The sequence below is a fragment of the Chenopodium album genome, chromosome 24, assembly GCF_948465745.1.
Source record: "Chenopodium album chromosome 24, dcCheAlbu1.1, whole genome shotgun sequence".
NCBI classification, from domain to species: domain Eukaryota; kingdom Viridiplantae; phylum Streptophyta; class Magnoliopsida; order Caryophyllales; family Amaranthaceae; genus Chenopodium; species Chenopodium album.
In genome coordinates, this window is record NC_137857.1 from 1,232,218 (window position 1) to 1,517,427 (window position 285,210).

Genomic DNA, 285,210 nt, shown 5'->3' on the forward strand with positions numbered 1-285,210 from the left:
TGTTCCATATAAATATAAATATCCTTTTCAAAATCTACATAAAAATAAGAAGTTTACTGTATCACTTCCTAAAAGACCCATTAGTAATCAAGAGACTAAAAATGAGCCATCATATTCAGGAGAAAACGCTTGAAGAACTACAAGTCTTATTCGATAAGGAAGAAGACCCTAATAAGCTTAACGAAATCATGAATTTAATTTCTAAAAAAGGGATTTCTTCTATAGAAGAAAATAATTATGTTACTTTAGAGAAGACCTATATCAACAAATGGGATTAATGAAATTAAATGATCTGGATTTTCTACCCATAGAAGTAGTCCAACAAAAGATTGAAAATAAACTAGGTAAAAGAGTAATGGATAATAATGATGTGGGAGAAGAAATTATTGATGAAAACATTAACGTAAATAATGTTATCCAAAGACCTAGATATCAAGGAGAAGGAAGTTGCACACGACCAAGATACATACCAGGGAAAACTACCCGGTTTAGTGTCAAGGTTATGCCAAACCAAATTCCTAAACAAGAAGAAGTAACTCTTGAACCCATAAGTCAAACTGGATATAAGCTTAAGTTAGATGGAGTAAGAGATAGACAAAATGTATTAGATCAGTGGAAAAAGAGCATGAGTAGTGTACTCAACCTAAACACTGACTGGACTTCTGAGAATTTCTTAAATTATATCGAACATAGTTTTTATGGTTGTGTAGAAGATTGGTATGATGGTATAGATGAAGAAGTCAAAGCTACATTAAGAACTAGTGAATCTCCTACTAGAATGTTTAGGCAGTTATGTCAATACATTGGGGTAGAGTTCATTGGTCCAAGAGCTGATCCTAATGAAAAACGAATAGAATATCAAAGAAAGTTAAGTAATTTGTCCATCTGTAATATGAAATATGTTGAGAGTTACATTATGGAGTTTGAGACATATTATTATAAAATTGGAGAAAACGAGACAAATCTTGGAATGTTCTATGATAAATTACCAAGTCCCCTTAATGAAGAAATTAGTGAAAAATATCAAGAATGGAAAGAAAAATTTTTAGCTAGGGATGCCCTAGGAAATAGAATTGCCTTTTTAAGAAAATGGATTGAAAAGAAATGTAGAGAAGTTGCAGGAACTCAACAAATGAAGAGACAATTTCTCACTTGTTGGGATTTCCCAAATAACTATGGATGTGAAAGAAAAAATTACAATAAGAGAAGGAACTATAAGAAAAATAAATTTGACAGATCAAGAGGAGAAACCTATAAAAAGAAGTATTATAAACATAAATATAGAAAACCAAGTAGGTTTTTCAGAAAAGCAACATATTGTCCTGAGAAAAAGAAAACATGCAAGTGTTGGTCTTGTAGAGAATTAGGACATTATGCTAATGAATGTAAGAAAGCTAATCATAAATTAATGGAAGCCTTAGGTAGTTGGGACTACATAGAAATATCAGAAGACGAGGCTTTAGAATTGGCTTTAAGTAATAATAAAGGAATAGTAGAAATAATAGAAGAAGAAAATGAGTATAATGAAGAACCTGAAGACAGTGAGTTTGAATATGAAAATTACGAAGAAATAAATAATATGATGGAAGGAGAAGAAGTAGAAAACTCATAATCAGATGACAATGATGAGGATAAAAGCAAAATGACTATAGGTCAATTAAAAAGAGCTGAATATTCATTTGAAGATAATGACCTAGACCAGAAAAACAAAGAAAGCTGGAATTTTCCTCAGATTACTAAGGATAAAATATTTAAAACTTCTTTCTTTAAAACAAGAACTAAATATGTATGTGAAAAAATGGAAGGAAGTATAGTAATCGAAGATTGTGAACAAAAAAGCAGCTGAAATTAACATCATAAACTGGAAAAGTATTAAAAAACATAAAGAAAAAGGAAATTATAGTTACATCTGTATTGGTGCAGTACAAGTATACATAACTCCTTTACAAGACTTTGGCAAAGATGTTAAGTGCTTAAGTTTTATTTGTGATATTAGACATCAAGAATTTTATGATCAAATAATCAGTGGTATCACATGTAATTTAAGTCAAGGAACGGTAAGCTACATATGTGAACCTAGATATTATGTGAGCTTAGGAGACTCCGTCTAAGTTTTTAGCTATCAAACTACTAACAGAAGGAGTAAAAATGCATAAAGGAACACGACCCATACAATTAAAATGGAAGGTGGTTTATAAGTTGGTAAACACAATAGACACATCTTTTAAAAAATAAATAGTCGATGCTCAGAAGTATGAGCAAGGAGGAGGCCCTAAGAAGAAAATTACACCTATAAAAGTAAATCCTAACGAAATCAAAATTGAAAAAACTTGGGAAGAATTCTTTATGAATCCGGCAGTTAGTAATAGATCAAGTAAAATGTTAATTGATGAATCAGGGTTACTTCATATTGGAGTAGCTATAAAACCTAAGATACAGAGAAATATGAGTCTTAGAACACCAAGTCTAAGTAGACAAAACTCAACGATTATAAAATTGAAAAAACAATGTGATGAGAAGCCAGAAGAAGATGAAGAAGAAATATTAGTTCTACTAAAGAAACTAAATGAAAAATATGAGAGTAAAAAGGCTTTAAAACAACCTGCAAGGCATAGCATTGATATGGGATCATGTTCTAGTTTTGAGTTAAATGAAGATTTAAATAATCCTATTGATAAAAGGAAAGTAATTGGATATAAGACTAAAACTGTGAGTGAACCAGTATATGAAGATGAAGTTAATATGCAAATGGAAGCTTGTAATGAAGTAACCAGTACTAATCCTAATAGCATTTATATTCCAATTGATATATGCATTGAAGACTATAATAAATATAAATTATGTGCGTATATTGATAGTGGTTGCTCTACATGTTTTGGAAAAAGATCATTATTTCCAGAATTCTTATGGAAAAAGGCTAAAAATCCTATGCAAGTTAGAATCGCTAATAATAGTGTCATGATGCATACGGAGATAATTGAAGATTTAAAAATAGAAATTGGAGGAGTTCGATGTGTTATTCCTATTTTATGGGCTACTGATCAGCCAAGTCATGATATGATAATAGGAAATAACTTTCAAAGATTATACTCCCCATGCACTCAAACAATTGATCAGATAATCTTTACTATTAATGGTCATTCTGTTCCTATACAAAAAATATTAAAGGCTTATACCCATCAGACTATGGAGTTTACGCGCAGCCAGCGTGGTGATAGGGTTACACCTACACAACGAGAGGTTGCACTTAGAATTTCTGAGTATGAATCATCATTAATAGATCAAATTAATAAGCAACAAGAAAAGTTATGTGAAAAATTATATTCAACAAATCCTTTAGAGCATTGGGAAAGGGATAAAGCATTTGCTAAGATAACTTTAACAAATCCTAATAAGATTATCAGAGTAAGACAAATGGTTTATACCTACCAAGATATATTAGAATTCGATGAGCAAATAAAAGAATTGTTGGATAAGAAGTTAATTAGGAATAGCAAGAGTCCTCATAACAGTCCAGCGTTCATGGTTAGAAACCATGCAGAAGAAAAACGAGGTAAAGCTAGAATGGTCATTAATTATAAACAACTAAATGACAATACTGTTTTTGATGGCTATTACATTCCTAACAAAACTGGGTTATTTAATAGAATACAAGGAGCCACATGGTTTTCTAAAATGGATTGTAAGAGTGGTTATTGGCAAATTAAAATGGAAGAAGAAAGCATTCCATTAACTGCATTTAGTGCTCCTCAAGGGCATTATGAATGGTTAGTCATGCCTTTTGGATTAAAAAATGCTCCACAAATATTTCAGAGAAGAATGGATAATATTTTTAGAGAACTTAATCATTGTTGTTTGGTTTACATAGATGATATTTTTAATCTTCTCAAAGGATTTAGAACAGCATAAGAATGATCTTAAAGCCGTAACTCAAAAATGTGCTGAACATGGAATAATCCTTGGAAAAGATAAATGTGTATATGCTAAACAAGAAATTGAGTTTCTAGGATTAGAAATTAAAGCAGGACATATAATATTGCAAAAGCATATCCTAGAAAAGATTAAAAAATTCCCTGATAAAATTGAAGATAGAAAACAACTAGAAAGATTTCTTGGATGTTTAACTTATGCTTCTGATTTCATAGAAAATCTTTCTCTATTAAGAAAACCATTACAACAAAAACTCAAGAAAGAATTAACTTGGAGCTGGAAGGATTGTGATTCTAAAATTGTGCAAAATTTAAAAGCTATGTGTAAAGATCTTCCTGTACTAACACTACCTACTAGTGAAGATGACTTAATCCTTGAAACAGATGCTAGTAATGAGCACTGGAGCGCTGTGTTAAAAATAAAAGAAGGAGAAAAACTTTGCAGATATAGCAGTGGAAGTTTTAATAAAGTTGAGTTAAATTATCCTACAATGCAAAAGGAAATCCTTGCAGTAATTAGAGGGATCGAGAAGTTCTTAATCTTCTTAGCCCCTAAACAGTTCTTAATAAGAACAGATTGCAAAGGCATACTCGGTTTTGTTAAAAAGAATTTGTCTAATATGCAAGCGCAAGGGAGACTCCTGCGTTGGCAATTATGGCTTAACCAATTCTCTTTTACTGTTGAACATATACAGGGAACAAAGAATTCTTTGGCAGACAGCTTAACCAGAGAATTAGCTAATGACGAAGAAGCACAAGACATCGGAAAAACCTCCTGCCCATCAAATAGAAAAGATGGAGGCAGGGAGAAAAACTCTTATTGAAGAGACTGATAAAATAATGGAGCGGGTTTCACCCTCCACTTGGGCCTTGATGGAGGCCATGATCGTTTCATCAAAAAAGAGATCCCGAGATGGTTTGATTAAAAGTTGTCATGTAGCTGTTCGAAGATTCCTAATGTATGAAGTAATGATCATAATTCTGAGGCTCATTCCTGATATTCAGGATATTATACTAAATAAAATACAAGATAATAATTTTAAGTTCTGGTATGATCTAGTCGTATCAAGGTCATACAAGATGTATGATGTCTATGATTTATGGGGAAGTAGAATAATGTTCAAAACCAATTCCAGAGTGGGTACTGTGTCAATTCATCCACATTCACCTGAATGGAGGGCACCTTATGTAGTGGAGCACTACAGAGCTTGGGATTACGGGATGGTCCATAGTATTGTGCCATTTCCAGATAGTAATACCACGTTCTTTGAAAAACTCACAAAATTCCAAAAGTATGTCTTTAGGAGAATTTATGAAGCTACAAGATACAAAGGAAGAGTTGAACAAGTCCAAGTACAAAGTGCAAACATCGAAATGATTGAAGGAAAAATTAGCTCTCCCCATTTCCTGATCATGTTTGAAGACGTTCATCGCAAACTCAAAGATCCAATCTGTATCCAGCATAAACGAGTAAAAGATCCTACAGAAGCAAGAGCTTATGGATTTTTCTATATTGCTCAGTATCTTAACTAGTTCATAGCATTAAAGGAAGAACCACCAGTCATAATACATGTGGGAAATACTACTATAGTGGCACCAGAATGGTTAAAGAATTATCTAGAGGAAGGAGTATTACATGGCGAATCAGTGTATGATTATCTAGAACAAGTTGAAGCTGGAAGATATTTATCCTTAGAAGGAAAAGAGCACTTATTGGAGATCTTTGTCACATGGGATGAATCCTATACAGCTAAATATGTGATGGAGCTAGGTATAGAAGAAGACAACCCAATGTATGTCCAATATGAAGAAAGTATGGACAACAAAGACAGCCTACAAAATATGATGGAAACCTGAGCCCACACCAGCAATAATGCAAGGAATCTTCACTGTAGCCACGTTTTACTAATGGTTTCTGTTTCAAAATATCTCTGTAAAAAGCAATGGTGTAGAATTGCTTGGTAGGAATCCTATGTAACTTTGTTTCCCTATATAAAAGGCATTAGGCAAAGAAGTGAGGGCAGAGTTGGAAGAGTTAGCTAGAGAATTACTCTAAAAATAATTGAGAGTCCTCTAGAGAAAAATACTCACCTTAAGAGACAGATTGGTTTTCCATCTCTCTTAAAGTAGAGAAAACTCTAGTTCAGCTTATGTCTGTTTAAGCTTTCAGTTTGTGTGTGTGTGTTGTAATATATGAGTGTTGTAATCTTTTCAAATTAAATAAAAGTTTAGTTCAAGAGGAGAACGTTATCCCCTTGAATCTTATATATCAAATGAGTTATCTTTCTGTTTAAATATTTCCATCATAAACACAGTAAGGATTGTTTAGTTAGAGATTACGGTCTAAGGTAGGAAACGAAATAGATCTGTGCTGAGCCTGATCTAAGGAAGACATGGTTGGGGTTAGCTACCTTGGTAAAGCCAGAAGCTCAGAACGCCGGAGGTTCCATTGTCGACTAAGTTCAGGTATTGATCAAAACTCTCTAGTTAAATAATAATTATTGTGAAGCATGGTGGGCTATTAAACTGTTAAAATAACTTATTTTGATGTATAAGTATTAGAGTTGTGATAACTAGTACCGATAAAAGTCATTAATCAAGAAACAAGTAAACATTAAGTTAATATTATATATAAGTTTGTAAGTACCAGTAAGGTGTTCGTTGGTATTGAAAAGGTATTAGATAGTATCAAAAAGAAATACCATCTAAGAATTCGAAGGTATCAAAAAGAAATACCATCTAAAAATTCGAAGGTATCAAAAAGAAATACCATCTAAGAATTCGAAGGTATCAAAGAACAATACCATCTAAGCTTAAGTTGGTTGTTATTGGTATACCATCGACATTAAAAACAATACCAAACAAAAAAGACAAAAAGGTTAGTTGAATAATTCCAAAAAGGTAGGTTAGTAGAGGCCAAGTGGACTCTACTTAGTAGAGGCCAAGTGGACTCTACTTAGTAGAGACCAAGAAAACCCCATTTTAATGTATTTTCTTTCACTATCAACATGGTTCAAAATTGTCCCTATATCAAGTATCTTGAATTATCAGTAAGTATGTATACATGAATTTCATAGCAGATGAATATAGTCCATATTTCTACAGCAGGAAACATTGCAGAAGTTGAAATTACCCTATGAAACTTTAAACAATTTTGTTCATTTATCGTGTCCCCTGTGTTTTACTGTGTCATTGTGGACAGGTTACTCCGAACAAAAGTGTTCTTCAGCACAAATTTGACTGCGACAACAAATTTAAGCTTAGACACCTTCTTAAGGCAAAAATTACAGGTATTACTGGCTCAAGTGCGGAGCTCAAATTGGTTGAATATATTGTTGGTATCTCAGTTAAGCTGAAAAAATTCATGTTTAAGTGTGCTAAACTTGACCCGAGCTCAGAGCTAAAGGTGTTGCGAGAGCTATTGCAGTTGCCAAGAGCATCGAAAAGGGCTAAATTTGTTTGCCTGGCGCAATGAAAGATCTAGGTTGTTATGATGTATAGTTATGTTCTTGCAATTTCCTCAAATGATCAAGAGCTTTGTTTTGCGGTAAAGGCTACACATACAATTGTTGTATGTGGTCCCTACATACAACCTTACTTTGTCATGTTTTTATTGGCTACTATAATGGGCCCATGTTCCATTATAATTCAATTCATATTTGTTTTGCTATAAAATGTTAAGTATATCAATGCATGTATAAAATGCTTGGGGAAGAGTATTTTGAGAATTGAAGATTGGAGAAATTTTGCTGAAAAAAATGTTGTACTGAATTCATATTTTACCCCAAACTTATGTTTTACATTAAAACACAAATACTCTCCCTCTCTCCCATGCTAAGGCAATATGCTTTAGATATTTAGTTAACTAGTTTATTTTGTTGTGTTTACCAACACACAATCATACAAATTTAACAATTACGGAGCATATTTTTAACTATGTCGGCGTAAAAATTTATATTAATAAATTTTTACATCCATGCCTTTAAATAAGATTTTACATGACCATATTTTACCATAGATTTATAACTATAAATTACGAGGACAAGGGTTAGTTATAGTAAATTTGTGAATCGAGGAAGTATTTATTTTAGACTTGTCTAATTAATTTTTCTTAATATAAATAAATACGAGTATCTCTTTTTTTCAATAATAATGGTCTTTGAACTTGAATAATACGAGTTATATTAGAGTTAAAAAAACACATAGATTCATTGACTCTTAAACTTCTGTGTTTTTATTTTTAACAATGACTTTACAGTTTTCAGTTTTCACCCCCCAAATCTAAGCAAACTGATCACTTGGGAAGCCACACTACTAATACTTGGAATCCATAGGGACTATATACACCTTTCTGCATTGTATAGTCTACTTATAAAACTTGGCCAAATTACGAGTTCGATCTCTAAGTAAACAATGGCTTCTTCAAAGTCTAATAAAAAAACCAAGATTCCTGAACCAAACCAAGATTTAATCAGTAGTCTGCCAACTGATCTAACAGACAATATCCTGCAACGTTTACCAGTGTCGATGGTAGCTAAGATGAGCGTCCTATCAAGAAAATGGAGGCGTAATTGGTTGTCCCTTAAGCACCTTGTCTTTGATAAAGCTTTCTGGGAAGAATATGAATCAAGCGGAAGCTTTGATTGGCAAAAGATCAGCGGCATTATCAGTAGTATATTGCTTCATCACAATGGTCCTGTACATGAGTTCTATCTTCATGTTCCAGAAGATCTTGATCAGGAATTCAACCTTAATCTCAGTCAGTGGCTATCTTTCCTATCGAGAGCACGGATTAAAAAGATCACTCTTTTGTCTGAAGAAGATGAAAGGGATCCTGTTATTGTGCCTTCTTATATTTTCGAATGCAATGAGCTGGTAGAATTGAGATTATATTGGTATGTACTGAATGCTCCACCAAGTGACTGTACGGCTTTTGCTCATCTTCGGATTCTTGAGCTATTCTCTTTGGAAATTAAACATGGTGTATTCAGAAGATTGATTAAAAATTGTCCGCGACTTACTTCATTAACGCTTCTGTTTGTAGATGGTAATACTAATCTAGTATTTGATCATGTGCCTATCCTGGAAGACTTGACTATAAAAGGCCCTTTTGCATCCCTGGCTTTCAGGAATGCTTTTCATCTCAAGCGCGTTTCACTAAAATTATCCTCAATGGGGAACGGTTCATACATAGAAAGATTAAAAACAGTTAACACTATTAAGATCCTTGCAGTTCAGCCAGTTAAGCTTCAAAACCTTGAATTTGATGGCAACCTCTGTAAGGTAGATTTAAAATCACAGCTACAATTTCTACAGTATTCATTATTTGAAAATACGGTTTTTTTTTTTAAAAAAAAAAAAATGGTCCCTTTATTTAATCTCTGTTCTCTTTGTTATGCAAGTTCTTGGCTGCAGGTTGTAAGAACAAACTTACTCTGACATTTAATCACCTGCAAAAGCTTTGCCTGACAGAACTCAACTTGAATGATTTTAATGTATTTTGTTTCACTATCAGCATGTTTCAAAATTGTCCCTATATTAAGAATCTTGAATTATCAGTAAGTACTCGTAATTTATGCATAAATTTTATAGCATATGTTTTAGAATTGACTCACAGATCTTGAAGATATACAATAGCCGTAGTTTTACAGCATGAAACATTTTGCAGAAGTCGAAATTACCCTACGAAACTTTTTAGAGTTTTGTTTAATTACCTTGTCTATACAAGGCACCCCTGTGGTTTCTAATTCTAAAGAAATTACTGTCATTGTGGACAGATTACTCCGAACAAAAGCATTCTTCAACACAAATTTGACTATGACAACAACTATAAGCTTGGACATCTCGTTAAGGCAAAAATTACAGGTATTACTGGGTCAAGTGTGGAGCTCAAATTGATTGAATATGTGCTTGGTATCTCAGTTGTGCTGGAAAAATTGCTGTTGAAGTGTAGTTATCTTGACTTGACTTCAGAGCTAAAGGTGTTGCGAGAGCTATTGCAGTTGCCAAGAGCATCGACAAAGGCAAAAATTGTTTCTTTGGCGCAATAGAGGATCTAGGAATGACCTTATGTGTTGATTATTGTGAAGTTATTTACTTCTTTCCATGCAATTTCCTCAAATGTTCTAGAGCTTGTGTTAGCTAACTACTAGTAAATTGTTTGGGAAAAATTTCATAGTTGAGGAGCTTTTGTTGATTATAACAGGTTAAAATGAACTCATGTTTTGCCCCAAACTAATGAAAATAGAAACAGAAGACAGAAATAGTTCCTCCAGCTTATTATTGCAACGGCTGGACTTTCATGATTGTCAATGCATAACCACAACCATTTGTGCTTGAAGAAATGCAACTCAAGTTTGATAAAATAACCTCACATTAGAGCTAAATGTGTCATAGGAGTTGCGATAAGCCAATAACCAAGAGCATCAACAAAGGCCTTTGGAGTATGCATTTTTGTTTTCCATACACTACCTCAAATGGTCAAAAACATTTTTTTTATATTTATTTTTTTAAAATTACAAAATTTTACTGCATCCAAAGACCATAGTAAATCAGAGAATCAGGGGAAAAAATATACGAAGTATAAGTGTATAACACAAGCCTTAAATTATACGGAGTAACAGTAACATAACTTCATTTTATCTCATATGAATGACAAAATTACAGCTATTCCACAGAAAGGAAAGTACCACTAACATTCTTGAAATAAAACATGCTTAGTAACAAACTTAATGATTGTTAACATACAACTGAGAAAAAGTTAACAGCACTGTCCTCATTTTGTTGATTTTGTGAATTCGAAAATTTGGCGAAAAGAAGAATGTCAACATATACAATATAGCCTAAATTGTACCTCATCCAAGCACATAATTAAGATGCTTTATCCATCAACTGTATAGGGGCCAAAATGTTAGATTTGTTCGTCTCTACGATACATCCATTCATCACCATTTCCTCCAACATAAAATGTGCTTTCTCTAGATGGAACATAATATCCAGCTCACACTGCATTATTGCAATCAAAATTAAGAATAAAGAACATATGATAATACAAGTTTTAAGAAGGGAAAAGTATGCAGGATGACACTCACCACATTGCCAAAGTGTCGATCCATGGTTTCTACCAATAAATGTATGAACTCCAGAATCGCAAGCTCATTCTGCAATTTAAAAGACAGCAATAAAATACTTTATTTAATGCTGAGGTGAGAGTTAACTTGTGCAACAAAGAAATCATCACACAGCATCTCCATCAGTACTTTACACATAAAAATCTCAAGCAATAGGCTACATTCAAACAAGATGAAAACTATGAGACTTGAGTAAATTAATTGTTCTATGATTTGCATCAGAAGAGCTCGGGAACTGAAGATACTACAGCATTAGGAGAGGAATAAGTAGGCCAAATAGTATTTCAGCTCGGGGATGAATAGTTAAACAAAAGTTACACCAGTCTCATATTTATCTCGAATTCCAAGAAAGGATTTAACAGGAATAAGTAGGCCAAATAGTGTTGACCTTGAGTTGTTGATAGATTCCAGATTCCAAACATAAACCAAAAGACAATACGATAAAATAAAATAAATAAATAAATAAATAAAAACTAATATTTGAAGTTTGCCCTGCTTTACGACCACTTATCCTAGATATACAACTTTTTTGTACTCTTATTATACAATGCCATCGGCATATGTATAGTGTATACACACACAAAATCAAACATATAAACTAATCAATGTTCAAGAAATTGGAGAATAGCTAATAACACAATAATTCCATCATCACTTCAAAGTTTAAACCTTTTTTTTAAATATTCGCTCTGTGGAGGACCTTAAGCCAAGAACAGAATGGTAAATTTGACAGGCAAGGAAAACAAAGGTAGAAGACTCATAATGTTTGAAAGTGAAAGGAAAAAGGAGATAAGATGAGGATAAAATAGTTTAGGGAAGATGATTGTTGAGATGTCCATAGATATGAGAAGAAACTCAACTGCCCATCTTCCCAATGGATGATGTTGCGGGGAATTCTTTCAGTATAGAGTGCATGATTGCCACTTAATACTGATACACACAATCCCAGCTATTTTCATGCCTCTAATTGAAGAATCACCAAAATGTACGTACAAAAAGACAATGATTACTATTTATTAGTTATTACATACTTCAATAGCCTGTCTATCGTAGCTGGCTGCAGAAACTCTAAGCAAGAGTACATTTACACTTATTACAGCAAAGTACAAAACACTTCTATCCTCAACCTTCCGATAGAAAAAACATCAGGGTTACTGAAAGTAAAATCATCTGCAGTACATTTTAACTTGTATTGTTTTTTGGAGGTATTATGTACAAATTATAATATGATGAAATTAACATCCCCCAATAGAGTATACAGACCCAAATTTAACGAGTAGCACACTAGCAGAAGGGATGTAAATTTGGAGGTATCATATAAGAATGTGATCATCCAACAGATATCACAAAACATAGTTGCTCCCTTTCCCCAACAAAGATAGAAGGAAAGTATTTTGACCTATAACACGTTTTAACAGCGCAATACTGAAACACAAAGACAGGATCATCACAGGCCACAGGGTACAGTTGTTGTTGCTCAAATAAGACTCCACAAAACATAGAATTCACCAACACAACACTTATGATGGAAGACACATGAAAATTATTAATAACATAGTCTGACCGGGTGTTTAGTTGGCAGTTTGGCACAAAAATCCAAGTGAAAAGTAGAAAACTGAGGAGTTAACACTGGAGAATTTTACTTCCCACAAATTGAGGCTAGGTAAGTGGAGCTTTTGATAAAAATCTCTACTCCTTACAACCAAACAGTTCTCTATACTTTCCAAGTTTTTCAGCAAGTTGGACTCCATGATACTTGCAAAACCCTCAAAGGTCTAACTTCCTACATATAAGTATCCAACTAAACGACAACTAAGAAATCCTCAAAATGAGGTCTCAGGACCTTTTTCTTCTTTGAAAGTAGAAAATGCTTGAACTATACCTATAACATGGATACAATACCCATGAGAGGTCTTAAGCTTATAAAGAAGCCTTACACCCAAAAGAGTGATGATAAAAGTGAGCTTGCACATAAACACATGCATTCATGCCTGTGCACTAAAAAAAACAGCAGCCTTAAGCTGTTTAAAACACGAAAAGCAATATCAAAGCTACAGCTAGAAGTAACATAATTGGACAAATAAAAACTTAAATGAGAGCAAATAATCACCTCATCGTTGTCAACTCCAACCAAGAAAAATAGAGATGCATAGCGCCTATATACAATCTTGTAATTGCGATGCTCCACAAACGAACACTGCCATGTCAAAAGGGAGGAATGTTTGTTTAGTAATGTGTCAAACCAGAAGCAAGCATGGTCATACAAACCCACTTGTGGAACAAGTTTAATTTTCCTTTAAATCAGTAGCTAAAGTAAGACCTAAAGACCGATTTTCATATTTTGTGATTAATCAAATTGCTAAACAAAATTGCATTAAACCAACAATAGTCCATATGTCACTAACCGTTCAAGATGCAACAAACACGAATAACTTTGATATAACATAAATTATGAACTTTACAACAAATAAAAATCACATAGATAGCTGGTTTTTTCACAATGCAGGAATTGAACAAGATTAGAGCACCTCCAAACACTCAAATCGCACACTTCAGCTAAGCAAATTTAAAGCTTTCTGTTTGTATTTATGAATTTTCAAGAATCATAATCACAAAGTCATAATCCACAATGAAAACCTTTCCTTACAATGCCAAAAAACATCAAACAGACATTAAATTCTGTAAAAAGGGATCCAAAACCACCCAAAATTAATTACCGCAAAAACAAGATCATAAATCCCAATTTTTATTTTTTTTAAAAACCTAAAATCATGAACTAAGTATACAACTACCCGCAATCCAATTTGATCATAAGGATGACAAATTCCAATCTACAAGTACCATCACAGAAAAGACCCAGAATTGATCCAAATTTTCCACATTTAGCCCAATTTCAATAACACCCAGATAATTGCTCATTAATAGAAGCATGAACCAGATCAAACACCCATCAAAAACACCTAAAATTCAAAATTAACAACTACCCACAATCAGATTTGACCCACAATGCTCAGATGAATGATAAATTACAAGACCCAATACACAAAAAAGAACAAAATTGATCAAAATTATACACAAAAAAAATGAGCTGAATTTAGGAATAGTAAAGAGAGATCACAAAAGGAAAGAGAGAGACCTGTTGATCGTTGCGAGCGAGGCATTTGCGGACGATCTCACCCTCAAGAGCTCGGCGCTGGTCGATAGTGAGGTACTCGTAGTACTGAGCTAGCCGAGTTTGGCCTTGTTTGTTCACCATTAACACGAAACGTATCGTCATCTTTTGATCCTTGATTTATTTTGCAGAGAGAAATATACAGAATTCTGAATAAGCTATGAACCCAACAAAGTTTTTGGTCTTTTATTGGAAACAAGGGTGTCACAATTGAACTAGGATAGACGGATAGTCGGATAGTATTAGGATGTGCTAGGCTGTTTCGTGCGCCATGGGTTAGCTAGGATGGCACCGCAGACCGTGGTGCGTGGTCAAGTGACTCAAGTTTATTAGTGTATATGTATCGTCTATTTGTCTAACATGCGGGTTGTTGTTAATTTGACCAGTTAAACTTGATTGTACAAGTATATAAAAGTACGGATTAATTTTTATTTTCTTAAAATATGAAAAAGGGTTCTGATTCAAACCTCAACTCTTATATTTTTCGTGTTGGTGGGAGGAAAGGTTAGTATATGCGGGTTAGATATTGTGAGACAGTGCGAGTGAGGGGAAAGACTAAAGAGTAAGGGATCTCTCGCCTTAAAGTGCCCCTAGTGTGGTCGTAGAGATTCAACCCTCATTCCTTCAATCTCAAGGTTACGGATGTAGTATTTCCAAGAAAAACCAAGCTTCTTGTTAAAAATATGTGGATTAATTGGTTAGATGTTAAGCTTTATTCCCTTTGTTTTTTTTAAGTGAAACATTTCTCCTGTGCACATATGTTAATGCAAAACTTTGATCAATAATATGAACTAATTCGGACAATGCCCTCATTGCATAAAATATGAGCTTAATATTTAATAAGAAAAAACTTTGTTACATGTTTTAAGTGCATCACCTAATAAAATACGTATCAAAAAATCAAAGTTGACCTAGTTGGTTATAGTCTTATAGATCATCCTTCCAGCATGTGAGTATGCGTGACTTTATAAGAAGGGTTTGATTCTTACCCTAAGCAAATGGGATCCACAATTTCCACCCTAATTGCGTTGTTCATGATGGGTATCATTTTCATTTGCACCCCTACGCAATCTAACGTTTCTTGTTCTTCAATGGAACAAAATTTGCAAGTAATATTAGCTTGTGTTTGATTTTTGGGGACCATAAAATTTCATTTACAATTGGTTACTTTCTTACTTGTCCAATTTGTCTTTGCTGGCCTATTGACCATTTCTTGTTTGGATTACTTGCATTTTGAAATATTTTCTGGAACTCTCAATGATAGATAACTACATGTTCAATTCAACTTTGTTTTTTCTTCACACTTAGCTTCAGATGGCCAAAAACGTAGAGCTGATCACAGGGCCAGCTCGGGCCAAAATATACGGGCTTTAAATTCCAGTTCACGGGTCAAACCGGCTAGCCCGGGCTTTCTTAAATAGTACTCCGTATTGAATTTATCAATTGCCACCTTATTCTTAAATACACATGAAAGTTTGTACTCTTGACCTCAGACGTCAAACAAGATGATAAGGAACTTCGAGCTTTCTACAATTACAAGCTACAACACAAAATGTATTTGGGATAGATTATATTCCAAATATAAATACAACCAATTCACTCTTCAATTTTTACAAAGGGCACAAATACTAGTTGTTAACAATATTGTGGCATCTGATCCCCTACTATTAGACGAACACTAATGTAGGACGAATCCAAGGTGACTGATTATTATGCATCTCCTCTGTTCCTTTAAAACAGTGGAAGTTTTCAGAATCTCAAAAATATTGAAAACTACTTTACTCTAGCATCGGATGGGTAGATCCATTGTTCAACGAATGCAGATCATTGACATGATTATCAAGGGTTGATGACGAGGTTGGTGATGGTGCACACTTTTCGTTCTCATTTGACTCTTCAGCAGAAGACTTGGATAGTAGTATCTCGTCTTTATTTCCTGCAACAACTGCGCCCTTGGGAGGATTCATAAAGCTAGGCTGATTGGTTGAAGACAAAAGCCTAGCCCACATTCTATCTGTTATCACAACCTTGTTTGGTTTCTCGATAATTCGCTGCAATTACCAGAGAAAGATAAGATAAGTACTACATACTACGAGTCTACGAGTAATATTGAGATGAAGTATCCCATCTCACTCTTATATCTTCCCAAAAAAGACCCCTAATTATTCAGGACATAGCAACATATGCCCCTTCAAACCTCCCAAACTACTTAATTCACTCAGTGATATGTGTATTAGCCCTCCTATAATGTAAAGGAAAACAATATCATTCTGGAAGATAACTTCAAATGAGAGAAACTTACGTAGAAGGGTATGTAACATTGTCTGCCATTGACTGGCCCAACTGTACAACCTGTGTAACCCGCCATAGCCCCATGAATCGCGCTTTGGGCAAGAATTGTACAGTACACGTTGTCTGATGCGTTAGCAGGAACAGCTCGGATCATATATGTAGGATCTGATTTCAAAATTAATGGAATCAGAGAAATCTTAATTAGTTGTTTATGTGTTTAAAGCCTAGCAGTCTAGCATTTGGTACATAAGAAACACAAAAGTGCTGAAGGAAACAGAAATACAAGACTAACCTATGTATTTAAGAGTTATGTTCAATTTTGTCTTAGCAAAGTGTTCCTGTTAAAGAAAAACAAAATCTAGTTAGCTTGTGTAGATAAATACATCATTGACTTCGATAGGGTATAAGTAGAAATTCATACCTTGATCATGTGAGACAACCAGAGACCAACATCTTTAAAAGCCTTATTTCCAGAAGGGTCTCTTTCTTCTACTTTCTCACCTGCTCCTTCAGCTATGACTATAACCATGTGGCCATTTTCTCTGAGTCGTCTCCCAATGAACTCATAGAGCCCACCTTGCCCTTCGAGGTAGAAGGGTGATTCCGGAATCAAGCAACAGTCAACATCTCGGCTAGCAAGGGTTGCAAACATAGCAATAAACCCTGCGGGATGAATGATATGTCATTAGATCAATTTCTTTGTGCTACTCTTAGGAAAAGGGAATTAGCTTCATGATTTCATATTATTTTCTCAAAATTTTGGTGCATGAAAATGTTTGGTCAAAATTTTATACTTACCACTGTCACGACCCATCAACTTAACAAGACCAATCCCATTTTCAACACTTTCAGCTTCAGTATGTGCTGCATTTATAGCACGTTGTGCCTCCTCCACAGCAGTGTCAAATCCAAAAGATTTGTCAATGATCTAGAGAAAGTATACAAAATCATTATCAGAACAAGCAGTTTCACAAGAACACTAGCTGAATTGTTTAGAAAAGATGCCAAGTAGAAAATGGATAATAAGGCATACCGGAATGTCATTGTCAATTGTTTTCGGAATTCCTACAACTGCAACCTTAAGGCCTCTTTTTCTTACTTCCTGATATGGAACATTGGAGATAATAAGTGATACAATCCTAACTTAGCATTCATGACTGCATATGTATAAAATCAGTATCCCAAGCTAAGTACCTGATATATTACTGATGCACCCTTTTGAGTTCCATCTCCTCCAATTATGTACACCTAATCACATAACATGGACAACGTTATATGCCTTGATGAAATGTCACACAATTTCCAGAGAGCTACACAGTATCCTGACAATACCTGATTAATTCCCCTGTCCTGAATGCTGTCCACAATTTTGGAAGTGACATAGCCACCTCTTGATGTGCCGAGGATAGTTCCACCTCGTTTGTGGATGCTGTCAACAGTCTTTGGTGTCAGTGGGAGTGTATTCCGAGCATAGAACCCTTTGTAACCACACTACATTTCCAAGCATAAACCAGATTTCCGTCAATCCATCAGAAAAATATAAGCTCATACCAAAATCAAGCAGAGAAATACAATTATTCTCGTCATAAAGCATGTGAACGTACCTCAATTCCCAGGATATTTTTAACACCATACATGTAATCCAAGCCACAAACTAATTCCCTGATCACAGTGTTAAGCCCAGGACATAGCCCTCCGCATGTAACAATACATGCTGTAACTTCATCCGGCTTAAAATACACCTAAACCATGATTCATGGCATAAGAGTTAGTATCCACCATCAACAATCTTATACCATAAAAAAAATATCCAATTAAACTTCACAAAACCAAGCAAAGTGATTGAGTAATTACCTTTTGACGAGGACCTTGTCGTCGAAAATGTATACCCCTTGGACCATCTTTATGTTGAACAGCCTGTGAAATCAGAAGACTTACTCAGCTCAATCTCAGTTTTTTAAAATCACAACTCTACATGCATATATACAAGTTTGAGTGATCAAAATCCTTAAGCTACTCCAACTCTTTCATTTGTCATTTGACGTAGTGGCAATCATTGACCCGACACGACAACCCAACCCAAGCCATACCCAAACTTGTTCATTTGTAATATTATACACACCCATCCTGTGTTTATACAACTACTCCCTCTATCCCAAACTGTTTTACCCCAAGAGTGGTGGGGCAAAATGTATTGCATAAGAGTAAAATTGTGACCTCCATGATCAAAAAAGAAATAGGACAATCTTTTAGGAACAACCTTAAATGTGATTTGGGACTAACAATAAGGAACTAAAAAATTTTGTCATCAACCCGAAATCGACACAAGTACCAACGACAAACATGGCCGCTCTTACACTAATTGCCAGCCCTACTATACAAAATGAATGCATATACTTCCAGAAAACTGGTAGTTATGAAGAGTCTGGAACATCAAAAATTCAAAACTAACAGCCTTTTACAGAAAGTCATAGGCTGAGAAAAGACTAACCTTTTGAACAACCGTATCATCAAAATCCACAAAATATTGCCTGAAATAGGAGAGTGGAAAAACCAAAGTTCAATTAGAATCATAAAGAAAAAGTGACAAGTCAAAATTATACACCCATGCTAATTCATTCCATTTCTATTTTCTAAAATCTAAACCATGATCATCAATTATTAGAGCAGAAAACAAATGGGTGTCATGGACTCATGGCTGTCAACGAGCTTTGTCAGAAATAATGTTCCGGGTGTCACTAAAAACTCGGGATCGAATCTCGTCTACATTATTACCTCGTCGGAATAATCTCAATACCAAAAACAAAAATAACAACAACTAAAAAAATAAAGAGAAAGTGTTGCCTTACTTGGTTACTGAATATGAAGGATTGTTTTGTAAGGGGTTGGGATACGTCTGAAAAAACAATCAAACCAATCATAATCAATTAAAATTCAAACCATACTCCAAATTTCTGGGAAAGATAATAAAAACCCAAAATCACAAACATCTTAAATCAAAGATTATCAAGCTTAAAATATTAAATTACATAGTAAAAATCAAACTAACATAACATCAAACATACAATAAAATCATAAAAATCAACAAATAAAATTAAAAAGGAGAGAATGAGAAATTTACAGGGAGATTAGAGAGATAATCAGAAAAATGAGGAACATCATCAAGAACATAACCACCTTCTCCCTTAATAATCTTTGGCTCCATTGAAAAACTTTTAGCTACCCTTTTTAGTAAAAATAATAATAATCAAGAGGGTATTAGTGATTTACAAATCAAGAAATTAGTGAACAATTATGATGGATCTTAACAAGTTTATATAAAAATGGCAGGTTTATTTGTTTTTGGTGGGTAAAAATTGATGGTATTAGAAAAAAGCTCAAAGTTTTTGATCTTAATATAAATTGTTTTAGTTTTTAGATTCTGGTTCGGACTTTTTAAAGGGCTTTTTGATGATTAAAATAAAAGGGTGGAAGGAGAGAGAATGTGCACATAGAAACGTTCACTGACTGGCTACGAAATTTCCTTGATTTTTTTTTTTTTAGAAACAATTTCCTTGATTTTTTTAATTGCTGCTCTTTTTTTTTTTATTATTATTGAAAATTTTTAATTATTCGCATATTTATAATTTACAAACATATAAAAATATAAATAAATAAAAGTTATATGGTTAGATTTTACTTTTTCAACCACTAGTTTTTAGGAGTGATAAACTGATAATCTATGTTATAGCAGACCATTTTGGATCCATGTTCGAGTAGACGAGTGTACATTTATCGTATATCTGTTATTACAATATTTAGTATTAATTATTCGTATATTATGATTTTACGGGTGTAATTTGAAGGAAAATGTTATACATAACTCTTGGGGCTACATATAAGCATTAAATACAAACAAAAAATTGTGTAAAGTTAAGAAATCATGAAAATATAAACACTAATTACACTGATTTACGTGTGTTTTTTGTCATAAATTTCTAATTTTATACAGTACCATTTTTAAGAGTGTATTAAATGCTTATATAGTAGCCCTAAACATTACTCTAATTTGAATAAGCAAATGCCTTGAAGAAAGTTTGAGGCACAAGAAGGGTGAAAATAAAAACAATCAAGGAAGAATATTATGGAAATTTCAAAATTTTCTAGAATGTTTCATTCTAGAAACTTTTCTTTTTCTGTTTTTGGGTTATGTAATGTGACTTTAAGGGGAAATTGGAGGTCAAGTCTAAAGTAACTAAAGAATATTAGGTTCTTAAATTTGTGGCATGAGTTTATTGGTGGATTTAGATCTTCTACTTGCAGGTTTGTAATTTGTATTTCCTGTTGCCCAAGAAATTATAATATTTTTGTATTTTCCTCAAACAAAGTAACTATATTTATATATACATATATCATAAATTCATAACTCAATAGTACGAAGTAATATCTTTGTCTAATGTTATTGTCGACCCTTAAATTCTTAAATCAAACTATTGATGAATTGAGAAAAAAGGATTTAAGATGTTTCATTGCTTCTAATCATATTTAGGGTCTGTTCTCATTGACTGAACTCAGCTGAACTGAACTGAACTAAACTGAGCTAAAGTGAACTGAACTGAGCTGAACTGAAATGAATATTTTATAAGAGAAGGAAATTAGGAGCTGAACTGAGCTAAACTGAACTGAACTGAATTTCAACGTAAGAGAACATGCCCTTAGTTAAACAAAGTTCAATTGAAAAAAAAGTTTAAAAGCAAGAAATTCTTAAAAAAAAAAAAAAAAAAAAAAAAAAAAATTGTTACAAATAGATACTCGAATGTTAAAGAAATGAAGCAAAAAGTTTATTAGTATAGTCAAATGTTTGGTCAAACTATTGGCCTAAGTTAGGTGTTAATGTTTTACGAGTAACAAACGAGTAAACCGAATAATCGAGATACATAAACATATTGAATCATCTTAAACGATTAACATAGATCTTCTAACAATATAACTACTACACTTTTCTATATACGCGATAACAGCTAGCGTAACTTAATTTTGTTAAGGGAAGGCACGCTATATACCCTCATGACAGACCCGATAATATTCTCGGCATGTACATATGAAAAATGTAAATTAAAATTCCAATTGCAAATAACACAATTTTTTTTTTCATTTTTTTTTTTTAGAGAGAACAGTTGATAAGTAAGTAGCTCTTGGAGTATTTTGTTTTCTACATCATCACGTATATGTTGACATATATATATTTTTTATTAGTAACGAACTCCGTCATGAAGATGTTTTTTATGACAAAATAAAATTTTCTTCACATAGAAAATGTCAAATAAGTCCAATAATCACTCTAAATTACTACTCGTAGCTCTATTTCAGTTATCAGATTCCAGTTATAACTCTCCATACAATACATATAAATAATTACACTATAATATAGAAGAAACATATAATAATCTTAATTTTAAAGTCCAACAATTACTCAGTCACATCAGTTGCAACTCCTGTAAGCATCATGCATGCAATTTCTAAATTTGACCTCTAGAGGTAGCATGTTAAACAGCATGTAGCAATATCAATTTGATTTGTTAGAATTTTAAAAAAAAATCCCTATGAATCAAAATTATTTTCTAAATAAATACAGTGATACACAAGTTTTTGGTATAAAGAAGGAAGTGAATTGAAATAAAAAAAAAAAAAAAAAAAAAAAAAAAAAAAAGAACACAAATCTAGATTTAGATGTGTGACTTAAGAAGTATTGTACTCTATATAATATAGATATTAAATAGTGCACAACAGCACACGGCACACGATATGACAATATGGAGTACACAATCAATTTGATTACTTGATAAAAACGATTGATCATCAATTTAGTTAACGATTAGTCGTTAATTAGAGCCTGTTCAGATTTACTTAATTTCAGTTCAGTTCAATTCAGTTCATCTTCAATCAGTTCAGTTCAGTTCAGCTCTAATCGGTTAAGTTCAGTTCAGTTCAGCTCCTAATTTCCCTCTCTCATAAAATATTCAGTTCAGTTCAGTTCAGCTCCAATCAATTCAGTTCCGTTTAGTTCAGCTCCAATCAGTTCAGTTCAGTAAATGTAAACAAGTCTTAAATTAGGTTTGTTGTTTGCACGGTCGATGTTTAACTGATTTGTTCCCTATTAATCTCAATCTTTAATTTGTTTTAGTTATAAAAGTTTTATTACGGAGTAATTTATTATGTCATCAATCATGATCACTAAAAAGAATTTAATTAAAACTAAGATGGGCTTAACGACCCCATTTCCCATGCTTTCCTAATTCCTATGACTGCTGACTTACGTGCCGAGGAGTTGATATATTTAGACCTTTCAATTTCAAAGTCAAAATAATACCATAGCTCATAAGTTGTTCTACCTGGGGGGGTCCATGCATATTGGATGTCAATTATGTTGTGTTAACCTCAATTTATTTTAATTAATCTAATTCCACGTTAAATATGTACCAAGTCTATATGGTTGATTTAGCTCATATTTACTCTGTTCCTAAATGTTATTGACAATTGCTATTCGCACAAAATTAAGCTAGCTAGAAAAGTTTGAATAAGTAGGATTGTAAGTGAAATGGTAAAAGTAAGCATGTGAATGAAAATTGGGTAATTTTGTTTAGGTAAGAGGATTAATGATAGGGTTAGTAAGGGGTAACAATCAAAAAATAAAATAAAGTACTACATAGTGTAACTGGCAAAGGGAACATACTTGCGAACATAGCTAGTAAAGGCTCCTTTGAGTAGTTTGGCGAACCTATTAACCCGTTGTTACACGCAATTCTTTATTTAATTTAATTTTTCTCTATTAAACATATGTCAATAAATTATAAAATCCATTAGGATAGGCTTTTAGAAGAAAGCAAGTTATTGTAAGGAAAATCCTAAATGACTAAACCTTAAGAACCGCAATAAGTGAGCATGATTAAGGACCTGTTCTGATTTACTGAATTGAGTTGAATTAACTTAAGTGAATTGAACTAAATATTTTATGAGAGGAGGACATTAGTAACTGAACTGAACTAAACTAAACTGAACTGAACTGAACTTAAGCTGAAAATAACAGGCCTTAAATCCATTCAGAATGGAGTAGATTGAATATATACTAGCTAGTCATACTACCAACAACGTACGCCAAGTTTGGAAAGTATGATAGTTTCAAAATGGAGTATTTGGTGATGGCTACAAATTTTTAATAAACGTTGTTCCAATAAACATGCGAAGCACATAGCTAGAATAGCCGCCATGTTATTGATTGGATGCTTTCCAGCCACCTTGCTAATATCAATTACTATAGAAAGTTCGAGTTAAGGGAAGTATGTATAAGAGGAATTATTTTTTTTATTATATCTTTGATGGAGGTATTTAAAATTAATTGGTTTTGTCTTTCAAAAAAAAAAAATTAATTGGTTTTATTAGGGTAAAACCAAAGACTAGGCACTAGGGGATGTTTAGTTAGGAGAGGTTTGGGGCACAAAAGAGAGGTTGGGTGCTATTTGTGAATACTCTCCCCTTTTAGATGGTTGTACTATTTGTGAATAATCTTCACTTTTAGATGAGTTGTCATCACTTTATTATACTAACGTATTTTTTTTACCCTTTGGGCTAATTCAGATTTGGGGATCAGTTTTGGGTGGTTAGGTTCCAGTCCCCTCCCAATTGTTAATGCGGAAGATCGAACACGAGTTTTTACTACCAAGTGTCACCACTACACCAATAGTCAATTGGTGTAAAACTAGCTCATATAAGTAGACCTTGAACTAGACTGTTATTTCTGGAAATTGAGAGGAAAAATACAGAGGAAAAGTAATCTGAAGAAGAAGGAAAAATGTTTTTGTATTTATGAATGAATAAGAAAATCAGCTTACAAAGGATATATATATCTTAATACATAAACTAATTCAGCTGTAAGAAATTCTAGAAGTATCTAAAACTAACTTAACAAATATGAATAACAGAATTCCGGAAAACTAGGAAATTCTGTTATGAGTAAGTTGAGCTGGCAGAGCTGAGGTGCTGAGCTGTTATGTAGGCTTGGTGCTGATAGCTCTAGTTGCTGCAATAGGCTGACTATCTTCAATACCCCCCCTCAAGGTGGGAGCTGATGAAATCACTCCCAGCTTGGACAACAAAAGCTGAAGCTGAGAAGAAGGAACAGTCTTGGTAAATAAGTTAGCTAACTGCTCTCTTGTAGGAAGATAGGCAAGCTTAATGAGACCTTAAAGCACTTTATCCCTAGTGAAATGACAATCAATTTCGATGTGCTTGGTTCTTTCATGAAAAACTGGGTTCTTAGCTATGTGAATAGCTGACTGATTGTCACAGAACAAGGTTACAGGTTTGAGATTGACAACCCCTAACTCTTCCAAGAGCCTGACTAACCATGTAACCTCAGATGCAGCAGAAGCCATAGCACGATATTCAGCTTCTGCTGATGACTTAGAAACCAAGCTTTGTTTCTTAGATTTCCAAGCAATAGGAGAATTCCCTAATAACAACACATAACCAGTGACAGATTTCCTGGTATCAGCACAACTGGCCCAATCTGAGTCAGTAAAAGCTTGCAGAACCAAATCAGATGCTGCCTTAAGAAGAATACCTTGCCCTGCAGTGTTAGCAATGTAACTAACAGTGTGAATAAGAGCCTGTAAATGGCTAGTTTTAGGCTTCTGCATAAATTGGCTCAAAGATTGAACTGCAAAAGAAAGATGAGGCCTTGTATGGGTCAAAAAGTTCAACCTTCCCACCAAAGACCTGTACACTTCAGGATCTGACAGCAAATCACCATCCAATGACTGAAGCTTGAGATGAAGTGGTAAAGGTGTCACAGCTCTTGAACTCAAAACAAAGTCACAATCATTCAGCAACTCCTTAGTGAATTTTTTCTAACTGAGAACAATACCAGCATCAGTGTAACCAACTTCAATACCCAAAAAATAACTCAATCTACCAAGGTCTTTGATACTGAACTGTTGATGCAAAGTAGATTTGAGTAAAGTTATAGCATCCTCATCAGTGCCTGTAAGGATGATATCATCCACATATACAGCAGCAAGACACACCAAATTCCCAGTCCTTTTGATGAAAAGACTATAATCATTCTTGGATTGCACAAAATCTAAGTCAAGAAGAGAATGAACTAACTTCTCAAACCATTGCCTGGAAGCCTGTTTTAGACCATAGATAGATCTCTTCAGCCTGCATACTTTATTCTCTGGATTAGGGATCCCTTCAGGAACTTTCATATACACAACCTCCTTCAAATCTCCATGCAAAAATGCATTGTTCACATCCAACTGAGATAATGGCCATTGTTTGCTGGCAGCTATGGCAATGATACTCCTGACAGTATTCATCTTAACTACTGGACTAAAAGTTTCTTCATAATCCACTCCATATTTTTGAGTGAAACCTTTAGCAACCAATCTTGCCTTGCATCTTTCTAGCTCACCATTGGCTTTGAGTTTAACCTTGTAAACCCACTTACACCCAATTGCCTTTTTACCCTTAGGTAAATCAACAAGATCCCAAGTATCATTGCTTATAAGAGCTGTAATTTCCTTATCCATAGCTTCCACCCATAAAGGATCAAGAGAAGCTTGAGCATAAGAGTATGGCTCATGTATATCACAAGTATTAGCAAGGAAACACTTGTGATCATCTGGAAAATCAGCAAAAGCAAGTAAACTGCACCAGGAATGATCAATGGAAGCTGTATGGCAGTGAAAATTATCATACTTAGAAGGGAATTTGTGAGGTCTAGTAGTTTTTCTCAGATTAGGAAGCAGAATGGGAGTAGAAATAGGAGAAGGAGGAGGTGGGACAGGAATAGGTTCAGAAATAGGATCAGAAATAGATTCAGACTCAGGTATACTAGAGGAATCAGAAGTGAGGTCAGAGGAGGTTAAATTTCGAAACAATGTGAAATGGGCCTGGGCAACCCGAACAAGGAGGAGGAGAGTTAGGTCCACAAACAAGGCTTTGGAGCTTCCATACTAAAACCAATTGGCAATAGTAGGAGGTACTCCTCTACCTTATAAAGTGAAACCATCACTCCTCTTTCTCCAATATGGGACACTCATAAGTGGGCTACAATGGGATTCAACACTCCCCCTCACTTATGAGTGTCCTTACAACTTCAAAGCTAACTGGATAAGGTCAGATCAATAATCCTCTTAGGGGCTGGACATCCTGTCGAGGTAAATCCTTATCCAGTAGCGATTAAATACCCAGTTTAGAAGAGACCCGCAACCCGGGCTCTGATACCATGTTATTTCTGGAAATTGAGAGGAAAAATACAGAGGAAAAGTAATCTGAAGAAGAAGGAAAAATGTTTTTGTATTTCTGAATGAATAAGAAAATCAGCTTAAAAAGGATATATATATCTTAATACATAAACTAATTCAGCTGTAAGAAAGTCTAGAAGAATCTAAAACTAACTTAACAAATATGAATAACAGAATTCCAGAAAACTAGGAAATTCTGTTATGAGTAAGCTGAGCTGGCAGAGTTGAGGTGCTGAGCTGTTATGTAGGCTTGGTGCTGATAGCTCTAGTTGCTGCAATAGGCTGACTGTCTTCAATATAGACTTCAATTCATATGTGGATGGAGCGAAGGTGATCTATATATACTTTAACCAGACTTAACAATTCTAATCTAGTCTTTACGGTTTAGACATTTCAAAAAATGGGTATGAGTTAAAGTGAACTCCACCTCTAAAACATCCCCGCTTGTTATGTTACATTTTAAACCTCAAAACCTTTTAAAAATTATAAATAAAAATGATGACCTAAATAGAAGCTTTACCAGGCCAAGTGAGCCAATTTTTAGTTATTTAATTTTAATAAATTAATACGAGTAACAATCATAGCATGATTGACCATTTAATATTAGCGTTGTTTTAATTTTAATTTTATGTAGAGCAAATAATAGATTACTCGTAATAATGTTGGAGTATAATACAACATTATTGTGTAGTTTATGTGATTTGATGTATACCAAGTGTCACCGCTGGCCCATCCTGGCCGTACACTCAGAAGCCGTCATGCTTCATACCGTCATCTCAACATCACGTGCAGGCCAACATCTTTTTTCCCTTTTTTTTTTTTTTTTTTTGGTGGGGGGGGGGGGGGGGGGGGGGGCTGGCTAGTATGAAATAATGAAGATGGGAAAACAAAAAATGTGGCAAAAACAATGGTCTTTGAGCCAAAAACAACCACAAAACTTCATTTAGCATCGCTGTGGTTTTTAAACTTATTAAAATCATAATAATATTGAAAACTGATAATAGAAAAGTGAAAACACTTTTTCTTGTTTCTTATTTTTGGTTTTTAGTTTTTAAAAAAAAAACGAAAAACTAAAAATAAAAATAATGTCAAATAAGCCCTAGATTTATTTATAGCATGAAATCAGCTCATGTGAAAAGTAGTAGACTCATTAATTGTAGGGTTAGAAGTAAACAAAATTATTAAAGTCATTAAACTATCAAGATCACTTTGTTGAAAAAAAGGAAATTTTTGGAAATTTCAAGAGTCCAAAGTCTCAGGTCATGCCCGTTGAAGCTTTAACCTCACGTGATCCTTCTTTCAAGGTGATAAGATGTACTCGTAACAAATAAGTGAAATTAGCAAAGTTGAAGTTATAAATTCAATGATTTAATGAAACTTACGGTTATGTATTTTGTCACTTATGTGCTCATGTCTAGAAGTCAATAGAAATTTCCTTATTCGGAATATGAGTATTTGAGCAATTCTACAAACGTGAATATTAAAATAAAATATTGTAATACTTCCTCCGTTTTTAAATACTTGCTTCATTTCTCCAGAGTTTTAGGAAAAATTGGTGAAAGTAATAAAATATGGATGGAGGTAGTGAGGTAGGTGGAAGAATAAAAAAATTGTACTTCAAATAAAGTAAAAATAGAAGAGAATTGGAGGAGAGAATATGAAATTAATAAAATACGATTTATGTTGGGTCCACTAGATGCAAGAAATTAATTAACTATTATAAAAACTTTTCAAATAAGGAAATAAAGCAAGTATTTAAAAACGACCAAAAATGAAAAAAGAAGCAAGTATTTAAAAATGGAGGGAGTATAATTTTAGTTTCTACTTTTGTTAAATTCCCTGATAAAAAAATATTAATAAATTATACTTCGTAAATCACATAGGTCTTCTTTTTTTTTGAAAACCATTGCTCTTCTCATTTAATAAAATTATATTCTAAACAGAATGTCAACCACAATACATCTTTACATTTTTTTAACATTTGTGAGATTGTACAAAATTACAAGTTACAAATTATTTAACTAAACTAGTAGCACAAGCATAAAATAAGTTGCAAAAATTAAGTTTACACATAATAACATAGAGAGGATAATTTCTCAACCTCTAGAACTGTAATTAAGTCATTAATAGCTTTAATAAAATTTTGTTAATACTATATGAAACTTAGTTGATACTTGATACTATACTGATCATTCTGTCCTCTTTTGTTTGCTCCATTAGAGTAATAAACTAATGACATTTTATGCTAACTAATATAAGTTGAAAATATTGATGGGACTAACAACATTATTTCATTGTTTTATAAAAAGGTAAAGTTTTGGGTGAGACGGACTCACGTGAGTCCATTATCTTGTTTTTGGTGTTGCGGGCCTCGCGATCGGGTTTAGTTAGCCCGCGCCTTTTTATTGGACTTTTGTTATTGAGCCCGGTCTCACGTGAGTCCGGTCTCACACAAAACCTTTTGTTATAAAAATGGTGATCCCCAATGTTTACTTAAGGGAGGATCAAGGAGTGGAACTGAGCAATTGTTAGTCCCTCCATTCCCCGAGTGGCAGGGTTCCATCCTCACCCCCTCCTCATTCATGAATTATGATACTTGGTATAAGTAGGCTTTTGGATTTTAATGATAAGCAACAGTCCGCCCCCTGATTGGTTTGATAAGCTCTTACTGTGGTATCAAACTAAATGATCTGTACTGTGGGTGTAATTGGGTCTTAGTTGGTATTTCTACAACTTTCAGATTTGGATCTTGTCTGGTATTTTAATTTGCCAAGTCAATTATGATTGTAATCTAGAGATGGCAACTAAAGAGTCTTATTCTTGTTTTATCATATTTTTGTTTTATCAATAACTCGAAATTATTCACCGCGTAAGTCACCTTGACTGAATTTTTGTATTCACTAGGTTAGTTCCCGTGCCATGCACGATAATTTTCAATAGTTATTAACTATCATTATGATTAGTTTTTTATGAAGAAAAAAATCTAAAAAATATAGGTGACAAATTTTGATCAATATAAAGGGTTACGAATGATATATTAGATATAAATAATGTAGAAAATGATCAAAATAATGTTAATAAAATTTGTTTATAATATAACTACATAAATATTTGAGTTAAAGATATGCTAAATCTTTTTATTTTAAGTAATTATATTGTATAAGATTATGGAGTTATTTTTGTATAAGATTTGTTTCTTTAATACAAATTTATACAAAAAAAAAAAAAAAAAAAACACTAAGGACACACCAGGAGATGACACGTGTCATTGCTGGTGTGTCTTTTAGTATATAGTTATTGATTGATTGATGATTGATTTTTAATAATAGTCTATCTAAGTGAATATCAACTATCTTAAATTCTTAACTAATTATAGTTTCGAGAGTGGTACTTTCAAGACATAAAATTGAGCCACACATACATCATTGTCCTTTGTGACTCTTTCTACATATAAAGATCTTAGATGAAAAATCTCACTAAATACACTTTAATCTAATAATTCATATAACACCTTTTGAGGCTAAGTATCTAGTTCTTCTCACTTAAAGTGAATTAAGTCACACCACAACCCTTAATCTCATGTACTAAGTAATACGAAGTGCATGTTAAAATAAAGGTCTAATTGGTTTTAACTTATTTTAAACAAAATAGTTTAAATAAATAACAACAATAACTTCTTCTTCTATGAAGTCTTAGATTAAATTAACTCAACTATGGGCGTATTTTGTTCATTTTTTTTGTTTAAAATATTTCATGTCTATTAAGTTCACATAACACAAGTTTAGCCCTTTTTTTTAGCTGCTGTGGTCTGCTCTATTTAGGGCCTGTTCTCATTGACTGAACTCAGCTAAACTGAACTGAAATGAATATTTTATAAGAGAAGGAAATTAGGAGCTGAACTGAACTGAGCTGAGCTGAACTGAACTGAATTTCAACGTAAAAGAACATACCCTTAGTATTAAAAGTCTGTTCTACTCTACTCTACTTTGCTAACATCTACTCTGCTATGCTGATAGTCACCTGCTCTGCTCAAAAGAACAGGTCTTCGTTAACAATTTAACTGGGCTAAAGTTACTTTCACCACGAATAGGTACCATAACCACGAATTTGCCAAACACTCACATTTTTATTAAGTAGTCAAGTCAAACCATTAAAAAGCTACTCAAACACTAAGGCCGAACAGTCGAACACGCCTTAAGTCCAAATAACGTCACAAACCAGGGCTAGCAAATCATCTGGGCCAAAAAGTGTTGAACACTAAACAAAGCCCAGAGTAAATAGTTTCCCCCAATTTTCTCTTTCCTCCCCTGAAACAAGTAACAGCAGTCTCAACTCTTCCACATTCCCATTGAAACACAAGAGAGAGAAATACAGGAGAGAGAATTCCTCCATTGAAGAACCTTCAATCACCTCATCATTTCATCATGTACAGAGCTGCAGCTTCTCGCCTTAATGCCCTAAATAAGGTTAAATCTTTTTCTCCATTTTTATTATATTTTTTTCAATTTTTGTTAAAACCCTAATTTTTGGATTCAATTTGTTCTTTACTTTCGTTGTTTTTCAAATTCGATTGAGTGTTTAGGTTGTTAGATTTTATTTGATGATAGAAATTGATTTCCATTTGACGAAATATCGATTATCGCAAATTATATCGATGTTGATGTTTAGATCTGTTGAAATTTTGTCAATTTGATTTGTATCATTCGTGTCAATTTGATATTTGTAGAATCATATGAATTTGATCTATGTTTTCCATATGTTGCCGCGGTTAGGGTTCGATTTATTGTTGATAGAATGTGTTACATGATGTAGGGCCTTTTCTGTTTGATATTCAATGCAATGCCATGTTTTTAAAGAGTTATTAATGCAATCTTTCTAAGCAAAGTTTGAACTTTAAATATGATTATCATCATTCAATTTTTGATCTTGTTATATTAGTTTGAATATGCTACTTTGCTAAACTGTAATAGAATTTTTCTTACGATTTTTGGTAGAAAGGTTTTGCCTTTTAGTTGTTTGGTTTAGGAGGATTACGATTACTTTGTTAGTCTATAAGAACAATAATGAATTCTCTTGATTATCAAACAATATAAGCAATATTGCGTTATCAATGTGCCGTTGTTTTGTTATACGATAATGCTATTAATAGTACATATACAAGAGAAATTTCCTTTCTCATCCTTGTTATGCTGTGCCCTTTTGTTAAAGTCGTGATCTTTACACAGTACACATGGTCTTGGATATCTTCCTGCAATACAGTAGCTTGATGAATCCATGTCTTGGATCTCTTCCTACAATACAGAAGGTTTAGTTGATGTGTAATAATAGATTGTGCATTGTATCATAAAAGCTGATTGTATGATGTCAAATTATTGATTTAGGGTCGCGAAGGCAGCAGGTATTTGACAAGATATGCCAGTTCCAGTGCTGTAACTGCCAAAACAAATGCTTCTGGGGGATTGTTAAACTGGATTTTGGGAAGTAGCAAATCCCTTCCTCCACTAGACTTCCCATTGGAGGGAGTAACAGTGCCTCCACCATTGCCTGATTATGTGGAACCAGCCAAAACCAAGATAACTACTCTTCCTAATGGACTCAAAATTGCCTCTGAGGCTTCTTCTGTAAGTCTGGGATTTCTTCACCAAAATTTACCTGAAATAGGTGTTTGGTATGCGTTTAGTTTTTCAATGATGAATATTTATTTTTGGAACTTCTTATGCAGAACCCTATTGCCTCAATTGGTTTGTACATTGACTCTGGTTCAATTTACGAGACACCATTTTCATTTGGCACAACACACCTTTTAGAGCGCATGGCATTCAAAACCACCACAAATCGTAGCCACCTGCGTATTGTGCGTGAAGTAGAGGCCATAGGAGGCAATGTGAACTCCTCCGCTTCTCGAGAGCAGATGGGTTACACATTTGATGCTTTGAAGACTTATGTTCCTGAAATGGTCGAACTTCTTGTAGATTGTGTTAGGAACCCTGCTTTCTTGGATTGGGAGGTCAATGAGACGGTAATTTCTTGATCGCACGACTCTAATCTCTACCAATTTAGCGGCACTGTTGATTAAGAGCATATATGTTGAATGCTACTTTTGCAGCTTAAGAAGCTGAAGGTTGAGGTAAATGAAGCTTCCAACAACCCCCAGGCATTGCTTGTTGAGGCAATCCATTCTGCTGGTTATTCTGGTGCACTTGCACATTCTCTTATGGCCCAAGAATCATCAATGGCCAGATTAGATAGCTCTGTTCTGGAGAGATTTGTTGCTGTAAGTATAATATGCTATTTTTATGCTTTGTACTTCCATGATTTTTACATGTCAAGCTTGCCATACAGACTTTTGTTTCTATGTTATCGTTGTCTTGATCAAGTCTGCCTCTGATCAAGGTTACCCTTTGACAATGCAGGAAAATTACACAGCTCCTCGTATGGTACTTGCTGCTTCTGGGGTTGAGCACGAAGATCTGTTGTCAATTGCAGAGCCTCTTTTGTCAGACCTACCTCGTGTACCACGCCCCGAAGAGCCAAAATCTGTTTACATTGGAGGGGATTACCGTTGCCAAGCAGGATCAGGGGTTTGTAATATTAGCCTGTTGAATTTTCTCATTTGTATCCGATACTCAATGACCGATTTTAATGTTTAACTTACTATATGGTCAGATAACACATTTTGCACTGGGATTTGAACTTCCTGGTGGCTGGCAGCAAGATAAAGATGCTATGATTCTGACTGTTCTTCAGGTATAACAATAGGTGCAGTGATTTTACTTCCTCATATGTTTGATTTCAATAATACACCAGAGTTCATAGAAGAATGGCTGCGTATACATGATCTGTGCAGTCATGAGCAAGTGCCTAATTCGAGACACCGGGGTGGCCTTTTTTTTTTTTTTTTGGTAGTGTGGGATTATCGAAGCTATATCAAGTTTTCTGCTCTTATTCTGTCTGCCTCTTATTCACTTTGTGCATAACTAAAGCAAAAGGTATTTGTGGTTATATGTAGATGCTTATGGGAGGTGGTGGATCCTTTTCAGCTGGTGGTCCTGGAAAAGGAATGTATTCTCGATTATGTGAGTGTTTCGTGCAAGATAATAGCTATTAATTCATTTTGTTCTGAATCCGTAGAATAATGGAAAAGTATGACCTTGGAGTGTATCATTGAAAAAATAATGTACAAGCTATTGCCATTTAACGAAGAAGTATGGCTTGCTGTGTAGGCTATGGCCCCTCATAGATTTTAAGTACTCTTCTTGTTTATCTATTTCCTGCAAATCGATTGTTGTATTTATTTAATTAGATTCTTTTCTATAAAATCACATATTTTTAGTCCATGCTTGCAATATCTTGAGTTTCTTGACTGTGTTTTGCTTGACTGTATATCTGAACTAATATTATTTATTTTCTAATATGCTTTCTTTGTTATGATCAGATCTGAATGTCCTAAATGAGTATCCACAAATTCAGTCTTTTTCTGCCTTTAACAGCATCTACAATAATACTGGCATATTTGGAATTCAATGTACCACTGTAAGCAGATCTTTGACTTCTAATCATCACACGTCATGTTCTGTTTTCTTTATTTGACTTTCGCTGTAAACATTTCACTCTGCACAATTCAGCATTTCAGCATTGATTTTTTGATGAAATCACTGCTTAGTTCAATCTTCATGTATCTAAACATTAGCTATTTGTTTTTCTCTCTAACTTAGCATAAATTAGGAGCACCGTTAGTTCTTAAGTCCAATGGTTTATATCTTATGACTCAATGGTTGAACATATAGTAAAAATAAAGATTGCATTTGTTGTAGTGAGTTACATGTTAATTGTGACTGGATTTGCTCTTCTCGTACAAGTTTGCAGTGCTGCAATTTAGTGAGTGTTTTTTTTTTCTTCTCCCTCCTAAACGCTTTCTAATAAGATCTCCAAGGCTATATGGTTTAGTAATATTATTTTCTTTAGGAAAGTACTGGGTCTAGCTGTTGCTTTTTCTAATTTTACTATTTGATGGAGGTCTTTCACTTGCACATCTTCCCAATGTCTCTGAGAGCATATGGCTTGTAAATATTTAATCAGGAATGGGAATGGATCCTCCTTTAGGTTAATTGTATTCGTATGTGGATGCTCGTGATATAAACACATCCCTCCAACCCAAACGCTCTGTGGTTCCCTTTCTTGAGGGATTCAAAATCTTTGGCACCCATCCCTTTCAATTTAATGCAACAATATAGCTCCAATGTCATTTCATGCTCTTGCATAGAATAGAAATATACCATTTTTCTTTCTGTCTTGTCTTTCACCTATCAACGCCATCTTGCATCCTAGCACAAGACCTCATCAGTGGTATAATTTGTATGGTCTTCACGACCAATTGCCAATCTTTTCTCTGGTATTGGATGTTAAGTTGACTTTGTTTACCTGACATCCATTCACCTTTTTTTGTTGTACCCCAATTGCCCTCAAATCTACCACCCTCTTAAATCTACTTTCCTGCCACCTTTGAACCTTGAGAAGTGGCCGTTGCTGTTTTCCAGATCTATCTTTTCCTCTTTGTTTATTTCCTTGATCAGATCTTGTGCAAAAGTGGTGAATCTTTGTGGTTGGTTGTGGTGGGTTGGCATTTGAACAAGGAAATATCACTGCCCACGCATCCCGTGTGCTGGGCGTAGATATTGCTGAGATGACTTAGGGCATCTAGTGGTGGTGGTGGTGTTGTATGGTTGCAGCTTGGGTGTTGTGTATAATCCACCCTCGGAGATTGAAATACTTTGAGTAGGGTGATAATTGGTGGGGGTTAACTGGTTGTTATTCCTGCCGGTGATTACATGTAGGAAGAGAGATGGAGCGTTTTTTATTAATCAGTAATGACTTATGAAGAAGGGCCTGATTCTTGTGACGGTGTGGAGTGTTATTGGTAGAAGGAATGCAGATGGGTTACAGATCAATCAATCAATCAAAGCCTTAATCCCATATGTGGGTTCGAACCAAAAGTAATTATTCGTGTAGTCATCGACAGAAATCTTCCTCCTCCATCCCTTATGATCCAATGCCTCATCCTCACGCAAATTCATATACTTCATATCCTTCCTATTCCCTCTCCCTCGTTTAACTCCTTTATAGTCCAACTCTTCCACTCTCCGTATCAGTGCACCCTTTGGTCTCCGCCTTACATGCCCAAACCAATGTTGACGATTTTCCCTTAGTTTGTCTGCAATGCTTGCCATGCTTACTTTCTTGCGAATAACCTCTTTTTTTTATTCTATCTCTTAGAGTGTTCCCGCACATCCACCTTAACATGTGCATCTCTGTAACCTCCATCTTTTTAGTGTGCCCCTTCTTAGAAGCCCGACATTCGGTACCATAAAGCAACACTGGTTTCATTGCAGTCCTCTCTGCAAATAAGAACGAATGTGATCTGATGAGAAATGTTCCTTTTTAAAACCTAACAGATCTCATGAAACTGATATTTTTTTCAAACCTTTTGTCCCTTTCCCATCTTTTTTTATTTTGTTTTACATCAGATGATCAGAACAAGCTACTTGATAAAATTGGCTTAGAAGCTGTCTTTGATGAACTATTCTTGGTATGCTGCCCATTCAGCAAAATGACATGATCTTTTTTTTTTCCTTGCATCTTTTCCCTCATCCCTTTTTGCCTTTGTTTCTCTTTTCAGAAGGTTCAAGCCCTGGGTGAATGGTGAAATATGCCTGGGTGGACCTAGAGTTGGGTACACCCAAGGGTATGTTTTTGCTCATTTGACACATTTTGCCCTGATTATAATTTCTAAATGAGCAAAAAAATTACCTTGGGTGCACCTACCTATATGTGCACTCATGTGTGTAAAAGAATCTCTGGGTGAATGAGAAGTTGAGCAGGCTATAGAGTTTACTGTTTAGTCATGCTTGAACATCTTGCTGCTAATGTGCATTTTAATGGATGCATAGTTTTATACTGGTGTTGACATTGGATGATTAATGATTATGCTCGTAAGCATCAATGGATGTTGCAATTTATTAAGTGTTCTATTTTTTAGATGTGCTAGAAAAGTTATACCACAGTAAATCATGATTTTCTGAATTTTAACTTTTTATGGATATACTATGGCACTTGCATCTCATGAAAATTTTGTTAGACAAGTTGAAGCGGGTAGCTGTAAAATGTTTGTTTTTTAATTTTACACGCTTTCTTGTTTATCCTGGTTTTTAATTTTGCAATCTTTTTTTAGGGCTCTGACTTTGTATCGAATGCAATCGAGATTGCTGCTAGAGAACTCCTTGCGGTTACATTATTCGGACAAGGTTTGCTAGTAGTTTGTTTTGATTCATGTTAATATTGCGGTTGTGTATTTTGAAGTTACGAACTGTAATATTTTTCAATACCCTTTCACTCTTTTCTTCAGTCTCAGAGCTGCAGCTCAGTCGTGCTAAAGCAGCAACTAAGTCTGCTATTCTAATGAATTTGGAATCTAGAGTATGCCTTCTTTGGTTTATTTCTTTATTATTTTGTTTTATTTAATTAAAAAATATTCTTCTTTTTTTAGTTTCTCTTTGTCTTAATTTCTGTATGTATGTACAGATGGTTGCATCTGAAGACATTGGTAGACAGATTTTGACCTATGGAGAGAGGTAACATTTTCTTTAAATGTCTGCATTATATATATTAATAATATTATTACTTTTGTTTATATCTGTCCTAATGACTTAGTGTTCCCCGATTTCATGTTATATTTTCCTTTTCCATAGTGCCTATTGATTTTTATCATGGCAATAGCTTTTACAATGCAGTATTTGTTTGGCTAGCAACAGCTGCAATGCTTGTAGTAACAGAGGGACTGGTTTGTACAAGTTCATCTGTGCAAGGGTTGATTTAATAGTTAGAGGCTTAGAGCCTGATGGAAGGGCTGTTCCACCTTTATAAATTGTGCTAAATTGATATGGAGACACTACACAGTTTTATTACCATATTTGCTGTTGTGATATGTTACTAAAAGCCCATTAAACAATAAATATGTTCATACTTCATATTATAGATATTTACTTATTTACGTGTAAGAACTCTATTATCTCAATATTAATACTATATGTATTTCACACCGCTTCTTTTGCCACAACAAACAAGTTTAAGGTGCTAAGATGGATTTTCAAGTATAAATTTTTAAATAATATTCCATACTCTTGAATGTGATGAAATTACAGATTTCTTATTTGTTTGTTCATGCTGTGAAACTTGAGGCAATACTTGCTAGATGATGCTTCTGTGACATTGTTACTGTTACTATGTATGCTACTGCAACCATGGGTTTTTCTGTAGCATTGCTAACCTGTAAAGTGGGAGAAAGTGTATTGGTAATTAGGTATCGTATCATTGTATTGGCAGTGAGATTCTAGCAGACAAAGGATCAATGTAGCTGCTGCTGTCATGATGTTACTTTCTCTCAAGAATTTTCTTTCCCCGCCTCCCTTCATTTCATACAAACAATTATCTTCCCAGCTTCGAGTCTGGGTGGTTGACCTACCCAGGACTAGATTAGTCGTTTCCTGAAAGTAGTGGCCTGTTAGGTAGCCAAATTTGGTTTTGACGTTTTGTGTTGGTAGAAGGCATGTGGCTCAACTCGCCATTTCTACATGCTTTACGAAGTTCATGAAAATGGAACAACGAACTTCATGATTGTGATTATGGAATATTTGACGGACAGAAGGATTATTTAAACATTATGTGAGAGTAGATTCTGGATGTTAGCTGAGAAGCTACTATCATTTATCATATTTGTGTGTGGAAGATTGTGTTTAGCTAGGCTTTCCAGCTGATAAGAACTTTGTTATAATGTTTCCAGGAAACCAGTAGAGCACTTTTTGAAAGCTATTGATGGAATCACTGAAGAAGACATTACCTCCGTCGCGCAAAAGCTCTTATCTTCTCCCCTTACAATGGCTTCACATGGAGATGGTAAATTACTTTAATTTATTTTTGTGCGTCTTTTTTTTTTTTTTTTTTTCTATCCTTGCTCTTTTAAACTTAATTTGATGATTTTTTTTTTTCCTCTTTCTCTTTTGCAGTTCTTTATGTTCCAAGCTATGAATCAGTAAACGGTCTTTTCCATGCAAAGTAAAAGTCCAACTAAGGACCTTGGCCATCCTTCCCTTCTCTTCCATTTCCTGGATTTACTCATAGAAGCTTTTACAGGCAAGTGGTATTTTTTTGAAAATAAAAGGAAATTGGAGACGATAAATTTTCGTGTCCTGCATATGCAGTTTTGAGAAGCAGAATTTCCTTGTATTTATCCTGTGCTGGCGGTGTAATGCAGCCCTAAGATTTTTAACAATTGATGGTTGATGTTGTAAAATTTAGATGACCTTAATATACAAAAAAGCTTTACATTTTTTATTCAGTTTGTGCCAGCTTATAGCAAATATTTGTACCATGTACAATAGCTAATTAGCTATGGTTCAATAATCTGCTAAATCAATGCTAATAATGTGGCTCAATAACCTCCTCTCTTCCGATTTTCACTTACGCTAGATGTCCCTTTGCATTTTACAATTACGCAGCTAACAAAGATAGATCATAGATGAATGTATTTGAGTGAGTTCAGTTTATCTACTAAGTACAAGATTGCCTGTTCAATCTATTGATGACGAGAGTTCATGATTTTGTCAAGGGATAGCAAGTATAAGCGGTCGACTTTGTTCCTCATACTTCGAACCTGGAAGAAGCTATTGCGCAGAATTGTTGAATGAAGACCCCATAGTTATAGATAAAGGCGGTTAAGAGTTCATAGAAGCTGAATTTGCTCTATTTGATAATGTCCTTAAGGTCCTTAAGGGTATAGAAAATCATGACTAGAGTCTAGAAGTTGGGGTAATTATCTAAGAAAATTTTTGAGTAAAAGAATTACTTCTTTTTCTCATTTTTGTTTACTCCTTACAATGTGAGACTCTTTGGGTCAAGTGAGTACGTAATATGCGTTTGAACTTCTTGATTTATTGGTAGTTATTTGATTTGTAAATTGAATTGCAGCCCATAATAGCTATCATATATAGTTATTTTTTTGAACCTACCTATTTTTAACTAATCATCCCTTATTTGAACTTAAATATTTTGAATTGGAATAATTTGGAAAGTAAAGGATCTTGCTAACGAGCATCTCCTACGTTAAATAACAATTTTAAATATTTTTAAAAAAGATGCTCGTATTTATTTGGAAATGCATATCATAATCACGAGTCGGGTGGGGTAATGAATGTTTTTTTCAAGTTAGTATTTTTAGTTTTTTAATAATAGAGTTAATATATTTAGTTTTAGTCATTGTATGTTTTATCAAATGTTCTAGTATAGGAGTATTTGTTAGCTTTTGCCTTAAGATGTATATTAAGTATTAACATAATATATAAAGCAAAGCATTATAGTGTAAATTATTTGTTGACAATTTGCCATCTTCAAATGTGAGCGTACAACGGAAATTAAGCATGAATAAATTTCAATGTAACATAAATTTTTAAAACAAAGTACGAGTATGAAATTTCCTAAAGGCGTACAATAAAAGCAAAAGCCAAAATTAGATGAACCTACCAACATATTTTCCGTATTGTATCATAGTTATGGGGGTTTTAACCAACATACAATGACAAAAAAACTTAATGAATCTTGACAAACTTCTTTTATGCCTTGAACAACTAATGATTTGGTCTAATTGGCAGATTTTGATAAGTGGACTTTCCTTATTTTGCTTAATTATTGCTTTCCAAAAGTGGAAATTATTTTGGTACATGCTCGTGGGAAAAGCCAACTATTGGTTTAATTTTCTTTTGCTTTGGTAAGATCTCCTTGTCAACGAGGAATGTTCTTGGTGATTTGATATTAATCAATAATATTAATGATGGGAGCAAACATATTTACAATCCTTACGCTCCCATGGTCATGAATTTGATTACTACCTCCGTTTCGTATTAGTTGTAACTTTGGAATATTTTATATCTCACAAATAATACCCCAAAGTTGCAACTAATAAGAAACAGAGGTAGTACATAGGTAAAGTTACATTTTAAATCGTAGTGATGACGATAAGATATTTATGAAAAAAATTTGAGTAACACGATATATAACCTATCTATTTAGAATCAAACAAGTTAAAAGTAAAAGATTGTTTAGTATTATACATATACTAGTTGTTAATCATGCGCGTTTTGATTTTAATAACTAGAACGAGCATGCGTTGGATAATCCTAAAATCTAACTTCTATCCAAGAGTCACACTCTAACATACTACCTCCAAACTTTTATATTCTACCCGCTTTCTACTTAAATTAGTTACAATTTTTTAATCTATTTACTTTTAATATGTATTAATCCTCTCACATCACGATACTTAAGCCTTTTTACTCACTCTATGTTATTTTAATTACCTTTTACTTACACTTATTGTAGTCATCGACTCACCCACTATTTCTATCCCCTAGTTAATGTATGAACTTCTTTGCATGCGGATTGTAATTGGCTTAGTTCCTATTTCAACTCCCAAAATAAAAAACAATGAATAAAATAAAATGTTGCTAGATGCTAAACTTTAAGATTTGGTGGAATGTATATTTCCTTTATTTGTAACCTCAACTTGAGAAGCTTTGTGGGAATCTAACCTTTTGTCGGATTTTTGAATAACTTGTAAATTTATGGATTTTGGCTTAATCACAAATCACAAAAATTCACAATTATAGTAGGGTCACACGTTCCTCACGTTTACTGTTTTTATGTGTTTATGATTGTCATGTCACAACTCCAAGATTCGATCATTTCTTGACAGTAAAGGAAATTACATATCATGGTACTATACTCTCGATCTATATGTTAGAAATTGGTATAGAATATATATTTATATTTTTGTTGGTAAACTATATGAAGTATTTGTTTTACAGTGAAAAGTAGCTAACACTTCAACTGGAAGAGTAAAAATAACTGGTGTATCACTGTTGAGGAGGTAGATAATATGACGAAAAGAAATATAGTCACGACGTAACAAACAACGAAACGGTAATTGTTATCGGTAGAGTATCAAACATCTAGCATATCTTATCCACAATTATTTGATCCCTCATCCTTTTGTTTATTGTTGCCACATTTTAACCAGACATGTTTACCTATGCACTATTTTGACATTATTAGTATATTTGATTATGTTTTAATAATAACTGAATTAATTAAAGTATGAAAAATATATCGAGATTTATTTATTAAAAATTAAAATAATAAAACGTTCCTTCAAAAAACGTGAAATAGTAAAATGTATCTAGTAAATAAAATGTCAATATCATGCAACAATTAAAAATTGAAGTATGAGATTATAAAAATTAGGAATGGCTTGTCAGCGTTGTTTGACTATCTTTTACCAATATATTTTTTTTTTCCAACGCTTAATTTTCCACTTTGAAAGGAGGGGTGGATGAGATTCGAACTCGTGACCTTTGTGTCATGTTGACTCTGATACCATGTTAGAGGTCCGACTCAACCAAAAGTTCAAGCTGATGGTTGAAATCCAGGAATATATTTTACACTCTATCAGTCACGTTTATTGAAAATATCACGATAATATATAATTTTACTTATATAGAGTATGTGATTAAATTAGAGATTATTGTTCAATTTGCCGTATGTCTCTCCATAACTATCTACGAAGTTAACGAAATCTTTCAGCATAAGTGATTTTAAAAAAAAAATTGATACTTCAACATTAGTGAAGAAAACAAAATCTTTAATCTTTATGTTAGTAGTACACTAAGGAAAAAATTTAAATTTGTACGCTAATTATCAACGTGTGTTACTTTAATTGTAGAGAAAACAGATTTACACAATTGAATGAATTTTTTTATTTTTTGGAATAGAACACAATCGAATGAATTGATCAACAAATTAATGTAAAATATGGCAGAACACTATAAAAAAGTATTGTCTGTATCGTACAAAGAAACACAATGTAATTATTTTTTCTTCAAACTTTCCTTTTTCCACGGAAAAAATGGACCAATATTAGCATTAACATCGTGATTATGACATATTCTTCTTTTTCCGAAAAGGTGGCCAATTTATATGACGTTAAAACTTTAACCCCCTGACTGCAATATCTTTCTTGGGACTAGCAACCATTAGAGAGTTCACAATTCATTTTTTAAATTTTCTATATTAAATTAAAGAAAACAAGAGATTGTACTTCTATAGTTTTTGGGCTTTGGGATGTCAAAAAATCTATTCAATTTAGGGCTTGTTCACATTTACTTAATTTCAGTTCAGTTCAGTTCAGCTCCAATCAGTTCAGTTCAGTTCCAATCAGTTCAGTTCAGTTCAGCTCTTAATTTCCCTCTCACATAAAATATTCATTTCAGTTCAATTCAGTCCAGTTCAGTTCAGTTCAGTTCCAATCAGTTCAGTTCAGTTCATCTTCAATCAGTTCAGTTCAGCTCAGTTCAGTAAATATGAACAGGCCCTTAGTTTGCTATATTGTTCTAATTTAGATACTACCTCCGTCTCTGAAAGAACGACCTATTTGGTCTAATTTTAGTCCCAAAAAGAATGACCCATCCTATAAGTATTTTTTTTTATGTTGAATCATCTTCATCTTTAGAAAAATCATACATGAAAAATACTTCATCATCTTAAAATATAACATATTAACAACATATTTTATCATATAAGTATTGATATAAAGTTTCATATTATATTTTTTATAGTCCGTATAATTATCATTAATATTTATTTGAGTACTTATGTAAAATTAAGGTCAAACTAGTGCATCGATATGTGTGTAAAGTTTGACTGTATAAGTTATTATGGAATATAAATGATTTTACAAAACCTATCATCATACTTAGGGCCTGTTCTCTTACGTTGAAATTTAGTTCAGTTCAGTTCAGTTCAGTTCAGCTGAGTTCAGTTCAGTTCAGCTCAATTCAGTTCAGTTCAGTTCAGTTCAGCTCCTAATTTCCTTCTCTTATAAAATATTCAGTTCAGTTCAGTTCAGTTCAGTTCAGCTATTTTCAGTTCAGTTCAGTTCAGTTCAGTTCAGCTGAGTTCAGTCAATGAGAACAGACCCTTATAAGTTATAACCTCGTGTGTTTTCCTTTTAGATTTACAATAAATTGTTCTTTTTTTTTATAGAGCGTATAACCGATCATGGGTTTCAACCAAAAGAGAATGTGAAATAAATAAAATGAAAAACGTAAAGAAATTACTAAGTGAAATTTATAAATTACAGCATAAATTGGCCTGGCCTACGGTGCAATGGGTAAAAATTTTGAAAAAAGGATTGAAGTAGGGGAATGAGAATATTATATCGGGATTGGAAATGAGAAAGTTAATGATTGGTATTGAGGATGTGAATAGGAATGAGAATTAGAATTAGAATGAGAATGGAGTAATAGGAAATGAAAGTAAAAGTAATAAAGTGATAAATGAAAGTGATAAAACATTAAAATTGTTAGTATTATTCTGAGAAAAATTTATGTATTTGACATGTTTCATAGTAGCATTTTAAGTAAAAGTTACGCCTTAACTCAGTTGAACAAAAATAGAGTTTATATTTTATAAATTGTACCGATTTAATTAGTCTAAAAGTTTCCCCCAAAAAAAAAAAAGAGTTAGTCTAAATGTCTAATAATTGAAAGAGCAAGGGCAGAGAAAATGAAAGGATTGTGAATTGTTGGGCCATGAAACTATAGGACCCCACTGTCCACCAATTTCACATTTGCTAATTTGCAAATAGGATATTTAAGAAAACTAATTTAAATCACAATTAGATTTTTTATTTTAATTTTTCTTTCAAGAGAGTTCTCGTGGGCCTGAATTCATATAAAAGGGGCCCATGGGCCTATCAAAGTACTTCTTAAAAGTCTGGAAATCTAAATCGGAAATAATGTTCAGGTACAAGTATTTTCCAATTTAGCTAAATTAAAGCTATGCATGTTAGCTTATTATGAAAAATCATACTCTTAACTATTGAAATGAATGAAGTATCCGTACCTCTTTGATTAATGACTTAATGAGGGTAAATCAAACCCAACTTCAGCATTTTCCATGTCTGTATTATTTTTTTACTTTTTTTTTTGCAAAAATTGACTCTACAAACTAGAGAGCGGTCTCACAATAACATCACGACATGATCAATTTTGATTCTTAATAAAGTGAATTGATTATTAGGGTTGATGTATATTCCTTGATGGTGACTTTATTTTTACATGTACCTCACTACTCGTCTACTCTAATGTATATTATTAAGAGGTGGCTTGTTATATTATTAAAAGACTAGCACGTTAACTGTATTGTATAGTTTATATACTACTAGTCGGCGCTAATATACCAAGGCTTTACATTTGTAGGGAGTAATTTGTAAATAGTGCGTGAGAGAGAGAAGCTTTTAGAGCATGAGAGTTGAAAAAAGGAAAAATCCAGAATGACAATGATGATGATGTTGGCATGCCTATCTAAAGGCAGGTAACATTGTAACACGCTATTAAGGATGGTGCACAATCTCTTGTCCATTGGTGAAACATTTAGCCACGTTTTTGGGGTCCTTCCCTAAAACTTCTTTTTCCCCTTAAATCCTTCATTTTTCTATCTATATTTCTATGGATTTATTTAATTATATACTGACAAGTACTTTCTCCGTTCTATTTAATGTTCAATTGCATTAAGGGAGAAGAGTGGTGTAACAAAATAGGAAAGACATAGATAGAGAAAGAACGAGACCCATGTGATAAGAAGTTACATTAGTGAAAATTATTGTGTTAAATAAAGCATGATGAGTAGCAACTAAATTGTTAATTTTTCTTTTTTAAAAAATGTTAGATCATAAAAAGAAAAAAGAAAAAAGAAAAAAGAATGAAGTATAAGATAGACAATACTACGTAATTACGTATATAAGATAATGGAGCCATATATGTGTTGACCTAAACTAGTTTGATCCACAAACGTTGTTATTTCGAGTTGTTGCTTCTATTTTGGTTTTCACCTCTTTATCCCTTTACTTGCTCTAATTTTCTTCTTTTTATTTCTTTTTTTCTTCAGATTTTTTTTATGATGTGACATTTGGTGCTTAAAAAGCTGATAATTAGTTAGTTATTAATGGTTCAGTGCAAGAGTTAAAATGTTACGTTGCTTCTCCAAATTAAAGTTTGGTCAAATGTTGATCCGTAATACCATCGTCACGCATTGTCCTAATACCTTAATCTTTTACTACAAGTATATATCGCCGCAACATTTCTACGTGTGATTGTTGCAAATCTAACGCATTCCCTACTATTATACAAGCATACTTGGCATAATGGCATGAGATTAATGAAACGCTAAATAACTTTTAAGTGTGTGTAATGATCATGTAACTTGAAATATAGATTTGTATATTTATAATTTCTTTGAAATAAACTTGCTAAAATTGGAGTTTTGATAAAGATTATTAAACGAGTTTTTCAGGGGAAAAGGATTGAACGAATATAACATTTGTCTCACGAGATTGTTGCAATCCTATCACGCAAAAATCCCTACTATTGTAACGCTAATAAGTAATAATCTCATGTGTATATTCAATTATTAATCAATTTATAATTTCATTAAAGCTAACAAATACTAAGAAATTATTTATCGATGAAATAAACACAAACACAATAAGGGCTCCACCATCCACTTCTAGGAACTACTTATGCAAAGATAATACGACGTATGATATACTTTTGCACCTCACATACATAAAACATAATGGTGTGACACGCATAAAAAGAATAGTATATATTTTTTGCTCTAAAAATATACTATATCCGTTTCTTTTTAGTTAACACGTATTTCTTTTTAGGAAGTTTTTTTTTAGTTAACAAGTTTCCTTTTAGGATAACTTTTTTACTTTGCATTTACAAGCTACCCCATTTGCTTTTTCATTCTCTCTCACTCTCTCTCCTCTCCTTAATATATGCGCCTAAATCAAACGCGTCAACTAAATAGAAACGGAGAAAGTATTGTTTTACAGTATAGTTCGTCCAATAAAAACATCACATGTCTGAAAAAGGTAATAAGATCAAGTTAAACTATCAAAAAGATTAATTATGTTGCATGGGACATGCAAATAATAAGTACCTTGGGATCAGAGGACCATAAGACAAGTTTAACGTGAAAGTGGGTCCATTTTAATTCATCATCGTTAATAGTCAACTCATTGTATTAATATTTTTATTTACTACTTATATTAGACAAAATATAAAAAGGAAGATTAATGTTATATGATTTGCTATCATATTGCATGTACATCATATATTTTCTGAGTATATATTACGTATATATTTCTATGTATAGTCATTTTTGTTTATTTTATTAGATGTAGTAATGAATAGAGAGGAGAAGATAACAATGAAAAATAGATCAATCATTAAGGCCACCTGTTGTAGTAAAAATTGGTTTTGAGAGTCTTCATCATTCTTTCTTGACCACTCAATTCAATGCTATGGACGTGAATGTCCAACAATCATATGATTGATATAGAGTTTTTCTTTATTTGTTTTTCATTGGAAATTAAATTACAAATAGAATGTTTGAGAAACTTTCACTCCACCTATTGTTACGTACGATTGTTTATAACCCTAAATACTGAGCCTGGATGACCTACAATCTTTATGGTTAAGACGAAAATAATTGAGAAAAATAGAAAACCTAGATCGAATTGAAATCCCCCTCGTGTTTATAAAAAAAGACATTACCATGCCACACTCCACACGATTGTGTGCTTATACAACTATACAATCGTATGTGTACCTGTGAAAAACAATTATTGTGGACTTGGCGCACATATTCATATTGTCAACTTTTCATGATCGAGATTCATGACCCAAAGGTATGTAAAACTTAATAAGCTAAGTCTTGTTGTCACTAAGCTACAATTTGATGCCCTCACACCACTTTTTCCTAAGCTAACTGCTTCATCAACCAACATCTAATTTGTGACTTTGTGTCATTAAGTAATTTAGTTAACTTCATTGCTGGGATGAATTTGTTTTGACTTCATTTGTAAAGACACGAGGTTGTGTAATTGTGTAATATATGAGTTGTTGATTAAAAATAGAATTAGTTAATAAGGGTATTACCGTATTAATGTAATTGTGTTATATAGATGAGAAAAAGAAAGTTGGAAAAATAAAATAAAATAATCCTTGTTGTATGGTATTAGAGCCATGTAAAAATTAATCAAGATATGATGTTGCATACAATATGTGCATGCATATGGTATTGGAGCCATGTGAAAAATTAATTTTATCTTCTCTTATTCTTTCTTAACTTTGCACGAATTAAACAAAATTTAATATATAATTAATTGAATAAAATTGATAACATCTTACTACTTTATTTTTCTCTACTTGCTTGTGGTAAATCAAGATAATCTCTTACATTGTGCTTTAAAATTATTTGAAGAATGAACTCTACACGTTGAGCTACAATGCAATAAACTCTGCAACTCAACTATATAAGCTATACTCTCACGCTATCGATACATGCATAAATATAAGCAACAATATAACTCGATCAGTACTACTCTTAAGATCTAGGTAAAGTTTTGGGTGAGACGGGCTTTTGTTATTGAGTCCACTATCATGTTTTTGGTGTTGCGGGCCTCGCGATCGGGTTTAGTTAGCCCGCGCCTTTTTATTGGACTTTTGTTATTGAGCCCGGTCTCACGTGAGTCCGGTCTCACACAAAACCTTTTGTAAAATCTATATTATCAAATTGTAGAGCTCTTGTTGAGCCATTTAAAAAATTTAATATATAGAAAATCATTCAAAAAATCAAACACATTAAAATTTAAATGTCATATATATTATATAGTACGGAGTACTATATTCCTAGAAGATTTTATTGAAAGATTGTATTTATCAACAAAAATCCCAAGTGATTTATTATTAATTTCTTATGCCCTTAGTTTTGCTAAATCATTTTACAAATTAAAGTAACATATATTCATTTTAATTAAACATAACAATTACTCACTTTTACTTTATTTCATTTCGGACAAATAACATTTTCGCTTTACCCCATAGCCAATAACCATGTCGTAGAAGCCAGGCCAATTGACTCTAACTACTTTAAACACCTTCCTTAATCTCTAACATATTACTAATTAAATAGAATAGTTATTTGTTTCTATCACTAATTCACGATATATATTGATCTCTATTTTTAAGCTCTTTGGTATATTTTATGGCACATGTAGGATCCAATTGACCATTCCATAAATATTTTATTCTGTTTCATAGTATTCTGCTCTCTTATATTATGTGGATCAACTGGTTAGGAGTTTATATGATACGATTTAATTTGTGTATAATAGTATTTGAAAATACAAGGACACTTGGTATTTAATTTAAGCGATATGCTTATACGTGTTAATAACAAAGTACATACACTGTCACACACTCTCCCTACTCCCTTGCTCATTATTACATATTTGTGGCATCTTAAATACGAAAGTACTAGTATATTAACAATATCCTAATTACAAGTAAATTATATAGATTTTGTTTGGTAAAAGTATCTCAAGATTTCTAATGGGACAAACATTTAAAAACACGAGGAGTATGTATAAACTACGAGTTCATACTTTCCTTAGAAAACAAAAACATTAGTTGTTATAAAATAGAAACGTATCAAATATATTGCAAAGCATAGATGCTAGCTTATTAGACAACTCCAAATCTCCATTGGATCAAAATGATAAGTGTTCATCATAATTAAATTTATAAAATTGAATATCTCTTTGAAACACATATTAATAAAAATATTATGATTTGTTTAATGTTCTAATTATTTTTTATTTAGGAAGTATTATATACCATGTTTGTACCGTACCTACGTGCATGCACATAGCGCACTTTATTGCCAATTTGAGTAATTTAATAAAGGTTGGAAACCCACTTATTTTGGTAGTTCCATAAAAAGTATCTAATAAACATTATCATTTGTTAGCTTCTTTGTCGTCAGATAATAAGTCGACCAAATTACAAAATTAATGGAAAAATAATCTAGAAACTCTATTTTAATCTTTAATTTAGCTAGGTTGATACTCTTGAATTCTTGATAGCTAGTTACTAGTATACATTTCTATAGTAATAGAGTGAAAAGTTCTTGGTGGATAAAAAACAAACACTATCAATATCGAGATGATTTTACAGCGGTCGTTTGAAATATGACTAATATATTAATTTAATGATAAATAATATAATAATTGATTTATTTTTTCACATCATATAATGGACACAATTAATGAAACATAAAAAAACATTTTATGTTTATTCTTCTAATATCTACAATGCAAATATGATTTTTGAAGATATTGACCCAACATAAAATTTCGAGAAACCATAAAATAAGATTAAAAATTACATTAATGAAACTAAAAATTTGATAAAACTTTTAGTATTTTATTAGCGTGTTTATTTGGTTGTCTTATTTCAAAACTTGGTTAATTTATAATCATTTCATTTCATAATAATTGACGTAGTCAAATTTGACATACATGCCAATGTGTGATTTTGAATTTTGACCATTAGCATATATAAGCATATAACTAAACATTAATTATTTAAAATTTAAATTGTTACTAAATTCGAAATAAAAGTGTCGTTCTATAACTCTATATCATAAAAATATTTGTTAATTTGAATTACTTTATAACAGTTTTAATACAACCCTGTAAAGTGAATGGGTGAGGGGTGGGGCCGAGGGAGGGAATTGAAGCTGTTAACAGTTTTAGTCAAGCGTTGAAAAGTGAATGGGTGCGGGGTGGGGCCAAGGGAGAGAAATGAAAATGTTAACACGCTATCGGCCTGTTTAGTAAATGATCAAGTTTAAGTGTGATGGATTTAAGAGCAATTTTGAAAATAAATGTCTCATTTCAATGTCTTTACAAGGTATGCAATTAGCTATACTCCATATCATATGTATCATGTTATTCATGTGTATTTTTATACAAAATTACCACATCTATAAGTGCTAATGAGTTTCAATGAAATTAACATTAATGAAGGTATTCGGAAGGGGACGAGTATTATGGTGACGCGTTAACATGACTCCTTTTCTTATAGAATCACACTTCCTCATCCTTTAAAAGTTGTTCTTTTTCGTCAAAATGAGGACAATATTTTAAAACAGAGGGAGTATTACGTATTATAATAATACCAATTTAATAAATATTCATTTTTATTACCATTATCACAACTTATTATAGACTAACATCTATCAAACCGGCCGTTAGTGATAAATAAAAGATTTAAAGGAAATCTAAAAGGATTTTATATAATAAGGGGTGATTTTGTGTAGGTGGTCCATCAAGTACATACAGTGCTCATTTGCCTTGCATATCAAGCAACTCTTTCATCCTCTCTGCAATTCTTTCTCTCTTTCTTCTTAAAAAATAAAATAGCAAAAAAAAAAAAAAAAAAAAAAAACATTTTCATGGCAAAAGAATCATGATCACCACTCCAGCTCAAAACCCATGTGAGTTCATCTTTTTTCCTTTATTTCTTCATTCTTCTCTCTCTATTTTCTTAATTCCTTTAATTTAATTTCCCTCCTTTTTCTTCCTTCTTTCTCTGTAAAAAGCTTGATTCTAGGAAAAACAAAATTCTTATCTTAATCACCCTCAAAAACCATTATTAATTTTTATTTTTTTTGCCCAAAAAATAAATTCCATTTCACACCTTTAATTTTCTCTATTTTGTGTTTTTTCCAACTTGACAATTGGGTATCTTTTTTTTTAAAACTTTACTAAAATTTCCCTCACCCCACCAAATATTCCATTAATTTCACCAATACCCCCTTTAAAAAATCATGTTTATATCATAAAATGTTGTCATTTTAATTCAATCAACAACTCCAAATTTCACCCCTTTTTTTCCTCTTTATTTTTTATTATTATTTTTTTTAAAATATATTTTTATTTATTTATTTTGGCTTTAGGAAGCAGTTAGTGAAGAAATATAAGAACCGCCATACTTAATTTGGGAAAGTCCTTTAAAGGTGGGTTATTGTATACCTATTTGTCTGAACCCACCTTTTCCTTTTTCATCTTCTTCAATTCTTCTTCTTCCGTTAAAGTTTTCACCAATTTCTGGATTTAATTTTTTCCCATTTTTTCTTTTATTTTTTTAAATTCAAAATTTATATAAATATCCAATAAAAATATATTTTTTCTTTTTTTTTTAAATAAAAGTTAGTATATGTGTCTTTCTCTAGAGTTAGAGAGTGTGTTTTTTAGCTGAGTTCCACCGTGACTGTCAGTTTCTTCCCTTTCTTCTTCTTCTTCTTCTCTTCTTATCCCCTCATTTTCTCTCTCCTCCATCTCTATCCCCTATTTTTTTCTTGGAGAAAAAAAACATTTTTCCAACTGGGTTTTCAATTTTATCATCTGGGTTGTCATTAATTTCATCTGGGTGTTTCAATTTTCTTGTAATTTCAATCAAAATCGGGTGTTCTTCTCGTGTTAAAACCCTTTTGTTTGTTGTCGATTTTTGGTGCAGTTTTTATGGATGATATTCAAGGAATGATCATTGATGGTGTGTTAGTACAACAACAACAACAATTGTTATTGATGATGAAGAGTGTTATTTGAAGTGTAGAAGAAGCAAAGGTCACTATTGTTATAATAATAAAGGAAAAAAAAAAGTAATATTATTATTATTAGTAGTAGTATAGTAGTAGTTAGTATAATTATATCATTTCAAAAAAGGTTGAGTGAGTATTAGGGAAGAATTCTTAATTAGTTTTTATAATTGATTAGAGTTTAGTTAGCTATGAATAATAATACTAGTAGTAACAAATCCCAATTAAGCTCCATTAGTAGCGCGAGCGATCTCATAGATGCTAAGCTTGAGGAACATCAGCTTTGTGGATCCAAACAGTGCCCTGGTTGCGGTCATAGACTCGAAGGATCAAAACCGGTATGTAATTAACATATACTGTAATACCCCGTATTTTTATTAGCTAGCGTTTAACAAAACTGATACAATTAATGATTTTGGAAAAATGATTTTAATGTTATAAATTCATTTTTGGGTTGTAATTTTTTTTTGAAGGTGCTAATTTGTTTATGAAGTTTCTTGAAAATTATTGGGGACAGGATTGGGTAGGTCTACCAGCTGGTGTTAAATTTGACCCAACAGACCAAGAGTTGATAGAACATCTTGAAGCAAAAGTGGAAGGAAAATCATCCAAATCTCATCCTTTAATTGATGAGTTTATCCCTACTATTGAAGGTGAAGATGGTATTTGTTACACTCATCCTGAAAAACTCCCAGGTATTTTATTTAATCATCTTCTTTTTCGCCGAAATTTGTATTAAAATAAAATCATAAGAATAAAAACCATTGTTTCATTGCCTTCCCAAAAACCCAAAAAAAAAAAAAAAAAAAAAGTTAATTAAATTTTTTAGTTAATCACAAAGTCTTAACTAAAAAACACTAATTAATTAACCACCACCACCACCCCCAATAGTTATATTTGGGTGTTTTCCTCCCAAATTTTCTACCACTCCATTGTTTGTTATGACTTTCATTACATCACATATCCCTAATTAGTACTTTTATTTACATTTGTCTTATAGTTGGTTGCACCTAAGTCAACCTAACTTTGAAATATCAATATTTTCAGTTTTCTTGTTTCTCATTCTTTGGATTTTATGTTTGTTTAATTTTTCAACAGGAGTGACTAGAGATGGATTGAGTAGACACTTCTTCCATAGGCCGTCGAAGGCCTACACCACCGGAACACGAAAACGAAGAAAAATCCAAACCGAATGCGACCTCCAAGGGGGCGAAACCCGGTGGCATAAAACAGGCAAGACAAGGCCAGTTATGGTGAATGGGAAGCAAAAGGGGTGTAAGAAGATTCTAGTCCTATACACAAACTTTGGCAAAAATCGAAAACCCGAGAAAACGAATTGGGTGATGCATCAATATCACTTAGGACAACATGAAGAGGAAAAAGAAGGGGAGCTAGTAGTGTCCAAGATATTCTACCAAACACAACCTAGGCAATGTAATTGGACAATGGAACGTAGCGCGACGACCGGAGATGGAAGTGAGCCTAGTGGAAGAAGAGAGAGTGGAAGTGGGAGTGGAAGTACTTCTTCATCCAAAGAAGTGATAACTCATCATAGTAGGGATGATCAAATATCTATTTCTGCTGGTGTTAATGTTGTTGGTGGTGCTGCCGCTGCGCTTTCGAGTTTTACTGCGTTGGATATGCAGCAATTGAGAGCTGCTGAACAATTCAGCTTTAATCCATTTGCTAATAGTAGTAGAAAAGGCTTTGATGAGGTAAAATAAACTTTCATTCTTCCCCTTTCCCAATGTAGATTGTGTTACACATTGAACTATTCATTTGCTTGTCCTACCAAATGGGTGAAATTTCACAATTTATGAATTATTTTCTCATAAAATAATAATTGTCTACCTAAAAAACAAATTTAAGTAAATTACAAGTCAATTTATTTTAATTTTTTAAAATATCTATTTGAACTTGTACTAATCGAGTAATAATTAGAGTGTGTCACACTTATTAAATATTACAAAGTACTAAATAAGATTTGAATTAGAAATATAATACCCATACTATATTTTTTTGCACTTTTTCTAAGAAAGTAATAGTAGGGAGTTTGTCACACTAATTTAAATAATACAAAGTACTACGTACAAATTAAGATTTGAATTAAATATATAATGCCCATAAAAGATAAAAACTAATCACACAACATTTGCATTTGGTTCCTTAAAATGGATTCCTAGTTGAAGAAAAAACTTAATTAAAATAGCCAAAACTAAAAAAGGAGAAAATTAAAAGTAAAAGAGTAAAGTTTTTTTTTTTTTTAGTTTTAATTTTTATTTTTGTATTAATGGCTTTGCATGCAAAGAATAAAGAAGTTAATTAAATCTTGACTGCCAAACAATCACTATCATGTACCAAAGCTTAGACTTTAATTTGTTTACCAACTTATTAAGAATAGCTCAGTAAGATGAAGAATTAAAAATACAAAATCTTGGCAACCTCGTAAAAGTGTAAATTAGACTTCATTTAATTTTACAATACAAATTAAAGTACTAAAAACACAATCAAGTTGTAGTACAATTATATTTAGCTAAAGTATAGCTAATTAATCAAGCTTTAATTTATGCCCTTGTTTACTTTGTCTCTTAGGCGGGAATGGGAGATGCTTCAACCACAGTAAGGGAAAGTGCCGCCATGTCGGCTGCATGCGACGACCACGAGCCAAGGCCACAACATCATCAGCTTCATCACCATCCTCATGCTATGAATGCTCCCCAAGATCAGCACCATCATCATACACACCAATCCATAGCAACCTCGGCCGCCTTTCACATGAGTAGACCATCACATCCTATTTCCCAAATCATCTCCCCTCCTCCCCTCCATCATGCTTCCATTATTCTTGATGATGACTCCTTTCACCATGTATCGCGAATCATGCTTCAAAATGAGAATTTTCATCATCAGGTAATTGGTTCTAACTATATTTCATGTATGATGGATTAATATATGTCATGTTATAACTCTACAATTGACTAGATACATTATATGGCATGCATAGAATTGTATATGAATTATGATTAGTTGTTAAAAAAATCTCATGCTCATCACTTGGGTCCAAATTAATATGTCTCTTTTTAGATCAGAAATAGTTCTCATTTCTTACATAATGAAAAATACAAATTAGGTGACCTTCCTCACTAGAATTTGCCTTTTATAATAGTTGACTTTTTACCCCAAAAATGCTGTTTATTTTACATTCTTAATACATGTTTCAAAAAAAAAAAAAAATAATTACATTCTTAACACAAGATTTTTAATTGGTCCACTTTCTCTAGTTTACACTTGTATAGAATTCCATCAAAAAAAAAAAGTCTTATAAAAAAGGTAAAGATAGGGAAAAAAAATAAATTTTATAATGTATGTAGGTAACATTTAATAATATAATTGAGTAAAATTGAATTAAATTAAGCAGTAATAAAAGTTTGAATATACACCATCTCAAACCTTATAGTGTTTAGTTCTTTGAAAAAAAAAATAGATAAAGTGTAGTAAAAACACTTTTATTACACCTAATTCAAGTTCTTATTCATCAAATAGAAATTTATATACACTTCAACTTTATAATTTCAAATTAAATATTTGACTCTTAAGTAGATAGTTAAACTCTTAAAAGTATTAAATTAATTGCCTTCTTAGAGTTCTGTGTGATTGTAAATGTTCCATTTTTCTAAATTTATAACCTCGACCTAAACATTTTAGATGATTTTCTTTGTACATTAGTCAAAAAAGTTCTTATAATTTCTTTATTGACTAAATGGCATAATTATTACTAGAGATTTTTATTTATGGAATGCTCAACATATTTACCTATATAAGGAGGACTAGATAAAGCCCTTCCCTCCTAGCTTCCTAATACGGAGTACTATCTAAATGTTACTTCTACTGATCTTTCGAAATTAAATAAAATCCTCATGCATATATGCTCAAAATTTATATGTGAGAGTTGTTAATTAGGGGATGAGGGATCGATTGAGATAATTCCATCACACAAGAAGAAGTAGTGGATCAAGTAATCACTTAGGGCTGATAAGATAAACTCAACATTAATTTGTTGGCATGATGTTCTAAGAGCTTCTTAACATGAAAATGGAAAAACACCAAATATATATTGCATAAATTTAGTTTTTATATATATGGTACGTAGATAATGATTCATGTATATTGAATGGTCCTTTTTTTTTTTTTTGAACAATATACTGAAGGGTCCTTATTCTTGCTAAATAAAGTAAACAAAACAAGAAAATAAAGTAAATTATCAAACAATAAATTGCGATTATGCGGGGTCTACGAATAATAATCATATACATATATGCTTTAATTAATTAAGAATAGAATATGTATAAAAGGGGGATTAATTTTTGATCTAATATCATAATCACCCAATGTAGAGTAGTAAATATATATATAATTACTTTAATATTAGTTCAAAGCTAGTTCAATCTATCCTAATTAATTTATATATATGAGCTAAATAATAACTTTTCAGATATGGTAATAATGTAGGGACAAAATGATAAATTTTGATGATAATGTCATGCTTTATAACTTTTGGTGTTTTCTTTATGTTTTGAGTAGCAACAACAGCAGCAACAACAACATCAGCAGCAGCAGCAACAACAACAGCAGACAACACAACAACAACAACATCATAAACTTGGAGGAAGGTCTGCTGCTGGTTTAGAAGAAATCATCATGGGCTGCACTTCTTCTGCTTCTGATGGTGGTGATATCAAGGAAGTAAGTCTTACCTTTTTGACTCTGAATTCCATGTATGTCCACTTTTTTAAATTTTATAAAATTTCGTGCTAGACGTCTAACATTATTATTACAGGATTTTATATGTACTCAGTCTGATCTATACCTGTTATTCCTACTTTGACGATGATAGTATAGAATTACAAAAAAATATTAGAGTATAAACAATATAATACGTATTAATTAAGGGACGGATAGAGTATATATAATATATGAAGATGTGTATAGATGTAGAAAAAGAAAAAGGGAAAGAAAGTAAACAGGATTAAAAGTTGGAAAAGATGAAAAAATCCCCCCCTCCCCCCTACGTCTTTACTATAATAGTAGTTTAAGAATAAAGAGATAACTAGAAGCCTTTTTTTTACTTTTTCTCTTTATCTCTTTTTTCTTTTGATTTGTTTTTCTTCTCTACTACGTACATTATTGTGTATATGTACACAATGAAACTCATTTAATAAGATATATAAACAATGTAATAATAATTGAATAAATAAAGTAACAATATGATAACAAAAAAAAAAAAAAATCGCTTCATCAATCTCAACATACACAAGTAATAAATGACACACATATATTTTCTTATTATTTCCTCTGTTTCAAAATTAGTTTTTTTTTTTATTGATTATTAATGACAGCGGTAGGAATTTTCATAAAAATCACACGTATTTTTGCATGATGGGACACTAAAAATAGATAAATTCCTCTAATGGATGATTAAATTTCATAAAAATAGCTAGGTGGTAAATTCACGTTAGCATGTACAAAAGGAGGGGGATATGATAAGGACTTGGTCCTCTTCTTACTGCCTCTTTCGGTGCAAATGAAAACTTTGGAATAATAGAGTGTCATCAATTAATGTTTGTACATTCAAAAGAATGTTTTCATCATTTCTTTTCAATTTTTATGGAAATTTCATGGAGCTGTTTTCTACTGTTGTTTGCCCAATTTTATGTAAGGACCATATAACTAGTGCTATACTTTTTTTTACCAATAATTAGGGGTGTTTGATTTGTTAATTTTTACCATCAATTTTAGAGCAATAATGTTGCAACTTTGTCACCTTTTATTTTATTTTTATTTATTTTTTTGACATGAGCCACTTTTGTTAGAGAAATTAGTAATAATGATAGAAGTAAAAAGAATCATAAAAATTAATAACATAATACTACCTCTGTTACATATTTTTTTTTGCAACTTTGTAATATTTTGTATCTCACAAATAATACCCCAAAGTTGCAAAAAACATGAAACAGAGGTAGTATAAGTTGTTTTCGGTTCTTTGAGAAATTTGTGAAGTAATGAAAATTTATTATATTGGTGCTAAAGTAATACAAGTTGGTTAGTAATTACTATGAAATTGTAGACCTTAACTTGATTCCTATAGTTCAATAACTATATAAATATGCATATAAGAATTAAAGATTAAGTCATGTTGGTGGTTATCTAATTTTGAAAGCTCCCTTAGCTTATTCATAGCATGGAGATTTTTTTTTTTTTTTTCTCTAGGGTTTTATGTGTATTACTTGTTAGAGGTATATATACGTACAATTAATTACTTAATATAATATGCATATGTATAAAACTCGGTTAAAAAAAAAGTAGATATGTTTACACGCATTACATTGCTTGATTATAGGTTTTTCCTCTATTGGTAGAGGATCTCAAATCCTATTAAATAAAGCTACCCAAAGTATAACCTTAAATTACTAGCTAGGTTTCTAATTAATTTATGATTGTATAGTTTGTCAAAATTAAATATGATAGGAAAGTACATAGTGCAAATATTTTGGGATCATGAAAACATTGTACAGACTAGCATTCAATATGAAGAAAGTACCACACTACATACAAGTATAATGCAAAACACATTTTTCATGGAGAATAATTTTGGTACATACAGTTCTTTGAAAGAATAAGGTAACATTAAATAATAAAATAAAAATAAGGTCAAAAATCAATTATGAACATAACCAAAAAATGTCTTCTTCAATTGAGCTAAGAAAATTGGCATAACATATAGTAGCAGTAAATATAGACAATGACCCAAGAACTTTTGGCTTCATTATTCCATTACCAAGACAACATCAGAATTTTATTTAATTGTCAATGTCTGTCTTTTCCACTTAAATTAGAAGACAAAAAAGGTAGCTTCTTCTTAATTTCCATAGCATACATTAATTATTGTACATATAGAACCCTAACCCTAGTTTTTATTTTTATTTTCTTTCCTCAATTTTATGGCAGGAGTCTTCCATGACAAATCCACCACCAGAAACAGATTGGATGAAGTACTCCTCTTTCTGGCATGATCCTGACCATTCAGATCCTCATCATCATCATGGGTAAAACCCGGAAAAAAAATTCAAAAAAAAAAAAAAATCAAAAAAAGCAAACAATTTTATTTTTTTTTTACAGGGGAAAAAAAAAAAAAAAAAACCATTTTATGATCATCATAGTATATCCGAAGGCTTCTTCTATTTTTCTTTTAAACGGAAGCCAGAAACATTTGGTCAGACGGTTTGACAGAAGACCTGCTCGATCTATATACAAAGCATATAGTTGTATGTGTATACATATGGCCTTGGTAATACTTGTATACTTTCTTTTTCATGGGTGGAAATCTGTGATAGATCAACAACAACTGAACTAACTGATCCAACAACTGTCCCATGTTGTATAGAAAGAAAAAGAAGAAAGAAAAAAGGCTTCTTCTCTCATACAAAGAAAAAGAAAGAAAGAAAGGCTGCTGGACTACTGAGAATTTAGATGACCAAAAAGCACATCAAAATCATCAACAATATGATTACAAAATCATCTTTCTAAGAACTATAATTTTTTATTTTTATTTTGTGGTTTGTTGTAGCTAGGAAAGTATAATGTATAAGTTTTTTTTTTTTATCTTATTCTATTTTATATAGAATTTTTTTTCTCTTTTTCTAAAAGAAAAAAAAAAAACATGAAAAATTTGCCATTAAGAATTTGTGCAAATTGTCATAGGAGCAATTCTATTTTTATTTGTGCTAATGTATAGGTTTTTCTCATTTTAAAATTTTAGAAGGATGTAAATCAAATTTCAAATACAGAAAAGAAATGTGTTTACAACAATTATTATAATTTTTTTGTTCTATCTTTTTAATTCTTTTGTATTCGGTTTTCTTGACCATTGGACATTTGGACATGAGCAAACTAACGTTGAGATGATTCTAGAAAATTGCATTTGTGAATGTATAGGTTTCATTTGAATGTTATTGTGTGCTTTTACTGATATATTCATCTTTTATGGTAGTCAAATATATATATGTACAAGATAAATTCTTACAAGTCATATGGACTGATGATCAGTGGATCAGCTGTTAGAATATTATGATTTCATAAAGTCGTGGGTTGTTGATCTTCTATGTAGATTATAAAGTATATTGTATGAGAATGTAAAGTTTCCTTACTCTATAAGTTATTCTTGTTTATTAATCTTATTTTAATCGATCGTATACTTCATAGTTAATTATACATGGGTCGTACAGGTATATCCGATGGCCATTAAAAAAAATAGAATGCAAGAAATATAGTATGGATTTATGGATTTGTTCTTAAGAGATTGTGTTTGATATATTATAATTTCTAAACTAATGTAGCTTATGATTGATACTAATTTGACTCCAAGAAGTAAAAATCACTTGAAAGAGCTTATAATAATACCTGGGAGTGTAAGTCTAATTTTGTTTTAGATAGGAGTGTGTTGTTATGCGATGCTTAATACATATTGTAACGTGTTACCTCTCGAACTCACGTGACATTTTAGACGTATGTGCTCATGATGAACATGCATCCTAAGACATTGTTCTTATTAATGGGTACCCCGGCCACACACAACGTAACGTATATATATGTTTTAATAATAGATCGACCCATGACATAAGAATATATGATACATTATGTAAGGTAGATCTATTTATGAATTATGATGATGAATTTATATTTCTAAGATGCAATTGCCATGTTACTAACACTCATACAATAAGGACATGTGTACATACTCAATGACCTATCTCATTGATTTTAAATGGCAATAAAGTGAATTTTATTCATATATTCAAAACATTAATTTGAATAATGACTTTGTTTCTTGGTACATTACATCTTAGAAAATTAAAGGAATTTCGAGAATATATTCTCTCTTTTTGTTGGTACATTTACCACAAAAATGTATGGTGGCTTTTATGTATAATTATTGGACCTTGAGTTAGAGGAAGCTAGAAGAAAAGCTAGAAGAGGGTAAACTTCTTTTCAACTTTGATTTTTGGAAAATATATGGATTGGAATCTTCTTGCCGCGCATAATGCATGGAAGAATAAATCAAATACATTTGAAATCATGTAGTAAGATTTATTTCTTTGCTTTATTATATGCCATATTCCAATCTTTTTGCACATAATTATTGTTTCTAAATATGGTGTTCTTACCTTGTACCTATACAAATATTACTCCCTTTGTTCGGAAATATTACTTGTCACATAACTAACAAATTGTCCTAATTAATCCCTCATAATTTAGGAGCATGATGATTATATTTTATTAAAGAATGTTCATTTATAAAGCCAAGATTAAGGACTATTTTAAATAATCATAAGTCATAACTATAGATTAAAACAAAAACGACAATTTTTTCGGAACATCTTCAAGTATACACTCTCCACTTGCACCAACGACTAGTACTCCATCCTATCTATTTCATTTAATTTGGCTTTTTGATAAACTTTGTATTTGATAATCAAACAACTTATTTTTAATTATTTACTACTTCATTTTCATAATTAGTGCATCATATGGACTTTTGCATCATTCATGTATACTAACTTGACTATTAGCAAATGTCAGTCAAAACAATATAATGCTCTAATTTAGAAACAGAAGGAATAAAAAATAATGTATAATGAGTGTCAATAGTATATATACGTACACCATTATCAATTCAGAATGGATATAGTGGTATATTATCGAATTTCGGGCAAAAAAGATCAAGAGAGAGAAGTTGCATGGTGTTTTCCTTGTTTGTACGAGGATGGACGTGCATGAAGGATGAGTATGATTGAGGCAACTTCATCGTAGCTTCATAATCGAAAAAAGACAACAAACAAGTACTACGGCATATATAAGGTGTAGAAATTGCATAACTTTTTTCAAGTGTTGGAAATTACCAACTTCTGCACATTTCAATTTAGTTTCTTTGGAATTTAGTTTGTTTCATACCAACTAACCCTTTTTCCAACTGATTTCTTCTTACAATGTAATCATTTCTATAGTTGTTGGCCAATATCACGAATCACATTATTTAATTAATAAATTCATTCATTCACTTACGCTTTTTTACATTCAATCGATGGTCTTTGTCGCATTTAGGTACTTATAATATTATCATATCACTCAAATTTATTGATTTTGGAAAGGTAAGAAGTGTTTTTGTCTTTAATTTTGCTAGATTTTACAAAGAAAAATTGTAAGAACTTTTAGATCTCGATCTACATTAAAATAAGATCATAAAATTGATAATGAAATTTGCACCAAAGATGATAAGATATCACACCTTCATTAACTAAGATTATAGAATTAGTTTGGTTCTCAAATACTTGGTATATTTTTAATTAAACTATTAAACATTTTATCAAATAATAAATAAAAAAAAAATGTCAAAAATTGATCCAAAATCGTGTATTATAGCCTTTAATTTTGGACAATTTTACACTTATTTTGACCCGTAAATAAAAATTTCCGAGATGCTTACCATAGATCGTAATACACCCCAGGAGTCTATTTGGGTGGGAACAACCATCCAATATGTCTTTAAACAGTACGTCATTTTACCTGTTCGAAACTTGCATCGATCTCATAAACTCAAGCCTACCACGGACATTTATGAAAACATATAATGGTCATATATGGTTTCAAACGTCATTATATGACCCTAAGATGTATCCCCTAACGTCTCAAGACTTTTCGCCAACAGCCCCCGTAACATCAAAAATTCATCAAAAAGCGTGGATAATAACCTTCAATTTTGGAATTTTTGACCTTTTTTCACCCGCAAATAAAAATTGTCGAGATGTTTACCATGATCCCTTATACCCTTTGGGAGTCCAATTGGGTGGGTGGAACCATCCAATTTTCCTTAAAACGGTCAATTTACTTGTTCAAAACTTGCACCGGTTTCGTGAACTCAAGCCTACCACGGACATTTATGAAAACATATAATGGTCAAATATGGTTCCAAACTTCATTATATGACCCTATGATGTATGTCCTAGGGTCTCAAGACTTTTCGCCACCGGGCCCTCAACATTAAAAATTCCGCAAAAAGCGTGGATAATAGCCTTTAATTTTGGAATTTTTTGATCTTTTTTCGCCCACAAATAAAAATTGCCGAGATGTTTACAGTGGTCCCTACTACCCTCCGGGTGTTCAAATGGGTGGGTGGAACCATCCTATTTGCCTTAAAACAGTCAATTTATTCGTTCAAAACTTGCACCGATTTCGTGAACTCAAGCCTACCACAAACATTTATGACAATACATAATGGTCAAATATGCTTCCAAACATCAATATATGACCCTAAGATGTATCCCCTAGGGTCTCAAGACTTTTCGCCTCCGGTCCCCATAACATCAAAATTCCTCAAAAAGCGTGGATAATAGCTTTCAATTTTGGATTTTTTTAAATCTTTTTTTGCACGAAAATAAAAATTTCCGAGATGTTTACCATGGTCCTTAATACCCTCCGAGAGTCTAATTGGGTGGGTAAAACCATCTAACTTTCCTTAAAATGGTCAATTTACTCATTTGAAGCTTGCACAGATTTCAAGAAACCAAGCCTACCACGGACGTTTATCACAACATATAATGGTCAAATATGGTTCCAAACGTCATTATATCAACCTAAGATGTATCCCCTAGGGTCTCAAGACTTTTCGCCACCGGCCCCGTTACATCAAAAATTCCTCAAAAAACGTGGATAATAGCCTTCAATATTGGAATTTTTTGACCTTTTTTTGCCGGCAAATAAAAATTGCCGAGATGTTTACTGTAGTCTCTAATACCCTCCGGGAGTCCAATTGGGTGGGTGTAACCATCCAGATTGCCTTAAAACGGTCAATTTATTCGTTCGAAACTTGCATCGATCTGGTGAATCAAGCCTACCACGTACATTTATGACAACATATAATGGTCAAATATGGTCCAAATGTCATTATATGACCCTAAGATATATCCCCTAGAGTCTCAAGACTTTTCGCCACTGGGCCCCTTAACATTAAAAATTCCTCAAAAATCGTGGATAATAGCTTTCAATTTTGGAATTTTTTGACCTTTTTTCTCCTGGAAATAAAAATTGTCGAGTTGTTTACCATGGTCCCTAATATCCTCCGGGAGTCCAATTGGGTGGGTGGAACCATCAAATTCGCCTTAAAACGGTCAATTTATTCGTTCGAAACTTGCACCGATCTCGTGACACTACAAAAAAATGTCCATATAGAAACGGAATTCTAGCGACAGAATTTTATCCGTTTCTAAATTCGAGGCAGAATCAAAAAATCCGTCTCTATATTAATTTAGAGACGGAATTTAAAAATCCTTTTCTAAATTAAAGACGGAATTAAAAATCCGTCGCTGAATTAGCAACGGATTTTTTTTCCGTTGCTAAATTAGCAACGGATTTTTTTTCCGTTGCTGAATCTAGCAACGGATTTTTTTTCCGTTGCTGAATCTAGCAACGGATTTTTTAATCCGTTGCTAAAGCTTGCGACAGATTTATTTTTCCGTTGCTAAATCCAGCGACGGATTTATTTTTTCCGTTGCTAAATCCAGCGACGGATTTTTTTTCCCGTTGCTAAGTCCAGCGACGGATTTATTTTTCCGTCTCTAAATTCATTTAGCGACAAGGTTTTTTCCAACGGAGTGATTTCGTCGATATATCCGTAGCTAGCTATGTCCAGCGACGGATTTTTAGCAATTAGCAACGAATTTCACCTGTTGCTAAAAGGCCAAATTTTTGTAGTGTGAACTCAAGCCTACCACGGACATTTATGAAAACACATAATGGTCTAATATGGTTCCAAATGTCGTTGTATGACCCTAAGATGTATCCCTAGGGTCTCAAGAGTTTAGCCTCTGGCCCCCGTAACATCAAAAATTCCTCAAAAAACGTGGATAATAGCCTTCAATTTTGGAATTTTTTGACCTTTTTTCGCCCGAAAATTAAAATTTCCAAGATGTTTAACATGGTCTCTAATACCCTCCACGAGTCCAGTTGGGTGGGTGGAACCATCCAATTTTCCTTAAAACGGTCAATTTATTCGTTCGAAACTGGCACCGATTACGTGAACTCTAGCCTACCACGGACATTTATAACAATACATAATGGTCAAATATGGTTACAAACGTCAATATATGACCCTAAGATGTATCCCCTAGGGTCTTAAGACTTTTTCGCCTTCAGCCTCCGTAACATCAAAAATTCCTTAAAAAGCGTGGATAATAGCCTTCAATTTTGGATATTTTTTATCTTTTTTCGCACGGAATAAAACTTTCCGAGATGTTTACCATGGTCCCTAATACCCTCCGGGAGTCCAATTGGGTGGGTGGAACCATCCAATTTTCCTTAAAACGGTCAATTTACTCGTTCAAAACTTGCACCGATTTCAAGAAACCAAGCCTACCATGGACGTTTATCACAACATATAATGGTCAAATATGGTTCCAAACGTCATTATATGAACCTAAGATGTATCCCTAGGGTCTCAAGACTTTTCGCCACCAGTCCCGGAACATCAAAAATTCCTCAAAAAACGTGCATAATAACCTTCAATTTTGGAATTTTTTTACCTTTTTTCGCCTGCAAATAAAAATTGCCGAGATTTTTACCGTGGTCGCTAATACCCTCCATGAGTCCAATTGGGTGGGTGGAACCATCCAGATTGCCTTAAAACGGTGAATTTATTCGTTCGAAACTTGCATCGATCACGTGAATCAAGCCTACCGCGTAAATTTATGACAACATATAATGGTCAAATATGGTTCCAAACGTCATTATATGAACCTAAGGTGTATCACCTAGGGTCTCAAGACTTTTCGCCACCGGGCCCTTGACATTAAAAAAAACCCTCAAAATCGTGGATAATAGCTTTCAATTTTGGAATTTTTTTGACCTTTTTTCGCCTTGAAATAAAAATTGCCGAGATGTTTACCATGGTCCCTAATATCCTCCGGGAGTCCAATTGGGTGGGTGGAACCATCCAATTTTCCTTAAAACGGTCAATTTATTCGTTCGAAACTTGTACCGATCTCGTGAACTCAAGCCTACCATGGACATTTATGAAAACATATAATGGTCTAATATGGTTCCCAAACGTCATTATATGACCCTAAGATGTTTCCCCTAGGGTCTCAAGACTTTTCGCCTCCGGCCTCCGTAACATCAAAAATTCCTCAAAAAGCGTGGATTAGCCTTCAATTTTGAAATTTTTTGTCTTTTTTTTGCCCGGAAATAAAAATTGCCGAGATGTTTACCATGGATCCTAATACCCTTCGGGAGTCCAATTGGGTGGGTGGAATCATCCAATTTGCCTTAAAACGGCCAATTTACTCGTTCGAAACTTGCACCGATTTCGTGAACTCAAGCTTACCACGGACATTTATGAAAACATATAATGGTCAAATATGGTTCCAAACTTCATTATATGACTCTATGATGTATCCCCTAGGGTCTCTAGACTTTTCGCCACCGGCAAACATAAAAAATTCCTCAAAAAGCGTGGATAATAGCCTTCAATTTTGGAATTTTTTGACCTTTTTTCTCCTGCAAATAAAAATTGTCGAGATGTTTACCGTGGTCCCTAATATCCTTCGGGAATCTAATTGGGTGGGTGGAACCATTCAATTTGTCTTAAAACGGTCAATTTATTCGTTCGAAACTTGCACCAATCTCATGAACTCAAACCTACCACGTATATTTATGACATATAAAGGTCAAATATGGTTCCAAATGTCATCATATGACCCTAAGATGTATCCCCTAGGGTCTCAAGACTTTCGCCACCGGCCTCTGTAACATCAAAAATTCCTCACAAAATAGCCTTCAATTTTAGATTTTTTTGATCTCTTTACGCACGGAAATAAAAATTTCCAAGATGTTTACCGTGGTCCCTAATATCCTCCAGGAGTCCAATTGGGTGGGTGGAACCATCCAATTTTCCTTAAAACGGTCAATTTACTCGTTTGAAACTTGCATCGATTTCAAGAAACCAAGCCTACCACGGACGTTTATCACAACATATAATGGTCAAATATGGTTCCAAACGTCATTATATGAACCTAAGATGTATCCCCTTGGGTCTCGAGACTTTTCGCCACCGGCTCCCGTATCATCAAAAATTCCTCAAAAAGCGTGGATAATAGCCTTCAATTTTGGAATTTTTTGACCTTTTTTCGCCTGGAAATAAAAATTGCTGAGATGTTTATTATGGTCCCTAATACCCTCTGGGAGTCCAATTGGGTGGGTGGAACCATCCAATTTGCCTTAAAACGGTCAGTTTATTTGTTCGAAACTTGCAACGATTTCGTGAACTCAAGCCTACCACGGGCATTTATGAAAACATATAATGGTCAAATAAGTTTATAAACGTTATTATATGACCCTAAGATGTATCCCCTAGGGTCTCAAGACTTTTCGCCACCGTCCCCCGTAACATAAAAAATTCCTCAAAAAGCGTGGATAATAACCTTCTATTTTGGATTTTTTTGACCTTTTTTCGCCCAGAAATAAAAATTACCGAGATGTTTACCATGGTCACTAATGTCCTCCGTGAGTCCAATTGGGTGGGTGGAACTATCCAATTTTCCTTAAAACGGTCAATTTACCTGTTTTCTTGCACGCCTTTTGTATTGGCTATAAGCTTTTATGGGACATGCACGTAGCTGGATAATGGTCATATATGGGTTGAAACAATATTATATGACCCCGGGATGCATCCCATAATGTTCCATGAAATTCCGACACCGGGTCCCGACACATCTTAAATTGCTCCGATTTCGTGTATTATAGTCTTCATATTTTGCTTCCGTATATCATTTTTTCACCCGGCAAAATTATGCATCCAAGTACTTCCATGGGTTCGCATAAGGTTTTGGGAGTCATACATAGTGCCTGAAACCATTTCATTCATCCTTAATCATCATGTCTTATGGCACCTTGGGAGTTGTAACTAGTGCCCGGAACCAAGTATGCCTTGTCCTTGGGTGCACATGTCTTGTGCACATCCCACACGAACCCTTGTACCATCCAACATCCCAACACTTAGGCTTTGTGACTTGTCTTAATCTTGTACTTATTATTTTTTAGCATACGAGATGCATCGCTAACCTCGTTTTCCAAAATATAGGTGTTTTAGGGAATATGGTGGGGGGGTTGGGGGGGGGAGACAAATCGAAGCGACATACGGCTGAATCTCAGTGGATCGTGTCAGCAAGGCCACTCTGCCACTTACATTTCCCCGTCGCGTATTTGAATCGTCTGCAAAGGATTCAACCCGCCGCTCGGTAGAAATTGTCCTTTAAGGCGACTCTCACGGCGCATCCACCACGCGAGCTTAGCCTACGACAAGTGTCCTTAGGGGCTGAAACCCCTACTGTAGGACGACAATCGGGCGGCGGGCGCATGCGTTGCTTCTGGCTCGGATTCTGACTTAGAGGCGTTCAATCATAATCTAGCACACGGTAGCTTCGCTCCACTGGCTTTTCAACCAAGCGCGATGACCATTTGTGTGAATTGAATCAACAGTTCCTCTCGTTCTAGGTTGAATTACCATTGTGACACTGTCATCAGTAGGATAAAACTAACCTGTCTCACGATGGTCTAAACCCAACTCACGTTCTTTATTGGTGGATGAACAATCCAACACTTGGTGAATTCTGCTTCACAATGATAGGAAGAGCCTACATCAAAGGATCAAAAAGCAACGTCGCTATGAACGCTTGGCTGCCATAAACCAGTTATCTCTATGGTAACTTTTCTGACACCTCTTAAGTATCGTTAGGCCATGCTTTCACAGTTCGTATTCTTATGTACCCTTCTGTTCCACACGAGATTTTTGTTCTCGTTGAGCTAATCTTAGCACACCTGCGTTATCTTTTAACAGATGTGTCGCCCCAGCCAAACTCCACACCTGACAATGTCCTACGCCTAGATCGGCCCGCAAAGCAGACTTAGGTTTAAAAGGAGGGGCATTGCCCCGCTTCCGACTCACGGAGTAAGTAAAATAACGTTAAAAGTAGTGGTATTTCACTTACGCCGAAGCTCCCACTTATCCTACACCTGTCATGTCATTTTACAAAGTCGGACTAGAGTCAAGCTCAACATGGTCATCTTTCCCCGCTGATTCTGCCAAGCCCGTTCCCTTGGCTGTGGTTTCGCTGGATAGTAGATAGACTAGACACGGACAGTGAGAATCTCGTTAATCCATTCATGCGGGTCACTAATTAGATGACGAGGCATTTGGCTACCTTAAGAGAGTCATAGTTACTCCCGCTAACCCGCTGTTTACCCGCGCTTGGTTGAATTTCTTCACTTTGATATTCAGAGCAGTAGGTAGAAAATCACATTGCGTTAACATCCGCAGAGACCATCGCAATGCTTTGTTTTAATTAAACAGTTGGATTCCCCTTGTCCATACCAGTTCTGAGTTGACTGATCGACGCCCGGGGAAGGCCACCCAAGGGACTGTTCCCAGTCGTCCCCCGACCGGCACTCGGCAACCCACTCTCGCCACGGAAGCAGCTCGAGCAGTCCGCCGACAACCGATGGGTTCGAGACTGGGACCCCGTGCCCAGCCCTTAGAACCAATCCTTATGGATCCATTTTGCTGACTTCCCTTGCCTACATTGTTCCATTGACCAAAGGCTGTTCACCTTGGAAACCTGAAGCGGTTATGAGTACGACCAGGCACTATGCAATGTACAATAGGTCAAGCTTGGCGCATTCCACTCCGATCCTCAATCAATAAAAGCCAAAGGCGAAAGTTATGCCTGGGAGATCAATTAGGTTCATCTTAAAATATTGGTGATGAAACCTTGGAGGAAAGGCTCTTAGTATGTGTTTCTCATAGACAAATTGAATCTTTACTGTACATATGTTATTGTACAACAATTTCATACTTTAATTTGGAAGGAAATTAAATTCAAATGAGATATTTGGAAATTTAAGTTTCCCTCCCTAAGTATATGACAATTTTGAACTTTGTTTTAGAATAGTTTAGAACTAAAGCAAGGCTTTAAGTCTTTATTTTATTCCATCAACTTCCACTACTAGTAAAATGTAGCATTTATTTATTTGCATCCAAAATATTCTTTCTTTCCATGAGTCTCCGGTATAAGATTCCTCCCACTTTTTGTTGATGCTGATAGTAATATTCCGATAAGGATCATTTTCTTACCGAGGTTATGTATTGGTATCTTGTATTATAATACGTAGTACTATCTCTTGATTAGTTAGTTGTATATATAATATGTTGATTTTTTTTTTTTTTTATTTTTTTTTTATTTATATATATATAAAAGTAATTATCCAAATAACTTATAAATTAAACTTGGCCTTGAGTGCTTGACTCATAGTTAGGTATTATTCTTAATGAAACATTGTGCTCACTTTTTAATTATTTTATTTATTTATTTATTTATTTTTAATGTAAGTACGCTTTCCAGTATGTAGTCTTGATCATCTGTTTTTACTTAATTAAATATTACTGTATTATATTAGAAGATCGTACTCTTTGTAATAATTATGTTTTTCTATTAACTTGAATCTCGTATCATCACTAATTTAAGCAAGAACATGTTAGGAATTCCAATCATATATGTATAAATCATTACTGACGATCTAAAGCCATAACACACTATTCTGAAATATACCTACTATACGTATTAGAATCATATACACGGTTAGTTCCCGACGAAAGAATCTGTATGGTTGTGAATGGATCGGTTTTTTGTAAAAAGATGTGAATAATATACATCTAATGAACGATTATAGGTGAATTAGTTGAGCATCAAATAATATATAAGTCGAGAGACAGCCTAACCATTAACAAACTTTGAGGGTAAAACCAATAAAATAGTGGTCCTGTTATTTTACACATTCAATTCATAGGATACTCTCCAACCCAAAAAAGGGGTTTGTAAAAAATTTAAATTAGTGGATAAAATTGATATGTAAAAAGGAAGAAAAGGAAATATATATTACTTCAATTCACCTGATGTTACAATAAATAAACTAGCATCGGAATTATGTAGATACGCATATATATAAAGGTGGTGTATTTATGCAAGTACATACTGCAGTGTTTGAAAAGGTGGCAGCCTAGGTTACCTAGTGAAGGGGATAAATTTTGCTCTAGATATCAGAGTTTTATGTCACTTTCCACATGCAAATACGAACTATACTTTATCTGTTCTTTTTTAATTGTTACGTAGAAGAAATACGTACAGATAGAAATCAAAATATCATTGTACAAATAAATTATGTTGTAGTTAATTTAGTTTTAAAAAGAATAAATATAATATATTTGTTTTTTAAGGGTAAAAAGGATGAAATGTCTTGTTCAAACTAAAAAGGTGATATTCAATTTCTTTCTCAACTTTGTAAGAAGATTTAAGGTGCTTTTAAAAGCAATAATGATAAGTTGAGGGATTAATTAAGAGTTAAATTAAGGGGTTTTGTATAATTAAAAAAATTAATGTGGGTTTTAACAGATTTGGTCTGGTAAAGCAGTTGCAAGAAGAATTATATTAGTGCAAGTTAGAATATTACAACATGGATAGTTGCATTGCCTTCTTTGGCTTTTATTTGGATTCTTTAGCAAAGCAACTTCTTATGGCCTTGTCTAACCTTCTTTACTACATCCCAATCTCTGGGGGATTACCTTTCCTCCTATAATTTTTCTTATGATCTCGATCGACTATAGAGTCATTGAATCAGGCGATTCATAATTTCGAATTAACATTTCAAAATCGGGGAAGATTAATTAAAAGAATTGTTGATCGTGTGATTTCTAATTTCGAATTAAGGTTTAGATAAGACTATGCATATATTTCTTAAAACGAGATGTAGTTTTATGTCAAAACAATAGCTTTACTGAATTGTTGGGCCTAGAAGTTTAAGAATAAGAGGCTAATGTGCTCGAATTAACAATTTGAGCCCTTCTTTACACCTCTCCTCGATTCGAGCCTCCACAACCCTCTTATGCTACATCTTTAGGCAAATGATGATTTGATAGTCCGAGGCATGTCTTTAATTTGGGAATAGACTTTTGAATGAAAATCACTCTCTCGTCATACTTCATCTAGTCTACCACCAATAGTCATAGAGGTGGCCAATATGCGCATGCCGGTTTCAGCCTTAAATGACTAAGCGAAAATTCCCGTGAGGGTTTATCTATTAGTTTAGTCCTGAAACTAGTGCAAACATGGCCAACCTATAAAATCCCTGGTACAGTGGGCTGCTAAATTGCCCTATGGCTAGAACAATCCAACACAAGGCTGATCAGTTCAAGGCCTAGCTTGATCAAATCTTTTTCGGTGTTTAGAATGGCCTGAAATAGGATAGTTCACTAGTTTATGGGATACACAGATAAACATTCTAGAGATAACCCCTCTCAGGATACTTTCCAACCATTATTTTCCCCTCCCTCTAGCTAAAAAGAGGATTCTATCCTGGAGTATATGGGTCTCCCCTAGCTGGTTCTCCCTCGAAGCTCTGCTATGGTCACCTTCAGTTTGAATGTACGCTGATGGTTGATGTTACACCAAACCACCTTTTAATAGGATAGGGGTGGGAATATTACCCAACCTTAAACATCAAACAATGTCTGATACTTCTGTAGCTCACTTAGACAAAGAGCATTCACATAATTATAGCATAAATGTTTCACTACACAGAACAACAGATACTCAATGCGAGAGTAATCAGATATGAAGTGAAATCCTTTATGTGTATTAGGTAACAACAAAGGCAGGCAGCAAAAGTTGTATAAACTCTACTGTAATTTACAAGTATATTAAGCATGTCAGAAAGGTGAACAATACAGAATTACAGTATGAGTTATTTACAGGCAGAATAATTACAATTCAGAGGGCAAAGATGCAGGTTTTGTACGACAGACAATCAAAAGTTAAATATATTGAAAGAATGTGAATTGCTTCATCTGTACACTACTCCCTAATCTCATGGATTCATGGAGCACCAGCTCATATCATCCCTTCTTATGAGAGCCAATTGCAAAATATAATGCATAACTTCCTCATCTCAAGAGGAAATGACTCTAAGATAGGACTAAACAGAAGCAGCAGATTGATGGAAATGTCGTTGGAACACTTGTGTCTCTGGTTCCTAATTTTCTACTAGCAGGCAGTTCGCTTTGGCTGCTGGGTTCGAATTGACACACAACTACAAGCAATATTCAAAGACGGGAGGAGGGAAGAAAGGCTTGTTGTAACTGCTTTAGGGATGAATACCTCTTTGTTTCTGGAAGTATCATCAGAAGTCTCCTTGTATCCCTCAAGATCAGCTTGCGTTACCAAGACTTCATCGCTTGAAGGAGAATGTCCAGTATCAGGGAAACAAGTGCTATAATATTGTTGAACAGCCTGCAGGTTGGGTCAATTTATTAACAAACTGATGGTTCACATACACTACTAATGTAATAATGTACTTGGTATTCATTTTCCATCAATATTTACTTCACTAGTGAATGTAGAAGAATAGAAGATAGAGCGATTGAAATGGTATACCCAAAATTTTGAGGCAAAAAGCTAAGATAAGTAGATAACACCTCAGATTCAAGCTTCCTATAGTTTGGGTCAAAAAAAAAAAAAAAAAAAGAGTTTCCTATAGTATATACTTTGTGTAATCATCCAAGTGGGTAAATTTAATAAGATTGGTTCACTTTAGGAACAAGGGCATATTCCCTTCACCTGATTTTTACCAATTCTCTTTTTGTGGGGGAACCAAGGAGAAGTTGCAAAAAATTGAGAAAATCCTTTACACAAAACTTACATAACATTTCTTGCAACTACACTCTATTGGATAAACACAAAAGTCAAGAATTACATAATAGATAATAGCAAAAATTTCAATGATCTTCTAGAACTACTAGAAGATTTTCTCGTAGAAATAAAAGATAAACATGTAATGAAAAGTGAGCTTCTTTTAGCATACCTTGGCCTGCATAGAAGTCAATAACACTCGAGGTCGTTTTGCACGTATTACATCCATAGCAGTAGATGGTGTCATTTGCTTGTACTTGACCTGTCAAAGACATTGACCATTGAAATTCTCTCCAAACAATAAAGACAAAGAGAAGTTACATTACAGAACTTTGGCATCTAAGAATTGCTGTCAGCCTGTCAGTGATAAAACATTACCATGTAGCAAAGTGCAACAGTCGTGCTCCTTCCTCTCCCAGCTTTACAATGTACATAAGTTGCTCTACCACAAGATGCATTATCTGTACCCAACAAAAAAAAAAAAATGAAGTTAGCTAACTATTGCAAAACAACAATGATCAAGCACATACCAGAAACTCAAAACAAGCCAATATTTACTCACGATGTATAAAATCTACTGCTCTATTGATATCATCAAAAGAAGGAGCATACAGGTAGTCTCTGGTTGGGATGATGAGATGCTCCATTCCATGAGTCTAAGAAGACCAAGAAGTTAGGAGTTAGAGTCAATGACAACCTCACGAGAAAGAAGGTTAGAGCTTGAACGGCACTTGTACACAATTTGATAATATCTTAATTAAATCATATATGAAGTAACAAAGAATGCAATCCACCTCACCATGCTGACGGTGAATGACTCTGAAGGAAGGACAGTACACAAGACAAATCATCAAAACCAAGACATACTGGCAAAGAAAAGGGCTTGCTGGCAAACTTGATACAAGAGAATTAAAATGTAACAGAAATTTTGTGTCTTTCTGATGCATGGAAATTGATTAGAGGAATTCACTGGGAATCACTAATTATCATCCACAACATTTCATACTATAAATGCTGATCAAGCAAGAACACTGGAGCCTTTACACAAACAAAGCTATGTAAAATTATAGTCAGCAACAGACAAAGAAGACTGAACAATATATTGAGGAATAGGAACGAGATAAGACAGTTTATTTTCATAAATCATGTATCCTTACAGAAAAACACTCAAAAACATACAACCAGATCATGATGAGTGCTGAATCCTCTGAGAATATACTTGTATAAAACATAAGAGTGTGGCCTATGAGGTAGGCAGCAGAGTTTTGAAGGTGAAAAGGAGGCAGCAGTAAGGAGCCATGCAAACACCACAGTGAGCAGGCACCATGCAGGAGCTCACATAGGAGGTCATTCAAGACAATGAATCAATCTAGTCGAGAGACAGGTTAATTTTACAGCAGTTTTTAAGCTTTGGATGAACAACTGCTAAATAAGCAATAAGAATATTATATTTAGTATTTACCATGAAAGTCTCTAAGCCAAAAAAAAATTTAAAACCCATTCAGAATTTATACACATAAAGGCAATCCCTCCCAAACTATCATAGAAGTTCTATGAGGCACATAATAACAAAGCCCTCCAAGCTGTTCTATATTATAACATAGTGCTTTTTACAAGGGTCCCACTGATATGCAGGATAAGCATAATGCCTTAACCCTACAGCTGCACTGCCACAGAAAAGTAGCTTCTGCTTGACTCTTTGATCAGAAAGACAAACCAGTCAGGAACAGGTGCATTCATGTGAAGGTCAGCAAATTCTTCTTCCGTTAGACACAAGTCACACAATAGTAGTCATCTCAACTCTCAAGATTATTACAAAACTTAGAAAGCTTAAGATGTAGGTACTTCATAATTTATATTTAACAGTATCTCCAAGAAGAAACCTCATGATCTAAACCCCAGAGGCACAATCTGACACCAACATAGCCTTATTTAAATATATCCTGAAATGCATCCCAGAGAAATCCTCCAATTTTGGACAATTTTGCTATTACTATGTCAAATGTAACATCAGCTGAACAATGTTCGATGTACCCTAGCTAATTTGATAGGACTCACCAGATAAATACTTAGCAGTTAGTATAGAAAGGAAAACCTAATTTCCGAGCATAGCTTGCTCAAAACTTGATGGATTATGTAGAGAATAACCATGAGGTATGAGAGAAGTGATTTACACTAATCAGGATATAAGGAATTCAATGTGTTTACGATGGGCTTTCACAATCTCTATGTGGGAGAGCTTGCAATAGATCCCTGATAAAGAAGTACCTAATGCTAGCCTGCTAGGGGCCTAGGACACCATCAGGCTCAAGGGTCTGGCTGATTACAACAAATTCCGTTCAATAAAATCTTGGGAATGTCTGACATGTTTTCATTAACCACAAGAATTGATCTTGCTGATATGAATTCTGCAATTGAATAGCTTGTCAGTCCACAAAACTATCTATTTAACAACAAAATGACAAAAATCCAACATACAGCAAAGGCTCATCAGCAGATGATTTTCATGATAAAATTCCTGGTATTTGACGACTCTTGGACAAATATTTAATAGGACATAAACACAGACCTACAAAAGAAAGGAGCAGATGAAAGGAAGGTCATCATTGTAATCCACTAATCCATCATTCAGGTCATTTAGGAAACTTTCAACTAGTAACCTCTGTTCTTTCACTTTACAGGATATATAAACAAGTATAGCTTTACCATTTCAATTTTTTTGCTAGGTTTCAAGTTAAGATTTTTAAGGATAATTCACAGGCAGAAGGAAACTTGAAGCAGTTGAAGGCATCACCAGCTTAATTGCTGTTGGCTGGAAATGAAGTTCATTCTCAACAAATACTTTCAAATAAAAAAAATAAAAATACAGTCCCCAACTTCCACAGTCAAGTCACTTAAGCCGCCCAAAGTGTCCAAAAGACAGTGGACATAGTTACTATTAGATAAAAAGTTTATGACGCCAACATTAGTGAATGATATCTCATAATTCCTGGACTTGATGATTAGTGTTATGAGTCTTATGACTGATGAACATCAGGTATTCAGGTGCTGTTTTGTTTCTGTCAATTATGAAATTGAAAACCAGGACCTAACCCAAGTTTGGTGAAAAAGAAGCAACAGAAAACAAGAAAGGTTTCCTACATGAATGCAAAACAGAATTTTTAAAAGATAAGAATTCCAAGAATAACACACTGTTTATGCTATTCAAGCCATTTCAAGCATGAAATAGAACCACTGATCAAAAGAAGTCTTGTTCTTGCAGCTAGCCAGCTCATCAGGCAAAACAAATTCGGGATGTAAAGGTATATTTCAAGTTAAGATTCATAAGGATAATTCACAGGCACAAGAATGTAAATTACCAATTAAAACATTCACAAAGAGCTAAAATTCTCCTTTATGTATCATTATTGCTTATAATCTAGAATACTAATCACACCAGAAATGTCATGGAAAGACTAAAGGTATATACTGACCTTGTACATTGATGAAGGAACCAAAGTCTCAAACGGCTCATTAAGGGTAATCACCCCACCAACACCAAGTTGCTTCAAACGTTCAACATCTTTGGGGAATGGCACAGCACCTAAGAACAAGAACTTATTCCCAAAACAAAATCAAAATCAAATTTCTTAACAAATTATAAATGTCCCCACCATTTTATTTTACTTCATAATATATTCAAGATTTCTGCTTTCCATATTACAAGAATTCCCCACCATTTTAAATATTGACAAAGATATCAACTATACACGTTTAGGGTTTAATTCATCGATCAAACTCCCATAATATTCATCAATACCACCAAATGCAATTCAATAGTTTCACCCAATCACGACAAATTAAAAACATCAATATTGCAAGAAGACCCCAATAAATTAAACTTCAACAAATTTCTATACAACTATCATAAGCTAATAATAATATCAGACATCCATGTTCAAGATTCTAATTCAATAATCAAACCCCATAAAACTCTTCAATACCACCAAATGCAATTCAATAGTTTCACCCAGCTATGACAAATCAAAAGCACTAATATTACAAGAAAAACCCAATAAGCTAATAATAAGATTAAATGAAATTAATATGAAAATGGGACATAAAAAAATTGAAGTAAAACCTGATCAACTTGGTCCCACCATCTGAAATCAGATTCAATTCTATTGCGAAGAACATTGTAGAGAAGAGTTGGGTAGAAGAAGATCCTAGCTCCAGCTCCAATCAACACCTTTTTAGCATCAATCTTTATGATTTTTTTCTTCTGGGTTTTCTTCAAATTCCACTTTTCTATGTCATTAACAAGATTATCTTCTTGTTGGGTGGTCATCTTCTAAAAATGCAATCCCAAATAATAAAAAGTAATTGAAATTTTACTTAAAATTAAATTCTTTTTGTTATGTTAATTAGAACTATATATTGTCTATATCTACCAAATCGAAGTGTTGCTTACAAGAAAAATTGAGAGAGAATGAGTGATTCTAGTTTTGTTAAGAACAGATATTAGAAGTTTAGAACTATAGAGTATTATTACGCCTTCCGTTACTTTAACTTCTCCCTATGTCTTTCTTTAAATGACTCACGTGACACGTCTGCTTTATTTTAATAAGTGATATATGGAGTATATTTTCTTTTTACAAAGTATTTATCTTGTGCATTAAACAGATTTATTATTGAGAAAATACAAATTTATCTCCGTGATAAAACTTGCAAATACATCACATGATTTTCTGGTCATTTTTCACTTTAGTGTAGGGGTATGTTTGTCATTTTCGAGAAGAAAGCTCTAAAGCAGCTTCAATGGAGAATTCATGAAAACGAACCTCACAAGCACCATAATGGTGAGACCAACAAAGGAAGAAAATCACACAAGCAACCGACAAACACTTATCTTATAAGGTTAACAATTCATCTATTAATTTATATAAGGTGGGTGCAGATCGAAGGAAAGAAGAGGAAGCTAAAGCCATGAATATGAAAACATTTACAATTTTTCAAAATGAAGCCGTGAAGATGGCTCACGATCAGTGTCTCCCTCTTACGAGTAACTTTTACGAAGTGTGAGTCAGTGAGTGTATTTTGTAGATTATGTGTATACAGTGAGAGAAAAATACTAAGTGTAAAATAAAGAGGAATTATAAATTAAATAATTCATGCACTTATTTAGAAAATGAGATAGTATTACTAAGCGTGGATAGGTGCTCTTAAACTTAATTATATGACAAATTTACATAATGATGATGGAGTATAGAAGGAATTCACAAGTATGTACATGCTATAATTGTTCTTAAAACAAGTCTTGTTTGTTTTTATTATTACGCATTTATTACGGAGTATAATCTAATAAAGTGAAAGGTTTAATTGATTAAAGTTGAATATATAAATTAAGATAGTCCGACGATGATTTGAAGTGAATAAAAAATGAAGATATTACAATAATTAAAAGCAAGAAAAAAAGGTTGATAAATAAGAATTTTTATTTTCATTTTTATTATAGAACAACATTTTTATTTTATATAGAAGAACCCCATAACAATTTTACTAAATAAAGTATAATTATCATAATTGGATGATTTCCCTCTTATAATTTAATGTCATTTTCAATTTTTCATGAATCACTTTACACTTTGTCCAAGTAATCTCATGACAAAACCCACACGATTGATTATACACAAAGATTGAGCTAAACAACTAAGATATCTACGAGTACTATTTAATACATACACTTAATTTTACACCAAATTAGCATAGTAAGACCCACCATTTGCTGTCTCCACCTTCACTCCTAGCAGTAAACATACACTTCCACACCCAAATTAACACAAAACAATCATGAACATCAACACCACCTAAAAACCAACTCACAAGAACTTCTCAAAAAATGCCTACATTTCTTCTCATCATGTTCTCCCTCCCCCTCCTCCTCTTCCTCATCCTCTCCACCGAAGCCGCCTTCGGTATCGGCCTCGGCATGGGTGTCGGCATTGGCGGGGGAACTGCAGGTGGAGGCGGTGGTGGTGGTGGAAGTGGGGTTTGGATTGGCGGTGGTGACAACAATCCAAATTCACCCCCACAACAACAACAACAACCATCACCACCGCCACCACCATCACCACCTAGTCCTAGTCTAACTAAGGCTTACACAGCTCTACAAGCATGGAAAGCTGCAATTACTGAAGACCCAAATGGGGTTTTAGCCAATTGGGTGGGTCCAAATGTATGCAATTACAAAGGTGTATTTTGCTCATCTCTTCAAGACAATTATGATGGTGATAATATTTCCCCTGTTTTTTCCTCTGTTTTTGCTATAGATCTTAATCATGCAAATCTCAAGGGTATTCTTGTCAAAGAACTCACACTTCTCACTGAATTATCACTCCTTCACCTTAATTCCAACAGATTTTCAGGCACAATTCCTCAAAATTTCAAAGATTTTCAATTTCTCACCGAATTAGACCTTAGTAACAACCAATTTTCAGGCACATTTCCCAATCCCATCCTTTCCATGCCAAATCTCATCTATCTTGACCTTAGATTCAACAATTTTTATGGGTCAATTCCTGATGATCTTTTCACCAAACAACTTGATGCAATTTTCATCAACAATAACCAATTTCATGGTACACTCCCACAAAATTTGGGCAACTCCCCTGCTTCTGTCATTAACTTGTCAAACAATAATTTTTCTGGGGGTATTCCTGCAAGTTTAGGGTTTGTCAACTCTGCATTGAAAGAAATCTTGTTTTTAAACAACCAATTAAGTGGGTGTATCCCAGAAAATTTGGGGTTGTTCTCAGATATTACTGTTCTTGATTTGAGCTTTAATTCTTTAATGGGTCATTTGCCAGATTCATTGTCCTGCCTTGAAGATATACAAGTTTTGAATTTGGCACATAATAAATTATCTGGGGAGTTACCAGATTTAGTATGTTCATTGAAAAATTTGTTGAATTTGAGTATTGAGTATAATTTCTTTTCTGGGTATAGTTCAAAATGTTCAAATTTGTTCATGGGAAGTATTGGGTTTGATTTTTCATTGAATTGTATACCAGGAAAAATGATGCAGAGACCTCCACCAGAGTGTTATGGAATTCCTGGAACTGATTCAGATAGTTGTTTCAGGATTCCTGCTAAGCCTTTTGTTTGTGGTGGGTCTTTGCTTGATCTTATTCTAAATCTTGGAAATGTCCCACTTTCTCCTTGAATTCTGTGGGAGTTTTGATTTTTTTAGGGTATTATTACTCGGTAATCAGGGTCCGACTAATTCAGATTCGAGCCAACAAATGTTGCTGCGTTCTCGGGGTTCTGTATCAGCTGATTCAAGCACTTGTTAGTACGATGTACGATAGTAATTTAGGGTACATTATTCGGTGATCAGGGTCCGACTAATTCAGATTCAAGCCAACAAATGTTGTTCCGTACGTTCTGGGAGGTTTAATATCAGCTGATTCAAGCACTTGTTGGTACGATAATATACGATGGAGGGAGGGTTATTAACAAAGTTAGTTGGTGTAAGTTTTTGTTTGTAAAAGAGGTTGGTGAAAGGGTATGCTATCTCATTTAGTAGTATTGATGATAGTTGATGATTCTGACATGTAACTATATGCTATTTAATTTGATGCTCCTCAATATTGTATGTAATCCATTTATTAGTATCTTTCCTTCCATGTCCAAGTCAATCTTTGTTTATAATTTACTATGATTTGGATAAATGAACTATTTTGTGTATACTTTGTAGTAGCCAATTAATTTGAAGCTTTTAAGGATAGGTGCCTAAAATTTGGTCGAAAAATGTATATGAAATGAATCAAATGATACAAAGTCTCACTTGTGAAGTGATTTCGTGGGCTTGCAATCTTGCATTACTCTTTGGGGGTACAAGTGATGAGTACAACACCATAGAAACACTATGCAAATAGAAAATCAAGTACATGGCTGTGGCATGGTGCGTTACCGCCTTACCGGGATCAGTATGTTGATTGGCATGATTGCTCTTGGGTTTACCTTATAATGTCGATGTTAAAATACAGAATGAATAATATTTCTGGATTTACCATATAGTATTAGTTATTAGTCTTGATCAATAATAACAATCCATTCTATATTAAACCGACGTATGAAGTAGGTATAAAGATTGAGAGTTCATGATTCTCGAGTGTCAAAAGTAGCTTCTAGTTAGAATTTTGAAAATATATTGTCGAATTAGGATTGTTAGAAATTTAAACTAATAAGAACACAACTTAAATATCATTACAATAATAATAAAAGATTAAATGGCACAAAAAGGTCACAACACTCACAAGGCATGCATCACATTCCAAACATTTTATACTCAAATAGTTCAATCCTTTCATTTAGTACGGAATACAGTAGTTTATACTAACATACAACAATAAAGTACGAGTACTATGCTACTCGATCAAATTTTATTATCAACATAAAATAATGGTAATGACACAAATATGGTTGATATCGAAAGGGCCAAAGTTATCCAAAACAACAAACATCAAACTTTGTTCTTTTGCTAAGCCAATCAAATGACGAGTATTCATGAAGCATGTATGCAAAACAAATAATTATATTAATAATGGTTCATCAATCATCATGATATTTTTCAATTTTTGTAGGTGGATCCATTTTTACTTAACAGTTAACACTTTGAGTATGAGAATGTAACTAAGTAATACATACAAGTATATAATAATGGGGTTACAATCATATTGAGTACAATATATATAGTTCAAAAAACGTGTCAACTAAAAAAATTAATAAGGAGTATTGAAATAGAACGAAGTACTCCGTATTTAGTATGTGTAGTAACCGGAATAAGATGGATGTGAACGTGTGATATATGAACTTCATTTTAAATTTGGGTAGTGTATCCTAGTTCTTATCAGTGTGCTGTAGGCTTCACAAGGACTGCTTAATATAACAACATAAAAGTCAATGACAAAAACAGGGCTCGAGAGTGCAGTGGTCCATTATTATTTACCTTTGTATGAATGACTACTCCTACTCCTATTATTTGCATAGCTAATGCCAAGTTTTTGCTTTATGACTACATTTTCTCACCTACCTGTCTCTTTAATATTAATCATATTTCAGGTTTTTTTTTTTAATATTTCTTTTATTTCACGTGACACTCAAATGCTTGCTACCATAATTAAAAATCATATCATATCCAACTAAGATTTGAGAAAATAAAGCTTGATTTTGCATTAGGGATCCTTTTACAAGTCGCAAGACATTATTGATTTGTGAATTTACAAATACAGCTCATATATCGGTGTTGTTTGACTCGGGTTTATTTAAATTGATTCATACTCTTTCATACCTCAAATATGTTACTCTAAGGGTATGTTCTCTTCAGTTCCTGATTTCCTCCTCTCGTAAAATATTCAGCTCAGTGCAGTTTCAGTTCAGCTCAGTAAATCTAAACAGGCTCTTAGTCTTAAGCATGCTTGGGTTAATGGTAAAGTAGATGGAATAATTTTAATGGTATAGAATTAAACAATAAAAATTAAAATATAAACTAATTAACAAATATTTTACTCCTATAATGTACGTGGTGATTAGAGGTGGTTATTGGACAGGGTAGCCCAATGATAATAGGGTCAGGGCCAAGCTTACAGGGCTTTTAATGGACAGGGCTATTAATGGACAGGGTCCTTATTGGGTAGGGTCAATATAGGGCCAACATGTTTTTCCAATTTAGTTGATAAAGAAAATACATAATGTAAAAATAATTATATAGATTAATTTGTATTCATACGTATTTAATAATGGCTTTGTCCAATATTTATTTTAATTGTATTTTGTAGGCCCGCCCATTATCGACCCGCGACCCGCATTGGCCCGACCCTATATTGACCCTATAAAATGTGACCTTCTTTGACCCTGACCCGCAACCGCCCCGCACCGACCCTGACCTGACCCGCCCAGTAACCAGGTTTAGTGGTGATATTTGACTCTGGACTCTGGATTTCACACATGGAAATTGGAGAACTAGCCAAATAGTCTAGCCTCCTATTTTACATCTCTACGAGTAGCCAACTTGAGGTACATCTCTAGATTATATAAGATGGCATAAACGAGTAGCCAATTAATGTTAAGTGAGTCGTTAAAACTAGATTTATTAGTTAAATTAATTTATATGTGAGGTTATTTTTTTATTTTTTATTTTTTTTGAAGGAACATATGAGGTAGATTTAGATTCAAGTCAAAGTTGAATTAGGTAGTGTCGAAAAATATCAAGGTAATCGGGGTCTACAAAGGTATGAGCGCACTAAGAAAACAGGATAGGCCAATAGTGGACCAGCCACAATTGTAATTGATTGGATTGGGCTAGGTCGATTTGTCTCATTTACACTCCGATAACATTGAAGCCATCATGTACGGTCCGCACAATATATGTATTTGGCGAATTTTCGTTAATTTTATTGAAAGGCAATTAACTTAAGGGTAACTTAAAATAAATTTAATTAATTCATTTGAAAGTGATTTTTATTTTGTGAGTTTGATTATATGTTAATGTGTACTTTTTAATGGATATATGTTAAAAGTTAATGTGAAAACTGAAAAGTATAATATACATTATGACTTATGAGTGTTATCCCTACCTTATAAAAAGTGTAATAATAATGCTCTTATAAATAGTGCATGAACAATATTATCTCAAAAAAATGTTCTTTTATATATTTGCCTCCATTGTATTCAAAAGTTTTAAAATTATCTCTTGAATACCAAAGATGTTAATTGTTTGTATTTAAAATATTCTTATTTTATTTTTTACTCAACAAATGGTTTAATTAAGTTTAATGATTTTATTTTTGTTTATAGTAGCAACTTGCATTCATGTGGTGCGTTGAAAATTCGGTGGCCGGTGAGACTTAAGTTTACTCGGTGTCTCAGTGGATTTTAAAGGTTGTTATTATATTTTTTTTAAAATTTGATTTTTAAGAAAAAGTATACTTAAAGAGTTAAAGTCAGTGCTATTTGGCGTAACCGTGTAATTAGGTAGAATATATAACTAATAATTAGTTACTTTGCATTTGATTAGTTTTTTTAGCAACAACTCAGGTAATTAGGCGAATCTCCTTGTAAGTAGCAAAGGTGTTTTGAACAATTTTTTCGTTAGTGTTTAACTTACTTTTACTTAATTTACAGAAATATTCTCAAATGAAAGCAACTTCACGTGAAATAATCAACATATCTCTAATATACAACGCCTACTCCCTTTGATTTTGTTTATGTGTCCCATTTTGACTGAGCATGTATGCAATGTTAAATGCTAACCGATGATGTCTAAAAATATTAGTAATCTTAAATAACTATTAAAAAGTTGATAGGTAGAATCTATACTTTGTGATGATTCTAACAAAATGCCTTATATAACATCAATCATGTATTAAGCATAAATCACACATTACAGTATATAAATAATATAAATCATTTAAAAGTCAAACTAAAACATTTAAAAACGGAGAAAATATGTGCTATTTGCAGCTGTGGGGCGGGGTAAGTCCATGTCCGTTTTAACGATGAGTCATGCAAGCGAGTTTATAGTAAGTATTATTCCCATCATATGAATAAAATTAATATTTGTATCATCTCAGAAGTTTCTCCCAATTAAAGAAATCTATAAGGAATCTGCCTGCAGAATTCCATAATCTATAGTCTTAGATTTATACATTAAAATTGACCATATAATAAAGTCTTTACTGTAATATTTAATTTGTAATATTCATACATCATTGTAACGAAGTTATATATACCGATCAAGATACCAAATGTTAGCACCACACCACTACTAAACTTGTTCTATACATTCACACTATCTCTTCAATCTATATCTGAAATTGATATAGCACGTATAAATCTTACATTTCATCCATGGCGCCGGCAGCAATATCATCTTCAATTTCTTCTGGATTAAGGTAATAACATGTTTAAATATCCATCATTTCATTAAATCTCTTTAGTAAAGGACAAATATTTGCTTTCTCTCTCTTTTTTTTTTTTTTTTTTTTTTTTTTTTTTTTTTTTTGTTTTGGTAACAATATGGTGCATATATGTATTGTATTCTTTTTACTTTTTAGCCAATATTTGGTTTTTAAATAATCATTTTATTTTTGTTTGTTTACCTTCTTTAATCCAAATCCAATAGAAAATATTTCTAGTAATAATACTCAGACACCAGTCACACCACTGTATGAGTGATATGAAACAATCTTTGAAGTCAATTGTTTGAATGAAATTACAAACAAAAAAAAAAAAAAATTTATAATTTATACTCTATCACGCTCCCGAGCCCATGCATTGGGCTTGAATTGTGGATACATTAGCCCTCCTCATACATTGACCTTTGTATCACATTGGCTCCGATACCATGCAAATTGCCTCTATCATGTTTTATACTCTATCATGCAGATTGCCTCTCCTTGCAACTTTTAAACGACATTTTTTTTTTTTTTTTTTTTTTGCTTAGAAATGATGAGAATGGGTACGCGGACATTGATTGGGACACATTAGGATTTGGGCTAACAAGTACAGATTACATGTACAAGATGAAATGTTTCAAAGACGAGGAATTTACGGAGGGTCAACTAATACCATATGGAAACATCGAGTTGAGCCCTGCTGCTTGTGTTTTGAATTATGGCCAGGTAATTAATCAATTAATTAAAATTTTATTTAGTAAATTTCTTTTATTTCGTTAACAATATTTTTAAGTATAGTTGGTTAATTAATGCATGCACTAATGATTACAGAGTTTTTTTTAAGCCACCTTGTATATAAAATTAACATTGAAAATCATTAATAATATAATATTAAACTGACAAAATGTGCTATCAAATATTCCGTACTATATATGTTGTCAAGTGGCTACTTTTAAATTACACTATTTACGTGACAATTAATCTCAAGTTGACGGTAGTAAGTTTGTGCTTGTAAAGGGTTTGTTTGAAGGATTGAAGGCAATGAGGAGAGAAGATGGGAAAATTGTTTTATTCCGACCAGATGAAAATGCGTTACGTATGAGAATAGGTGCCGAAAGGTTGTGTATGCCTTCACCTTCGGTTGATCAATTTATTGATGCAGTTAAACAAACTGCTCTTGCTAATAAACGTTGGGTATGTAACATATAAGTATAGTTTCCAACCTTCAATTCGTATGATTATTGATGTAATTACGAATTAATAATTATCCTCCTTTGTATTATAAAAAATTCTAATCTCATACAATATGTTGTAACAGATTCCTCCACCAGGGAAAGGTTCATTATACATTAGACCTTTGCTCCTAGGAACTGGAGCTATCCTGGGTGTGGCTCCTGCACCCGAGTACACATTCCTTATCTATGCTTCTCCAGTTCGTAACTATTTTAAGGTTCACTCTCTGTTCTTTAATGTTACCTATGCAGTACTTCGTATTATCTAGAGATAGATGGAGTATATATATGTGATTTTACTATTGATTTAGTAGTAATCGTAATTTAACTTGTATTAGGAAGAGAGTGCTGCCTTGAATTTGTACGTTGAGGATCAATTTGATCGTGCTTCTCGCGGTGGTGCTGGTGGGGTGAAATCAATTACCAACTATGCGCCAGTAAGCAATTGTTTTATACTCTATCACTCACTTTAATTTCAAAACTATATATTGATGGTACGTACGTGTGAAATCTATATAAATCTATTACCAACTTATATCATATACATTCGATCTTTAATGTATATTAGGCTATGAAACCATTAGCAAAAGCGAAAAACAATGGATATTCGGATGTCTTGTATCTTGATTCCGCGACTGGGAAATATATAGAGGAGGTCTCTGCTTGTAATATATTTATGGTTAAGGTACTACTTCTCGGATCTTACATATAAGCATATATAATTATTATATATTTATATATATATACACAACTATACAAGGATGAAAAAATGTACTCTCATTATTTTGTTTTGCATGGAGTCAGATCAATAGAAATCACTATGATTGTGATGCATCACATGGTTCATTTAATTTGAAATGTACGTGCACATTTTATGTTACAGGACAAAATAATCTCAACTCCGCCAACAAAAGGCACAATTCTCCCAGGAGTGACGAGAAAAAGCATGATCGAAATTGCTCGAGAACAAGGTTTTAAGGTTAGTCAGATCATTCAATTCAATCAAGGTTATACATCGCCACGTTGAACAACCAATACGTAGTTAGCAATATGACATGATTGACTAAGCTACTCGACGACTATGTATAGCACCTTATCTCAAATGAGTACAACTTGTTTAGGTTGATGAGCGGCAGATTGCGGTGGAGGAATTGCTCGAAGCAGATGAAGCTTTCTGCACCGGAACTGCTGTTGTGGTTGTACCTGTGGGTAGCATAACATACCAAGGCAAAAGGTATGTACACAACTACATTGATTTTTTATGAAAATTTTATAGTGATCGTTTGAAATATAACTACCATAATGTTTTATATTAATGGTCAAAATAATATAAGTATGAGCACGATTTAAAGAAAGATTTTTTGTGTTTAACAATGCAGGGTAGAATATGGAACAACAGACACCAATTCAATGTATAAGAAACTCTCCTCAATATATGCTGGTGTTCAAAATGGCCAGATTGAAGACAAGAAGGGTTGGATAGTTGAAATTAACTAACTAAGGTTTTTATAGTTTCATATTATTGCTTGTTCCATTAGTATGAAATTGAAAATTAAATGTAATTTGTAGTTTATTTTATCAAAGTATTTATTGTGTTTTGCAAGTATTATTCATAATTTTCAAATAATATTGCAAACATTAGTTAAGCATTCAATATAATGCACTAGACGATTTTTTTATTTTAACCGATTAACCCCAAGAGTTGGTGCATGCATGCCCTAATAACAGCTATTTACTCCATTGGGTGTTATGGAGTTTTTCTAAGAAAGTGCATCTTTATTTTTTAACCTTTTCCGGTCAACAACCACCGCATGTCTTGTTCACAACCTACCCTTCTAGTGACTAAAATTGTTAGATAAGTACCGTTTCAAAAACGTGAAATATATACTAATGCATTGACAAATGTGAAATGAAAGTGTTGCAAATAGAATAAACAGAAAAATAAAGTATGTTATTATTTTTTACTGAGTGTATGTACCACCATGAACACTATGCACCCGAATGCACCAACTAATTAATTTGCAACAGTCCTTATATTTCTCCAAATAACAAACGTAAAAAACAAATGCATCAAACATGGCCTCGACCTTACTACATTTACACAAGCAATGACCTTTGAATTCAAGTTGTACTCTTTTGACTCAACTTTATAATAATCTATTTGATTAAGTAAAAGATTATCTATATATATGGCTTATTATATTGGTTGCCTGAATAAGTTGTCCACTATTTTACCTGCTCTATTCATGCATCTAGCTACAATTAAGATAATCATGATTAAAAAAAATGCGACTAATGTTTAGCAACACCTACGCCGAAAAGGACATTCATGTAGTATAAATTTCATAATCCTCTTGTCTTTCTTCGGTCATATAGCTTAATTTAACCTTTAGATTCATCCATGGCCTCTGTATCATCTTTGATTTCTTTGGGGTTAAGGTAAATTTTATGTTAAGTTGGTGATTTTTTAACATAATTTTGCTTCAATAATTTTAATAAACATGCATGCTTCTTTAGTCATAGACTAATATCTATTTTGCTTCTTCGTAATAATATGGTGCATTTATATTTGTATTCTTTTATTAGTTACTAAATAGTTTTTAACTAATAAATTTCTTTTATGTTTGTCTTCATTAAATCAAATCCAAGTTCATACAACATGAAGTAATTCTACTAAAATTGTAACATCACATAAGTGGATTGAAATTAAATTACCTTCTAAGTCAATTGACGTACTCAAAAGAAATAATGAACATCTTTATAGATTATTAAATAGACTAACTTGATTGTTTATGTAAATTCATTTGGTAAATGATTCATACATTAAGGTTTGTGTACATGTGGATAAACCTACCTTAACTTGTATGCGGATTGTCTCTTCCTGTTACGCTAAAAACATTAGTATGATTTATTTGTACTTGATCATACGACCTAACGAAGTAACGACATTTAATTTATTTGATCGATCAGTGGTGATGAAAATGGCTACGCAGACATTGATTGGGACAATTTAGGATTTGGGCTAATAAGTACAGATTACATGTTTAAGATGAAATGTTTCAAAGATGAAGAATTTACGGAGGGTAAACTAATTCCATATGGTAACATCGAGTTGAGTCCTGCAGCTTGTGTCTTGAATTATGGCCAGGTAATTAATTAAGCTTATGTTTACTAAAATAGTTTTCATGCTATCAAGTATTGCACTTCGTCTAGATTTAGTTGTCACGTTAGTAACTAATTTTAAATTACACGATCAGCTAGGCTGACAGTAATAGTTTTTTTGTGCTTGTAAAGGGTGTATTTGAAGGAATGAAGGCAATAAGGAGAGAAGATGGGAAGATTGTTTTATTCCGACCAGATGAAAATGCGTTACGCTTGAAAAAAGGGGCCGAAAGAATGTGTATGCCTTCTCCTTCGGTTGATCAGTTTATTGATGCAGTTAAACAAACTGCTCTTGCTAATAAACGTTGGGTATGTTGCTATTAAACTATTAATCTTTCGAACTTAGTCTAGTGATATTATTTGATAGAATTTTTACTATTGTGTAACAGATTCCTCCACCAGGAAAAGGTTCACTATACATTAGACCTTTGCTCCTAGGAACTGGAGCAACACTTAGTGTGGCTCCAGCTCCCGAGTACACATTCCTTATATATGCATCTCCAGTTCGCAATAACTATTTTAAGGTTTATTTCTACCATCATTTTATTATTATTAAAATTGTTACATAGTCTTATTTGGTTATTTATTAGAAATTGATGGAGTAGTATTTGATTTAAGATTAATTAATTACATAACGGTGACGTACTAAATTCTAATTAATTGTACCTTATTTTCTATTAGGAAGAAAATGCAGCCTTGAATTTATATGTTGAGGATCAATTTGATCGTGCTTCTCGTGGTGGTGTTGGTGGTTTGAAATCGATTACCAACTATGCGCCAGTAAGCTTACGTTTTTCTAATTTTGCAACAACTATATATATTATAGATGATATGTTGTGAAATCTTATCTATTTACCAACACTTGCTCTAAATTTTAAGGGCATGAAACCATTGGCAAAAGCGAAAAACAATGGATATTCGGATGTCTTGTATCTTGATTCTGTGAGCGGGAAATATGTAGAGGAAGTCTCTGCTTGTAATATATTTATTGTAAAGGTAATATCTCTTAGCTTAGATGAAAAAATAATGTACTCCAAAATTATTTTGCACCACTCATAGAAATCACTAGGACTAAGGGCCTGTTCACTTCAGCTTAATTTCAGTTCAGTTCAGTTCAGCTCCTAATTTTCTTCTCTCATAAAACATTCATTTCAACTCAGTTTAGTTTAGTTCAGTTCAGCTCCAATCAATTCAGTCCAGTTTAGTAAATGTGAACAAGCCCTAACTAATATGGTTCCTTTTTTTTTTTTTTTTTTTGAAACAACTAATTAAGATGGTTCATTTGAATGTATATGCTATGTATATTTATAGGATAACCTAATCTCAACTCCACCAATACAAGGCACAATTCTCCCAGGAGTAACGAGAAAAAGCATGATCGAAATTGCTCGAGAACAAGGTTTTAAGGTTAGCTAGTTGAACACCTTAGCAATATACTTCACTTGTATAAGAAATTATTACTTGACTACTCCCTCCGTTTTTAAATACTTGCTCCATTTCTTTTGGGCACATATGCCGATACTAATTTTTGATCAATTATATCTTTAATTATCAATAAGTATAAATTCTAACAATTAAAAATTAATAATCTATTCATTGAGACGATTCCAACAAGTATGCACAAGACTATATTTTTTCTTATGTATAAATCACAAACATTAGTCAAAGTAGGACAAATAAATAGTGTAAAAAATAGAAATGAAGCAAGTATTTAAAAACGGAGGAAGTATAAAACTCTATCTCAATACTGAATTTCTGTTTAGGTCGAGGAGCGACAGATTGCGGTGGAGGAATTGCTCAAAGCAGATGAAGCTTTCTGCACCGGAACTGCTGTCGTGGTTGTTCCCGTAGGTAGCATTACTTACCAAGGCAAAAGGTATCATATAAACCGAGTTTTTATTATCCCCAGTTTCTCATTTCTCACAAGACATTTTCGTAAATAAATCAATAACTTTATCAAACTTATTCAATTGTGGAGCCCACAATTGTGAAGCCCACAATAATGTAAAATTAGTTGATTTATTCAATAAAATGGCGCCATGAGAAATAAATTTCGTTTCTCAAAATAAGAAACACGAAATTTCCCTTTTATTATGTTATACTCTGCACATGAATGGATAAAATATGATAATATTACGCGAAACAAACTAAATTTAAGAAAGTTTTTATACATTTAATGAGGTACCACATATATGCAATAACTTTTTTTTGGTATTGCAGGGTAGAATATCGGGCATCAGACAACAATTCGACGTTTAAGAAACTCTTGTCAATATATGTTGGCATTCAAAATGGCCAGATTGAAGACAAAAAGGGTTGGATAGTTGAACTTAATTAAGATGTACTTTTATTCTGTTTCATTAACATGATATTGAAAATGTAATTGGTAGTTTGCTCAAAACATTCATTATTGTGTTTATTGGCAAGTTATATTCATAAATTACATAATCTTAATTATACTGTAGTAATTAAGAGGTTTTGTATCCATTAGTGGTAGTAGAGTCATTTTCATATACTTGGCACTTGTGAAGGAATTTCTTTGTCATATCATAGTGTTTGATTTTGATAAATTGCTTCATTAGTGTTACTTTTAGACTTCTTTGTGAGAATAAACTTTTTAAATAAAATAACTTGTTTGTAAAAAAGGACCTTATATATAAATAAATAAATAAATAAATAAATAAATAATACTACCTCTGGTTCGCATTACTCGCAACAAATGAGTATTATTTGTGAGACATAAAATATTCCTTTGTTGCGAGTAATGCGAAGCAGAGGTAGTAAAAAAGGTGGTATATTAGACCCTTACCTAAAAAAAAAGTTGTGAGATGGGACCTTATTCCAAAAAAAAAAAAAAAAAAAGTGAAATGGGACCCTTTAATGGATTTCGGCGTGGTGGAGGTGATTTTCGAGGTCGGTGTGAGATTTCAGCGAGATGGAGGTGGTCTTCGGGGTTAGTGTGGGATTTCGACGAGGTGGAGGTGGTTTTCGAGGGTCAAGGTGGGATTTCGGCAAGGTGGAGGTTGATTTCGAGGGTCAATGGACGGATTTTGTCCAAAGGTCCCATCACACAACTTTTTTATGAAGTAAGGTCTCAATCTGCCATTATTATTCATATAAAGTCCTTTCTCACAAACAAGTCAATTTAAAAGGTCCTAGCTCCCAAATTTTCCTATTTTGTAATATAACTATATTTTTCCTAAAGTGTAAATCAATAAAAATAATAAAAATATAATGTAAAAGTATATAAAAATTTGCAAATTAATAGAATTGATGAATCGTAAGAGACTAAGAGTAGTATATGAGACTAACCAATAATGTAACCAGCCTGGCCTACATGGAGCGAGTATGAGCTTATTTTAAAAAGGGAAAAAAACTCAATAAGTGGCTTGGCGACGTGGCATGCACCTTATTTTTCAATGAATGTAGATATAGTCATAGAGTCCAAAACTCCAAATTAAATGTGTTTAACTGTATAGTATTGAATATTGATAAACATCAATATCCAAACCATAAAGCATTGATTTGCGAATGTGTGCTCCAATTAATGTATACTTCTTAGTGTAATTAGCTTGTCTTATTCAGATATATGCCAAAAAAAAAAAGTAGAGCACTTACCTAGTTGCCTGCTCTGAGGTATTTGTGCCTCTTAACCTTTTCAATTAGTTAGTAATAGCTACAACGTTATTCTAAAAGTGGCTATTTTTAAGGACTTTGTGATTTTTTTGATTTTCTTTTTTTATTTGTGACTTTTAATTTAGTTGAATGTTAGGTTTCTAAAGGTATAGAGGTTAAATTTAATTGAATGAGTGGGTTTAAATAAGTTTAGGCAAAATGTTCTATTCATTTAATTAAGTAATTATCTTATCTTATTTTAATTGTAAATTGAACTTGAGTAACCCTTATTAACCCGGCCTTATCAAAACTTTACTAAATATATAAGTTAGACGGTGATGATTAGAGTAGCTACCAGACATACATAATAATACACCTCCCTTAATCTAATTCCCATCTTATCAAGGTAAAAATATGAAGATGCAATCAACTCCATTGATTGGCAAGAAAACACTTGCATTACAAGTGCAAACACTATCAACCAAAATGATGAAGCCATCAACTCCAACACCCCTTCATCTAAAATCTTACAAGTTTTGTCTTCTTGACCAATTGTTCGATTTGTCATATGTTCCTCACTTTCTACTCTACAAAACCTCTTCAAACATTAACAAAAACATGACCACTTGTCTCGAAGAGTCCCTCTCCAAGACAATCTCCTTGTATTACCCTCTTGCCGGCAGGCTCTCCAATGACAAATTCACGGCCGATTGCAACGACAGTGGGATCATCTTTATCGAAGCTCGAGCCAACATCACACTAGAGGACTTCCTTCAAGCCCCAAATCGTGTCGAATTAGTCTCCCAATTCCTACCCTCGATTAACGCCTTAGAGCTAGTCCCACTAGCAATACAGTTTAGCACATTTGACTGCGGAGGGATAGCTTTGGGATGCCAATATCTTCACAAAATCTTTGATGGAGTTTCTTGGGGTAATTTCCTCACTAGTTGGGCTGCCCTCGCAGCTGAGCAATACGAGAAGGTAATTACCCCGGATTTTTTTACTGCAGCCTCTCTGTTTCCTCCCTGTAGCTGGGCTACTCCGAGGTGTTCGAAGCCTTTAACAGCCCGGCCTCTTAGTGGAGGTGATCACGAGGAAGATGATGACAAAGGTTGTTCAGCGAAAGCATTTGTTTTGACCCCACAAGCAATAACTGAATTGCAGGATAAGGCTAGGAGTGAGCTTGTTCCTGTTCCAACTCGGATTGAGGCTCTTTCTGCCTTCATATGGAAGCATGCAGTGATCGCGGCTGCTGCTGTTGCTGCTTCCAAGTCGGTTGAGATCTCAGGTTCTGCGGTGCTGATCCATACAGTGAACATGCGTCCCCGTACCAATCCACCAATACCCCAATCAGCCATAGGAAATCTGATCATTCATGCAACTGCTTTCTTCAAATCAGCTGAATTTCCAACCGCGAGTCTCCAGGGGCTGGTTGCTGAAACTCGAAAAGGTTTATCTGAAGCAAAGGATGCCAATTTTTTAAGCAAGTTCCAAGGAGATAAAGGGGCAGAAGCCATAGGTCTATACAGGAAGAAGATGGCAGATATTAGCAAAGATAAAAATATAACTAGATACATGTTCAGCAGTTGGAGTAAGCTTGATGTGCAACCAAACTTCGGATTTGGTATCCCAGTTTGGACAGGTTTTACTGGTGGTAAGCTGAGTCTTGAATATAGGAATCTCTTCATTCTGATTGAGAATCCTGACTCTGGAGGAATAGAAGCTTGGTTGTTATTAGAAGAGCAAGAGATGGATGCCTTGCAATCCGATGCAGACTTCCTCGCTTTTGCTTCTCCAAGTACTTGATCATACCAAGTATAGTGAGTAAGAATTCTTACTAATGACCAATCAATCTTCTCTTGCTGTAAATATAATAAAGCTACGTATTTACTCCGAGCAAACCTTTCAATGATCAGTAATTTGGGGTAGTACATACTATTGCTAGTGCTAAGATGTACTTGTGAGAGCTTACGCTCTTATGTTGAAATGGAAGCCAAACTAGCCTCCAAAGATATCTTCAAACCCTGTAACATTTTCATTTATGGCTCATATCCATGTTCAAAATAAAGAATTTCCTCCAAACTTTCCCTTGTACATTAAATTATCCATTTTACAGAAAATTAAGCTATTGATGATTGGAAATAATGTAGAATTTGAGTTTCAGATGAACAAAGCATGAATTTACATATAATGACAGAATGCAGTTATAAAGATACAACGATGCAGAATCAAGCAATATAATACATTGGATTTGGGAGTTTAAACGATCTTTCGGCAATTGCATATCCTAGCAAGTCACTCCATTGATCTCCTGAGTTGCCGCGAATCCTATAACCCTCATCCACTAACTCCTTTCTCTTCTCAGACTTGTACTCAACGGCCAGTTTAGCTTTATCAGAAGGTCCCCTGTTATTTGATTACAACAACCAAACAACAAAATGATAATGAGCCGTAATAGTGATAGTCATAACCTGGAAGCATTGACTTTAAAATGTTAAACATACCTTAAGATCAATCTTTCCCAGTTACTGTAACCTGCATCCCGTAGATTAGACTCTGTAGCATTTCTAAAAGGCTCACTCCTGCCTGTCAAGACAAATATTGTAAACCCGAGTTGCTGAAGCTCCTTGTACAGGCTCAAACTTGCTGACAAAGCAGGTGACTTTGCAAGATACATATACTCATCAAAAGACTCTTCATCGAAGATCTCTGATCTAAGCACAAGAAACGAAAGCATAGCTTAAGGCCAAGTAAGCAAAGTAAGAAATAGCTTTAAGTTAAGGAAGCAAAGTAACAATGAATTATCTGCAAACTACTGGGTTTGGCAGACCATTTAATTTATTTCTCCACTTTATGTATATTCACATAAAGCTAATAAATGAAATTATTTTACTAAGAGCTGGTATGATGTGGAAGTGTGGAACTATTGATGCTCAGAATGATATATCAACTCGTAATATGATCAAAAACATTAATCAAGTAATGTATATAAAAGAAATTCCTGTCTTCTGAGCAGTTGAAAATGAATTAAACCAAAATAATGAATTTAATCGCAGAAAATCTCACCCATATCCATGAAGCTCATAATAAGGCAAATTAAAGAGAAGAGTTTCATCAACATCGAAAATCCAAGCATCCTTTCCATCGCCGGAAACATTAACAGATTTCGCGAATTCCAACTCATCTCCGGCGACAACCTCGGAGTCCGACAAGTAACGGTCACTGGTAACATAGTTTTTCACGAAATCAAAGCAGCGAGTAGGAATAGTGTCCCAGATTCCGGCATCATTAGTTTCGACGGAAAACCGCCAACTTTCGCAGAAGAGTTGGTCATCTTGGCCGAATTTCCGGTTACTGGGGAGAAGAAGGTGGTTTTCCGATGAGAGAGAATGGGAAAATGTGAGGGAGAGGAAAGAGAAAATGAGGAGGAGAGAGAGAGAAAGGTGGTTTTCCGGTGAGGACATTGCCGGGAAAACTTGGGTTTGACGGGATGAATTAGGGGTTGATAAAAGTGGTGGGACTGGGAAGAAATGGACCAATAGGTTATTGACACTTGTTTCTTATGATATGGTGTATTTTTCCTACTTTCTCAAGGTTCTATAAAATGTTTTTCAAGTGGTATACAATAATATAGTTCTTATGTTTTTTTTTTTTTTTTTTTTTTTTTTTTTTTTTTTTTTTTTTTTTTTTTTGATGCAATGTATGGAGTATTTTAATTATTGTATCATTAAATTATGTTTGTTAAATGTTAATGCATCATATCAATTATCAACCATTAATAATCTTTTAAGTTTGGTGTATAAAGAGTTAGGGCCTGTTCTCATACATTGAAAGTCAGTTTAGTTCAGTTCAATTCAGGTCAGTTCAGTTAAGCTCCTAATTTTCTTTTCTTATAAAATAATCATTTTAGTTCAGTTCAGTTCAGTTCAATTCAGCTCAGTTCTGTTCAGTTCATCTGAATTCAGTCAATGAGAACAGACCCTTAATGCAATATTTTAAATTGGATGTGTATATCCTTAACAATTCGACAGTATGATTCAACATTATTCAATCTTTCTTTCTGTAAAAATTATACTTCGTAATAGATCATTAATGGGTATATTACTCAAATGAATAAGGTAAAATCTAAAATTATGGGGATCGGTGGTATATCTAAAAGTTTATAATTTGTTTTTAGTAAATTGAATGAAGTCTTTAGACTTGAGTCAAACACTCTTTAGACTCTTTAAAAGAGAAATATAAAGTATTTAAAAACGGAGGGAGTATATTGTATACATACTAAAAATTTAATAACTTTGATCATAGCATAAAAACTTAAGATAACTTTTATTAATATATAGGTGATGACAATGTATGGTAGGTAGTGAAGTTAATTAGTAGTGTATGTGTGCCATAACACGAATAAATGGCTACATAAAACAAAGTAATGGAGCACGGACATGATTTAATTAATTTCATAATCATGCAACATAGTACATTGGATTAGGGAATTTAAATGATCTTTGTGCCATTGCATATCCAAGCAAGTCACTCCATTGATCTCCAGAATTGCCATGGATTCTATAACCTTGATCTACTAGTTTCTTTCTGTTTTCGGATTTGTAATCGATTGCCGTTTTGTTTTCATCAGAAGGCTGCCTACACCATTAAATTACATGATCAAATAAATACAAACCCATCATTTACAAACTTAATTGGTCTAGAAAAGCGACTAAAAATATACCTCAATATCAATCTTTTCCAATGACTGTATCCAACATCCATTAGATTTGTTACACTGGAATTTCTTATCCATTCTGGTCTTCCTGTCAAGAGGAAGATCGTGAACCCGAGTTTACGAACCTCCTTGTATAGACTCAAACTTGCCTTCAACACAGGTAGTTTTGTCCCTTTTCCTAATCCCCATTTTATGAACTCTGTCCTGTTTTTCTTACTTCAAAGTTGAACCCAATGTTTAGTATTAGTACTACTTCAAATTATGATGCTTGTTTAAATAAAATGTGTATTATTAGTGGATGTTTTTAACTTGATTTATTCATCACTCTTTAACCAATCACAAACTAACAAAAATGTACAATGTATTAATAATGATTAAATTAGTTAAACAAAGCTAATATCATTATGATTTATAATTAATTAGTTACTAACAACAAGATTAGTCAAGAGATTAGGGAGAGCTTACCCAAATCCATGAACTTTATAGTAAGGAAAAGTGGAGAGAAGGGTCTCATCTACGTCAAAAATCCAAGCATCCATCCCATCCCCTGCTATATCCACTGATTTAGCATAATCCAATGCGTTTTTTGCTGCAAGGCCGAAATCTGACACGTAACGATCTCCGGTCATGTAGTCCATCACATATTTATAACAACGGACGGGTACAGTTGACCAATTTCCGGCATTGTTGGTCTCCACGGAAAAACGCCAGGTTTCACAGAAGAGGGAGGACTCGTGATCGTGGTTGTGATTGTGGAGCTTCGTAGTTGTAGGAAGGGGTACGTGATTTGGTTGCGAGAGAGGTTGTGATGGTGTGACAAAGAGATGAGTGAAAAGGAGGAGTTCAACAAGTATGATGAGGTTCTTTGGAAGATACATTATTATTTCCTAGGATAAATTTGGTGTTAGAAAAAGAAAGGTTGTTATAATAAGGTTCCAATTAATTCAATTTGTTATAATAGGATGCTAATATTGACCAATTTCACTGATCTTTTCTTATACTTTGATTTTTCTACGTGGATAAATATTTGCATAATGCATTGAATGATTGGATCCATTTGGATGCACTAACTTGAAGTTAGCATGTGTAAAATCATTCTTCATAAACTTTTAAAAGCAGTTAGGGTAAGGGAATCCCCACCCTAAAATGTCAATCCCACAACCTCACGATTGAGGGATTAATTTTACCACTAGACCAACCTTTGCTTGGTATATATAAGGTTGACTTAGATTGTGTAAAAGTCAAAAATTGAAGTATGTATTAAGTCCGTATACTTGGAAAAAGAGGCAATAACTTTATTTTGACCCACTTTACGAATCTAGCTTAGTGTAAGACATTATTGATAGTCTAATATATAGAAGACATGTAAATATAATAGTAAATTTATATGGTGCATGAACTAACATAATAATCATGCGACATAATACATTAGATTAGGGTATTTAAATGATCGTTGTGCAATCGGATATCCCATCAAGTCACTCCATTGATCTCCAACATTGCCAATGATTCTATAACCTTCATCTAATAGTTGCTTCCTTCTTTCGGTTTTGTAATCAGTTGCTGTTTTGTTGTCATCAGAAGGCTGCCTACATCATTACATAATCAAATACAAAACAACAATTAGAAAGTCAAGTCTAGACCAATTAGAGGAAATAATTTAGAAGAAATTAGTAGCTAAGTGCTAAGATTATACCTTAGAATCAATCTTTCCCAATCACTGTATCCGGCCTCGACTAAATTTGTTGTAGTGTAGTTTCTAAGCCATTCTGGCCTGCCTGTCAAGAGGAAGATTTTGAACCCGAGTTGATGGATTTCCTTGTATAGACTCACACTTGCTTGCAAGGCGGGTAGTTTGTTTCGCAACCCCCATTTTACAAACTCTTTTTGGTTGGTTTTCCTTCAAAGTATGTATATAGCAATTAGCAGGGTAAGTTTTTGTTCATTTGAAAATAAATTACTAACTATAAAATGTACTTTGAATGCACATAACTATAAACACGCCCTAATAGATTTAAGTAATTTTTTAAGAAATTTTAAATAGATTTGCCTTTTATCATCCAAAAACCTTAATTTCCACGAAAAATGAGAAAGTGAACTCTAATAAAGAGACGGAGGGAGTAGCAAAATGATAATAAGACCGAGAATAGATAAATTACCCAAATCCATGAGATTCATAGTAAGGCAAGAGAGAAATAAGTGTCTCATCAACATCAAAGATCCAAGCATCCTTCCCATCTTCGGCTATATCCACTGACCTAGCAAACTCCAACGCATTCTTCGCAGTAAGGCCGAAATCGGACTTGTAACGATCACCGGTCATGTAGTCTTTCACAAATTCTAAACAACGGTCGGGTACAGCCGACCAATTCCCGGCATTGTTTGCCTCTACGGAAAACCGCCAGCTTTCGCAGTAGAGCGACGACGATGACTCGTGGTCATCATCACCGTTGGAGAGGGATTGAGATGTTGTCATTGGGATGACAAGAAGAAGAGTGAATAGGAGGAGTTTAAATATGATGAGGGTTGGAGTTGGATACATTATTGGCATTGAGGTTTAATTAGTTTTGTTGTAACGAGGTAAACATTTTCCATGCTTTAGTAGATGATTAAAGGTCGGTATTAATTTTTTTCAATTTTTAATAGGCTACTAAGTTTGACCATTTGGACAATTCTTTATCCTTCGATTTTTTTTTATTTTTTTCTATGGAATATGCATGTAAAATTATTTAATTGATGTGTATTTATTGAATGATTAAAATTATGTGTAAATTAATTTATTAAATAATTTTTAATTATCTTGTCTTTATGATAAGTGGCTTACGTGTGCATAATCAATCTTAATAAAATAAGTAGTCAAAATCAAACATCAGAACATTGAAACTTCAAAGAAGCAGTCATGCACGTTTCTACTCACATGGTTTAATTCTATGCATTGATTTTATGTATTGATTCTATATTTTTGCATACATTTTGCATATATCTGATGAGATGTACTGATGTAGCTACCAAGCTAGCATTTGTGTGTGACAATAATATGGTATTGGTTTTTGGGCTAATTTTTTTTTTTTGTTTAATTAGTAAGATACGGATCCCCCACTCTATCACATGAATTGGAAATTGAAGAAGTAATTTTTTTTAATCGGTAAGATAAGGGTGGAAATGAGTGACATTCAAATTAAAGAGATAGTGTCCAAAACATATTTTGACTCTTGATTTCTAACAATTCAACATACTAGGACGGAATAGAAAATTCCAAAAAAAAAAAAAAAAAAAAAAAAAAAAAGCTTCATATTCAGCCATTAGTTCCAAATAACCATTTGGCTGACCTTTTCAAACTTTTGCATTGAACAAGTCTTTCAGTTTACTTCCAAAATCAACTGATAGTGGTATAAGCATAAAATCAGACATTGACATACAAAGAAGACTTTGAAATACTCTATTAGCCACTAAATAATCGACAACTTCTTACTCCGTCTATTCCATTTAAGATAGAATATCATATAAAATTAAGTTAAAAGTTATACAAGTATAAACACTTTCAAGACACCCTAAACTATGGTGTGTTAGATAGGTGGTAATAACTAATAAGTGATGATGATCGATAGACTTTCTAGTACGAAGTACTACACAATGTCAATATATATTATGAAAAATTAGAAAGGTTTTATTGCTCTATATATATATGTATATACACACACATACACCAGTATACAACATGAAAACAAACGCATAAAATTGTCTTTCAATGAAATCTGGAAAATAAATGTTGTTCTTCTATTGTATTATCTAAACTCATGTCAATCGAAGAATATATTACTTGAGCTTCATCTTCCTCATTGCTTGAGATTGATTGGTTCTTTGACAATCCATGTTGCAAGGATGATCTTATAGTCTCAAGTTCAGCCGCGACTTCTTTCATACCCGGTCTTCTCTTTCCATCCAAATTCACACATCTTTTTGCAAGTTGAGCAACAAGCATTATCTCCTCTTCTCTTCCTTCCCTCTTGACTCGAGCATCTAATATGTCATACAGTGAAGAATCTCCCATGTGTTCAAGAAACCACACTACTAGACCCCTTTCTTCATCATCAATCAAACGATTTGCCTTTTGTCCACTCAATAACTCGACAAGCACCACTCCAAAACTATACACATCACTCTTATCGGTGAATTGGTTGGACTGAAAGTACCCTGGATCCAAATAACCAAACGTACCTACAACACGAGTTGTTACATGAGTTTGATCAACACCAACTGACTTCGATATCCCAAAATCTGATAATTTTGCTCTGTATTTGTTATCCAAGAGTATGTTGGAAGACTTGATGTCGCGATGAAATATAGGTATTAAGTACGACGAATGCAAATATGCAAGAGCATTTGCTATGTCTGTGGCTATATGTAACCGCATTTCCCATGTGATAGGAAACTCTTCTTTCAAAGCATGTATGTTTTGCGAAAGAGTCCCATTCGACACGTATTCATAAACTAACATAGGAACCTCTGTTTCCAAGCAACATCCTATAAGCTTAACCACATTTCTGTGATTAATTTGTGATAAAATTACCAACTCGTTGATAAACACGTTCAATTGGCTTTCATCTACTTTCTTGGACTTCTTTATAGCGACGAGTTTTCCGTCATTTAACATGCCCTTGTAGACGGTACCTTGCCCTCCTTCGCCTACTATTCGATTTAATATGGTAATTCATGACAATATGATTGCATTTATAATTATGCTAGAGATCGAAAATGAAACAGATGCAACAATTTTCTTTTTCTAAGGAGTTAGAAATTCTCGCCAACCAAACAACTCCACCTTTTGATTATTAGAAATTTCTACTTTCTATTACACTTTGTATTTTAAATGTCAACTAAACAACCACCTAATGCGTGTGTTATATTCCATATATATATATATATATAAATATATATATATATATAAATATATATATAGAGGAAGGCTCATGTAAGAACCCTTCTCTATATAAGAACCCAATCTTATATAAGAACCAATCTCAGCCCTTTATTAGTTTTGATCTAACCATCTAAAATAATCCTTTAGTAATGGCATTTCTGTAATTTTGAGAATTTCGTATTTAGAACATAGAAAAAAAAAAATTTAGAACATAGAAAAAAAATTTAGAACATAAGTAGAAAAAATTTAGAACATAAGCAGAAAATTTTAGAACATAAGAAAAATAATTTAAAAAATAGCAAAAATTTAGAACATAAACAACCAAAAAAGTTAGAACATAAGAAAAATAATTTAGAACATAAGTTGAAAAAAATAATCGTAGCATAGGTAAAAATTAATAACATAATCTGAAAAAAAAAAAAAATTTAGAACATAGAAAATATTTAGAACATAAGCTGAAAAAATAATTTAGAACATAGGAACAAATTTAGAATATTATCTAAAAACAATTTAGAACATTAAAAATAATTTGGAACATAAGTATAAAAAATTTAGAATATAGGAAAAACTTTAGAACATAAGCTGAAAAAATAATTTAGAACATAGAAAAAAAAATTTAGAACATAAGCTGAAAAAAATAATTTAGAACATAGGAACAAATTTAGAACATAATCTAAAAAACAATTTAGAACATTGGAAAAATTTTGGAACATAAGTAAGAAAATTTTTTGAATATAGGAAAAACTTTAGAACATAAGTTGAAAAAAATTTAGAACATAGGAAAATGTTTAGAACATAATTAGGGTTCTTACATAAGAAAGGGTTCTTATATAAGGTGGGGTTCTTACCGGATCCCTCCCCTATATATATATATATATATATATATATATATATATATATATATCACAATTTAATTCGTTATATTTTCATATTCAGAGTTGCATAACTATAGATTGAAATATACTTACCAAGCCCAACTGCTATTGTTGTTGTGTTCACCTTATCTGGCTTTTGAGGACATCCAAAGGTATGATTTCCAAGAGAGATGCAATCTTGCACACAACCTTCACATCCTCTAACAACTACACGGTTATAAGAATCCATAATAAATTCACTTGACAAATATAAAAATTCAGCAAATTGTAGGAAGACTACAAATAGATTACTACTTAATTGAGCATTAGAATTAATCTTTGTACTAACAATAATAAACAAACAAACTGAGAAAATACTAAAGATATATCAACATATTGTTGTCATCATACCTTGGCAACCATTGGGAAGATAAGGATTTCCTTCATAAAACTCGCCTTTGCAACGACAAACATACCCTCCAGCATCATCAACACTAGGACCCTTATTAACACAGCTAGAATTTGCATAACTCGGCGAATCCACACTTAAATCATTGCACTCCACTCCAACACAACACGAGCAGGATCACATATATTTTGAAAATGCTCAAGATTCTTACTCTTATTAGCTATCCAATCATTATCCACCAAAACCGCTCTAGTACAAGCATCATCCACAATACGGTTATTCCCCATGCTCGAAACTTGTAACGAATAATAATCCACAGACGACGAAATTGAAGTCTGGCAACACCCTACTCCGTAACAATTAACCTCTTGCTTAGTAGGATTGTTGATACACACCGCGGCACATCCAGCAATCGTGTTGTTATTTTTATCTAGTAACACGATACCACCACCGCAACCATTCACTAGTAACACGTTACGTTTCCTAGAGAAGAGAAACGGACTTCCTGTTAAATTATCAGAATTTCCGAACACGAGTGTTCGAGGATTTCCGTCACCTTCGCAGATTCGATAGCAAGGTACTACTGAGACTAAATTTCTTTCCGATTTTAGGGGATCCAAGTTTATTTGTATACCCTGAATGTTGTTGTCAAATCTTTTAGGTAGAAACTATCACTATTGTTAACACACTCGATATCGAACAAAGGGTTGTGGTAGCAATTTGGACCTATGCCGAAGGGGTAAGGAATGGTCACGTTTCCGCAACGATCGTTACACCCTAGCTTTGCTATGCGCGGCCGGGGTGGCCCGGCCGCAGCGGAGATATCTAATAGCCATGCTCCCATGGTTAAGACTAGTAATAGTTGATACATGTACAATTGATGATGATGATGATGCCATAGCTTTTTCAATGTTTTTGCATACATGTTATTGTATATTTTTGTGTATAATGTATGATGAATTGATTATAAGGTAGCAAAATTCAACCTTAAAATCAAAATCTATGAATAGTTAACGAGTCAATTTTTATTATTAATTTTCGCAAGTTGCACAATATAAGTGATTGGGTGGGGTAATGAAGGAAAAAATTCAATTGTAATTTCGGAGAACGCTACTGCTTTTTCCGCGTTCATAACACGGCTACACCAAACACTATCTGTACTAAAATATATGGAACAAAGTATATAAATAAGCATTATAATAGATTAACGGTTTATTTATCGTGTGACAATAATCTTATATATTCTTGTAAAGAGTCTTATTGTATGTTATCCATAAGACCACCAAAATTCCTTCAATTATACACATAAAGTTTCAATTATGTTATCCATGTAATAGCTCGAATCATGAATTGTCGCTCAAGTTCAAAAACTAATTACTCGTATTCTTTTATTTTAAAATCGTTAGTGTTTTATTTTATATTTTAATTCAAACTTGTATTATATTTATAAATATAACTTAATAAAATCATTAAATTGACCAAGTTTACACTTTGCAATTAAGCTTGCAACCACTATAGTAGACTAGTAGTACTCTAGTAATTACGGTGATTGTGAGAGATTGAATCCTTTGACCAACTCTCTTATTCATGTTATATGAATTGGTCAACAACACACATTTTACTTATCCACTACATTTGTCCATGGTTAGAATAGTGTTGTGGATCATGTTTGCCAACAATTATAATTAGCTTCAATTTTGCATATTTAGCACTAGTATAATCTAGTACGAAGTATTTTATTAAGTTGGTCCAAGTTTAAATGGTAAAAGAAAACATTATTTGGCATTAAAAAACAGTGAGAAATAGGAATTTATATGAAAAGGGATTACATCACTCATTAAATAGAAGTAGAACAAAAGGTGATTTAGATAAATTAAAAATTGCCGAAAATGATGTATGAGCATCGAGTATGACTTACAAATTTGCTCAAAAATGTCATCATAAAAAAAGAAGTTAGGCCCCATTACAGCATAACTCTTACAAACTGGGCCGCAATGCCCATACAATAAAGGTCACCATTTTATTTATTTTTTTTTTTTTATTTGGTGCTTAAGCCCACTTAGCATGTCAACAATGTCATAGTGTCTAATAAGGGCAAACGTTTGACTTCACACTATTCAAAAATTAACTTTGAGTTGATTTTTTAATATTGTATAACGTTTTGCTTTATACTCCCTCCGTCCCAAAAAGAACGACCCATTTGGGTTGATTACGCGGGTATTAAGGAAATTAAGTAAAAAGAAGTAAAAGTATATTGGAAAGATAAATTTACATGGGGTTTGTAAAAAGATAGAGAGAAAAAGTAATAAAATAACATGAAAAATCAAATTTTTATATGGGGGAAGCTAATTTTGCACAAATTTTGTAGCAAATTGGTAGGTGCTTTAATGCAAATGGGTCATTCTTTTTGGGACAAAGTTTTGGCCAAATGGGTCGTTCTTTTTGGGACGGAGGGAGTAAATAACTTCTATAATGCATTTTTCATAGTACTAAATTTTTTATTAGATAATTAAAAATATTAATGGTTAAAGTTATACATTGACACATGTGCCCAGCAAACTGATGCATTTTCCTATTAAAAAAAAAAAAAAGTCTGATGCAATTAATTGGATACAAATGGAGTATTTTTTATTGCTGTTTATTTTATATTTTTCTAAACAAGGGGGGGGGGGGGGGGGTAGGGGGTTCTTCCATCAGCAGATTGGACTATATATGTTTGATTGCATAGACAAAACATAATAAATTTAAATGAAATTAATAATTTTATTTTACTTCTAAATTTTTTTTCCCCTATTAAAACAATTATCTTATTGCTAATTCCCTTTTCTTGAACTTAGGGTCTGATCACATTTACTGACTTGAGCTATACTGAATTGAGCTGAGCTTAAATGAATATTTTATGAGAGAAGGAAATTATGAGCTTAACTGAACTGAAGGACTTGTTTTGTTCAGCTTAATTTCAGTTCAGTTTAGCTTCAATCAGTTTAGTTCAGTTCCTAATTTCCTTCTCTCATAAACAATTCATTTAAGTTAAATTTAGTTCAGCCTCAATCGGTTCGGTTCGGTTCAGTTCAGTTGTTTTTAGTAAATCGGATCGGAACAAGCCCCAAGTAGAATATATAATTGAACTGAGATGACACTCTACAACTCTAATGATGATACCTTGCATAAACACATATGTAGCAAGCTAAGGTTCCTATTCCCTTATGCAATGATGATAGAGTATGAAAACCAAATTAAATGTAGACTTCAATTATCAGTTTAAACATAGTTAGATTGGTCTTTAATTGTTACCGTGTCCTACAATCATAACAAATGTGATGAAGTCAGTTGTCACTAGTTTAAATTTTATCTATCCCTCCTTTTGCTCTATAATAAGTAAACTAATCAAGCAATATAATTGGTTTACCCTAATTTAAGACATAGCATATCTAGGGGCGGTTGCTATTTGTACATTACCATAGGACATTGAAGATTATAGTTGGCCTCATTATTTAGAAGTAATCATATAACCCATTATTGTAGTCCACCTACATAATTTTCTAATTGATTTTTTTTCTTCGTAGCTAAGAAAGATACACAAAGCATAAACGACACTAATGTAGTAATGCCATATAAGCACGTATTATGTACACAATTGAAGGAATAATTCATTTGTTGGAATAAAATGTATAATAGAAATATTACTTTATGATATTGCTTGAATATGGCAATAACAGCCACGTCTAAAGATTTGTTGGTGGAGTACCTTATATGTTACAAAGTCTTTCTTTCATGTATAAATGATCAACCAAATAATAATGCATGGGAAAGTCAAACTACATAACTAATTTCGTTTATCATGCTAGTTTCTACTTGAATAATTGCATAATTTCTGCATGAATTATTGCAATACTCTGGTTTGGGAGACAAATTAAGCCAAATTCTTGATTTATGATCTTCGACGAGGCCTATGGTGTAAAGAAAAGCACAAACGATACTACATCGAACGTGTATTGCCTATGTCGTGTCACTAATCAGCACATAGGTCATCAATGGTGTACATACTATGGTAGTGTTGGTTTAAAGGTTGGAGCAACAAAATCGATCGAGCTAATATATCATTCCTACCTGAAGCTTTTTCAATTCGAAATCAATAATGTAGTGCTGGCTAAAAGTTGGAAAGAAATTATCAATCTAACATATTTCCACCAAACAATATCTTATTCGAGATCAATAATAATGTAGTGTTGGTTAAAGGTTGGAGAAATAACATTATTGCATGAACTAACATATTCAATTTTGGCGATTTTCTAATAGGAGATCAATTATTTACGCATTTGTATAATTGTATAATAAAGATTTATATAGAATGCGCGAGTAGAGCGGAGACATTTATAGGGAGAAAAAAAAAATATGAGAAAACCACATTAAAAAAAAAAATGAGCCTTTGAGACATGTAGTATGAACCGTCTTACACTGTAATCTGTAAAACTAGTTTGATTTATATAAGAATGAATGAATACAAAAGGAATTTTGAACCAACCATATGAATGAATAAAATAACAATCAAGCTACAAAGAATATGTATCTAAGCTACAAAGAATTATGCTTGGTCAGTCACTTGAAATAAAAAGAATACAAAACTTCTTATATGAACAAAAAACTTCATTTGATCCTTGTTCTCTGTACAAGTTTTGTTAATTAGATTACATATATAATTAACCACCACCTGTGATCAATTAGAGATAATATTTCCTCCATCAGCAACCCTCAATTCTTCCAAATCCGCCGATTTTGTAGAACAAAAACACAACCAAAGAATCAAAAAGAACAAATATTAATTTAAGCCTCACAACGAAAAATCATATGCTCAAACCAATAATTTAAGACGTGGATCCGGAGTTTTTAATTATATTGGTTGTCACTGCGGAGGTGATGGAGAAGGAATAGTCGATCTTGTATGAGTTATGATAATCCTACAAGATTATGTCATGCTGATTATCGTCGTGACAAAGTTCCTTCCTTAGTTTTTGAGAGAATAGTCGACAAGCATCCATGCTAAGATCAATGGCAGCTGAAAGTGCTACAAATAGAGCAGCATCTGCCATGCACGTTACATGCTGCATGCCAACTTGGACCAAGGGCTTGCTTACTTTACCTTCCCCTTCGACCGTGGACCCCATCACGAATCCTTTAACCGGTGACCTCATGACTCCCTCTCCTAAGTTGGAATCACGCTTATCAATGCAAAATTGTCCCCCCTTCTTGATGCTCATTGTGGCCTCAGCAATGGGAATGCCAGTTCGAGTTGGTCCATTCTCAGTGACCAACTCGAACTTGTACCCTAGACCATCGACTGGTCCTCTCTCACGCCATACCTCAAGCCGGCCCCATGGCTTCCAGCTACTAACATGGGAGCCATGGGGTCGAAGGATGAGCCAAGCACCAGGGTTTGACCGAGAGACTCGGTCAGACCCTGGAGATGGGACGAAAGGAGTGATGACTGATGCTGCTGCAACCGGGGATCCAGAAAGGTCGTAGATCATTATCATCCACCCCTTTCGCTCCCTCACTGGCTTATCCTTCTCTCCGGACAAAGATCTCACCATCCATTTCTTATTGCTATTGTTATTGCTTATGGCAAAGTTTGCTGGAAGTGAGCTGCAAAATCATACACAAAAAAGTCCCTTGGTCAGTTACATGGTTCGTTACAATGACAAATATCTTATATTTTTAACACTAACATACAAATCCAATTAAGTTAGTTAATTATTTAGCTAATAGTCCAAATTTTTATTGCGACTAAAGATCTTAAATTCTTAATTAACTAGTGATAAATCAGTTCACTGAATATTGGTTTGCATCTTAATTAGAGACAATTTACATGCTTATAATAAGAACAAATTGTGCATATTATACAGTAGAACAAAATCAGAACATTAGAGAATTATTGAATCAAGCACAATATCTAAGCACATGGGAAAGTAGTTGTGTTAATTGCAGCATATCACACAGAAGGCTTTAATGATCCTTTATTTTGACCAGCCTGGTTCCTAATTAATCGTAGTCTCGGCTTAATTATTTTACTAATTAAGTACTAAACACGACGTTTAGGGAATCTAATCCTCGTCAGCAATGTGGTTAGTTGCCTGAAAACTTGATGCAAATCACCATTAAAGGGGGTATCTGAGTAAACTTTTGATTAGTGCAACATACTGTATATATCACAACTTGCTAGTAAATTAATTCATACTCCTAGTTGCTAATTTAATCATGTACGTAGTTAATACGAGCATTGCTGCATTAACTACGTCCAGATCATCGACACGTACGTTCTTAGCATGTAATTATGTTACATTTAGCATCTAATTAATTAAGATGTAGTTCATCATCTGACAAACTTACAGGCTGAGCTAGCTGCTGCAAGCTGCTTTTAGTGATGTACAAGAAACAAAGTGAAACATCAACTTTAAGCATGGATTTGCAGATTTAGCACCCACTTCACATGTGATATTTACAAAGATTCTGATTGTTGAACTTGGCTTAGAAGGTTAAACTTTTAGTGCTAAATAAGAAACATAATCAAGCACTAATCTGTAATTAGTTTAATAATCATATTAGCGGCTGCTTGACATGTGATGCTACAAAGATTCTAAACAAGAACTATTTGAAAGATTTAGGTCGGTGATCAGACTCTACTCTTAAATTCAAAATCAAATGAAGATGAGTTTCGAACCTAAACTTTAGTAAAATATAAAAAGAAAAGGTAATACAGTCAAGTTTTTAGATATATGATGAAGACGAGTTTTGAGCCTAAAATTAGGCAAGACCTAACTAAGAAGTATATACACATATTAGCTGGCCATTGATATATATAATTTGACTTGAGATCTAATAAAATTGACAGCAAAAAAGCACTAAGCTAAGAAAAGGGACAAATAAAATGACATTGGACCAAGAATATGTAATCCACATATTTATTTTTGATCAAAAGGACTAATATGAATGTACTCAAAAAATTTTGCCGGGAAGATAAGGTGGTACACAGCTGGATTTAGCAAATGGTACCACAATTATATGATGAGACTACCCCCATCCACATGCCTATTGTTTTTCAAATCAAACATTTAACCCCACTTTAATCCAAACAACCAACCAAACTAATGTACACAAAAACAAATTATTATGGCCCACCCACCTTCCCTTTTCGACCCCACATTCTGTAACAACTCAATAATCTAATCTAATCTAAAATGTACACGTCAGTGTGACGCCTTATCTTATGTTAAACTACACAGGTGTTACTTGAAATTACCTCATTTAACTCATAAAACTCTCATAAAATTTATACGGAGTAAAACGAAGCGATTCTATTGGTTGGAGGGAATACAAAGTTATAACCTGGTCCGACTCATCAAGCTAATTATTTTTCAAATAATACAATGTAATGCATGTTAGCAAATGTCATAATAAGATACTAAAGTGCACCGTATATATGAAAGAGATAGGAAATAAAGCTTACCGAGAGCGGGAGTTTCGGTCTGCACTAAATTTGCAGCTAAAAACCGGTTGGCTGATGTTTCCTTGGATTTGAAATACAACCGGGCTACACTCCGGTTCACCACCAAACTGGAAAACGAACCGAGGGTCCGGTTCAGACCGGACCATCAAATGTAGCTTAGCATGATCAACTCCTTTGTTTTTCTCAGCTCTCTTCTCATTTCCAAGCCTCATCCAACCGGATTGGAAGACAATGGGTTTCGCCTCGGCCCCCTTAAGGTCAACACATAGGTTAACCCGACCTAAGAGCTTACCAGTGCTCATTCCACAGGTTTGGCCCATTCGCCCCGAGTAGACAGATACTCGGAGCGAAACAGGCCTACCTGACATACGCCTAAGCGCCGCAGGGTCTAGATGAAACCCTGGGGCGCTTGTGGCGGACTCCAACGGAGAACTGGGATGTCCCAGTTCTCCGTTGGAGGAAAGGGGTAGAAGGGCAGTTTGCGAAGCAAAGCCCTTCAATGTGATCTTACAAAAACATGGAGTCGTACTAGGATGGACTCCAGCTCCCGATGAGGATCTCGCCCCCATCGGGAGCTGGAGTGCTAAAGACTCGATTATCAACCTTGCAAATGGACATGGATCCATTGTGGTATGAACAAATTGTTTAGAAGTAGTATTATGTTTGAATGAAAGAAGTATTATTTATTTATTTTGTATGATATGATGAAGAAGTTGGGTATATGTGGTTAAGTAGTTGATAGAGTGTAGAATGAAAAGAAATGAAACTAACGAGTGAAATAAAGAGTTGAGGGAGTACTAATAGTAACACTTGAAATATTATTTTAATAATTAAATTAAACAAATCCGAGCTGGAATCGCCGTTGCTTAGGATGCGCTTACTGTGATTTATTTGTCTGCGTATGATACCCTTTTTACGTTTTTTATTCAAAAAGTCTTATCTACATGGCATTTAGCTTAAGGTTTTTTTTTTTTTTTTTTGGCAATAAAATAAAATTTTCAGGGTGCTAATTGAATAAGGTGTGGATTTCACATGCCTACTCCATAGTCCATATCCGGGAATATCGGAGTCGAGAAATTTAATTAACGATACGATATTTTAATTCTTTGTCTATCTTTCTCAAAATGTTTTGCATATTTAATATACTTCATTCGTTTTTCTTTTCCATCTTTCTCTTAATTTTAAGCGTATTTGTTATACTTCATTTGTTAGCTATTTCATAATTTTTTTATTTAAAAAAACTATTTAACAATTGTATGTGTATTTGATATACTTTATCTGTTCCTTAAATCTTTTATTTAAAGCTAGTAGTTAAAATTAAAAAGGTACGTAGAATGAAATGCATGCATCTTTATTGATTTTTATGTGGGAAATATAATGTTGCCAAATGCCAATTAGGGAATGAGTAGATTTGAGATAGATGATCACTAGAAAAGTAGAAATGTTTCCAAATTGTTACTTTGAAGAATGTAAACGGCATTTGCCTATGCTCTCCCTTTAAATAATTCTGTAAAAATAATGACTATAAGTAAAATGTTATACACTTATACTTCATACGAAGTAAAAGTTCAATATAATAGGTAATGTTGAAAAATCAATAGTTTAAAAGAGCACATATATTTGTGAATCCATAAGATAAGTATTAATTCATATATAATTCAAAAAAAAAATTAAATAAATAAATAATTTATATACACAAATTTTTATATGTGTCTAGAGGTTTTTTTTTTTTTTTTTTTTTTTTTTTGACAATAGCAAATAAAGGTTGCTTCGTTAATGTTAAAGAGATTACTTAGTCCGTGTTATAGATATGATTACTTCGTTAGTGTTAAAGGGGTTATTCGATCAGTGTTATAGAGATTACTAGCTTTGTTCAATTACAAGCGATCACACGGTGTGGCAGTTGCTATCAAGACATGCAAATTCATATTATAATTTAAATTAAATAAAAATTAAATTAAATTTAGCAATTATAAGCTGAAAAACGATAGGCTTAAGGGCCTGTTCTCATTGACTGAACTCGGCTGAACTGAACTGAACTGAACTAAACTGAACTGAACTCAGTTGAACTGAACTGAACTGAACTCAGCTGATCTGAATTGAACTGAAATGAAATGAAATGAATATTTTATAAGAGAAGGAAATTATGAGCTGAACTGAACTAAACTTAACTGAATTGAATTTCAACGTAAGAGAACAGACCCTAACACTCGAGATAAATGAGAAGTTATAGGTTAGCTCAAATAGATTATCTCCTGAAAATGGAAAGGTTGGCTAAGACGAGAAATTAGGAGCCGATTCCAATTTCCATCGTATGTGGGCGCAGCACAACGGGACCCACTCGCCACCACCAAACAGCTGGGTTTTGTATTATAGCCGATTAACTCATAATAACATACCGGAGTACTACTTCGTATCTCACTTTGTATCTCCTAAAGATATCACCTATTTAATTATGTTTTTCGAAGCATATAATAATTGACAAAATGTTATATAAGTGCTTGTTTGATGGGTATTAAATATTAAATACAAGTATATAAGAAAGTTGTATTTTTTAAGAAAAAATTTCCTAGTTGCAATGTTTTATTGTGTTACAAATATGGAGTAATAGGTAGAGTTAATCATTTGCGAACCCAGGCAAAATTGTGAGGAGGGGAAAACCGGAAAGGAAGTAAACTCCCTACAACCAGCTATCCTAGTTTAAGACTCTAGTTGAGACCTTCAAGTGTAGCTTCATATCTCCCCCAACACTTGATCAAGCATTTCTTAGCTTGAATGATGAAATAACATTTTATGTGGTTGTAAAAATAATGTCCTGAGAATAGAAAAAATCACAAATGGTGGTGATATAGATGGAATTTGATCTAATTTTATGTCTTGCATATTGCTCTTAGACTAAGGGCCTGTTCACATTTACTAAATGAGCTGAACTGAACTGAACTGAACTGATTGGACCTGAACTGAACTGATAGGAATTGAACTGAACTGAACTGAACTGAATTGAGCTGAAATGAATATTTTATGTGAGAGGGAAATTAAGAGCTGAACTGAACTGATTGGAGCTGAACTGAACTGAACTGATTGGAGCTGAACTGAACTGAACTGAACTGAAATTAAGTAAATATGAACATGCCCTAACTAATAAAACTAGTTGAAATATACTTGTGAAGGTGTGACAATGAGACCCTTTAATTAATAATACTTCCATTTCTACGATCAGTTTAATTCGTAAATGAGTAAGATTTTCAATATAAGTACATAATGTGCATAACATAAGTAGAACGAATAAGATTGAAAATAATAATAATAATAATAATTAGAGAATGAGGCTGTTGCGTTATTGAAGTGGATTCAGAGGTTCTCGACGACGCAAGACATTGGGGCTCGTGCTGCAGCTCAAATCTTCACTAGGGTAGGATTTGCTATACCTAGAGGAGTGGGGGTCCAGATTGTATCTCGACTTCCCACTACTTTATTGTAGGTTGTATGACTTTTGTTTTTGAGATATAATAATAAAAATAATTAAAATAATAATAATAATAATAACAATTAAAATTTACAAAGTTGGATTACTTATAGAGTAGGCAACAATTGTAGAGTAACATAATGATTTTTGAGATTATCAATTTATTTTTCCATTTTCAAAAAAAAAAAAAAAAAAAAAATGATCTAGTCTACTCAGCTTGCATGGCTGTAATTTGCCCGAAAATGTGGAGTACAAGTGTGCACTTTGTTGTTGAGTAGTACGATGTCTAATTGGAAGGACTAATCACACAAATAAAGAAATACAAGTAATAATGGAGTTCTACAAAAACAAAACACATAATCTTCTAAATCAAGTTAGAGACGCTTTACAAAAGTGACACCCATAATTGATTTATCGTATTTATAAAACACTCTTTTTTAATTTCCTTTTGTAATTAATTAGTACGTAGTACCTTGGATTATTTTAATTTTAGTTTGGTAGGTTTGGTGGCTTATTATAATTATCATAATAATTTAAAGATTTAACTTTTGTGCCAAATTCTGCTCTCATTGCAATTTCTACCTATTATGCAATATAATTGGATTATCTGCATGGATTATTTATTGATAGTCAAGGCTGTCTTGGATCATACAACATGTTTGTTTTAATAGCGTCAATGTTGTAAAATAATCAAATTTATATGAGAAATCAACTAACAAAGAGTTTGTTTGGTTGATTAATTTTGGTAGGTTGGAGACTTAAGAACAATTATTATTTTTGTCTAAATTCAATTTGTAAAGTTGGATGAGAATTTTTTTGGTTGTAGTATTGCATATAAGTAATGATATGCAGTTGATTTTGTAAATTTGCTATTGGAATAAACTGTGTATAATCCTACAATAATACTCCAAAAAAGTCATACAAATTTAAGTCCATCCCAATACGCATCTTTGATCGTCTTTTGTCACTGTGTTTAATTACTGTCATATTAAATGGGAGTCTAATAATCACATATAAGTCCAATAGTATTTAATTTTAAAACCAAAATATAGGTAACATACATGTAGTGCAATAGGCCAATAGCCTATCCATCTTAGCGAGACATGCATCCTCCATTCTTGTAATGGATTAATTTTCTGACAAACACAAATTAATCACGTCAGCACTCAACACATACAAATCACGTCATCACTCAACCATATATCATTATTGGTATATAAGATGTGCACCAAGTCATGGGAATTCATGACAAGCAATATGATAAGGTTATTCTATATAAAGCACCACATTTTTGTGACAACTAACATCTGTATTAATATGTATATGCCATAGTGATTCTCTCAATAAAACCATAATACTATGAACCATACTATTTGGAGCCACCAAAGAAGAGTAGATGACAAAGCTATGATGTTAACAAGTGCAACCACTCCATAAAAGTGTGGACCGGAGTATGGGGACCTTAATTTGCTAATGGTTAATGAGTATGACTGTATGAGAACCAAGCGTGCACCCTATGAATGCATGTTATATGCTCTCTCTTTGTTTTAAGCCCTAAAATGAAAATTGATACGATGTAGGAAACATACATCAATACTTTTGGTTGCATTTTTACGCTACTTACCTTTCATTGAAATTTTAATTTAAAGGTATTTGGCCTGTAATGGCAGAATGTATGTAGGTGTATGGATGATCTATCACTCAATACGTACATTAAGGGGGAGAAAATCGTTAAAATTCATTTATCATTCTTTTTAATTTTTTTTTTGAAAAAAAAAACAACTAATCAATAGTTTAAATTTTAATCCCGATTGTAAATAAAAATTAATGTTGACACTCTAACATCAAATTTTTTGGGGTGACCTATCTTATCTCGGGATTTAACAAAGCTAAAGATCATTACTTACATAGTTACATCCTTTGAACAACCCCGGCCCTTCTCGAGGGTTGCTCAATATTGAGTTACCCCAACACTTATTAAGTGCAAGATAATACGTTGCATGTATATATACGGAGTATTATACATTTTCAACCGAGTGAAGTACACAAGGATTGAATTTCAAGCTTCTAATAACAATTTGTTTACTGATTATTTTTTAATAAATTGTATGTACTGATTTGAAATAGTAAAAGAAGTAGTTGATTGGATTTGGATAGCAAGCAGATGCATTGTTTCAATTTTAGTAGAGACTAGAGATGAAGAATATGTTGGAAGCAATTTTTTTTAAAAACATATCATACAAAATTACAAATAATGTGGGGCCAAGACATGTCAGCGAGCAAAGCTAATCTCTAATTTAAGTGATACTGATAAGTTTTTTCTTGGTTAATCATGTGCGACATCCGCCATTTAACTTGTTGAATTGATATAAGGTTTGATCATTGATCATACATTAATGTCCCTTCGATTTGTCTATACATGCATGCAAATATGCAACGTAGGGCCTATATTTGGATTGTCTTCAGAGATTAGTGTCACATTCACAATTTAATAATAGTGATAAATTGCACTTAGCCTCTTACCATTTCCTGGAAGGAGGAATAACAGATGAGATTTGAACATGTGACCTTGTCACGCTGACTTATGATATCATGATAAAGGATCAACTCAATCAAGATCTTAAGTTGATGATTGAGCCCAAAATTGTTTTATGTAATCTAATCACCTTAAAATTAAGTTTGGACCGGCTAAAGTTAGATAGCATATAGGTCATCCAAATTCCCAGACAGGTATAATTTGAGTTTTCTTTAGGGATCACATACATTGGCTATTCACTTCAATGTCAATTTGAATTGGGTCATTGAAAATACATTGATAACAAGCTATTTTATAAATAAAAAATTACTCATATTAATATTATGAATATATTTGGTTCACGTCGATCGATTTCATTTCTAGGTCAAACTTGGGTAAGTTTAGATGCAATTTGGAACTGGTTTTAATTAGGTATGAGATAGATTTGTCATTGCCAACACTTACTACTTATCAATATGAGTAAAGTTATCCACTTTTTACCTATCTTGTAAAGTAGATTTCAACAATGTATTCAATAAAACTACATATAATCTGTGTGAGTACTTATAATATACATATTCGTATATGGACAAAATTTAAATCCTAATGTATATAGCTAGTTAATTAGTTACTCCATATCAATTATGAATACAACTATTTTGTTAATTTTTACAATTAAATTAGCTTAATTATGTGATTGAAAACGTTAAGATAAAAGATTTAGTTAAGTCCTACAATCTTTGTAGCTGTCTAATTGCCTCCATCACTATATACATAACCAATGCCACTTGAGACTCGACCACCTCAGCAAGGTTGTCGCATCATATAGCTGGATCATGGAATGTCAGCCTGGAGACTGAGACATTGGGCCTATTGGGCCCCGTTTGTTTCACCAAATTTTGTCCTGGGCCCGGTCCGTGGGCTCCATTTAGTTGGGCCCACTTTGGACCACCCAAAAATAAAATAAAATAAAATAAAAATAATAATTACATAAAATTAAATCAAGCCTGGCACCGCTTTTTATGATAAAGCCAAACCAACAACTCAACAAGAGTGAATGAATAAAACTAATGTAATTAAGCTAATCAAACCAACTTATTAACCTAAAATTATACTTCCTCCGTTTCTATTTAGTTGACGCGTTTGATTTAAACACATATATTAAGGAGAGGAAATAGAGTGATAGAGAATGAAAAAACAAGTGGGGTAGCTTGTAAATGTAAGGAAAAAAATTTACCCAAAAAGGAAACGTGTCAACTAAAAAGAAACTTCCTAAAAAGGAATACGTGTCAACTAAAAAGAAACGGAGATAGTATATCACAATTCACAATTGTAACTAATGATTAATCAATTTACCACGCCTTTGTTATGATTGTCCTGATTTTTTCCTTTCTAAGTTTGTCAAATCAAACTAATTTGTTTTCAGTATAACGAGATATAACATAGTCTCATAGAATACTTTTTACAAAAGAAACATAATGTCATGTCGTACATTATTCTATTCTTCGTATATTATTATCTATGATATAATATTTTGTTGATTATTATACCTTCGTGTGTACTTTACTAATCGGTGATACTCAATTAGCAAATTTAAACCTACTTGTACATAATATATTATACAAAGGTATGGAACTACCCAATTATACATTACTTTAATCTTAAGGATATTTTCGTTTTTAACAAATAAGATCTACATAATTGTAAAATTTACAAAAGTTAGCATTTCAATTATACTCTTGTATGCATTTCATAGTTCAATTTGACAATAATGATCTATAAGTATCTTTTGAAGGAAATTACGGAGTAACATACACAACATTTAGACATGTTTACTCCGTATTCGAAGTTAAAAGTAAATTACTAAGTAAACTCTCATTCAGACTATTGATTACATTAATTAATGCATAATTTTACCATACATTCTAAAATTATTCCAAATAAACTATGGATCCGTTCTGATTCACTTAATTGAACTGAACTAAACTAAAATGTCTGGAGTCGAACTGAATTGAATAGAGCTGAAATGAATTATTTTTAAGAGAAAGAAATTAGGAAATGAACTAAACTGATTAGAGCTGAACTGAACAGAAATTAAGCCGAAGAGAACTGGCCCTGTGTGAGGAAATCGACATAATTGATTTTGAATATTTATCATTGGATAAATTTTAAGTTTTCAAAGTAATAATGCTAAAGTCTTGATGTTCCCCAAATCGAGGAGAGCATTACCACATACTTGTATATTGCTTTCTCCTTAGTCATCCAAGACTATGGGCTAATTATATTTTGTGTTTGTGGGGGCATTTTGACTTTAGGGTGAACTATCATATGATGTGTGGATGATATCATAGATGATGTAAAAATGTAAATCCAGTTGAAACCATGGAAATTTTTTATGGAGAAAAAATTGAAGTCAATGGCTGAGTATGTAGTCATTAGACTACTCCACGAACTGGCGAAAGTAAATTGTACGTCTTGACGTTCTGTATATTATTCATCATGCATGCATTGGTCAACTCTGATTGATATATGCCTTACTACCTAAAATAAAATTATTACAGTAATTGAAAAATAAAAGAGAAGAGTTGTATTTGTGAATTGTGACAACATGAGATACTTGAATTTATTTTATCTTAGTGTACTTGAATTTATTAGACATGATCTTACCTAAACCTTTTAGTAATTGTGAATTCTTATCTTCCAAGCCGTACCCGTTTGGTATGAGTTAGCGGTGATAAGCTATTGCTTGACTCGCTACTCCGGGTTGAAAAAAGGGGTGAGCTTAAGCAAGCCAAAACCACAATTTTTTTTAGAGCACAGAAAAAACAATTTAAAACAACATTTGTTGCACTTTTTGTTCATATGAAATTTAATTAATCAACAAATCACAAATTCAAATTTTCTCAAATCTCCCGCGAGTTCTCTAAAATTCAATAGAAGCTAAACTTCAATGTTAGACCTAGTAATTTTAAACTTAAGTAGGTATGTGTATATGTTGTGGAGTATTCAAAAGTATTTTATAAAAGTGGGTATGCATGAGGCGAAGCAGTGTAGGTGGGGCAAAACAAATTTAGAGTGGGTTCAACATAAAATTCATTCGCCCTAAAGAGCCTATTCTATACACCCGAGTTTACTATACACCCCGAGTTATTTGCTCATTAATATTTGCTCATTTAATGAGCAAAAACCCCCAAATGTACGATACACCCGAGTGTATATAAGAAATTATACCGCCCCATCATGACAAGTAACTTTTCATCGCCATTCAATCCCTATGTTACCTCACCACCTGTCAAATCAGGAGCCATTTTCACCCCATCGAGAAGATGAGTAGTGGCTTCTTTTTTTCTTATGAAACCATGGTTAGGGCTGTTCATCGACTCAAGACCAGACCGGACCGAAGATCGGTAGAATTTTTAGAATCGAAGATCGGACCGATTAAGTTAGGACCGAACTCGGACCGGACCGCTTTGGACTGATTTAAGAATTTTTTTTTAAGAGAATACTAAATTTTTAAAAAAGTTAAGGAAAACACAAAAAAAGTATTGGAAAACTATATTGTAACGTAATTTTTACGTCTTTTTTGTATGTTTTATGCAAAAAAAACTTATAAAATTAAAGTTTTTTAAGCTTATTAAGGATAATTTTAACCATTATTTAAGGTTTCATACATATTTTTAATAAAAAAAATCAGTCCAATCCAAAATCGGTTTTTATAGGATTTTGGATCGGATCGGACCCAAAGACTGGATAAATAAATTCGGTCCTATCCGGACCATTTTTTCGGTCCGGACCGATTTATGAACACCCTTAACCATGGTTAATTTGTTAGCTCCCATATGAAGCCCACAATAAAAGGCTTTTAAACCTGAAAAGGCCCAATTTATTGACCCACAAAACGCAAATCCTGGCCCAATTCAACGTGGTCAATACTCAATGCGTTAACAAACAAAATGCGTCAACAAAGTCTTTCATTGCGAAGTTTCTGGGTTATGATTAACGCAAACCCAAATTAAACCAAAATTCTGTAGTTCTTGCATTCAATTTCTTCTTCTTTGCTAAGACAAGACAGTTTCCTTTCTCAACTATCTTCAGATACAAATTAGAAGTTTTCCAAATCTGGGGTTTTGCTCAATTTCATAAGTTTTCGTGGGTCATCATCAATGTCTTCTCCTCAAGAGTACACCCTTTTTCTCTTTCTTCACTTTAATTCGTCATTTTATTTTATATTGAATTGTGTTTTTGATTTATGGGGGTGTTTTTTGATTGATTTTGATTTCTGGGTTATCTTGATTTGGGCTAGAATGTTTAATTTGAGTAGAATTTGTGTTGAAATGTTGAATTTGGGCATTGATGTTATATTAAATGTGGCTGAATCACTTTCTACTGAGAATTCTTAGGTGTTCCCTTTGTTCGGATTTAGTTGTCGCATTACTAGTTCATGTATCGTGATTAACGATTAATGTGACTATTAATTCCGGACTAGATATGTTATTATGAATTATGATTCCAAGATACTGAAAGAAATAAGTTAAATCGGAAATTAGGTGGTATTGAAGTGAATTCTATGGTTGTGAATTTGTGATCAGTTGTACCTTCTTTTCTTGATTAAATTCTTTGCGGAAGATTTCTGGAAATGTTTAAGTTACTGAGCTTACTGGTGCTGCCAATATCGTAGTATGAGCATCAAGATTGCCTCAGCTCGTGTTGTTCGTCTATGATACTTTATTTGGATGATCTTTAATCAAACAAGATGAAATAGTAAATTTCACTTGTGCATTAGTTTGGTTCATCGGAGAATTTTAGTTCTTCCTCCTTAGAAAAAGATGCCATTCTAGTTACTCTAGACCGTTATAAATAGAATCAACCTTTTAATTAAAATGTTTGTTTATGATCGTGCTCTCCATGATACGCTTACCTTCCAACTTAGTGTAAAGCTTTGATGTGACTTAATCAAATGCAAGTTGAAGATATTTATAAAGATTTATACACTTTTTAAGGTTCGACCTACTGTATAAGTTTTCTTGAAGGTGTACAAAAAAGTCTTTTAATGTAAATCTTGTTGCATTGCTGAGCCTAGTAGATGGAGCATTAGTCTGGCATTAGTCTGGTTTTGTCTACAATAAAAAACTAAAGGTTGTTTAAGAACTTATACTTACTATGCTGAGCCTAGTAAAGGCTGTTTAAGAACTTTTTTTTTTTTTTTTTTTTCCAAGAGACCCTTATCAATTCAATTTTATGTCCTCGAAATACATAATTTTTTATTTATTATATACTACGTAGTGGTTTGAGACAAAGTCAGAAAGTGGTATGTGGTTATTGAACACTCTGTACAGTTGTACCACTTCTATGACATTTGATCCTTTATCTAAAGGTTTTCTGGCTAAAGTTTGAAGGGTCAAGTAGAAATTTTAGGAGTATTCTATCTTTTATCTTCTTGAATTTTCTCTTGATGTGATTTTCGTAAGCTATATCATATTGTCATGAGTACATGACATGATTTGAGTAATTCACATCTGATAATTGTCAATTACTCAATTTGTCATACTTAAAGGTTAATCTATTGGGATTGGTCAAATAAGACTCCTAATGGCTTGTTGGTTCATACAGTAAGTATTTTCATTATAAAGAATTTTACTGTTAATACTCAAGGCTTTCAACAATTAGGAACATGAACAAAATCTACCAGGAACATTGTAGGAAAAATTTATTCGAATACTTGAGTTTTGCAGAGTCTTGGCAGTAACTGACTAACAGTGGAGTGTGTTCAACATTGGCAGTCACACTCAAAAGTAATGGTGGTTGCTGTGATAGTCTTTATGTAAAACTGAAAGTAGTAGTCCCTGTCTTTTTTTTTTTTTCTTCCTATGTATGGTTCGTCCCCCTCCCCTACCCTACCCCCAAAGTTAGCTTTGCACAACTTTTTCTTAAAGATTACAAGTATTTTGTTTAACACTTCTGAGTACAATGATTTCTTTAAGCTTAATTTCTCCATGTAAAGTTGAATTAACCAGATTTACTAACTTTTGCTTCAGAAGGCTTACTGAGCTGTTTGTTTGAACATAAGATTGCTTTGTGGTTATGTACAAATCTTTGCATGTATATATATTTGCAGAGCCTATCTTTTTTTCTTATAGTTGTAGACTTACTCCTAGGCTCCTAGCTAGCATTTAGTTTTGCCATCATTCTGCCGTTTGACAAGTTTATAGCCTGTTATAATTATATTTGTCCTCTAAACGTAATTCTATAATGCTCATTTCAGGTGGTATAATTCACTCCCTCCAATAACCAAGGGTTACGGGACCCTCTGTCTTTTGTTTACCACAGCATATCAACTGGGTGCTCTCAATCCTGGCTATATTGCATTGCTGTATGGAAGGGTTTTCAAGAATTTTGAGGTATATTTCACATCTTGTCAGTTGCACCCTGCGTTTATTAATAGCATGTGAATCTTTATTGATCACTAACATAGGACTCCCTTCGTTTCATATTGTTTTTCTCACTTAGAATCTTTTTGTGAGACAAGATTGGTCAAAGACGTAAGAATAATATGAAGCGGAGGGTTTACCAGCTATTCAATTCTGCATCGTGTTTCATAAGTACTGAAAATTGCCTTGTCACCCCACAAATTGTTGCTCCTGACTTATCTTATCTCTTTTGAATTTTAACCCCAACTTTAAAATTTTACAAACGTTTACAAGAAGTTGTGGCACCTGTGGAAGGGGTTGAAGGTTTTGAGACTACATTTGGGATTTTGTATCTAAATGGGGATGGGAGGGACTTGGTAGGGTGGTCCTAGTTTCAGATGGCTGAAAGGGGGTTGTAGGTGTGGACATTTTTAGATAATTGATAAGTGGGTCTCCAGCTACCATCAAGGTAGAGGAGCGCATATGGAAGAATGATATTGGAGATTGATGGAGCAGGTTGGGGGGGAGGGGGTGGAAATGGAGAATTTTATTAGATCTAAATTGTTGTTTGGGGAGTTTAAATACTATTTACTTCTGGTTAGCTTGTTACCAAGGCAAGTTTGATCTCTAGCATGTTGACATTATGTCAAGGTCAAATTTAAAGACAGCTTTCCTCGAGTTCCTTTATTTTGTCATACATCCAGTATTTTACTTCTCTTAACCTTGCCTTTTGTCTCTATTTTCTCTAATGTAATATACTTACTCTTAAGCATACTGGCTGTGATCAGCAGAAGATTTAATTTCTATACAGTCATTGGCACCTTATTGCTTCATTTTTTTGTTGGTCATACCTGATTGTTAGCTATTGGCTATTGCTTCTTTAACGATCATACACTGTAACCAGGTGTGGCGGCTCTTTACAAACTTCTTTTTCCTTGGTGGGTTTTCTATCAACTTTGGAATTCGCTTGCTAATGATGTAAGTAGAAAGGCTAGTTATAAATTGAAGCAAAGTTACTGTATATTCAACTCACCCCCCCCCCCCCCCCCCATTTGGACCTTGTTTTGGGCTGGGGTTTTTTGTTAGTGATTAAATGTTACCACAAAGCATGGAAAAGGGAAACTCTGTTCAGTGCTAGTTTTGATTTTATAAGCAACTTGTCTGATCTGTTTGTTTGTTTCTTTTTTCTTTTTTTTTTTTCAATCATTGAGAAATTAATAGCAACTTAGCAAGACAATAACAGAGGAAACAATGTCCTGTAACTTATTTTCCTCTGCTATTAATTAAGATTTCATATTCACTTGCCTTTAACAGTTAAAAAAGGCTTGGTTTTTGATTTTTTAATATTGTGTAACAGAGCAAGATATGGAGTTCAATTGGAGCAGGGACCATTTCAGAGGCGTACAGCAGACTTCTTGTGGATGATGATATTTGGAGCTTTAAGTTTGTTGGTAAAAGAATACTTGCATGTTTCATTTTTCTGCTATATTGGAATTTTCTTGTTTTCATTAATAAGTTGGTTTGTACTAATGATTTAATGTGATAAATTACTCCATATTTCATTAAAAAGTTGGTTTGTACTAATGATTTAATGTGATAAATTACTCCATATTTCATAGTGTTTCAGGGATTTCCTTTCATGTGATAAATAGAAAGCTGAGTTGCTGAAGTTGTTGCATAACACCCCAAAAATAAAAATTAAATAAATAAATAAATAAATTGAGGTTTTTAGGCAGTGCAATGGTTAACCAACTAGTAGATAGTATTCTGGAACCATGTGTTTGGGTTCTGGACTTCTGGTACATGAAATTAACAACCTGAAGCCTCAAAATTATTAGCATCACTAATAATCTAGTTTGATTTTTATTTTTATTTTTTAATTTTTATAATGCAATACTTTGCATACAAGGGGGAAAGCTTGAATGTGTTATTATATGGCTAATGGATTTGTCATATTATTGATCATTAATTGAGCTAGCTGATTTCTCTCTTTACCTCATAAGAAGCATTCCTTGCAACAATTTTCTTGAACTGTTGTTATTTTGATAATGGCAGATGTAACTGTTGTATGATTGATAAAGAATTCGGTGTAGCCATACCCACATTAGATAGCATTCTTGCAATAAATTTGACGATATGAATCATTGTTGACTCTGACCTTCCAGCTATTCTTTTCAGTACCCTTTCTTAATGCTATTACATGTATAGTTATAAGCCGAGAACTAATTTGGCGATAAATGTTTGGCCTTTTTTGTTGTCTGTTTGTTTTGAGCAATTAGTTATTTTACCTTCACTTTTAGTGTATTTTCATTCTGTTACCTTAAGTTTGAAGATCTCATTCTACCATTTGACTTTTCCCACATCTGTTGTTTATCCTCTTATGCTTAACAGCTATTAAGTCTAGTTAATTATCAGTCCATTTAAAATTTTTCAATGCTAATATAAGTATTGAGATGATGCTTTGTATTCTTTGGGGAGCCATTGATGCTGTTTTTGTCTTTGTGCTAATAGCAAGTCTTAATTTGAACTATTAGTTACTAGTTAGCACTTTGCAGAACTTAATATTTTTGTTGGGAGTAGACAATAATGTTCAAAAATCAATGTATTGGGATGATAAGTACTCTCTTTTATAATAACTAGGGGAGCCTGCGACATAATCGATGTTTATGGTCGAGTTGTAATAGCTTTGTCATGACACCCAAAACCTATTGGTTATGCTTTTAAACACATATACTAAGAAATAAATTGTTGACAATTATATCTTTGGGTAGGTACGGAAATGTAACATTTGAAAATATATAGATAAATGTGATGAATGTTGTATAGTTTTGCAACATTCTAAACTTTAGTTAATCTACTTTAAAATAACGCCCATATAAAGCAACAACTTTTTATTTTCCATTAACTAATGTTGTCATGGAATTAAACTATAACCTCAAACTTTATTATTCCATCCTCCATTTAATTTGTAATTGATTAATGGGTCTTAGGTAAAATTACAAAATTACACATGGTGGTATAAAGGTAAACAAACATTTTAAGGGGTATAATGGTCCATGCACTATTCATAAGAGTAATCTTCTACTTTTTATAAGGTAGGGATATATTTACCAACAAATCTGGCAACCTTGTTTCTCAGTATTATTTTTTTTACACCTGCTTGCTGGTTAATTCGTCTTTTTTGCTTATGTGTTGTGGTTGCTAATTGTGTTCCTTTTGAGGTCTTATAGTTTCATGTCAGCCTTCATTTTCACTGATTATCCCTATTTTTCATCTCTACGATTTCCAGGCACTATATGCAATCCCCTTCTTTGAATTACCCTTTGGTGGAATATCACTTGTCTTCATGCTTCTTTATGTATGGAGTAGAGAATTTCCGACTGCCAATATCAACTTATACGGCCTTGTCACGCTAAAGGCAAGTTGAAAATTTACTGGTCTTGCATCTTTATTATTTTTTTCTTCACTGCTTCTCAGGTGTGCAAGTAAAATATTTGCATGTATTGATATTTGTTTTGCCCCGCAGGCATTTTACTTGCCTTGGGCGATGCTGGCATTAGATGTTATTTTTGGTTCCCCTATCTTGCCAGACCTTCTTGGAATTGTTGCTGGACATCTGTATTACTTCTTGACTGTACTTCATCGTCTTGCTGGTGGAAAGATGATTCTGAAGACTCCTGCATGGGTGTATCCTTTCTGTAAAAATTTTCATTTTGCATTCAGCTGAAATTTAGTTTGGCTAGTAAGCTATGAAGGAGCAACTAGTCACTCTTGTTTTTTCTTGCTTTGCATCCTGTTTGTGTAAATAATTAGGTGGTTGATAACTTAGTGGTCTTAAGAGCGAATCTTTTGAGAATATCCTTCTGCATAGATCTGTCTCCTTTGCTGATTTTTGCATGAATTGCATCTAATTTCTCCAAGAAGACTTTCTAGCCTCTTAAGATTTCTTATATACTACTCCGTAGTATACTACAGAATAATTGATACCATACTGAGGCTTTTTAATGTTGCAGCCGTATAAGCATGCTCTGTAACTATTACTCATGCTTTTACACCAGTGTTTGCTTTGCTGGTTGTACCAGTTACATGATTATTGTTTTATTCTTTTATGCTAGCACTTTTGTGAGACAGGCTCATCGTGTCTCATAGCGGTACCTGTAGATTTAGAGATTGATAGTACCACCCATTGCTGAAATAGGTGACTTGTGTTTTGTGTAACATTTAGGTTTTCTTGGCTACTAGTATAAATAGTTCAGGATTAACTTTTTTACATTATTTGGTTTATTTTTATGCAGTTTTTAGTGATGGATATTACATCTCTTGCGTTATCATTGGTTTTATGGTGAGATGGTCTCAATATGATGGAAGACCTACTTTATTCACTTAATTCTTAAAGGAAATTTCCTTAACTGCCTTTTGTTACAGACGTAAGATAGTTGCAAGATGGAGAATTGGAGCTCCAGCACCCACCCGTCCAGTTCCAGGTGCTGGCAGCCGTGCTGCCCCAGCTCAGCCAGAGAGAGATACAGGTGTTTTCAGAGGGAGAGCTTATCGTCTCAGTGACTGAAACACGGGCCTGCAGGTATAATACAATACAAAATGATACCATTCGAACTTTTCCTTAGACGAGCAACAACGATTTCATTCGAAGTTTTTGGCGAATCTAAAGCAAAATTGTTAATGTATCACTTTAACATTCCTCAGAGGGAAATGAACATCATACATCAACTGCCTTAATTTTTAGGAAAATGAACATAATCTAGTTCAGTTGATCCAGCTAGATGGTTGATGGATGGTTTGAAACTTCTTTTGAAATTGTAGTGGAAAATGAAAAGTCAGATGTTCCTGCTCCTTTTGTGGTTATTATTTGTCATGCAATTATGATTAGCTTATCAACTAGTATTCCTATACTTTAATGCTCTTAATCATATAATTATACTAGGTCGTGCTTATTCATTCGAGCGAACCGATTATGTTTCAGGTAATTCGGGCGCTAGTTATTCTCTGAAAAAGTGTTGAAACTTGGTTGATTTCAGGCTGAGATGATGATTGAAGCAGCAGTGACTTTAAACATAGTAAGGTTTTGACGAGAGGTAGCAGAAAAATAAATAATGTAGTAAATAGATAATAAAAAATAACAAAGACCCAATTACCTTAGGCTTGGGCAAAATCATTTTCTTGACTTTAATATCAAAATAAACTCTACTAAACGGCAAAAAAATGAACCATTAAACTACCCATATAAAGTTAAAATGAAGCTGGATCATAGATGCCTAATTTGGGTTCATTCCCTTCGTTTAGGAAAAAACATGACCTTTACTCTTCTTAGCTTCCCTCAAAGTTTTCTAATCCGCATGTTAACGAGTGCAAAGGTAAACCTAAATAGTTTTATCAAAATAATCATTTTTCACCAATAAAACAAAATTGTTGAAATAAGTTTGGCAAAAGTTGACTTTTCAAAAATTAGGTACTTTATCTGTATTCTAGTAAGTGAAACATTTTGACCAAGGGAAACGTTTCACTTAAACAAAACGGAGGGAGACACGTAGTTTACTAGATAACTACTCCTTAAATGAAATTATTAAGGACAATAGGATATCATCGTTTATGTCACCTTTAAAAATCCATTTAAATAAACTTATCATAATAAATAATACTCGTACATATGATATGCAATATGAGTATTAAAATAATAATTAAAGCTAAGCTTGATTTAGCTGCAAGCTAGGATTGTACTTTTGAATTTTGAAGTTGATAAGATAGTTTATTTATCTTTGCTAGGGACACTTAGAAGATACAAATCCTTTTAACATTAAAAGCTTTCCCTTAATCCTTAAAAGTGTGTAATCGTTGACATGAGTCATGTTTACCCTTTTTAAAATCTGATTTGATAGAGTATTTCTCCTTAGGCAAAGGTCATCTAAATAACTTAAATTGTCATTTCTCAACAAAAACCGAAAATGTTGAAATAAATTTGGCAACTATACTTTTCAATTCATGGACAGCGTAGTTTTTGATATAGCTTGAAAAAATCTTGAATACTTATGTAAGAATTGTCAAAGCCGCCTAATCATGTGGTTGAAAATTCACACCCAAGTATAGTTTGAGCACCAAAACTTGCTGTTACAAAATTATAAATGCTTCGTACTATTGATAGATTATTACTCCCAATTAAAGCATTTGTTTGATCTCAAAACATTATCAAACAATAATGGCTTCTCTTAAGATTTTGATCGTCTCCTACATTACTTTACTTTCTCTTTATCAATTCGAGTTTTCGAATGCTGTTAAGGGTGGCTATTGGTCTCCTGATGATGGTCTCGAAGCCTCAGCCATCGATACCACTCTTTTCACCCATCTCTTTTGCGCCTTTGCCAACCTTAACTTACAAACATACCAACTCACAATTACTTCAGGATGCCAAACCTTCCCTCAAATCGTCCGACAAAAGAACTCGGGGATCAAAACCATCTTGTCCATCGGTGGAGGGAGCGCAAAATCCTCTGATTACAACAACATGGCTAGCCAACCTAGTTCTCGAAAAGCCTTTATCGACTCCTCGATAAGCCTTGCTACGAGTAATGGTTACAACGGTCTAGACTTAGATTGGGAGCAACAGTCTAAGAAAGAAGAGATGGACAACATGGCAACCCTCTTAACCGAATGGAGAGCCGCAATTAAGGCTCAAGCTCCGAACTTGATCCTGACTGCGGCCCTTCGTTTCACACCTATTGCTAATTCAGTAGCTACATTCCCTGCCAAAGCTATTGCCGATAACCTAGACTGGGTGAATGTCATGGCTTACGACTTTTATGCACCCGGTTATGGTCCGCCGCCATATTTTACTCATCCTCATGCGGCCCTCTATGATCCAAGCGGCGCCAAAGTGAGCGGAAGTGATGGGATTAATGCTTGGATCAAGGCGGGTGTGCCGGCTAAGAAACTCGTGTTGGGTGTCCCCTTTTACGGTCACGCATGGACTCTGGCTAACTCGAATAACAATGGTATATTGGCACCAGCAACTACTAATGAAAACACTTTGGTTCCGGAGGGTACACCTAAGTTTACGGAAATCAAGCAGTTTATTAGTCAAAATGGTGCAAAGGTTGTGTATAATTCTTCTTATGTTTTTAATTATTGTTACTCCGGGACGACTTGGATTGCTTACGATGATACAGTGGCCATTGCTACTAAGGTTGCTTATGCCAAGAATACCGCCTCGTTGCTTGGATATTTCGCTTGGAAAATTAACCAAGACTCTAATTGGGTTCTTTCTACAAAAGGTATGTTCAAAGTTTCTAATTTTTGTTTGTTTTTTTTTTTTTTTTTTTACTTTGTTCATTTAAGTGTCAACTTAGCATAGCATGATTAATTGTTTAATAATTCGATTTATCTAAAGCAAATTAAGTCGAAGAGAACATGACTTTGATTTACTTATGCATAAATAAACATTGTATACATTTCAGAACCCACAACAAACATACACCTCAAATAATGTTGTTAGTTGATGCTTATTATTGACTAGAACTAAGGTTTTTTGTCAAAAAAAAAAAAAAAAAAAAAAAAAAAAAAAAAAAAAAAAAAAAAAAGAAAAGAGACTAGAACTAAGGAGGGCTAACTTCAAGTAAATTTGTTTGAATATTGCAGCTTCACAGACATGGGGATCATAGACGACGAGCGCCATTGTAAAAGAGAACAAGCATGCATTGCAGCACTGGAAAGAAGTTTAAATAAAATGTGCTCAATATTATGTGTTACTTTTATTTTTATTATTGTAATAAGTATTTAATAATATAAACAACATAAAGTTTTACAACATAAAAAGTTTTACGTTTACTTGAGTTGTATCCACTATACTCTACTCTTTACTTCTGACAAAAATTACGGAAGACTTATTACTTCATTCATGATTCATGGTTTCTTTAACGAAATTCCTCAACTGCCTTTTGTGACAACCGTAAGATGGTGGCATAACAAAAGAATTGGAGCTCCAGCACCCTTCCGTCCGGTTTGAGGTTAATTAGGGCGTTAATTATTCGCTTAAAATGTATTGAAGATTGATTGCCAACCAGATGCTTAAGATAGATGATGATTGAAGAAACACTCTGCATATTAGTTGAGGATAGAAAGTATGGTTAAAACTTAAAAGTAACTGTGTAGTAAGTCTAGAAGAAAAATTATTTTGACTCCTATTATTTTTGTTTTTTACTCACGTATAATTATTCGTATTTATGGTAAAACAAATACGGAGTATATAAGTATTAGTACCATAACAATCAAAATGTAGCAAATATAAAAAAAATACTCCGGCAAAAGCTAACGAACATCCCGGGACGTTGGATAAGCTAGCTAAAAGTAGAAAGATTAAATTATAATTAACATTAATTACACACGCGTAATTTTGTCATGCTTTCCCAAATTAATACCACTTTAGGTAATGTTTTAAATGCTTATCAGCAAGATCCTATATAAATTTAGATAAAGTATGCGATATTATGGAAGATTGTATAATGGGGTAACTAGGATTCTTTTGACTTGGTCATATAACCCAAGTTACCTTTGACTTGGACCATTATTTTCATGACTTTAATATCAAAGAAAACTCAATAATATCCACCAAAATGTAAAGTAGTCAGCCTAAGAAGTTATGAAGTTGGATCTGGATTAGTGAAGAAACAACCGACTTTGAATTAGATCAACGGTGAAGCATGGATGACTAATAATTTGGATTCTACTTCAATCCAACTTTTTGTTTATCAATTATTTTATATTAATTAAATTTAACACTATGATCTATCATCATTCTAGCTTAGTCACCTCTAAAAGTATATAAATCTATACAAGCTCAATCACATACAGAGGTTCTTTGGGAAAGAAAAATCATTAATGCATACATGTTTGGTTTATTTTAGTATTTTTTTTTTTTCAATGGTCGAATTTAATTTAGAAGGTTAAAAAGGAAAGTAAGAAAAAAAGGATATATGTAATTTTTGAGGAATTTTTTTTAATGAAAAACACGTATACAAAGATAACAAAGCCTTTTTTTTTTTAGTGTATAAATTTTCTTGTGTTTTTTAGCATATATAGCATATATAGAAAAGAAAGGCAATCTAAGTAGTTTTTTATCACACAATCGTTTCTCAACAGAAAACAAAAATGTTGAAATAATAAAGTTTGTCAAAATTGACTTTTCAAATCAAATCATTCATTCTTAGTCGTTTCTTAGATATAGTTAGATAGATCTTGAATACTTATGTAAGAATTGTCAAAGCCTTATCATATGGTCAAGATTTCACACCATATCACAAAGTTATAAATACTTTCTTACTATTGACCTCAAACCATCATCAAATAACAATGGCCTCTCTTAAGAGTTTGATCATTTCCTACATAACCTTACTATCTCTTTTCCATTTCGAGTTCTCGAATGCTAATGTTAAGGGTGGCTATTGGTCACCAGACAATGGTCTCGATGCCTCAGACATCGACTCAACTCTTTTCACCCACCTCTTTTGCGCATTTGCAAACCTTAGCTTAGATACATACCAACTCACAATTCCTTCAGAATGTGAATCCTTCCCTCAAACCATCCGACAAAAGAACTCGGCGGTAAGGGCAATCCTATCCATTGGTGGAGGAGACGCAAAATCATCCGATTTCAACAACATGGCTAGCCAACCAAGCTCTCGAAAAGCCTTCATCGACTCCTCGATAAGCCTTGCTATGGATAATAACTTCGACGGACTTGACTTAGATTGGGAGCAACAGACTAGTATCGATGAGATGAACAACATGGCAAAACTTCTAAATGAATGGAGGGCCGCAATAAAGGATCAAGCTCCGAACTTGATCCTGACCGCGGCCCTTCGTTTCACACCTATTATAAGTGAAGGAGTTTCTTTCCCTGTGTAGGCACAAAAATTTTATCAAGTGTCGTTACACATTGTTCGGGTCAAAGTCAAATTGTTGACTTGAATATATTGACTATATAATTAATATGGGTTATTTTAGCCCGTATTATTTATTTTAGTTAAACTCATTTAATTAATAATAAAGTCCAACAAAATGGATTTGATTTAATTTAAATGGGTCATTTATGAAAGGAGGTGGAAATAGATATGAGGCCCATTTAGTGGTCATCTTGAAACCCTAGCTTGGGAGAACTCTATAAATAGAACTCTCCTCCCTCATTTGACACACATGAAAAATCCAGAGAAACACCTCAAAACCTCTCTACTAAAAAATCCTCTCAAAACTTCTCTAAAAAACCAATCACAAGAACTAGAAGAAGAACAACAAGCACCGGACGTGCCGTTCCATTCTAGAAGACCAACCTTGATCGAGATCAAGCCTTTTCGGCCCTCTATCAAGGAATTCCAGTTTCGACTACAACAAATCGAGTCATCTAACGACGTAGCGTGGAAATCGAATAGTGGATCAAATTAGAGATTGTACTCAAATTTATTATATTAATAAAAAATTATATTTGTTGCATTTATTTTGACTATTTTGCAGACTCAAAATTTGTGTTTACAAATTTTTGGCACGCTCGGTGGGACTATTTCTACCGCTCATCTCCTTTTCCACGTCAAGTCTTCAACAATGGCTTCAAACAAAAGCACCGCTCAACCTTCCGCCAAGGATCTCTCGTTCGCTCAGCAAAGGGCTGCGGAGTTGGTTGCACTGTTCAAGGACGACGGCTTGCGCACTAGAGGAATGAAGAGGAGGGCCGAATTTCAGGAAGCTGCCGCGAGACTTCGAACTGCTATCGTCCCTACTAAGCCAAGCACGAGACCCCGTGGACGTTCCTCCTCAAATCTGTCACTTCCACCTAGCCTTTTCTGCACTTCTCATGAGATTCCGGTGTTCAGCTCATTCCCTCCTGCTGAAGGTGAACCTTCCGCCTCTACACACGACATAGAGAGGACTCCACTTGCCAGATCTGAGAAGTTGGTTATCCATACCAGCCCGCTTTTCGATGCCTTCGACGAAGGAGATCAAGGAAGCAGTTGTGCCTCATCTCCTTTTACCACTATATCGTCTTTATTTCCTTATAGGGTTGTTGACACGTACAAGGTTTTTTTTGATGTGGCTGCACTTGATATTTTTCTTTCAAGCTGCCTACGTACTTGCTAAATAAACAGGTTATCTTGCAAGATCAAGCCAACGTAGTTCAAAAATGGGCATTTTTTTTTTATGTGGCTGGACTCGAAGTTTTAATGTGTCTTCAAGCTGCCTACGTACCTGTAAAGCGGGAAGTCCACCTTACAAGATCAAGCCAACGTAGTTCATCAAGTCTCTTTTCCTTCTTCATTTTCCTGGGCGAGTAATGCTCCCAGCGATCTTTCTTGAGCCGAAATATACAAGATGAGTGGCTTCCCTTGAATTGGTGCCCCCAAAACTGGTGGAGTTGACAAGTATTTTTTGATACTGTCAAAAGCTTTCTGACACAAGTCGTCCCATTCGAACGGTGCTCCCTTCTTCATAAGATGGCTAAATGGATGACATCTTCCAGCCAGATTAGAAATGAAGCGCCGAATATATGCAAGTCAAGAAGCATAGGCGAAATAATGAGGCTCGCAAAAGAAGGAAAGATCGTGCTAGATTTAGATGAAACAGTAGGATCCAATCATACCACAGTTACCATGGATGCTTCACCATGTGAGCGGGATGCACAAATCATCCAGTTTGGAAGTTTGGATCCGTTCACGATTGACCTTCTGTTTGCGGATGTATCCACAAACGAAAAGAGGTCTATTGTGGGGTTTCGAACCAAGCATAAGATCTTCATCAGTGAACGCCAAAGATGCACTGCATGCTGCACATCGGTCAGGATGGTTCTCATAGATACCTTGTTCGATATTTTCCTTTGATGTGTAATGAGTGGGATTTTCTATAGCTCGTGCCATAGCGAATCGCATTTCTTCTGGTAGAGACAAAGCTTGGCGCCATCCCATACGAGGTGGGACTGTGTCTAACAACGCAAGAATCTTCGAGTCTCTTTCAGGATCTCCTGAATGTTCGAGATTTGTAGATGGTTGAATTTCCTCAACTCCATCTTTTACTTCCGCCATGTAACAAGACACTACATCAACAGAAGCTTCAATGAAGTAATTTCGAGGGAAGAATTTATCTAATGTGATTGGCATCCAGGGCTTTACTTCTTCACGAGGGACAGCGCGTCGCTTCCTCGTTCTTTTCATTTCCTCCGCTTTTCCAAGAGCTTTCCTTGTTTGCTGGTGCTTCTTAGAAGGTTGTGAAATGGATGTAGCTGGCTTCCTTACCTTCCTCCTGGTTACCAACGTCCACCCTTCCTCTTCCTCTTCATACGACAATGGAGTAGGATCTGAATGCAATGTTGGGCTGAACTTCATTACTTGTATGACAACGGGCTCCAAACTTCCAAACTGGATGATTTGTGCATGCCGCTCACATGGTGAAGCATCCATGGTAACTGTGGTATGATTGGATCCTACTGTTTCATCTAAATCTAGCACGATCTTTCCTTCTTTTGCGAGCCTCATTATTTTCTCCTTGAGAGTGATGCATTTTTCGAGGGGATGACTCACCAATCTATGGTATCGACAATAGTTTGGATCTGATGTTCTACCCATTTGTTCGGGGCGCTTAGACTCAGGTAGTTCGATGATCTTTTTCTCGAGCAAGTCGTCTAGCATTCCTGACAAATCTGAATCTGGAAACGGGTACTTTTTTGCCTGCAATTCCTTTAAGGTGGGCCCTTCTCTCTTTGTATTTGCATCCTTCAAAGATGACTCTCTCTTTTGTTCACTCTTTGGCTTGCCAGAAATTTTTATTGGAGCAGATGTGGTGGAGACTGCCAATGACTCTTTGGTAGATTTCTTGCTGGTCTTTTCCGTCTTCTTAAAATTATTTTTCTCTTTCCTGATGAAATTTGAAGAGCTTGTACCACGGCTTGAGATGCTTATCTCCATATCATGGGCTCGAGTTGCTAATTCTTGAAAGGACCTTGGTTTTATCCCCTGTAGGATGTACAACATATCCCAATTCATCCCTTGGATACACATTTCGACAGCAGAGGTTTCCGATAGACGATCTTTGCATTCTAGACTTAAAGCTCTCCATCGACTGATGTAGTCCAGCACTGGTTCATCTTCCCATTGTTCAGTCTTGGTTAATTCGGTCATGCTAACTATGCGTCGTGTACAGTAGAATCTCTTCTTGAACTCCTCCTCCATGTCATCCTAACTGTCGATGGACTCTTGAGGGAGATCAGTGTACCAATCGAACGCAATTCCCTTAAGGGAACGAACGAATTGTTTGACAAGCAAGTCTCCTGCCGTTCCAGCGTTGTTGCATGTCTCAATAAAATGAGCAATGTGCTGCTTAGGGTTGCCTTTCCCATCGAATTGCTGAAATTTTGGGGGTTGATACCCTTTAGGCATCTTCAATTTGCTGATCCTCTTGCTATATGGCTTCTCGTATAGCTTCTTGTCGCGAGAACTTCCTCCCAATTGGTTCTTGATAGCGTTTGCTATCATATCCTGGATCTTCTGGATGGTGAATGTGGACTCACTTTTAGCACTCAATTCGGAACTATCTCCCTCGGAGTGTACTTCTTCCTCTTCCGAATCGCTCGCTTCCTTTGGACGTTTTTCAAGCTTTTTGTTTAAAGCAGAGATCCTCTCATTTTGTTGCTTGATCTGCTCGTCTTTTTCTTCTCCATCCTTCATTAACTTTTGAAGGAGGCCCTTCAATTCGGCAAGTTGTCCTTGGAGACCACGCAACTCTTTGAGATTCTTTGGTTCAGGCATGTTTTGAATCGCAGCGATCTTTGACTGATCAATTTCAATCCCTTTATGCCTCACCACGAATCCTAGAAACTTGCCCGAGCTGACACCGAACGCACACTTCAAAGGATTCATTTTCAGTTGATACCTTCGCAATTTCTCAAACACATCTCGTAAATGAAGTAAATGGTCCTCCCGCTTCTTTGACTTAACAACGAGGTCATCAACATAACATTCAACTGTTTTGTGCATCATGTCTTCAAAAATTTTCTGCATCGCCCTTTGGTAGGTAGCCCCTGCATTTTTCAGTCCAAAAGGCATCACCTTATAGCAAAAGATTCCCTTTGGTGTATGAAAAGCAGTTGCTTCTTGGTCTTCAGGCGCCATGAGAATTTGATTGTAACCCGTAGTGCAGTCCATGAAGGATAAAGCCTCGTGTCCTGTTGTAGCGTCGATCATTATCTCAGTGACAGGCAAAGGGAAATCATCCTTTGGGCACGCATCGTTAAGATCTCTAAAGTCTACACAAACACGTAGTTGTCCGTTCTTTTTCCTTACAGGGACGATATTTGCAATCCAAGTTGGATATTTGACCTCACGAACGAAGCCTGCATCGATGAGTTTATTGATTTCAGCTTCAATTTCAGGGATCAATTCGGGCCGAAAGCGTCGTTGAGGTTGTTTCTTTGACGAAATTCCCTTTTTGATCGCCAGACGATGAACTGCAATTTTAGGATCAAGCCCCGGCATCTCTTTATAGCTCCATGCGAACACATCTTTGTACTCCGTGAGCAGGTCGAAGTAAGCTTTTTCCTCATTAGGAGAGATGTCTTCGACCGGCTAGAGAACACTAGAGCCATCTCTAAATCACAATGTCAGCTGAAAAGGAACGTAAAGAAATTTGAGTTGGAGAATGATGTCAAAAGCATTATCCCATCTCGCATGAAGCGCCTCGATCTACTGGACGTAAAAACAGGCAAAACCCTTAGTGTGAAAGGACGTACAGTGATTCTTACCGGCCAAAAAGTACTGACTAATCGTGAAGATGATGACCGTGAGAATATCCTTGCTACTTCCAACCACGTCACTGTCTCGGAAGAAAATATCTTGGATGGAGAGGTGGAGCCAACAGAAGCCCCTAAGACCCTTAAGGACGGGGGGCAATCCACTGTTGATGATCTAAAGGAATTGAACCTTGGTACCATGGATGAGCCACGCTCTATCTATGTAAGTGCTCAACTCTCTCCCCCAACTTGCCAAACAAGGGTTTGCAACCATGTTTTTTGGGACATTGAAATGTGGAAGGACGAGCACCAGAGTAATTCAGAGGAGATATTTCGTTGTAAATCATACACCCTACAAATGTCCTTTTCCAAGATTCAGTGATTTGAACGCCGCTAAAGTTTTGGGACCTGGTCATGTGGTCAATTGTGACATGAGTGCCACCACAACTGGAAAGGAAGGGGTAGTGGGAATGTATTGGGTGGAGAGGGATTGTTACGGTGTTTGGGTGAAGGACGAGATTCACTATGAAAAATGGTTTGACAAGTTTATTTCCAAACTATGTGAGTTGAAAGTGATTGAGAGATTTGCCAGTGAGCGAAGATTTAAAGTGGATCTTCTACTTTCTGATTGTTTGTGGGGTATTTCTGAACTTGGAAGAATTTATGATGCCATGAAAGCAGGCACACTAGACCAACAGTTTCCTAAGCATAGAAGGGGTCCTGTATATCAATTGGCTTATCAAATTGTTCTAAAGTTGAACAGGAATTTCCCCCCTGCTTTCCAGCTTCAATACATTCCTAAACAAGAGAATCAACTAGCTCACTATGGTGCTAATTTAGCTCGTAGATTAGGAGTTGATGAGTTTCGGATCCAGAAGCTTATAGGAGTCATGACTAGAGACTCTGGAGTCATACCTAGAGCTCCTCAAATTACTTTGTGTTCCCGAAAACAAAATGACCTCTTCATTTCATATGATGAGGTCTTCTGTACATTTGATGAGATGGGTTTGAATGAGAACCTTCTCAGAGGAATCTGTGCTTGTGGTTTTGAGAAACCTTCAGCAATTCAACAAAAGGGAATCGTTCCCTTTTGTAATGGTCTTGATGTCATTCAGCAAGCCCAATCTGGTACTGGAAAGACTTCCACTTTGTGCTGTGGGATATTAAACCAACTGGATTTTGATTTGATGGAGTGTCAAGCTCTTGTTCTTGCTCCTAGTAGGGAGTTCGCTCAGCAAATTGAGATCGTTCTGAGGGCTCTTGGTAACTACTTGGGGGTGAAGGTATTTGTTTGTGTTGATGGTACAAGCGTTCTTGAGGATCAAAGAATCCTTGTTGAAGGAGTACATGTGGTTGTTGGTACCCCTGATCGTGTCTTTGACAGATTGTGTAGACGGTACCTTTGTGCAAACAACCTTAAGGTGTTTGTTCTTGATGAGTTTCATGAAATTCTTTCTCGAGGTTTCAAGAGCCAGATCCATGCCATTTTCTTGCAATTACCCCCTAAGATCCAGGTGGGAGTTTTCTCTGCTACTATGCCTCTTGAGGCCCTTGAGATCATCAGAAAGTTCATGAACAAGCCTGTGCGGATTCTTGTGCAGCCAGATGAGCTCACCCTTGAGGGTATCAAGCAGGTCTATATAAATGTTGATAATGAAATATTGAAACTCGACACTCTTTGTAAGCTCAAACTCAAACTCAATTTCTCAAACACATCTCGTAAATGAAGTAAATGGTCCTCCCGCTTCTTTGACTTAACAACGAGGTCATCAACATAACATTCAACTGTTTTGTGCATCATGTCTTCAAAAATTTTCTGCATCGCCCTTTGGTAGGTAGCCCCTGCATTTTTAAGGCCAAAAGGCATCACCTTATAGCAAAAGATTCCCTTTGGTGTACGAAAAGCAGTTGCTTCTTGGTCTTCAGGCGCCATGAGAATTTGATTGTAACCCGCAGTGCAGTCCATGAAGGATAAAGCCTCGTGTCCTGTTGTAGCGTCGATCATTATCTCAGTGACAGGCAAAGGGAAATCATCCTTTGGGCACGCATCGTTAAGATCTCTAAAGTCTACACAAACACGTAGTTGTCCGTTCTTTTTCCTTACAGGGACGATATTTGCAATCCAAGTTGGATATTTGACCTCACGAACGAAGCCTGCATCGATGAGTTTATTGATTTCAGCTTCAATTTCAGGGATCAATTCGGCCCGAAAGCGTCGTTGAGGTTGTTTCTTTGACGAAATTCCCTTTTTGATCGCCAGACGATGAACTGCAATTTTAGGATCAAGCCCCGGCATCTCTTTATAGCTCCATGCGAACACATCTTTGTACTCCGTGAGCAGGTCGAAGTAAGCTTTTTCCTCATTAGGAGAGATGTCTTCGACCGGCTAGAGAACACTAGAGCCATCTCTAAATCACAATGTCAGCTGAAAAGGAACGTAAAGAAATTTGAGTTGGAGAATGATGTCAAAAGCATTATCCCATCTCGCATGAAGCGCCTCGATCTACTGGACGTAAAAACAGGCAAAACCCTTAGTGTGAAAGGACGTACAGTGATTCTTACCGGCCAAAAAGTACTGACTAATCGTGAAGATGATGACCGTGAGAATATCCTTGCTACTTCCAACCACGTCACTGTCTCGGAAGAAAATATCTTGGATGGAGAGGTGGAGCCAACAGAAGCCCCTAAGACCCTTAAGGACGGGGGGCAATCCACTGTTGATGATCTAAAGGAATTGAACCTTGGTACCATGGATGAGCCACGCTCTATCTATGTAAGTGCTCAACTCTCTCCCCCAACTTGCCAAACAAGGGTTTGCAACCATGTTTTTTGGGACATTGAAATGTGGAAGGACGAGCACCAGAGTAATTCAGAGGAGATATTTCGTTGTAAATCATACACCCTACAAATGTCCTTTTCCAAGATTCAGTGATTTGAACGCCGCTAAAGTTTTGGGACCTGGTCATGTGGTCAATTGTGACATGAGTGCCACCACAACTGGAAAGGAAGGGGTAGTGGGAATGTATTGGGTGGAGAGGGATTGTTACGGTGTTTGGGTGAAGGACGAGATTCACTATGAAAAATGGTTTGACAAGTTTATTTCCAAACTATGTGAGTTGAAAGTGATTGAGAGATTTGCCAGTGAGCGAAGATTTAAAGTGGATCTTCTACTTTCTGATTGTTTGTGGGGTATTTCTGAACTTGGAAGAATTTATGATGCCATGAAAGCAGGCACACTAGACCAACAGTTTCCTAAGCATAGAAGGGGTCCTGTATATCAATTGGCTTATCAAATTGTTCTAAAGTTGAACAGGAATTTCCCCCCTGCTTTCCAGCTTCAATACATTCCTAAACAAGAGAATCAACTAGCTCACTATGGTGCTAATTTAGCTCGTAGATTAGGAGTTGATGAGTTTCGGATCCAGAAGCTTATAGGAGTCATGACTAGAGACTCTGGAGTCATACCTAGAGCTCCTCAAATTACTTTGTGTTCCCGAAAACAAAATGACCTCTTCATTTCATATGATGAGGTCTTCTGTACATTTGATGAGATGGGTTTGAATGAGAACCTTCTCAGAGGAATCTGTGCTTGTGGTTTTGAGAAACCTTCAGCAATTCAACAAAAGGGAATCGTTCCCTTTTGTAATGGTCTTGATGTCATTCAGCAAGCCCAATCTGGTACTGGAAAGACTTCCACTTTGTGCTGTGGGATATTAAACCAACTGGATTTTGATTTGATGGAGTGTCAAGCTCTTGTTCTTGCTCCTAGTAGGGAGTTCGCTCAGCAAATTGAGATCGTTCTGAGGGCTCTTGGTAACTACTTGGGGGTGAAGGTATTTGTTTGTGTTGATGGTACAAGCGTTCTTGAGGATCAAAGAATCCTTGTTGAAGGAGTACATGTGGTTGTTGGTACCCCTGATCGTGTCTTTGACAGATTGTGTAGACGGTACCTTTGTGCAAACAACCTTAAGGTGTTTGTTCTTGATGAGTTTCATGAAATTCTTTCTCGAGGTTTCAAGAGCCAGATCCATGCCATTTTCTTGCAATTACCCCCTAAGATCCAGGTGGGAGTTTTCTCTGCTACTATGCCTCTTGAGGCCCTTGAGATCATCAGAAAGTTCATGAACAAGCCTGTGCGGATTCTTGTGCAGCCAGATGAGCTCACCCTTGAGGGTATCAAGCAGGTCTATATAAATGTTGATAATGAAATATTGAAACTCGACACTCTTTGTAAGCTCAAACTCAAACTCAATTTCTCAAACACATCTCGTAAATGAAGTAAATGGTCCTCCCGCTTCTTTGACTTAACAACGAGGTCATCAACATAACATTCAACTGTTTTGTGCATCATGTCTTCAAAAATTTTCTGCATCGCCCTTTGGTAGGTAGCCCCTGCATTTTTAAGGCCAAAAGGCATCACCTTATAGCAAAAGATTCCCTTTGGTGTACGAAAAGCAGTTGCTTCTTGGTCTTCAGGCGCCATGAGAATTTGATTGTAACCCGCAGTGCAGTCCATGAAGGATAAAGCCTCGTGTCCTGTTGTAGCGTCGATCATTATCTCAGTGACAGGCAAAGGGAAATCATCCTTTGGGCACGCATCGTTAAGATCTCTAAAGTCTACACAAACACGTAGTTGTCCGTTCTTTTTCCTTACAGGGACGATATTTGCAATCCAAGTTGGATATTTGACCTCACGAACGAAGCCTGCATCGATGAGTTTATTGATTTCAGCTTCAATTTCAGGGATCAATTCGGCCCGAAAGCGTCGTTGAGGTTGTTTCTTTGACGAAATTCCCTTTTTGATCGCCAGACGATGAACTGCAATTTTAGGATCAAGCCCCGGCATCTCTTTATAGCTCCATGCGAACACATCTTTGTACTCCGTGAGCAGGTCGAAGTAAGCTTTTTCCTCATTAGGAGAGATGTCTTCGACCGGCTAGAGAACACTAGAGCCATCTCTAAATCACAATGTCAGCTGAAAAGGAACGTAAAGAAATTTGAGTTGGAGAATGATGTCAAAAGCATTATCCCATCTCGCATGAAGCGCCTCGATCTACTGGACGTAAAAACAGGCAAAACCCTTAGTGTGAAAGGACGTACAGTGATTCTTACCGGCCAAAAAGTACTGACTAATCGTGAAGATGATGACCGTGAGAATATCCTTGCTACTTCCAACCACGTCACTGTCTCGGAAGAAAATATCTTGGATGGAGAGGTGGAGCCAACAGAAGCCCCTAAGACCCTTAAGGACGGGGGGCAATCCACTGTTGATGATCTAAAGGAATTGAACCTTGGTACCATGGATGAGCCACGCTCTATCTATGTAAGTGCTCAACTCTCTCCCCCAACTTGCCAAACAAGGGTTTGCAACCATGTTTTTTGGGACATTGAAATGTGGAAGGACGAGCACCAGAGTAATTCAGAGGAGATATTTCGTTGTAAATCATACACCCTACAAATGTCCTTTTCCAAGATTCAGTGATTTGAACGCCGCTAAAGTTTTGGGACCTGGTCATGTGGTCAATTGTGACATGAGTGCCACCACAACTGGAAAGGAAGGGGTAGTGGGAATGTATTGGGTGGAGAGGGATTGTTACGGTGTTTGGGTGAAGGACGAGATTCACTATGAAAAATGGTTTGACAAGTTTATTTCCAAACTATGTGAGTTGAAAGTGATTGAGAGATTTGCCAGTGAGCGAAGATTTAAAGTGGATCTTCTACTTTCTGATTGTTTGTGGGGTATTTCTGAACTTGGAAGAATTTATGATGCCATGAAAGCAGGCACACTAGACCAACAGTTTCCTAAGCATAGAAGGGGTCCTGTATATCAATTGGCTTATCAAATTGTTCTAAAGTTGAACAGGAATTTCCCCCCTGCTTTCCAGCTTCAATACATTCCTAAACAAGAGAATCAACTAGCTCACTATGGTGCTAATTTAGCTCGTAGATTAGGAGTTGATGAGTTTCGGATCCAGAAGCTTATAGGAGTCATGACTAGAGACTCTGGAGTCATACCTAGAGCTCCTCAAATTACTTTGTGTTCCCGAAAACAAAATGACCTCTTCATTTCATATGATGAGGTCTTCTGTACATTTGATGAGATGGGTTTGAATGAGAACCTTCTCAGAGGAATCTGTGCTTGTGGTTTTGAGAAACCTTCAGCAATTCAACAAAAGGGAATCGTTCCCTTTTGTAATGGTCTTGATGTCATTCAGCAAGCCCAATCTGGTACTGGAAAGACTTCCACTTTGTGCTGTGGGATATTAAACCAACTGGATTTTGATTTGATGGAGTGTCAAGCTCTTGTTCTTGCTCCTAGTAGGGAGTTCGCTCAGCAAATTGAGATCGTTCTGAGGGCTCTTGGTAACTACTTGGGGGTGAAGGTATTTGTTTGTGTTGATGGTACAAGCGTTCTTGAGGATCAAAGAATCCTTGTTGAAGGAGTACATGTGGTTGTTGGTACCCCTGATCGTGTCTTTGACAGATTGTGTAGACGGTACCTTTGTGCAAACAACCTTAAGGTGTTTGTTCTTGATGAGTTTCATGAAATTCTTTCTCGAGGTTTCAAGAGCCAGATCCATGCCATTTTCTTGCAATTACCCCCTAAGATCCAGGTGGGAGTTTTCTCTGCTACTATGCCTCTTGAGGCCCTTGAGATCATCAGAAAGTTCATGAACAAGCCTGTGCGGATTCTTGTGCAGCCAGATGAGCTCACCCTTGAGGGTATCAAGCAGGTCTATATAAATGTTGATAATGAAATATTGAAACTCGACACTCTTTGTAAGCTCAAACTCAAACTCAATTTCTCAAACACATCTCGTAAATGAAGTAAATGGTCCTCCCGCTTCTTTGACTTAACAACGAGGTCATCAACATAACATTCAACTGTTTTGTGCATCATGTCTTCAAAAATTTTCTGCATCGCCCTTTGGTAGGTAGCCCCTGCATTTTTAAGGCCAAAAGGCATCACCTTATAGCAAAAGATTCCCTTTGGTGTACGAAAAGCAGTTGCTTCTTGGTCTTCAGGCGCCATGAGAATTTGATTGTAACCCGCAGTGCAGTCCATGAAGGATAAAGCCTCGTGTCCTGTTGTAGCGTCGATCATTATCTCAGTGACAGGCAAAGGGAAATCATCCTTTGGGCACGCATCGTTAAGATCTCTAAAGTCTACACAAACACGTAGTTGTCCGTTCTTTTTCCTTACAGGGACGATATTTGCAATCCAAGTTGGATATTTGACCTCACGAACGAAGCCTGCATCGATGAGTTTATTGATTTCAGCTTCAATTTCAGGGATCAATTCGGCCCGAAAGCGTCGTTGAGGTTGTTTCTTTGACGAAATTCCCTTTTTGATCGCCAGACGATGAACTGCAATTTTAGGATCAAGCCCCGGCATCTCTTTATAGCTCCATGCGAACACATCTTTGTACTCCGTGAGCAGGTCGAAGTAAGCTTTTTCCTCATTAGGAGAGATGTCTTCGACCGGCTAGAGAACACTAGAGCCATCTCTAAATCACAATGTCAGCTGAAAAGGAACGTAAAGAAATTTGAGTTGGAGAATGATGTCAAAAGCATTATCCCATCTCGCATGAAGCGCCTCGATCTACTGGACGTAAAAACAGGCAAAACCCTTAGTGTGAAAGGACGTACAGTGATTCTTACCGGCCAAAAAGTACTGACTAATCGTGAAGATGATGACCGTGAGAATATCCTTGCTACTTCCAACCACGTCACTGTCTCGGAAGAAAATATCTTGGATGGAGAGGTGGAGCCAACAGAAGCCCCTAAGACCCTTAAGGACGGGGGGCAATCCACTGTTGATGATCTAAAGGAATTGAACCTTGGTACCATGGATGAGCCACGCTCTATCTATGTAAGTGCTCAACTCTCTCCCCCAACTTGCCAAACAAGGGTTTGCAACCATGTTTTTTGGGACATTGAAATGTGGAAGGACGAGCACCAGAGTAATTCAGAGGAGATATTTCGTTGTAAATCATACACCCTACAAATGTCCTTTTCCAAGATTCAGTGATTTGAACGCCGCTAAAGTTTTGGGACCTGGTCATGTGGTCAATTGTGACATGAGTGCCACCACAACTGGAAAGGAAGGGGTAGTGGGAATGTATTGGGTGGAGAGGGATTGTTACGGTGTTTGGGTGAAGGACGAGATTCACTATGAAAAATGGTTTGACAAGTTTATTTCCAAACTATGTGAGTTGAAAGTGATTGAGAGATTTGCCAGTGAGCGAAGATTTAAAGTGGATCTTCTACTTTCTGATTGTTTGTGGGGTATTTCTGAACTTGGAAGAATTTATGATGCCATGAAAGCAGGCACACTAGACCAACAGTTTCCTAAGCATAGAAGGGGTCCTGTATATCAATTGGCTTATCAAATTGTTCTAAAGTTGAACAGGAATTTCCCCCCTGCTTTCCAGCTTCAATACATTCCTAAACAAGAGAATCAACTAGCTCACTATGGTGCTAATTTAGCTCGTAGATTAGGAGTTGATGAGTTTCGGATCCAGAAGCTTATAGGAGTCATGACTAGAGACTCTGGAGTCATACCTAGAGCTCCTCAAATTACTTTGTGTTCCCGAAAACAAAATGACCTCTTCATTTCATATGATGAGGTCTTCTGTACATTTGATGAGATGGGTTTGAATGAGAACCTTCTCAGAGGAATCTGTGCTTGTGGTTTTGAGAAACCTTCAGCAATTCAACAAAAGGGAATCGTTCCCTTTTGTAATGGTCTTGATGTCATTCAGCAAGCCCAATCTGGTACTGGAAAGACTTCCACTTTGTGCTGTGGGATATTAAACCAACTGGATTTTGATTTGATGGAGTGTCAAGCTCTTGTTCTTGCTCCTAGTAGGGAGTTCGCTCAGCAAATTGAGATCGTTCTGAGGGCTCTTGGTAACTACTTGGGGGTGAAGGTATTTGTTTGTGTTGATGGTACAAGCGTTCTTGAGGATCAAAGAATCCTTGTTGAAGGAGTACATGTGGTTGTTGGTACCCCTGATCGTGTCTTTGACAGATTGTGTAGACGGTACCTTTGTGCAAACAACCTTAAGGTGTTTGTTCTTGATGAGTTTCATGAAATTCTTTCTCGAGGTTTCAAGAGCCAGATCCATGCCATTTTCTTGCAATTACCCCCTAAGATCCAGGTGGGAGTTTTCTCTGCTACTATGCCTCTTGAGGCCCTTGAGATCATCAGAAAGTTCATGAACAAGCCTGTGCGGATTCTTGTGCAGCCAGATGAGCTCACCCTTGAGGGTATCAAGCAGGTCTATATAAATGTTGATAATGAAATATTGAAACTCGACACTCTTTGTAAGCTCAAACTCAAACTCAATTTCTCAAACACATCTCGTAAATGAAGTAAATGGTCCTCCCGCTTCTTTGACTTAACAACGAGGTCATCAACATAACATTCAACTGTTTTGTGCATCATGTCTTCAAAAATTTTCTGCATCGCCCTTTGGTAGGTAGCCCCTGCATTTTTAAGGCCAAAAGGCATCACCTTATAGCAAAAGATTCCCTTTGGTGTACGAAAAGCAGTTGCTTCTTGGTCTTCAGGCGCCATGAGAATTTGATTGTAACCCGCAGTGCAGTCCATGAAGGATAAAGCCTCGTGTCCTGTTGTAGCGTCGATCATTATCTCAGTGACAGGCAAAGGGAAATCATCCTTTGGGCACGCATCGTTAAGATCTCTAAAGTCTACACAAACACGTAGTTGTCCGTTCTTTTTCCTTACAGGGACGATATTTGCAATCCAAGTTGGATATTTGACCTCACGAACGAAGCCTGCATCGATGAGTTTATTGATTTCAGCTTCAATTTCAGGGATCAATTCGGCCCGAAAGCGTCGTAGTAGACTTGACGTGGAAAAGGAGATGAGGCACAACTGCTTCCTTGATCTCCTTCGTCGAAGGCATTGAAAAGCGGGCTGGTATGGATAACCAACTTCTCAGATCTGGCAAGTGGAGTCCTCTCTATGTCGTGTGTAGAGGCGGAAGTTCACCTTCAGCAGGAGGGAATGAGCCGAACACCGGAATCTCATGAGAAGTGCAGAAAAGGCTTGGTGGAAGTGACAGATTGAGGAGGAACGTCCACGGGGTCTCGTGCTTGGCTTAGTAGGGACGATAGCAGTTCGAAGTCTCGCGGCAGCTTCCTGAAATTCGGCCCTCCTCTTCATTCCTCTAGTGCGCAAGCCGTCGTCCTTGAACAGTGCAGCCAACTCCGCAGCCCTTTGCTGAGCGAACGAGAGATCCTTGGCGGAAGGTTGAGCGGTGCTTTTGTTTGAAGCCATTGTTGAAGACTTGACGTGGAAAAGGAGATGAGCGGTAGAAATAGTCCCACCGAGCGTGCCAAAAATTTGTAAACACAAATTTTGAGTCTGCAAAATAGTCAAAATAAAAAAAAAAATAATAAAAAAAGAAAAAAAAGAGAAGTCACGTGGTTTTGAATGCTGGTGATGTTAGCTCATCATATGATCATGTATTATTTTATTAAAAAAAAAAAAAAAAAAAAAAAAAAAAAAAAAAAAAGAAAAAGAAAGAAAGTGGCGTCTGACATTAATACTAGTAGCTTTGTTCCCCACTCAAACTCTTTTTCTCAAAAACACCATTGAAGCACAAAGTACAAAAAAAAGCCATTAAAGCAATTCAAGTAAGCATACCCAGTATCAAGTTTCCCGAATTTTACTCCGATCAAGATGACGCGAGGCTGGATGTAGCTCCGATGTGTGGTGGCCGAGATTCCGGTGGCGGTTGGACCCGAATGCAGCTCCGACGTGAGGGGGTCAAGACTCCGATGATGAACTCCGGCGTGGCGTGTCAAGACTCAGGTGTCGATACTCCGTAGTGCGGCCTGACGAGATGAAACCAGAGGTGGTAGTGTTGTACTTCTGATCTTGATGTCGAACCGATTGCGGGGTCGAATGGGTTTCAAAGCTCCTGCAATGTTGTTGTACGAGGCGTATGTGGCCGGTATCTTGAGGCTTCCGAGACGGACGATGCTAATTAAACAATACCAATGATTGTTTGATGTGTACAACAAGTTTGCAGGAGGTTGTATTTATAGAGCTAAAAATTGGTTTAAGCTTCAAGAAGATAATTACAAGTTTAACCGATTAATTTTATCTTTAATCAAATTGGAATTGGAGATGAGGTTTTATCTTTTATTGGGTAGGATTCCAAAATCTTGGTCATTCAAAATGATAAAATTTGGGAGTCCATAAGATATAGCTCGATTATAAGATAAGTGTCGTATTTCGTCATCCGTATTCGTATCTTGATGTTAATTGGGATTGATAATCAAGCAAATCAAGATAATTATAAGTTATCTCAATAAGAAGAAGCAAGTAGCAAGTTGACTTACAATGAGAAAGCTACTGCCTAAAGGTTGAAAGTTTAAATGGTGTCGCATCTTTGGTAAAAGGAAAATGGAGGTGATGAAGGCCATGCTAATGATGTTGGTGTAAAATAAAAAAAAAATAAAAAATAAAAAATAAAAATAAAAAAACGGTTTACTCAATAGTTATTATCGGGTCAACCAAATTTCGAGCCCGATCACGATCAAACACTTTAAAATCGTGTCCGTGACCGATCTCGAGGGGGCAATTTGTAGGCACAGAAATTTTATCAAGTGTCGTTACACATTGTTCGGGTCAAAGTCAAATTGTTGACTTGAATATATTGACTATATAATTAATATGGGTTATTTTAGCCCGTATTATTTATTTTAGTTAAACTCATTTAATTAATAATAAAGTCCAACAAAATGGATTTGATTTAATTTAAATGGGTCATTTATGAAAGGAGGTGGAAATAGATATGAGGCCCATTTAGTGGTCATCTTGAAACCCTAGCTTGGGAGAACTCTATAAATAGAACTCTCCTCCCTCATTTGACACACATGAAAAATCCAGAGAAACACCTCAAAACCTCTCTACTAAAAAATCCTCTCAAAACTTCTCTAAAAAACCAATCACAAGAACTAGAAGAAGAACAACAAGCACCGGACGTGCCGTTCCATTCTAGAAGACCAACCTTGATCGAGATCAAGCCTTTTCGGCCCTCTATCAAGGAATTCCAGTTTCGACTACAACAAATCGAGTCATCTAACGACGTAGCGTGGAAATCGAATCAGTGGATCAAATTAGAGATTGTACTCAAATTTATTATATTAATAAAAAATTATATTTGTTGCATTTATTTTGACTATTTTGCAGACTCAAAATTTGTGTTTACACCCTGCGGATGCTATATCCGCTAATTTAGACTGGGTGAACGTCATGGCTTACGACTTTTATGCACCCGGTTGGGTTCAGCCCCCTTATGTTACTGAACCCCATGCCGCGCTCTTTGATCCAACTGGCAACGACGTGAGCGGAAGCAGTGGGATCGCGGCTTGGATCAAGGCCGGTGTACCGGCTAATAAACTCGTGTTGGGTGTACCATTTTATGGTCACGCTTGGCAACTGGTTGACCCTAATAACCATGGTATATTGGCACCAACGACTAATTTTAATGATACTTTGGTTAAAGATGGGACGCCTAGTTATACAGAAATCAAGGATTTTATTAGTAAAAATGGTGCAATGGTTGTGTATGATCCTAATTATGTTACTAATTATTGTTACTCCGGGACGACTTGGGTTGCTTATGATGATACACAGGCCATTGCTACTAAGGTTGCTTATGCTAAGAGTAACGCCTTGAACGGGTATTTCGCTTGGCAAATTAACCAAGATCTTAATTGGGCTCTTTCTAAACAAGGTATGTTCAAATCTTTCTAGTTTTGTGTTCAATTGTCTAGTTAGGCTATGTTAGATCAATACTAACAACCAGAAGTTTATTTAATCGGTAAAATTCAACATGACATGACTAATTAGTAAAATTTAATTTCAATCATCGATAAATAATAAAGGTGAATATATTGTGACTTTGACTAAGCTAGTTGACTAATAACTAAATGAAACATGAGTAATATTTGTGTAAGAGTTACTGTATACATTTTGAAATGCTTGACAAATTAACATTTTTTCTTCGACAGGACAAATTAACACTTTAAACTTATGTTTAATTATGTTTTTGATGCTTATATATATTGATCAGATTTCAGAAGAGCTAACTAAAGTTAATTGATTTGAATATTGCAGCTTCACAAACATGGGGATCATAGTGCCATAGCTAAAGGGGTGCTAGCATGCATGGGAATGAAGTTCAAATAAAATGTGTCAAATATTATATTTTCATTCTAAAGTGTTAGTGTGATAATTGAATAAAATAAATTTTACGTTCACTTGTGTCGTCCACTGCATTTTTCTCCTTCTGTCATACTTGTACTTCGTATAACTATAACTTATATTTTCTTCTTCCTAACCACAAGTGGGTGAAGATGAAATTCAATATTAGAATCCCGAACTTACTGGGAGAGAAGTTCTAACCAATTGAACTATCTCTCACACTTATAAAACATGGCCTTATAAATCAAAAAGTATCACCAACTCCCTAAATTAATCCATTTAGCTTCATCAACAATTAATACTTCAACAACAATTAATACTTCAACGCTTTGCATTACAACTTCAACACCAAGAAATGCAATCCAAAAGAATTTTAATTTGATCGGGTTCATGATATAGAATACAAGACGGGCCGGATCATCCACTTAACATACGGGTTGGATTAAGTTTGAAACAAATCGTTAACGTGTCATAAAAACTTAGCCTCAATCAGCCCACTCCTTAGTCAATGAATTAAAGGGTTGAACATCATAAATTGTTATGCGTGTTACCTAGCGTGCTGCATTTTTGGACAATGAACATGAATTCCTTATCATACTCAACTACCAATTCAAAATTTTAAGTTGATGGGTTATCTCTTTAGTTCATTTTTTACATGTAAGAAGACTATGCTCCCTTACTCCTCTAATCTACTTTTGATTATTTTTAACGCTCGTCTTTCGTCTTAGTCATTGTTAACCTTCCTCGACTTTAATTGAAATTCTCATAGTATCGACATTTCATTTTCCTTATTACCAATACGTACCGTCTACTAGTTCTTTTTATTTTAACAATAATCAATTAACCTATACTAAAAGCGAACCTAAAGTGACACTTGTCACGATGTCATTAAAAATTTTCCCGCCTTTTTTTTTTGCCAAATTTGAATGACTTCCATTTTGTAATCTACTCATAATACTTATTTCCATTTTGGTAACACATTAATCCAATCATACTCAATTAATTTTTTATTATTATTTTTTTAACATATATTATATATAATAAATCTTTTAGTTACAAATATACTAACATAAATTAAGATTAAGTATTGAAATATATCAATATCCAAGATTATTATAATACTATCAATTTTTTTTTCCTCCAACTTAAAACCTATTTTAATTAAAAGTAGAAAAAAATTGTTTTGATAGCCTACTTTGAAAATTATACATAACGTTTGTATGAACAACCGAACAAAATCATTTTTAGTACTTTATACTCCTCCGTTTTTTTATAAGTTATAGTTGGATTTGTACAGTTGTCGAGACACAACTTTAATCATCGATATCTTTAATTAGAGACTATTATTTTGTTGCAAATATTGTTTTTGGTTAAATTATTGTTGAATTAACACTATTCTTTACAATTTTTGTTGTAAAGTTTAATTAATACCGTGCATGGCACGGGATTTAACCTAGTAATATTTATAAATCGAAATTTCTTCAAAGTATCTTTGTTTCGAAATATATACTCATAAGAGTTTATCCGAACGGCATACATCATATAAGAGTTCTAACAATATTCACAAGATCTACAGTTCTAATACATTATCCTCTATTTCGATCCCCAAAGGAAAGAATGTTAATTGTTAAGTTGAGCAATGAATTTTGCATAAAACAAATGGCATACATCATATTTCAAGTCATACATAGTAAGTTGCTTATATGAATTCATATACGCAAGTGGAAATGTCAAAGTCTTATCTCATGGTGTTGAATTTAACATAACAAAATTAAAAGAATGAGGACTAACTATTGTGAATTTGTGATTGTGACCTTGACGTTGTGCACATGCTTGCTATTAATAGGTAGGACTAATAATTAATGGTAATACTAATTTTGTTTCGAATACTCGAAACTATTTGGTTTTTGATCTCTTCATATATATTAATTTTAACTAAACTTCTTATTTTACAAACATATAAATAAATGTACTTGGTATAATATGTAAAATTAGTCTCAATATATGATTTCAAAATTAAATTTTTATTAATACAAAATTGAATGTTTTTGTGATCAACTTGTACATTTATACATACGTCAAACAAATTGCTATAAGTATTCGAAAATAAATGGAATATATGCTTAACAACTACTCTGATAGCTAGTGTTAAGTTGCATATATAAATACAACTATAACTCTATCATCCCAATTCAATCCAACCAACCTTTTTCTTACATTACAATGGCTTTCATAAACTACCAACCCTCTATTAAGAGTATCATTTCCTTCATTGCTCTCCTTTCACTTCTCCATTTCCCATTTTCGAGTGCGGTTAAGGGTGGCTATTGGTTCCCTGGTAGCGGCCTAGTCGCCTCGGATATCGACTCCACTCTATTCACCCATCTCTTTTGCGCATTTGCCAACCTTAACACTCAAACCAACCAACTCTCGGTCCCATCAGAATGCTCCTCATCCTTCCCTCGAACCGTTCGACAAAGAAACCCGAACGTTAAAGCCCTTCTATCCATCGGTGGAGGGAGTGTAGCATCATCAGATTTCAACAACATGGCTAGACAAGCAAGCTCCCGAAAAACCTTCATCGACTCCTCGATCAACCTAGCCTTAAACAATGGTTACGACGGCCTCGACTTGGACTGGGAGCACCAGTCCACAGTCGAGGAAATGAACAACTTAGGTACCCTCCTTAATGAATGGAGGGCCGCGGTAAGAGCCAGGGCACCGAATTTAATCCTAACCGCGGCCCTCCATTACTCGCCTAGACCTAACCCAGCAGCCACTTTCCCTACACAAGCCATCAACAACAACCTAGACTTTCTCAATGTTATGGCTTACGAGTTACGACTTCTACGCTCCCGAGTGGTCCCCTCGGCCTTACCTCACTCGGCCTCACGCCTCGCTCCGTGACCCTACGAGCAGTGTGAGCGGAAGCAGTGGGATTTCTGCTTGGATGCAAGCGGGCGTGCCCGCTAATAAACTAGTCCTTGGCGTACCCTTCTACGGGTACGCCTGGCAACTATCGAACCCTAACCAAAACGGTATTTTAGCACCATCTAATGGTGGAGACACCAGTGTTGGTCAGGGTACGCCTAGCTATAGGCAAATTAGGGACTTCATTTCGCAACGAGGCGCAACGGTTGTGTATAACTCTACGTACGTTACTAACTATTGTTACTCCGGGACGACTTGGATCGGTTATGATGATACACAAGCTATATCTACTAAGGTTACTTATGCTAGGAATACCGGCTTGCTCGGGTATTTCGCTTGGAGTCTTGGCCAAGACCGAAATTGGGCTCTTTCTAGACAAGGTATGTATGTCCAACAAATATGTTTTAATTCGGGTTTTGACATAAGCATTAAATATATTTCAAAATTTTTGACTTATCCATCGATCAGTGTAATTAATGTTTATTTAACGTTGTTGCAGCTTCACAAACGTGGGGGTCGGGAGCACGAGTAACGGACCCAGAACAAGAATGGAATGTACTGCATCCCGTCAGTTTTTAATTTCCGCATAAGTGTTATTGTATAAGAAAATAATACTCATCTTTTTAAGTATGAGAGTATGCCTATTACGTACGGGTATGTATGTCTAATAAGTGTTGTTATAATTAATAAGGTGTGTGAGGTTTACTCACATGAGACACACAAATAAATGTAGCTGTACGTGTTTGAGTACTATTATGAGGTGTTTTTAATGTACGAATTTATTTGCTGAAATATTGTGAGTAATCAATTTACTAAAGGTGTGGTGCAATTGTGTGTACTACTCCGTATTCATTAAAGTATGTTGGGTCCACTAAAAACTACGATTATTTTATTCACGGCATGTAATGCAAATCTTGATTTTACGGCGTAAAATATTAACCCCCAATATGTTACGGAGTAATATTTTATATGGTCGGTGACAATATCTGGTAAAAAAAAGTCTAAATTAGACCTCAAAATATAAGTTTAATTATTTTTGTGTACACCGAACTCAAAATGAAATTAAGAGACTAAGCCGGGACAAGCAAGAATTGTGATACTTGTTTATCAGGCGAAATTTTGGATATGCTACACAGTTATTCCTGTAGTCAAAAGCAGACCCAATTTAAAAATAAACACCTTTATTTATCTAAACTTTATAGGTTTGGAGTTGAGTATATATGTTCAACCCACTAATTTATTTGCTAAGCCCATAACTGCCACACCCCACAGGAATATGGCTACATGAGGATTATATAAATTTATGATAAGGGTCATATACAGAGCAGCAAAAGGGTGGGCGGAATGGCCCATGACAGATTAACAATTTGTAGCGACCAATATACTTGTGTCGAAAAATTCACCTTATTTTCACGTATTTTATTCAAACAGGTTCTATTAAAATTTAATAAGTTCACAAGTAGGATAAATAAGTTATAAGTTTAGGTCTATATGAAAATTTAGGTGAGTAAAAAACGCACCTTGAACCCGTTGATAAAATATGGTAATCACATTTTTCATCATTTATTCTTGAAAAAACAAAATATAAAATACATCCAATATATGTACTCCTTCCGTTCCAGAAAACTCGATACACATTACATTATGAAGTCGAAAAATAAAAAAAAATAAAAAAAAATGTAAATAGATCAAGAGAAGAGGTGGAAGGTAAGAGGGAAAGAAGGCCTAAAATAGAGGAGGACGTGAATGGCACTAATTCAATAATAAGGGTGGTTTAATGGGGCAAATGATGATGCATGAATGAATGTTATTGATTGATGACTTTTCAAATAATAATAATAATAATTTAGCATTATTTTATCTCTCCTCCTATTTATGACCTGTGATCACCTTGCCATTTCTTCCCTCTCTTCTTAACACCATCATCTATTATCCCATTTCAACAAAATCAATTAAACTCTCAACCTTCTTTTTTTCTTTCAAAGAGAAATAAATCTATCAATCTCACAACAACATAACAATGTCGTGGCAAACTTACGTCGATGATCACTTGATGTGTCCCATCGAAGAAACTGGAAACCACCTCGCCGCCGCCGCTATCTTTGGCTTGGACGGTAGCGTTTGGGCTCAAAGCTCCGCCTTTCCTCAGGGTATATATATATATATATATATATATATATATATATATATATATATATATGTAATGTTATGTAATCCTTATACTGTGTTATTTTTGTGATCTACATAATCTTGTTCAATACTTATTTTTTTAACGTGATCATACGTGTGCTTTTTCATGGTCAAACTTCGTAGATGTTGACCGTGTTTTTTGTTAGATTGTTTCGATTGAATTGTTTCGAAATTCGTTTCTATTTTCATATAATTGTATGGTTATAGTATCATTTTGCTGTTATATACTATGAAATTTTCATGACTGGTTTATATCTTATGAATTATGATCAAGGACTTTACGGCTCTGTTAATATTTGACTTTCATCATATCACAAGTTTGAACCCCACTAACTACGATTCCTTGGGAATAGAGATCCCAAACGATGACTTGCATATAGAAAAGTTAAATGAGACATTGTATATTGGTCTGAGGTACAAAAAAATTGTTTGATTAATTGTTTTTCATTGGCAATTGATTGCAGTTGAAGCAAGAAGAAGTGAAGTCAATCATCAATGAATTCGACGTACCAAATACGTTGGCACCCACAGGTCTTTTCCTTGGAGGAGAAAAGTACATGGTTATTCAGGGAGAGCCTGGAGCTGTTGTTCGTGGAAAGAAGGTAAATTGTATAATCAATTGTTCCCTTTAATTTCTAAACACATTGTTATATAAGGATAACATATATACATTACGGATTTTTACCATTTGTCCAATTTCAAAATTAAACATTAATTGTATCACATTATATTGTAAAGCATACTTCGTATATAATAAGTAAAGAATTATTGATCAAAGAAACAAAAAAAATTGAAGCACAAGAATTTTCTCACAATTGTGGTACAAAGGTCATTGATAGAGTATAAAACATATTCCTGGGCCTCAACCATCAACTTAAGCTTTTGGTTGAGTTGGTCCACTAACATGGTATCAGAGCCAACGTGACACAAAGGTCACCCATCAGCTTAAGCTTTTGGTTGAGTTGGTCCACTAACAGTCATGTTGCATTTTTTTTAGGTACAATATACAGAGGACTTCGTCTGCATCTCTTACATATTACTCCGTAACTCTTATACCATATTTGTTTGTGTTATTAGGGACCTGGTGGTGTGTGTATTAAGAAGACTAACCAAGCTCTAGTCTTCGGAATCTACAACGAGCCGGTGACTCCAGGACAATGTAACATGGTTGTCGAGAAGTTGGGTGACTACCTTATCGAACAGGACATCTAGGCTCAACACAATATACAATATTTATACAAGTACATCTATCATAAGGAATTAAAGTACTATGGAGTTAGTATTGTATTGTTCTTTTGGGATACATTTTGTCTTGTTTTTTTTGGGTTTGTTATGGGATTTAAGTGTGCATACATACCTTCCTCTGATGTACTAAGAGTGGAGCATTGGTGCAGAAAATAACGGTGTGAATTACATAGAGTGTGAAGTTATAGGGCTTTGCATATCATTTTTATTTGTTATCCTTTACTATTCCATTGTGTATACCATTGCCTATGTGCATGGTTTTTTTTTTTTAATTTATTTGTTTGTGACATTGGATTCTTTTTGTTGAATGTCATGAAAGTTATTTTTGGTGAGTGAAAATCAAGTACGCCTTTTTTTTTTAATTTGTATGATTCCTACTAAGTAAATTTTTCTCCTCGGTTCTAAAGTTTTCATTGAATTTATTGAAAACTAAACTTGTGAAAGAAGTGAAGACGAAGTTTCATGTATAATATCTGCAAATGAGAAAGATTTTATGTACGCCTAAGTCATAAAATAAAGTATAAAACTAACAACAATAGAATTGTTTACCACCTCGGATTTTGAGGAAACATATCTAATCACATACAAAGTGTAAAGTACGGAGTAATATTGTATAACCAATGTGCCCATTGTGCTTAACATGCAAGCTAGACTACAATGATCTTTTCCTTCCATTGTTGGCTTTGTTGCTTCAACAACAAAAGAACACAGGGTGGATTAACTTTATTAATTAGGGTGAACTCGGAATACCAATTGTGCCAAAACCAAAAGAAGAAAAAGTTTTATGATTGAACGTGTAAATTAAATGATTTTGTGGAACATAGAGAGTATATTCTATAGGTGGTGCAACCAAGCACCTTTCAAGTTTCAAGCAAGCAAAAAAAGAATACAGTATTTTATGTCTGGTTATTTGATTGCTCACCATTTGTGCAGTTATTGTATAGAAAAACATTTGCGTTTTGCATAAAAATACACAATTAGCTAAGGGATCTACACCCTCTAATGTCGATTTTTTTTTTCTTTAATGTAGATCTGAAAGGACCTATCAGACTGGAACCCTTCACAGGTCAACCCGGCTCGAATTTTAATCTCCTTAAGTGCAACTTTTTTTCAATCTAGTCAAAGATCTACCAAGGCCTATAAGGATGGAATCAATAGCCAATGAGGTAAGGAATTGCTTATGAGTTTCTCAATATTACTAGTAGACCTTTTTCTCTTTTGTCCGTAGCTAATTACCCAACTTTTTTTTAGGTAAACAATCTGATGTCTACAAGATGACGTATAATTAATATGCCTCTAGTTCAAGTGAATTCGGAACGGAAAAAACTTTTCCCACACAAATGTTGAGATATACTTAAGCTACTCCGTATGATTTAAAATTATGGATTAATAATGGACCTAATTCTTTTATCAATCAGTTGATCCAAACACCTGTTGATCGACCTGTTATTTATTTATGATTTACTAACAAAAAATCAATGGTTAGGGTCGGTTGGTCCACAAGACAGGCAAATCTGCTAAGAAAAAATGCTTACGCTTTAAAGTGATGTTTCCATTAACAGGTGGACCTTAAAGGCATCATCAATCATCATTCTTATTAAACTTTATTGTATTAGGCATATAATCATATACTTTATTGTGAGATTAGTATCCAAAATTCCAGATAATATCCAGTCAATTTTTGTCGGCAGTTGAAAAAGGATCTTCAAACCGCCCATCGATCTTACAGTACATGCATGTCACAACTTTGTCATTACAAAATTAGCTTGTTTGATGCACATACATAGGTATTAAATTTACGTTTGTAGTACTCTTTTTCTAAATTTAATCAATAAAATATTCTAATTAGACATTGACATGAAAATTACGACAATATCTTGATAAATTCTATGAGAATTTCGTCTTTCAAAAAAATTTCATTTTTCTCAATTCACTTTATTTCATGCCCACCAAACAACATGATGAAAAGGTAGTTAATTATTGAAAAAAAAAAAAGTACTTTTTTCTTTGTTTACTAACAAGTTGCAACCAAACAAGGAAGTGAACAATTGAATGCTAACCTCTTCATAAAACAGGGGAAGCTGAAAATGTCTTAGCGTACTTGCATTCATTGGCTAATCGATAAGAACCGAGCTTAGCCTTTAAAGGATTGAACTCGATTGCATTGATGCTTATGAAGGTCATATACAGAATAACTCCTTCTATTCGGAAATAATAGTCACATATCCATGCAAAGTACGTCATGTGTTATGTGTAGTATAAGGTTCAAGTTTTCTGAAATATAAATATAAATAGATATCAGATTACGAGTATGTTCATAAAAGAGCTGAAGTCAAGCACAAGTAGTCAAAATCGATAGAATTTTATTACAAAAGTTATACAGGGAAAACCATTATTAACGGGAGGTTATACATTGATTAAGATAATTAGCATCACAATTATATTACAGGAGATAGTTTAGAAGCAAACACATCTCATAAGTGATCCTACAGACTACAGTCATCTACAACAGAGCTATCACATAAAACTCAAAGATGACAGTCAGAGGTCACACAATCACAAGTAGTGATTAAACTTAAGTTACAAGACTTACAGCTATGTAAGGCGATTTGTTACCGATCCATTTCTAAGGTGAATTAACCTTAAGTAACCGAAAGTATGGGTTGCTTAGTACAGTGCTTAACTACTGAGTTCTTAACTGATAAGTGGGATCCGCCAAAGCACAAAATTGGGTTCACAAATCTCTTGTTCATGGACCCTTGTTTCCTCATCACATTTGGGGCAACATCAGCACTGGTTTGCTTTAAGTGAGAGGGTCTAGCATTCTCATCTTCCACATGAATTTCTTTCCCCTTTTCGAGAGAACTATTAGAAGAAAGTGATGACTTGGAAAATGAAGGTTGAGATGAAAGGTTCACAACAAGCTGGTCCTGCAAGGCATCATGTACGACCCCTGAAGCCAATCTCTTTCGGTTGGTAGGACTGGATATGTTACTCCTCGCTTCAAGTGTTCTTTTATTACTGGGAAGAGAAGAAGCATTCGAATATCTCTCTCGTAGTGAGATTGGTGTTTCCTCTGAAATGCTCCTCCTTTTATCAGAAACACACTCGTCTTTCTCCCTTGTTCTCTTGGATCTCTCGGTTTCTTTCCTTTTCACCAATGGCCAGTGGAACATAGTTTTAAGGCGCTTAGCTGCATTTTGTAGAGGGCCTGATTTCTTAATGTCCGGAGTTCTATGGTCCTCCTCACTAAGTGACCCACAATGACTTGCCTCACTTGACGAGTTAAAATGAAAACGTTCTCTACTTAGATGGCCTAGGCTAGGATGCACCACATGATCAATTCCTGTCCCTATGAATATTTCATTATCAGAAACTCTGAAGGATGTTCCAGGACTGCTGCAAATGCCTTGCATCTTCAAATGAGAAGCAAATGCTTTTCTCACGGCATAATCTTTGCAACTGGATATACCACCAGCAGATATCAGCTGTCTGATCAAGATTTCTGATGATGCAGATTTTGGTTGTCGCTTAAGATAATCAAGTGGGGTCATCCCGTGATCATCACGGATGTTCACATTGATGTAGCGGGCACTCATTAACAATTGTACTAAATCAGAGTGAATGTTCCCGATAATGGCTAAATGAAGGGCAGTCCTCCCTTCATTATTCTTGAAATTGATAACATCTTCTATGATGAAACGTTTGCTACTTACTAACTGCTTCATAAGTTCAATCTGTTGATCCAATCTGCGAAAACCAGGAGTTTGGAAACCAGCAACAGCCACATGAAGAAACGTTTCCCCGGCCTTGTTGACTACAAAGGCAGATTTAGGTGATGCTTGAATCAGAGCTTCAAGAACAGGCAACTGACCTCTGTATGCAGCAACATGCAATGGAGTATTGCCTTTGTCATCAGTGGCAGAGATCATGTCATAGGATTCTATCAAGTGCTTAACTACCTGCAAAACAGAAAACATCTCTAAGTGATTGCAAATAAATCCTCTGTAGATTAATGAGTGTAACCATTTGAAATGAATTACTGCAAATTACAATGGTTTGAACTGAGGCAACAAATATCCTTAACTTCGAAAGGTTCTTTTCCATTTGGGGTTTCACTTATTGTATTTTTGAAAGAAGGGTGCAGTGAGGAGTCTAAGGTTGAGTCCCTTTTTTCCTTTTTTTAACTTGTATCATAGATTATACAAACAAAGCTTGAATAACAAAGGAGCATACTGAATATCACAATAAATCTGAGGTCACTGTCTATCCTCCCTCTATCAATATAATATGATGGTTACCTACTTACTAGTGTGCTCCAACACCGCGAGAAGGCAACGAGGGACACAGATGGCTGCAAGTACATGATAGTTAAGTGTATAGATATTAATTTAAACATGGTGCTAACTGCTAACAATCACAGTCCTCAAGTTAAAAGCCCACCATGGACCACTCCACAAGCGCGATTTCCAATACAACTTATTATCTTTCAATACTTGAATTGTCACTGCCTCTATTACTCCCATGAGTTACATCTTATTACTCAACTATTACTACTTTACAGGCTTGGTTTGCTGCCTGACACTGACTTAATAGAATTACCTGTCGTTTAGCAACACTTCTCAGTGTCCCTACTTTGAGTTGGATCCAAGCCGCCTAGTGTAAAAGATATACCATATACCCCTCTCTTTCCTCCACAATGAAGAAAAGTATTGATCTACCTCGGTTTCTCAGATATTTTTCACTATGCAACCAATTTTGTTCAACAAAAGCATCTTATACTATATCAATAGGTCTTGTATAAAAGCGGTGTACTGTACACAGTTATACATAATTACATATACACACCGGGTCAATGCGCCTTAAATCACGTAAAAGTCACCGCTTAAAATTCACTTTAATGTGATTCAGGATAGCTAACCATGTTACAAACAATACACTCGTTGCATACAAGTCTTCCACATATCAATAGTCTTAGCACACAGCACATTTACTAGACAACTAGTTGCTACATCAAGTCACAAATCCAGCCAAAATACTTACATTCATGAATAGAAGAATGAACTCAAACTAGAAATCTAACACGAAAACTTGACAATTAGGATCTTTAAAAATAATCCATCCAAAAACAGAACACCATAAAAACATAAGTCAACCAATTTTATTTTATTTTTTCCAAGTAAGAAAAAAGACCCTAACCAGACCTTAACACTCGCGGTTCTTTTACCATTATTTGCGAGCTAGACACTTGGAAATGAGGGATAAGGGTAAGGGATCCTCACCCGCATAGGCCGCATTTAAACACAAGTCAACAAGCTAGCATATTTAAAAATTAAAACAAATACTGTAATAAACAACATTGCTAAAAACACAAAAGCAAGAACCTCACCTCAACTTGGCCTTTACCAGCAGCAGAATGCAAAATAGTTGAACAGTTAACATCTCTAAACCCCAAAACATCAGTACAATCAGCAAGAAGCTCCATCAAAACAACCAAATTCCCACCTCTAGCAGCAGCATGAACAGCTCTATTCTTCACCTCAATCTTAAATTCCATAGGAACATCTTCAATCCTTTGCTCCTCCACCACCCCTCCACCATCCAAAAACCGCGGCGAAACCGCGAAACCATAAACAGCCCTAAAAACCTCAGGATTCTTACTCTTAGCAGCAGCATACAGTATATCAGTCAATCCATATTCACCTTCTCCAAAAACAAGCAAAGGGTATTTTCCCAACAAGTATTGTACAAAACCCAAGTTCCCAGCTGATGCAGCAGTGTATAAAAGCCAACCACCATACCCTGCAACAATCAAAGAATTCTTTTCTTTCCCTTCTTTTTGAGTCTGACATTCATCAAACAGTTGGTGTGCAACTTCATACCTGCACTTTGCAACATCATCGAACAATTCTTCATCATCCCACACCGCTTCAAGGCGGCGGATGCGGCGGAGGGAGGTCAGGTTGATCAGGTGGTTGCCGTCGAGGCGGAGGAGTTCCCTGACTAAGTCGTAATGACCATTTGCAGCAGCCCAATCAATAGGTGATGCATACCACCATTTATCCCCTGTACTTTCCCATCTTAGAGGAAAATTTGAAGGAGACATCTTTTTTGCTTAAAAAGGAAAGTTTTTGAAGATTACCCAGAAAGTTTTGGATGAAGGAATCAAATACCCAGATGATAAATTACAGAAAGATTCAACTTTTTTACAAGAAAGATGAAATTTAGCTAAAAACTTCAAAGGGATTTAGTGGGTTTTTTTGGGTTTTCTCTCTTTTGACAGATAGAGATGGAATCTATTGCTGTTGGGTTTTTTGATAAAAAATGAAATTGTACCAAATTAAAGGAATTAAGAGAGAGAAAAAGGAAGAAAAAGGTGATGTTAAGAAAAGGGTGCTCTCAGATAAAGAGAGAAACAGGACAATGGAATAATTGTGACTCTTGGAATGTTATTGTAAGAGTTTATATAAGTATATAACTAACACCATAAAATATTAGTTTGGCATGAGGAGAAAAGAATGGAAATCTAATAAATTAATGTGACTTGATTTGGTCATCTAACACCAACAAGTGATTATCAATAGTTAATGAACGAGTTAGTTCAAACTTAATCAAATGTCTGAATTGAAGCGGCGGTTCTTTAAATGCAACAACATTTATTGGAAGAGTTTCTTAATATGGGTTTACACGTTAATCTTTGTCTAATCGGCTCGGGTGGAGTATCTTTTAATCTTTAAAAAAGAATTGGTCATACTAAACAGAAAAAGAGACATGAGGAATAGGACGGCAATAATAATGAATAATTGCTCAAACTTTGATAAAATGAAGCATGGCTTTTGAGGAAAAAAGTTAGAGAAGGATGGAGGAGACAACTTTCTTTATAAGCCACATGCAAAAGGCTTTCATTCCCACTCAAAAATATATATTGTCATTGATTTCATTCAGAAAATGTCTGGCAAATTATAAATTTGATTGGGGAAATTTTAATGAGGATAAGATTAGGAAGATAATGAACAATTGGTAGGAAGATTAGTTTCAATTTGCACCATAAAATTTTTGTAAGTGATTGTTTCTTGCTATTTTGTCTGCTACAAGTTTTTGGATTTTGGGGTGATTGTTTTATTTGTTGTTGAGTATGACAAAATGATCATATCATCATAAATCATAATCCATATGTGTAATGTCTTGACATAGTTAATGGTTTGTCTTCCTATGGGAAAAAACAAGGGAAGATTGGCATGTAATTGCCTATTGCCGGGTATGGCTACGATATTTCTTAGAACACACTAATGATTTCTTAGTGTTAGTACGGTGTGATTGCCTAACCAAAAAAAATGGTGTGGCTACTTCCTAGTAACTCATAGTGGGTCACTGGGTCATGGGTTAAAGTTGAACCAAACTTTTGATTAATATGGCGAGCTAGATAATCAAGACGAATCTAGAAAGACTATGTTTTCTTTAAGAAAAAAAAATACACAAACTTTCTCCATGTTTTAAACATCACTCATTCACTTATTAAAGTTAGTATCAACCTACCTGATTTGATAAAATCGACCTTTTGTAGATGGAATTTCTTCGTTATTTATTTAGATGAAACACTTTAACATTTATATTATTCAATTCACATGTAATTGCCTATTGCCGCGTATGGCTACGATAACTTTAGAAACACACGAATGAATTCCTAGTGTTTATTATGGTGTGACTGCCTAACCAAAAAAAAATGGTATGGCTACTTGAGTTAGGCTCTAACATTTGATTGCCTAACCAAATAAAATCTTGTCCTAAAACATTTGAAAATCGGCCATTTGAATTAGGCTCTAACATTATTATAAGATCCCATGCATGGCCCAAGCATTCGAGTTATATTTATTGCAATGTTTAATTTAAAATCATTGCCCTGAAATCAAGGTGGTAAGTGGTTCATAATGGCTCAAGTTCTAACGTATCATAACTCATAAGCTCATGTGTTAGCCAATTGTATACACTTGTCTACGGCCATCTTACTCTTTAGCTTCAGAAAATTATGTACATCAGTTTTCAACTACTCCAACAATGAAGAGATGTTTCTAGGTGTCGTGAAGCTAAGATCGCCATATAGGAGATCAAAGTTGAAAATTAATGTATTAGAAGAGGTTGCTTGAGTTCCATGCTATTTTTCAATTATTTAGTGTTATCGTAAATGGTACTTTCTCCGTTTTTTATTAGTTGACACCGTTTGATTTTTACACTATTGATCAGGCAGGATTGACCCAATAGTTTGTGTCTCGGTATTAGACTAACATATTCACATGAAACCTTTTAGAGAAGAACAAAAAATGAAAAATAATTAAAAAAAAAAAAAAAAATACATGAATTATTGCGGTAAAATCACCATTCAACCTACAGCAATTACCAATTCGCCCTCAATCAAACCCTTTACATATTTAACTACTTTCTCCCATAATAAAAAAAAATCAACAACCACCCTCCGCTATCTCCACATTATATCGATTTTGTCAACATACAAATTTTATGTTTAATAACATTATTTTCATACTCCGTATATAACAAGACAAATACTTGTATTAACAAATTATCAATATAATATTATGGAGTATAACAATTTAAAAAAAGTGGAGAGTTGAATTAGAGCAATAAATACTCCAAATTCCTTTTCGAACTAACAAGAAATGAAACTTCTCGACTATCCAAAAAAAAACCTATAACGCCATACTACTTGGTAGTTGGTAGTGCACTAGTACAAGTATCTCATTAACTCTCATCTTAAAAGTCAAAGTTTAATAGAGTAGTAATTGAATCAAAAAGAGGCATCCATTCATCCAATCATGTCGTGGCAAACTTACGTAGATGATCATCTCATGTGTGACATCGAAGGCAACCACCTCTCCTCCGCCGCCATCGTCGGCCACGATGGCACCGTTTGGGCTCAGAGCCCCTCTTTTCCTCAGGTCTCCTCCACCCCTATATCTTGTCTTATTTCATATTCGTATTTTTCGATATATAAACAATGATGTAGTAAAGATTTAATTTTGGACACCAACTAAGCTAGTTGGTATCCCATGCGATACTATCATAGATTCATAATAACATAACATGCTACTATAGTACTATTATAGTTTTGCATTTTGCGTCTCGGTAACTCTTTGTTGGTAGAAATTTTACTGCCTCTGAATTTGTTGAAGTATATCCCACCAAGTAACACATGTAAGAGTCCCACATTGGTTGAAGAAGAAAGAGTTAAACACTTTATAAGGCTTAGGGGCTACTCCTCCTATTGCTATATGGTTTTGGGATGGAACCTCCTTGGACTTATGAAGTGGACTCTCTCTCTTGGTTTATTTGCGGGTGCGGCCTAAGCCCGCGTTTATCATGGTATCAGAGCCAGGCCCACGGTTTGGGACCTCTAATGGCTTGTGTATATTGTCAGGCCCACGTCAAATTGAATTGGATCAAGTGATCCTTGAGTTTAAAGGGACCTTACATGTGAGGGGGAGTGTTGAAGTATATCCCACCAAGTAACACATGTAAGAGTCCCACATTGGTTGAAGAAGAAAGAGTTAAACACTTTATAAGGCTTAGGGGCTACTCCTCCTATTGCCATATGGTTTTGGGATGGAACCTCCTTGGACTTATGAAGTGGACTCTCTCTCTTGGTTTGCGGGTGCGGCCCAAGCCCGCGTTTATCAGAATTTTATTTTGTTTTAAAATAATCTCTACAATATGTTGCACATGTTTGGAATATTCTTAATTAATTAATTACGAAGTATATGCTTTCTAGGGTGATCCGGTTCAATTCTGTCAATTTTCCTCAGCTTAGATTTCAATGTTATCAAATTAAGAATTTTTGTATCATGTATGATTTAATTAAGCAAAGTCATCAATTGGGAATAATTGCCCTTTCAGTGATTAAGTCATGAAATGGTCAAATTGAAAACGTTTTGAGTTTGTCTGATAGTATGTAGAGCTGATCAATGATGGGCTGGCTAACTTTAGTTGGGCTTGGTGCAGCCGCTATGGCCCGATCTAGCCCGACAAAGCCTGGTCCATCCGACCTGGTGTATATGCCATATGGCATAAATGGCCTGCCTTCTCGGTCACGACCTGACCCATGATCACCTTTACATAGCATCTTGTTATTAGGCCTATATATTTTTTTTTTTGGTGTTCCACCCGGTTCACCCTTTGGGCTAATTCGAATTCGGGATCAATTTTGGATGGTTAGGTTCCAGTCATCTCCCAATTGTTGTTGTCCTACACCATTGTCCAATTTGGCTATAGCCCATATGACTATGTGAGATGAAACGATCAGACATACAAGTGCTACCAAATTTGGCTGCAAGAGTTCTGTTATATATATTGATTTGTATAATCAATTGTAAAACTACTGAAGTACTGATCTAGTTTGTGTGATTAAGCCAACTTTCGCCGCTGTCAAACTTGTTTATGTGATCTGCTGTTTTTATGAAGCAGGCATTTTGGTTTTTTACTCATGTATTGATCAGTATATTGCAAGAGTTGTAGCTAATCATTCATAACTAATTTGTTGGCCAAACTCTTTTCTGCATAACAAGAATGGTTTTATTGCAATAACTACTGATCTTAGGGATGATGGTACTTATCTGCATGAATAATTTTTCATCTGATGTTCTGACTGCTGACATAGTGTTTTTCCTCTTAACTAATGCTGCTGTAGCTCAAGCCGGAAGAGGTAAGTGCCATCATGAAAGACTTTGAGGAACCTGGAACTCTCGCTCCTACTGGCTTACACCTTGGTGGCACAAAATATATGGTGATCCAAGGCGAGCCTGGAGACGTGATCAGAGGAAAGAAGGTATTTTCTTGATAAATCATACCTGTTGGTTGTCGAATTGTGTCAAATTAAGTGTTTGTCTGTTGCATATCAATCAACTTACAGGTTAAGCAGGTAGAGCAGAACATTAGTATGGTTCAGTTTTCGAATCATGAACGGGTTTATCTTATTTAATGATGTCCTAACAGGGCCCTGGAGGTGTAACCATCAAAAAGACCAACCAGGCTTTGATAATCGGAATTTATGATGAGCCCATGACTCCTGGTCAGTGCAATATGGTTGTAGAAAGGATTGGTGATTACCTTGTTGAGCAGGGCATGTAAATATGAAGGTACTTTTTTGTGTTAACTGACAACATACTTTTAGATCATGTCGTGTCTTTATGCCTCTGGAACGGGATCCTCTTAAGTACCTAGACGGTCTGGTTACAGAGGAATTGGGGTTTTGGGGCATACAACATCCCATTTATGTTAAATTTTCATCACATTCATTATTGACGATGTGCAGTAAATTTTGTACACCAATTGTGTAGGTTGTGGAGTTCTATGTGGACAAGTCCGGGGTTTGAGTTTCTTCAACATAGCTTCCTTTGTCTTCCGTATTTGTGGTCACAAAGAGAAGTACAGTAGATACTTTCAGGTGTAAATGTGTAATTATCTAGATGCTGAAAGACTTACAATTGCTAATGTGTACTAAATTAGCTGGTTGAAGATATTGGCAGCATTTTTACGCTACTATGTGCCTGTATGATTTTCCACCCTAAAGAATGATGGTTGCTATTTGCTAATCTTGCTATGTATATCTTTGTTACTCTTTTGGAGATGTATGTCAAAAAATAAAATGTTGCAAAAAAAAATTCACATAGTTATTTCCTGCGTATATGACTTAACTACCCGAAAGCCATCAATTGGTATTTATCAACTATCCAATTGGCATCTACAGCAAGCATGCCAAGCAGTATATGACTAACTACCCGAAAGCCATCAATTGGTATTTATATTGAGTGCTCCGTATATAAGATCAACAAACTAACACAAGCATACGACAATACAGGGCTCGTAAATAATCTGATTGCCTGACAAGTGTAACAAAATTGGTCTCAGCAGCCAAAATTTTAGAAAGGAGATGCAAAAAAAGTATGAAAAAGACATGAAGTAGATTGTGTAACTACTTAACAGCAGAGGATCCCTGACAGATCCTACAGATTCGGCATAGCTAAGGGGATAACGGATTCTGGATGATCTGTTCTTTGTCCAGCAAGCGAGTAATAAGCAACAAAGTTTCCATTAATATTGTATTTGTCCCCATGAACCAGCTCAATGTTCCAATAGGGACGAGCCATTTCTAGCAAGTCAATAGCACCCGTTTCAGAACTGTGGTATCCTTGAACCCAAATGTACCTCAGAGAGCGAAGTTGTTTAGCAGCAATTGCTAATGCACGTTCTGTAAAGCAGCAAGCCCTCATTTCAAGTGCCCGAACCCTAGGGCAGCCTTTAGAGAGCTCAAGAAGCCCTGCATCTGTTTCTCCAACACTCCCTAAAAGCATTCTCTTCACATTTTGACTGTACTGACCAATGTAACTGAGGCCGATATCACTCAAGCCTCCCTGTCTAAGGTATAAAGATAATCGATGGATGTTCTGACAACCCTTCAGAAGAGCTCGAACTCCATTATCAAGGGGGAGGTCAGTGATTGTTTCTTCCTTATCAAGCAATACAAGCCGGAAAACATTCAGATTTTTCAAGTTTGCACCTACACATTCCAAAGCTTCATTTCCTATATCAGCCACATTTATAGATAAGTATTCCAGGTCATGACAACCCTGTGCTACAGAAGTTAGACCTCTATGTGTAACTGCACCTGCTCGAATACCAAGTGTTAGCACATCTTCCCCTCGTTCTACCCGAAGTTTCTTTAGTCTCTTACATGTTAAAGATACCACTTCCAAACCTTGATCCCCAATCACATCAGTTGCCTGTTTACAAACAACGAGCAAGAATAGTAAGAGCCAGAAATTCTGGTGGCGAAAACATAGGGATGTCAGCATGAAGTCTTAACGTTTTCAATTCATCATAGACAGCAATCCTTAAAAATAAGTTGTTCAGACAGATAAACAGCAAAGACTAATACGAAGATTTATACCTCCAAAACTCGTAAATTATGACATCTTTTTAGCAAGTCACACTGAGCGCCACAGGAAAGTGTTGCATAAACAATATCCAACTTCCAGAGCGAGTTTGCAACAGGAAAACATATAGGCAAATGCTCGTCCAACATGTACATAGGACCGAAAGAACTTAGTTGAGTAGGAAATACAATATCAGCATGCAGGTCTAATTCTGCATCAAAACAACTCCCACAAAACTCTTGCAATCTTGCAGCTATACGAAGAAAGTTTTTTAGACAGAAAATATCAGTTTCACTAATTTTGACAGAAATTAAGGGACAGTTTCGGGCTAGAAGTTCAAGATCTTCGACTTTGATCTTCTCCAGAAAAGTCATGTAATAATTCAAATATTCAAGAACCGTATTGTTTAATGCTAGCTGCTTTAACCATTCACCATTCATCTCATCTATACTGCTTTCTTCTAGAAACAACGTCCTCAAATTCCTGCATCAATCAATGGCAAGTTCATACAGCTGATCAGCCACCAAAAAATTACCATATTTAGGCCAAAAATACATGCTTAGGTACATACACAGATAGCTCTCTACATATGACTGATAAAGATCACGAAAGTGGTAATCATCGCGCTATTTAGCTCCTCTGACTTGTGGAGATATGCTAATAAATAAAAATTGTCACAAAATGGCATCTCAGAAAGATAGTAGACTATAAATTATAGATTACGCGACAACTATGTACATACATGACTATTAATTCCGAAATGAAACAGAACATGACATGAAAATGGACTTAAAAGGGTGAGTAAATATACGAGCAATAGCGAGTAATATGCAAAAGACCATCAGTAGAGAAGCCAGAGCACTTATCCAACTTCAACAATTGCAAGGAACAGCCTTTAACCGAACCAATCGTGTAAAGATCAGCATCTGTAACAATCATACGCCTAAGATGAAGCGAGTTGAGATATCGAAAACTCCCCAACATATCGATCCAAGGCTTAGCAAAACCTCCCCAATCATCCGGTATCAAATTATACATAGCCGGCCTCGGCTTCCCCTTAAGCCTCAATGACTCTATGTTAGGAAAACGATCATAGAGTCGTTGAGGCGTCGTGGTGTAACAAAGATAAATAGTAATGGTACGTCTTGTTAGCCTATCTAACTCGTACCATCGCTTTGATACCATTGAAATTGATGACCTATCATTAGGATCTTGAATATATGGTATGCAACATTCCAAAATTTCATCTGACATGGTGAATTTTCAAGCTATAATGGTTTAAAATTAAACATATATAGATGAATAATATTGAAGGAAAAAAATGAAGATGATTTTATCTTGAGCAAATGTATGTGTATTAGACTTATCAGCTTTAGTTGCCAAGAAAAGGCCTATTAAGTGAAATGAAAGGTACATGCAACTGAAAGACTCAAGTACATGCTCCTGCTTATGTGGGAGGTTGTTATGATATGTAAACCACAAGTGTGCTGTTTGTGCCATCCTTCTCAATGTTATCATCATGTTGTGTGTGTGGCTTTGCTTTTTATATGGACGTGTCAATTCATATCGGGTCATTTTCAAGTAAGGCTCTTCCGGGTTGTTGTGGGTTCGGGTTAGTTTGTGTTGGGTCAAGTCTGATCATTTTCAATTTTATTATAAAATTATTATTATTTAGAAACATTGAATATCAGGTTGGTTTGGTTTGGATCGGGTTAATATAACTCTGGTCTAGTGATTTCGGGTAGTGTTTGAAATTTGGGTTAGCTTTATCAGATCTAGAATTATAGAGACTGTATAGTGAAAATAAATTTGATTCAGTAATATTTGGTAAAGATAACAAGGTCTATCTCAGATTAAGTTAAAAAGGCTTCACAACACCCTACCAATCAATGCACTACTCCGTACTACAATATGTGCAGTTAGAAATCCTAGCCTTAAACCACATTCACAGTGGCAATATGTATGCCGTTTTACTGTTTTAGACCATCCCATTTACATGGTCATTTTACAAAACTTAGGCAGGGCAGTATGTTTGACATCACATCTACTCCCAACCTTAGGAAATAACACGGCCGATCCAATCTGATCCTCAATTCCTCATCCTCGTCCATTGAATGCCACTGAAACTTTAAAGCCGTTATTTCACACAAGTGATAGCAGAAGTGAAAGCAGGCCAGCAGTAATCCATGGAACAAATGCAGTGTGCCTCTGAATTGATATGGCTTTTGCAGGTGTAGCGCTCATATTATTTGAAGCTGAAGTTTTCTTGTTCCTGTATGAAAATAAACATTGGAATACAACATTAGGATGTTTACATACATGACTAACGAATTAATCAAGTCAGCCATTTATAAAGAATCAAAGATTGCAGTAAAACATACCCTGCAGTCATATACAGGCACTTGTCGTAACCTGCAATGGTAAACATGACAATATGTTAGTGCACTATACTGATACTAATATATATAAGCACAGTAACAAGTTCTCACAATCTCCTCGTAAATTAATCTAGGATAATAAAAGAATGCTACATTATGTTGCAGCGTGTATAAGCTAGTGCTATCCTCCCTCCTCTCATTTTCTGACACCTTATTACCAACATATACCATGAACAACCTGTTCTCATTTGATTGTGCAGAACAGACATCAAATTTGAGACATCACCAATATTGTAATGTATATTTCCATAACTTTTCAGGATACCTGCTTCAAATTTAGTAACATATACATGCAAGAGTGTCATGTAGCTTAATCAAGTTTATGCAGATTGATGAGCTAAAATTTGTTCAGAACCAAGAAACTTACTTGGATCCTTGGTAACTGTAAGACCTGCCCCTCCGAAACTACAAGCAACATCAGTGGCTCCATTTTGCTGGTAATAACTGTTGAATGCAAAGGATGCGTGAGAAACTAGAGTATTAGGCTCATAACAAGGCTGGCTAGGCTGTATTGGTGTACAATCTACATCTCCAGGTCCACAAGCCCAATTCAAGGCATTTTTCAAATCTGCCTCAGTAGCATTTGATGAAGCAATACACCAAGTAGGCTTGGTACTGTTAGTAGAATTTCCCCCGCCAGCCATCTCAGTGACACCTTTTCCGGTAAAATCCAGATTATAGACACTCGTCCCACCTGGGTAAAATAAACCCCAATTCCTCTCAGACTCCATTCCTGGCTTCCTGTTTTCGTTGAATAGCGAGAAGATATAGACATCGAGCTCCTCTCCCGGCTTAGCTGGCGTTCCTGTGTCATTGATGACATGGCGAATGAGATTGGTGTTAAACGTCTGAGCATTATCAGGAGTTGCAGCTGTCTCCTTTGGAGATCCTTTAGAAGGCCACCCCGTTTCAGTCACCATAACTTTGATGGTTCTGAAATTTAAAGCCATCAGTGCAAAGTACAGAGCATCGATTTGTGCATCAAACATATTCATGTAAAGCATGCCAGTGTTTGGATCAATGACCTCAGATGATGATTGGAAAAGAGCATAGTCTAAAGAAACATTGGTAGGGGAATCTCGGTATGCATAATAGGGGTAAATGTCAACCATAAAAGGTGACTGGTTTTCAGCAAGAAACTCCAACATGGGTTTCAGATAATATGCATAATGACTACTAAAAGCTCCAGCTGAGGGTGGGAATGATCGAGATAAGACCCCAAGGGAGTGCGTGCTTGAGACCTTAATCTTCTTATGCAAGCCGACTTTCTTTAAGGCTGTGAAGACATTCCTCATGGCAGGAACAACCATCGCAGAGACATTCTTTGGGGCCTCAGTCACCTCAGCACCAACTGTTATGTATGTGATCTTCGTGGTTGGATAGTATGGAAGGATACTGTTTTTGAGCCAGGAGTCAACATTGGATTGAAATTGAGAGAATGCAAGCAAATCATCGTTTGGGACCCCAATCATAAGCTCCACTCCACTATTGGCAAATGCTTTGAGAACCTGAACATTGGAGTCATAAATCCTGACATATTTGATGTTGTGCTGCTTAACCAGGTCTGCTGCTTTATCAGGAGTTGGAAGATCATCACCATTCCGTCCGTAGCAAACTCCAATTGTGCTGCCACTACATATATCTGTAAAATACATTTACAGACCAAGTCAATACATGTCTCCAATAAACCATAGCTAGCATATCAATGATTGCAAGACAGAAAAACAGCTATTTTTCCTTTCATGTGCTTTTTGAAACAAGAGATTGATGTTATGGCCATATGGGGCTCAAAAGCTTCAATTCACTCTTTAAATTGTCAAAAGAAGATATGAAGCATCAAATTGTAAAGGTCCCTCTTGAGGAATCGTAAACAAATGTTGCTAAAAAAAAGCCACATGAAAATCTTACCTCACTTGTCAAATTCTATAGAGCAACAAGATGCACGCCGGATGACCATGACCATACTTCTTAGCAGTAAATGACAGTCAATTGCCTTATATCAAAATATTTAATTTGGCCTAATTATTTATACATGACATGAGCCACAATGATTGAGAGTAGTACTAGGATGGGTGACCTCCTAGGAAGTCCTCGTGTTAGTTCATGTAGCCGACCCCACTTTATGGTAATAAAGCATTCAAGCAAGCAAGGGTGAATTGATCAAATTATTTAATCAAAAGGGGAGCTGACCTCACACCCAAATCATGCTATCCATCAAAACACTCTCACATGATTGATGAGAACTTCACACTCATGATGTGTTTACATAAATCAACTTGTCTAAACTTATAATACTACATACTTAAATTAGTTTATATTTTCAATCTTAGTTAGCCCCTATTTTTTCAGTTGTTATCTTATCTAACCTCATTTGAACTTATTTTCCCATAAATTATCTTATTTGAACTTATCAATCAAAATTAATCTAAACATATTTTCTCTAAGCTAATGACATTTTTGTCTTTCACTTCAAATGACCTTTAAGAGTCACTAAAAGCACAAGAATGACAAAAACTACAAACAAAATGTCATCAACCAAACAAGAAATTACCACTAAACTCCTCTGGCACCTCAGCAGAACATGTGAGGAACCCTCCAACTTCAACAAGACAATTTGATAAATCTTGTTTTGGCAATTTACACTAAATTCAAAAACTTTACTTAAATATCTATAATTTGCCAAATTTAGAGAGCTGAAATCACATAAATTCACACTTTAATACAGCATCTTTTCTTAGTCAAATTTCCAGAAAATCAGTAACCCATTTTCATGCATACTTCCAACTGAAAAAAAATATACAAAATGACATCTTTATTCAAAGCAGCATTTAACCCACCAACCAACATAAATACTCAATATCAGCAACAAAGTTCATAAATACACTCAATTTTTATAAAGTTATAAACAAAATATAGTATATAGTCAGCATTTCAGCTAAATGAAATTCTGATTTAAATATTAAAAAATATACTCTGTGTATATTATTGGTCTCAACGACACCAACTATAGTGTTGAGTACGCTCAATAACACGTTACCCGTAAACTCCGCCGGATTCCGGTTAATTTTTTTTATTTTTTTAATTAAATTTAGAAATAATATAGCAGAATGTTGGTCTTCCACAAATACCCAAATTCACAATAATAGTACCCAGTAATAATCAAAGAAATAAAAATTAAAAAACCCAGAAATTTAAAGTTGTGTAATTTAATTTACTCAAGGGATTAATGAAGAAAACAAGAAAAGGGAGCTTACCCAGAAAACTAAAGAGGAAAGAAGCAGCAAAAATGAGTCGAAATCTCCAAGCCATTGTTACTCAGAAAAAAGCAAACAACAATTTCTTCACTTTAAATTTCGTATAAATAAAAGAAAAGGAAGATTAAATAAAAATGTAACGTTATAAATATATCCGTTAAATTGCTTCTTTTAAGTTTTCTGAACTCTAGAGAGTTCCGAGGCTCGAGAGGAAAAATGGAGGAGAGAGAAACATAGGAAGAAGCAGAAAAAATAATGAAAATTTAAGTGGGTTTTTGTCAGAGATTGATGGTGAATGAACAGAGGTTTTAGCGGATTTCAGGTTTTATTTTATTTTTTTGTAAAAAAAGATGGAATCGAGTTCTGAAAAATACTCTTAATTCCGGGAATTTCTAGCATGTCTGTTTTACTGTGTTTTTCCACTGTATTAATACAGTATAGAATTAAAGCACTTGTGTTGTGTAATTGTTATGCTAAATTATATGGAGGTTAATTTTTTTTCTCTGTCACCTAAAGATTGCCCTAATTGTTTTATATGGAGTAGGTTGTCTCTAAGAATGGGGATGGGATGGGTTGGGCTAGGCCGATCAAACATGCACGAAAATGTTCGGACTTGATCCATAACCCACCATGGTACGAGAGGACGTTAGTGGGCTACGAGTTGTGTATGAACATTAATTTTGAAAGTTAGCATTATGAGCACAACGAGTTATCAAGTCATTCTGCTTTTATGTACACCAATTTACCGCATACTTCGTAGAAAAAAAAAATTACTAAGGAGACCGCTAGCATGACACGGTAAATGGGGAAGGTCGTGCACGAGCTACGTTATTGAATAAGTGATTAGAATGAGCTTGATATGAAATGATTTTTTTTTCTTGGTCTATTCTAAGCACAACCTACTTCAATACGAGGTATGCTAACAAGGCACGTGAGTCTACACGCCCTAGATCGCGCCCATCTTTAGCTTGTTTCTAAACATTATTCTTGTTATCATTCTTCACTTTAAATACTACATGTACTGATGTACGAGTACTCAACATTTGAGAAAACAAATCTAATTACCCACTCAAAGTAACTCAATTAAATGAATGTGGATGGAGAAAACTTTAGAGATTGGGGAGTGCTCCAAAATTCCTTTTCAATTTATTCCTTAAGCAATTAAAAATTTTAAATCGAATCTTGTCTATTTTTTGTCATTAGTGGTTCACACGCGCATGTACACACATAGTCACATAGTATAAAATACGGTAAGTGTCATTCTCTTCACCTAATTAATTTTCATAAGTTTAAATTATTATATTTTTATTAAAGTTTATTTTTCTTAATTAATTAATTAATTTTTAATGATAAAAAGCATCTTCACATAGGAAAACATATGAGTACAAGTAGATAATAAGAAAAAAAAAATATAGACGTGTGACGTATTACTTTTATCTCTTATCAATTTCACTCAATCAAAAGTTAACAAAACCAACAATCCATAATGAATAATTTTTTTTAGGGACATATAAAGCAAATTTTCATTCCAATGCTAAAGAGATACACTGGTATTCCAATGCTGAAAGCTCTTCTCTTCTGATTCTTTGTTAAGTGCCTGTATTTTTTTAAGTAATTGAACAGGTTAACTAATAACTATGACATTTTATTAGGAGTATTTGGGTTCTTTGCTTGCAATATGTGGTTTTGTTGTGTCTTAACATGCTAAGAGACACGAGTACATGCAATGTGCAACGGTCAAGATATTACTTTACTATAACTTCAATAAAATAATTCCAAATTTTATTTCACACCAACTTTCAAATTTTATAAGTAAAAAACTCATCATAACTTTTGAATGTAAGATCATCTTTAATGTGGAATCAAAAGGAGATAAAAGTGTAGCTAACTAGTAACTATGCTACTCGTAAGTACAAAGTACTCCACACGGCATACTACATAACAACTCTCTTTTGGATGAAATATTAAAGATTATAGCTACTTAAATGGTTTACAATAAGCTAATGAGTACGACACATTTTTTGTATGGTTGGTGATATCGTGTGATCGGGTTACTTATTCAGGGGTTATTCAGTCGGTTGGGGTTATTCAGTCGGTTGGGTTATTTATTCAGGGGTTACTTGGTCAGGAGTTACTTGGTTGTTTAGGGGTTACCCGATTAGTCAGAGATTACTCTGTGGCCGGGGGTTACCCCTAAATAAGTACCCGACCACATATAAAACTAAGTATCGCACATTTATCACAACAAAAATTAAATGATCATGGTTACAAAAAAAATAAAATTAAATGATCTTATCTAACTCGAATATATGTTTACTGATTTGACTCGAAATGACTCAATCTGTACCCGATTCGAATGACCCGATTGTAGGTCTAAAGTACTCATAGTAATTAACATAAGCAATTTATTTAGCAAAAAGTCAAATAATGAGTCCACATTATGATACTCCATAGTCCATGCTCCTCGTTTTGGCGGTCATCCTCATTCAAAATCCTCACTCCACTCTCTCTCCTTTTTTATTAAACCCTAATTTTCGACAAACTCAGAATTCCGACCGATCAAATGAAGACGAAGACTCCATTGAAGCAGCTCAAGCTCTCACTTCCTGCTCAAGAAACTCCCATCACTAGCTTCTTGTAAGCTCAATTTGATGCTATCTTTCTCTCTCCTCCCCCAATTTCGTAACCCTTGTTTCAATTTGCTTGATTGCAATTACTTAATTTTAGGGGTTTTTTTTTCCGAATTAATTGATTGATTTTACATGTTTAATTTGATTTTTTGATTTTGCTGGGAAATGGGTGTGAATTGAAATTGATGTTTCAGGAGTGCGAGTGGGACATTTCAAGATGGTGATTTGATGCTGAACCAGAAAGGGTTGCGGCTTAAATCTGATAATAAAGAACCTCGTGTAAATTTCTGTTAATCTTTTTTTCTTTTGAATTCAGCTTTGTTTATTGTGTTAGTTTCTAATTTGATGTTTATAAAATGGGTGCTATTAGCGCCTCATCACTGAAATTAGTAAGAGTTTTTGGCTTATCGATTTCGGTTTTAAATGGTATTATCTTTGATAATTTAGCTGAGCATTGGTTGAGATACTCTATGATTGTGTCAAATTAGATGTCCATTAGTCCTGTATAATCTTAGGATTGAACACTAACTTCTGAATGGCATATAGTACCAATAGTCTTAGCATAAGTTGCTTCATACTAGTGTTTTCGGTTGGTAGAGAAGATGATTGAAAATTTTCGAGTCACCATAGTCCTATATAATACGGAGTAGTTTTTGATTGAAATCTAAAACATGAATGCCACATTGTAGTGTAAGTTGCTTCAGGCTAGTGTTTTCAGTTGGGAGAGTAGATAATTTAAAATCCTGGAGTCAACGATTGCAACCTGATTCTTGGTACATACATGGATGGGTTAGCAATCTGGTATTCTGCCACATATGACTAAAGCATAAGCAAGTGAACGTCTCCTGTGCTCCATGTGATCAATGTAATTCATCAGCAGCCTCGAAAATTTAAAGTTTCTGTTGTTCTGCATTGAGTGCAAATGATCGTGACAGAGCATCTAAGTTTTCTTTTCTTCAAAAATTTCTGAACTAGCTTGGTGTTATTTGTTTGAACAGCAATCTGATGCCAAAGAGCTTGACTTTCAAGTTACATTGGAAGATCTTGAGACTGTAAAGGTCATTGGCAAGGGAAGTGGTGGAGTTGTTCAGCTTGTTCGGCATAAATGGGTTGGGAAACTATTTGCTTTGAAGGTAATTATATTTATGGCTGTTTCATATCTGGTGATCTACTTCTCTGTACCTATTTGTTATTCTTATGTGGAGAGTAAATTGAGAAGTATACAAAAAAATTCAATACTTATAGTACCACGAAGAAATGCCAACCTTTCTTTTACTTTTTGAGAGGGAAGGGGGGGTTATGGAGTAAAAGCCAAAAAAATCAGCATCTTGCCATTTGATTAAATGAAGGATGGTCTAAGTTGGATCTTTTGCTTCTTAGACAACAGTTATATCAGATTCAAGTTCATATTGGCCTGGAGTGTAAAACGTGCTGCATTCCTTTTCCTAAACCAGGATGAACTACAATATAACAATCACTCTGTAGCTTTTCATATTAATGTTGGCATTGTTGTGTAATTAGCTGCTTATGTTTAATTTGGCATATGCCATTGTTAACAAGAGCCATCCAAATCGATTGTCATGAAAATTTCTGAAATTACAAAATTTATTCAATAATGTGTATGTGACTATTTATACCTAATTACCTATGCTGTTGCAATATAATAAGATAAGGAATTATTTATATATGTAACAGGTTATCCAGATGAACATACAAGAGGAGATTCGTAAACAAATTGTGCAGGAGTTGAAGATTAATCAGTCATCTCAGTGTCCTCATATAGTTATATGCTATCATTCCTTTTATCACAATGGAGCATTCTCTCTAGTTCTAGAGTATATGGATCGTGGCTCTTTGGCGGATGTAATTAAACAAGTCAAGACGATCCTTGAACCTTATCTTGCAGTTGTTTGCAAGCAGGTATCTTTTTCTGGTCTTTCATATCATGATTTTCCATATAGGCCTTTATTTCTTTGTTCTGGGTGAGTAGCCTTGCTCTTTTTTTGCAGGTGCTACAAGGTCTTGTGTACTTGCATAATGAAAGGCATGTCATTCATAGGGACATGAAGCCTTCCAATCTATTGGTAAATCACAAAGGAGAAGTAAAGATTACCGACTTTGGTGTCAGTGCAGTGCTAGCTAGCTCAATGGGTCAACGTGACACATTTGTTGGGACCTACAACTACATGTCGGTAAGTTGAAATTACCTTTCTCGTTCTAAGCTACAGTCCAGGAATGGTAATTCATTAATCTGCTACAAACATTTTTGTGCATGTTCTAAGCTGACTACATCATGTCATGTCCAGCCTGAGAGAATTAGTGGAAGCTCTTATGACTATAGCTGCGACATTTGGAGTTTGGGTTTGGTTATGTTGGAGTGCGCCATCGGGCGTTTTCCCTACATACAATCTGAAGATCAGCAAAGTGCACCGAGCTATTTTGAGCTTTTGGCAGCTATTGTAGGAAGCCCAGCCCCTTGTGCCCCATCCGATCAGTTCTCCCCAGAGTTTTGTTCCTTTATATCTGCTTGGTAAGAATTTAAGTACATCAACTCTTTGAGACCAATATTTGGTTCATATGATGCATAATTGTTCAAATTCTTTTAGTCTTAGTTACATAACTCCATCCTGAACAAGTACCTTCGTAACATACCCTTTTTCAACTGTGATTTTCTACCTGCTACTAGAACATATTACATGATCTGTGTGTTATCTTGGGGAGAATAGCTACTATCTCACTTGTACTTTTTTACTTAAAAATTGGGGTGGTGGTGGTATATCGGTAAGCTGGTGTGGCTTGTAGCTTGGAAACACTAGACCTTTGAGATTCGTAATGGAGGAAATCCTCATGCTTTATTCCAGTTAAGAATTCCCTTTGACATATAGCATGTCAATTGACCGAATTAATTCATATATGAAGTGTAACCTAAGTCAATTTGGCTGAGCCTTTCTTTCTAATTAATCTAACATGTTGTGAGTTCCCTTTGAAACAGCATACAAAAGGACCCAAAAGACAGATGGACATCTTCAGACCTTCTGGTTTGTACTTCTCATATAAAGATGATTTACTCTATTTCTTATTCTATACTGAACTGTCTACTAAACCCTTTTCTGTTGGCTGCAGAATCACCCATTCATAAAAAAATTCGAAGTCAAAGATATCGATCTGGGGATTCTGGTTGGCAGTTTAGAATCCCCTGTAAATTTTTCAAGATAAGTTTACTTAAAATCGTTTCAATCATTGTATTATTGTAGTTAATGTAACAGAATTTACTATTATACATTTATACTATGTGAAAGTAAACTGGTTGAGACTTATAAATCAAGCAAACAATCTTTTAAATACAGTTATTCATTTAGTAGGATTGTAAGGATAGATTTGAATGCTGGCATATTCACATCACAGACTCACAGATTCATGAACGAAACTTTTTTCAACATTTTCTGTTCCTAGGCCTTAATATGTTCAAGTCCACTTGGTTGACCCATTCGTGAAAATTGCTTGATAGTTGAGATTTTAGCAAGCATTTTACTCCCTTTGTCCCATAAATATCACAATTTACGGCTTAAGATCAAAGATTGTTAACTTCATAAAATATTATACGATACATTGTTATCTACAGAGTACTAATACCATTGTTGATACGTATGTAAGGCCTGTAACATTACTTTGTTACGTCAAACAAAATGAGTATGCTTGACGATTGAAACTGCTACCATATTAGATAGTTTTGCAATGTCTTCTACAAGTGGATGCTTCGGATATCACACAAACGTTATCACTTATCAAATACGGAGTATACAATCTTTGTTCTATCCAATCCAAATTCTAAATCAATTTGATTATACATTGTAAACATCATACATGGTAGTTATCATTGTTCTTTTATCTACTTTTAAGAAAATTACTCTCCTAATGGAGATATCACTATCACTAACATCACTCTCCTTAGAATGTAACAAAAGGCAATAATTAAGGATTTATTTTTGAGCTAATTCAAGTTTACTTAATCAAGTGGGTTTTAGCTACTGTTTGCTTACATTCTTTTACAATTTACCCTTCTTTGGTACTCGTATGATCAAGTAGTTATTAACTTACAATTTAATCTTTCAATATTCCTTTCATCTTGAGTAAAAAGTCACATTGATAAGCGTAATTTAAACATTTGATACTATGTATGACAATCGAGTGTTTTAACTGATATGGAATACACCACTATTATAAATCTATCCCTAATTACTACTTCGACTTTGTAAAAAGTATTATTGGACACTCCTAGTCTCCTACGTGGAATGAGATAATTCATCTGTCATACATTAAAGCCTATAATCCACACTTTTTGAGGAAAATTTGAGATTTCGAATCCCGATGGCAAAAAGTGTTGAGACCCTAGGGGATATATCTCGGGGTCATATAATGTCGTTTGAAACATATATGATCATTATATATTGTCATAAACGTACGTGGTAGGCTTGAGTTTACGAAATCAATGCAAGTTCTGAACGGGTAAAATTACCATTTAAGGGCACATTGGATGGTTCCACCGACACAATTGGACATCCGGAGGGTATTAGGGACCATGGTAAACATCTCGGCAATTTTTATTTCCGAGCGAAAAAAGATAAAAAAAAAAAAAAAAATTACAAAATTGAAGGCTATAATCCACGCTTTTTGAGGAAATTTTGAGATTTAGGGGCCCGGTAGTGAAAAGCCTTAAGACCCTAAGGGATACATCTCGGGGTTTTATAATGCCGTATGAAACCATATACGATCATTATATGTTATCATAAACGTACGTGGTAGGCTTGAGTTTACGAAATCAATGCAAGTTCTGAACGGGTAAAATGATCGTCTAAAGGCATATTGGATGGTTCAACCGACCCAATTGTACTCCCAGAGGGGTTTGGAGACCATGGTAAACATCTCGGCAATTTTTAGTTTTGAGCGAAAGAAGGTAAAAAAATTACAACATTGAAGACTATAATCCACGCTTTTTGAGGAAATTTTGAGGTTTCGGGGCCCGGTGGCGAAAAATCTTGAAACCGTAAGGGATTCATCTCACGGTCATATAATTTTGTTTGAAACCTTATATGATCAATATATGTTCTCATAAACGTCCGTGGTAGACTTGAGTTTACGAAATCACTACTCCTTTCGTTTTTTAATACTTGCTCCATTTCTCTTGGACACACATACCGATGCTAATCTTTGATCACTAATATCTTTAATTATCAATAATTATAAATTCTAACAATTGAAAATTAATAATCTATTCATTGAGATGATTCCAACAAGTACCCACATGATTATATTTTTTCTTATGTATAAATCACAAACTTTAGTCAAAGTAGGATTAATGAATAGTGCAAAAAATAGAAATGGAGCAAGTATTTAAAAACGGAGGGAGTACTAATTGTGAACGGGTAAAATGACCGTTTAAGGGCATATTGGATGGTTCCATTGACACATTTGTACTCCCGGAGGGTATTACGGACAATGGTAAACATCTGGGTAAGCTTTATTGCCGGGCGAAAAAAAAAGGTTAAAAAATTACAAATTTGAAGGCTATAATCCACGTTTTTTGAAGAAATTTTAAAGTTTCAAGGCCCGGTGGCGAAAAACCGTAAAACCCTAAGGGACACATCTCGGGGTTATATAATGTCGTTTGAAACCATATATGATCATTATATGTTGTCATAAGCGTCCGTTGTAGGCTTGAATTTACGAAATTACTACAAATCGTGAACGGTTAAAATGAACATTTAAGGGCATATTGGATGGTTCCACCGACCCAATTGTACTCCCGGAGGATATTAGGGACAACCGGACAATGGTAAACATCTTGGTAATTGTTATATCTGGACGAAAAAAGGTTAAAAAATTATAAAATTGAAGGCTATAATCCATGCTTTTGAGAAAATTTTGAGGTTTTGGGGCCCGGTGGCGAAAAGCCTTGAAACCCTAAGGGTTACATCTCGAGGTTAAATAATTCCATTTGAAACCACATATGATCATTATATGTTGTCATAAACGTCTGTGGTAGCCTTGAGTTTACGAAATCACTTCTAGTTGTGAACGAGTAAAAATACCGTTTAAGGGCATATTGAATGGTTCTACCAACCCAATTGGACTTTTGGAGGGTATTAGGGACCATGGTAAACATCTCGGCAATTTTTATTTTCGGTCGAAAAAAGGTCAAAAAATTACAAAATACGCTTTTTGAGGAAATTTTGTGGTTTTGGGTCTTGGTGGCGAATAGCCTTGAGACCCTACGTGATACATCTTGGGGTGATATAACTCTGTTTGAAACCACATATGATCATTATATGTTGTCATAAACGTCCGTGGTAGGCTTGAGTTTACGAAATCACTTCAAGTTGTGAAAGGTTAAAAAGATCGTTTAAAAGCATATTGGACGGTTCTACCGACCCAATTGGACTCTTGGTGGGTATTTGGGACCATGGTTAACAACTTAACCTATCATCAATTTTTATTTACGGGTGAAAAAAGGTAAAAAAAATTACAAAACTGAAGGCTATAATCCACGTTTTTTGAGGAAATTTTAAGGTTTCGGGGCCCGGTGGCGTAAAGTTTGAAACCCAAAGGGATACATCTCGGGGTCATATAATGTCGTTTGAAACCATATATGATCATTATATGTTGTCATAAACGTCCGTTGTAGGCTTGAGTTTACGAAATCACTACAAAACGTGAACGGGTAAAATGACCGTTTAAGGGCATATTGGATAGTATTACGATTCAATTGTACTTCCAGAGGGTATTAAGAACAATGGTAAACATCTTGGTAATTTTTATTTTTGGGTGAAAAAAGGTTAAAAAATTGTAAAATTGAAAGTTATAATCCACGATTTTTGAGAAAATTTTGAGGTTTCGGAGCCCGGTGGCGAAAAGCCTTGAGACCCTAAGGGATACATCTCACGGTCATATAATTCCATTTGAAACCACATATGATCATTATATGTTGTCATAAACGTCCGTTGTAGGATTGAGTTTATGAAATCACTTCAAGTTGTGAACGGGTAAAATGACCGTTTAAGGGCATATTGGATGGTTCCAACGACCAAATTGGACTTTCGGAGGGTATTAGGGATCATAGTAAACATCCCGGAAATTTTAATTTTCCGTTGAAAAAAGGTCAAAAAAATTACAAAATTGAAGGTTATAATCCACGCTTTTAGAGAAAAATTTGAGGATTCAGGCCCGGTGGCGAAAAACCTTAAAACCCTAAGAGATACATCTTATGGTTATATAATGCCGTTTGAAACCACATATGATCATTTATATGTTGTCATAAACGTCCGTGGTAGGCTTGAATTTATGAAATCACTTCAAGTTGTGAAACGGGTAAAAAGACCGTTAAAGGGGCATATTGGATGGTTCTACTGACCCAATAAGACTCTTGGAGGGTATTTTGGACCATGGTTAACATCTCGGCATTTTTTATTTACAGGCAATAAAAGGTCAAAAAATTAGAAAATTGAAGGCTATAAACCACGCTTTTTGAGGAAATTTTGAGGTTTTGGGGCACGGTGGTGAAAAGCCTAATTAATACCCGAAAGGATACATCTCGGGATCATATAATTCCGTTTGAAACCACATATGATCATTTATATGTTGTCATAAACGTCCGTGGTAGGCTTGAGTTTACGAAATTACTTGAAGTTGTGAACTGGTAAAAAGACCGTTTAAGGGCATATTGGATGGTTCTACCAACCTAATTGGACTCTTGGAGGGTATTTTGGATCATGGCTAACATCTCGGTAATTTTTATTTACGGGCGATAAAAAGTCAAATAATTACAAAATTAAAGACTATAATACATGCTTTTTGAGGAAATTTTGAGATTTTGGGGCACGGTGGTGAAAACCCTTAAAACCCTAAGGGATAAATCTTGGGATCATATAATGCCGTTTGAAACCATATATGATAATTATATGTTGTGATAAACGTCCGCGGTTAAGGCTTGATTTTAAGTAATCACTTCAAGTTGTGAACGGGTAATATGACCGTTTAAGGGTATATTGGATGGTTCCATCAACCCAATAGGACTCTTGGAGGGAATTAGGGTCCATGGTATCTCGATAATTTTTATTTTTGGGTGAAAAAAGGTCAAAAAAATTACTAAATTGAAGGCTATAATCCACGCTTCTTAAGGAAATTTTGAGGTTTTGGAGCCGATGGCGAAAAGTGGCAAAATTGAAGGCTATAATCCACCCATTGATCGAGAACAAGCTTGGTTCAGATCATTGTCGGTTAAGGTCGGATCCTCAGGTAGGTCAATTTTTGACAATTTTAGGGTCTTAATATTTTTCGCCATCGGGCCCCGAAACCTCAATAATTCCTTAAAAACTGTGGATTATATGGCCTTTAATTTTGTAATTTTTTTAATTTATTTTCGCCTGGAAATAAAAATTGTCGAGATGTTTATCATGGTCCCTAATACCCTTTGAGAGTTTAATTAGGTGGGTGGAACCATCCAATTTGTTTTTTAATTGCCATTTTACCCGTTTTTGTACATGCCTCTTGTATTGGCTATGAGCTCTCACGCGGCCTTTACGTGCCGGATAATGGTCATATATGGGTCCACACTATATGTCTATATTATATGATCCCGTAATTCATCCCGTAGTTTTTCGTGAAATTCCAACACCAACTCTCGACACCTTCTAAATCGCTTCGATTTCGTGTATTATTAAACTGTATAATAATCTCTGTTCGAATCACGTTATAAGCATATATCTCCAACTTTCTTCAACACGTTGTATTATAAATTTCAAATTTGTAAATCGAATCATTTTCATTGTTTTAAATGTAGAAGGATCTTAAATGTCCCAAACACGTTCTTATATGCTCACTAGGTCAGCATCTTAAATGGTCCACTTGGCCAGATAAAAAATAAAAATAAAGATTAAAAAAGTTAATCAAAAAAAAAAAAAATGTTAGAGAGAAATTGACGTAGGAGAAGGTCAATAGCGTAGGATTAGTTAGGTAGGGGACAGGTTTCATATTTCTTAGACATTCATCAATCACGCCATTTTTATCAACACCAAAAGTGCATTTCACTAGATAAGATCGACTAGTGTATGGCTTGTAATTTTTTTGAATTTGTCAATCTAAATATCATCATATAAAAAGTATATGCGAATCTTTCAAAAACAAAATCTACAAAGCAATATTTTAACGATTAATATATAATCCTCCATATCTTTCGAAACATATTAAGACGAACTCTAATTAGATTAATAGGTTTTTATGAATTACTCCAATGTTACGTACATTTTATGGTAATAAGGTTAATAAATTCTTACGAATTTAGTATTACAGTGATATTGTAATGAGAAGGTAGATGAAATTTTATGTTAATATATTGAAAATATAAACGAGCTGATTAAATAATTTTGTGGAATAATTTATGTAGTTAGCCCCCACCTTAAATAAAAACTTTTCATGAATTTACGGCTACCCTTGCCTTGCACATTCATCATGTTGATTACCTATCTAAATAACGGATAATGGCTATTCTTAGCCACAAATTCTCTTTTGTTGGATATACCATTTGCAATCAATGCCTCATTACTTGACTACTCTTGTAAATAAATAATAATCATACTATTCACGTTTGTGAGCTAAGACAAGAAGTTGCCATAATTCAATTGAATTGTTTGAGTTAAACAATTACACGGTTACTCTATATGACGTGTGTGACTAACGTCTTTTTAAATTTAGCATATACTTGTATGATTCTAGCTAGGCATTCGTCGAAGAGTACTTGTTTAAGACCCAAGGCATCCAAATTAAATAGGATTGATTTAATACTTAACGTTTGTTAAACAATACTCTGTATAAGACATATTACGGCAAACATATATAACTATATAAGCAAATGTTATATTGTTATGTTTAACTTATGAGTCACAAGTCAGAACCAAAATTATAAATAGTTGAATCCAATTGTACATATGGCTCATCAAAGTACGAGTAGGAAAAAAAACGCTAAAATAGGTTCCATGATTTTTAGTTTTAGATATTTTTCATGATATCATTTTATTAAGAGTAAATTAATTGTAATGGTAATGAGTTTATAGAGTTAGATAGAGAACCAATTGGCAATTGGTGCAGTAGTGATTAAGACTGCACTTAGTAAGGAAGACTGCATGTTTGATACCCGCATTAACAATTAGGATTGGACTGGAACCTAATCAACCGAGTGGAACACAAAAAAAAAAAAAAAAAAAAAGGTTGGATGGAGAGTATAGGGTTTGGTTTAGACCAATAATATATTATGAAGTCCGATATCAAATTTATTTACATTTTGAGTCACTCAATCAAGCTTTTCTGGTTAGTTCAAATTTGGTATCAAGTCAGGTTAATTACTCCCTATTAATAAAGTCTAATGAGTAAATGTCATAAGTTTCAAATTATAAAATGTATTGTTGAAGATTATTTAATACTTCGTACGTCGTATCATCTTATTTGTTTCCTTAATTTGGCTATATTTCTAAGCAAATACGCAACTCTCCTCAAATGAAAATGTTATCTTGATTTTCTCTATCATAGGATTAGCTTTAAGATTAGTTTAAATGAATATTGTTTCTATCCTAGGATTCAATAAATTTATACAAAAAAAACATGTCTAATAAAATGGTATTGGAAGATTGCTTTACAAACATTCCTCTTTAAGCAAGTAGGCAACAATTTCAAACTGTAATTTTGAGCAAAAAGTGCACAAATTCAACAGTAAAATGTTTGCACAATGTTATCACTTTGAGAGGCAAAAACATGCCCAAAATCGGGCAAAATAACCGAAATAATCTCATCCACTAAAGAATAAAAGGAAAAAAATAAATATTTAATTGTGTGACTCAGCTAAGAGTGTCTTCAAATTTGACCTTATCCATTTTCTTGTGAATTGGGAAATCCTAGACAACTTCAAAACTTGATAATGACAAGGCTCAAGATAAAAGCAAAAGTGTAATACTTAATCAATTTTTTTTAATTAAATTATTACTAATTTAAATTAAAATTAATTTAAAAAAAAAATTTAACTTAAGAAGATAAAAATAAAAGCACACCTCAGCATTATTTATATACCTTATCAAAACTGTACATGTATTTCCTCCCCAATCCATGACTTGATACCTATCCATATAATATTCTTTTATTTTTTTTGGAATTATTTGTGTTATCAATATTTATTATTATAATAATTATCCAAAAATGTCACCTATATATAAATAGTTTGCAGCATGGGTGTGTTATAACCAGAGGAAAATTTTGCTATTACTTGAAGCCAAGAAATTCTTAACAAAAAAAAAACATGGGAAAACAAGAAGAATCAAAGAATAATTTTCAATTAATTCCAACACCTGAGGAAATGATTGCAGCAAACAATTTTGAGCAAAAAAAAAGTTGTAATTTTTTCAACAAATCATCAGAGAAATTATCATTAGGAAGTAGTAGTAGTATTAGTAGCTGTGATTCAACCACAACTTTTGAATCAAATTCATCATCTTCATCAGATTTAATGGAGGATGCTACTTCTACATCATCTTCTTCTACAGATGGACCTTTGTTTCATTTGTCAGATCTCATGGATAAACTTCCTATCAAGTAAGTAACATTTTCATGGCTCTTTTGTGTTTTTTCTTTTTACTTGCGTATCATGTTCTCGAGTGTAAGATCTAAGTATTCGTTTTATTTGGGTTGAAAATTATTGTTTATAGCTTTCTCTTTTTTATTGAAAAAGAACATGTAATTAGAGCATGTTATGCATCATGTTCTCGAGTGTAGGATCTTAAAGTTGTTTTTTTCGGTTTAAAATTTTGTATATGTGATGGGATTTGGCAAATTTGCACAAAACAGAAAATGGGTATTTTACTATTTTGATTTCTGCCATAATTATTATTATGTTTGTCATTTTCTTTTGAGTGAATGTAATTGAATATTATGCTAAACAAAGCTTTAATCTTTTTACAGAAAAGGGTTATCAAAGTATTATTCAGGGAAATCAGAGTCATTTACATCACTAGCAAGTGTGGAGAATTTGGAAGATCTTGTGAAGAGAGAAAATCCGTACAGAAAAAAGATGAAATTATGCAGGAATTATTTCAGTCCAAAACCAACAATTTCAAAGAAAGTTTATTCAAGAAATTCTTTTTCTAGAAATTGTAGCAGTAATCTCATGTCTTCTGCTTGCAGACCACCTTCTATACCTCCTATGTTTAAGGAATGTTAATTTCATCCAATTTTTATTTTTTTTGGTTATTTCTTTTTTTAGAATAATATTAATTTTAAGGTAAATCAGAAAATTTTGTACGGTTAGCAATCTGCCTGTTCCAGTGTTCACTGCTGCAAGTGAAAAGAGTTAAAAAAAATTTGATGATTTTTTCTCAATTTTCTGGTTCGTAATCCTTTATCGCAAATTATGTTAACAATTTTGAGAGAATTATTATTGCAAATCAAGTTTCGCAAAGGTAATGATGCATCGTAGGAAAAGTGTTCCCTTGTATACTTGTATGGTGTATTCCATCTTGGTACGCTATATTAAATAAGCTAACAACATTCCCTACCCGCTTAACATGTGAAATAACAAGTGCATTAAATGCATATGAGATTTCGCCAGTGTCTTCATAAATCAAGAAGAGAAGGTTTATGTCATTGTGTTATTGTTTTCACAACTTTGAGGGCATCACATTGAAACCAAACAATATCATAACCAGAATGGCGAGCGAGTAGCAAACTAGACTGATCATTTGCCACCTCTGCAATCTCTGCCTCCCAATTCATCGCCACCCTTATTGCAGCCACATGAACTCGACCCATCTGAATGATCACCTTGAACCCAACATACAATCCCGCAACAATGTGAGAATCTATATAAAATTAACAATTTTAGAGGATGACACCAATCTGAAGGCTGAAGCTACGACAAACAAGGCAATTACAGCTATTTGTTCGTGTCGTGATGCTGGGCAGCAATTATAGGTGGTTGCTGGTGGTAATAGGCGATGGCGATGCAACAAGTGAGGGTGGCAGCCACAGGGGTACAAGACATTGGTGTTATAAAAGAGTTTTTAGGGTGGTGCAGGACAGGCCGGGGAGTATTATTTTTAGTTAATTATAGTATTACGATTACCATTAAGGAATTCCCTATGAGAAGGAATCATATAATTAAGAAATTTGTGCAAATATAGCCAATTTTGCAAAATATAGGAATCTGCCATGAACAATCTCAAATGATTCAAAGCACTGCAAGAGAAGGATCATTTCCTTTTGAACTCTTGAATGAGTATTTCTCGGTGTACACTATAACAATGTGACAATCAAGTCAAGAACAAACTCCAAAAATGTTGATGCCCTCTAAAAATACATCAGGAACTACAATAACTTGTCATATCTGGTAGACGGGGGTAATTCCAAGAAGCTTAAAGCATTTTCTCATGACCACAGCAGTTGCTTCACACAGCAAGAGCCTGCTTGTTTCTTCCGGTGAGCCAACCACCTATAAAGTCATAAGAAAAGATCAGAAGGTTTTCCAGCCACGGCCTCAATTGATCCAAACAATTGTAGTTCCAGTAAAGATAGATAAAGAGTGGATTCCATACCTGACAATTGGAGTAGAACTTTGTGAAGAACTCTGACAAGTTATACAAGTACTCACATATCACGTTTGGCAAGAGATTGGTACAGGCTTCTTCAACAATCTGACCAATTTTTAAGAACAGCAGACATACTATGTCAACATATCTTCAAATACTGAAATTCTGTGCAATTGCCAATATGAGCAACCTGAATACAGCTTGCCATCTAGTGATGGAATTAGTCTTACCTCAGAAAAATGAAGCAAATGAAGACCCAAAGCACGCTCATCAGAGTGATCCAAAACAACTTCCTCATTCTGTTTCAGTTTGTTGATTAGTTAGACATCAAGTGTATGGTGCAAGAGCGACTTTCATGAATTTCATCCATTGATAATAATAATAATTATTATAAGAATAATAATACACACACACACACCTTCTTCAGCTCCTCGATGTCTTTACCAGACTTCCGAATAATAGAACAAATTCGAGCATGGGCATAGAGTAAATAGACAGCTGTATTTCCCTACAACAAAATTGCATGAAATTGATCAGTTTTCAGCAAAGGCAAGAGATAAGCTTCAACAAACCACGGCACTATGCAAACCCAAGATCCCCCAGAAGAAGCAGAAAGAAGATAAAAGACAGCAAAAGGTACCTTATCACTAAGCATCTGATCAAAGTTAAAGGTATAGTTAGTGAGTCTGTTGTTCTTCAAGTCAGCATACCTGCATAAGACATCGAGGGAAACAAAAAAAATTAATCTATTTAGCCATGAATCCATGATGATAGTCATTATCAGTTTATCATTTTAACAATAATATTATGAACAACCAACATAATATCTAAGCAAAGCATGTATATATTGCAGTAATTGGCACAATGTTCAGTAAAATCAACAGCCCTGTGAGCCCTCTGCCCTCCTAACAAATATTAAGTCTTCTTGAGCCAACGAGAAGTGCAAACTAGCACAATAGTCCCAAGGAAAGGGAAATAGCTAATAATAATTCTGCTTCCTTGCCATCCTTGGTCAGCTAGAAGAGGGCAATAAGGAAGCAGAGATAAAAATATGCAATGATAATGATAAAAAAATAAACAGGAATTACAGAACTTACTTAACCGCCCCATAACCGACAGCTTCTGCAGTTTGCAACAATTGCTCCTCAGACCACTCCTTATCTTTACCTATTAAAAACATAGCCTCAATGTAAAATTTGGCCTAAAGTTCCAGAAGATAAAAGCACAAAGCAATACAATAAAATGCACAAGTCTGCCTAAACTTTTGAGCAATAACCCAGAAAAGGAAGTGGAAATTTGAATACATGGAATTATATAAACATATCAAAACTAATTAGTGCTACCTCGCTCAATAAGAGCTTCTTTACTCCGATCTTTGGCCTCATCTAGTAAATCAACCAAACGGACTACTTCGGTGCTTCGAGTTCGGAAACGCTTTCCATCATCTCCTAGGACAAGACCAAAGCCAACATGATTAACTTTGGGGTACTTATTGTCACCGCTTGGAAGCCAGCCAGCGAGCTTTGCAGCCTGTGAAATTTTTGTTTAAACACAAAAGGCACAAATTTTATCAATGCATACATGCAAAAATGTACTGACAAGAGTGGCAACCAAGTCACACATAATGGTAGGCACTAAGCATCATCGAAGAAATCATTAGTATCTACAAACTACTGAAACACCAAATACAGTTACGCAAAACAATATGGGAAAAGAAAATACTTACATGGAAGAACATTTCAAAGTGCTCACGCTGACCAACATCGGTTACATATATTATCCATTCGGCTTTTTCTTCATTAAGGCGGTACCTTCCATGAAATAAATAATTGGAGGTATTAGAAAGACATTATACTAAGTACTTCTAAATGGGTCAAATGAGGCAAGCGAGATTTACAAATAGGCATCTGCCATACAAGAATGGTAAAGACAATGATGGGTTATATGCTTAAAAGAGAAAACCATCTAAAAGACTAGAATTTGACATTTACAATTAGTTTAATTTACTATATACACTTACCAGAGAGCTGTTAAATCAGTGGAAGCATAATTAAAACCTCCATCTCTCTTCACAACTATAAGAGGTATTTGTTTGCCTTCGATAAATATAACCTCAGCACCCTCACTTGGTTCAACTAAACCTTTACTCCTCAAAATATCCAAAACTTTTGGTATATACGGATTATAGAAGCTTTCTCCCTGACACAAGCAAAAAAAAAAAAAAAAAAAACAGAAAGATTGTACATAGTCTTAGTCTCTTAGATCAAACAATAATGGCAAGAGGAAAATGCCAATTGTATGTAGCATGCACATAACTTTCATAGCTAGCACACATAGTATTGACTATGTAGTACATAGGTGTTTTTTTTTTTTCTGTGGAAGAAGTATTGACATAGTACATAGCTTATAAACTAGGAAAAATACCTTTTCTTCTAACTGTACTCCGAGGCGTACATAGACCTTCTGAAATTCCCTGCGACTAATTTCACAAATTTTTGCCCATGCTTCACGATACTTTGAATCCCCACCCTATGTAAAAGTAAAAATGTAAAATCCATTAAAATAAAAAAAAAAAAAAAAAAGTAATATAAACTATAATAAAATAAAAGGCTACTCCCTCCATTAGCACTAAACTTGGGCAAGTAGTTTCAAGATTTCTATGGTACGAGGCTATGTTGATTGTGTTATTATAATGCGAACATGCGGGGGGGGGGGGGGGGGGGGGGGGGGGGGGGGGGGGACAATTAAATATTGGTGGAAACTTGCAAATTATATAAGTGTTTATGGGCAATGTTGCAAGTACTATGATTGTTCTGCATTGGAGGGAGTAAAAAACAAACTAGCTCCTCTTTAACGAAAAATAAAGACAGCCAACCTCTGGTCAAGGAGAGGAAGAATACAGACTCCCCTTCCTAACCTGACAAACTTACAAACAGCAAAAATTGATTGCATACCTGAAGGCTCACCACAGCCTTTTGTGCCCTTTCCTTGAACTCGGGGTCATCATCAAATCTCTTCTTTGATTGCTTGTAGAAGCCCTATAAATGCATCATCCTAACTGTCAGGTCAGAACTACAATCTTCCTAAATTATCATCAGTCAAGTATAGCATAACTTTCTACATTATACAGGCGTAAGGAAAAAAGTAAGGTAAGGGCAAGTATACAACTGCATCCTAACAACAGAGACAATATCGATACTTCAACTAATAGCAGTTTTCCAACTTAAATTTTAAGAGAAGGATGAGCATAATGCAGAGAGAGCAGGATAATGGTGAGAGATGAGAGAAACAAAATAGGAATCATTGCATCTTTTGGATGAATGAGATCAACAGAAAAATAATATTGCAACACTTGATACTATCACCAAACACCTTTTTCGACTCTTTTGTTTTTCCTTATTGCCACATGGCCCCAAAGAAGAAAGGTAGATAAAGAAATTAGTAATAGCTGCAAGACCAAATTGCTGCTTGTTCTGGATCTATCAGTCACCAGCTGAGGTGAAGTGGAAGTAATCTCACTGTTCCCCAGCACCACCTCTCCCGCTTCATTACCTTAAATACACTTAAAACCTTCCCTTACGATCTCCTGCAACTTCTGAAGGCTATCGTAACTTCGGAACTATCGTCGGTGTCAAAAGGTAGAAGTAATCCCCAACACCTAGCCTCCCCCACTCCTTTAACTTTGATACTCTTAAGGCCTTCACAATGTAAAGCAAAGTCTCTCTCACTTCATTATTTCAAGCAACTACAACCCCAACCTTACAGACAGTTGCAGTGAGAATAATCACATAAACGAGGATGAAGGCGTTCCTGATTTATGATTCATGTTAGCATATCTACTTAAACTAGAAAAATTCAGACATAGTTGTCATGAACAGTTAATTTTCTTGGTCTGAAGATGCCATAAGCAATAATCATTCATCAATGTTCAGTGGTTGCCTTGATTACAGCATATTGGAGAAGAAATTTTTTTCACAAAAATAAACCGACTGAACTTAAGGGGCCTAAACTATCAGTCTGTTGCCCTAAAACATCCTTTCACCATAGCCTCTCTACATGCAGTAGTGCAGTACTATATGCTTAAGCTTCATTTCTTCAAATGATTAATTTGTCTTTACAATACTCAAAGGATTAAATCACATCAAACCATATTAAGAAAGCTGTTCTAGTTGACCAATGTCATCGAAAAACTACATACTTTGAAGTAAATTCAGCATACATGCATAGTTCAAAGGCCCATAATCATTTTTAGTGGAAAAGCAAAAGGCATGGAATTTCTAGCTCCAATGAATCAATGAATACACACCAATTCGTCCACATACCTCAAGATCTTTGATTGGAAGTTCATTTTCATTTTCCCATTGTGGAAATTGTTCAAACAAGAACTCAATCAGCATACCAAACTGCAAAAAATTAAGCAAGTTTTAGGCATAAAGAAAATCAAAATATAATTGTGTTCTGATGACAAGTAGCATAAGATTTTCATGAATGTCTTATATCTGTGTCATTTGTTGTATAAATATTTTACTATACATTTAGTATCATTACATGCTGACAAATCTAAAATTAGAACGTTAGAGAAATAGTAGATTACTAGTTTCGGCCTCGTGCAATGCACGGATTTATAGAGTATGATATAATAATAGTCAGAGTTAATTGAAATTAAATAACTTATGTAACACTTTTTTATTTTTTAATTTGAATTTATTAATGTCTATCCTTCAAAATTTTTTTAAAAGAATTTTTTTTTTAAAAAAAAAAAAAAAAAGTAGAGCATTTTGGAGGGAAAATTTTTCACAAAATCACGCCAAGTGTCCCCTCCGGAGATGTCAAAAAGTTTTAGAGTTTACCTGTGTACCCCAATCACCAACATGGTTTCTCCGAAGAACTTCTACACCAGAAAACTCTAGCATACGGGCCAGTGTATCTCCGATGATGGTTGACCTCAAGTGCCCAACATGCATCTCCTTTGCGATATTGGGTGAAGAGAAGTCTACTACAGCTCTTTTAATTGGCAACTTTGGAGCCCATGTCTCAATACCTTCTGCAAGCATGTTTTGGATGCTCTGTAACAATCATCTCAATACGTAAGCAGATATGCATATACATAAAGAAAACAATACAGGCAATACACAAAACTAACAAGATCACCTTTGCTAACCATGACTTTGACAAGACAATATTCACAAACCCAGGTCCCGCAACAGAGCAACTCTCTATCAACTCGGATTCAGGTAAGTTTTTTATGATAGCCTAAATGATCAGAAACCAATAGTGAAAATTCCTCAGACAACTAAAATAAATCAGGACACCACATACATTACATAAAACACATACCTCGCCAACCGATCTGGGGTTCTTAAATTCAGTACTCTTCCCCTTAATCTTAGAAAACACACTCATTGCATTATTACTGCAACAAGAAAACACATTTTTCTTCAACATACAGCATACAGAAACAGTTCCTTTCAACAAGCATGAAACTCAATGATCATCAAATTATAACTTTACCATTGATAATCACCAAAATTTCCAGTACCAACAGATATAATCGGCTCGATATCGGCCTCACTCGGGACAGTCGCCCGAAGCGATCTCTCAAACACTTTAGCCAACTGCCGTTTCACATTCCCAGCACCATCTTCCTATATAATCATCATTCCAACATTACTACAAGCAATAAAAACAAAACCCCACAAAAACCCACATGCTAAAAATCAATTTAAACTTACAGCTGCCATTGTTGATAAAGCTTGTATTCTACTAGCAACCAAAACCCTCTTACTTGTTCTCCTTAAGAAACCTATCTAAGTTTCAACAATCAAACAAACAAAATTCACCCAGTAAATTACAATCAATTCCACAATAACAATTACATAAAATACATAATCTTGAAATGCAATCACTAAATTAAGATTCAAATGAGTAAAATATGGAAATGCAATTGCTGAATTAAATTAAATTCCAATGAAATAATAAGTTGAATTAAACGATTTTACAGTGAAGGATAAGTTAAGGAGAAAGAGGGGTTACCGGAAGAGGAGAGAGAAGGAGCAGAGGTAGAGAGAGAAAAATGGTGTAGAGAGAGAAAGTAGGAAGAAGAAGAAGCCGGCGTCAGAAATGAGAAAGCAGTATTCTTCATCACCTTTGTTGGTTAAGTTTCTGCTTTTAAGACTTTCTCGCTCTAAACTTGACGTCTCTTCTCTATCTCTCTAGGGTTTTTCGTCTTCTATTTTCTGTTTTCCTTTTTTTTTTTTTTTTTATTGAGTGGCTTTTTTTTCCTTCATTAATTTCACAAATTCTTATTTTTTGTTTTTTTTTTTTAAATAACAAATTCTTATAGTACTTCTGTTACATATTATTTGCAACGATTAGACATTTTCTCTCTTTACTTTATGTCAAATCGTTGCAAATAATATGTAACGGAGGTACTACTCCCTCCGTCCCTAAAATACATTCCTCTTTCTCTCTATTATGTGAGGAATTAATGCTACAAAGATGAATGTAATTTAGGGACGGAAGGAGTATAAGAATTTGTCAAAATGTGGTGCATTGATTTAATTTTCTTTAGAAATTTATTTATTAAAAAAAATGCTCAAGTTGTGAGACAACTTAAAATATTCATAGGTTTTTTCTAAAAAAAAAAAAAAAACAAAAAACAAAACTTGAATGATTAGTGTAAAAAAATGGTGTTGAGATCCTCTAAAGTTTGAAAATTATAGAGTTGTAGAGTTGTGAGAGTGAGAGTTTTTAATTATTTTTATTGAACATTTTTTTTTTTTTATTTTGAAGTGCATACAAGATATATATTAGCCATTGATCTTTTGTGGAGGGTCTAGATTTATTGAACTCTATAGAGTTCAACTCTAGAGGATCCAAACCCAAAAAAATGTACTCATAAATATAAAAATTAGAGCATACCAAAATTATGTGAAATATGAAGGGAAAATGTGGTAAGAGAAAAAATTTTGATCAATTTTAGCACATTGATTTTTTAGTAATAAATTAAGAGAATAGTTATTCCCCTTAATATTAAGGATTTTTTTAAAAAAAAATAGAAAGAAAAAGGATACTAGTATTTATCATTTATCTACTACTCCTTTTTTCTGACAGGAAAATTAAAAATTTCATTTATAAAATAGTCAAACGGCACTTACAATCAATTTTTGAGAAATTAAAGATTCCAACAAAAATATATAAAACCCTAAAAATAACAACATCGCATAATCAATTGATAATAGCCTTAACAAAATACTTCATCAGAAGCAATACAATCGGTGAGTTCGCTCTAATTCGGCATAAAATATGTGGTCTTCTAAACTCCGGTAGAAATTGCGAAACGTTCGATCTTCATTCTTCAATAAACAAGTAATTAAAATCCCTACTATGAACACCATCTTAAGGCTGGTATACCATGAACACCTTCTTAAGGATGGTATCTTTTTATTGAAAGCAATTATAGAGATTTTGGGGCTTTCCACTAGTAAAAACCAGTGGAAGCCCCTACAAAATTCACAACTAAAAATTAAGAATGAAGGAGATGAAGAGAAGTAGGTAAGGATTGAAGAAAAAACCCTAGCAAAATAGGCTAGGATAAACCCTTCCAAGGGAAAACCTAGAGGGAACTATCTCTCTCTAAAAACTAGAGAGAGAAAAAAAAGAAGCTCAACTGTTGTTACTTGCTAAACTTATAGCTATTGTATACCTACTAGCGTTCTTTGACACTTAATTACTCTGTAGTTTTGTTCATTAAAATTCTCTTAACTTTTTTATTGAGCAAAAAAAAAAAATGAATATGTTTGGTTTTAGGTCTACATAGGAACAAAATAGAGAGGTGTTATCAACCCCACTTCATACCCCATCCTTTATTTTCTACCCTAAGCTCCTCGATCTCTATCTCCTAACGTTACTCCGTATTCTCTAGCTCTTTTGCTTTCCATCCATTTTCTCTACGAATCTATACTTCAATCCCTCTATTAGTCTTGCATGCTATGCAACCTTCAATATTTACCTTGCTTGTAATTGATGTTTCGAGCTTATAGAAAAATAGTACACCCTTATTAAATACTTAAGTAAAACTTGCATCATTACATTTCACTCCTTGTTTAATCAGAAGAAATCCAAGCATTTTCTTAATCTAATTCCTCGCTAGCTCATCTATCAATATCGAACCTCAAACAAATCTAGACTAATAAGGTTTTACTCCACATTCAAAGTGAGATTGTCCATTCTCAAGGACACACGTAGCAAGATTTTATCCTTCATAAAACAAGTTGTTTGCATATGAGCCTTCTATATGTAAAAATGCATTAGATGAGTATTGGGAAAATTTGTTAATTACTACCTTAAAAAAGGGGTCTTTGTGAATTACTACCCGCAAAAAAAAAAAAGTTGTTAATTACTACCCTAAAACTGATGAATTGTATAGATTGCTACCCTTTTTCCTAATCAGCCCCTAATTAGGTGATTTAATTTACTAATGATATCATTATCCGGCTATTTTATAATTAGTTACTTTTAAGGCATGATTAATTAAATAAACCCTAACACCACCTCTAAACCACCACTAAACCACCTCCGGCAGCCCCCTTACTCTATCCCCACCATCTCCGGCAGCCTACCCTCGCCCCGGCATCCACCCCAACTCTAAACCACCCATTGCACCACCTCTAAACCCCCCAACAATCCCTCCAACCCTCGAAAAAATCCCTCCTCCCCACCCACTAGCCACCCTAGCCCCCTCCCTAAGCCTCCTCCACCCCCTTCCCCCCTTTAATCACCACCCTAATGTTCCAAACTCAAAACCCTAAAGCCCTAAAATTGAAACCCTAGGGTGGTGATTAGGGGGGGAAGGGGATATAGGAAGATTAGGGTTGGTTGAGCAAGGATTTCCGGCGAGGGGTAGGGGGTTAGGGCCGCCACGGGTAGGGGATGGGGGTATCGTAAAAGGGGGTGGGAATTGTGTGTTGGGGAAGCAGAATCGAGGTGGTAATCGTGGTGGGGGGAACAAGAATAGGGTGGATCTTGTGGTGGGGGAAAGGGCCGTGGTGGGGGATTGAGTGCAGGGAGTTGGTTTCATGGTGGAGGAGCTATCGGATGTGTTAAAGGGCCAAAGGGGGGCCGCCGGAGGTGGTGCAATGGTGGTGGGAAGGTGGTGCTAGGGTTTACCTAATTAATTAAGGTTTAAGAGCTACTAATTAGTAATTAGATGAATAATAATATCATTAAGAGCTTAAGTATGTTGATTAGTAAAAAAAAGGTAGTAGTTGCTAAAATTAATCAGTTTTAGGGTAGTAATTAACAATTTTTTTTTTTGCGGGAAGTAATTCACAAAGACCCCTTTTTTGAGGTAGTAATTAACAAATTTTCCTAAGTATTGATTTTAACCTTCATAAACCAAGTTGTTTGCCCCATCCTTGTGGCTCTCTAAACATGGCTCTCTAAACACCAAAAAATAAAAAAAATAATAAAAAAAAATACAGCCGGAGCTAGATTAGTCACTCTTTTATACGGAGTGATACTTAAAAAATGCCACGTTCATCTAAAGTCCCAATTCCTCCCCCTCAATTTAATTAATTAATTAATTAATGATTAATGAATAATCAGATCTATAACACATAAATCAATCCATTATAACTTGGTTAATTAATCTTACCCATTGGCGTTGTCATCCGCCCCTTGGTTTATGCTTATCCGTTTGGCCTCATGTCACATGATCTGTCCATTTTACCAAAAATAAACCCAAAAAATATTCCAATAAAATAAAAATAAAAAAAAAAATCTGAAACCCCAAAAACCCCTTTATATATAAACCCCTCTTCATTCATCCTATCCAAATCCAACCTCCATTACAAAATCCATTACACCATTTTAGAGAGAGAAACAAAGAAGATGAAGCAATCAGGAAAAGGTATGAAGGCCCATACCAAATTGGCCCAAGCCCATGAAAACAAAGATCGGAAATCAGGGTCCGGTGTTAATGGGCTGCCCAAGAAAGGTGGTCATGGTGGTAAGTTCACTTGGGCCGGTCATGGTGATGGCCTTTTGGTTGATCATCATGTGGTTGCTCCTGCTGTTGTTGATGCTAATGATCCTAACTTCGAAGATCCTACTGAGGATGCTGATCTTAACCGTTGATTTTATCATCTTAGATTTTGATCTTGTTGTTTTATGATAATCATGAATGATGATGTAAATAGTGTTACTGAGTAAGTGATCTGAAATCTGGAGATGTGATGTGATGTGATGTTTTCAGTTTGTTATGAAATGAAATAATTCCTTTTATATCAGGATTTTAAGATTAAAGTTTAATTATATGCTATTTTGATTTTAACATTGATGATCTAGTAATTTTGGCTAATGAATTAGTGAGTGGGGATAGATTTACGTATGTTTACGTGCGATTAATGGGTAGATTAGTCACGAGATAGATAATTGATACGGTGCCGTAGATCTAATTACTACCTCCGTTACATATTTTTTTGTAACGATTAGATATTTATTCTCTCTACTTTATGTCAAATTGTTGTAAATTAATATAAAATGAAGGTAGTAGTTTAGATTGCTATGCAAATGTAGCAATCCGCAATATGGTTTTTAGTACAGGGTGTGAGTGTGACGATTGATACGTTTTTATATAATGTGACAACTGCATTATTGTGAAAGTCTAGAAAATTAGGATTTGACTGTACACTTGTACGGTCTCACTTGTTTAGTACTGTAATACAACACTAAACAATAGTCACATATACCATTTCGGCTTGTTCTAGGAAAATTGACGTGTGAATAAACATGTTACGTGGAGTATATATGTAGTATGAGTATTAGTCAATTAGAGTATGAAGGTATTAACAACTACTTTTGTATTTAATCTAAAGAGTACTCCATTGTATATTATTATAGTGAACAAACTGAACATGGTCTAATGGGGAGAGTGTTACAACTTACAACACATCATACACAGAACACACAAACAATGTTATTTCAAATATGGAGTACAAATAACAAACACAATATCCCTTGAAACACAATCAAATTAAACAGAGCAATATTATTCTACTATTCGAGTTTTCACGCTTTATTATCACCATTAATGACATTATGTTAATGTTATTAAGCATTTTCATGGGATTGGATGAATCACAACTTTGCCAGTAGCTCTGTTAGTTTGTAGATAAGAGAAGGCTTCAACTGTCTGAAAGAATGGGAATGGACTTTTCGGGTCAATCACTGGTTTCACCCTTCCATCTTCCAAATACGGCTTCAACTTCTCAAGCACAGAACCAGTAGAAGTGAGTATGAATATGAATGCTGGTGGAGTTACATTGCCAATTATTGATGCCACTTTGCCACCTTCTTTCACTGCTTTTATCGCGATTTCACATTGCCCTATGTTTCGTCGTTGTTAAGTCATGGAACAAACACAATTCGATTAGCAACGTGTTTTTTTTGAAGAATTTGGGGTGAGAACAAAAAATATAGTGTGACAGTATGAGTGGTTTTAATGTCTTACCAACAGTATCGAAAACTACATCAAACTTCTCAGGGAGATCTTCGACGATTTCCTTAGTATAGTCTATGGCTAAATCAGCACCCAAGCTCCTTAGTAAATTTAGTTTTGTTGTGCTTGAAGTTGCTGCAATTTTGGACGCACCAAATACATGCTTTGCTAGCTAAAAAAAGCAAAGCAAGACACTCAAATGTTAAGTATAAATGTAAAATATGCTACGATCATGTTCTCTTTACCCGATTGTTATTGAATCCTACAAAAATATAAGCTTACTGATTCAAATCGATTTAATTTACAGATAAAAAATGAATTATTATTGATGATTAAACTTGAATTGAAGTTTAAGACCTTCTGTAACAAAGGTAAATGATGTTGTAAGGCAATCAAAGAGGTTTAAAAAAACTTGCCTGAATGACAAAAGTTCCAACTCCACCAGCACCACCAAGAACGAGGATGCTTTGGCCAGGAGCAAAGCCTGCTCGTTCGAGGCCTTCGTGAGCAGTCTCCATAGCAAGGGGTATGCTTGCAGCTTCAACAAAGCTCAAATTTTCGGGTTTTAAAGCCAAAAGCTTCTCTTCAACAGCTGTGTACTCTGCCAAGGAGCCAGAGCTTTTTGGTAGTTCAATTGCTTTCTCAATGATGTCTCCATAAACTTCGTCTCCTACTTTAAATTTTTTCACATCCTTCCCTATTTTAACCACTTTACCAGCAACATCATAGCCTGGAATCGTCTGTAAATAATATTGTAACGATTTTTAACCTCCTAGTGTTGTTAATAAGGAATACACGATTCATATTTGGTAAGAACATTTTTTTTGTGCATACCATTAATTCAAGTCAATTGTCATGCTACAATAATCCTAGTTAGCATAATGCTAGTTAGCACGCGACAAAATATTAAAGTACGATTTGTACAAGGGTCGACTAACTGTTCAACTAAACAACACAAAATGTAACATAAAGAGATCAAATGAACAATAACATTTTAGGAGCAATAGAAATTTAAAAAGTGGTTACCGGAGGAGAAGAGTCAGTGGCCTTTAAGAAACCCAACATCCTTTTGTAATCAATTGGGTTCAAAGAAGCAGCTTCAACCTTGATAAGTACTTGATCATCCTCGATCTTAGGAACCGGTATATCGGATTTTAGCTTAAGTACATTTGTTGGAGATCCATACTCTTCATAAACCCAAGCTTTCATTGTTTTGGTGTACTCCATGCTCTAAAATTAGGGTGTGTTTAGAAGAGCTCTTTATATTTGTTGCAGATTTGAGGAAGTTTGGTTATGTTTGTGTGAAAGTAAGGAAGTTGGGGGTATATATAATGTAATTTGAGTATGTCACTGGGGCAAGCATGATAAACCCACATTGGATTAGAGTAGGCCTTGTTCTTTTGAGCTTTTACGCGGATCAGATTAGAGCAATTCACATTATTTTTAAAGGGGGATAATTATGTCTTAACTTTTATAATAAAAAAATGTACACTAATAATGATGTATAATCACTAAGAAATATGCCAAGTGCATTCACCAACTAAAAACAGGATGCATAAAATGTAGGACTAAGGGATGGCTAATCATTCTACAGTAAAAAAAAAAAAAAAAAATGTGGTCAGCTTTTAGGAGCAGTGCAATATGATAGCAATTAGGAATATGTGTGGTTACTGAAGAAGTTGAGGGGTTTTTTCAATTGTCACAAAGTGATGCAAGGGAATGAACAGTAAGTATGGGAGTCCATTCTAGAAACAAACAATGGTGGAATTGGTAGGGTTATCTAGAATTCTACTAGATGGGATGTTGATATTTTGTTATTCTTGCTTGTTTAATTTCCTTTGCCCTTATTTGGGTGACCTAAGGTTTTATATTTAAGAGTGACGTCATGAAAACCTCACACCCAAAACAGGTTATAATTCTTATAAAGTACGTATGGGTAGGTGTATTATAAAGTTAATGGAGTGATTGTTAAGAGGGATAAGAGATGAGAATAAGATTGAGAATTTAAATGATGCATTTCTTCGCGTTTATTTTGAAGAAAAGATATTGTTTGTAGGGATAAGATATGCTTTGTGGTTTGTACTATGTGGTACGTAAACCCTCTTTTCACATCCAAATAAAATGAAATGAATTTACCGAAGAAGGTGTATGTATTAAGATTAAATTTGTGAATTTTAGACATTGTTTATAATTTAGAATAGCAAAGAGTTGGAATAATATCAGGTTCTAACCAAACGATGTATGATTTGTTCATTTTAATTACGCATTCATTTAGATTTCGATTTACACAATCCGAATCACACACTTGATTTCACTTTTGGCCGTAATTGAATATTAAGTTTGCTAGAAGAATGTAAACATACCTCAAAAAAAAAAAAAAAAAAAAAAAAGAAGAATGTAAACAACCTCCATAATTATCGATTTTAGATCAAGTACGGGTCCATATAATTTCCTACTATGAAAACTACTAGCTATTCTTAATTGGAGTCAAATATATCATCTTTTCGATTCAAGTCAATTTTTTTCTTTGATAGGAGTCAAAATAGGGGTCAGACCAGATTAGGTCAAATCTAATTTTTTTTTTTTTTTAATTTGTGTTTATTTATTTTTTATAAATTAGTGTACAAATAAATAAGGTCTAAATTTGATCAAACCAACCAACCAACCAAGTGAACTAAACATTGCCTAAATAGTAAATACTACGAGTAATCAACATAACATAATACTTAAACAAACACTAGGAATGAGATGTGTCATTTTCTGGTGCTGTATTATTCCTCCAAAATGTTCTTTTTCTATTTTTTTCTATTTTTATTTGTCAAATTTTCTTAAACAATCTTCTACTAATTTTTCTATATTTAGTTAACGTATATATTCCATAATTTTCATTTCATATCTTTTACCTTTTGTATAAGGTAATTCATTATTAATGCCTAAACCATGTGTCGATCAAAGTTTGTTAACTAATTAAATTATTGTATAACTCTCGCTTTTGTGTAAATTATTGTACTTCGTGTCACTTTTCAAACATTGTAATAATTCATTATAAAATTTTATTAAATCTGTGCATTATAGCACGGGATATAATCTAGTCACTTCCAAAAACGCTACCTCAAACAAGGTCTATAATTCAAATGCTCCCTAAACCCAAACACCAAGTTCTTGGGCTTAGTGTAGGCCAAATCACAAGTTTACAGGCTCACAACCAAGTCATGAATTTATGATACTAGATGAAGCCCGTGCGACGCACAGTTTGTTTATTTTATTTTTTATTTTTTTTATGAGCTAAAATTTGTTGTATATTTAGATAAAATTCATAATATTGAAAGATAAAATTTCATATTTAATTAATTTAAACTTAAAAATCTCATTCGCCAATTTTGTTTACATGACCTTTGAATTATTTAATTCTAAAAGAAATTAATGACGCGCTGAGAAAATTAGATCCTACGTGGCTCTCCAAAATCTCGGAAAAAAACTCCCTTTATATATATATATTAGATAGATTATGTGGGCATGTCAACATAACATTCATTGACCCAGTAACTCGTCACTCTGACCCGTTTAAGAAAACGTACACACAACACATAACCAAACAAACAAACATCCCAAAAAGATTAAAAAAACCTTGAATTTAAATCCATGGCAGTCGCAGAAACAAGCAATTAAGCAACAGTAGATGAAGAAGAAAGAGGAGAGATTAAAGAGAAAATATGGGGAATAAGATCGCAAGAACAACACAAGCATCAGCAACAGAGTATTACCTTCATGATCTTCCATCATCGTACAATCTAGTTCTTAAAGAAGTACTTGGTCGTGGTCGATTCTTCAAATCAATTCAATGTAAACACGATGAAGGCCTTGTTCTTGTTAAGGTTTACTTCAAACGAGGCGACCAAATCGATTTGCGGGATTATGAGAAAAGACTCTTACATATTCGGGATATCTTTCGTTCTATTGAAAATCCCCATGTTTGGCCTTTTCAGGTATAATTTTTGTTGCTTTTTTGGGGGTTTGATTTGTTGGGTCTTCTTAATTTTGGTGCAATTGAATTGGGTTGTTGTTGGTTTTTGGAAATTTTGTGTTTTTGTTTTTGGCGGAATTGAAGTGTGATTGCTGTTAATTTATTTGTTTATTTTGAGCAATTGAACTATATAGCTGATGTTATTTGAGAATTTTGATCCTGATTGTATTAAATTCTGACCATTGATTTGGAAAACGATGATTTTTCTTATGTAGTTGATCTGATTTCTGTCAAATTTTGGAAATATGAAGTTATTCTATGTGGGTATTTCTGGCGTTGATGAAATTTTGACGAAGTTGCTGCAAGATTTTGGGTTTTTTTTGGAAGGGTAGTGGTGGTGGGGAAGGGGTTTCTATCTTTTTAGTATGTGGGGATTTGCCATTGAGAAGGCGGTGTTTCGGGTTGCTGGCATTGTTTGGAACAGTTTGAGAATTCTTCTCTGCTGGTGAGGTTGGTACTATTCATGAACTTGAGTTCTGTTACTGGAATTTGTTTAGAACTACCATTGGCTTGTTTACGTGATATTGTGGGTACTCTTGATTGTTGGATTGTACATGCTTGTTGGCTGGCTGTGTAATGTATTTTTTGAGGTTTATTTTTCCCTTTATCTTCTGACAATATGGGCAGTTCTGATATTGATGGTATTGAACTGGGTGTGAGCAGTTTTGGCTGGAAACTGACAAGGCGGCTTATCTGCTCAGGCAGTATTTTTTCAATAATCTTCATGATCGGCTCAGTACAAGGCCTTTTCTTAGCCTAATTGAGAAGAAATGGCTTGCTTTTCAGGTTTTCCTGTATTTTTTGTTTTCTACTCCACATCTTTGTATGCCCTTTTAGAATTGAATTGATTGATAACTTTGGAGTCTCAATTTCTTGCTTTCAGCTTTTGTGTGCACTGAAGCAGAGTCACCAGCATGATATTTGTCATGGTAAGTGACTGCATTGTGGTAATTTTTTGTTGTTTTTTATGAGTTTGCATTATGTATAATTTGGTGTTTTGTTTTCCATTTTGGAGGTGATATTAAGTGTGAGAATGTGCTGGTTACTTCTTGGAATTGGGTTTACCTGGCTGACTTTGCATCTTTCAAACCAACCTATATTCCTGATGACGATCCATCTGATTTCTCATTTTTCTTTGATACTGGGGGAAGAAGGCTCTGTTATCTCGCACCAGAGGTAGGTTATTGTTGCTGTAATCTTCTTTACATTTTCATTGTTAATAATAATATTACTACTCCCTGTGCTCTCATAAGTTACGTGCTGCTATATGGAAACTGGAGGAACTGTGGCATCTTTATCACTTTTTGAATGCAGCATCTGAATATAGCAATTTAATAATTTCTAATTATAGATGGCAAAATTTTTATGGAAATTCTGTACTTAAAACCATATTTTAAAATTACTCTAAATTTAATCTCTAAATTAACCATGAAATTCACAATTTCTCCTGAAATAACCTAGTATCCAAAGGCAATAAATTCTGTTTTTATGGACTATTGTTGAATTTGTAGAGATGATGCTGACCTGATATTACAAATTTAAGAAAGTTTTGATATATGTGGGCAATTTTTTCTGTTAAAATGAGATATTTTTGAGGTGTATAAATTCGAATAAGTACACCAAGGTTACTGTAATGTCGGGTCTTGCTAGTTGAAAGTCCATGTATGTCACATCCGAGTATGCAACTTGAACTATGCATTGAAGATTGACATAGGTTGATAGGTGCATTGGAGACAAGTTTCGAAACCATTCTAGTGTAGTAGCATATGGCAATTGAGCCTTATTTTGAAGTTTCGAACCAATAGTGCACATGCAATTATGTTATTGCCTCTTCACGGTAACCCAGTATTTTTTTTCAATGAAATCTTGCACCCATAATTACTGACCTGTCTTTGGGATTAAAGCTTTGATTGTTATTTTCGTTGTTGTAATCACGTACCCACAATCTCTATTGTCATATATTTCAGAGATTTTATGAGCATGGAGATGATATGCCAGTCGCGCCTGATGCACCGCTTAAGCCATCTATGGACATATTTGCAGTAGGGTGAGTTTTTATTATGTATGTAGTATGATAGTATCTTTTACTAGCCAAGTGCAGGCGTGAGTTTGTTTTGATTTTATCAAAACTGGATATTTCAATAACTTGAGTTGGTTTGAGAAGTCTTTAAAGTAATTTTTTCTTACTTAATATCCACGAAGACACGAAGTTTATGTTTTCTGCGGAAACGCTTTTAATTTTGTTTGTTCCCTTTATTTTCATGTTTCTTCATGGAAAATTTTTGATCATTTTTTTTAATTATTACTTTCTTTATTTTTAGTTGTGTGATAGCAGAGCTTTTCCTTGAGGGTCATCCACTATTTGAACTTTCGCAGCTGCTTGCTTACCGGAGAGGGCAATATGATCCTAGTCAGCATCTTGAGAAGGTACTGCATCTAAATGCATCTTGAAATACAATCGAAATTGGCTTTTCAAATATTCTTAAATGTCTGCCATCATTTCAGATCCCTGATCCAGGAGTACGGAAGATGATTCTTCACATGATCCAGTTGAATCCAGATGAACGATTATCTGCTGAAGGTTATCTGCAGAGTTATGCTGGCACTGTGTTTCCAAACTATTTCTCACCATTTCTGCACAACTTTTATTCATGTTTGAATACTCTGGACTCTGATGCAAGGGTAATCTGAATTCATATCTTTCCATATTTTTTAAATTTTTTGCTATTTGTCTCTAATGTTTTGTTTGGATAATGGTTCTTGTAGGTTGTAATGTGTAAGAGCGCTTTCCATGAAATAGTTAAGCAAATGACGGACAATAAATTTAGTATTGAGTCAAGTGGAGGACATGAGGTATCATCCAACTATAAATCTAGTAATACATCCCAACAAACAGTCTCAACTCAAGTGCACAGCTATCCCAAGGCCTCTTTGAAGAAAGATCTCCAGACGAGAAGCTTAGTTAATGAGCGGTTTGAGCTTCTTGGTGATTTAAGTGCCTTACTTAGGGATGTGGATCACTCAAATCATTTTTCTAGTGACAAGACAAATCAAGAGGATACATCTAAAATTCACTTTTTGCAAAGTCAGGAGATGTATAGCTCTCCTAATCTGCTTCAAACTATATCTGATGTGTTTAAGAAACGGGAACATGCCTTTTTGAAGAAGATCACTATTGACGACTTGAAATCATTAATGTCTGAATATGACAATGAATCGGATACTTATCGCATGCCCTTTCTACAGCTACCTCCTGATGATATGAGTTGTGAAGGTATGGTTCTCATTACTTCATTGCTATGCTCATGCATACGTAATGTCAAGCTCCCCCACCTGCGTCGTTGTTGTATACTCTTGTTGAGGTATTCATCTATATATATTGATGATGAAGATCGACTCCAGCGTGTGCTCCCATATGTTATTGCTATGCTGTCTGACACAGCTGCCATTGTTCGTTGTGCTGCTCTAGAGACTTTGTGTGATATATTACCACTAGTTCGAGAATTTCCTCCAAGTGATGCTAAAATTTTTCCTGAGTACATTATTCCGATGCTCTCTACCCTCCCCGATGATCCAGAGGAAAGTGTACGGATTTGTTATGCAACCAATATATCTAAGCTTGCATTAACATCCTATGGATTTTTAGTTCATTCTATAAGATTGAGTGAGGCAGGCATGTTAGATGAACTAAATGCCCCGCAGAAATCACTGGCACCATCTACTGATAAAGGACAGGCACTCAAAGTTTACAGCAATGCACAACTTGCTCATCTTAGAAAATCCATAGCCGATGTTGTTCAGGAACTTGTAATGGGTCCAAAGCAGACTCCAAATATTAGGAGAGCACTTTTGCAGGATATTGCTGGTTTGTGTTGCTTTTTTGGTCAAAGACAGAGCAACGATTTTCTCTTGCCTATCCTTCCTGCTTTTCTGAATGATCGTGATGAGCAGTTGAGAACAGTTTTCTATGGGCAGATTGTGTATGTTTGCTTCTTTGTGGGTCAAAGAAGTGTTGAGGAATATCTTTCCCCATACATTGAGCAGGCTTTGAGTGATACAACTGAAGGTGTTATAGCGAATACGTTGGATTGTTTATGTGTACTGTGCAATAGTGGTTTCTTACGGAAAAGAATTCTGCTTGAAATGATACAACATGCTTTTCCCTTGCTATGTTATCCCAGTCAATGGGTTAGGAGGTCAGTTGCATCCTTCATTGCTTCTAGTAGTGAGAGTCTGGGAGCTGTCGATTCCTATGTCTTTTTAGCCCCGGTTGTTCGCCCTTTTCTGCGCAGACAGCCAGCTTCATTAGCTTCAGAGAAGGCTCTTCTTTCATGTCTAAAGCCTCCTGTCTCTAGACAGGTATTCTATCAAGTCTTAGAGAATGCTCGGGGCTCAGACATGTTGGAGAGGCAGAGAAAGATATGGTACAATACATCAACACAACCTAATCAATGGGGTGCTATTGATCTGCCGAAACAGGATGAGGAGTTGCTTTCCTTGGAAAATTGGCCTGACACTTACCAAAAATTTGAGGATCAAAATGTTGGGGGACTTTCTGCTATAGAGACATTGGAATGTGATAGTACTGAGGCTAAATTGAGAGCTTTGAGGGGTTGTATTCGTAATGCTTCAAGTACGATTGATATAAGGGATCATCTATCTCCAGAGAAGCTACAATTCTCTGGCTTGATATCTCCTCAGCTCAATGGTATGAATAGCATCCTTCATGAAAAATCATCTGAAAACATACCTTTGTACTCTTTCTCTCTTGACAGAAGAGCATTGGGGAATGCTCAAGCAGCATCTGACACTTCATTGCAACCCAACTTACTAGGATTAGGGTCATCTACTGCACCTTGGATGGATTCGGTGAACAAACCATTTGGCATGGCTAGTTCAGTTCCAGCACCTAGAATCGTCTCAGGTTCATTCAGCATTGCAAATGGCACAAAACAATTCCATAGGGTGGTGCATGAACCCGAATCCAGGGAAAGTGACCAAGCATCATATATGAGTAGCAAATTTCAAGATTTGGGAGTTTCTAGCAGTAGCAGCACAAAAGGAAGTTCAACATCTAATGAGGATGCTCCTCCCTCAGCTGATGTAGCCGGATCACCATCTGTTTCATGGACTTCAGCACTTCCTGACTCTGGGTGGAAACCCCGTGGAGTGCTGGTTGCTCATTTACAGGAACATCGCTCTGCTGTCAATGATATTGCTGTTTCAACAGACCACAGCTTTTTCGTTAGTGCTTCTGATGATTCAACTGTGAGGGTTTGGGATTCGAGGAAGTTAGAGAAGGATATTTCATTTAGGTCCAAGTTGACCTATTCCTTGGAGGGTAGCCGGGCATTGTGCACAACAATGATTCGGGGTTCTGCACAAGTTGTTGTTGGTGCATGTGATGGCAGTATACACACATTTTCTGTGGATTACATCTCCAGAGGACTTGGAAATGTTATTGAAAAGTATTCCGGTGTCGCCGATGTGAAGAAAAAGGAAGTTGGTGAAGGTGCAATCCTCAGCGTTGTCAACTACTCTGCTGAAGCCTCTTCAAGTCATTTGGTTATGTACAGCACTCAGAACTATGGTATTCATCTTTGGGACACCAGGGCTAATACTGATTCGTGGACACTAAAATCTACTCCCGAGGAGGGTTATGTCTCCACTTTGGTGACAGATCCATCTGGAAACTGGTTCATATCAGGGTCTTCCAGGGGTGTATTGACCCTATGGGATCTTAGGTTTCGCATACCAGTCAACTCATGGGAATATCCTCGTCCATGCCCTATAGAAAACATGTGTCTCTATGTACCTCTACCACACACGCCTTTTTCTTCGATGGGTAGGCCTCTTGTCTATGTTGCTGCTGGCTGTAATGAAGTTTCTTTGTGGAATGCAGAAACTGGAAGCTGCCATCAGGTATTATTTCAGTATCTTCATACTCCCTCTGTGTTTTTTGTAAGTGTTATGTTTTGACCAAATACATATGCCGAGACACGACTTTGACCATTAATTTATCCAATTATATGTCAATAAAATTATAGGAAAATTGATATTATGAAAGTAAATATTCTGACGAATCCAACAATGTATTATACAATAACATTTGTTTTTTTTTTTTTTTAAATTTTTTTTTTATTTATATATATACATATATATATATACATATACATATATATACATATACATATACATATATATATATATATATACATATATATGTATATGTATATATATATATATGTATATATATCAAGTCAAAATCATCTTGTGAATAGTGGAAAAGTCAAAATGTAACATTTAAAAAAACACGGAGGGAGTATGTCTGTTGGGTAGAATGTAAATTTCTGAAAGGCAGTGTTACACTGTTACATGATTGCTCTTTTTCAGGAGAAAAATTGATAATAACCATATTATATTGCAGTTAGCAGTATATTAGAGAAATTTGCATCATGCTACCCCTAGTTTATTCCATTTTCCTCATAATCACCATAATTTTTGAAGCCTTCTTTTCTTTATAATTTTCTAATAAAGACCATAGTCCATAGGTTACTTTGGCAATTCATCACTCATAACACATTTCGTAGAAAATAACAGGTATACATTACTTACAGAATTTAAATAAAACCAATTATACGGAGATTTTTGTCATTTTTATGAGATGTTGAACACTTTAATAAAATATTACATGGGTTGGTGGTAGATTCTTAAAATATGACATGTGAATGATATGGGTGTATCAATTGAAAGTTGAAATTAAAAGGCTACTTGTTCTACCCTCTGAGGTTAATTTGCTTCATTTACATAGGTATTCAGAGTGCCAGGTAATGATGGTGATGCCGAGTTTTCTGAGTTGCCTTGGGCATTGGCCAGACCGCAGAACAAGGCAAATCCCAAATCAGACCCTAGACGAAATGTCAATCTGAAATACCGAGTTGATGAGTTGAATGAACCTCCTCCTCGGCTCTCTGGCATCCGTTCATTACTTCCTCTACCTGGGGGAGACTTGTTGACTGGCGGAACTGACTTGAGAATACGCCGATGGGACCATAGCAGGTGCTGTTTTACTTTGTTTTTTCATCCTCTAACATTAGCTGCTATCCTTAATAAAAATTTACTTACTTTCCTCATATAATGCAGGCCTGAGCGCAGTTACTGTGTGACTGGGCCCACAGTTAAAGGCCTTGGAAATGATGAACTTTACGAAAGTAAATCTAGCTTTGGTGTACAGGTTGTGCAGGTATGTATTTTATTGTTTACCTGTTTATTTAATTTTTTGCATTATTTTTGAACCCTGAATGTGATGAAATCCTTGAAGCTCTACGTTGTTTGGTGTTTTCCTTTTAGTGTTGCTAAAATCTACCTAATCTTAGAGGGAAATGGGTGTGATTTTCATAGGCCTCATTTGGAAGAGAAACTATTACTTGCATGGAGTATACATGCTCTTAAGTGATTGAAGATTCTTTAGGACATGCAAGAATCTTAATTTGTGCTCGTGGCTGTCATGTAGAAGGAATTGGGAGTCTAAATTCTGAATTAAGCGGGTAGTTCATAATTCATAGGCTTGTCGAATCAATCAATCAAAGCCTGAATTCCATAAGTGCCTTAATTTATAGGTTTGTCTAATGGATGGCCAAATAGTTTTTGGTACTAAAATTTTATCGTTTACAAGACTGATGATTATTTAAGCGGTGTTTAAAATATTATTGTCTGTGCACTGAAATTATCTTCTCCTTCACTCAGGAAATGAGGAAACGGCCTGCTACTACCAAGTTGACCACAAAAGCAGTTCTTGCTGCAGCTGCAACCGATCCTGCAGGTTGCCATCGTGACTCAATTCTTTCTCTTGCCACTGTCAAACTGAACCAAAGATTGTTGCTATCAAGTAGTAGAGATGGGGCAATAAAGGTCTGGAAGTGAAAATCGTTCCTGTCGCAGCCTCCTGGGTACTTTCTCTGTTTTCGTTTTTAGGGTCGTCAATAGATGAAATTGTAAATTTATGTACATTACATAATACATATCGGTAGGGTTTCTTACCATATTTTGTATAGCCTGTAAAGAATTAAAGATGCAGTTCAATGTAATATACTACGTACGAGTAAATTATTTATATAATTATAATTATAATTATAATTAAATGGGTAGTTTTTTATATTTACTTTGCCTTCTCCAGAACTGAAACCGCAGTTTTTATCTGTCGTCTCTTCTATTCTTCATCAGCCAGGTGCATTTCTCTCCTTTTCTCTCTTCTATACTGGCTTGCGGTTTATTTAATTACATTGAAAATTATTATTGTTGTTGTTTTTATTTTATTTTTTACAAATGTGTTAATAAAATAACATAGTACATTCTTTTGGGTGCAAAATGTGTTTTTACTGTATCTACTACATTGTCTCATTTTACTTGCTTCACTTTGGCCAAAAAGTTCTATATGTGGGTGTTTTTTTTTTGGGTACTTTTTCCGCAAATCGGTTTGTTTGGATAGTTTTCATACAATGATGAAATGGAGGGGACAGAGAGAAAAAAAAAACCCTAAAGAAAGATAGTTGAGCATGAGGCATAACGATCTTTTATTTTTCTTTCAAATCTATACATTGAGGAAAACCTAATTTAGTAGCTTGTAAATGCAAGTTCGACTGTTAATACTATATACACTTAGTGTATACATTTGTGACAATTTGAATCCACCAAATCCCTTTGCTTTACATCTAAAAGGGTGATAATAAATCAAGTTAGGGTTTGTTCTCTTCAGATTATTTTCAGTTCAATTCAGTTCAACTTCAATAAGTCCAGTTCAGTTCTTATCATAAATTCCTTCTCTAATAAAATATTCAGTTTAGTTCAATTCATCTCTAATAAGTCCAATTCAGCTCACCTCAGTTCAGTCAATCAGAACATGCCCTTAAAATAAGATTTGCGTTGAAATAACTCATTTCTTTATTAAAGTATACGTTTCGATGAATTAATATATAGGATACATAACTTGATTCAAACTCAACTAATGTGCTAGAACTATGCAAATAGGCAATACTTTTTCAAGATACAATATACCTATTACTAAGTTTTGCTAATGCATTATGAAATTTTAATTATACGAATTAATACTAACCACAATTTATTCAATCTATAAAATTGAATTAGTTTATATGATAAAATTCAATAGCCACAAATTGATTTATATTTAATTTTGTATTAGAAGCCATGGTTAGGTCATTAAGGCCTTTTTTAGGATGAGTTGAAGAGTGGCAAGGGCGGTGGGTGGCAGGGTGGAGTTACGTGGACTTGGACTTTGATCATACTCATAAAGCTATGTTCTCATACATTATAACTTACAACCATTACTTCCACTTTCTAATTCAAGGATAAGAATTTGTTATTTATGTATAAACAATTAAGTGCTTTCCAAATCACCATTTTTTTTTTTTCTATGAACAAATTTATCATGAAGTTGGTGAAATTATATAATCTTTAGTTAATTATTGTTTTGGTAAGTATAAGTACTCATATGTTGACTTAGATATATAGTTAACTACTATTATGAACGATAAAGTTTGAATTCCGAGGTTCAAATTTAAGGCTTCTCAATTCTAATACTCCCTCCGTCTCTTAATACAATGCCTCTTTTGAGTATTTATTCCTTACATAATAAAGAGAAAGAGGCATTGTATTAAGGGACGGAGGGAGTTGCATTCTTTCCATTGGCATCCATCCCAATAGCCGTCCTATAGTAGAAACCAACGTTAGCCCATTATATGTTGTAATATTGCTAAATTATCTAAATTATGAACATTCTTTTGTGGTACCAAAATTTTGTGGTAGAAAATGGTCCTAAACTCACAATTGTGGGTCCAAGACCATTTCCAATCACAAGTTTCTCATGTTCATGATCATCTTAGGCAAAATTATTATAAAATCATCCCAACTAACTATTCTAGTTAATTAAGAGTAAGTACTAGTTGAGATGATCTCACTCTATATTATTATTAGACACGGGTTGAAACATTAATTTCAAAATAAGTAATAAACATACAGTTATAAAGTAAAAAAGTCACTCTGATCTCACAATAAGTCATGCATGCATTACGAGTTTATTTAAAATAAAACTTTACGATAAAATCGCTATCTTTAATCACCATACTAGAATGTAGGCCACAATAGCAATCGTAGCAGATGTAGCACCATTAAAACTAAAAGTATGGCGGTTCCAACTCCCAAACATGTGCATAGATAGGTAGTAAAATAGCAAATGTGTTATGGTTGTCAAAGCAGCTAATTATTTGATCAATCCGTGAACTTTTATGGGCCATCAACATGTTTGGTTTGAGCTCAAAAAACAACTGTTATGATAGAAAACGCTGTTTTTCTAAAGGCGGTTTTACAGTGCGTTTGGTGAAAAGTTGATGGTTTTGACACTTTTATGTTACTCGTACGTTGTTATAGTTTTTGCACAAACATGAAACATAGTACTTGTCACAATAAAATTCCACAAATTATACTACTATATACTTATAGAATTTTCAATTCCTTTTTTTCCATGCGAAAATTTGTAGTGACTAGCAACATAATTTTTATCGGGATGATTAAATTATAAAGTCATTTAGGCATAAATATCATAAATGACTATTATGAAATGAATATTTATGGTTTGAAGTGTTAAAGTGATGATAAAACTGCCGAGAGAGGTGTAATATGAAATTGAGAGGAAAACGATGCTTGTTGCTTGTTGTTGTGGGAGTTAGGGTCATTAGATTGTGGGATAATAAATCAATTCGGAAAGGATGGTATATTTTATGGTAATTCATAAGTATTATATACGAGTGTTTGTGCATCTTAGCATACATTGTTCAATTTTTATTATTCAATGTTTTAAAGACGCTAAAAAAACACTTAATTTGTGGTCAATTTAAATTATATTTATCACTCCAGCCCTCACTTCTAGTTGTTTTAATAGAATGGCGTGGCTCTCTTTCATCAATTCATCAATTATAAGAATGATTAGGTTAAATTTGTACTAGCTAGAGATTCAACCTTACTATGTTTCTCTTTGCTAATAAAGTACGGAGTAAATTCATTTGATTTGACAATAAGGAGTCACAAGACATGTAAAATTTCACTTATAGTTTCTAAATTACTCTTGTGGCAGAATAATATGCATTCAATGTATGGTGTACACATGACGTCGTATGTACAACATGGGTTACCTAATATACAAACTAAGCACCTAAATAGGTGTACAATACAGATGCAAATCACCTACTAAGGCTAAATAGTTTGGTTAAGCACTGTGGTCAATTGTGTTTTAGGATAGTTAATTAAAATAAGTCTAGAGGCAATATCAATTAATTTCTTTTACCATAGTAAAATACTGGAATGTACGTGTTGGTGTAGTGGTGATTGAGACTTACACTTGGTAGGGAGGATCCGTGTTCAATCCCCCACAACAATAATTGGGAGGGGATTGGAACTTAACCACCCAGAGCTAATATCCGAATCTAAATTAGCCCAAAGGGTGAAACGGGTAGAACACCGAAAAAATTAAAAAACACTGGAATGTAGGTGTCCCAAACTCCCAATTGTTTGATTCTTGGATCAGAAACAAACGAGGTATATAAGGTCAACAAAACATGGAAAGTTCGACAATGATCACATTGATAACTGAAAAGTTTAGTTAATAAACTAGTCTCAAATGAGAAAATTACTGGATTCTTATAAATTAATCCTTATAATGTTTTACTATTCCATCTTTTTTTTTTTTTTTTTTTTTTGACAGATTTACTATTCCATCAAATTTAGCAGTCATGTGATATCCATCTTTATTAATTATTTTAACAAGGTTGATTAGTAATAAGGCCACAAGATAATACAATCCTCATGAGATAATAGTACTTGATAAACAATAATCTATCCACAAACAAACACAAACACAACCACAACCAAAACCAACTCAAGAAAAAAGGCATTCACGGGTATTTACACCAATTAAGAAAAGACTACCATAACAAGTTGGTACTAAAAATAGAATTCTTTACAAATTATCCTATTTGGTACTTGTTCTCTATAAAACATCGTTTTGAATGTATATCATTACTCTTGTGAATTAAGGATGCGTTCGCTTCATCCAAAGTTATCTGAAATGATCTTATTAGATCTTGTTGGTCTGAATCAGCTTGATTGCCACTAATTTCAACTCATGTGGTTTATGTACTTAATTGATTGAATTTGAACATCTTTAATCAGACCTAATTACCCCTAAAACTTATTTTTATTCAGATGATCAACTAAAAACACGCATGTATCATTATTTTTACAGACTATTTACGTGGCGTTGTGATTGCAATAAAACCTGCTGATTTCTAATAATGTTTTATGGAGAACAAGTTAATCATTCAGTGTATATTTTTAAATGATCCAAATTCGAAAAGTAGTGCAAACGTGGGATCCTCCCATGTCTTTGTGGCCTACATTCCTCACTTGTGAATCCTCTCACTTTCTCTCATTTTATTTTTGTAATGTTGTAAGCCGAAGCACCCGTGACCTATAATAACATTCCATTAAACTACAAAACAAACTCACTTTCCACCTAAAACTATGTAATACTATATAAACTCACATTTTGCCACTCTTTGAACTCATCCCATCAACATTCCCTCCACATTCTCTTAGCTATTTCCTACAATTCCTACAACTTTATTTTTAGTCCTTAAATAATAGTTATGTCTAGGAAAAAACTATTTCTTTCAATTCTCCTACTTTTTTTGTTACATTGTTCAATCTACCAAAGATTATGCCATGGTAAAGGTCATAGTGATCATCATCATCATAAACATGGTAAAATCCATCATGTAAAACACCGAAAACCGAACCCGAAACAATTAACCATTAATATGACACAAACATATAACTCAGAGAAACAGTTTATGAAGTGGGTTAATTTTGTTGGTAGTCTTAAACATACCCTTTTTAAAACAGCCAAAAATAAGCTATTTCCTTCTTACACTTTGACTGTTAGTAAAAACCCTGTTACTGGAGATTTTACTACTATTCAAGATGCCATTGATTCTCTTCCCGCCATTAATCTTGTTAGAGTTGTTATCAAGGTTAAAGCCGGAACTTACACGTAAGTTTTCTTGTTTTTTCTCTCTTTTTTTCTTGTTTTTTGTTGGAATGCTCTGTTTTTTCACCTTTGTGAAATGCTCTGTTTTTTGTAAGTTGATAGGCTAATGCCTAATGATCATAAGTTATAATTTTTAATAATTTTGGGAGATGATAGTGAATTTGATTTTATGAACGTAAATCTTAAAAAGGGTTTTATTCCAAAATTTATTCCAACGGTGGAAATTACATGCATTTGATTTTATTTTAGTTTTTACCGGTATACATTTTGTCACCGAGACCAATAATGTAGACGAGATTTTTAATAGGTTACCGCCTCCTCCAAGACTTTATATGCATTTGTTGCTACATTTAGATGTATATGGTTACAAACACAACACTTTTAAATGTACACAAGATTTTTTTTTTTTTTTATCTCATGTCTTGAATACCTAACTTAAAACCTTTCATGCATTCGATTTTTTATTTTTTTAATTGTGTATAAAAGGTCACAAAGCCACATTAATGTATACGATATTTTTTTAATCCCGTGTCTTGAGTACTACCCCAAAACTGTACATACTTTCATTTGATCATTGTTCTTATACAAAGTATAAACTTTAGATTTTTAATGATTTTTGTTTGATGATGATATAATTTGAATGAGATTTTTACATATTCTAAATATTTTGTGGATTAATTTTATGGAATTTATAGGGAGAAGGTGAACATACCACCACTAAAATCTTTCATAACCATACAAGGGGAAGGAGCAGATAACACAATAGTCCAATGGGGAGACACAGCAAAAACAATTGGGCCCAATGGCAAACCTTTGGGAACTTACAGTTCAGCTACATTTGCTGTTAATTCTCTTTATTTCATGGCCAAGAACATCACATTCAAGGTTTTTATTTTCTTATCTATCTTTTTTATTTATGTCCCTCTCAATTTGATATATTTTTCATGTACTATTTTTAAAATATCCTATATAAGGTCCCAATTATTATAAGCTTTAAGACAAATCTTTGAGTTAGCATGAAAAATTTCTACATTTTTTTGTTTCTTTTTGGGATTTTATTTTGAGCTTGTTTGATTTGCATGTGATTTTGGAGGTTGACTTGGTGTAATTTAATATTATTCCTTCGGTTTGCATTCAGTTATGACATTATTAGTTCAAATTATGATGAGTAATTTTCAAACCTAAGTAATACTTTTTACTAAATTTTAATCATACATTCGGGTATATATCTAACTAAGCATGAGATAATTTAGAGTATTCAATTCATTAGTATAATCATTTATAACTGTCTACCAAACATGTCGTAAAATTCTTTTATCGAATTATGTTTATGCAGAATACCACTCCATTACCAGCATCAGGAGAACAAAGTGTACAAGCAGTGGCATTCAGAATATCAGCAGATACAGCTGCTTTTATAGGATGTAAATTTTTGGGAGCACAAGACACTCTTTATGATCATTTTGGTAGACATTATTACAAAGATTGCTACATTGAGGGTTCTGTTGATTTCATCTTTGGCAATGGCCTCTCTCTTTTTGAGGTATATATATTTCATTTATAAAAATCACTTGAATTTGATTAACCCTCATATGAATTTATTTTACACATGATCGTAAATTCTAGTCATACTTATTTCGAATTTGAAAATTCTATAGTAGTCATACGGAGTATTTTAATTAATAGGTTAAATTAAAGAACATTGTTATTGATATACCCTTTTCACACATCTTATATATTAGTCAATCATAGTTTAATAACTTTAATCAATGATTGATAGTGACGATCAATGTTGATTTATGTACATGATTACCGGTTAAGATGTTCTGTTAATGACGTGCTAACTCTTTTTAGAAGTTAGTAGAAAGTTTTGTGGAAATGTTTATAATTAACGATCCATATTAAAGAATTCAGAAAAAGTAGAAACTTTAGTGTTATTGGCCAGCTCTATATATTGTATGAATATGGTATATCCACTTTTGTCCTTGTCTTGGAGGAATATTTCATTTACTAATTACTTTTTTGAGGTTAGAATACAGTAATTACTTTAAAAGTCCCTTTTAATTGCTGTAACTAATAACAGATTGAAACAAGAAATTCGTGAAAATATACACTTAAAAGCAGAAAGAAACAATTGGTTTGACAAAACCATGCAAAAAGCCGAAAACAAATCATCTATAACAATGTAGACAAAAAGATATGAACTTTCATGTGAATATATTGTCTACTTACATTATATCATCCCCTTACTGTTAGGTTCCCTCCATTCGAAATCGACACGGTTTTAAGATTATTAGGATCTATCCATTATTATATCTTCTTGTCTTACACTCTGTATGTTAATATGATATATAATCCGTAGTTTATAGAGGGGAAGAAAAAACTTTTGTGACAATACTTTTGAAAGTTAATCTAATAAAAATGTTTTGTAAAGTGAAATATTTAATTTTCGGTCTATTAATTATATAATCATATCCTAAAACACGTAAAATTAAACAAATTATTAGCATCAAGCCATATAGTTGTAGAGTGCACCGTATTTATTTATCATCAATTAGATACAACGTACTACATCTTATATTATACATAAATCATACTCATACAAATAGAAAAATACAAGAGCAAAATTCCTTATTCTCAATGTTGTGGTGAATTTCATTATAATTAGCCTTGATTAATAATTTTGTATTAAGAAATTAATGTATAATAATAATGGATGATTGGATGGCAGGGATGTCATGTGCACGCAATAGCACAAAGATACGGGGCAGTAACAGCGCAAGGAAGGAGTAGCATGTTAGATGACACTGGCTTCTCTTTTGTTAACTGTAAGGTCACGGGCTCAGGTGCTTTGTACCTTGGTAGGGCTTGGGGTCCCTTCTCTAGGGTCGTCTTCGCTTACACTTACATTGACAACATCATCATTCCCGCTGGCTGGTATAATTGGGGTGACCCTAACCGCGAATTGTATGTCCTCCATCTCTCTTTTACTTATCACGCGTATTTATTATGTATGCATGATGGTTTTTTAAAGTCCGAGTGTACTTATTAATTACTTAAAGGAACGTATACCTTGTACTATACCTAGATGTTATGTGGTTGCATGTATGTCATACGTCAGTGTGTGAACTAATACATACAGTGGTGGGTTGATCCGGTGCCATAGGGTGAAAACTATTCTTGTTATATTAAGCGAAAGAATATATAAACATAACTTTATAGTACCAAGTTGCATAAATTAAACATATGCATAAAGGACTAGCTAGACGACCTACCTCTTGGCTCTTGTCATGCATGTAAGAGTGTGTATGTAGCATAAAAGTACCAAGTTGTGTTTATTGAACCTAAAGGACTTGATCTTTGGCTAATTAATATAAGATAGTCTAGTTAAATGGTAGATGACAAAGGTATAAGCATGAAAAGCAACTATGTAAAGAACAAAACAAACTGAAAAGCGTGCGGAATTTATCACTAGCTATGAGTCTATGACCAAACCTTTGGCCTTTTTGTTGTATATGAATCAAAGAATAATTAAATTGAGTTTTTATTGTTAAGAATAAGATCTTGAACTTATTGAACTAGGAATATTAAGTAGCTCTAGAAACTTAAAAAAGGTATTTTAACTATAATAGTAATAATCAAGTTCATTGATCGATATTCTCTGTTTTATTACATGCAACAGTAATAGATTCTAAAAAGACACGTAGTATTTCAAGTTATTGTGATGAGTATACGAAATAATATGATCAAGCTTTTCATCACATGTACTCTACAGCTAAATCAGTACTTGACACATACTCGATTACATGACCCGTATCTTATCCTAGGTTGGAATTACATCAACTCGACCTAATTCCTATCGTCTTACTATAAAAATAGAAAAAATGAGGGAAACACTCAAATAGAAAAGAGGGAAACACTCAAATACATAAAGTCCATTATAGAGAGTTGGTGGTGGGACTAAGCCCTTACACCCGTGCATGACTTTATATTATGATTGAAGCAAAGAGCTCAACCCAAACATAGAAACTAAGAACCAGATTCCACCTTAAGGCTAGTCAGATTCCCCCATAAAATTCCAAACTTTTTCCTCTTTCATTTTTATAACTTTAATTTGTAATATTAAAATTAAAAAGCTCATTCTTTATCTTACCTATTTTTGCTAGAGTCCACATTGGATGGCACCATAATTTTATTTTATTTTTTGAATATTATATGCTCAAAAAATACAATCCACTAATTAAATTTATTATATACTTTAATTTAATCATCTTAAATAAACGTACCAAATTAAAGATTATTAATCATTTTAATTAAGTAGCCAACCTAGAAAGTACATAGATTCACTAATTTTGTCACTATATAATAGAATGGTACTTCATTGGAATGATGTGTAGCTATTTTATGTAGTTCAAATGATTCTTTTAATACTACCTAACTTCGAATCAACTTAGATATTCCACCATGGTTTAAAATAATTATAGTAGAATTAGTTAAAATAAAAATAAGGAAAGAATAAGTATATTTTAAAGTTATAAAATGTGCTACGTAAGGACTACAATCCTATCTATATCTAGCAATTTCTTTGTAGATAGCATGCGCATGGACTTTGCATTATCACTATGTCCATATTTAGTAATGAAGATGCTAGGTGAAATAAAAGTAACCTCTTATATTTAACCCTCTAGGCCGGGTTTAAATTTGTATAGAACGCGTTTATTTTATCTTTATAAACTTATTTGAAATATGGAGTTTATTAGTACTCGTATGTTGTATGCAATACATGTATTTTGTTCTTTTATTATGGAGTATACTAAATATTACGTACATATACTGAAGTTTTTTATTTATTTATTTATTGAACTAATGTCGTCGTTGGGATTCGTGTAGGACGGTGTTTTACGGACAATACAAGTGCACAGGTCCGGGGGCAAATTTTGCCGGGAGAGTAGCATGGTCTAGAGAACTTACGGACGAAGAAGCGGGGCCTTTTATCTCGCTTAGCTTCATTGATGGTTCCGAATGGATTAATTCATTGTAAATTATCATACTAGTATTATTAGCTAGTTTTGAAATAAAAATATTTTTTTAGTTAGTATTGGATGTCGGTTTTTATCTTTTCTTTTTTGTATTTACATCATTTTGTTGTATATTGTTGTTGTTGATTTAAGATCTTCAAATCATAGGAGTTTGGTCGTTTGGACTGTTAATAGTTGGTGTCGACATCAAAATAAATCCGGATAGGAAAGAAAAACAAAAGGTGTTTAGTGTTTAAATTAACTTTTAATGTTTTTGACATGATTAAAACATACCATAAATTTGCTATTAAAAAAAAAAAAAAAAACATACCATTAATTTCGACTTTTTTTTTGGGGGGGTTTCACCCGGTTCACCATTTGTGTTAATTCGGATTCAGGGATGTATCCCCTAGGGTGTCAACACTTTTCGCCACCGGGCCTTGTAATCTCCAAAATTCCTCAAAATACGTGGATAATAGCCTTTAATTTTGGATTTTTTTGACCTTTAATCGCCCGAAAATAAATTGCTAAGATGTTTACCCTGGTCCCTAATACCCTCTGGGAGTCCAATTGGGTGGGTGGAACCATCCAGTTTGTTTTGAAACGGTAAATTTACCAGTTCACAACTTGCACTGATTTCGTGAACTGAAGCCTACCGCGGACATTTATAACAATATATAATGGTCATATATGGTTCCAAACGACATTATATTACCCTAAGATGTATCCCCTAGGGTCTCAACAGTTTTAGCCACCGAGCCCTGTAACCTCCGAAATTCCTCAAAAAGCGTGGATAAGCCTTCACTCGTGAAATTTTTTGACCATTTTTCGCCCAAAAATAAAAATTGCCAAGATGTTTATCATGGTCCCTAATACCCTCCGGGATTACATTTGGTTGGGTGGAACCATCCAATTTGCCTTAAAACGATCGAATTTACCAATTCGTAAGTTGCATTGATTTCGTGAACTCAAGCTTCTCACGGACATTTATGACAACATATAATGGTCATATATGGTTCCAAACGATATTATATGACCCTAAGATGTATCCTCTAGGGTCTCAACACTTTTCGCCATCGGGCCCCGTAACCTTCAAAATTCCTCAAAATGCGTGGATAATAGTCTTCATTTTTGGATTTTTTTGACCTTTAATCGCCCGAAAATAAAAATTGCTAAGATGTTTACCCTGGTCCCTAATATACTCTGGGAGTCCAATTGGGTGGGTGGAACCATCCAGTTTGCCTTAAAACGGTCAATTTACCAGTTCACAACTTGCACTGATTTCGTGAACTGAAGCCTACCACGGACATTTATAACAATATATAATGGTCATATATGGTTCCAAACGACATTATATGACCCTAAGATGTATCCCCTAGGGTCTCAAAAGTTTTCGCCACCGAGCCTTGTAACCTCCGAAATTCCTCAAAAAGCGTGGATAATAGCCTTCAATTGTGAAATTTTTCGACCATTTTTCGCCCGAAAATAAAAATTGCCAAGATGTTTACCATGGTCTCTAATACCCTACGGGAATACAATTGGGTGGGTGGAACCATCCAATTTGCCTTAAAACGATCAATTTACCAATTCGCAACTTGCATTGATTTCGTGAACTCAAGCTTCTCACGGACATTTATGACAACATATAATGGTCATATATGGTTCCAAACGGCATGATATGACCATAAGATGTATCCTCTAGGGTCTCAACACTTTTCGCCACCGGGCCCCGTAACCTTCAAAATTTCTCAAAATGCGTGGATAATAGCCTTCAATTTTGGATTTTTTTGACCTTTAATCGCCCGAAAATAAAAATTGCTAAGATTTTTACCCTGGTCCCTAATACCCTCTGGGAGTCCAATTGGGTGGGTGGAACCATCCAGTTTGCCTTAAAACGGTCAATTTACCAGTTCACAACTTGCACTAATTTCGTGAATTGAAGCCTATCACGGCATTTATGACATCATATAATGGTCATATATGGTTTCAAACGGCATTATGTGACGCTAAGATGTATCACTAGGGTCTCAACACTTTTCGCCAACGGGCCCTGTAACCTCCAAAATTCCTCAAAAAGCATGGATAATAGTCTTCAATTTTGGAAATTTTTGACCTTTTTTCGCCCGAAAATAAATTTTTTAAAGATGTTTACCATGGTCCCTAATACCCTCCGGGGATACAATTGGGTGGGTGGAACCATCCAATATGCCTTAAAACGATCAATTTACCAATTCGCAACTTGCATTGATTTCGTGAACTCAAGCTTCTCACGGACATTTATGACAACATATAATTCTCATATATGGTTCCAAACGGCATTATCTGACCCTAAGATGTATCCTCTACGGTCTCAACACTTTTCGCCATCGGGCCCCGTAACCTTCAAAATTCCTCAAAATGCGTGGATAATAGTCTTCAATTTTGGATTTTTTTGACCTTTAATCGCCCGAAAATAAAAATTGCTAAGATGTTTACCCTGGTCCCTAATATCCTCTGGTAGTCCAATTGGGTGGGTGGAACTATCCAGTTTGCCTGAAAATGGTCAATTTACCAGTTCATAACTTGCACTGATTTCGTGAACTGAAGCCTATCACAGCATTTATGACATCATATAATGGTCATATATGGTTTCAAACGGCATTATATGACGCTAAGATGTATCACTAGGGTCTCAACACTTTTCGCCACCGGGCCCTGTAACCTCCAAAATTCCTAAAGCATGGATAATAGCCTTCAATTTTGGATATTTTTGATCTTTTTTCGCCTGAAAATAAATTTTTTAAAGATGTTTACCATGGTCCCTAATACCCTCCGAGATTCTAATTGGATGGTGGAACTCTCCTATTTGCCTTAAAACGGTCAATTTACCAGTTTGCAACTTGCACCGATTTCGTGAACTCAAGCCTATTGCGGCCCATTAATGACAACAATATAATGGTCATATATGGTTCTAAACGACATTATATGATCCTGAGATGTTCTGGGTAGTTAGGTTCCAATCTACCCCCAATTATTTTAATTAGTAGTATTGATTGTGAGACCAGAAAACTTACTTATATATCTGTTTCTTACTTTCTTACTCTCGCTCAATCTGTCCAACGTTATTAACATACCTTTGGGCCTAGCAAAAGAATCATACTCTGCTTCATAATGTTGTTAACATTTTTAATTGTGACATTTTATAATCTTTAACTTTGACCATCGTTTGCTATACCTGAATGTTAGTTTAGTTTTTTTTTTTTTTTTTTTTTTTTTTTTTTTTTTTTTTTTTTTTTTTTTTTTAATGATTGTTTTAAGTACCCAATAAGGAATATATGCTCTAAGTTTCATATTGGCACACGTTAAATGTTAAAAACAATATAAAATAAAGAAAACACTTCATGTATGCTCTGTGTCATGGATTAAATTATATATTTAACATGAAAAAAAATGAATTGATATTTGATACTACAAGCCTTATTGATATATTATTTTCCGTACAAGTTTTATTTACATCTTGAAAATTCCAAAACAACGAAAGCACGAAAGAGTAAGAGAACTGAGTGTTGTATCAAAAAAGATAAGAACTAAGTGGGCCATATAGCCCATTGATATTAATATTGGACCAAATTTGTTCCAGAGATGATAAACTACTTCAAAAGGCAAGGCCCGTTTTATACGGCATTGTTTGACATTACTCAGGCCCATGGTCCTTTTGATTACAATATTTTGAGTTAGAAAACTTGGACCCCCAATGATTTACTTAATTTTCCTCTCTCAATTATTAGTTCAAAACTAGTGTATCCTGATCGTTGTACCGAGTTGCTACTTCAATTAAATTTTGTGATTATATGTATGTAATTTTTTTGGTGTCTTCCCCCCCCTCCCCCCCCCCCCCCCCCCTTTTTTTTAATTAATCCTTGCAATTTGCAATTATATACAAGTAGTTTTATATTTTTCACAAGGTTGCTAGTTGGTTTAGATGGCTAAACAACCATCTTTCTTACAAGAAGTTGGGTGTTTGAATCTCCTTATTATCCTTATATTTTTACATGGAATAACAATGACATAACACATAAACATTTTTAGAAATGCCTTTTTATCAACAATCACGTTTTTTTTATGTTGTTCTGTAACACTTTAATAGCATTGTCATCTAAATATGTCTATCAATCATTGCCTAACTTGTACAACCTAGATAAATCACATATGTATATTGTGACCTTATCTTTTTCTAGTATGTAAATTTACTTTATGTAAACTTACAAGTAAAAATGAATTAAGTTTTTGGTGAATTATGGAAAAGGACTAAAGAGGTGATGACGACAACAGATAATTTGCTCTGAGAGCATAACACATAAAGCCATGAAACTTAGCTTTATAAAGTTTATCTTAACCTTGAAATCCCCACTAATGAATGAGACACTAGATTGATTATTCAATTCTCAGTCCTTTTCAAGTTTCCTCAAACACGCTCCGTCTCTCAACACTCATATTTGTGGTAATTTTAATTGAGCGGGCTTATAATAAGTATTATTATCGAGATACGTACTAGAAGTATTAGTGAAATAAATTAATCAGAATCAGTCAGGAATTATTTCATCAGCAGGGTTATCCCTAAATAAGTAACCCCTATCACACGTTGTGGCTAGTAACATGAAAATTTGTAATAACTTACTATGTAGATAAATTTTGAAACCTTTGTGAGCTATTTTAGCGTTGAGAATAATAGTGTAGTTGTTACTTGTTAATCGGTGTTAGAATACCAATTGTTGTGCCAAGCAACATATATCACGTCATTGGAAAAATTCTATTTTCTTCAAATCAGTATAAACTCTAAATTTAAGTATAAACTTAACTCCTATGTTAGATCATGGGAAGACTATTCAGTGGCTACAATAAAATTGTAGCTATTGTAATTAGTTTTAATCTTGGCCCTATATTTTTAAATGCTCAATCTTGTCCATTCATCCAATTAACTTTAATTTTAAATAGAAATGAAAAAAGAAAAAAAAAACAGCTTTTAATTTTAAATTTAAAAAAAAAAAAAAAACAGTTACTAAAACAAAAATTCTGAACATTTCCATTGATGCATATTCGATCTGCAATATCTAAGCTCAAATGATTGTCCATCTCCATTAAAATTAAACATTTGATCATAGTTTATTAACAATAACCTATCTACCGCATTATACATTACAAGGTCCATATTTTTTTCATCATTTTTATCAAAAAATAAATCATCCTCCATTAAAAACAACCCAGAAAAAGGGAGGGAAAAAGAAGAAGATGATAAAAAGTTATGAAATTTGTCTCTAGTTTTCAAGAAACCAATCAATTAACATTAAAGATTTAAAAAAAATAAATTATTCCATATCCTTCGACCAAATTCTAACATTTAATTAAAAATTGATTTTTTTTTTTTTTTGGTGTTAATAAGGTGTATTTTAAAGTCAACTAAATGGACGGATAAGATGAATTTTATAAATTGAAGGGGCATGATTCACTAGTTACAATGGCCACAATTTTATTGTAGCCATTTGAAAACTATCCTAGATCATGAGTCTTAATTCCTACAAGTATTTTTGACATTTAAGCAATTAATTTTTTTATAATTTGAAATTTATTTATATATACATGACAAAATCTCACGTAAATTGGTGTGATAAATAATTAAATATTAATTATAATAATATATTTTGTATAAAGTACGGAGTATGTCATTTGTAGAATTGTAGCTAATAAATCCACAACGAAGGAATAATTAACTGAAAACTACGTAGTAGATAGGGCAACAATTTGAGACCTCTCTTTTTCGCCTACAACTTTAACTTACCCTAGAAAAAAGGAGAGATGAGGGGCAATGGAAGAAAATGAGAGTGACATTAAGCATGAACATACAAATTACAGGCCATAAAATAACAACAAAATTATATTGAAACTTCCTTTTCAAATTTATTTGTTTCCTTGGAATTCGATTACATGACAAAATGTTACAGAATTTAAAAAACAGAATGCAATCAGGGAAGCACATGCATGCAATGCAACTTCAATTTGTTTTCCTTGATGACTTTCTTGGAGTTCAAATTGATACATTCAAATTGGTGATTATTTGCATCTTTGGAGGCAAATACAAATTGATTCGTTGACAAAGACTTGTGTTATAGTGAATACGTTCTTCCAAAACTTGTATAATCTATACAAAAAAATTTTAGCAAATCGGACATCAATTTTGGATATCAACCTATCACAATGACGGATACACACTGTTGTCATATTTTACTCATCTGCTAAAAGTACATATTCCTAATCACACCACGTCTGCCTATTATAATACACATACAATCACAAACAAAATCAAAATTCAATGCAGACAACAAATGCCGCACACTAAAAAATAATCACTTTACCATGCATCACTAATTTATTGATCGTCTATATATATATATATATATATATATATATATATATATATATATATATATATATATATATATATATATATAATTAGTCGTAAACATGTTTTTATATATACTAGCAAATTAAAACTTTTTTTTTTCATACTTACATACATTGCATATTTCCTTTTAACAACTCAGTCAAAAGAGCCCAAATTCCTAGTTATAGAAAGGTAGAATGTTAAAGTGAAGTAGTATCCCTTAAGATTGTTCACAAAGTCTACTTTTAAGGCAAAAAAAAGATTTAATCTGAAGCTAATTAAGTTGCTAAATGACACATACATGTGTGTGACTTGGGAGGGGCCAAAATCCGGTCTACGGTCGTTGGACAAATAAAGGTCACATTTTACGAAATATTCAGCGGCAAAGTGTGGTTTTATTATTAAAGTGACGAAAATATGATGCATAGAATCTTGGTTTATATCGGAGTATTTTTTTATTAGTTTAATAACTTGTCCGTCAAATCAAGAACTAATCATTATAAGACATGTCTTTACTTGGGGGAAGAAGTAAATTTTTGCTTAATTATGTACAGAATAACACTTTTTGGGTTGTGATTTGTGAATGATTAGAGAAGTTAGGGATATTTCTTCCTATATTATTCCTTAATTATTTCTTGTACAATTAACTTTATCTTGCCAATTGCTAATCATTAGTTCAATAGTAACTAACTACTTCATAATTAATAACTATCTAACCAGTACTAGTAGGATATTTATAATGAGAACTAGTAAAAATACATGTAACTCAATAATCTAAATGACAAGATTGACAAACTATAGATTGATAGATATGTGAAGCAAGAAATCTCACTACATTTTTGTATCAAACTAATATAGTCATGACATTTATATTGGGATGTTTGAAAAATGTTGTTATTGGTTTTTGGTTGGCTAGTTTTACCATCAAACTTTTAAAGTTCGATAAGTATATGAGAAATTATATTAAAGAATGTTCCAAAAAAATATAGAAGTTTAAGCTTTTTTGAATTAAACGGGGTTTGTTCCTATTCCTCATTTTCTGTAGAGGAACATTAAGCATGTGCTATAATATAACGAGTGTTAATCACACACCAGTGCATGAAAGGCACACTCAAATCTCACGTCTTGTTTGGCCCTAGAATGCATTGGCTGAGTCACTACTCTTTATGCTCATGAGTCTTGATAGTGTGAAATAATTCATTCTAAAAAATTTAATGTGCTAAATTTTGAAGAAATTGGACATATAGCTTATATTGGCCACTATGAATTTCATGAAAGATAGAAGAAAATTACTATCCAAATACTGCCCACTAGCTTGTTAAGTTTAATTACAAGTACTAATTCTGTTTAGCATATAAGACATAATGCATTAAGGGGTAGAAACCAAATGTTTGTGCAAAAGAGTGAGATCCGTTTGTTTATTGTATAATCAAACAAAATTATTTGGTCCCATATTTCAAAAATGTGTAGGATGCAATGGGATATATTCCTGAAATTGACAATGAAGAGTCCAAATTATTTGAATCACCATTCAAATTTTGTCATTTTTGTGTTCTCGAAGCCATTATATATCTCTTCATAAAATGCCACAAAATGAAAGCAATCTAGGTTATGGAACACATGTTGTTTCAAAATTGGCCTTATTCTATTCAAGTTTTCAAATTTACCAACAAATATTCTCTTATGTAATTTAAATGTCAAAAAAAAAAAAAAAAAAAAAAAGAAAAAACAAAACAAAACAGAAAACAAAAAAAAAAAAGTAATTTGTAATTGAATGTCAAGCAAGTCATACATGTTATTATTGAAAGTTGACAAGCGAGCATGGTAGGATTAGTAGCTAAAATGAAACAGTGTATGATTCCATATATTTTCGCATGATTTTCTTCTTTGTATATGCGCTATGTTTCCCTTTTATTTACATTGACATAGAATTATAAGGTTTTATATTAATATTTTCAATAAAATACATGGACACAATTTCTTTTTATAAGAGGAGAGATCCTAACTTTAAACGTAACCTATAACAATAATGATCTATAAAAATAATTAATGCATGAATATTGTAAAAATTTATCAACTAAATTGCAACCAAATTATAAATCCCAATTTTCCAATACCCATTAATTACAATTGATAATATTACTTACTAGAAATCTTGACATCCAACACTTTTTCTTCTTCTAAATTGACATCAAATATGTTATACATTGTTACACATTCAAACACACTTAGATCAAAACTCAACATTTTCATTGAATTAATTCCTTTCTTTAATTTCCATGTTTTCAAATACATTCAAATTTCACACTAGACATGTGGATGGCATCACACAATGTGGACCTACAATTTACTAAACTACAAAATCATCTCAATATGACTAAACATATAGGTGCCAAGTGATGCAAAATTCAAAGTCCACACATGGTTGAAGTAACAATAAGGTATTGTAGATTATTATTATAAATTTATAATGATGACAAACACAAACCCATACCAAACAAACCAATTTACATTTTCTTGTATTATCAAAGATAATAATAGTAAAATTGCACCAAATTGAATTGGTACATACTTCTACATTATAATAAAATTTTATGAAATTAATTTTTTTTTTTTTTTTATTATTCCCTTTGCAAGTGGTATACCTCAGCCTCTCTAGCTAAGTCATAAGACCTCCCAAGTTTACCCATAACAGCATTCTTAAAATTAATAGCATCTTGTACTTGGGAACATGACCTTTGCATTTTTACACCACTTAGACTATTTCTAGACTCCATCATCTCATTTAAGGACACTTTCTTCTTAGGGTACCCTGCCTCTGGCCTCTGCTTTGGGGCACTTTGGGACCTCACCTTTGCCCTAAATGACTGAGTATTTGCCATATAATTAGGGTTATTATGGTAATTTCCGTAGTGCCGTAAGAAGTAACTATTATTGTCCCCACATACACTTTTCGACGGGGTCACCGGGCCCGGGTTTGGCCCGCCTGTGTTCATGAACCGGGGCGTGCTCTGGGCCGTTGAGAACCGGCACTCGTCCCCCGTTAGGCCCCACTCCGTGTCGTGCCAATGCTGGCAGCACGGGATCGATATCCGGGGCGGGTAGAACGGGTCGAGATCACTGGGTTCGGGCCTAGGCCCGGGGCTGTTACTTGATCTCCACCCTCTCGACGATGATCTGGGTCGGCCCGTGTCCACCTCGACTATCTTGGGTATGTCTTCGGATATCGGGTTCATGGTTCTGCTCTCAAAGGATGCGGATAGCCTCCTGCTGTGTATTGATGATGCATGCTCACTTCTTGTGTCATCATATATTTCCTTCAAATAACATACACAAAAAAGTTACCCTCTAATTACAAAAAAAAAAAAAAAAAAGAAAAAAGAAAAAAGAGACTTGATGCTAATAGTCAAAATTGAACTCATTATCTAATCACACACTTAAAAAATTCACCTACCTAAATCTTTTTAGACCTACACAAGATCAACATTGTCTAACAGTCCAAAATAATTTGCAATTAACTAATAAATTGGTGGCCAATTAAATGTGATACATAAATGCCTAAATGACACATTGTACTAAAATGAAAAGTACACTAATGTAGATATGACTTCAAATGGTCCAAAATATATATGGACTATAATTAACTTAGGGCCTGTTCACATTTATTGAAATGAGCTGAACTGAACTGAACTGATTGGAACTGAACTGAATATTTTATGTGAGAGGGAAAATAAGAGCTGAACTGAACTGATTGGAACTGAACTGAACTGAACTGATTAGAGCTGAACTGAACTGAATTGAAATTAAGTAAATGTGAACAGGCCCTTAGAGTGGATTATCACCAATGGAAAAATTTAAGAAGATTCAAATGTGGACAATTTTTATCCCTAGCGAGTCTTTTCTGGACTCAAGATGAGCCTACTATTATTATAATAACTAGTAAAAGGTCCATAACCTAAAGACGAAATTTTTCTATAAATTTTCAAAAACATTAGACAAAAACAAAATATCGTATGAATTGGACAAGGTGAATTACCAAAGATCTACGGGCTCTGAAATCGGGTTGAGAAAGCCCGTATAATTCGTGATTCGGATACCGGCCTTGAGCCCGTTTGGACTTGACGGTAGCTTGAGCCCTTATGAGTGCTTGCATACCATGAAGAGTTGCCGTGGCTTGTTTTCTTACCAAATATCCTCTTACTAATGCTTGGATCTTTACTAGTCCTTTCAATGCTCTTAGTGCTTTTCTCGCCTATTTCAAATCACAATACAATTAAGAAACTAGAAACACAAACATAATTAATATTACAAAACGAATCATAAATAAATAAATTCATAATTACAAAAGAGAACAACACAATATAAATTTCGCGTCTAGAGGAAACTTGAAATTAAGTTCTTGATACAATAATTATCTTTTATCCAATATACTCATGCAACTACATGTGTATATATGCTAGTAATGAGAAACAATAAATTAAAAATTTGGACAATTAATTAAATTCAGAAGGTATGATTTTGGATGCATAAAATAATTTGCGATACTAGTGTACATTTTATTTTTTATTTTTTATTTTTTTGAGGAAAGATACTAGTGTACATTTGAATTCTATACTTGGTACTTTTTTTTTTTTAATTAATAAGAGGAAATATTGATTATATTATCAACCAACTCTTACTAGAAAACAAGACAAAATGAATATAAAAAAAAAATTAAATAAAAAAATCCCAATTCAAAATTTCATAAAAGACATAGAACTAGATAATTTTTTAATATGTTTTAAAACTACCAAAATCCATAATATGAATTATAAGTCATAGTTTCATACTCACAACTATGGAGTAAATTTAAACTATTTGATTGACCTAATTAACTAATACAAAATACAATGTTCATTGTTACTAATACGACTTTTTATTAATGAATTGATTTTACTATTAAAAAATAAATGGTTCATTCTTACCAAATATCCACGAAACGTTGCTTGAATTTTCATAGCCGCCCATTTCTCAACACCACCACCACCACAGTTATCAGTAAACATCGTTCCTCTACCATGACTCGTAAGACGAACAACTGCGACAGCAGCTTGAGCTGCAGCCACTGCCGCATCGGCTGCTGCGGCAGTGGCTGCAGCAACAGCAATAGCATGTTTACTTTGTTCTTTTTCAGAGTCTTCATAATAAGACTTTAACCAAGCTGCTTCCGAAGAAGTTATATTGGGTGGCACAGTTGCCGGATTATTACACAACAACCCTTTTTTATTGCTACCGGAATCACGGTTGGACCCACCAAAACTTGACCTTTTCCGGTCACCGGAATCGTAATGGTCATTTGTACTGTATTTATTTGTGTTTGGTTTGATACCAAATATTCCTTTCAACCATCTAGTAGCTTTTCCCATTATGAAAAAAGAGAGGTTTTTGAGGTTTTTTTTTTTGGAGGATGAGAAAAATGGGATTACTTGGAGTTAGGATATAGTTGAAGTAATAAAAAGGAGGAAAAAAATAAAAAAAGGAAATTGGGTGGAAATTTAGAGGGGTGGAAAAAAATATATTAATTTGAAAATTTGATTTGATGTTTTATTTTTTGAAAAAAAATAGAGAAGAAGTTCAGGCTAGGAGACAAGAAGATACCGCTGGAATATGTAAAATAAGATGCCCACCTCCAAAAATGAGACGTTATAAACCCCAAGGAACATTATATTAGTATAATATTTCATTAGAAATCAGTCAAATGACTTGGGGTTTTGTTTAAAAGTTTTTTAAAAAATTATGTTTAAAAGTTTTATATAAAGGAAAGAATTGTCTTGTGAGCTTAATACATTGATTGGTGTATACTAAATTGCTAATGAGGGTCGTCAATGACTCAATAAGTATGTTGTATACTGCATACACAGTTTACATAGGTGTCATTTCAAATTATAAATCGGTGAGGTTGGCCACGTGACTAATGAGGATATATACTAATGAGATTTTAATCTAGTAGCAAAGAATAAAGGCTCTTTACTCAGTCATAGGTCTGAAACTTTTCGGCCATCTTCATATGTAATTTGTTATGCCTTTATGATTCATTTAATTTGGACAAAATAGAGTGAACAATGAAGATTTGCCTCTATTTTTTTTTTTTTTTATTTATATTTTTTTTTGGTGTTTAGAGAGCCACAAGGCCAGGGATGAGAATCGATCCCAAGATCTCCTAAAATCGAGAGGGAGCTCTAACCACTCGAGCTATCCCTCACTCCCAAGATTTGCCTCTATAATAGCCTCTACACAAATTTGACATTAATATGTTACACAATTACACACTGGCACACTGCACAAATTATATGAGAGACCTTACTTAATTTAATTAATAGAGATCTGCTATATTTAATTTGGAAAGATTTTAGCAATGAAAAATTAAAAGCAATAATTATAGAAAGGTGGAGGGCATGTATATGCATCAATGCATGTAACGCATGAAACGCTTGCATTTTATTTTTATATTCATCAAAATCAAAATAAATGAGGAAATCAAGAGGACTTTGAATTGAAAAGAAAAAGGAGGAAATTAGGCAGTCATTTGGCATAGGTCCAATATTTGTCAATAGATGCAATAATTCCGTGTCTAAATTTCAATAGAATTTGGTGCATAACTTACGAATGTGATTGACAATTATTTTTCTACTCTCTTGTCATATATATACTCGTATCATCCATTTAAGTGATTTTCAAACTTCACTTTCTAATTTGCACCAAAAATAAATTCAAAAAAAATAAAAACAAATACTCGTGTTTCAATCTACATGCTTGGAAAATGCTACTGTAATGAATTTCCTTACAGAAATTAAGAGTATAAAAATATGTTACACACATGTTGTGACGTGGCACAAACACAAAAGCAAGTTTACCTAGTGAAGGCAATAAAATATGCATGGATTACCCACTTTTAATCCAACACGCACAGTGAGAGCATTTCAAATAGCAATTAAAATAATTTCACTTTTTGTGTACAAAAAGTATTCCATTTATAAACCAAGTAAACACGCTTTTCTCAACTATATTGAACAATTGTCCCTTCATATTCTACTAAACTACGAAGTACATACCGTGTACAAGTATATATTAAGACTATTTATGACGACAATGACCACCAGTACCCTTTGCATTAGTAGCAAATAAAATTGAACACCTTGTATTTTAAGACATAGGTTCGATTTACGACTGTAGTTGATCAAAATAAATCAAGTATAGATGTAATCACTTTTTTAAAATATATATATATATATATATATATATATATATTTTGGAAGGGAATAGAGTTAATCACTTTTTATCAGATAAACATATAATTTTGATCAAAGTGTTTTAATAAGGAGTTACCATATATAAATGTTGAAACAAAAAAATTAAAAGAGAGTACAAGATTAAAGACTAAAGAGGGTAGTACAAATGACTAGCAGTAGAAGCAGATATTTTCATGGCGTCTCTCATGTTATTGGGTATTTGCGGGTTACATAATGTCTTTATAAACTAACATACTTCCAATCTTTCTCCTGCTTCTGACAATCCCGTGATAAATTCAACTTTTCTCCTTTTATCATTTTACATTTTGAGAATTTATTGAACATGTACTCGTACATTTTTTTAGGGTGCATTCTTGATATGAGTCGAGTCGGTCTATTTGTCATGTGTCACTCTTTTTAGTTCATTCAACGAGCTTAACCCTTCATGATTCATAGAAATTGTATCAGAGTAACATGTTTTCAAAAATTACAAATATGATCTCTACAAATTGGAGAATAGGGAGTAATTACATGCTTTCGATCTTCCTACCCTAACAACATGTATGTAAGTATGTTACATAATAGAAATATTAAGAAAGCTTCATCGTTCATAAATTTCAAGCATACGTCACAAGTTATTGATGCCTCAATTCAACCATCTTCGACGAAACCCAAAACATTGTCCTGACACTCAGGCATGCCAAGAATTAGTTACATTAGTAAAAATAAAGACCTATTTAATTCACCTTATTTTCACTTATTTTAGGTATAATAAGTTCAGTTAAATTAAGATAAGTTCAATTCAGGGAAAATAAGTTTATATAAGTTCAGGGCCTGTTCTCATTGACTGAACTCAGCTGAATTGAACTGAACTGAACTCAGCTGAACTGAACTGAACTGAACTGAACTCAGCTGAACTGAACTGAAATGAATATTTTATAAGAGAAGGAAATTAGGAGCTGAACTGAACTGAACTGAACTGAACTGAACTCAGCTGAACTGAACTGAAATGAATATTTTATAAGAGAAGGAAATTAGGAGCTGAACTGAATTGAGCTGAACTGAACTGAACTGAACTGAATTTCAACGTAAGAGAACAGACCCTCAGTTCAGAAAAAATAAGTTATGATAAGGGTTAGCTAAATTCAAATTGTAAAGTTTTAAAAAGTTAGATAAGTTCAGATAGGTTTAGATAAGTTCAAATAAATTAAATTAAATTCAGATGAGTGAAAATCAGGTGAATAGAACACATCTTAAATGTTTTAAGGCGTCAAAAATGTAATTCTATCATACGATGATACATGTGTATATTTGAACTTGTACATCTTTTTAACCGTATAAAATTATTGGTACCACTTATTCAATTCTCCAAAGTAATTGTTGTATTAAGTGACCAATTTTATCATATAAAAGTGCATTTGTAATTGAGTACTGTATTTCTTATCCTCAGCTTATAATCATTTTTAAAAGGTTTTCAATGTTGGACTTCATAAGTTGTTGGGCATTAAAATTAGTTATAGTTGTAATTTTCTCCCATTATTGAAATACGCAAACTTTCTAACCATTAATTGACAAAAATACATTTGTATCATTGTCATTCTTTCCTTTTCCTACCATAATTTCTACCTAATTATCAGTATTATGCAAGGCTATACACACCCAAACATCCAAGTCAATAAGGCAACTATTAAATTCTAGGAGGCAATGTAGCTTTCAAAATGGAGATCATTACGCTATATGTCACCAAGCTAAGCTTAATCATTAAAGTCTCGAGTCCATAAAGGTGTTAGGTGTTACTCGCGTAATGATTTGAATCAAATTTCATCTATATCATCTCATCGTATTATTATTAACCTTTGCGTTACACCACAACCGTTAAAAGATGACAGAAAAACCCCCTGATTAAAGTATATATATCATGATGGCCTATCTATGCTTCTGCAATGTTATTCTTAATTCTTCTGTTACTTTTATTATTAAGGCAGAGTACTCTGCCCATAAATTATCTCACTTATAATTGTTGGGTTTGAAAATGAAAAGATACTTATTAAGTTTGTTCTGTTATTTTCATCAGAATTTAGCACTGTTAAATTATCAGAAAACTCAGAATTATTTTCTTTTTTGCCTTGTTCTTTAATTAATTAACAACTGCTGTCATTGTACATATATTCTGCAGCTCTCTTTTTATTTTTCTGTAAACAGAAAAAAAGCTTTAAACATGATGAACAAAAAAGTTTCACTGTTTTTTTTTAGTGTAGAATCTACCTTTTTCCTCTGTTCTGAAATCAGCTTTTTTTTTTTTTTTTTTAATTTTATTTATTTATTTATTTATTTTAAGTGCTTGGTTTAGATTCTAGGACTGTAGTTTTTGCCAAACACTATTTTTACTGTATTTTTACTGTGGTAATAAATGCAACTCAATTATCTTTGATCCGTTATTCCTAGCACTAGCTCAGTCTTGCATGATTGTTTGATAAATTTGCTATTGAGAGTCACGCTAATTATCTAACAGTTAGCAACTAACACGAGACAAATATTATTATATGTCCTTACTCGACCTCTCTCGTTCTAACATAAAAAGTTTACTCTAAATTGGTTCGTCGAATGCATATTGATTGAGAAAACACATATTTGTAAGACCATTTACCAACAATTATCATCCTTTATCGAATGTAATTTGACCCTACATCCAGGTATAAGATGGACGTCATGCATATAATCAATCATCACCAAATGTTTTTGTTAAGCATGTCCTACCAAACTATGCACCCATTAACATACTTAAAAGTCTGATTCTTTTATAATTTCTTTGCCTCCTTTTCATCCAACTATTGAGGCTCCATATAATTTAATTTGCTACAACCTGTTGAACCAACTGTTAATCACTCCCACATAAATCAAAACATGGAGAATAAGGACTAATAATATAAATTTAGTAGGCCATATCGTCAATTTATTATACGAATGGAACCCTGCTAGATTTATATGTGGTCGAGATTCTCCTCCAACACATCGTCATAACCTATTGTTGATTTCTATAAAATCGTACGTAACCTCAACTCTTGCATGGGAAATCTATGTTGAGGTCATGAAATTTTTTGTTCATTTGACTATTATTTGAAGTAACAGAATCTATATATTGATGATGACAGTAAATATATTCTTGAATCTTGATGAGATTATGTAACAGAAGTAAATCACGGGTGTTTATGAATGGATGAACAAAAATGTAACGAAGATATAGATTTGTTACATTTTCATTGGTTACGTTGACTTTCTTGTTAGTTGACACTCTGATGATCGGTTAGTAGTACTTTTTTTTGTCAGTCTTCACAATCATATACTTGTTCTTCATCTACTACTGATGATATATACCTAATACCTTCCATCTTTGAAAATAAATTGTATTCATAGAAACACCCGGTAATGGTTAAATTAGTCACTCGATTATACATTCGATTGTACAATGCTTTGTATTTTGCTCATTATTTACCCTTAAAGGCTTAAAGAGATCCTCAAAATGAGCAAGTGATGATCCAAAAGTATATGTAAAATATAGTAATACTAATGAAAAAATTACTTTTGAAATTAAGTTATACTTGTACTTCATAATTTCATATGATCTAATTTGTTTGGAAATACGGATTAAGATTTGAAAAATAAGATGAACTAAACAAAGCAGCAATAACTATTTCTTGTTAATTTTATCATTTTCATACCCAAAAAAAAAAAAAAAAAAAAAAAAAAGGAAAAGATGTAGTTCATTCATTGATCAAGCTCTCTTTCCCTTCTTAGGATGTGATATTTGTGAGAGTATGGTTAGGGGAATTTGATGAGATAATATAACCTTTGATGAATTCAGATAATTAAGAGTAAAGTTAGTAAGTTCCAATAAGATAGAAAAAATATACAAATTCTTAAATGGACCTGGTTCGCACTAATTTATTGTGGACCACTAACATTAGAGAAACTATGGTTGTTTTATTAATATAAAAAAGTCACTATAATAAAACGAAAGTCACTGTGTTGAAAATAAAAGTCATTTTGGTAATATAAGCGATAAGATTCATTTTTTTTAATGAAATATTATATAAGGTCAATATAAATAATAAAGATCACTATGTTAAAATTAGGGTCATAACATCGCACTTGAAGTTCACAATAGTATTATACGTTATACAACTTTTAATAAAGGTTACTATATTAAAAATAAGGTTACTATGTCAAAAATAAGGGTTACTATGTTCAATATAATGTCAGTTGCGTGTGTATAAACTTCGGGTCCACATTAATATTATTGTGGACCAGGTCCACGCAAGTATTTCTAGAAAAAATAATGATATAATATCATGGTTCTTAAATTTGATGAAAATAAGATAAGGAGTAAACACTACCTTGAGAGTTAGACAAAATTATACTACCTCCATTTTTTTTTTTTTTTGTTACAACCTTGAGGTATTATTTGAGAGATATATAAAATATTATAAAGTTGCACCTAAAAAAAAATCGGAAGTAATAATTCATTTCAAACAATGTTGACCCTTTCATTATTATAGATATTTGATAGTCCCCTTCAAAAAAAAAAAAAATAGATATTTGATAGTAGCCCAATCCAAGGCATACAGACCATTTGGGCCATGGAATCCAATGGGCTGATAAGGTATACAAACCATTTGGGCTGTGCAAAGTTAAAATCGGACTCTAAGCAACTTTTTAATGGGCCGTCAAAATATAGCGTGATTTGATGAGGCCAATTTTTTGCAGGATTGATGAACAAATCAATATTGGATGAAATTTTATAAGGTGATGTGATTTATAATTTTTACATGACAAATTAACTTGTTGATTAATAATCATTACTCAAGAGTTTGATTAGTCTTCATTGAATTCACAAATGACACTAAATAATGTATATGCTACACAAAGCTATATTCTTTCCTCAAAAAATTTTACTAAGTTTTCTTGTTTTTTTTTTTTTTTTTTTTTTTTTACTTGTAAATTGTAATACATCCTTAACATCCTAGTTGGGATAGAGATTGAAGAAGATAAATTAATCAAGTAAATATGATGGTAATAATTACATAAGAATTTAAAGCTTCAACAATAATTTATCAATATATACAAGGATTAATTAAGATATAGAAGACTAAACTTGTAAAGTGAATGTTTCTGTTAGAGTTATGACTTATGAGGAGTACTTTAGAGATAATCTCGATTTAATTAGCGACATTTTAAGAGTGGTTGAGAGCTATTGATTCAATGTGATCAAATAAACACAAAAGAAAAAGAGTAAACTGTTATGTGAGATTATAAGTATATATATATACTTTTTTTAAACAATAAGTATATACTTCGTACGTAAACAATGATATTATTAAATAATTTAAGAGTAACAAAATTGATCAAGAACCATTTCAATCCTTGAATAATGTACTTTTATTTTCGTTATTCAATATAAAAAAATTGCCAAAAAATGGTAAATTTTACAAACACTTTTGATTACATTATGTTTGTTTTATAACTTTTTGGAGCTTTAACTACCATGCATAGTGTGATAAAAAGGGAGAAATGCACAAGTTCAAGTGTTCCACATTCTACCACATAATATACGGGGACCACGTGTCGAACGTAGGGGGGGTAGATGATGATGGGGTAGAAAATGCAAACCTAACATGCTAGTCCCTTCCTAGGGAAACATGTCATGCCATTTCAAGAAATAAACAAACCATTCCAAACACAAAAGTTTCAGCAAATCATGGAACTTACTTTCGAACATCAAATCAATACTATGATCTCACTTACAGAAAAAAAGTTCTAAAAATATGGTATATATCTCATTTATAAATGCACAAAAGTAGAAGTACATTGATCACATATGTATGCAAATATATGTTTAAAGACCTTATGGCAATCGTCACTCTTAAAGATCATATTACGCGTCTAAATTGATCAATTGTTAATCTTTATATCTGAAAAAATATGTTCGCAATTAAGAAAGTATTGTTGAAATTTAGACATCGTTTGTTATAACATTATATTGAGGCTACTATAAAGTATGTATCTCCATTGAGATAATCACATCTCCTCTCTATATACAAATCATATTTCTAATAATATAACTCATTGACTATTCTATTAATTTGCAAAAATTTAATCAAGAGACATTCAATATCTAGAAATAATCAAGTCGATAAAAGTTTTACAGGCAAACATTATCACAACATTGAGCAGACAGTTGAATAATATTCAGACAGTTGATTTAAAACTTAGATACGATTTCTTTCTAAAATATTGAGATCGATCTTTATCCAATAATATTTATAGTAAGTGATATACTATCATATATATCAATTGTCTATATATGCAAGTTGCTTCTTATAAGGTGGACAAGAGCAATAGGGGCTATGAGCTTAATAGATTATCCCACAAAAAAAACTCTGGCTAAAGAGCCAAAAGACACTATTTTGTGTGGGTATATTTCTCCCCTCTTACACTGACACCATCATGGTTGCTAGCTAAGTTTGTGGCTTTGGTGATCATGATGTTCTAGTTTAAGATAAGGAGACAAAAGGAGTTGGAGAGACATACAATAAGGGGAGGAATTGAACTAAGAATTTAAAGTATGCAAACAAATTAATTAAATCAAGTTTTAATGTTTTTGTTTTTGTTTTTGTTTTTGCACCAAAATGGTAGCCATGTGAGAAGAATGATGGTGCTAAATGTATCTTGTCTTTGAGTGGTTCTAGCTCTTCTTATAATTCCACCACTAATTAACTATATACTATATATAATATAATATATACTTATATTTATTATATATATACACCTCAAACAAGGACAAAGTTTATGGTTAATATAGTGACCCCTAAGGTCTTGCTAGAGACATGTCTTTAATCTTAAGGGCACTCTAGTTAATTTTATAGCTTAGGACATGCATGCATTCATAATCCTATAAGGTCATCTATCCTAATTAATTTAATTAGTTTTAAATAATACATGATTGATTATATATGATATCTTTGTAGTGAACATAATCACTACAGTAGTACAACATTAGATAAAGATATCTTGGTCTAAAGCTAATAAAGGCTTTGTAAATCAATTTTCGTAAGGATGGTAGTTTTCGACGGGCAAGATTGAACTTGGAGTCATGATTCAATCCTTTTTCTTATGTACTTGTATGTTTCAATCTTGTATTAAAAGTACTTTCCTGTTGAGTTTAAGTATGATAATTGCACTTAAAACCACATGATCATAATAATGGTAGTAGGGAAGACAAGATATAGGTAGGCTTTTCTCAAGATTAATTTGATAATATCGCGAAATTTGATGATTGGAGAGTGATTTATGCAAAAGAGAAAGAAAGCTAAGCTAGCACACGGTTGCTCGATTATTATTCAAGGTGTCTTCATCATTTAGGACACAAATTTTTAAATAAATTATCTAAAGCTTCTTTTTTTAAGGCAATATGGAAGATAAAGAGTGGTCCTTGTAATTAGAGTGCACTTTGTACTAGTTTAAGGATGAATTTTGATAACCAATTGTAAGTGTTGCTTTATTATCTACAATTAAAATATTGAGTTAGAGTTTGTACGTAAAGTTGTTTTTAATTTGCTTCAATAATTTTGCTAGTTTTCAGATAATTATCTTGAGGTATATCAAATTTGTTTGTTTAAGGACCACTCAACTGAAACCCTAACTGATTATGCATGAGTTTAGTTTATAACACTTATTAAGTAGAAGATCATATTTTTAATTAAGGTAATGTATGGTCATGTGATTGACGATAAGGTTTGATTAACTATTGTTTAACTAATCTTGATACTTTGGTATATGCTTTGAAGATATTATTGTAAGGTACACCATGATATGATATTATATTAGTAGAATAGTTTATTGTTACCTTTTCACAAGTCTTTAAAACTTAATTAGAAATTTAATTCTAATAATTCATATAGGGAAAAAGTTTTTAGGTGAAAATAAATTTAAATGAAAAATTTTCTTTTGGTTAATGTTTAGAAGATAAAAAAAAAAACAATTGTGCAAGTTAAATTTTATATCACAGCTATATTCTGGCGAAAAGGATTGTGCTCTCTTTACAATAATAGTAAATTAATAGTTTTGTACCTGTGTGATATTAAAGGTTTTGAGTGAGATAGTTTCATAATAATTTAGTGTAGTGAGTTGGTCGTCTTACCCAAGACTTGCTACTTATTCTTGATCGAAAAGTTATTCACATTGTCATTTTCATCCACCGAGCGAATAAGCTAAGGTTATTAACTTTGAATATATATACACGTATATAGTTTCAATGATGAAAATGGTTTGCAACCCTAGGACGAAAGATTGCATATAAACTCGATAATAATCAACTTCACTGTATGTTAATGAATAGGTTGTTAGAGCTATATATTTGTAAAACCCTAGAAAAGATGTCCTATAAGAAATACTAATTAAGAAAGATAATTTTTTTTAAAAGAAATTACACCAAGTTCTTCAGACAATATTATAGTTTAAGTACAAATATGCTATTTTATGTATTACTTTCATGTTCCTTGCCTAACTCTACATACACTACAAATATATTTACACTGTAACAGTACATAATATAGTACGTACTGTGTATTAGTATATATTTTCAGTTCATGGGAGCATGTGTTGGCTATATAACTTCCGGTGTTGATAAATACGGATTAAATGATTGGCTATATATTAATTATTATCTAATATTATATTATAGTTTTAATGCTTTCGTACATGCTTTGAGTAGAGCTATTATGAGCAGTACAAATATCTAGTATACATCTATAGAAGATACATTATTGTTATGTATAAAATGCATCAGACAATCGAAATGTATGGAGCAATAGTATAGTATATAAAAACTATACTATAAATTAAAAGATTATATTATCTTTATTTATGATATGGTACAATGGCCTTTTATGTTCCCTCTTGAGCTTACCATGGGGTGGGGGAAGTTATGATTATTAGTTTCTCTAATATTTGATCTTAGCCAAAAGGTCGAGAAATGTATAGTCTCATATATTCTGGAACTTATGGACAATTGCCAAAAAAAAATACCTTTTACTTTTCAACTAACTTGTAATTAATTTCAACTGTGGTAATGATGATATAAAACGTCCATCAGTAACAATATATACTTCCTTCGTTTCTTTTTACTTGCAACACAGACTCGTGGCACATGTTTTGAGATCAGGTTTATGTAATATAAACGGATAAATTATTCATTATAATTTTTACAAATGATACTTAACCCTATTCTAATCTTCGTGTAAAAATTATATTGATAAATTCGCTCGTTTACCCTCACTAATCATCTCCTAAAATTGCGTGCCTAAAAGGTGTGTTGCAAGTAAAAGAAAACGGAGGAAGTATGAAGTATTACATTTTTAGACAACCTACAAACTCACTAAAAATATAATACTCCGATCCTTAAGAAGGTAATTTATATTGTTGACACATATATTGTTAAATTACACGCTACAACGTTTAGCGATAACATTAGAAAATTTCCCGAATTTTCGGTACGGTGTTGTAGACAATATTGTTAGATTTCGGGAAAACTCCTTCGGTTGGAGTGTGTACCATTGAATAATATATATAGTGTTACAATACTAGTCCTAATCTTGTTAGGAAACCTAGTACGATAAGAATACAAACTATATCACAAATATATACAAATATATCCTACTCTGCGACAAATATTATAATAATCCTATAATATCTATCACACCCCCGCAGTCGTAGCGGGAGGAGGGCGAACGCTAAGACTGGACCTAAATTCCAAAAATAAGTCTCGTGGTAGGCCTTTGGTGAAAATGTCTGCAAACTGATATCTAGTAGGAACATGCAAAACCCGAACTTGTCCCAAAGCAACCTTTTCTCGAACAAAATGAATATCCATCTCCACATGTTTGGTGCGTTGGTGTTGTACCAGGTTGCCAGAAAGGTAGATAGCACTGACATTATCACAATAAACAATAGTAGCCTGCCGTAGAGGACAATGTAACTCAAGTAAAAGATTACGAAGCCAACATGCCTCTGAGACAACATTCGCGACGCCTCGATATTCCGCTTCTGCACTCGACTTAGACAAAGTATGCTGACGCTTAGATGACCAAGACACGAGGTTGTCCCCAAGGAAACAACAATAGCCCGATGTGGAACGTCGGGTATCGGGACAACCTCCCCAGTCAGCGTCAGTGTAAGTAATAAGTCGATGAGAAACAGTCGGATATAAATGTAAGCCGTGATCAATGGTACCCTGAACATAACGCAGAATGCGTTTCAATGCCTCAAAGTGAGGTTCCCGAGGATCATGCATAAAAAGACACACCTGTTGTACCGCATAGGCAATATCTGGCCTAGTGAAAGTGAGGTACTGAAGAGCACCTGCTAAACTACGATACAAAGTCGGATCCCGAAACGGTGGTCCTGCATCTGCACTAAGTTTTGACTTAGTGTCAACTGGAGTAGCTGCAGGTTTACATGAGCCCATACCTGCACGCTCTAAAATCTCCTGTGCATACTTTCCCTGTGAAAGTAGCAAATAAGAGGGAGTACGGGTTACCGCTATCCCTAAAAAATAACTTAACGGACCCAAATCAGTCATAGGGAACTCAGTTTGTAACTGAGATATGATCCCTACACGCAACTTGTCAGAAGAGGTAGTTAATATAATATCATCAACATATAGAAGAAAATATGCCATATCATCACCCTGTCGAAAAACAAACAGAGAGTTGTCACTCTGAGAGATGACAAAACCCAATTTGATGAGAAAATTTGCAAAGCGTTGGTACCAAGCTCTGGGAGCTTGTTTCAAACCATAGAGAGCCCTGCGGAGTCGACAAACATGAGTGGGTGCTTTCTGATCAATAAAACCCGGAGGTTGGCGCATGTAAACAGTTTCCTGCAAGTCACCATGTAAAAAAGCATTTTTGACATCTAATTGATGTATCGACCACTTTTTAGCCATAGCTAAACTGAGAACAGTACGAATAGTGGCCGGTTTAACTACCGGACTGAAAGTCTCATCACAATCCACACCAATTTCCTGCGACCTGCCATCACATACAAGACGAGCTTTGTGCCTTTCAAGGTCACCATTAGACTTGTATTTATGTTTAAATAGCCACATGCAATTAACAATGTTCACCCCCGCAGGCCTAGGCACCAATTCCCATGTCCCTGTCTTAATTAAAGCACCATATTCATCATTCATCGCCGCATTCCAATTATGGTCATTTAAAGCTTGTTTATAGGACTTTGGAAGGGGTGATTTATGAAGAGTGGGACCCGAAGGTTGAACTGTGAGGTTACAATATTTCGGGTTGGGTTTAAAAATACCCCGTTGACTACGGGTGACACGGGGCGAGGGAGGTGGTGGCCGAGTTGGTTGTATGGGAGGAACGCCACGCAAAGGTGGCGGTGTATATGGTGGACTACGCGTGGCTGGGCTGCTGTCCGGAGTTGGCGTGGGAAGTGAAGACCGCAGCCCACCCGCGGCTGGAACTGGGCCTCCGCAGCCATGTTGCGGAGTGGGCTGGAGTGAAGGTGAGAGATGCGGATTTGGAGTGTGGGGTGATGCAGGGTGTGGGCTGCTGAGATGTGAGGTTTGTGGGCTGCTCATGTGTGGGCTTTGTGGGCTGCCAGGAGGGGAAATGTGGTGTGGGCTGTTTTGTGGTGAAGGAGGGTGCGTTGCATTTTGAGGAGTGCGGGCTGTGGGATGCAACAAATGAGGTGGGGGATCAACATCACCTAAAAAATCATAATCATGGGAACGAAACTTAGCTAGGTTTCGGAATGGGAAAGTCGCTTCATCAAAAGTGACATGACGCGATATGATTATTTTATTTGTGGTGAGATCAAGACACCTATACCCTCTATGATCGATAGGATAACCCAAGAAAACACATGGTGTTGATCGAGGAGCTAATTTATGTGGAGCTGTTGCAGATAAATTAGGAAAACAGAGACACCCAAAGACACGGATATGACCATACGAAGGAGTTTTTCCAAACAAAGCAAAAGCAGGAGTATTGTTTTTAAGGGCTTTAGTTGGCAAAATATTTAGAATATAAGTAGCCGTTTCAAGAGCATAAAACCAATACGAAGGGGGAAGAGACGCATGAAAAAGAATTGTACGCTTAATATTATTAAGTGTACGAATCATGCGCTCGGCTTTGCCATTTTGTGAGGAAGTGTGTGGACAAGAAAAGCGGAAAAGCATTCCATGGTCAATACATTTTTGCTTAAAAGGGTCATTGTCAAATTCCCTACCATGATCACATTGAAAACATTTAATTTGACGTTCAAATTGGGTTTCAACATATTTTCGGAAATTGATAAATGATTGAAAAGCTTGAGACTTGTATCGTAAGGGAATTGTCCACACAAAATGAGTATGATCATCTAATAAAACTAGATAATATTTGTGACCTTGAGCACTACGAATAGGAGAAGTCCATAGATCGGCATGTATAATATCAAAAGCACAAATAGTAGTATTATTCGAATTGTCAAAGGGGAGACGAGTATGTTTTCCTATTTGACATGAATTGCAAAAAATGGAGTCTTGCTCCTTATTACAATAAATATGATTTTTAGACTTAAGATAGCTAAAAATATGAGCTCCAGGGTGTCCTAGACGACTATGCCAAGTAGATGGAGAAACAACACTGAGAGAGGTAGCAAGATAGGTTGACGGAGTGGACTTGGTTGTTTTGACTGGATATAAGTCTCCCGAACTATCACATCTCGTTATTATGTTCCCCGTAAGAAGATCCTTCACAGAAAAACCAAAAGGATCAAACTCAATAGACACAGAATTATCAGAGGTAAATTTACGAACTGAAATAAGGTTCTTTATGAGTTTAGGTGCTAGGAGGACATCACGAAGGACAAGAGGTGATTTAGTGTGGGGAAGGGTGCTATGACCATAACCTGTTACTGGAATACGATGACCATTACCAACTAAAATATGATTTTTAGTGCTTAAATTAAACAAGGGTAAGAGGTTACCAGCATTATTCGTCATGTGAGATGTGGCACCCGAATCCACGTACCACTGATTGTCGGGATTTGGAAGAGTCATCGTTGAGAACGAAGCTGCCAAGTCCGTAGGGGTCATGGGCTGATCGAATTGGGCTGCATAGGCCTGCTGTGACTTGGGCTGGCCCAAGATCGATTGCTGATGCTGCTGAACAGGGAATGGCGCAGGAGGCCTAGCCCATGTGGCTTGCTGAGCCCACTGCTGGAAGCTGGCCCAGAGTTGCTGCTGCGTTGGGCCAGATTGGTTTGGAGTGGCGGATTGGGCCTGGGCTTGCTGTTGGGTCTGCTGCTGACCACGGCCCCTGCCCTTTGGTTTGGACTTTCCGCCCCGGCCCTTGTTGCTGCGCCCACCGCCACCACCACCCCTGCCCTGTTGCTGCGACGGCTGCTGTTGTTGCTGAGCGGCAGCCGCGGTGGTGGTGGTGGTGTTGTTTGCCTGAGCGACAAACGCTTGGCCCGAATTGTCTTTGGCAGATTTGCGGGACTCCTCTAGCAAAATTCTTGATCGTGCTTCATCAAACCCGGGAAGAGGTCGAATTTGAGTGATGGATTGAGCCACCCCATCATAGTCGGAGTCGATTAAACCGGCACAGAGACGAAGAACTAAGGTTCTTTCGGAAACAGGCTGACCGACATTAGCTAGTTGGTCTTTTAATTCCTTCAATTTCTGACAGTAGGAGGATACATCCGGAAAATTTTCAACAAAGAGATTGTTAAATTGATTTTCAAGATAAATAGCACGAATTTCACCATTGTCTTGGAATATATTTGCGAGTCTATCCCAAGTTTCCTGTGCCGTGGCGTTCTTGTATAACACCGTGCTCCGTAGGTCTGCAGAAATTGTATTATAAATCCACTTTTTCACAATTGAGTCAAGGCGGTTCCACTGCGCCGAGGTGAGGTCCGTAGGACGAGGTGATTTGGGATCTATATGATCGATAACATTGCAGGAATGACAATGTATTTCGAAGAGTTCAACCCAACTACCATAATTCCCTTTGTCACGGTCAAGAATTTCTGGAACTTCGTTCCGAATGTTGCTGATGGAGTTTGCAGGGTGGTAGTCGTTTGAGGGAGGAGGAGGAGGAGGTGTGGGTGGTTGATCATCCTTGGCCATTGCTAAGGAAATCGAAAAACTATGCTACTGTAAGTCAAATTAAAATAATTGAAGGCTTGATGTGGCAGCAAACAAGACAAAAAAAAAAAAAGGTAGCAAATTTAGTGATGAATTAACCACGAGAGATTAGAGTATGCGGAAGAAAGAAAGGATCGAATTTTTTTTAGGAAAAAATTAATTTTGTGGAACCCTAAAAAATCTAGGCTGTGATACCATGTTAGATTTCGGGAAAACTCCTTCGGTTGGAGTGTGTACCATTGAATAATATATATAGTGTTACAATACTAGTCCTAATCTTGTTAGGAAACCTAGTACGATAAGAATACAAACTATATCACAAATATATACAAATATATCCTACTCTGCGACAAATATTATAATAATCCTATAATATCTATCAAATATTGTTGACTTGTTAACACCTCCTCCCCACACCATAACTACTTAACTCCAAAGAGACATATATACTACAATGTTAAAGATTTGTGTACCAAAGGTCAAGTGATGGTGACACCACAACGGCAGGCAAAGGATATGGACCATATGGTCTTTATATATATACTTCGTATACAATTGAAATGCATGCATATAATTATGTATAAAAACTATAGTAAATGACAAAATATTTGAATATACATAGAGAAAAATATTAAAAAGTTATTTGTGTTATGGATAGCAGCTTACATGAGGTTCAATACTTAAAATTATTGTAGTATAGCTATTAGCCAGGTTGGTTGTGTGCGAGCTTGCTTGCTTGCTGTCTAAGGAGTACTACACTATTATTAGATTTGGGCATTCTACATTTGTGTGCTGCCTGCTGGCTGTCTTTTTTGACAACATATGCCTCAATTGGATAGCATGGAGTACTTAATACAATAACGATTTGAATTCGCAAAATATATAATAATTTTTTTTTAAAATCGAATATGCAACAATAAATTGGTACGTTGTTTTTAATGGAGTTGTCTACAAGATAGGCATGGTAAAATTGACTTGATCGAGCTTGAGTGTCTAGCTAGTATCTACAAATGAGCTAGAATAACCTAGCTAATCGAAGCATGTACCAAAGTTGCATGTACCACCTGAAACTAGTTGACTCGGTTCTTATTGAGTTATTGTTGATAAAGTTTTTGATAGAGTATAAAAATATATTTCTGAGACCCGTGGGTTATGGGCCCACCATACTATATAGGGAAAATAATTTATTACCTCCCCATTCCTATTTTCCATTGATAGTAGATAACATTAATCTATACAACAATGAAAAGAAATGTTGTAGTAGCCATTAGCGAGACACATTATCGAACTTTATTATGCACGCTAGGTATTCGAACACGCTAAATTATACGGAGTAACTAATAATATCTTGACAAATTTGACGATTAATGAATTACTTCCTATATGCTCTTCAACTAATCGATAAAAAAAGCAAGATATCAAAGATAGGTTATGTTTAGCTCTAACATATATTGGTCAAATGAAATATTCAGTCTCTAATAATTTATGACCTGTGAAAACAAAAATTTAGTGGACACATAATTTTGACGTAAATTAAAGCATACCAACACACATTAATTAGTGGGTAAAATGCATGGATGTTATGTGCATGTTATATATATGGAGTATATCACAATATATCAATCATATGAAATATATTTACTTAGATGTATGAACGGATCATTAAAAAAATTGTTTTAAGTTGATGATTTGTCAAATTAAGGCACATAAAAACGATCATGGCTTCTAAAGGTAAGGGATTGTGGGTTATTCTATGGTTTTACCGTTGCATAAATTACGTTCTAGTTAGTACGAGTAAAATTTAACTGAAAGAAATTCACCCTAATTTTACTCATAGTATGTAAATTCCGGTTTTTGTAGAAAAACTCATATAATAAGAAAGTATAGACAAACACCATACAAGAAAAGATACTATAAGTGGATAACACTTTACTAGTTCATATAAACAAAACATACTATGCATGTTCAGTCCACTAGATTTTTACTCAATTGAAAGTATATACTTTTATTGAATAATTTGATTATATTTCTCACAAAACCGATATTAATATTTTAATTTTTAGCTTATAACAAATCAAGTTACTATATGTGTTGAGCCCATGAGAAAAACTCATATGTGAGTGGTGTGTTATCCCACATTAGTTGAGTGTATAAGTGAGTGTTTGTATTGGGATGTGTAACTTACATTGAAAAAATAAGAAAATTGTATCCACTTCATAAGGCTAAGGGGCTACTCTCCTCATTGTCACATGGTTTTGAGGTGGAACCTCCTTGGTCGTATAAAGTGGACACTTCTGACGGGTGTGGTCTAGACCTGTTTATTACTATACCCATGTATTCAAGACATTATTTTCAATAATCATTCAACTTTTAAGCATTTTGCATGTTCTACTTCAGTGAAATTATATATACTCATGTTCCACCTCCCAAAATAAATTAAAAAGCCTTATATTCTTCTGGAGCAGATTTAATTTGATCCTCAAATACTACCTCTATTTTATTTTTATTATTTTTCTAATAATAGCACCCTCGTGCATTCACTGGCAAAAAGAAAAAAAAAAGTGAGATATTTTGTGTGCACAGAAGTAAAGGGACAAGAGTTTATTTTGTTTTTCCATTCAAGAGCAACAACCATGATGGTGTCCTGTGATGGAGGACTCCCTTTTTCAGTTAATTATGCCCAATTTTTTTTTGTCTCCATTGCTCTCGCTATAGAGAAACATCCAAATAGCTACAAGCTACTATACATATTTTGGTCACGACCACGGGAAGTGTGTCTATTGTCTATATCCACAATCTCGCGTATCAAACTTACTATACATGCCTCCGTTTCAAAATAGTTGCACAACTTGCACTATGTATCATGTATTTATTTTGATCCCTCGATCTGTTTACTAATACATGTATGTAAATCATGATATTAAATGAAAACTTGTTAGATTGATCTCAACATTTATTTTTAATACTACCTCCGTTTCTTATTAGTTGCAACTTTGGGGTATTATTTGTGAGATATAAAATATTCCAAAGTTACAACTAATACGAAACGGAGGTAGTAGTAATTTGCGTGTTTTTTTTATACAAAAAGCTTATTGCAAATGTTGTAAATAATAAAAAATAGTTGAACCATTAGAACATGTCGTTCAACATCATTTATATATATACTCCATAGTAATTGCATGTATTTCCGGTCTGGTGTTATATGTTGGAGTAGAATCTATACTTGGCTTAGCTTATTGGTTCATGACACGTGTGCGATCAATGTTAGTGATTTTAAATAAAAAAGTATTGAAAGAATATAATTATAGAAACACAAAATTTGTTGTTTGGCTAATATTATTCCATCTAAATGTTAGGCAACCATATATAGTGTAGTTGTGTAGAGTTGCACTACATGATTAATTCAACTAACTTGCTATATCCCCGCATAAGAGGATATTCATAGATGAGCTATGGGAGAAGAATAGAGGAAACGATAATGGCATATTTAGTAAAGTTTAGACAATAAGCCTATAGTCATTTATTATTATGATAAATTAAACCACGCTTATATAAACTCGTATTCTGTATATGGTATTAAATTGGTAAAACTCTTCTATAAAACAGTGACACGTGTGTTGTAGGTTCATTTCCGATTTAATACTTTTTTCCTCCTATGGTAAAAGATTCCTAAGTGAAATTTGGCATAAGATTTGAAGGGAAGGTAATCAAATTTCACCTAACATTTTTGAAGTTGAAGGACAATTATATTTATGGTATAAGAGAGAACAAGACGAAAATTATAGTGATCATGCATTTAGTTCAAGGACCACAAAGCAAAAATTCAAGCCGAAAATGGAAACTAAAATAAAATGGTCCTGCTTCAACTCCTATAAAATGGAAAAATCTAAGTAAATGACTGCTTAACATGCTTCTCTTTTACATACATGGACCATTTAGAAATCTATCTGGCTCTTGTGCTATATTAAAGGATCTAGTATTAATGCAATTCTGCAAATATGCTTGAATGCTTAAGGGTAGTATAGTATGCAAATGTCTTAGAAAAATGAATGTGTTGACTGATGAAAGGCGCATGGAGGTTGCTTTAAGGGTTCTTTGTGCTTCAAAATTTTATTAATTAAGTATTTTGCTACACCTGTATATTAATCCTAATGGCGAATGAATTACACGATATAATTACGTTTAATAGTTTTCCATTGTTCAACAATAAACTATTTAATGTCTTACACTTGTTCTAATTATTAGGAATTAAGTAAACTAATTAATTGCATAACATATGAAGTTATTTCTAGCTAGCTTTATATATATGATTCTTAATTATTTAGTTGACATGAATTGTGTATATAACTATATGTGTTTTGCATCATGATTTTAAGTACAATATATATAATAATGCATGATGATGTCCAACTATTGTTCCTTACATACCCTAGCAAATTCTCAATACCAACATGGCTGCATTATTATTGCTAATGACTTGCATGCATCATAAAAAGCATTAAATAATGTCAAGTTGATATGTTTAATTAAAAAACAATTTTCTTTTTAATAACAAAGAGAACAATTAAAGTTTAATGTATAGAAGCGTTTATTTAAGAATTATTAGAATAATTTCTTTTATATGCTTGTTGGAAATTCTCTACTCTACATAATACATGTATATATGTTCGTTCAAGATCAAAATAATTTATATTGAAGAATAATAATGGACAATATCTAGCGAATCACAACGAAATAATTAATAACCTTAGCTTAAACTATCCTGAATAAGTAGGCCCTGTTTTTTTAGAGTTGTTGTGGTCTGCTTCTGCTTTGTTAAGCCCTACTCTGCTGAGTATTAATAATCTGCTCTGTTGATACTTGCTCTGCTCAGAAGCTGAAAAGAAGGCCTTAATTAACGCTATCTATTTTATGAGTAATCCTCGAGGTTAACCAAACATTTGGCATAATACTATTTTCGCATGTATCCAAGTAGATAGTGATGAGTGAATAATAATGAATAGAAGGGGAATAATAAGTTGAGTTGGGTAGATGGGTAATTTGCAGAAGCACTACATCGATAAGTTGACACACTTTATATTGTATAGACTCTTTCAAAATCCAGAAACATGTCTGAATTTCCGAGACATTCCAAAATAAAAAGACAGTGTCACTGAAACTCTGATATTTATTTATATATTGGCTCATCATTAATTACCACTACTTCCTCTTGCAAAAAGGTTGTTGTGCTTCTTCTTTCATTTACTGTTGCTTTCATTACCCCAAGCTTCATGGTGTTACTACCAAAAAATATCCTCATATACTGACAAATAATACTTGCAACAATTTAATTAATTTTTAGAAAAAAATTATCCCTTTAATTTACATTTTTCAAGAAAATTCATTTTTTATCATTTTAAATCAATATGAATAAGGATTTTATTTAACGAACTCATTCCTCATACAGGTTAATACAGTTTAAATTTACAGTTCTTCATATTATTATATTTAATTTGTATGAAATTGTATACATTCATGATACAAACATGATTAAAAAATTGATGGAGTGTACTGTCCCCAGCTAGCATTTTGATGTATAGGATGAAGCACAATTTGTTTCATGCATGCATAAAACTACCTAGATACGAAGTATGGAGACATAGACAATATTGATTTTAGGGCATGTTCTGATTGATGGAACTGAGCTGAGTTGAACTGAATTGAATATTGTATAAGAGAAGAAAATTAAGAAGTGAACTGAATTGAAATGAAAATAATTTGAAGAGAACGGGCCCTTAGTGTGCACTGGAATTAATTATCATAAGTTTATAAACATATAGGTCACAATAAGAGATTCTCCCCATTAATCAATATTACAAAAAATGTATATTACATATATTAAGAATGAATGCAACTATTTAAACACTTATAAATTAAATTAAATGATGACAATGACTATAAGTTTAAAATCTTTTTTCAGGTTCATATACTATTTTCAGGAACCAGAACAGGTTGTCATAGCTTATTATATATATATTTTTTTTTAAATGTTATATACTTATATAAGCATGTAAACAAAAAAAAAAAAAAAGTACGTACAAGACAAGTTATACTACGTATATATTAAATGTATCTTTATATGGAAGATCGAAAAACAATAAAGAAGCTAAAATTTTTATAAACGTTATACTCTTAAATGTGTTAATCTTAGTACATATAATAGGAATCTTATATTATTATGAGATTAATTCTTGATGATTAAACATAAGTTTTGAACAATTGACACATGTCATTTCTATAAATCTGATAATGCCCTTCATTCTTGGCATTTGTCATTTCTTATAAATATACAATAATTTATATTGTAACTAATAGAGGGGATTATGGAGGTTTAAAATGGGATATATAGACTCTTCCATTTAAGATAGGTGATTATGAGTCAAAATCATGCACAAATGTGCCCGTTTAAAATAAAAAACGTAGCTATATATATAGTATAAGTGTATAACCAAATTCAACAAATAAAGTAAATAAATAAATATACGCTAAAAATGTACATGTAATTAGGTAATATTGCAAATTATGTTTAAAATCTTAATTACAATCCTTACTAAAATTAATGGAGAGATAGTAAAAAAAGCGAAAAAAAGAGATAATTAGACAACAAAAATTGTCTTATTTTCTCTTTACACTTAACTCTAAAAGCCAATCTCTCCCAACTAGTATGTAAAGTAAGTAAAAATAAAATATCTAATCTTTACTTTACCGATCTAAAATTGACTGGCTCAAAAAAAGAAAAAAAAATTAAAATTCAAAATTTCTACGAAGTATATGAAAGAAAGTCCAATTTTATTATTATTTTTTATAGGTTGTTTTTCATCACCGATTAAATAGCACTTTATGACTACGTCACCGAGATAGAAATCAACGGCTGAGATTCACCTGCAGTTGGATCATTTTCCTCCATCCGATGAGGTTCATCAACGGTTGATGTTAATTCTAAAGAAGGGCCAGCAGGCCCACCAGTTTGAGTGAGCAACTGGGCCCGTTGTGCTTGATAATCCCAATCAGTGGTCCCAACAACATACAATAACAGCCCAGCACAGCATATCTGGGCCGACAAAAGCCCAATCCAGAGCCCACAAAAGCCAACTCCAAGATAGAAAGCTAACCCAACCGCTACTGGTGTCCCCACCATATAGAAGCCCCCTAAGTTCACATTTGCAGCTGTTGTTGGCCGGGCACTCCCCCTTACCACCCCACATGCTATCGTTTGTGGGCAGTTTCCGAGCTCGCAAAGCCCCAATATTGGCAACGCCGCTGCGGTCAAGGCTAGGATCTCGGCGTCTCCGGTAAACATCCTAGCCCATACATTCCTTGCCCCATAAGCAAAGATCATAGCTGTAAGACCCATTATTGCGGCCCAGGAGATTCCGATGAAGCCCGATAGCTTGGCCTGTTTGGGCCGGCCCGCTCCGAGTTCGTTCCCGACACGGGTGGATACCGCGTTGCTGAGCGAGGCCGGGAAGTTGTAGATCAACCCTGTGGTCTGGATCAGCACCCCCATCGAGGCCACTGATGCCTTGGGGTTCGGGAGGAGGCCACAGAGCACGATCATGACCTCGTACCACCACCACTCCAGGCAGACGGAGACACAGCTGGGGCCCGCTAGGCGGACCAGGGGCCACCAGTCCCTGAAACACTCGCGGCTGGGCGGGCTCCACGTAGGAGTGTGAAGCCTGCCGAGCCAAACCTGCATCACTAGGGCCCCTAGTGATACGAGGTTGGACACGGAGTTGCTAACAGCAACTCCGGCAATCCCGAGGTTGAGGTGAACAACAAGAAAAAACATGATGGGAAAGTGAAGGATGGCCCCGACTAGGGATGCATAAGTGACAGGGTGAGTAATACCTTGCGCACGAAGGTAAATCTTGATTGGATGGTGAAAGGAATAAGTAAAAAGGTCAGGGAGACAAAATGTGATATAAATATGAGCCAATTTACCAATATTTGGGTCTTGGTGAAGATACCCCAAAATACTTGACATATTTACCCAAAATATTGAAATTGGCAAACTGCAAACCAGCAAGAATATCACACACCGTTGAAGCGTAAGCGAAAGGAGCTTCGGCCTACAAGCACCAAATGCTTGCGAACACAAAGGCTCCATCCCCAAAGCCAACCCCGAATACACCGAATAACCGGTGATATTCGCAAAGGCAATGGCTAGAGAACCGGCCGCCAACTCGGCATCTCCGATTCTACCTAAGAAAACCATTGACAGCATAGACCTGGAGTAAAGGATGAGGTTGGTTAACAATATTGGGAATGCCAAGTAAAAGAGTGAACTACTCTCTTTTAATACGTCGGATACGGTAGGAAACAACAATGATGGGTTGTTGTTGTGATGAAAACTAGAAACGGAAACAGAATCCGCACTAACAACATCTCCGACCTCTACAACTCCAATGCGGGTGAACCTTTCATCGTCGTTATGGTTATCGTTATCGTCATCCTTGTTACTGGTTAACGATAAGAGATCCAAGTATATGTTGGAGTGTTGAGGAGGATGATTATGTTGTGGTGGTGTTTTTGAAATAGTAACAATTTGGTTATTTTTAGGTGGATTACACATTGTTTTTTGATTTGTTTGGATAAATTGAAGAATGAAGAGAAAAAAAGAGAGAGATACTGCCTTAGACAGCACTCTGAAGGAGAATTTGTGTTTGTCAAAACTAAGATTTCAAGTTGTGAGGGTGACACCAAGATGTTGATTGAGTATTAATAGAAGGAAAAAAGAAAGTTGGGTACATTTTTTTTAATAGTATTAATTACTACTTCTTAAATTATTTTTATAAATTCCTTTATTTAATGGATTTTGTTCCCTTTTTTTTTGGGTAGATTTTTTTTTTTTTTTTTTTTTTTTTTTTTTTTTTTTTTTGAAAGAGGAAGTGAAGTGCTACTTTATGTTATTATGATGAAGAAATGGGGTAGAGATTTTAAATATTTTGTATGAGGTTAAAAAGAGTAATTTTTTTGATTAAGTAAATAAAATATTGTTTATGAAATAGATGGGAGATCAGTTAGCCCAATTTCCTAGAGACTCAGAGTGTGCTCTCTGTTCTGCCTAGCTCTGTGGATTCTGCATTTCTTCAGTTACCCATGAATAATTTTTAAAAAGAAAAAAAATTACGGATCAATCATTTACATTTATTATCTACTTGTAATATTCCTATAAAAATAAACTTGTAAAATTGGGAATTGTATTTAAAATATATAATGATTCATTCCTAAATTAAATGTGAAAAGTAATAAATATTGAGTTTAATTATGTGATACTCTAATGATTATGAAAAAAAATAATGAAAACTTTATTATGTCTAACTAATTATGGAATTTCCTTATTATCACTTTTTAATCTTTATATTGTGACCCTTTTTCTCTCAAAAAAAAGATTCCGAAGGTAAAGAATGAAGGATGTTTTATGTTTGATACAAATATTGACAAAAGAGTAAAGGAAACAAATTAATAACTAAGGGTAATTATTGTTACCTTAAGTTTTAGGCATGTAACAAATAGTGGTAACAGTTACATGTAGGTAATGGTAATTGTTATCCAAATATTCAAATAATTAAACACTTAATAACAATAATGCTTTAATTGAATCAATTTCAAACCAAAAAGACATCCTTACTGAACACGCTCATAAAAGTTATGGAGTAAGTAACTTTTTAGACATTGTCAACGCAATCTGTTGAGATTTCAAAGTGTTTATAGTGGTTAGTGGTTTTACAAGAGTGTTAAGATATCTAGGCATTGTGAACATAATCCATTGAGATTTTGATATTATTTACAATGGTTTAACAAGAGTGCAAAGATATCTCACATTTATGGCGTATCTCCAGTGATTCTATTATATAAAGTGATATTAAAAAACACTCTGAAAATTCAAAATAGCGGCATTGTAAATCACTAAAAAAAAATCATTTAAATTGTGAATGATCAACTAAATTAGTTGGATATAATTTTGAGGGTGATATTTAAAACCTGGAATCAAATCTCATCTACATCATTTGCTTTTTTAGCTTTTTAAAAATACTAAAAATCAGAAATAAAAATTAACAATAAATTTAGGTGATGATTTGAATTCTCATACTCCCCCATTAATTTAATATTGCAACATAGATACAATCTTAATTTTTGAAAAAAAGGAAGAATGAGAAGGGCAAACTTACTCATATATGTGATTGCAAACACTTATTATAGTAACAACTAAAGTAAGGATATATTTGTTATTTTAAGTGTGAAAAAAATATTTATTTCTACAAATGAGTAATGAAGATCATTAATAGTTATTCTTCTTGTTGTTCTCTTTCAAACTTCATCTGATCTCGATCTGATTTTTTTTTTGTTTTACCATGCATAAGTCATAAAACTAGTTATAAAATATTTTTGATATCTTTTTAAACTATTTTAAAGATAAAGATCTCCATAACTTGTATTATTGTACCAATAATATATAATTGTATGTACATGTACATGAGAAATATCTGAATTATATTATATTGTTTTCTAAATGTTATGTTAAGATTTACTTATTCCTCAAAAACAAAAATGTTAAGATTTACTTTCTCATGTATGACATAAAACCATTTTTACCACATTTCATTCGACTCACCATTTTTGGATATATACCGATAGGGAATATTAGCCGATTAATCAAGAAAAAAATATGACCAAATAGACGTACTAGCTAGCTGCAGTATATACCACACTTCAACTACAATATGAAGTACTTCGTATAAATTATGTGTACTTATAAATATACACTTGTACTTGTAAAGTTGTAAGAGTTTAAAAACCAAGAAAATAATGCTACATGATTACAATTCAATATAATTAGGAATATTGTCCTTCACTAATGGTACGTCTTTGTGCTTCTTTTAATCAAAATAAATCAATATAACATAAAATCTCTATATAACCAATCAAAATAAAATTTAAAGCAATCGAATCTGATTAGGCTGTCAAATTAGTTTGGTTATGTTGTTAGTTAACCTTAATACAATCTATCAAGCTCACAAAATATGTTGTTTATGATATGTACTGCCTCTTCATGTGGTCCTAAAACCAACATTATAGTAGTGCTAATTCTTTTTTCTTCTATATTTTGAATTTTATTATAAATACCTTGTAAAAAAAAAAAAAAATGTACCATGTATTAGAAGTACAGTACTTGGAATAATATTGAATTAAGGTTTTTTTGCATGCCACACGTGATGCTTCTAATAGGCTTGCCCTTTCCTAGTCTAACCATATCATATTCATCTACTAGCCTCGATCTTTTTCATCTTAAATTTATTTTTTAAATCAATTTTTCATCTTTAATTAATTTCAGCTTAGTTCGTTTATTTGCTTATCTAATTAATTTTTATTAAATTCGTAAATTATGATTCTGTCCTTCTTTCAAAAATTTCCATTGTCAAAATAGTTCGTTTGATGAAATATGATAGATTGATAGCATTATATCTACTTTCATTTTTTTTTTGCGGCTAATTTGGTACTATTTTGTTGTTCGTTTGAAACAGTTCAAATAAGCAAGACACCATTCTTTGACACACTAAAACATAAGAACATAACTTATGGGTGGTTTCAAAACCACTTAAAGATTCATACTAAGTACAAGTTTACGCGTACAAGTTAGCTATTGTACCAACTGGTCTGCTGGATGTTGGATGTCATGCAAAAAAAACCTAAAATGTGTCATCCTATTTATTAAATTATTAATTACTTGTAGACTTCTATATATTTTATGTGGATAATAATGACTCCAAGCATGGTTTATAGATATATGTTTTAAGAGCTTTGTCACACGTCATAATTAAGAAAGCAAGTTCAAAATAATTACATCTTCATTCCATATTAGCGGAAATAAATGAACCCTCCATCCTAGACATAACGGTCTACTGTATCATATTACTACATATTATGGCCTTTCAAATTTGGACTACTATAGAGTGCATACGATATCACCTCTTTGTGGTACAAATTTGTTGACTTCTTTGGATTGAGATTTGGTTTTCAATTGAAAATTACTTGTAGTCAAACTCTTTGATTGGACTTTCATACCCTAATTATTTGTTTAAAAAAAAAAAATTGAATTCTTTATACTTTCTCCATTGTCTAACTAAAGTTATCCATGCCAATTTCAAAAGTTGTGAAAAAATTGGAAGCATGCAAAAACGATGGGCAAGTGAAGTCGATCTTGTATTATATTCTATTCAATTTTATTGTATTGCGTTTATGTGAGTTGTCTTATTTTGAAAAAGATTGAAAAAAAAAAAATTTCTTATATTTTCACAAATTAGCTCTAAAATAAAGGCAATCACATTAAGATGAGTTAACTCTTTTTTAACCTTTTTTTTTTTTTTTTTTTTTTTTTTTGGAGGGGGGAGGGGGGTTGGTTTTCGATGACTATTTTATCGGAAAAAAACCTTATGCAAGTGTATTTAACTTCTACCATTATCTAGCTTAAGACACGATCATACTATCTTAATTTTGTATAAAAATACACAGTTGAATATATTATGTATCTAAAAGGTAAGCAAAATTTTAAGTCTTTTAATTTAAGTATTAAATTCCTAAAATAAGTGTAAAAGAACAAATTCTTACGTAGGATGTCGTTTCTTTAGGTGATTAGGTATTATTCCCTAAAAAAAAGGAAATTAGGTTTTATATTGTACCATTTGAAAGGATTTACAACAACCAATTAAGTTGCGACAAGTTCCATCACAATGATGGATTGATGGATATTATTGTGATTTAATGTATGGATTGTACTTCTAATTTTGGATAAATTAAGGACAATCCTAAAATCACTGCTCTTCGAAATGACAACCTTTTAACATGCCTTACGGAATGGTACGAAGGACGTACTTTCTTTATTTAAGTGGAAGGTTGTAGTCTTGTTGCTATCACTTGGTTAATGAATAGTTTGTGTGACGTTGAAGTTGAAATGTTTAATAAATTAAGGATGTTGAATTCATAATTTTTTTTTTGGTGAAATGAAAATTAATAGAGTTGTTGATTCAATAACTAACTAGCTTTTAGTCTGTTTGATAATGTACGGATAGTTCCTTATAGCTTATTTCTCTTGACGTGTGTTTTCAAGAAAATGAAACACCTTATTTAGTTATTCAAATTACAAAAGTTACGAAATGCGTAGAGTTTGTAACCATTAAATGTTATTATTGGTTAGTGTGATGATTAGTGCGGGATGATTATAGACTAAGTATAGATATAAGGAAATTAATGTATCAAGGTGTGTATATTTGCATATAATCATAATTAAGAAGCTAATATTGTAAGGGTCTGTTCTCTTCAGCTTAATTTTAGTTCATTTCAATTAAGTTTTTTATTTCCTCTTCTCATAAACAATTCATTTCAGCTCTATTCAGTTCAGCTCCAATTAATTGAGTTGAGTTCAGTTTAGTTCAGTTCTGCTCAGTTCGGTAAATCATAACAGGCCCTAAGTATATATTCAACAAAAGCATTTTTTTTGGTGTTTAAGAGAGCCACAAAGGGCGAGTGATGAGAATCGATCACAGATCACCTGGAATTGGAAGGGTAGCTCTAACCACTTGAGCTATCCCTTACTCAGCAAAAGCATACATTATACATTACGCTAACTATTGCACAAATAAAGATTGTCATCCATTTTTAAAGTAATACTTTAATTTAATGGTTATTACATGCAATATGACTTAAAAATAGATGCATGTATCTTAATATATGTGTATCATTCCCTTTGAGGTAACACAGTACAAACACTTTGTAAAAAAGGTAATGAATATGGATAGGGCAATAATCCTTGATTAAGGAGATTTTTGTTTTGTGTTGATTATCTAATTATTTTTATTAATTAAGATGTTCTTTTCTTTTTTCAATGTGAAATAGCTTGCATGCAATGTACACAATATAAACAAGGCTCGACATTACAACAAACTTGCATGCAAATATTAAATTCTATCATACACCGTATGTACAAGACACCAAAGAGGTGACGAGTTTTTATTGGTTTCAAATGAGCAAATTTCAAGGCAAGTGTACAATGTGCATGGTACACCAATGTACTTGTTTGATGAAATTTTCCCGGTAAATACAAAGTTTCCCAAATGAAAAATCCAATGGTCTTGACTAGTTATTGATTTTACATATTAAGTTATTTGTAACCCATGATTCCTAAATTGTACTAAAATTTTCTTACTTCTCTCTCTATCTCATTTTTAATTAATTTTATCAATAATTATTGAAATAAACATGTTTTTCCATGACACAAATAACCAAAGGTATTGTACATGAAAACCTTAGTCATTCACATAAGTAATCATTATGACATACAACAAAGTTAAACTTTTTAACCTCATATATGTTAATGGACCAACTAACTTATCAACTAAAAGATTAAATTAATGGTTGAAATTTATGATCGATTTATGTCACGCCCCCTCATTTGAAAGTTCATTGGTGTTGAAGTGTGAATTTAGCATGGACCCCACCATATTCAACGCTTAATTAATATTCCATTTTAAAAGAAGTGGGGATGAGATTCGAACCCGTAACTTATGTGTCACGGTGTCTTTGTTACCATATATGTTAAAGAACTAACTTCACCAAAAATTTAGATTGATGGTTAACCCACGATCGGTTTAGATGAATTTATTTAAATAAAGATAAAAAAAAAATCAATCTTAGCGCCTAATCCTTTTTGTCATTTCACTTAAATTTCTATTGTGTCACTAACATATTTCAAATTAGAAGAACAAAAAATTAGAAAAGGGTAAATTCTTGTTATTATAAGTCAAACTTTACAACATTGAATATAAATAAGTCCAAAAAAACAAGGCCTAATTAACTCGAATATGATATGGTAATAATAATATAATAGAAAATTTGATTCTAATAATCCAACCTTTCGCCGGTCTTATTTTATTAATCCCACCTTTCGATTATTGCTCATTAATCCCACCTTTACCCCCTTTAGGGGGCATCTCATTCTATTAGGCCAACCTGACTGGTTACCTATTGTACATGTAATTTTTTTTTTTCAATTTTTTTAACAAAACAAAAAAGATTTAAAATAAAAGCAACCACCCATGACCAACCTTCCCCTAAGCCACTCCCAAGTTCCCCATGGATTCCGGCAGCCTAATTGTCACCCAATTCTGGCCAGTCCTTCCCCTTCCCTCTAACCTCCCTTTTCTGACTCTTTCTACTATTCCGACCAACCCTTCGTTGGAAACCCTAAACAACCTTCCGGCCACTCTATCCCTCCCCCTAACCGCCCTTTTCCGGCCACTCTTTCCCCTCCCCCTAACCGCCCTTTTCCGGCCAACTTTTCCCCCTTCCCCTCTCTTTTTGGCCAACACTCAAAAATCCCTGAAAATCCTCAACAAAAACCTTCGAAATAACCCAACCCGTCGAAAACCCTTGAAAACGTCGGAAACCATCATTGAAACCCTCGAAATTCGAAACCCCACCAATCGAAACCCTTGAACCCGAAATCCCACCCACCGAAATTGAAAAGAGAAATTAGGTTGGGGTTTCGGGTTTCCGCCGGACTATATAACAGGGCGGCAAGGGGAAGATCTTGGTCGTGGTTGGTGATCCATCGAAATTCTTGAAGCCCAAAACCGCACCCATTGAAACTGAAAAGGGAAACTAGGTGGGGGTTTGGTCGTGGTTGGTGATTGGGGTGGCTAGGGAAGTAGGGAAGGGCAGGAGGGTAGCTAGGGTGGTTGGGGAAGGGCGGTAGAGGTGGCTGGCTGGGGTGGCTCGGAGTGTATCAGGTTTCATGGAGGTGAGGGGCAGGAAAGAGGGGAAAGGTAGGGGGAAAGAAAAGAGGAAAGAGGGTAAAAAAAAAGATTAAAAAACAAAAAAAAATTTTAAAATTTTTTTCAATCAACCGTAGTAAGACACGTGGACAGGTAACCCACTGTAGAAGGTGGGATAACCGGTTGGGTTGGATAAAATAGAAAAGGGTGTAAAGGTGGGATTAATCAGAAATAATCGAAAGGTTGGATTAATAAAATAAGACCGGTGAAAGGTTGGATTATTAGAATTAAATTTTCCTAATATAATTGAAAGAGGCTTAAGTATATATACACGTAGCACCATTTGTCGATGCCCTCCAACAGTCGTACGTACATATATACAACATACGGACATAACCATTGCATTGGTTTCTGAAATGAATGAATCATCCAATTCAGTGTAGGATGTCATGTTTTCCGTCAGAGCTTGAAAATTGAAATATAGAGATTTTATTTGCAACGGAATTCAAAAAAACACTTGTCATAAAATTCGGCAATTTTTGTTTTATGCAACCTTGAGGGGGTCAAAAAGAACTAAGCTACTTTGTTCCCTAATCTACAACATTAATGCCATGCCCAAATACACCATAATTTTAAAAGTTGCATATCTTATGTTAGGTAGAATTTCAATGCCTTTGGTCGGATTTTCTTCCTTTTGTCATGAGATTGTAATCATGTTGATAATTGAAAATCTATATTACAATGACACTTTCTTCCGTCAGCCGTATAAGAAGTCGAAAAGACAATAATGATGTAAATGAGAGTTGATAATGAATTTAAGTATCGTTTTTAGATATCTTATAAAGTTATCTAAATGGAACAATATAAGTGATAAAATATATATTTTGCAAATTACTAGCCGTGACTTACAACTTAGGAGAAGTGATACTGATCTAATAGTCCCAACTACATTTTTAAAATCAACTGGTACTTAATTAATAGTTATGAGTTAAATGCCATTGACACTTCTTTGGAAAAGGTCAGGTTAATAATGTCTCGTGATGTACCTTTTAAGGTACCACTCAACTATTTTTAGTACGGAAAATTATAATCATGTTAAATCAAGTTAATTAGATTCATCTTGATGCATTATCTTTAAATATAACATAGACTTTGTATACATATGGAAAAATAATTAAATACATTAATGCTTAAAATTATGCATTAAAAAACATGAGACTCCAAATTGTGCTAATTTAAAAATAAAATAAAATAACGGAGTAGGTGATACTATAAAATTTGGAATTTTTGGAATTTTTGATCAATTTTAATGTTCATGCATGTAACTCATCTTAATGCAATGAACCTTGAAGTTAATGGATATATTCATAATTTATAAACCCTTAAAGTCGTGCATTCTACTTTATTTGTATAAAAGTCCTTAGAAATTAGGCTTTAATGTTCCCTTTCTCCCATTTTCCTCTCACCAACAATAAACTAAAGCTCAATATATATCCTAAGCTAAGGTTTTTATTTTCTTCCCTTTTTCTCTTATATTATATATACTTCATAATATTCCTTTTATATTCATATCATAGTTGATAAACATAATCCTCATACGGCTCCCCACCCCCCCCCCCCCCAAAAAAAAAAAAAAAACCTTTCTCCTTTCCCTAGCTTTTCCATTTCTTTTGTCTGAAAAGACATATTATTCTTGTGTTAAATACAGATTTAGGCCGCATCGATAACCAAAAGAGAGAGTCCACTTCACAGGACCAAAAGAAATTTCATCACAAAATCGTATGGCAATAGGAAGAGTAGTCCCTTAATTTTATAAAGTGTTTATATATTGTTTGAAAAGTTTATAATTAAATAATTTAACCTGTGATATACAGATCAAAGTAAACTTTTATCTTAGGACTTTATTTTATTACCTTGCCCCTTCACCTCGAAATATAGATCGAAAGATTTACTTTTAACGTTTAAGAAGCCGCAAAGAGTTCTTATTACAAATTTTAAAAGGAACATAGTAGTATATATTATACATAATGCATGTACAACCCACTAGTGCCTTTCCACCACCAATAGTGAAAAGAAGACTGAAATAAAAATATGACACATTAAGTAAATTACTTTATTAGAGATTATAGGAAGTATATTATATGAACTTCCTAAAATGTTGAAAATCTAATAATCAAGAATAAATTAGATTGGTGGAGTATATCACAGGTGTTAATGCTACAAGAAGCACCTTTGTAGGAAGGAAATGTATGTTTGTGCTTTTCAAATGGGTTATTACTTGTTACTTTGTTAGTGAGGTGGATCCCACTAATTGTTCTACAACAAGGGAAGACTTGAAGCTTTACTTTATTGGTCATGGGCATCAACATTTTTTTTTTTATTAATTCTAGGTAAGACTTCATGTATCTGGAGAGTCTATTAAATTTCAACTAATTTAATTCAAATTGGATCTGAATTTAAATGGATTGAAAGCTTTTTTTGCTTTGTACTCCCTTCGTCCCTAAACTAAAAACCTCTTCCTCTTTATTATGTGAGTAATAATTGTTAGAAAGAGGCTTTATATTAAGGGACAGAGGGAGTACTAATTAAAGTTGAGGCTACAACAGTCTTAGTACTTTAAAATTACTTTCTTATCAGCTGATCGACATGCATATATAAGATTCGAATATATAATATTCGTACTCCCAAGCTAGAGTATGGGCAGCAGTACTTTGCAAGTAGTATACTACATGATCAATGACCTTATTTAAGCCACATGAATGCAAGAATGAAGTTGGGAAACCAGATCTGTGGAAGAGTATAGAGGGCCATTACTTAATGAGTAATTATTTGACATAATGGAAAATGATAAGATTAGTATGAAAAAGATCAAATAAATATCAATTCTAATATTGTATGCGCATTACACTTTAAGGAGTGAACTCAAACAACACTCTAAAGAAAAATTTAACAACACATGTATTGGAAAGAAATCTACTCATAAGACAATGAATATTTCATTACTAGACTTTCTCCGTTTTCGTTTTCCTCATTCATCAGGCTAGATTGAAAGACTTGTGAGAAAACAAAGTGTAAGATAATAGCGTACATATCTTTATTGCATTGAATCAATTTTCCACCCTTTTAACAACCCAACAAAGGTACATATCTTACGTTTGTGAAATATGGCGTTTTTTGGGCCAATTTTCAAAACCCTCTCTATGTAAACTCTCCGACCTAGGTAATACTTTGTATGAATGCAATTTCGCAATATCATCAAAAAAAATTTCCCACATGCTTGTAAACGTAGCTAATTAAACCGTTGTTAGTGAAACCTAATCTCCACATATATCTATCTATGTGTGTACAAGGTTAGAAACTTGAATTTAAGTATTGTTTACAAGGCAACTTGCCTAAAATCTTGGGAAATTAGTATAAAATATATGTCCATGATAGGTGTTGACTGAGTGATACACAGAGCCTTGCTTTGTCTCCTATAAATAATGCATGAAGTACTGTGTCAAGGGTTTGATAGATACTAATGTAAAGCAACTGATAGCATCTCTTAAATAAACTTTTTATTGTATTTCCAACTCTAAATGGGGTCCATTAAACATTATTTGTAACATACTAACATGATAATATTAATAATTCAGTATTGTATAGTTTTAATATTAATCTATATTACTTATATTATATTCTCCTGTCAAATTAAAGCTGTCTCAAAGCATATTAAACATTATGAAAGCATATGTTTTTGTTTGAAGTTACTTAGCATGCATGGATCATCTCTTCAATTATTTAACTAGTACATTACTACATTTAACTAAGATATTACTATTTATGTCAATAGAAAATTAATAACAAGTTGAAGAAAAATAGTTTTATGAAAATTAACTTATTTATTTAGTTATTGGGACACGTGTAAGCACCCCAATATAGAGAATCCTAGTCCACTTTTCACTTGGGATCTCTACTTTTTAAGTTTTAACAAATTAGATTGCATTGATTTGAACTTTCAATGCAAGTTCCTACAAATTAAAAAAGAGCACAAAAATACAAAGTAGGCCAAAAAATAATGCTTCGAAGCAATAGTAATGGCTCACATACATAGTCACATACTATTCCGATCCTATGCTTACCATTTTTGAGCAAGCAGTCAGCTGTCTCTTTCTTTCTAAGTAAACTTTTAACTGTGCTTAATGCAAGTTCTTTTTCTTTTAAGAAAGTGCTTGAACTTCACCTAATCACCTTTCTCTAACAATCTTATATGAACTACATGAAGTATATATATGTTTGATGAGAGTGAGGAATAGCTCAAATGGTTAGAGCTTTCCTCCTGGTTCTATAGGAGATTCTGGTATCCCGTCCTTGTGGCTCTCTAATCCCCCACACACATACAAATTATATGTTTGATCTGGCGATACATGTATACTTCTCAGCCGGGTTTATAAAACAATTTTAGTATTTTTTGGTCACTCTAAATTAGAATACGTTGCATGACTGTGAATTCACGATGGCAGGAGTACATGATTTGTTAGCATGGCTAGCTTGAATTGGAATATATATAAAAACTACGTAGTATGTGTTTAACAAAGAAAAGTTCTTCCCAGCCTACCTATGTTAGGCATTTAAAATAACATGTGATTTTCTAAATATAAAAATAAAATACACTGACCTCATTCAACGTATTAATATCATAGCAATATTATGCAGTATGCCCCTATATATGTACTATACATACATTCAAATATTACATGTAAATGCTTTGGTTTATTCTTAGATAAAGCTTGACGACAATTTTAAAATTTCAACAAACAGTGATAACTAAATTGGGACGGATGGATTAGGTAGCTAATATAACAAGTTGGTTTTATTTAATGAGCTCCAATCTTTTGGTTAGTATGCAAAGTGAAATTGATCTTCTTAGTGTTTCTAATTAATTATATAATCTGAATTAATTTATTTAAACAATTGGCATCTTTCTATTTAGAGAAACATAATATTAATCAGATGACCCTATAGAAAACCAAAGGTCGAACCATGCATGTCAGGCATCTCATATGTAGTGATTTGATTTCAATGTACCTCAATATGAACTGATTAATTTATAATAGTATGTAACTAATTATTAAAACTAGAGATGACAGAACCACTCTTAATACTAAACTATATAGTATATACTCGATGTGTTTAATTCAAGTACTTTAATGAGAGATTAGAGAACTATAAGAATTTATGAACTATTCTTCTAATCAAGATCGATCAATAATCCTCTTACTAGACTGTACAAGTATATTTTAGAGAGCCATAACGAATCCATTATTGAAAGGTGTATATTAAACCTCTTAAGTCAAAACTCTCTTAACATTTACGCACATTTTGGTCAAACTTATTTGTGGTCATCTTCGATATAATAAAACCTCTTAAATATCAGATCGTTACACTTTTATACATTAATAACAAGGTTGCATGTAAGATCTTTCATTTTTTGACAGAGGTTATAAGATCTTAGGCATTCTAGATATTGATGCTACACAATGAAGTAGAATTAGTTAAGTGGACAGAGGATATGAAATAGACAGATCGAGTATAATATGTATAGGCATGTGAGATACGAAAGGTCGATGTGTATAGCAAGCAAAGCCAGCTATATACTTCTCTCTCCTAGCAAGCTACAACTCACCCCCCATCTCCCCAGCTCACCATAACTTACTGCAGCCTTACTATTACTATATACGGCACAAAAGTGCAACAAAACCTACAATTCCATAACCCTTTTTTCCCAAAATATATGCCTACATTTAATTATACAATTCTATACGTATCAAATTTAAATCCTCTATATTATTGTTACGTGATCTATTTCTAGTTTCTTAATGTATAAAATTATTCTCTAAATTTTGTTTCATATACCTTTTCATTTTTCAACTTGTAAAATAGATTATCATCTGATCTTTAATAATTATTTCATTACCTTTTTGAGATTCATTACACACCATGACACCAATGTATCACTACACGTACATTTTACCTTGTATAGTAACAAGGTAAATTAAAAAAGAGTTAACTTGTTATATTTGAAATTAAAGTTGTTTGACGAGGAATCTTTTCTTAACCTAAGCTAATTAATTATTCTCCCCCTTTTTTTTTCCAAGTATTACTATAGATTCGATCAGTATAATTATAGAACTTGAATCATCCCATGCATAACTAATAATACTTTTGTGCAAATTTTAAGTGTATGTGATTCCATCAAAGAAGGTGATTTTAATTATCGAGATAAGTTCGTAAGATTCAAATCTTGACCCCTTCATATATACTTCAACCTGGCTCGATATAGATTAGATGGAGCCAACTTAAAAAAAAAAAAAAAAAAGTACTTCGTAGTAACTAGCTTATTAAGCAATTACTACTATGGATCGGACCTCCGTTTTCAAAAGTGATTCACAATTATTGTTTCATTCTTCGACGTTTAAAGCAAGAAAATTTGAGAGAAAGTGTTAATGTGGTTATTCTGTTGAACCATTTCTTAACAACACATGTATGTACCCGACATGCCGACACTAATAACAAAAGAAAGAGTTACTACGTATAACATTTCATAATAAGACTAAGGGGTTGTGTACTCCTCCTATTAGTTGCCATATGTGTTGATTTTGGGATGAAACATTCTTAATTAATTGGGCCTAATTTGTATTGTGAACCACCTAGATTCGGATGAATTTGACATGTTCTTATAATATAATATTCTCATTGTACACCATCTATTATTGCAATAAATCCAAACTAGATAATGTAAGAAAATAAAATTTTGTTAAATTATTTATTTTTAATTTGCTTCAAAATAAATATAATTTGAAGTTTCATTAGACTTTTTTTTTATGTGTTGCAAAAATTTGCGCATTAACTATTGCGTTAAAAAATCTTTGAACTATGTATATAGGTATAGAGGAAGTACATTTTTTTACTTTTTATGAGAAGGGTTACTTAAGAAAAATTAAGGAGGGGAAAATTGGATTATATAGTTTGACAATTGAAAGAGTACATAATAAGTACCAAACTTTCTTTAGATTCCTATCTACCGACTTCAACTCCACAAATGAAAGAGAATTATTTATAGCTCGACAAATGAATGAGCGAGGAATTAAGTAAAAGCCGCAATTAAAAAACCATTTTTTTTTTTGTGTGTGTGTGTATGTCTTTCAAACACAATCTTGCATATTCAAAGGGAATCTAGTCAAAATTTGACCATCCCTTTTCAAATTTTTAAAAAAAATATAATAAATTAGAGTCAAAATATGAGCTTTCGAAGGAATCAATAAGATCCATAAAGTTAAGCAAACATATAGATTCCCTTCAACACACTCCACATTCTTTACAACCGTGTTTTAGTGCTATACACATCAAAAAGGCTAACTTGCTATAAGGTGAAGACAATACTACAATGAACAAAACATGTAATTTCGCAAACATTAATCAACGTACCCGTCTAGTTAATCAAAATTATTATTAGGATATTATCGATATATATATATATATGAAGTTCTGATTAAATGATAATTATAATTGATGAGGCGAAAATAATTTTACACACAATCAACAAAACCACAATTTTTGTGGTTCCAACAAAGAAATAGCTTATAGAGAACACTATATGTATATATTCCAAATCCACTAGAATGTTGATACGTATGCACGGGGCTACTTTTGACCATCTTTGGGAACCAAGAAAGCATCCCCTTTTTATATATCATTGCATATTTGCATGTAAGCAATATTAACCTGTCTGAGATATTAGTTCATGATATATAATGAATAACGACAAAGCCCGTTCCAATATACGAGGCATATTCGAGACCAAAAATTGTATAATGGGATCACCAACCAGCTCAGGTAGCATATTGCTACAAAAAAGAGAACTCGCGGTCAAAGTAAGTTCTAGAGTAATCTAGCTATTGACACCATATACTCTTTAAGCACAATTAACCTTATATTGTTGTGTAATGCCCTCGGCCCTCCCTTCTCTTAGCTTATTGATTGTGTAAGCCAAAAGGGACCAGAATTAGTGGCATATAATCTCTAAAGAAGCCTTGATTAGAGCTTGTAAAAGTGGGGACAACTTAAAAGCTAAGGTATCATGAGAAATTATAGAGAATATTGTCAATAGAATGGAAGTCACAAAGCCATATATACGTGCATGTTAAAGCTATGGAACCATAGCATGGACCATATATTCATCTCTCTTTGACTTTGGGTATCTTTCAAAGTTCAAAAAATTATCTCTTGAGGCCCACCTCAGTCAAATGGCATACTCTATGCTGACATTCTCCAGCATTTTTCTGCCTTTAATAGCTTGAGTCATCAATAACTCTAATAACACTCATTCTAATAGCTTGAGTCTAATAAATTATGTGTCTTTAAAATATTTTTCAATTGTTAGTATCATTGAAGAAGTATTATATTTTCATATCATGGTAATACCACTTGACCACAATTTAATACCAACAAACATTATTTGAGTCATTTATGTCTCAAGTTATTAGAAGCAGAGAATATCTCGACATTCCACATGCTCATTATCAAAAGTACACAAATCCCTTCCTTCCTAGCTAGCTCCCTTCCTCGATCTCTTTCCCCATCACATTGCAACTAATACGCGGCAAAGAAAAACCAATGAAGAAGAGATACGCTGACATAACATGGTAGTAGATTATAGATTCTTTTGTTTCTTAATTGATAGTAACTTGAAACATGAAATACCTTATAACCATTACATGCAACTCATTTATTAGTTGAGTTGTCATTTTAGCCACATATATCTGCTTAGTATTACTTTGATTAAGCTGCAAGATTGACAAAAAGGATAGTGAGGAATATAAACCTATTCAAATGCACTGATCATTTTATTGCATGCGAACAAAAATCGGTCCATGATGACTTTATCCTTAAGGAATCTCAGATTTTTATCTTCCTTTTTGGCTGCCTTTCAACTGATATAAATTTTGAGCTTTGTAATCCTCAAACATCAATCTTTTCTTTCATTGTTATTGTTTACGCTCACACATCAAGAGCGCGAACATTATTGAACTCCCAACGAACCATCATGGACTACAGATCAATTGAGTCTTCTGAATCCTCAAGGCATTTTTCTACTCTATACATTCTCTATCACAAAATGTTTGCATTTTTTTTGTTTTTTTGTTTGTTGCAAATATTGCCATACATCATGATTTTATGTTTCATATTTATTGTAAATGTTTGTATTATCCATGTCAAGTAAAGGGGTATAAACGTAACATTACATGCATCAAATTTATTATTGCTACTAATCAATATGATTTGATCAAACAAGTTTGCTCGACCTACTATTAGTAACCTAATTATGTATGTTCTTAGTACATATAATTGTGGGTTCCATGGAGTCCAAAGTAAGAATAAACAAACTATTATCTCCTAAAAAGCTTTGGAACTTAATTTAAAAACAATTTCAAGATAAAGAATGAAATGTTTACTAAGTTCCCTACTTTCTTTTTTAAAAAACCCTAGATATATATGATATGTTTCTCCTCTCTTGTTCGTTGTCCCTATAATTTTGAGCTCATCTCAACTCTCCTCGCGATATAACTTGGAAGAATATTAATCCAATGTCTTCTTTAGTATTCACTACTATAACAAACTCATGGCAAGTATTTTTCTTTTTCCATTTTTTCTACTTTTTATTTTGGTCACTTGTAAAGTCTTCTATTGCCTTTCCTTATCTTGTGTGTTCTAGTTTAAAAAGATAATGAACATCGTTCATAATACTTTTATATATAATTACCTCTTAAGTTAATTTCGACAGTTGTTTAAAGTCAAGTTTAGGATCGAATATTATATTGACTGAGTTGAAATTATCTCATCATCACATTTACATTCTTATTTAAAAATAAAATTTCATATAGCAGCTTACCATCTCATCTTGAAATGTTATCTAACATTAAAGCTTTATGTAATGCAGAAACAAATGTGCTGCATGCTATAGACAATTTAACAGAAAGGAACATTTGGTGGATCACATGAGAACCTCCTTTCACTCTGTTCATGAACCTATGTGTGGTGTCTGCAAAAAGCGTTGTCGATCCTTTGAATCATTAAGAGAACATCTTATTGGTAGGTTTATATCCAATAATTTAAATTTACAATATTATGTATGACATGTACTAAAAACGGTTGTACTGTATGCTACATACTATGTGCAGCAAATGTTTTCTTTCTTTTTTAAGCTGTCATTTCTCACCATTTCTCACTATTTCTCTCCTTTCAACACTCACAAACAATTTTGCCTATCTATATTGTTTTTACAGGACCATTACCAAAGGTGGAATGCGCAAAGATATTTAGTAGTCGAGGATGCAACATATGCTTGAACATTTTAGATAGCCCTTACACCCTCAGAATGCATCGAGGAGCATGCCAACTCTCTCGCCCAAATGTAATAACTAGCTTGGAAAAACAAACGTAACAAATTAATATTATTTCCATAAAAACTTTGTAAATTGAATTTCTAACTTTTTTTTTATGCAGGGACTAATTTCAAGCATGGCAAACATGAAAATATGTGACAATATGAGGATTGATAATGGTCGAGAAAGAAGTCCTAACGTAGTTGCGCTTGCATGCAAAATGGTAGGAGGTGGTAATGACGGAACACTTGATGTTTGTGCTAGGGTTTGCTTAACTGATGAATATGATAACATTTTGTTTCAAACATATGTCAAGCCTCATATTCCAGTGACTAATTATAGGTAACTTTAATTTTGGACATAAATTTCTCTACTACCTTGCTTTAAACTATCTTATACGCCGACTCATTCACTTATTGTATTTCGTGTGTAGATTTGAAACCACGGGTATTAGACCGGATCACTTGAGGGATGCAATGCCATTGAAACAGGTTCAAAGAAAAATTCAAGATTTCTTATGCAATGGAGAGCCTGTGTGGAAAATTCGATCAAGAGGTGGAAAAGCTAGGGTTCTTGTTGGCCATGGACTAGATCATGACCTTGAGTGCCTAGGAATGGAATATCCTGCATTGATGATTAGGTATGAACGACTTCCTCAATTTTTTAATATTTGCATCAATTAACTATACACAGCTGTCAATGCATCAATTATATTTTGAAATACATCAATTATATTTTGAAAATACATATTGAGATTAACTCAACACACAACAATTAAAATAATGAAGTTTATTTATACTTTGTATACATATTAGTCATAAAATATGGTCAAAGTTAATACAAGAGTGTAAAAAGTCAATTGATGCAAATATTCAGAAACAGGGGGAGTATATTGATAATGCATCACGTGCAAATAAATGATCGAGTTCATAACTTGATGATGATTTGATTATGTATAAATGTTCAATATCTCTCTCTAATTAAACTTTGATGATATTTGTTTGTTGGGAATTGGTATAATTATATTGAAAAAAGTACAAGGTTGTTACACAATAGAAATGATAAGGAAAAAACAAAAGGAGCACAAACTAACAATTTGGAGTTGTGAGGGTCCTTAGGGTTTTAAATATCTTGCAAAGAAACTTAATTGTAGATTTGTTCTATCTAGCAAGCTAATTAAGTGATACTATAAAAAAGACTTCTCACATATTTTCTTTCAGTAAATACATATACTTTCTCCGGGTTTTTTTTACCTAAAACACTTTAATTGTTACACTATTCATATGAGTATTTTGACTAGCTCTTATAAATATCATAAGCTTCAAAATGAATGCATATATTAATGTGGTATATAATTTTTGGTTTACAGGGATACCTCAAAATATCCTCCTTTGATGAAAACAAGCAAGCTCAGCAATTCACTTAGATATCTAACACAAGCATATTTAGGGCAAGTGGCTCGTTCTTAACTATTTATATGGTTCTTTATATATGTTGTTCGTAAACTCTTTCATATTTACTGATAATATTTACGTTACAGTTACGAAATCCAGATGGGTGTCCAAGATCCTTATGAAGATTGTGTTGCAACAATGAAACTCTACATGAGAATGAGGTCTCAAAATCATAAGGCAGAATATTATCCACTAGCTAGTGACCCACAAAATCGTAACAACTTTGCACAATGGAGGGAAGCTGAACTTGAGAAAATGACTCCAGATGAATTATTAGCAATATCAAGGTCTGATTATTATTGCTGGTGCCTAGACTTGAAGGGATATATGTGAAGCAACAAATTAAAGTTTTTTTTTTTTTTTTTTTTTTTTTTTTTTTTTTTTTTTTTTTTTGTCGTGTTTTGTGGTTTTGACAACAAGAAGATCTAAATGAATGGAGGAAAAGGGTATAGTGGACTAGCATATATTTTCATCCTAGAGTAATTGATACAATCAAATTTGATACACGTGTCAATTCACTGGCATATATAAACATGCATGTTTAATCATATCTTTAATAAGTAGAGTTTATGTTTAATACGTAAACCTAAGCTAGCTTAGCTTTTATGTTTGGCTAATTAACTAATTAAATTGTAGGGTATAGTGGACCTACATGGCATTGCTGTCTACCAATGGGATGCCATAATGCCTACCTTAATAGCCAATAGTGCTCTTCCATGTGGCATTGACAATGCATGTCAACGTGGAATCGACATTTAATTTATGCACTTATGTCTTATACATACTTTGATTATTTAATTTAACTTCAATCTTTATGTTTTGGAAGTTCCAATCTTTTGGCCCGACCTGCCCCTTTTCTCCCATGGGAGAACTTAGCCTTGATATTTTTCTTGTCTTTAAAACAAAAATTAAGTGTGCCGACTTATCATGAGATAATGTAACAACTTATATACGTAGTCGTTTCGCGATTGATGCAGCTAAGCACTAGCAGATAAAGGCACATTATTAGTGACGGGAAACTTTGACGTATGTGCACATACATAAATTACTCCATAGCATAAATATGTGGTGAACGAGTGAAGTCTCTTCTAGAGTGAGGCCAATGTAAAAAACTAACCTGATCTGACCCCACTAGGCTCAATCGAACCCAATTCAGCACTCGAATAGAATTGACATTTCTATCTCTCATACCAATGAATTTGAAGCATTATAAATTTACAATGCAACCACGCACATAATAAAATGTAACATAAATTTAAATATTGGTGTCCCATCAATATAATGTGGTAATAAAAGTTTAGTTATCAAAGAAGATATTCCACGAGTTATCTTGATCATTATACATCTTTAGATTGTCAAATGAGATAATTAATAAGATCACAAATGCACCAAATTAAAGTGGTCAATCAATATCTTGTACAAAAGCTAATTAAAGCAGTATAATGAAAATAAGTCAACATGAAAGTAACCTCAAAGCCAAAAAAGATTATCTTGTGTTTGACTATGTTCAAAAAGTGATCAATCATGCAGGTGAATTTTCAAACAAGGATGAGATTATTAATGCACTAATCAAGAAAGCAATTGTAAAATCATGAGTGTTGGATTTTGGGAGGATTTGGGGGGTCAATTAAATTGCTACACTTACAAATTACACAAGTTTAATTTCAATTTCTTCATTAATGTTAGA

General features: G+C 34.1%; 28 protein-coding genes, 1 non-coding gene and 11 pseudogenes across 39 annotated transcripts; 23 read left to right on the top strand and 17 right to left on the bottom strand.

Annotated features, from left to right (window-relative positions):
• Window positions 1-8,342: 8,342 nt before the first annotated feature.
• LOC145612684 (F-box/FBD/LRR-repeat protein At1g13570-like) lies at window positions 8,343-10,000 on the top strand. Its single transcript, XM_081668002.1, has 3 exons — window positions 8,343-9,207; window positions 9,345-9,487; window positions 9,707-10,000. Exons 1-3 carry the CDS (start codon window positions 8,343-8,345, stop codon window positions 9,977-9,979), a joined length of 1,281 nt encoding a protein of 426 aa, XP_081524128.1. The 3' UTR covers window positions 9,980-10,000.
• Window positions 10,001-10,561: 561 nt separating this feature from the next.
• On the bottom strand, window positions 10,562-14,391 carry LOC145612037 (AP-4 complex subunit sigma). The gene is made up of 4 exons (XM_081667415.1): window positions 14,196-14,391; window positions 13,170-13,256; window positions 11,021-11,089; window positions 10,562-10,934 (listed from the first exon to the last, which is right to left on the bottom strand). The coding sequence occupies exons 1-4, from the start codon at window positions 14,334-14,336 to the stop codon at window positions 10,800-10,802; spliced, it is 432 nt and encodes a 143-aa protein (XP_081523541.1). The 5' UTR covers window positions 14,337-14,391; the 3' UTR covers window positions 10,562-10,799.
• LOC145612895 (small nucleolar RNA snoR135) lies at window positions 11,866-12,012 on the bottom strand. The gene has a single exon (XR_014106805.1). It is a non-coding gene; the product is annotated as a small nucleolar RNA snoR135 (small nucleolar RNA).
• Window positions 14,392-15,737: 1,346 nt separating the features above from the next.
• LOC145611115 (ATP-dependent 6-phosphofructokinase 6-like) lies at window positions 15,738-20,032 on the bottom strand. The gene is made up of 13 exons (XM_081666354.1): window positions 19,645-20,032; window positions 19,373-19,419; window positions 19,015-19,054; window positions 18,378-18,440; window positions 18,128-18,265; window positions 17,856-18,014; window positions 17,718-17,771; window positions 17,557-17,625; window positions 17,322-17,451; window positions 16,945-17,186; window positions 16,816-16,861; window positions 16,534-16,688; window positions 15,738-16,282 (listed from the first exon to the last, which is right to left on the bottom strand). Exons 1-13 carry the CDS (start codon window positions 19,726-19,728, stop codon window positions 16,010-16,012), a joined length of 1,500 nt encoding a protein of 499 aa, XP_081522480.1. The 5' UTR covers window positions 19,729-20,032; the 3' UTR covers window positions 15,738-16,009.
• Window positions 20,033-31,112: 11,080 nt separating this feature from the next.
• Window positions 31,113-39,200, top strand: LOC145610183 (mitochondrial-processing peptidase subunit alpha-like). The gene is made up of 13 exons (XM_081665463.1): window positions 31,113-31,275; window positions 32,191-32,430; window positions 32,532-32,828; window positions 32,916-33,083; window positions 33,223-33,390; window positions 33,476-33,556; window positions 33,819-33,885; window positions 34,245-34,342; window positions 37,038-37,110; window positions 37,212-37,282; window positions 37,388-37,437; window positions 38,646-38,758; window positions 38,869-39,200. The coding sequence occupies exons 1-13, from the start codon at window positions 31,234-31,236 to the stop codon at window positions 38,919-38,921; spliced, it is 1,521 nt and encodes a 506-aa protein (XP_081521589.1). The 5' UTR covers window positions 31,113-31,233; the 3' UTR covers window positions 38,922-39,200.
• Window positions 39,201-51,589: 12,389 nt separating this feature from the next.
• On the top strand, window positions 51,590-60,228 carry LOC145611497 (uncharacterized). 3 transcript variants are annotated; one of them, XM_081666829.1, is made up of 6 exons: window positions 51,590-52,764; window positions 52,920-53,121; window positions 53,525-54,141; window positions 55,019-55,336; window positions 57,008-57,169; window positions 59,432-60,228. In XM_081666829.1, exons 1-6 carry the CDS (start codon window positions 52,618-52,620, stop codon window positions 59,531-59,533), a joined length of 1,548 nt encoding a protein of 515 aa, XP_081522955.1. In that variant the 5' UTR covers window positions 51,590-52,617; the 3' UTR covers window positions 59,534-60,228. The 3 variants fall into 3 exon arrangements, with proteins under 3 accessions (XP_081522955.1, XP_081522956.1, XP_081522957.1); XM_081666830.1 differs by having other exon boundaries at window positions 52,944-53,121; window positions 59,432-60,227; XM_081666831.1 differs by having other exon boundaries at window positions 52,666-52,764; window positions 52,900-53,121; window positions 59,432-60,227.
• Window positions 60,229-68,651: 8,423 nt separating this feature from the next.
• Window positions 68,652-70,750, bottom strand: LOC145612899 (25S ribosomal RNA; annotated as a pseudogene).
• Window positions 70,751-73,228: 2,478 nt separating this feature from the next.
• On the bottom strand, window positions 73,229-78,761 carry LOC145611591 (phosphatidylglycerophosphate phosphatase PTPMT2-like). Its single transcript, XM_081666930.1, has 6 exons — window positions 78,389-78,761; window positions 77,742-77,864; window positions 74,831-74,924; window positions 74,647-74,729; window positions 74,441-74,530; window positions 73,229-73,869 (listed from the first exon to the last, which is right to left on the bottom strand). Exons 1-6 carry the CDS (start codon window positions 78,593-78,595, stop codon window positions 73,624-73,626), a joined length of 843 nt encoding a protein of 280 aa, XP_081523056.1. The 5' UTR covers window positions 78,596-78,761; the 3' UTR covers window positions 73,229-73,623.
• Window positions 78,762-80,033: 1,272 nt separating this feature from the next.
• On the top strand, window positions 80,034-81,957 carry LOC145612000 (leucine-rich repeat extensin-like protein 2 pseudogene; annotated as a pseudogene).
• Window positions 81,958-86,154: 4,197 nt separating this feature from the next.
• On the top strand, window positions 86,155-88,939 carry LOC145610122 (branched-chain-amino-acid aminotransferase 2, chloroplastic-like). Its single transcript, XM_081665387.1, has 9 exons — window positions 86,155-86,201; window positions 86,771-86,930; window positions 87,222-87,398; window positions 87,523-87,654; window positions 87,775-87,873; window positions 88,005-88,121; window positions 88,320-88,415; window positions 88,558-88,670; window positions 88,816-88,939. Exons 1-9 carry the CDS (start codon window positions 86,158-86,160, stop codon window positions 88,931-88,933), a joined length of 1,056 nt encoding a protein of 351 aa, XP_081521513.1. The 5' UTR covers window positions 86,155-86,157; the 3' UTR covers window positions 88,934-88,939.
• Window positions 88,940-90,413: 1,474 nt separating this feature from the next.
• LOC145610219 (branched-chain-amino-acid aminotransferase 2, chloroplastic-like) lies at window positions 90,414-92,936 on the top strand. The gene is made up of 8 exons (XM_081665512.1): window positions 90,414-90,584; window positions 90,731-90,907; window positions 90,988-91,122; window positions 91,280-91,378; window positions 91,478-91,594; window positions 91,910-92,005; window positions 92,362-92,474; window positions 92,819-92,936. The coding sequence occupies exons 1-8, from the start codon at window positions 90,477-90,479 to the stop codon at window positions 92,934-92,936; spliced, it is 963 nt and encodes a 320-aa protein (XP_081521638.1). The 5' UTR covers window positions 90,414-90,476.
• A 1,691-nt stretch (window positions 92,937-94,627) lies between these two features.
• On the top strand, window positions 94,628-96,019 carry LOC145612685 (akuammiline synthase 2-like). The gene has a single exon (XM_081668003.1). The coding sequence runs from the start codon at window positions 94,628-94,630 to the stop codon at window positions 96,017-96,019; it is 1,392 nt and encodes a 463-aa protein (XP_081524129.1).
• A 206-nt stretch (window positions 96,020-96,225) lies between these two features.
• On the bottom strand, window positions 96,226-97,814 carry LOC145611073 (acid phosphatase 1-like). The gene is made up of 3 exons (XM_081666303.1): window positions 97,280-97,814; window positions 96,718-96,927; window positions 96,226-96,619 (listed from the first exon to the last, which is right to left on the bottom strand). The coding sequence occupies exons 1-3, from the start codon at window positions 97,675-97,677 to the stop codon at window positions 96,442-96,444; spliced, it is 786 nt and encodes a 261-aa protein (XP_081522429.1). The 5' UTR covers window positions 97,678-97,814; the 3' UTR covers window positions 96,226-96,441.
• A 465-nt stretch (window positions 97,815-98,279) lies between these two features.
• On the bottom strand, window positions 98,280-99,823 carry LOC145611072 (acid phosphatase 1-like). The gene is made up of 3 exons (XM_081666302.1): window positions 99,396-99,823; window positions 98,937-99,146; window positions 98,280-98,851 (listed from the first exon to the last, which is right to left on the bottom strand). Exons 1-3 carry the CDS (start codon window positions 99,806-99,808, stop codon window positions 98,674-98,676), a joined length of 801 nt encoding a protein of 266 aa, XP_081522428.1. The 5' UTR covers window positions 99,809-99,823; the 3' UTR covers window positions 98,280-98,673.
• A 343-nt stretch (window positions 99,824-100,166) lies between these two features.
• Window positions 100,167-101,510, bottom strand: LOC145612215 (acid phosphatase 1-like). The gene is made up of 3 exons (XM_081667595.1): window positions 101,090-101,510; window positions 100,627-100,830; window positions 100,167-100,519 (listed from the first exon to the last, which is right to left on the bottom strand). The coding sequence occupies exons 1-3, from the start codon at window positions 101,479-101,481 to the stop codon at window positions 100,342-100,344; spliced, it is 774 nt and encodes a 257-aa protein (XP_081523721.1). The 5' UTR covers window positions 101,482-101,510; the 3' UTR covers window positions 100,167-100,341.
• A 1,066-nt stretch (window positions 101,511-102,576) lies between these two features.
• LOC145612010 (wall-associated receptor kinase 4-like) lies at window positions 102,577-106,049 on the bottom strand (annotated as a pseudogene). Its single transcript, XR_014106507.1, has 3 exons — window positions 105,117-106,049; window positions 104,820-104,933; window positions 102,577-103,148 (listed from the first exon to the last, which is right to left on the bottom strand). The product of XR_014106507.1 is annotated as a wall-associated receptor kinase 4-like (transcript).
• Window positions 106,050-109,956: 3,907 nt separating this feature from the next.
• Window positions 109,957-113,373, bottom strand: LOC145612250 (uncharacterized). Its single transcript, XM_081667629.1, has 2 exons — window positions 112,619-113,373; window positions 109,957-110,757 (listed from the first exon to the last, which is right to left on the bottom strand). Exons 1-2 carry the CDS (start codon window positions 113,242-113,244, stop codon window positions 110,073-110,075), a joined length of 1,311 nt encoding a protein of 436 aa, XP_081523755.1. The 5' UTR covers window positions 113,245-113,373; the 3' UTR covers window positions 109,957-110,072.
• A 9,217-nt stretch (window positions 113,374-122,590) lies between these two features.
• LOC145611691 (derlin-1-like) lies at window positions 122,591-130,097 on the top strand. Of its 2 annotated transcripts, XM_081667038.1 has the most exons (8): window positions 122,591-122,779; window positions 124,862-124,997; window positions 125,911-125,984; window positions 126,364-126,457; window positions 128,296-128,424; window positions 128,533-128,693; window positions 129,432-129,588; window positions 129,988-130,097. In XM_081667038.1, exons 1-7 carry the CDS (start codon window positions 122,763-122,765, stop codon window positions 129,571-129,573), a joined length of 753 nt encoding a protein of 250 aa, XP_081523164.1. In that variant the 5' UTR covers window positions 122,591-122,762; the 3' UTR covers window positions 129,574-129,588; window positions 129,988-130,097. The 2 variants fall into 2 exon arrangements, with proteins under 2 accessions (XP_081523164.1, XP_081523163.1); XM_081667037.1 differs by lacking the exon at window positions 129,988-130,097 and having other exon boundaries at window positions 122,593-122,779; window positions 129,432-129,857.
• Window positions 130,098-131,150: 1,053 nt separating this feature from the next.
• Window positions 131,151-132,913, top strand: LOC145611409 (class V chitinase-like). Its single transcript, XM_081666740.1, has 2 exons — window positions 131,151-132,289; window positions 132,654-132,913. Exons 1-2 carry the CDS (start codon window positions 131,218-131,220, stop codon window positions 132,674-132,676), a joined length of 1,095 nt encoding a protein of 364 aa, XP_081522866.1. The 5' UTR covers window positions 131,151-131,217; the 3' UTR covers window positions 132,677-132,913.
• A 1,450-nt stretch (window positions 132,914-134,363) lies between these two features.
• On the top strand, window positions 134,364-134,918 carry LOC145612688 (class V chitinase pseudogene; annotated as a pseudogene).
• Window positions 134,919-140,019: 5,101 nt separating this feature from the next.
• Window positions 140,020-141,506, top strand: LOC145612689 (eukaryotic initiation factor 4A-13 pseudogene; annotated as a pseudogene).
• A 1,063-nt stretch (window positions 141,507-142,569) lies between these two features.
• Window positions 142,570-144,056, top strand: LOC145612690 (eukaryotic initiation factor 4A-13 pseudogene; annotated as a pseudogene).
• A 1,063-nt stretch (window positions 144,057-145,119) lies between these two features.
• Window positions 145,120-146,606, top strand: LOC145612691 (eukaryotic initiation factor 4A-13 pseudogene; annotated as a pseudogene).
• A 1,063-nt stretch (window positions 146,607-147,669) lies between these two features.
• On the top strand, window positions 147,670-149,156 carry LOC145612693 (eukaryotic initiation factor 4A-13 pseudogene; annotated as a pseudogene).
• Window positions 149,157-152,074: 2,918 nt separating this feature from the next.
• Window positions 152,075-152,964, top strand: LOC145612694 (class V chitinase pseudogene; annotated as a pseudogene).
• A 2,277-nt stretch (window positions 152,965-155,241) lies between these two features.
• Window positions 155,242-156,776, top strand: LOC145612347 (class V chitinase-like; annotated as a pseudogene). The gene is made up of 2 exons (XR_014106580.1): window positions 155,242-156,339; window positions 156,459-156,776. The product of XR_014106580.1 is annotated as a class V chitinase-like (transcript).
• A 1,108-nt stretch (window positions 156,777-157,884) lies between these two features.
• Window positions 157,885-159,660, top strand: LOC145610156 (profilin Sal k 4.0201-like). 2 transcript variants are annotated; one of them, XR_014106223.1, is made up of 3 exons: window positions 157,885-158,073; window positions 158,614-158,751; window positions 159,227-159,660. XR_014106223.1 is itself a non-coding variant. In XM_081665424.1 (3 exons), exons 1-3 carry the CDS (start codon window positions 157,980-157,982, stop codon window positions 159,359-159,361), a joined length of 402 nt encoding a protein of 133 aa, XP_081521550.1. In that variant the 5' UTR covers window positions 157,885-157,979; the 3' UTR covers window positions 159,362-159,660. The 2 variants fall into 2 exon arrangements, 1 of the variants encoding a protein (XP_081521550.1); XM_081665424.1 differs by having other exon boundaries at window positions 157,885-158,105; window positions 158,611-158,751.
• Window positions 159,661-161,692: 2,032 nt separating this feature from the next.
• Window positions 161,693-166,323, bottom strand: LOC145611909 (uncharacterized). Its single transcript, XM_081667291.1, has 2 exons — window positions 164,784-166,323; window positions 161,693-163,356 (listed from the first exon to the last, which is right to left on the bottom strand). The coding sequence occupies exons 1-2, from the start codon at window positions 165,498-165,500 to the stop codon at window positions 162,037-162,039; spliced, it is 2,037 nt and encodes a 678-aa protein (XP_081523417.1). The 5' UTR covers window positions 165,501-166,323; the 3' UTR covers window positions 161,693-162,036.
• A 1,896-nt stretch (window positions 166,324-168,219) lies between these two features.
• LOC145611149 (profilin-like) lies at window positions 168,220-170,534 on the top strand. Its single transcript, XM_081666427.1, has 3 exons — window positions 168,220-168,345; window positions 170,091-170,228; window positions 170,396-170,534. Exons 1-3 carry the CDS (start codon window positions 168,223-168,225, stop codon window positions 170,528-170,530), a joined length of 396 nt encoding a protein of 131 aa, XP_081522553.1. The 5' UTR covers window positions 168,220-168,222; the 3' UTR covers window positions 170,531-170,534.
• A 562-nt stretch (window positions 170,535-171,096) lies between these two features.
• On the bottom strand, window positions 171,097-173,740 carry LOC145611321 (coronatine-insensitive protein 1-like). Its single transcript, XM_081666644.1, has 3 exons — window positions 173,147-173,740; window positions 172,350-172,818; window positions 171,097-172,182 (listed from the first exon to the last, which is right to left on the bottom strand). The coding sequence occupies exons 1-3, from the start codon at window positions 173,587-173,589 to the stop codon at window positions 171,406-171,408; spliced, it is 1,689 nt and encodes a 562-aa protein (XP_081522770.1). The 5' UTR covers window positions 173,590-173,740; the 3' UTR covers window positions 171,097-171,405.
• A 393-nt stretch (window positions 173,741-174,133) lies between these two features.
• Window positions 174,134-178,391, bottom strand: LOC145611322 (glucan endo-1,3-beta-glucosidase 13-like). Of its 2 annotated transcripts, none has more exons than XM_081666645.1 (4): window positions 178,028-178,391; window positions 175,141-176,415; window positions 174,717-174,747; window positions 174,134-174,607 (listed from the first exon to the last, which is right to left on the bottom strand). In XM_081666645.1, the coding sequence occupies exons 1-4, from the start codon at window positions 178,080-178,082 to the stop codon at window positions 174,478-174,480; spliced, it is 1,491 nt and encodes a 496-aa protein (XP_081522771.1). In that variant the 5' UTR covers window positions 178,083-178,391; the 3' UTR covers window positions 174,134-174,477. The 2 variants fall into 2 exon arrangements, with proteins under 2 accessions (XP_081522771.1, XP_081522772.1); XM_081666646.1 differs by lacking the exon at window positions 178,028-178,391 and adding an exon at window positions 176,682-176,869.
• A 2,106-nt stretch (window positions 178,392-180,497) lies between these two features.
• On the top strand, window positions 180,498-183,979 carry LOC145611442 (mitogen-activated protein kinase kinase 6-like). The gene is made up of 8 exons (XM_081666772.1): window positions 180,498-180,664; window positions 180,852-180,936; window positions 181,656-181,790; window positions 182,353-182,577; window positions 182,667-182,849; window positions 182,964-183,187; window positions 183,650-183,695; window positions 183,781-183,979. Exons 1-8 carry the CDS (start codon window positions 180,591-180,593, stop codon window positions 183,871-183,873), a joined length of 1,065 nt encoding a protein of 354 aa, XP_081522898.1. The 5' UTR covers window positions 180,498-180,590; the 3' UTR covers window positions 183,874-183,979.
• A 7,858-nt stretch (window positions 183,980-191,837) lies between these two features.
• On the top strand, window positions 191,838-193,071 carry LOC145611783 (uncharacterized). Its single transcript, XM_081667153.1, has 2 exons — window positions 191,838-192,288; window positions 192,655-193,071. Exons 1-2 carry the CDS (start codon window positions 191,996-191,998, stop codon window positions 192,911-192,913), a joined length of 552 nt encoding a protein of 183 aa, XP_081523279.1. The 5' UTR covers window positions 191,838-191,995; the 3' UTR covers window positions 192,914-193,071.
• Window positions 193,072-193,875: 804 nt separating this feature from the next.
• LOC145610104 (arginine--tRNA ligase, chloroplastic/mitochondrial-like) lies at window positions 193,876-200,506 on the bottom strand. 2 transcript variants are annotated; one of them, XM_081665366.1, is made up of 18 exons: window positions 200,310-200,506; window positions 200,009-200,079; window positions 199,788-199,921; window positions 199,614-199,689; window positions 199,428-199,529; window positions 199,127-199,342; window positions 198,599-198,679; window positions 197,231-197,314; window positions 196,701-196,805; window positions 196,297-196,475; window positions 196,003-196,087; window positions 195,620-195,806; window positions 195,374-195,443; window positions 194,917-194,986; window positions 194,695-194,784; window positions 194,507-194,575; window positions 194,283-194,381; window positions 193,876-194,179 (listed from the first exon to the last, which is right to left on the bottom strand). In XM_081665366.1, exons 1-18 carry the CDS (start codon window positions 200,416-200,418, stop codon window positions 194,069-194,071), a joined length of 1,938 nt encoding a protein of 645 aa, XP_081521492.1. In that variant the 5' UTR covers window positions 200,419-200,506; the 3' UTR covers window positions 193,876-194,068. The 2 variants fall into 2 exon arrangements, with proteins under 2 accessions (XP_081521492.1, XP_081521493.1); XM_081665367.1 differs by having other exon boundaries at window positions 200,009-200,083; window positions 200,310-200,449.
• Window positions 200,507-205,213: 4,707 nt separating this feature from the next.
• LOC145610181 (2-methylene-furan-3-one reductase-like) lies at window positions 205,214-207,056 on the bottom strand. Its single transcript, XM_081665462.1, has 4 exons — window positions 206,803-207,056; window positions 206,193-206,516; window positions 205,789-205,948; window positions 205,214-205,664 (listed from the first exon to the last, which is right to left on the bottom strand). Exons 1-4 carry the CDS (start codon window positions 207,001-207,003, stop codon window positions 205,399-205,401), a joined length of 951 nt encoding a protein of 316 aa, XP_081521588.1. The 5' UTR covers window positions 207,004-207,056; the 3' UTR covers window positions 205,214-205,398.
• A 2,272-nt stretch (window positions 207,057-209,328) lies between these two features.
• On the top strand, window positions 209,329-218,107 carry LOC145610179 (serine/threonine-protein kinase VPS15-like). Of its 3 annotated transcripts, XM_081665460.1 has the most exons (12): window positions 209,329-209,762; window positions 210,464-210,586; window positions 210,684-210,729; window positions 210,816-210,976; window positions 211,768-211,847; window positions 212,122-212,227; window positions 212,306-212,482; window positions 212,567-215,722; window positions 216,612-216,859; window positions 216,944-217,043; window positions 217,547-217,749; window positions 217,977-218,107. In XM_081665460.1, the coding sequence occupies exons 1-11, from the start codon at window positions 209,490-209,492 to the stop codon at window positions 217,721-217,723; spliced, it is 4,647 nt and encodes a 1,548-aa protein (XP_081521586.1). In that variant the 5' UTR covers window positions 209,329-209,489; the 3' UTR covers window positions 217,724-217,749; window positions 217,977-218,107. The 3 variants fall into 3 exon arrangements, with proteins under 3 accessions (XP_081521586.1, XP_081521585.1, XP_081521587.1); XM_081665459.1 differs by lacking the exon at window positions 217,977-218,107 and having other exon boundaries at window positions 217,547-217,957; XM_081665461.1 differs by lacking the exons at window positions 209,329-209,762; window positions 217,977-218,107 and having other exon boundaries at window positions 210,408-210,586; window positions 210,827-210,976; window positions 217,547-217,957.
• Window positions 218,108-222,451: 4,344 nt separating this feature from the next.
• On the top strand, window positions 222,452-228,116 carry LOC145612124 (putative pectinesterase 53). The gene is made up of 5 exons (XM_081667496.1): window positions 222,452-222,920; window positions 223,613-223,802; window positions 224,254-224,460; window positions 225,649-225,884; window positions 227,808-228,116. The coding sequence occupies exons 1-5, from the start codon at window positions 222,517-222,519 to the stop codon at window positions 227,956-227,958; spliced, it is 1,188 nt and encodes a 395-aa protein (XP_081523622.1). The 5' UTR covers window positions 222,452-222,516; the 3' UTR covers window positions 227,959-228,116.
• An 8,662-nt stretch (window positions 228,117-236,778) lies between these two features.
• LOC145611485 (protein IQ-domain 26-like) lies at window positions 236,779-240,125 on the bottom strand. Its single transcript, XM_081666814.1, has 3 exons — window positions 239,318-240,125; window positions 238,390-238,605; window positions 236,779-237,670 (listed from the first exon to the last, which is right to left on the bottom strand). Exons 1-3 carry the CDS (start codon window positions 239,756-239,758, stop codon window positions 236,975-236,977), a joined length of 1,353 nt encoding a protein of 450 aa, XP_081522940.1. The 5' UTR covers window positions 239,759-240,125; the 3' UTR covers window positions 236,779-236,974.
• Window positions 240,126-262,323: 22,198 nt separating this feature from the next.
• Window positions 262,324-264,447, bottom strand: LOC145612696 (protein DETOXIFICATION 52 pseudogene; annotated as a pseudogene).
• A 16,283-nt stretch (window positions 264,448-280,730) lies between these two features.
• On the top strand, window positions 280,731-284,071 carry LOC145612697 (uncharacterized). The gene is made up of 7 exons (XM_081668006.1): window positions 280,731-280,804; window positions 281,625-281,776; window positions 281,971-282,098; window positions 282,191-282,411; window positions 282,503-282,709; window positions 283,439-283,519; window positions 283,610-284,071. The coding sequence occupies exons 1-7, from the start codon at window positions 280,731-280,733 to the stop codon at window positions 283,854-283,856; spliced, it is 1,110 nt and encodes a 369-aa protein (XP_081524132.1). The 3' UTR covers window positions 283,857-284,071.
• The last annotated feature ends 1,139 nt before the right edge of the window (window positions 284,072-285,210 follow it).

Excerpts from the sequence above, each read along its gene's own strand:
- LOC145612684 (XM_081668002.1), top strand. The coding sequence starts at position 8,343 with ATGGCTTCTTCAAAGTCTAATAAAAAAACCAAGATTCCTGAACCAAAC. Across the intron at positions 9,208-9,344 it reads TGAATTTGATGGCAACCTCT|GTTGTAAGAACAAACTTACT; the intron begins GTAAGGTAGATT and ends TCTTGGCTGCAG. Across the intron at positions 9,488-9,706 it reads TTAAGAATCTTGAATTATCA|ATTACTCCGAACAAAAGCAT; the intron begins GTAAGTACTCGT and ends CATTGTGGACAG.
- LOC145612037 (XM_081667415.1), bottom strand. The coding sequence starts at position 14,336 with ATGACGATACGTTTCGTGTTAATGGTGAACAAACAAGGCCAAACTCGG. Across the intron at positions 13,257-14,195 it reads TCGCTCGCAACGATCAACAG|TGTTCGTTTGTGGAGCATCG; the intron begins GTCTCTCTCTTT and ends TTGACATGGCAG. Across the intron at positions 10,935-11,020 it reads ATCGACACTTTGGCAATGTG|TGTGAGCTGGATATTATGTT; the intron begins GTGAGTGTCATC and ends GCAATAATGCAG.
- LOC145611115 (XM_081666354.1), bottom strand. The coding sequence starts at position 19,728 with ATGGAGCCAAAGATTATTAAGGGAGAAGGTGGTTATGTTCTTGATGAT. Across the intron at positions 18,441-19,014 it reads ATGATACGGTTGTTCAAAAG|GCTGTTCAACATAAAGATGG; the intron begins GTTAGTCTTTTC and ends CTGATTTCACAG. Across the intron at positions 18,015-18,127 it reads AAAATATCCTGGGAATTGAG|TGTGGTTACAAAGGGTTCTA; the intron begins GTACGTTCACAT and ends TTGGAAATGTAG.
- LOC145610183 (XM_081665463.1), top strand. The coding sequence starts at position 31,234 with ATGTACAGAGCTGCAGCTTCTCGCCTTAATGCCCTAAATAAG. Across the intron at positions 33,557-33,818 it reads TGATTCTGACTGTTCTTCAG|ATGCTTATGGGAGGTGGTGG; the intron begins GTATAACAATAG and ends GGTTATATGTAG. Across the intron at positions 37,438-38,645 it reads ATTTTGACCTATGGAGAGAG|GAAACCAGTAGAGCACTTTT; the intron begins GTAACATTTTCT and ends TAATGTTTCCAG.
- LOC145611497 (XM_081666829.1), top strand. The coding sequence starts at position 52,618 with ATGAATAATAATACTAGTAGTAACAAATCCCAATTAAGCTCCATTAGT. Across the intron at positions 55,337-57,007 it reads ATGAGAATTTTCATCATCAG|CAACAACAGCAGCAACAACA; the intron begins GTAATTGGTTCT and ends TGTTTTGAGTAG. Across the intron at positions 57,170-59,431 it reads ATGGTGGTGATATCAAGGAA|GAGTCTTCCATGACAAATCC; the intron begins GTAAGTCTTACC and ends ATTTTATGGCAG.
- LOC145611591 (XM_081666930.1), bottom strand. The coding sequence starts at position 78,595 with ATGACCACCCAACAAGAAGATAATCTTGTTAATGACATAGAAAAGTGG. Across the intron at positions 77,865-78,388 it reads GGTGGGACCAAGTTGATCAG|TTCTTGTTCTTAGGTGCTGT; the intron begins GTTTTACTTCAA and ends TTTGGGAATAAG. Across the intron at positions 74,531-74,646 it reads CTGTTGCACTTTGCTACATG|GTCAAGTACAAGCAAATGAC; the intron begins GTAATGTTTTAT and ends TGTCTTTGACAG.
- LOC145610122 (XM_081665387.1), top strand. The coding sequence starts at position 86,158 with ATGGCGCCGGCAGCAATATCATCTTCAATTTCTTCTGGATTAAG. Across the intron at positions 86,202-86,770 it reads TCAATTTCTTCTGGATTAAG|CGCGGACATTGATTGGGACA; the intron begins GTAATAACATGT and ends TGAGAATGGGTA. Across the intron at positions 88,671-88,815 it reads ATAACATACCAAGGCAAAAG|GGTAGAATATGGAACAACAG; the intron begins GTATGTACACAA and ends TTAACAATGCAG.
- LOC145610219 (XM_081665512.1), top strand. The coding sequence starts at position 90,477 with ATGTTTAAGATGAAATGTTTCAAAGATGAAGAATTTACGGAGGGTAAA. Across the intron at positions 90,585-90,730 it reads GTGTCTTGAATTATGGCCAG|GGTGTATTTGAAGGAATGAA; the intron begins GTAATTAATTAA and ends GTGCTTGTAAAG. Across the intron at positions 91,379-91,477 it reads CGATTACCAACTATGCGCCA|GGCATGAAACCATTGGCAAA; the intron begins GTAAGCTTACGT and ends CTAAATTTTAAG.
- LOC145612685 (XM_081668003.1), top strand. The coding sequence starts at position 94,628 with ATGAAGATGCAATCAACTCCATTGATTGGCAAGAAAACACTTGCATTA.
- LOC145611073 (XM_081666303.1), bottom strand. The coding sequence starts at position 97,677 with ATGTCCTCACCGGAAAACCACCTTTCTCTCTCTCTCCTCCTCATTTTC. Across the intron at positions 96,928-97,279 it reads TATGAGCTTCATGGATATGG|ATCAGAGATCTTCGATGAAG; the intron begins GTGAGATTTTCT and ends TCTTGTGCTTAG. Across the intron at positions 96,620-96,717 it reads TGGGAAAGATTGATCTTAAG|GGGACCTTCTGATAAAGCTA; the intron begins GTATGTTTAACA and ends ATCAAATAACAG.
- LOC145611072 (XM_081666302.1), bottom strand. The coding sequence starts at position 99,808 with ATGTATCTTCCAAAGAACCTCATCATACTTGTTGAACTCCTCCTTTTC. Across the intron at positions 99,147-99,395 it reads TATAAAGTTCATGGATTTGG|TAAGAAAAACAGGACAGAGT; the intron begins GTAAGCTCTCCC and ends TCAACTTTGAAG. Across the intron at positions 98,852-98,936 it reads TGGAAAAGATTGATATTGAG|GCAGCCTTCTGATGAAAACA; the intron begins GTATATTTTTAG and ends TTAATGGTGTAG.
- LOC145612215 (XM_081667595.1), bottom strand. The coding sequence starts at position 101,481 with ATGCCAATAATGTATCCAACTCCAACCCTCATCATATTTAAACTCCTC. Across the intron at positions 100,831-101,089 it reads TATGAATCTCATGGATTTGG|GAAAACCAACCAAAAAGAGT; the intron begins GTAATTTATCTA and ends CATACTTTGAAG. Across the intron at positions 100,520-100,626 it reads TGGGAAAGATTGATTCTAAG|GCAGCCTTCTGATGACAACA; the intron begins GTATAATCTTAG and ends GTAATGATGTAG.
- LOC145612250 (XM_081667629.1), bottom strand. The coding sequence starts at position 113,244 with ATGGATCCATGTCCATTTGCAAGGTTGATAATCGAGTCTTTAGCACTC. Across the intron at positions 110,758-112,618 it reads GACCGAAACTCCCGCTCTCG|CTCACTTCCAGCAAACTTTG; the intron begins GTAAGCTTTATT and ends ATGATTTTGCAG.
- LOC145611691 (XM_081667038.1), top strand. Across the intron at positions 124,998-125,910 it reads GGGTTTTCAAGAATTTTGAG|GTGTGGCGGCTCTTTACAAA; the intron begins GTATATTTCACA and ends CACTGTAACCAG. Across the intron at positions 128,425-128,532 it reads ACGGCCTTGTCACGCTAAAG|GCATTTTACTTGCCTTGGGC; the intron begins GCAAGTTGAAAA and ends TTTGCCCCGCAG.
- LOC145611409 (XM_081666740.1), top strand. The coding sequence starts at position 131,218 with ATGGCTTCTCTTAAGATTTTGATCGTCTCCTACATTACTTTACTTTCT. Across the intron at positions 132,290-132,653 it reads TTGGGTTCTTTCTACAAAAG|CTTCACAGACATGGGGATCA; the intron begins GTATGTTCAAAG and ends TGAATATTGCAG.
- LOC145610156 (XM_081665424.1), top strand. The coding sequence starts at position 157,980 with ATGTCGTGGCAAACTTACGTCGATGATCACTTGATGTGTCCCATCGAA. Across the intron at positions 158,106-158,610 it reads CTCAAAGCTCCGCCTTTCCT|CAGTTGAAGCAAGAAGAAGT; the intron begins CAGGGTATATAT and ends GGCAATTGATTG. Across the intron at positions 158,752-159,226 it reads CTGTTGTTCGTGGAAAGAAG|GGACCTGGTGGTGTGTGTAT; the intron begins GTAAATTGTATA and ends TTGTGTTATTAG.
- LOC145611909 (XM_081667291.1), bottom strand. The coding sequence starts at position 165,500 with ATGTCTCCTTCAAATTTTCCTCTAAGATGGGAAAGTACAGGGGATAAA. Across the intron at positions 163,357-164,783 it reads CTGGTAAAGGCCAAGTTGAG|GTAGTTAAGCACTTGATAGA; the intron begins GTGAGGTTCTTG and ends TCTGTTTTGCAG.
- LOC145611149 (XM_081666427.1), top strand. The coding sequence starts at position 168,223 with ATGTCGTGGCAAACTTACGTAGATGATCATCTCATGTGTGACATCGAA. Across the intron at positions 168,346-170,090 it reads AGAGCCCCTCTTTTCCTCAG|CTCAAGCCGGAAGAGGTAAG; the intron begins GTCTCCTCCACC and ends ATGCTGCTGTAG. Across the intron at positions 170,229-170,395 it reads ACGTGATCAGAGGAAAGAAG|GGCCCTGGAGGTGTAACCAT; the intron begins GTATTTTCTTGA and ends ATGTCCTAACAG.
- LOC145611321 (XM_081666644.1), bottom strand. The coding sequence starts at position 173,589 with ATGTCAGATGAAATTTTGGAATGTTGCATACCATATATTCAAGATCCT. Across the intron at positions 172,819-173,146 it reads CATATTACTCGCTATTGCTC|GAATTTGAGGACGTTGTTTC; the intron begins GTATATTTACTC and ends TGATTGATGCAG. Across the intron at positions 172,183-172,349 it reads ATAATTTACGAGTTTTGGAG|GCAACTGATGTGATTGGGGA; the intron begins GTATAAATCTTC and ends GTTTGTAAACAG.
- LOC145611322 (XM_081666645.1), bottom strand. The coding sequence starts at position 178,082 with ATGGCTTGGAGATTTCGACTCATTTTTGCTGCTTCTTTCCTCTTTAGT. Across the intron at positions 174,748-175,140 it reads TACAGTTACCAAGGATCCAA|GTTACGACAAGTGCCTGTAT; the intron begins GTAAGTTTCTTG and ends TTACCATTGCAG. Across the intron at positions 174,608-174,716 it reads TGCCTGTATATGACTGCAGG|GAACAAGAAAACTTCAGCTT; the intron begins GTATGTTTTACT and ends ATTTTCATACAG.
- LOC145611442 (XM_081666772.1), top strand. The coding sequence starts at position 180,591 with ATGAAGACGAAGACTCCATTGAAGCAGCTCAAGCTCTCACTTCCTGCT. Across the intron at positions 182,578-182,666 it reads TTGCAGTTGTTTGCAAGCAG|GTGCTACAAGGTCTTGTGTA; the intron begins GTATCTTTTTCT and ends CTTTTTTTGCAG. Across the intron at positions 182,850-182,963 it reads GGACCTACAACTACATGTCG|CCTGAGAGAATTAGTGGAAG; the intron begins GTAAGTTGAAAT and ends TGTCATGTCCAG.
- LOC145611783 (XM_081667153.1), top strand. The coding sequence starts at position 191,996 with ATGGGAAAACAAGAAGAATCAAAGAATAATTTTCAATTAATTCCAACA. Across the intron at positions 192,289-192,654 it reads ATGGATAAACTTCCTATCAA|AAAAGGGTTATCAAAGTATT; the intron begins GTAAGTAACATT and ends ATCTTTTTACAG.
- LOC145610104 (XM_081665366.1), bottom strand. The coding sequence starts at position 200,418 with ATGAAGAATACTGCTTTCTCATTTCTGACGCCGGCTTCTTCTTCTTCC. Across the intron at positions 196,806-197,230 it reads AGGCTGTGGTGAGCCTTCAG|GGTGGGGATTCAAAGTATCG; the intron begins GTATGCAATCAA and ends ACTTTTACATAG. Across the intron at positions 195,444-195,619 it reads AGAAGCTCTTATTGAGCGAG|GTAAAGATAAGGAGTGGTCT; the intron begins GTAGCACTAATT and ends TGTTTTTAATAG.
- LOC145610181 (XM_081665462.1), bottom strand. The coding sequence starts at position 207,003 with ATGGAGTACACCAAAACAATGAAAGCTTGGGTTTATGAAGAGTATGGA. Across the intron at positions 205,949-206,192 it reads TTGGAACTTTTGTCATTCAG|CTAGCAAAGCATGTATTTGG; the intron begins GCAAGTTTTTTT and ends TGCTTTTTTTAG. Across the intron at positions 205,665-205,788 it reads TGTAGTTTTCGATACTGTTG|GGCAATGTGAAATCGCGATA; the intron begins GTAAGACATTAA and ends GACGAAACATAG.
- LOC145610179 (XM_081665460.1), top strand. The coding sequence starts at position 209,490 with ATGGGGAATAAGATCGCAAGAACAACACAAGCATCAGCAACAGAGTAT. Across the intron at positions 210,587-210,683 it reads AGAAATGGCTTGCTTTTCAG|CTTTTGTGTGCACTGAAGCA; the intron begins GTTTTCCTGTAT and ends TCTTGCTTTCAG. Across the intron at positions 216,860-216,943 it reads CGCCGATGGGACCATAGCAG|GCCTGAGCGCAGTTACTGTG; the intron begins GTGCTGTTTTAC and ends CATATAATGCAG.
- LOC145612124 (XM_081667496.1), top strand. The coding sequence starts at position 222,517 with ATGTCTAGGAAAAAACTATTTCTTTCAATTCTCCTACTTTTTTTGTTA. Across the intron at positions 223,803-224,253 it reads CCAAGAACATCACATTCAAG|AATACCACTCCATTACCAGC; the intron begins GTTTTTATTTTC and ends ATGTTTATGCAG. Across the intron at positions 224,461-225,648 it reads ATGGCCTCTCTCTTTTTGAG|GGATGTCATGTGCACGCAAT; the intron begins GTATATATATTT and ends ATTGGATGGCAG.
- LOC145611485 (XM_081666814.1), bottom strand. The coding sequence starts at position 239,758 with ATGGGAAAAGCTACTAGATGGTTGAAAGGAATATTTGGTATCAAACCA. Across the intron at positions 238,606-239,317 it reads CAACGTTTCGTGGATATTTG|GCGAGAAAAGCACTAAGAGC; the intron begins GTAAGAATGAAC and ends GATTTGAAATAG. Across the intron at positions 237,671-238,389 it reads TCAGAGCCCGTAGATCTTTG|GAAATATATGATGACACAAG; the intron begins GTAATTCACCTT and ends TGTTATTTGAAG.
- LOC145612697 (XM_081668006.1), top strand. The coding sequence starts at position 280,731 with ATGGACTACAGATCAATTGAGTCTTCTGAATCCTCAAGGCATTTTTCT. Across the intron at positions 282,099-282,190 it reads GCCAACTCTCTCGCCCAAAT|GGACTAATTTCAAGCATGGC; the intron begins GTAATAACTAGC and ends TTTTTTATGCAG. Across the intron at positions 283,520-283,609 it reads CTAACACAAGCATATTTAGG|TTACGAAATCCAGATGGGTG; the intron begins GCAAGTGGCTCG and ends TTTACGTTACAG.